This window comes from Mustela nivalis (assembly GCF_964662115.1).
Source record: "Mustela nivalis genome assembly, chromosome: 6".
NCBI lineage: Eukaryota > Metazoa > Chordata > Mammalia > Carnivora > Mustelidae > Mustela > Mustela nivalis.
This window is the reverse complement of record NC_139025.1, coordinates 98,703,866-98,989,146: the sequence shown is the minus strand read 5'-3', so window position 1 is coordinate 98,989,146 and position 285,281 is coordinate 98,703,866. Positions and strand designations below refer to the sequence as shown.

At 48.2% G+C, this 285,281-nt stretch overlaps 3 protein-coding genes and 2 long non-coding RNA genes across 5 annotated transcripts in view; 3 read left to right on the top strand and 2 right to left on the bottom strand.

The window, feature by feature from the left end:
• Nucleotides 1-16,556, bottom strand: part of CLN6 (CLN6 transmembrane ER protein) — a 19,972-nt gene extending 3,416 nt beyond the window's left edge. Inside the window, exons 1-5 of the mRNA XM_082737015.1 lie at nt 16,310-16,556; nt 7,961-8,075; nt 1,834-1,932; nt 582-770; nt 191-246 (exon numbers count right to left, since the gene is read on the bottom strand). Of these exons, the coding sequence (XP_082593141.1) occupies nt 191-246; nt 582-770; nt 1,834-1,932; nt 7,961-8,075; nt 16,310-16,395 (545 nt within the window). The 5' untranslated portion in view covers nt 16,396-16,556. The remainder of the gene's footprint in view (nt 1-190; nt 247-581; nt 771-1,833; nt 1,933-7,960; nt 8,076-16,309) is intronic.
• A 26,902-nt stretch (nt 16,557-43,458) lies between these two features.
• Nucleotides 43,459-59,429, top strand: FEM1B (fem-1 homolog B). The gene is made up of 2 exons (XM_082737001.1): nt 43,459-44,385; nt 53,035-59,429. Exons 1-2 carry the CDS (start codon nt 44,138-44,140, stop codon nt 54,668-54,670), a joined length of 1,884 nt encoding a protein of 627 aa, XP_082593127.1. The 5' UTR covers nt 43,459-44,137; the 3' UTR covers nt 54,671-59,429.
• Nucleotides 59,430-66,456: 7,027 nt separating this feature from the next.
• ITGA11 (integrin subunit alpha 11) lies at nt 66,457-177,103 on the bottom strand. The gene is made up of 30 exons (XM_082736979.1): nt 176,936-177,103; nt 147,471-147,582; nt 126,377-126,477; nt 121,757-121,848; nt 118,974-119,088; nt 115,987-116,114; nt 114,602-114,750; nt 110,049-110,193; nt 109,400-109,565; nt 108,005-108,075; nt 99,955-100,099; nt 96,377-96,525; nt 92,879-93,019; nt 92,455-92,658; nt 91,604-91,734; nt 88,220-88,386; nt 86,809-86,951; nt 85,026-85,136; nt 82,027-82,112; nt 80,977-81,184; nt 78,944-79,042; nt 77,450-77,526; nt 76,782-76,871; nt 75,827-75,917; nt 73,962-74,075; nt 73,665-73,751; nt 72,195-72,305; nt 71,988-72,083; nt 68,514-68,627; nt 66,457-67,796 (listed from the first exon to the last, which is right to left on the bottom strand). The coding sequence occupies exons 1-30, from the start codon at nt 176,985-176,987 to the stop codon at nt 67,725-67,727; spliced, it is 3,567 nt and encodes a 1,188-aa protein (XP_082593105.1). The 5' UTR covers nt 176,988-177,103; the 3' UTR covers nt 66,457-67,724.
• A 180-nt stretch (nt 177,104-177,283) lies between these two features.
• Nucleotides 177,284-191,923, top strand: LOC309867885. Its single transcript, XR_014313374.1, has 3 exons — nt 177,284-177,736; nt 179,308-179,437; nt 191,822-191,923. It is a non-coding gene; the product is annotated as an uncharacterized lncRNA (long non-coding RNA).
• Nucleotides 191,924-209,766: 17,843 nt separating this feature from the next.
• Nucleotides 209,767-225,325, top strand: LOC309867882. The gene is made up of 4 exons (XR_014313365.1): nt 209,767-209,871; nt 216,227-216,259; nt 221,388-221,590; nt 224,999-225,325. It is a non-coding gene; the product is annotated as an uncharacterized lncRNA (long non-coding RNA).
• Nucleotides 225,326-285,281: the final 59,956 nt, after the last annotated feature.

Genomic DNA, 285,281 nt, shown 5'->3' with positions numbered 1-285,281 from the left:
AGGCTCCGGCCCGGCCAGGGAGGGACAGCCGCTTGCTGCCCTCTAGTGGCTGCCGCGGGCACCGTCGCGCTGGGACGCGGAGGGCCTGGCACCCCACACCCAGAGGCTTGTGCAGTGTCCTCTGGGGCCGGACCCGGGGACCCTGGGGAGACAGCCCGGCTGGCGCTGCCTTCCTGGCCCCGACACTCACCACATGGAATGGCCCAGGTACTCGTCGTAGTAGTAGAGCAGCTCGAAGGAGTCGATCTGAGGGCGGTGGGCATGGCAGGTGAGAGCAGCAGGTGCGTCAGGGCGGGTGTTGGGGCCCACGCAGCCCACCCTTGCCCGGGCCCAGCCCTTCCCCCAGCAGCCCTCATTCCCCACCCTAGTCTTGCCCTCTACTGCAGGGCACTCGGGGGGGGGGGGGCAGCCAGTCAGGGGCCCCTGCCGGAACTGTCAGAGGCATCATAGCTCAGCGGGTGCCTCCCCTAGCAGAATGTTTAGTGGGTCAGGCTCAATGACGGCTGGGAGCCACCTCTCTGGCTTCCAGGACAAACTGTGCCAACAAGGCTTTACATGCTGGGTTGGGGAGGGCGGCTCACCAGCGTCTCTGGCTTGAGGTTCCTGATGATGGGATTCTCTCGGACGGACAGGTGGTGCTGGTAACCACTGAAGAGCAAGCGGTGGTTCACGGAGTCGCCCACCAGGTGGATGCTGGCGCCCATGACGAAGGTGATGATGCTGAGGTAGATCATGGCACGGGGCAGCGTGCGAGGGGACCGCTCCATGAGCTGGGGTCAGAGGGGAGCCGGAGAGTGCCTTTCAGCCTTCACCACAACAGGAGACAGTCCCTGGTCCCTCCCCCATGCCTGGGGTCCGTGGATGCCACCTCTGAAGAGTCACTCCAAACTGGGTCCCTGCAGCAGGCTGAGCCAGCCTCCACAGTCTCCTAGGATCCCCGTGAAGCCAGCATGAGTTGGGAACCAGCACCCCCGTTCCTCAGAGAGCACCCCCAGCTGCAGAGGGACGAACTGACTGCCAAAGGTCACACACTGACCCTGTGCTGGCAGTGACAGCCAGGCCTTCAGCACAGGCACCCAGGCCTGGCCCTCTCCCCACTCCCAGCTGGGCCTCTGGATGGCTGGGCTGGTTCAGCGCTGCAGGACCCTCTCATTTCAGAGCCACTGGTCCATGGTAAACACCCAAGAAATGTCAGGGAAGTGGGATGGGGAGGATGCTTTGGAAAGGAAACTTTAACTTAAAACTCCTCTGAATTCTAATTTTATACCCTCTTACTTTTGGTGATTAGACACATTTTTCTAGAAACAAAATAATGGGGATGGTAGGTGGCGACAGTTGTTTTAAGAGCCCTTATTTGAACCTGCAAAGCCGGCAGCCCTGGCTAGTTCTATGCTCCCAGGGTCATCTCCAATCCCGGATCCCCAGGCCAGAGTAGAGGTCACCTCTGTTGCTTCCACCTGGACCCTACCTGCCTTCCCGACTTCTCCCCAGACAACCAACCCACTCACTCCCTCTGCCTCAGCCTCCCCAAATGTAGTTTCACAGCATGACCCTGTCTTCAGGTCCTTTTGGTTGACCACCTCTTCTACATCATTTCCTGGCACACAAAGCTGACGCCCAAATCAAATATCCCTCCCTGGGAGGGGCTCTCCATCCCTCCTGGCCAGGCCTTTGGTGTGTCCCTTGATCACAGCCTTCACCCCCCAAGCTCAGGCAGGGTAGGCCTGCTGCCATATCTGCTTCCAGGACTCCCAGGGCTTGGCACCAGCTTCCTGCCAGAGAAGGAGGAAGGAATGAGGGTGGGAAGGGAGGGCAGGGAGCCAGGGACTATACCTTGAGCAGGAGGAAGGGCGTGATAATGTTGTAGGCCATGTGGAAGTAGTCCCCCATGCTGGGCTTGTTGAGTGGAAACCATTCGAGAGGGAACACCAGCTGGGGAGCAAAGGGAGGAATGGTGTTCACCCAGGCAGAGCCCCACAAGGCCCTCAGGGAGTCAGCCCCCACCTCCTCCACACACACACTTAACTCTTTTTGTGATCTATGGGGATCCTCTGGGCAGCTCTGGGGTACCCAGACAGAGAAACTGAGTTCCAAAGAAGATAAATGGACCTGTCCCCAGGCATACTAGTAGATGCAAATCCAGGGCCTAACTCTGGGTCCCCACCCTAAACGGGTACTAAATAAATGTCCCTGGTACTGGTCTGGGAGCTGGAGGCTGATTTGGGACTTCATGGTGACGTCTGGTAAGTCCTTCTCTTCTACAGGCCTTGGTTTCCCCATCTGCAACATAAGAGATGTGACCTAGGTGGTCTCCTGGGGCCCTTAGGGGTCTGACAGTTCAGGTCCTATGATGATGAAAAGGTCTCCTGACCACGAGGCCCCATGCTGTATGCACTGAGCAGATGGGCTGCAGGTGGACTGCTTCCAAATCAGGTCAAAAGCGTCCATTAGGAAACAAGGAGAAAGTAAGTGAGTCCTACAAAGCAGCTTCAGTTCTTTCTTTCTCACCTTCCCTGAGATAGGAGGCAGGCCAGGGGCAGTTCCTCTGCCTGGGAAGCCCTCTCTTACTGGTCTGCCCCAGTGAGTCCTGGCCCTGTCAGTGTGAAAACCCCTGTGCAAAGTCAAAACATATTATGACCCCCAAAACTACACTTCCAGCATCTGTTCATTGAGAACACAGGCAATGACTACAAGTTTCAATCCAAATTATAAATATTTATCTCTTGGGGCGCGTGGGTGGCTCAGTGGGTTAAAGCCTCTGCCTTCGGCTCAGGTCATGATCCTAGGGTCCTGGGATCAAGCCCCACATCGGGCTCTCTGCTCAGCGGGGAACCTGCTTCCTCCTCTCTCTCTGCCTGCCTCTACCTACTTGTGATCTCTGTCAAATAAATAATGAAAAAAAAATCTTTAAAAAATAAAAAAATAAATTTATCTCTTTTAACTCAGAAATGCCATGCTGGGTGCCTGGGTGGCTCAGAGGGTTAAGCCTCTGCCTTCGGCTCAGGTCATGATCCCAGGGTCCTAGGATTGAGTCCTACATCGGGCTCTCTGCTCAGCGGGAAGCTTGCTTCCCTTCCTCTTCTCTCTGCCTAATTGTGATCCCTGTCAAATAAATAAATATAATCTTAAAAAAAAAAAAAAGCCATGCTTGTTAAAACTAACCCGCAAATATAAAACTCCCAGGACACAGGGTCTGTTCCTCTCTTTCTTTCTTACTCAGTGTGTATCTATGTATCTTCATCTATATCAAGATAGATATGTTGGATATATAAACCACATCTTCTTTATCCATCCATTTGTTGATGGACACTTAGGGTGCTTCCATCATTGGGCTATTATAAATAGCGGGTTACATACCTTTTTGAATTGGGGTTTTCATTTTCTTTGGGTAAATACCCAGTAATGGAATTACTGGATTGTATGGTATTTCTATTTTTAATCTTTTTTAGGAAACTCCATACCGTTTTCCCCAGTGGCTGCACCAATTTGCATTCCTACCAACAACACATGAGGGTTCCCTTTTCATCCCATCCTTGCCAACACATTACCCAGCCATAAAAAGAATCTTCCCATGTGGTATATATACACAATGGAATACTATGCAGCCATCAAAAGAAATGAAATCTTGCCATTTGCCACAACATGGATGGAACTAGAGCGTATCATGCTTAGCGAAATAAGTCAAGCAGAGAAAGACAACTATCATATGATCTCCCTGATATGAGGAAGTGGTGATGCAACATGGGGGCTTAAGTGGGTAGGAGAAGAATCAATGAAACAAGATGGGATTGGGAGGGAGACAAACCATAAGTGACTCTTAATCTCACAAAACAAACTGAGGGTTGCTGGGGGAGGGGGGTTGGGAGGGGGGTGGGGTTATGGACATTGGGGAGGGTATGTGCTTTTGTGAGTGCTGTGAAGTGTGTAAACCTGGCGATTCACAGACCTGTACCCCTGGGGATAAAAATACATGTTTATAAAAAAATAAAAAATTTAAAAAAAAAAAAGAATCTTCCCATTTGCAGCAATATTGATGGGCCTAGAGGGCATTATGCTAAGTGAAATAAGTCAGAGAAAGAAAAATGCCATGTGATCTCACTTATATGTGGTATTAAAAAAACACAAATTTCAATGAACAAACAAACACACAAAGAGAATCATAAATACAGAGAACAAACTGGTGATTGCCAGAGGGGAGGAAGTTGGGAGATGGGCAAAACAGGTGGAGGAGACTAGGAGGCACAAACTTCCAGTTATCAAATACATAAGCCACGGGGCTGAAAAGTACAGGATAAGAAACAGCGTCAGTAGTGCCGAAATGGTGCAGTACAATGCCCACACTTAGTGTGGCACGGCATGATGTACAGAACTGTGAGGTCACTATGTTGCACACCTGAAACTAACTTAACACTGTATGTCAATTATACTTAAATTTCTTTAAAAAAGACACATACAATGGCTGAAATACTCTTTGTGATAGCAAAATACTAGGGACAGGCTGACTCTTCAACTAATGAGGACAAGCTCAATATATCACAGGGCATCTTTGCTACAGCAGGTGAAGTAGCCATTATCAGAAATAACACCTGATAGCTACCGACAAGGGAAGGCAGCCATCGTGTATTCTAAAATAAAGCTAGCAAGTTGTAGAGCAAGGCATAAAGTAAGATCTCATCTCTGTTAGAAAAGGAAAAAGAATATATAGTATGTTTGCAGAAGCAGAGAAAGGGGCGGGTGCTTACGCCCCCAAACCGTCAGGGGCGGGCCTGGAAAGGGAGACTAACACTTCTGCTTACACCCAGGCATTAGTGACTTGTTACAACCACTACATACTACTTTTATAACTCGCATGAGTTCGGTTTTCGTTATTATAGATTCGAGAATGTCGTGCCTACATTTCAAAAGCTCCAGTGTATATATGGGCTTCTCAAGTGTATACTCTCCTAACAAGCCCACTGATGTTGCGGGGCAGGCTGTGGCAGGTCGCCCTGCAGGAGACCACCACGGCCAGCTGTGGCTGAGTCCTAAGGAGCGAGAGCAGGGGACAGCCGGGAGCCCGCCCCAGGCCTCATTTTCCCCTCTCCACAGCATCAGCGTGATGCGCAGCTCCTCTGGCCCCCAGTCCGTGGGACTTCATGGCAGAACGGGGCTGGGAGCAGCCAGGCCAACCAGCCTCCTTAGAGATGAGAGAGAGGCCAGCAGACAGTGACTTGCCTAAAATCACCCGCAGAGGTAACCAAGTACACTGACTCCTGGCTCTTTTTTTTTTCTTTCTCCCACGCTTAAACAGCATGTAAGCCTTACAGAGTCTGCAGGAAGGAGAATCAGCATCCACCCCAAACCCACAGTGCAGCCAGAATGGCTTTTTTCAAAAATTTTTTCTAAATATTTACTTATTTGAGAGAGAGAGAGAGTGCATGCGCATGCAAGAATGAGCTGGAGCAGGGAGAAAATCCCAAGCAGATTCTGAGCTGAGTGTACAGCCTTGACTCAGGGCTTGATCCCAGGACCCCGAGATCCTGTCCTGAGCCAAAATCAAGAGTCAGCTGCCTAACGGACTGAGCAACCAGGCGCTCCAGAAGAGCTTTTCGTAAACCCCTTCCAGTCTCTGACCCATGTGTACAAGGTGTTGAGACTGTCACTGACCTGCAGTCAGGGGGTACGCACACCACTGCCACACCTCTCCTCTCTGAGAGCAACCTGGGTCGCTGGCTGCTCTAGGGTGCTTAGAGCTGCTCTAGGGCACCTAGGATTCCTGTGTCATGGCCAGATAATGTTTTCTATACCAGATACCGAAAGTTGTTCTACTCAGTCCCTACCGCTGGACACTGAAGTCATGTCTGAGGTAAGCAACACTGCAGTACAGAGGCTATTGTCTTCTTGTTGATTACACCTTTCAGGGTAGATTCTTGGAAGGGGTCTTACTGGGTCAGGAGGGATGAACAGCTTAGGGTTCTGGATATATCCATGACAGGAAGGGAGTAGGCTCTGGGACTGGATACCTATGTGCTGTTGCTGGTTCTTCCACATGCTACTTGGGTGACCCTGAGTCAGTGAGCCAGTGACTTGCCCTCTCTATCCTGAGTCTTCCCATCTATAAAACTGAGATTAGTAAGAGGGCTGAGCTGAGGATTCAGTAAGTTTAAACACATACAGAGTTTAGAACAGAGTGAACACTCAGTGTACGTTAACCACTATTTCTACTTTCCCATTATTATTATTATGATCGTTGTTCCTTCAATAAAAGTGCATTGAGGGGTGCTTGGGTGGCTCAGTTGGTTGAGAGTCTGACTGTCTGACTCTTGATTTCAGCTGTGGTCATGATCTCGGGCTCCTCAGATCGGCTCTGCATCAGGCTCCATACTCAGCAAGGAGTCAACTTAAGATTCTCTCTCTCCCAAAGGGGAACCCTCCTACACTGTTGGCGGAAATGCAAGCTGGTGCAGCCACCTGGAAAACAGCATGGAGGTTCCCCAAAAAGTTGAAAATAGACCTACCCTACGACCCAGCAATCGCACTATTGGGTATTTACCCCAAAGATACAAATGTAATGACCCGAAGGGGCACGTGCACCCGAATGTTTATAGCAGCAATGTCCACAATAGCCAAACTATGATGTTCATCAACAAATGAATGGAGAAAGAAGATGTGGTGTATATATATGGAATACTATGTAGCCACCAAAGGAAATGAAATCTTGCCATTTGCAACAACGTAGATGGAACTAGACAGTATTATGCTGAGCGAAATAAGTCAATCAGAGAAAGACATTATCACAGGATCTCAATGATATGAGGAATTTGAGAAACAAGACAGAGGATCATAGGGAAAGGGAGGGGAAAAAAAACCAAGATGGGACTGGGGAGGGAGACAAACCATAAGAGACTCTTAATCTCAGGAAACACACTGAGGGTTGCTGGCGGGGAGAGCAGTGGGGGAAGGATGTGGTGGCTGGCTGATGGACATGGGGGAGGGTATGTGTTGTGGTGAGTGCTGTGAATTGGGTAAGACTGATGAATCACAGACCTGTACCCCTGAAACAAATAATACACTATATGTTAATTTAAAAAAAGGAAAAAAAGATTCTCTTTTTCCCTCTGCCCCTCCCCCACTCATGCGTGCACACCAGTGCACTCTCGCTCTAAAATAAATCAATCTTAAAAGAAATAATAAAAATAAAAATCCAGGAAGCACTTATGCTAGGCACTGTTCTCGGTGTCTAGGTGTCATCTTGACAAAGTGCTTTCCAAAAGGGCTTTGCTATTGTGCTTATTACTAGCAGGTGCAAGATGTCTGTTCTAATGCTGGATATGGTTATTGTCCACACACGTATACACAAATTAACAACTTGGTTCACTCAATTCATTCAATGTCTCACTCAATTCATTCACATTCTGTTACCTATTTATCTATCTACCTATGTCCTTATTACAAGCCAGGGGCTTGGGTGTCTTCCAGTATTAATCTCTCTGGAGGCCACCACTGTCCATTGATGCATGGAATATCCTGGAGGGAAGGGCATGAGATAGCATGAGATAGCGCTAAGACTTATCTGAGGCTCAGAGTCACACATAACATGCAAGATCAGCTTATACTCTTTACCTCCAGAAAAACGATATTATACCAAGGCCATGGGGATGCTCTGCTTTCTTTCTCACACCCCATGGTATGACTTGGTGATTTGGTTAAACCCGGGTGTAAGGTGTCGGGGAGGGGAGTGCACAGCATTCCTGTTTAGAGCCACCAGTTCCCCTGTGAGAGTCAGGGCACAATATGACTATGCAGGCCCCCAGGACCCCGGCTTGCTGACACAGTCACAGAGCTAAAGGACATGTAAGCATCCAGGCCTATTCTTGCAGTTTACTATAGGGAAAGTGACTTGTCTAAGGTCACTTAGCTAATTTAAGTCACACTGTGTCCTCACTGCTGACAGGGGCTCTGTCCATGGCTTCACACTCACCATGGCAATGGGGCGGCCAAAGTCCAGAATCCAGTTCTGCAGGGTGAAGTAGAACCAGAGGTCAAAGTGGAAAGGAGCTGTGCCAGCAGCTTCGTCAGCCTTGACGGCACTGTGCCTGGGAAGGAACCAGACAATAGGGGTCAGCTCTCCTCTCCTCCCATGAGAATCTTCCCCCTGAGATGAGCCACAGAGAGGTATGGGGATTGGAGGGCAGGAGGATTAATTTCTAGGAAGAGTTTTGTTGGAAATACTGGCTCCGAGGCCAAGGGGAACGTGTCTTGGGAATGGACTCTGGCTGCCCTGATGTTAGCTTAGCTTCTCTGTGATTCAGGAAACTGCCAAACCAGAATGGGGCACTCTCACCTCCAGAATGACCGGAAAAGGAAATGGGTCAAAGGATGCAGTGTGGGTGAAGAATGGGAATCATGATGATGGATGACAGCAGTGAGTCTGTATCACACACTTACTAAAGTCCAGGCACACGGCAAGCATTATTTCATTTAACTCTTTTCATCCTCACAGAAATCCTTGGAGGTTGAAATATTACCCCCATTTTACACAGCCAAATATTTAAGCCTAAATGATTAGGCTCCGTGATATCTCTGCCATCATCATGTCCACAGTGACTGGGCCACCAGAAGGGCATGAGACCTGAGCTGAACTAGTCAGAGCCCTCTAATGAGATCAGCCTTACAGACCACAGACTGGGATCAATGGGCCCTTTCCCTCAGTTCCTGAATGAGGAGGAAGTAAGAACGGGGCTGCTGGTGTTACTCCTCTCACTAATGCAAGACACACGGCAAGCAGTGGAATGCCATCTGACAACACGTCTTTGGGTGCCTGTCCCTCCTGCAAAGCAGTTAGCCAACTGCTTTTTGCAGAGGAGCTGAAGTTCAAAGGCCAATGCACATGCCACCTCCTCCAGGAAGGCTTCCCTGATGAAGCTTTTCCCAAAGCCCCACAGCCCCACTATAGGGGTGCGTCGTCTCTAACTCTCAGTCTAGCCATGACATCATGGGCCTGGAGTTTTGCTTTTACCCAGCCCCTCAAGATGAGTGACTTTTAAGGTTCCCTCAACTCATCCACCTCCTCATCACAGTCCAAATCCTCTTTACAATGTCCTGACACACCTTGCATGCCTCCAGCGACAAGCAGCCTGCTACTTCCTGATGTGTGAGTTTTATTGTTCTCTCTGTGCCAAGAACGGAGCTGTGTGAGTGGCCCATGTTACCCGGAGTTCTCAGCTCAGCTCCTGGTTTATGCTTAGCGATTACTGGCTGATTTAGAACCATCTCAAGGCGCGACTGGGTGGCTCAGGTGTTAGGCATCTGCCTTCAGCTTGGGTCGTGATCCCAGGGTTCTGGGATTGAGCCCCACATCAGGCTCCCCCCTCAGAGGGAAGCCTGCTTCTCCCTCTCCCGCTCCTCTTGCTTGTGTTCCCTCTCTCTGTGTCTCTCTGTCAAATTAATAAATAAAATCTTTTAATTAAAAAAAGAGGGGCACCTGGGTGGCTCACTCAGTTGAGCATCTGCCTTCGACTCAGGTCATGTTCCCAGGGTCCTGGGATCGAGTCCCACATCGGGCTCCCTACTTGGTGGGGAGCCTGCTTCTCCCTCTCCCTCTGCTGCTCCCCCTGCTTGTGCTCTCTCTCTCTCAAATAAATAAACAAAATCTTTTAAAAAAATAAAAAATTAAAAGAAAAATTAAACCATCTCAATTACTAGTTACTCATTCTTTTTACTGGCAGATACTAGCTGAGAGGCAGCGACATGAAGGTCTTCCTCTTCTCAGGGCTACTGTTGCTTCTGTAATCCTTTTCAGCCAATTGAAGAATGGCCCACAGGGGGCTGGTAGAGCAGCCCAGAGGCAGAGGGGCAAGCTCCTGGGGAGGGGGTGTGTGTGTGGGGTTTCTCATCATCCTCTGATGGCAGGCATCCTCTGACGGGGTGGGTGGGGGTGGGCCATTCTTGGGTCAACTAAGCCTTCCTGTCCCTTCTACTTGGTGCCGCGCCACTCCCCCCACCCAACTGAGTACTCTGCTTCACCTGCATCATCTCACCGAATGCTTGCAGCAATACCGGGAGGGAGGTCCCCTCTTGTGTGATGGATGAGGGTACTGAGGCTTACAGGGGCTAAGTGCTTCAATCACCCCCACAGTAAGGCTCTAAATCAACGACTCCTTTGGTCAGTCTATTTCCCACTCCATGCTTCTAGTAAGAGATGATGTTTCCTTGGCCACAGGGAGTGCCGGCGACCTAAGCCAGCCCAGGAGGACTTTACCAACTAGAGGTGGTGGAAGGAGTGCCTTTCTTTCTGGGATGCTTAGGATGCAAGTTTAGGGCTGCCTGTGGCCCAAGGTACCAGCCTCAAAGGACAGTCAGGCAAGAACGAAGCCTGCAGAGAAGACCAGGGGAAAGGAAGAGGAAAAGCCCTGAGAGTTCTGGGCAGCCCCCATGTAACGAGTTGGCCACAAGAACTAATACATTCCTTTTTGCTAAGGGCATTATAGTTCACACTGGCTTTATGTCACTTGCAACCCAGGGGTTTTGAACAGCATAATAAATTCAAACCTATATGAACTCAAGAACTGTGTTTCCTCTTCTGTATTATAATAAACTATGTGCCATATGAAGAGATCAAGACAGAGAGGGTCAGTAAGGCCTGGAGCGGCAGGCAAGGCCTTCATGAAGAAAGAGAGCCTGAAAGCATGGATGGGTGGATTTAAGAAAGCAGAAAAGCAGGAGAGTGGGCTGGAAGGCCTCGGTGGGAGGGAGGAAGGCGCTGCATGGAGGCGAAGGTCTGGACTTATTAACAGAGAGGAAGAGAAGTAAGGGACTAGCTGGGCTTCAGAATGGGCAGATAGAAACTCACTGTCAGGACTGCTCTGAGATGGGTCTGAGCAGAGGGACTGTCTTAGAGGGTCCACCTGCCCTTCCTGCCCTGTCAATCAAGGCCTCAAAAAGCAGATGGTGAGGGCACCTGGGTGGCTCAGTGGGTTAAAGCCTCCGCCTTCGGCTCGGGTCATGATCCCAGGGTTCTGGGATCGAGCCCCACATCGGGCTCTCTGCTCAGCAGGGAGCCTGCTGAGAATAGATGAAAAGAACCATCCTCTCTCTCTGCCTGCCTCTCTGCCTACTTGGGATCTCTGTCAATTAAATAAATAAAATCTTAAAAACAACAACAACAAAAAGCAGATGGTAGAATCTCCAGGCCTGAAGAACTTGGTAGGAGAGAGAGGATAACAACCCTCAGTGTTTTATTCTGGAAACCTCCAAATTGGGCAAGGAGTAGGATGTTTGCTACAGAGGAGAGAAGTATTTTGAAAGCCTGGGAAGCACTTAGATATGGGTCTCTGGAAGCTGTGGATAACTAGCATACACTAGGGGGTCAATAACTGTTTCCTCCTCTACCCAAGGGGGCATCTCAGCTAACGGGGATCCCTGTCAGTAGTCCAGCCTGGCTTAGCAGTCAGGAAGAAAAATGGCAGATACAGGGCACTCGACTTGGAAATCAAGACTGGTTAGCATCTAACTGGTTTTCTTCAGTTGGGACTGTGACCACCGGAAGCAGATTAGGGAGGGTGAAGGCATCCTCTCCCCTAGTCCTTGTCCTGGGGATGAGCAACCTCAAGCCTGTCCCAAGTTCCTGACCACAGACTTCACATACTGGGCCCCCAGCCTGTGCCAGCTCTTGATCTCAGTCATCAGAAACTGCAGCCGAGAACACCAGTGAATGGCAGGTAACCTAAGACAAGGATGGCCTTCTCTCCCCTCCACAGCTTTACGAGTCTACCATATGGGGGGACCTGATACCATGACAGGTGGGGAATACATAACATACAGCTGAAATATTCAAAGCAGTCAGCATCTGCAGGACTGTCTGGCAGAAAAGGAAGGAGCCAGTCATGGTGGAGTCAAGCAGTGACTCATAAATGGGAACTACAGAAGGATTAATTTCGGTTCTACATAAAGAATGGTAAAATACCTGACACGAAGGAAAGCCTGAACAAGAAAATGAAGGCAAATAATAAGAGGGGAAAAGATAAGGCAATTAGAAACCCCAGGAAAAACAAAAAACAATATAAGACAGCATATGGCACTGTTAAACATTCCTTGGCTTTGTAGAGAAAGTTTACATAGCTTGATTAACAAAAACACTGTATACAGACTTTCAAAGTTTAGAATCCATGCACACCCAAAACATGGAAGACAACTATGCCTAAGAACAGCAGGTAAATACCATTAACCTTGAGAACATGAGAATAGAACTAAAGAGTATATGTGTTAGAGGAGAGGGTAAGAAAAGTCAAATGTTAGGGTAGGGGACTATTACTCTCCTCTGAAAAAGGAATCAAGAGATAGCACCCATACTTCCCAAGAAAGGAAATAATGGTGTATTCATGTCCCCTAAGGCTACAAAGGTTAACAGAAGAACTAAGAATAGTTTAAAAACTGAGAATAGATGAAAAGAAACATCTTATGAAGATGAGGGAGGTAGAAGTGAGGCAAATCTAACAGGAAATCAGCAAATATTTTCTTAGAAGCTACAAATGATAAATCAAGGGGCACCTAAGTGGCTCAGTTGGTTAAATGTCTGCCTTTGGCTCAGGTCATGATCATGGAGTCCTGGGATCAAGCCCTGTATCAGGCTCCCTGCTCAGTGGGGAGGCCGCTTCTCCCCCTCCACTGCTGCTCCCTCTGCTTGTGTGCGTGCGCACCGCCCCCCACCATAAACAAATAAATAAATAAATAAATCTTTTTAAAAACGATAAATCAAGAAATGGCAGTTAAGCATAGCTTTTAAGAATATGGACTTTGCCAATGGGAAAAAGACAGTCTCTTCAACAAATGGTGTTAGGAAAATTGGACAGCCACATGCAGAAGACTGAAACTGGACCATTTCAGTTTCAAAATTTCAGACTCAAAATGGATGGAAAACCTCAATGTGAGACAGGAATCCATCAAAATCCTTGAGGAGAACACAGGCAGCAACCTCTTCGACCTCAGCCACGGCAACTTTTGCCTAGAAATCTTGCCGAAGGCAAGGGAAGCAAGGGCAAAAATGAAGTACTGGGACTTCATCAAAATGAATCGCTTTTACAAACAGCAAAGGAAATAGTCAACAAAACTGAAAGACAACTAACAGAATGGAATAAAATATCTGCAAATGACATATCAGATAAAGGGCTAGTATCCAAAATCTATAAAGAACTTATCAAACTCAACACCCAAAGAACAAACAATCCAATCAAAAACGGGCAGAGGACATGAACAGACATTTCTGCAAAGAAGACATGAAAAAAAAGAGAAGACATCCAGATGGCCAACAGACACATGAAAAAGTGCTCTACATCACTCAGTATCAGGGAAATACAAATCAAAACCACAATGAGATACCACTCACACCAGTCAGAATGGCTAAAATTAACAAGTCAGGAAACAACAGATGCTGGCAAGGATGCGGAGAAAGGGGAACCCTCCTACACTGTTGGTGGGAATGCAAGCTGGTGCAGCCACTCTGGAAAACAGCATGGAGGTTCCCCAAAAAGTTAAAAATAGAGCTACCCTACGACCCAGTAATTGAACTACTGGGTATTTACCCCAAAGATACAAATGTAGGGATCCGAAGGGGCATGTGCACCCAATGTTTATAGCAGCAATGCCCGCAATAGCCAAACTATGGAAAGAACCTAGATGTCCATCAACAGATGAATGGATAAAGAGGATGTGGTGTATATATGCAACAGAATACTATGCAGCCATCAAAAGAAACGAAATCTTATCATTTGCAATGACCTGGATGGAACTAGAGGGTATTATGCTGAATGATATAAGTCAATCAGAGAAAGACAAATATCGTATGATCTCTCTGATATGAGGAATTTGAGAGGCAGTGCAGGGGGAATGTGGGGCGTAGGGAAGGAAGAAATGAAACAAGATGGGATCAGGAGGGAGACAAACCATAAGAGACTCTTAATCTCACGAAACAAACTGAGGGTTGCCGGGGGGAGGCGAGTACAGATGGGGTGGCTGGGTGATGGACATCGGGGAGGGTATGTGCTATGGTGAGTGCTGTGAAATATGTAAGCCTGACGATTCACAGACCTGTACCCCTGGGGTAAATAATACACTGTATCTTAATTTTTTTAAAAAAGGATATGGACTTCAGAGACCACCTAGGTTCATATCCTAGCTTTGTTACCAATCAGATCTTGAGCAAGTTCCTAAACCTCTCTTGGGCCTCAATGTTCTCATCTATAAAATGAGTGGTAACAGTAGATCCTATCTCAAGAGCTGTGGTTGAATTATTACATGCAAAACTTTAGAGTGGGCTCTGGTTCATGGAAAGTGTTACAAAGTATTTGTTGATATTTAAAATTTGAATTTAATTCTAGCAGAAACGGCTAAGGGAGACTATATAGTTACCTCTGGTGCCAGGGAAAGGTGGAACGGAGAACTACTGCTTTTTACTCTAAGCCCTTCTGTGCTATTTAACAACAGGCATGTATTACTTTGATAGCAATACAGAAACTATCAACAGAGCAGGCAGAAACCGGAATGGGCTACTTTGAAAGATAGTGAACCCTGTGTCATTAGAGGCATGTAAGCAAAGCATGGATACAGCGGAGGAAGTCCAAGCATCTTAGGAACCGGGCAGGTTGATTCTACCTACTGTCTTAAGCAACAGTGATACTGAAAATGGTCCTACAGGTACGCTACAAGGGTGGTGGGGAAACCCTGGAAGTGAGTCAGTCCAGTGCCACCCCCAGGGAGCACCCTGGCTGGAAGTGAGCTCCTACAGGAGGAAAGATGAGCACTACTCCTCAGCAGCCCAAGTGCAACAGAACAGAAGCCCTGGGTTTAGACCCTGGCTCTTGCCAGCAAATGATGTCACCTCCCTGGGCCTCAAACACAAAACGTTTTTGCACATATACAAAATATGTATATGTTTCCACATACAAAACAGGAAAAAGACTGAGTCAGACTCTGCATATGGAAGCCCCACATATGAGATAAAGTGAGATCGTATCTGATACCCACAGGTTGTTCTAAATGGGCCACCACCGTCCAGGGCAGTCAAAGACCCCTAAGTTGAAGAGGATCCAGAACCCAGATGACCCTCAGTAGCAGGATAAAGAGCTATCGGCACAGCCAAGTCTCTCAGACTTCCTCCCTCATACCAAATCATACCACCAAATTCCTAAAATTGACTCTGAGCACACTCCTGCTCAAAAACCTTCCATGGCTCCCCTGTGCTTACCAGAAAAAGGCTGCATTTTTAACCTACCATTTAGGGCTGGAACTAGAGTGAGGCAAGTGAGGCACATAGGGCTTAACATTTAAGTAGGCACAGGGTGCTTGAGAGTGAGCGTCTTCTTAAATTTCCTTAAAACCTGCAGTCTAGGCCTTCACTCTAGTCCCAGCCCTGCTGCCAGGAAAAGGCCCTTCCCAGTCAGTCCGCTTGCCTTGGCCGCTGTACACCTGAAAGCTCCAGAACCACTGACCATTTGACTCTCCCCAAACTTTCCACCACCACCTCCCCCCACTGGAAGAGGCTTTCCTCAGAGTCCTCTATTGAATACTCGGAGACTAAGCTCAAGTGCCACCTCCTCCACGAAGCATTCCAAGATGACCTCTCAACCTCTCTGGCTTCCCGTCGCCCACCCCTTTCATGCCTCCACAGCACGGGGCACACCGAAGATGCTTTCTGGCCCAGGATGAAGGCTGAATGGAGGGAAAGACTAAAAGGTGGTTTCCGAGCTTCTTCTGCCCCTCCTGGTCTCAACTACATAAACCTGTAACTTTTTCCCCTTAGTGAGAGAAGGGAACAGCCGAACGTTTGCGAAAAGCCCTTCGTCGTTCTTTCTCAGGAAGGGAGCTTCCACACACTTCACTGTCTCCCGAATCTCCATTCTCACATTCTTGGGATAAGAAGCGCGCCTCCCCACTGACACCAAAATCCAACTCCTATTCCGCTTGGAGGGACCCCAAGAGCTCGGTGGCGCCCAGGGCGTGCAAGTGCGTTGCGGGCAGTGTGCGCCGGGAACCTGGGGCACGCCTCCCCCACCCCGAATTTCTTGGACCCCTAGACTAGTATCGTCAGAGGCTTGTCCCAAGCCGGCCCGGGAGGCGGGGGCTGCCGAGCCTGCCTGGTCCCGGGGCGTCCCCAGGAAGAGAAAGGGCTGTGGAGACGCGGCCCAGGCGCCCGGGCACAGCGAGTGCCGCGCAGAGTAATCGGACTCCCGCGGCAGTCCCAGGCCCACCCGGGGCTTCTCCAACCCGGTCCCTGCCGCCCGCCCCGCGTCACGTGGGGGCCACGGCCTCGCTCCCCGCGCCGGCGCGCGCCCACCTAGCCTGCAGGAAGGAGGCGCCAGGCTGCGCGGCCGCGCCACCCGCCGCTCCCGGATGCTGCCGCCTCCGCGCCGCTGCCTCCATGGCTGCCCCGCCGGCGACCGGGGTCTCGGCCCGCTTTCCGACTTGCGGAAGCACTGTGCCGGCCCCGCGGCAGCGGCAAGCGCAGACACCGAGCGGGGGGCGGACCGGAGCGGATGGGGGCGTACGTGCGAGGGAGCGCGCAGCCTGGGAAGCACGGGCGGGGGCGGGGCCGGTGCGGGGGCGAGGCTCTGGGGGGCGGGGCCGGCGCCCGCCGGGAGGAAGGAGAGGGACGCGGGGAGGGACTGATGGAGCGGGGGAGGCGGAGCGCGCCCTGCCAGGGCTTCAAGGGACTTCCTAGTGGTGGCGTTCCCGGCGGGGAGCGGGGCCCCGCCCTGCGCGCGCTACGCTTGTAGTGTGGCCCTGTGGGGGCTGGGCGTTCCTGGGGTCGCCGATGACGTCTGGGAGAGAATCTTGGCCTTGGCTGGCTGAGGCCGGGATACTGGTGGAGCGGGGTTAGGGGTCGGCATAGGGACCTGGGGTAAGACTCGCTTGATCCAGAGGCTAAGGCTGGATTTCCATTGTCCTTGAGGACAGGGGCGGGGGGCGGGGGGGGGCGGAATTATGTCCTCCCACCCTGCGCTACGCGCTTTCCTTTTTCAGATGGAAGATGTCGCTTCATAAAATGACACCTCTATGGCACTTGACGCTAGGAATTAAATAATGGGCGGGATTAGAGGGTAGGGCAGAGAGGAGCCGCGCATTCTTAACAAGTTGGGGTGACCTGGAGTGGATTGATGCAGATTCTACTTATGGATTTGTCACTCTCCTGGACTTTGTGGCTTTGGAAAAGTCACTTGCTCTCTCTCCCTTCCAAATATGTATTAACTCCCTGCTGTGAGCAGCTCACCCTGCGGACAAGAATGACAAACCCAGCTCTAGTAAGGCCTACACTGGTGGCGGGAAGGGGGCATTGGTAAAGGGTGTGGTGAGAAAAGTACTGAGGTGTGAATATAGACTTGGAGAGGGTGGAATCAGACCCGGCTTCTGGAAGACCAACATCCCAGTTGTGACTTTGGACTTCTGAGCTGACAATGAAGTCTGAGCAGCCGTGGAGGGAACACGGAGTGTAGCAAAGTGTTCCAGGCAGAGGGAGCAGCCAGGCAGGAGGCTTAGCATCTAGAGAGAAGCTGTTGTCTGGAGGAAAGAACATTTCAGCCAGAGCAGCAGAGTGCAGGAGGAAGGGCAACGGGAGGTGGCCTGGGAAAGGGTTCAGATGAAGAGGGCCTCTGTCCTGGGAACAACTGGAAGCAGTTCAAGAGTTCTGGGGTAGGGAAGTAGCACCATCATATTTGCATTTTAGTGTGGGGTAGATGAGAAGAGGCAGGACCAGAGACCCCCAGGTGGAGCACATGACATGCATTTGTTCTAGTGAGGGTCCTGCACTGCTAGCAGCCACGGCAGCAAGGAGAAAGTTGATGACCTCAGGTGTATGGAGGGTACCATGGTGGTACCTTGGGTGTCAGGGGTGAGGAGAGAAAAGCTCAGGCTCTGGCTAGGTTCTACAGCTGGGTGGGTGGTGGAGGCGTCCTCTGGGAAGTAGATTAAAGCAAGTTTAGGATAAATGAGAATTCTTCCTTGGAAGAATACTTGAGGTGGGTCAGGAAGGCTGTTGGGCCCACGGATCTGAAGCTTAGGCCAGACCTAGGAACAGGGCAGACTGACTCGTGAATCGTGAATTGGGAATACAGATGGTAATCTGACTCTAAGAGGCTGCTTGGGGAAAGAATAAAGGGCAAAGCCCGAGAACAATCAGGAAGCAGACTGCCTGGGTTTCAATCCTGATATTGGTCCTAACTAGCTGTGACACTCGGGTAAATTACTCAACCCCTCCCAGCCTCAGTTTCCTCATCTGTGACAAGGAGAAGCCTGTTGCATCTACTGCACTAGGGCTGTGATGATTTCATAACGTCATGGAGATGGAGTGCTTGGCACAGAGCCTCACGCTGGTGGGTTTGTTCTTTACCATAGTCTGACCTTGAACCTGATGTTTCCTGAGTGAGATAATGGATTTGAGCCCATTTCCATTCCATTTTCTTGCCTGTGCATTCCTATGGCAGACTTTTACAGAGTTTTATTCCTTCTCATTTTGATCAGAGCTCATGTCCTATCTTGGCTGTGACTAGGGCCTGTCTTGGGGTCATTTTCCATTGGCACCCCCCCCCCATGGTGCACAGCAGCCCACAGGCTGCACATCCTGGTGCCCATCCCAGCCCCACAAAAGGGCACACTGGCTTTATAGCTTTTTTTCTTTCATTTGCTCCGATGTCCCTATTTTGCAGCAGAGAAAGCCAGTATCCTGACTGAAATAGCATCCCCAAGGTCAGCCAACAATGCTCAGACTGGATCCCAGATTTGGTTTGGGACAGTCTGCTCTTCCTTCTACAGATTGCTCTATGTATATGCCAAGAAGAAGGATTGAGGCATCTGACTCTGACCCCAATCTCTTATTCTCTGCTGGTTTTGCAAGCCTTCTGGGCTTCAAAGGAAGGGGCATGAAGTGCCTATGATGTAATATCAAATTAATAACACCAGGGTTGGGCTTCCAGCCATTAAAGGATGAGGCTGTGTGGAGGAAGCTTCTCTGGCCCATTTAATCCTCCAATCCCTTAAATACTAACAAATCTACCTCCCATCTGGAGCCTGCAGCTGCGCCCTGAATGGAGGGGAGCCCAGGCTAGCAGCAGGGGCCAGGCCTGTCCGAATGAACATGACAAATACCATGGCCCCCCCAACCCCCCGCCCCGTGGGATTATCAGTCCCTCTCTTTCCTGTCCCCCCAGAGCTCCTTAAGAACATTATCTTCATGTCCTCTCAAATTGCATGGACATTTGGTGGGGGGGGGCATCTAGCATCATTGATGCTCATGGTGGCCACCTCAGCAAATCTCTCTGTCCTCATCTGTCTCACCCCTTTTTCCTCACTGCAGCTTCCCTGGCACTGCACTCCCTCACCAAGTGGCGGCACACACACTCTGCCTTGAGCTCTGCTTCTAGGGAACCTGGGCTAAGGCAGCATCTGGCAAGGATGCTCAGAGTAGAAAGCAGATACAAGTGGGGCCACTCTGAGTGAAGAGAAATGGGGCCCCATGGGGCCATCCCTTTTCCCTCGATACGGTTTCCAAGGTGATGACCCAGGCACCTCGACTAGGGCTCCCTGGCAAGCCTTTGATCTCATCTATTTCTGTCACTCAGCAGCCGAAGCAACTGAAACTTAAAGTCACACAGCAAGTTAGAAGTGAGGCCAGACCAGAATCCGGTCTCTTCACTCTGAAGCTGGCACTCTTCCTTTCAAATCCATTTAAGAACTTCTGAAAGTGTTTCTTTTTCCCAAGCATCTCCCCACACTGGCTGCCAGGGAGACTTTGAAAGCCCCATTACACTGTAGCCACCACCTGGGAGGTATGACACACACAGCCACAGGGGCAGACAAAGAGGAACTGGGACAGGGAAAAAAGGTAGTCACGAAACAGCTGGTCCGAAGACCTCTGCAGGCAGGAACCAGGGATGAGGTGTGTTTGGAAGGCTGCACGAGGACAGGCTCCAGAGAAGAGTAGGGGACAGGCCTGGGGGGAGAGGGAGGGAGGGGCCACAGAAGGAGCTGGAGACTGGCCTCCCCTGTCCACTGGTATTGCCTGGGGGGGCACCCTTGTCTGGGCTGAAGTTGCCCTCCAGGAAGCTGGGAGGGTGACCAGAAGTCACACCGAGGGGAAGGAGACAGAAAGAGGCGCTTGCCTCAGGTTGCCTTCATGAAGATTCTTGGGACTGAGACTGCTAGAAATAACTGGGGACAGGTTAATGACCAAGGGGGGTTGTATAGAATAGGGATACAGGGACATCTTAAGAAATCGAAGCACAAGGATACAGCTGGGTCTTGGAGAAGAGATGAAACCCAGCGCCTGGGTTTGGAGGACTCAGAAAGTCACTTTCCTCCAACCCCGTTTCTGTTCCATCTTTCTGTCTCCCTGAAGCCTGGCCTTCCCTGCATCCTAGGGAGCATGACAGAAAATGGCCTCAGCCAGCAGCTTCCAAGTACACCTCTCTTCCAGGGTGATGAGCAGAATGAGCCCAGAGTCTTCTGGGCACAATTCTAAATCATCAGGGAGGGATTCTGGTTGGCCTGGCTTGAGGCAGGAGCTTACCCTGGGCCGGCCAGTGAGGCCAGTGAGGTTAGGTTAGGTAGGTTAGGTGGTACCTAACCAGGGCTGCTCCCTCTCTGACCTGACGGGTAGGGGAAGAAAAAGGGGAAAGTTCACTGCCTTGGGCTTGCCCCTTTGAACAAAATCTCCAAGCCAGATCCTGCGCTCTTTTCCAACTCCTTAACAATCTATGTGTGGCTATAAACTCAAACCTTGTCCAGAAGCCTGCCTCTCCCGGTGCAGCCTACAGGTGAATTGGGCTCAGCCAGCCCCCTTGCCCCCACCCCCATCTGTTACTGAGAGCTGGAAGAAGCTAAGAGGGCCCCAGCCGCCTGCCACAGTCCTGATGTCATATCCTTAGCACTGAAATGAGCACTAGTGAAGTTTACTTTGGTTTGATTTTAGACTTTTTTTTTCAGTCAGGTCAGTGGGTCTCAAAAGAATTCCCAGGGACCTTTTTCTGAGCCTGTGGTGGGAAAGGCTGTTGGAGGCCTCTAGAACCAGAGCTTATGTGGGGTTTTCTGCTTCGGGAGTCCGTAGTTTCAAAGCCCAGAAAGGAATTCAGGGTTCTTTTCTTTCAGTTCTAACTAACATTTATTGCACAATTACTGTGTGCTATGTCCTGGTCTCAAGACTTTTGAAGATTTTTTATTTTTTATGATTTTATTTATTTATTTATGGGGCACCTGGGTGGCTCAGCGGATTAAGCCTCTGCCTTCGGCCTAGGTCACGATCTCAGGGTCCAGGGAATTGAGCCCCATATCAGGCTCTCTGCTCAGGAGGGGGCCTGCTTCTCCCTCTCTCTCTGTCTGCCTCTCTGCCTACTTGTGATCTCTGTCAACTAAATAAACAAAATCTTATTTATTTATTAATTTGAGAGAGAGCAGGAGTGGGAGGTGGGAGAGGGAGGCGGGAGGGGAGGGGCAGAAGCAGATTCCCTGCTGAGCAGGCTGGATCTCAGGACCCTGACTCCCTGACCTGAGCCACCCATGTACCCCAAGGGCTTTATGTATAGGATTTCATTTAATCCTCACAACTGCCCTAAGGGGTAAGAATAACTTTTCTCTCCTTGACAGATGAGGAAACTCAGGCACAGAGAAGCCAAGTCACCTGGCCAAGACCACACAGCCTGTCCGTGGTGTAGCCCTTCCTTTGGGGCCCTGTGGAGTTCAGAATCCCCCACATGAACCAATGGGATGGGCCATGCAGGCCTGAGGGAGTCTTTCCCATGGCCATAGCCAGCAATGAGTAATAATACCTGCTTCTAAAAGCGGTTGAAGAATTATTATCCTGAACTCTGTGTTGTAGGACTCTGAAATGTAACCACCTATGGGAGTGTGGCAGAGACCCAGAGCTGTTAGTCTTCAGAAAAACTTAGCTTCTTAAAGTTATCTCCAGAGGCCTGATCCTTTAAAAGTAGGAGAGCCCTTCAGCGGGTGGACAGCTTGCTGCCGAAAGTGAGGGCTTTGAAGAGACAAGACTTAGGCAGGATCTGGCCCTTCTGGGTTGATTCAGGGCTGTGTGATCCTGCAACATCGACCCAAGCTCTCTGAGTCTTGGTTTCTTCCACCTACAAAACGGGGACAATGATAACAGCTGCCTTGCAAGGTCCTTGGGAGGCTCCACGAAGGCGGTAGAAGATGGACAAGTCGTGCTCATCATCCTGGTGGCAAGAAATATGTCTCCTGGGTGGGAAGCTCTGGGAAGGTGATGCTTACTCCGCAGAAGTGCTGACTAGATCAGCGGCGCCTCCATGGCTCAGTCGGTGAAGCCTGACTTGATTTCAGCTCAAGTCATCATCTCAGGGTTGTGAGATCAAGGCCCGTATCGAGCTCCCCACTTAGTGGGGAATCTGCTTGAGAATTCAATCTCTTTCCTTCAGCCCCATCCCCCAGGGGTCATCTGAAGGACTTTTGGGTCCCCTTGAGCCACACCAGGTGGTTCCACATCATAGGAATGACCCAAATTCCTTTCTGGGCTTTAAACCTGTGGACTTCTGAAGCAGAAAACACCATGTAAGCTTGGTTCTAGAAGCCTGCAGCAGCCTTTGCTGCCACAGGGTCAGAACGAGGTCCTAGGGAATTCTTTGGCGGCCCATTGACCTGCTTGAAAAATGAGTCTGAGATCAAACTCCAGTAAGCTTCGTGAGTCTTAGGTTTTACTGAGAGACAAACATGACAGCTGCAAGTTACATAATTTTTTTTTTTTAAGTCAGCTTCATTGAGGTACGATTTATACACAATGAAATTCTTTAATTTTAAGCACAATTCAATAAGACAGGAGAAGTGTCTATTTTCACATAACCACCACCACAGTCATGTTATAGAATAATCATATCACCTCAGAAAATTCCCCTGTGCCCCTTTTAGTCACTCCCTCCCACTTTCCCCAGCCCAACTGCTGAACTTCTTCACACCATTGTAGTTTTGCTTTTTCTTAAATTCCATATAAATACAAATCATCTAGCTTTTTCCAACTGGATTCTTTCACTCAGTATGACGCTTTTGAGAGGCGTTTGTGTTGTTTTATATATCAAGAGTCCAGTTCTTTTTATTACAGAGCAGAATTCTGCTTAGATGAACCCATTTGTAATTCATGCTCCAGTTGAAGGGCATCTGAGCTGTTTCCAGTTTGGGGCTATTATGATAAAGCTGCTAGAACATTCACCTACAAGTCCTTGTGTGGACAAATGTTTATTTCTCGTAGATAAGTACCTCTTGGGTAAATGGGATCGCTGGGTCATACAGTGAGTGTATATTTCACCTTATTAGAAACCACACAGCGTTTCTGGAAGTAGTTGCACTCTGCCTGGCAGTAGGATCAGCAAGATTACCTTCCGGACTGTGGCAGAGGTGACCATCGCGTATCCTCATGATGAATCAAGTTTGTGTTCATCCTTGATGGCTGGGAGTTTCTTCATCCTTGCAGAGTGAGAGGGAAGCTCTAAACTGGGTCACTGACCCCTACCCTCACCCTTGTCCCCCCTACCCTTCTATGATCTTGCTGTGCTGGGCACTGGCCTGAGTGCCAAGCACAGAAGCGGGTCAAGGCAGTTTATACATAATGTATGGATTGTCTGGGAATTAAGTTTCCACCCAAAGCAAAAAGCCCTAGTTGCCTGGCTTTCAATTAACTATTCATTTGTTTGGCTACAGGATCCCCCATTGAACAATAGGCAAGACATAATTCTAAATGGACCCAGCAGACAAAGCCAGATCCCTTTTCCTAGCAAGACAATTAACCAGAACCAGTTATCAGTTACAGTCAATAAACATTTGTTAAGCCACACCAGGATAGTGTGCAGGGAGTCAATGTTTCTTGCAACCTTACTGTCCTTGCCTAAGCACTCTGTGAATATTGTCATTGTTCCTGGACAGATGATTAAATGAAAATTTGGAGATGGGAATTAATCTGCCTGAGGCTTCCTGGCAGAAGTCAGAGTGGACTCCCAGGTCTTTCTGCTATGCCATTTCTTTCCTGGGGGCCCTGAAAGGTAGCCAGGGGATGGGAGTGGGAGCAAGACCAATGTGCATGAAACAAGACAATCCAGCTTTTCACTTGGGGCATTCCTAAAAAGCTGACCATCGCATAAAACTGTTTTCCCCATAAGGGAATTATTTGAGTTGGGAGCTTGTTCCTGGTTAAGGTCTTGGCATAAATGAAGTGACGAAAATCTCATTCATATAAGCAAAGTTATTACAAGTAGAAACTCTTATAATAACTTATTAGTGAAACTGTGCTCAGTCTTTGCAAAATAAGCATAAAGACAGTGTAGGCATTAATTACACAAAGGGGCCTATCACCCTGCACATTTTTTTATGCAACATGAAAAACTTGACTAGATCTTTGATATAATTTAAAGCTAATATGCTAAAAATGGTGAACAGTGAACATTTAATAAGAGATGCTTTTATTTGTCTTTAGAAAAGCATTGGGGAAAAAATCCCAGTGGCTTTGTCTTCTTTATAAAAGTTGGGCTGAGATATTAAATGAGACCTTAGGGACGCCTGGGTGGCTCAGTTGGTTAAGCAGCTGCCTTCGGCTCAGGTCATGATCCCAGTGTCCTGGGATCGAGTCCCATATCCGGCTCCTTGCTCAGCAGGGAGCCTGCTTCTCCCTCTGCCTCTGCCTTCCACTCTGTCTGCCTGTGCTCGCTCGCTCTCCCTCTCTCTCTCTGACAAATAAATAAAATCTTAAAAAAAAAAAAATGAGACCTTATTTCTCTTTGGTCACATTCTTACTCCCCATGGCTAGCTAGGGTGAGCAAATGGGCATCAGGGGTCTTTGAACCACCTGACACTGTACCCAACATGATTTGAGGATATATTTTTTTCGGTAATTATAGCCTTTGTCAGATCCCCCAAGGTCTCTGGGATACAGCCACGAGTTTGAATCACTTCTTTCTCAGTTTTTTTTTTTTTTTCTCTTGCCAGCAGCAGCATCAAAAATACTCCACTGACTTTATGGGAGTGCTCAGAGTTGGAATTATTTTCTTTTAAAAAGCATCTGGATCGGGGTACCTGTCTGGCTCAGTCAGTGGAGCATGCAACTCTTGATCTCAGGGTCATTAGTTCAAGCCCCACATTGGGCATAGAGCTCATGAAAAGAAAAATAAATGAATAAATAAATAAATAGACAAAAACCTGAGACACACCTAAAATAAAAGGATACGGAAAGGATGAAAATAAAATGATGAAAGAAGATATACCAGCGACATGCTAACTAAAAGAGAGCTGGTGTAATTATATAGATATGAGACAGACTACACTACAAAGCAAAATGTATTATTAGGGCTCTTATCATTATCATGATAAAAGATTTAATTCATCAAGAAGATACCATAGTTCTAAAGTTGTAAGTACCTTCTGAAATAGCATTCAAACATATAAAATAAAAATTTATAGAACTATAGAAAAAATAGACTAATCCAATATAGGGGGTGTATATTGTATCAGTACAATGCTTTCAATTATTGGTAGGTTAAGAAAGATTTTTTTTTTATTTTTTAAAAGGTTTTATTTATTTATTTGACAGAAAGAGAGATCACAAATAGGCAGGGAGTGGGGGAAGCAGGCTCCCTGCTGAGCAGAGAACCCAATGCGGGGCTCGATCCCAGAACCCTGGGATCATGACCTGAGCTGAAGGCAGAGGCTTTAACCCACTGAGCCAACCTCAAGAAAGATTTTAAATAATAGAGCCAACCAGCCTGATTTACTGGATGTTTACAAATTATTCTGCATCCATTCATCAAGGAATAGACATTATTTTCAAGTACACATGAACATTTCTAAAAACTGACCATATAAAAGGTCATAAAGCTAGTTTCAATAAATTTCAAATAATATGGTTTACATAAACCATTTTTTATGACCTATGGCCATAGATCTAAGTTATGCAATTAAATTAGAAATCTGAAACAGAAAGAAAAATGATACCCTCCCCAAGTTTTGGAAATTAATTAGAAAGTACACTTCTAAATAATTTATGAGTCAAGTAAGAACTCATAATAAAAACTGAACACTGTATAGAGACTGTTACATGATGTGATAAGAATTCTACATAACAAAACTAGTGGATGCAGCAAAAATGGTAATTATAGGGAAATTTATAGCTTTAGATGCTTATACTAGGAAAAAAAAAAGACTGAAAATTAATGAGCTAGAGGAAAGCAGAGTGGAGGGAAAGGAAGGAATAAAAAGGGAAGAAAAACCCCACCAGAAACTCAGAGCATACGGAAGAGGTAAAGATGAGAGCATAAACTAATGCCACGGGCAACAAATGTGCAATAGAGATGACCAACAAGCTGACACCAGATAAAATAGACCCTCTGGTAAGAGTCATTAAGAAAGAGGGTAATAGCATGCATGAATAATAGAGATAAAGAAGAGAAGAAAGCTGCAAATACTGAAGGGATTAAAAAGATAGGGTGAACATACCACGGATAACATTACATCAGCGAATTTAAAAACTTAAAGGGAAACGTTTCTAGAAAAATATAGTTTGTCAAAGAGATAACAAAAAAGCCCGAGTTTTCAATAGTATTACAGAAATTGAATCAGTGGCTTAAAAAAAAATTAAGCTTCACTGGTTTTTAGGCAATTCCTAGCAGGTTTTCATAGGATAAATTAATTTTATTTTATTTTACTTTATTTTTAAGATTTATTTATTTTAGGGAGAGAGAGTGAGCTAGAGTGCATGCGGGGTAGGAGAGGGTGGAGGGAGAGAATCTCAAGCAGACCTCCTGCTGAGCGTGGAGCTGGGAGCAGGGCTGGATCCCACAGCCCTGAGACCATGACCTGAGTCAAAATCAAGAGTCGGATACTTAACACTGAACCAACTGAGCCACCCGAACACCTCTAATTTTATACCAACTCTTATAAAGAATATCAAAAGAAGCAATACTCCCCAACTCATATGAGATTAGTACAACCTTGAAATAGAATGAGCCAAGACTCTGCGAGAAAGTAACAGACCAGAATCCCTCATGAACATAGATGGAAATGCTTTAAACAAAATATTAGCAAATCAAGTCTAACAGTGTATGATAAAGACAATTTATCATGACTAAGCTGGATTTATTCCAGAAAAACTAGGATGATTCAACATAAAACCCGGTAACGTTAACTCTTCACATAAGTGGGTTAAAGGAGAAGTTATATGATTATCTCAACAGAAGTAGTAAAAGCATTCAGTAAAAGTCAACATCCAAACATGAAAAAAAGCCCTTAGTAAAGCAGGAATAAAATGAAACTTCCTAACATTAAAGGGTTATCTTTTTAAAAAAAGCCTTCAGTAGTCCACATTCTTTTTTTTTTTTTTAAAGATTTTATTTATTTGTCAGAGAGAGAGGGAGCGAGCACATGCAGACAGAGACAGAGAGAAGCAGGCTCCCTGATGAGCAAGGAGCCCTTTGTGGGACTCGATCCCAGGACGCTGGGCTCATGACCTGAGCTGAAGGCAGCTGCTTAACTAGCTGAGCCACCCAGGCACCCCCAGTAGTCAACCTTCTTAACGGTGAATCATTGAAAGTCGCTATTACTTTAAGAGCAGAACAAGATAAAGGTGTCTGCTCCATAGGGCAAGCTTAGCACAGATAGAAGGAGAATGAAGGAAACAATACTGTTACTGGCTGCAGCTAGTGTAACTGTGTACATAGAAAACAATAAACGAATCTACAAATCAGATCATTGAAATTATTAGAATCACGAATTGGTATAACTGAAAGACACTTTGCAATATTTCTTAAAACTGAACTAGAATAGATTACGGAGAAATCCTTGTGCGTGCGTAAGAATATTCGTCGCAGGACTGTTTACAACAGCAAAATAGCAAAAAATTGGAGGCTACCGAATGTCCATTGAGAGAAGAACGTATAAATAAAAAGCCTACACATTCAGCTAGTGAATGTACTACAGCTACACACATAACCTGGTCGAATATAATTAGAACATTTATATTTTCAAATATAAAATAAAACAAATATTTTCCATATAAATTTTTTATAAACCTGAAAAAGGTAGGTTGCAGAAAATGGCACTGTCACAATACCACACTTATTGTAAAGCTCCAGCAAGTAAACTAAACAATATTTTGTTTGAGGTTGATTACGCATATGATAAAGCTACATATTTAAAAAAAAATTTTTTTTTAAAGGGCACCATAAAATTCAACCTACTGTTCCCTGTGGTGAGGAGGCAGGACAAGATAGAAACAAGGCGCATGGTTGAAGGCACCAAAAGGTATTTTCGTAGTTCTTAAATTGAGTGGTGGGTTTCCAGGAGGTTTTTTTATGCACATTTATTCTTTTGATGTATCAAGACACTAGGCATTAAGCTTTTTATAGAGCCGCCTGTAGTTACTCTCCTTCACCACTACATGACAGGCTAGTCCGTCAGTAAAGTCATTCCTAAAAGGAAAAGGCTGATGAGAGGGGAGATGTTGCGTAATGGCTGCGTTCTAGTGGCCAGGAGCCTGCCGGGGAATTCTGAGTGTTCACACGTGCAGTGGGGCAGCTCAGATGCGCCTTACTCTGGCTAGGATTTCGAAGCCAGGGGGCCAGGCTGTTTTTTTTTTTTTTTTTTTTTTGCCTTTCTTTTGGCCTGGCTATGGAACCATTTTGCAAACTTAAAAGTGTATCTGCTGGAATGTTGATTTTTATTTCTCAGTTTTTCTGTTTCCCAAGGTGGTGGTTCCTAAAAGAACAGCATGGGGCATGGGGTTTATTACTTGGTCTCCCTCGTGGCAACTGACACGTCCTCTTCTGTGTTTATGGACCTGGGTCTATTGTTTTTCAGCACTAGCATTAGAACTATGCTTCAATAAACATCTGCATGACCTGGTAATCATATATACAGGAATATTTAAGTCTTGGTAACAATCGTTAAAATAGCGAAACAATAGTCATCAAAATTACTCACAGAAATCGTGATGCCCAATAGCTTTTTCATGTGATGTGCTTGCCTGAGGTTGGCAGAGACTTGTTTCAGCAGCCAGTGTTAGGACAGCAAGTGGCAACAGGACCCCAGTCACCCACTTCTCTCTTCATTCTCTAAACCTGCCTTGCTGGCCCAATACATTAGCCACTAAGCCACATGTGGCACTGAGTGCTTGCAGTGAGATGTGCCCCAATACATCTTGGATTTTGAAGACTTAGTATGGAAAAAAAAAGGTAAATATGTTAATAATTATTCGTATTAATTACCTATTGAAATGATACTATTTTAGATACTTTAAGTTAAATAAAATATACTATTAAAATTAATATCATCTGTTTCTTTTCAGTTTCTTAGAAATTTAAAAATTACTAGAAATTTTAAAATTACATACTGCATGGCTTACATATGTGATTCATATTACTAATTCCATTGGACAGCACTGCTCTGGATGTTACTACTCTGGATGCTTGCGATCCCTGCTTCCGGAGCCAACCTCATGGCTAAGGTCTCCACCTTCCGCCCGGGGAAGGGTCCTGGGGGCCCTCGTGGGGATGGTCAGGATGGGCTGCTGCGGTATTCTTGGCGCTGCTCTCGCAGATCCAGAGGCGGAGCGTGAGTGGCGCCGCGCGGAGGTGACGGTCGCGCTGGGAGTTGCCTGTCTGCCTGGTGGAGGCAGTGGGTCCTTGGGAAGGTAAGACACCTGGCCGGCCTGTCTCCCGACTCGGCCAGGGGACGGCACCGGCGTCAGCGGCTGGAAGGAGCCACAACCCACCAGCACGCCCCTCTGAGCTGAAAAAGAAAGCGTGCCCTGGTCGGGCTTTGAGCTTGGGGAGAGATGGGCGGGTCTTCCTCCTTCCAACCATCCTCAATCTTTCTTGTGTTTGTCTCTTCTCCGCAGCTCTAGGCACTCCTTGGAGACAGGCCAAACCACGAAAATTGTGGAATTTCTATGATTCCGCCTGTGGCTAAATACTAATGATATCTGCATTTAAAACTAGCATTACACATTACAGAGAATGGTAAAAATTCATGCTAATAATGAAAATCTTAAGTTGTTCCTGACATTTTCTTTTCTTTTTTTTTTTTTTTTTAAGATTTTATTTATTTATTTGACAGAGAGGGGTCACAAGTAGGCAGAGAGGCAGGCAGAGAAAGAGGAAGGGAAGCAGGCCCCCTGCTGAGCAGAGAGCCCGATGCGGGACTTGATCCCAGGACCCTGAGATCATGACCCAAGCCGAAGGCAGCGGCTTAACCCACTGAGCCACCCAGATGCCCTGTTCCTGACATTTTCAAACAGTTGAAAAATTTTTGATTTGTAATTGTGGTATATAATACACTGGTATATAATACACGCCACATAAGATGTACCATCTTCACCATTTCAACTGTGCGGCTCAGTCACATTAAGTATATTCATATTGCTGTGTGACCAGTCTCAGATTTTAGTGTCTGTGCTGCCCAAATGAGCAAGGTGCAACCAGTCTCCAGAATTTTTCACCGTGCAAAACCGGAACTCTATACCCATGAAACACCGACCTTCCATTTCTTTCTCCTACTAGTCCTGGCAACCACCATTCTGCTTTCTGTTTCTATGAGCTTGGCTGAAACTCTGTAACATTTTTCTTTTTGCTATAGTTTAATTCAGTTAGTATAATGTTCTTAAGGATCATGCATGTTGTGGCATGGGTCAGAATGTCCTTCCTTGTTATGACTGACTAATTTTCCACTGTATGTGTATACCATGTTCTTTATCCATTCACCCATCAAGGAAGATTTGTGTTACTTCCCCCTTTTGGCTATTGAATAATGCTGCTATGAACAGGGGTTTACAAATACCTCTTTCCAATTTCTGGCTAAAATAATCAAGATTGCAATTAATATCTTTGTATACAACCACTTTGCACACATGTGAGTGTATCTGTAGGATACATTCTTTTTTTTTTTTTAAGATTTTATTTATTTGACAGAGAGAAATTACAAGTACACTGAGAGGCAGGCAAAGAGAGAGAGAGAGAAGGAAGCAGGCTCCCTGGTGAGCAGAGAGCCCGACGCGGGACTCGATCCCAGGACCCTGAGATCATGACCTGAGCCGAAGGCAGCGGCTTAACCCACTGAGCCACCCAGGCGTCCTGTAGGATACATTCTTAAAGGTAAATGGGTCAAAGGGAATGTACACTTTATAATTTGTTCAAGATTGCCAATCTGCTGTCCATAGAGGTTAAACGATTTTATAACAACCTAATGCCGTATGTTTTCAGTCAACGATCTTTGACAATACAGTAGATTAGAAATAGAATTTCCGTCAGTAAGAATGAGTGGAAACATGTACAATATGTTGAGACCCACGAGTTTGGAAGGATACCACAAATACTCCCAAATTTTCAAAGTTCACTTCTGGAGGATGCTAGGGAAATAATTTACTGGTTTGAAAAAAAGCAAATGAAAACAAAAGGCAGGAGTCAAGCGTGACCTATCTTTGCTACGTCAACACTTTATATCGTATATCAGGATAGCCAGATAGCTGATGGAAGAAATTTTCTCTTTCTAAAAATATTCTCGTTGTTAAGTGGAGAAGGAATGATGCAACCACTGAAAAGAGCGGTGGACAGTGATCACCAATGATCACAAAAGAGAGACAAAGTAAGAAAGAGACAGCTAGATATCCTGTGGCCCCCGATAGGCGATCATTACGCTGTCTCTGAACTATACTTCCCTGACATCTAAACTTGAATCTGATCAAGTCACCAGGGTTAATTGCCAACTACCAAGTTACAGAAGAAATCAGGGTAAGAACACGTTGAGCAATATATCAAGGGGATGGGATCAGCAAAATCCAGACTGTAGGAAACTCAAGCGACCTAGTTTCTTCAATAAATAAATTAAAAAGAAAAAAAAAAAGGAGGAGGGAGGAGGAGTCTTTAAAATAAATTCAAGGTGGGGTGCCTGGGTGGCTCGGTCAGTTAGGTGGCTGTCTTGGACTCAGGTCATGATCCCAGAGTCCTGGGATCAAGTCTTGTGTTGGGCTCCTTGCTCAGTGGGGAGTCTGTTTCTCCCTCTCCCTTGGCCTTCTGCTCCTGCTGCTTGTGCTCTTTCTCTCAAATAAATAAATACAATCTTTAAAAAAAGTAAATTTAAGGTTCATAGCAGCCAAATGTAACATATAGGCCTCTTTATATTCTGATTCAAACAAAAAATATGTGTTATTATTTGTAAGACGATTGGGAATTTGAACCCCAATTTGATATTTAATTATATTAAGGAATCATTGTCAATTTGAAGGTACTATGGTATTAGGCTCTTTTATCATAACATTTTAGATATTAGGATATTGTTTTGTAGCTTTGTGGCATCATGGATAGGTTAAAAAAATCTTATCTTTTAAAGATCTACTAAAATAATTATTGATAAAATGATACGACGTCAGAGATTTGCTTCAGAATAACACAATGGGAGTGTGTGTGGGATGGAGTGCGGATGAACCAAGACTGACTATGAGCTGATGACTGCTGAATCTGTGTGATGCATACCCTACAATTCTCTGTACTTTTGTTCATGCTGGATTTTTTCCAAACAAAAGAGTTTATTCGAAAGAGAATGAAAAGAGAGTAATTAGGAAAAATAGGTACAAATAGCTCTTTGTAGCAATTTTAATGTTAAAAAAAGGAGCAAAAAGGAAAAAGAATAGCTAGGAGGGTCAATAGAAGGTTTTTTGTTTTTGTTTTTGTTTTTAACTAATCTCTCTGCCCAACATGGAGCTGGAACTCACAACCTGGAAATCAAGAGTTACACGCTCTACCAGTTGAGCCAGCCAGGTGTCCCAATAGGAGGCTATTAAAAAAAAAAATTAGAGACACCTGGGTGGCTCAGTTGTTAAGGGATTGCCTTCAGCTCAGGCCATGATCCCAGGGTCCTGGGATCAAGCCCCCCATCAGGCTCCCAGCTCCGCGGGAAGCCTGCTTCTCCCTTTTGTCCCCCCTGCTTATGTTTCCTCTCTTCGCTATGTCTCTCTCTGTCAAATAAATAAATAAAGTTTTTTAAAAAAATTTAAAAAGAAAAAGAAAAATTATTCAAGTATTACATATATATGAAAAAGCAAGTAACTCAGTACCTCCTCATCAAGTAAATATTTCCCATGAATGAAAAAAGATCTTTTATTGCAGCTTTTTGGGTAAACACTTCAGTAAAGCACATAAGCATTAAACTCAACCGATTTTAGAAATGAGTGTCTCCATGTAATCATCATCCAAGTCAAGAATAAAACATTTGTAAAATGCTAGAAACTTCCTGTCTTCTGCCAGACAATAAATAACCCCTGCAAAAGGTAACCTCTCTTCTAAGATCTATCATCAAAGATAAGTTTTGTTTTCTTTTGAACTTCACATAATGGAATCACACAGTAGTTACTCTTTTGTATCGTTTCTTTTGCATATATATATACATATATATGCAATACATATATATATATCAGGGAAGAAAAAAGGAAAAATTTTGAGAGAGCCTTTGTACCAACCTGTAACAACAATAAATTATGGACCAAGGAGTGTTATTTATGAATTCTTGGCATCTGAGTTCCAATTTCAAAAAGAAAGGAAAACAATGCATAATTTCAAAAAGTAAGTAAAATAGGAAACAAATATATAAAAAAATCCAACATTTTTAGGACTCAAGCAAATATATATCCATATACCAATGACATATTAGTTATACTATCAAGTTAGCAAATAAAAATATTAATATCCAGTGTTATGAAGAGTTTGGTGAAACAGGGCCCTCGCGCTGGGCTAGAAGGTATGTAAATTGGTAAAATTATTTAAGAAAGCAATTGGTAATTGTTGATCAAGGTTCTAAACAGTTTTCTACATTTTATCTTAGTAATTCTACTTCTTGGAATCTAGCGAAGGATATTTTTTCGACAACCCAATATTCTATAACAAATCCACTGGAATGGTTTTTATAAAATTGTGTAATATGGGGGTTGCCTGAATGGCTCAGTTGTTAAGCGTCTGCCTTTGGCTCATTTCATGATCCCAGGGTCCTGGGATCAAGCCCCATGTCGGGCTCCCTGCTTGGTGAGGAGCCTGTTTCCCCTCTCCCTCTCCCCCTGCTTGTGCTCCCTCTCTCACTATTTCTCTCTCTGCAAAATAAATAAATAAAATCTTAAAAAAAAAAGATTGTATAATATGATGGGAAATTACGATATAATATTAAGGTTTGTTTTTTTTTAAAGCAGGCAATATCAACAAAGGCAAATATTACAAATAGCATATATTATACATTTTGAATATAAATATGTAGAAAACAAACTAACCCAACATCTGGGAGGAGAAGATTTAGCCTTTACCCCTGGTAAACTCACAGTATGGAAGGGATAGATGGCAAAAGTAGGCAAAAGTAGGCAGGCCTCCATTTTTTTTGAGAAAGGGGATTTCGGGCTAAGAAGCTGGTCTTGTTGAGTAAGAACTGACACCACCCATATCAACATGACACAACTGTTCCAGAAAATTCCTGCCTAGGAAGATAAATAGATTAATTGCTAGCTCAAGAAATTAATTTATCTGGGCAAATAGTTTGCTCATCTGGACATGACAGATGACTGCTTTCCTATCAAGACCACTGACCACACACAGAGGCAAAGAACTAACCATTATGACAAAGTTTATTTATCAAGACTTGTTTCAGGATCCTTGCTTCTCTGAGTCTATGAGTCCTAAACTGTCTTACTTTTCCCAGACTGCCCAATCCCCATCAATTTTTTGCTTTGGAAAACCACTTTAAACCACTTGCGCCCAGACCCCCAAATCCTATATATGTCCTTTCCTGAAATCTCCTTTCTGAGACACTACCAATCTCTATCAAGGTGTTATTCTCCCTTGCTACAGTAAATATCTAATAGAATTATGTTGCTTGATTAACAGGTTTCACGGGTGTTCTTTTGGGGAGTTGAGAGCAGACAAGATCTGTGAATTCAAATGAGAAAAAAACCTGATATTTGTTTTCCTAAACTTATAACTGAAATTGAACATTTCCTTCAACTAGGAATATAAGCAAAACCACAGTGACTGTAGCCATGTCACCCCTAAAAATTATGACCACTGGTCACCAATAAAAATTACAGGTATTTTCAATCTATATTAGATCTATCATATCTATCTCAAAATATCATTTATGCTCACCACTATTTAATTTAATGCAAGGTCAGAGCTGTGAAGGCTCTGAGATTTTACCCAACCTGCAAGCTAACAAGTCAGCTTGCCAGTTTCATGGATCATGAGAGAAGACACAGAACTCCTGAGTCCGAGATGACAGACTTTATTATTCACAGCAAAAAGGGGTAGTCAGAGTATCAATGTATTTGTGCAGTTTCCCTGATTTCTATTTCCACAGGGATGGTGGGTGAGGGGTGGGGCAGATCACAAGGACACAGGTAGCAGATTTTGTTAGAAGACAGGAATTTAGGGCTCAGGGCTGGTGTATTTTTGAGCAAGCAACAAATGTAGGCAAGCAGCATATAAGCTAGTCTGGTGTTTAGCTACTGATGCTGCTCAGTTTCAAGCAATGGAGAAGCCGTGCAGTCTGGCACACTCAACAAAAGTGTACAGGGACAATCAGGACCCATGTGGACTGCCTCTCCAACATGTAGTACTAGACCTTGCTCTTAATGCCTTTTTAAAGGAGCAGATACTTTATCATATCATCACTTTTTTTTTTTTTTAAGATTTTACTTGTTTACTTTTGCAAGTGAGAGAGAAGGAGCATGCACAGGAGTGGAGAGGGGAAAGGGAGAAGCTGACTTCCCACTGAGCAGGGAGCCCAATGAATGATGTGAGGCTGATCCCAAGACTCTGGGATCATGACCTGAGCCAAAGGCAGACGCTTAACTGACTGAGCCACTCAGGTGCCTTCATCATTGCACTTTTATATTTTAAGATCACTGGTTTCCTTTGTTATTTTAATTAATATATGCATATAAATGCATTATTCGGAGAAGGGGTTGGTAGGCTTAACCAGATTGCCAAAGGAGTCCCTGGCACAAATAAGGTCAAGAGATGGAAGATTTTAAAAAAATATTTTCATTATTGATGAGAAAATAAACTGTTATATAACTCCATTACTCAGGAAAACTTGTTCAGAGCTCTCCTTGTCAAGAAGGCAGAGTGGGAAGGGCCCTGGTGCCAAATCCAGGAGACCAGAATTTGGGTCTCAGCTACATGAAGGCCCCACTAGTTACTTAAACATTTCATCCAGTTTTCCTCAACTGTAATGTGAGAAACTTGTCACCTAACTCAGTGTCTGACTGGCTCAAAACAAGACTGAGAGATGTACTCTCACACGTTGCCTGTGGGAGTGTAAACTAAATATGTTTCTGGAGATTAACTTTGGTTCTATGTGCTCAAAAACATTCAAATCCTTTGAGCAAGCAAATCCATTACTAGAAATTAATTATTATTAGATGTAATCAGATGTACAGACAAAAATGCAATTGAAAAGATGTTCGTGGCAGTATTATTTATAATCGTTGCAGTTTTGTAAACATCTTGAATGTCCAGTAATTGCAGAAATTGTGGCACATCTATACTGATAAATGCTGTCATTATGAATCATCAGAGCAGAATATTTTGTGACATTAAAAGATGCCCATGATTTGGCGTGCCTAGGTGGCTCCGTTGGTTAAATGTCTGAGTTCCACTTGGGTCATGATCCTGTGGTCCTGGGATGGAGACTCACATCAGGCTCCCTCTGCCTGCCTCTCCCCTTTCTTTGCTCTTTCTCTCTGTCAAATAAATAAAATCTTAAAAAAAGAAATGTCGGTGATTTTATGTTGGTGGAAAAAAATGCAAAACTCTGTGAGGTGCCTCCAATTCTGTTTAATGAATTATATACATGTATATAGGCTTAGAAAAAAAACTAGTTGGAAATTTTCTGAAAATGTTATTGCTAGTGGTATGATACATATATATATATTAGAAATTTTTAAATTCACGTTAATAAATTTGCCCTTGTATTTCTCAATAAGCATAAGATGCTTTGTAATAAAAGAAGCAAATAATTTTATTTTTTAGTTTATTTTGTTATTTTTTAAGATTTTATTTCTTCATCTGAGAGAGAGAGCATGTGCGCACAAGTTGGGGGGAAGGGGGAAGAAGACTCCCCACAGAGCTGGGAGCCTGTTTTGGGGGCTCCATGTGGGCTTCATGTGGGGCTTGATCCCAGGACTTGGAGATCATGATCTGAGTGAAAGGCAGGCGCTTAACCATCTGAGCCACCCAGGCATCTTGAGAAGCAAATTATTTTAAAAAGCAACTCAAAATTAAGGTTATTTGTGTGAAAGTGCTTTGACAATCATATTGTGCTACATAAATGTGTAATGATATTAGTGTTTTTCTGGAAATCGAGAAGCACAGTTGGATTCATGTTTAAATCAATAAATTTGACTGCAAGGAAGAAAAATTGGTCAGTGGGCGGGCGATGTTTTGTGCGGCTCTGCAGCAGGCCGGCTCCCTCTGATTCCTCCTGCTTCCCTCCCCCTGCCGCCTGTCTCTCACTCCTGTTTGTTTTTCTCCTCCATGCACCATCCAGGCCTCCTTCCTCCGAAGGAGGCTGTCTGGTCTTGTCTACTGGGCTCAATCATGCCTCAGAAATGGAAAAAGCCCCAAGGCTGGGGCCTGTCTGGCTTGAAGAGCTGGGGCTCAGTTTTGAGTGTGACATCAAAGTGCATAATGAGGGTTTTGCTGCAGATTCCAGGCTAGAGGGCAGGTGTGGGTGGCGCCATGGTTATAGGCTTCTGGGCTGTGGCCCCAAAGGAATGCTGAAGCCATCTGGCTGGATGCAGGTGAGGAAAAATCTGCTTTTTCTGTGGGAGGATTGGAGAGCATCTTGTGGTCTCCCTCACCCCGAGCTTCTGGTGCCAATTCACTGTCTAGTGCTCCTGACATCTCCACTGTTAAGGAAATGTATATAGGTCCTCTGGAGGCAGCAACCTATCCTAATACTAGGATTGAGGCTCTGGAATTAGGCAGACTTGGTTAGATTTGGATCCCAACTCCACTGCTGCTTGGAACCATCACTCAGTGTCTAAGAGCCTGGGTCTCAACATCTATAAATGATGACAAAAGCACTCACATGCACCAGGCACACAACAGGCACAGTTCTAGGGGCCTTTCTTATTATTAACTCATTTGATCTATGCAGTCACCTTACTGGGCACTTGCTGTGATCATCATGTCCATCTTAGATATGGGGAAACTGCAGCTGGGTGGGTTGACTCACTTGCCCAAGGCCTCACAGGATCAGTACCAGGATGAACCCAAGCAGTGTGGCTCTAGAGTTTGCATTTAACAACCACGTTTGGAAGCCTCACTGTAAGATGAGTCAACAACAATAACTATGATTTATTAGCAGCTCACTTAGTGCCAGGCATGACGCTAAATGCTATTCAGGAACTTCTCATCCGTGTGTCCCCATGCCTGGATGAGGCGGGGACTGTCGTTATGTGCTAACATTGACCTGCAGCACAGCCCATGGTATACAAGGCCCTCCGGGAAAGGCTGGGCCTTGGCAAGGTTGTCACAGTATAGAAGAGCTAGGATGTGTCCATAAATAAATGTGATTCATGTAGAATCGGAGCTGAGAGATTATCTGGTTTCAACTCATTTTTTTTACTGAGGACAAGAACCGACTTGCTTTGTTTATTCCCATAGAGTTTGGAGGAAGAACCACTGAAAGAACAATAGGCAACAGTTATTGGGTTCCCAGGCCCTGTGTGAGTGTGTTTATATCCTTCAACCCTCACAACAGCCAGACAGGAGAGGCCCTGTTATTATGCCCATTTCGCAGATGAGGAAACAGATATGGAGAAGTTAATATGCAGCTCATCCCACCTCCCACAGCTAGCAAGTGGCAGAGCTGGGATGCTGGCTGTGAGTTCCAGAGCTCGGCCACTAAACCACCATGCTCTGGGCCGCCCCGATCACTGAAGGTGGTTAAGGAGCCTAGGAGGTGGATCAGGTAGATCAGAAAGTTCTTTGTAGATTACAAAGAGCTGTATAGACACCGCTTCTTATTAGAAAGAAGAGTCCCGAGAGTTATAAAGTCATATAAAAGGATGCCTGGGTGGTGGCTCAGTCGGTTAAGCGTCTGCCTTCAGCTCAGGTCATGATCCTGGGGTCCTGGGATGGAGCCCCGCTCAGTGGGGAATCTGCTTCTCCCTCTGCCTCCCTCTGCTCATGTTCTGTCACTCACTCCTCTCTCTCTCTCTCTCATAACAAGATAAAATCTTTAAAAAAAAAAAAAAGACAAAAAAAACCCCACCAAAAAAAACCCCCAAAGTGGTATAAAGCCCAGGACAAGACCAAGGACTATCTCTAGGATGAGATGGCTTTGCTTCAGACTTGGACCCATGCTAAGTAGGAATGAAAAATGTCCAAGGGTGGGGGAGCGTTATGGGGTGGTGGTGGGGAAGGTTCCCTCTAGTTCTCCCCCATTAGCTCAGGATGGCTGATCAGATTAGCCCATGGGCATGCTGGTCCAGGTGAAGTGGAGATCAGGACCAGAGAGAGCCTTGGGGACCTGCAGAGAGCAAGCTGGTGGGTGGGACCACTCAGAGGGGGATAAATGAAGGCACAGAAGGCTGGTAGCAGGGCCAGGGATGGGGGTGAGACAGCCTGAGTTCAAATCCTGCCATTCTATGACATTCTGATTAGGAGGCCACTGCCAAGCTACACAACAGCTGTATCTCAGTTTCCTCATCTGAAGAATGGGAACAAAAATAGTGAGTCTTCAGAGGCTCATGCAAAACTGACATGCTCATTTGTTTCAAGTGTTTACTCTGATGCATGGCACACAGTAAGCACTGGATAAGAGCTAGCCATTGCTATTTGTTATTATTGTCCCAGGAAGCCTGACTGGTGTCCTGATTCAGGGAGGAATGGGGTTAGAAGGAAAGCAGACACGTATGACTACTGCAATCTGCTCCTGGTAAATCGAAATCCGCTGGGGGTGAACTGGATTACAGAAGAACACGGACTGGCTCCCCTCTTTCCCACCTTAGGTTTTGTTTCCAAGAATCATTGGCTCTGCTGTTCAGGGAAAGGTAAGGAGTAGAAGGACGAGGAGATAAAGGCCAATGGGCCACCAGTCCTCTGGGCTAATACGGAAGGGTCAGCGGTGGTTTCTGAAGTTCTGTTGGCATTTCTGAACCCATGTTAATTAGCCTCCTCACCCCTTTGCATACTGTGGATTTACTTTCCATTCTCACAAGCAGACACACTCCTGCAGGGAAAATGCAGATGGATGAGAAGTCTTTTCTTGAACAGATTAATGGCAGGATTGGAGGATGACTGTTGGGTGGGGACTAGGAAAAGTGAAATGAATGCAAATGTGTACTTACCCATACTCCTTTGCAGGGCCAAGCTGGGTGAAGGAACTTGCATGTTGCCATCACATCAGCCCTGCAAGGAAAGTATTTCTTAGCTCCATGGTAGAAACTTGTCTGAGGCCACAGCTAGCCCATGGAGCAAGGAGTCCAACCCAGATGGATTCAGTACCAAGGATCATCCTTAATACAAAATCTGAGAAACTCCACTGACTCAGAGCTATCAGGCCAGGCCAGGCTGGCTTGGGGGAAAGGACTGTTCCATGGAAGGAAGGTATAGTTCATCCTGCTCGTAGGCCTCTTCCCAATCCCCACGAGTTGGAGTGCTGGAGGTCAGTCCTGTCTTTGGTCCAGGTGGAAGGTTGCAGTTTATTGTCACCAGCAAATTGACCTCCATTGGGATATTACTAGTTGCACTTCTATCTTCCTATTGTTCAGTTGCTCAGTAGGCACTTGTCACAGGTGTGGGGGATAGGTCAGGAGCACAAGGAGCTATTTCTGGGCTCTGGGCTTTGGGAAAGGAGCTATGTCCTGTTTACACATCCTCTCTCCAGATTTGCACAACCTGACCACAGAAATGTCATCTTCCAAGCCCAGGTAAATAGAGGCAACCAGATAAGTCTGGTTGGCCAATGGCTATTGAGTAACCAAGGGAGCCCAGAACCCTATAGTAGGCAACTATGAAAAATATAGAAGAAAAGAGCAGCCTAAGACTCCTGACCTCGGACTGCTGGAGCAGAAGCATATTCCTATTGGGGGGAGGAGGTCACACAGTGCAAGTTTCGAGGCCCTCTCTCACATGAATGACTCTTGGTCCGGTCACCCCTCCCAGCAACCACCCACTTACACCACCAAATTGAGGTGTCAATGTTAGCGTGAACCCTAGTTTATCTTGCAAGAGTGAGAGGAGGAAGAAGGAAGTCTCTTACTCAACGATGAATAGCTGGCTGAATCAGGTCTCCCTCAGAAAACAAACTGAAGGGAAGAAAGAGCTTGTGTCTGGATCACCTTCTTCAAAAATTTAGGTGGGAAAAAAAAATGACACATGACAACAGGGTGGGCACAGAGGTGAGAAGGGATGGGGAGCCTGGTTGCTCTACAGAGCTAGGGGAGGAAACCAGTTAGAAGGGAGGCCCTGGTCACGCATCTAAATATGTCCCTGCGAAGTCCCCAGGGGCCATAAAGCCTGTCAGGAACTGGATATTTTGCCAATTCTGAGAGCCCCAGAATGAAACTTACCAGCCTTCCCCTCTTTTCCATCAACAGAACTTCATCTTCAGCCCCCATGTTCAACATTGTTTTTGTTTAATATCTTCAGGGGGGAAAACAATGTTTGTGTAGGGATCTGCCAAGAGGTGAAGTCCTGCTGCCCAATAAAAGGACAGGTTTTTTTGAGAAGTGGCCAAACCCCACCAATAGCTCTGTAACAGAGGGGAGGCCTACACCAACTAGGATTGGGGGTGGGGTGGGCTGGGGTGGGTGTCAAATGAAATAATTTATGTCAACTTGTTGAGCCCAGCCTGGTCTCTTGGGGCCAAATACGCGTATTTGTTCTTTCTTTGTGGTAGATATTGTCCTTTGGGGTTAAGTGGGAGAGGGGAAAACTTCCTTATTGAGCTTGCACATTTTGTGACTGTCCCAGGAGCTTCATCACCCCTGCCTTCTGCCATCCTAGTCCAAGACCTTTCTTCCTAAATAGCCTTCCTGCTTCTACACTTGCCTCCTAGTCTATTCTCCACATAGCAGCCAGAGCGATTATTATTATTATTATTATTATTATTATTATTATTATTATTTTAAGAGTTTATTTATTTATTTGACAGAGAGAGATCACAGTAGGAGAGAGGAAGGGAAGAGATCACAGAGAGAGAGGAGGAAGCAGGCTCCCTGCCGATCAGAGAGCCCGATGTGGGACTCGATCCCAGGACCCCGAGATCATGACCTGAGCCGAAGGCAGCGGCCCAACCCACTGAGCCACCCAGGTGCTCCCAGAGCGATTATTTTTAAAAATGTAAATTATCTTGTCCCTTTCTTGTCGGAAACTCTTCAAACGCCCCCATCACACTTACAAGTAGAAGTTAAACACTTCACCAAGGGTTAGTGGGCGGGAGGGTGACCTGCACCCTGCTGACTTTGCCTCCCATCCTTCCTCCTACGGCCCATTCTGCGGCAGCCACACTGATCTTGGTTTCCGAGCCCGCCAAGACGGTGGCCTCCTTAGGGCTTTGGTACTGGCCTTCCCCCTTGCCTAGAATACCCTTTGTTCTTCTTACCTGCCCACTGGAATTAGCGAAGCCACCCACCGTCCCTCTATTGGCCTCACAGCAAACGGGTAATGATACGAACTCAACCGGGCTTGTCTACCATTTGCTCACTTGTCTACTGTTTTCCTCACAACACAAGCCCCGGAAGGGAAGGCGCCTTGTCCGTCTTGTCTATCACCCAATCTCTGGGGCCAAGCAGAGCCTGGCACGGAGTAGATCTCTAGTGTTCGTTAGATAAATGAGCTCTTCAAACCTGAACCATCCTGAGAGGTCTGTGAGAAAAGGGAGGTTCTGTCAGGCTGGGGATCAGAGTCCTGGTCTGTCTGAACACAGACCTCGCCTTCCTTTCAGACACCTCGTCCCTTTCCAGGGTGGGCGTAGCTCCCCCTATCCCTTCTCACACACTTGATCCCCTCTCTCTCCAGGGAGGACAGGCCCGAATTCCAAGCCCTTCTCCGCATCTGGTGCCAGCCCCCAAGTCCTCCTACATCCTGGGGGCTCAGAGACACCGCCCTTTTCTTAAAATGGACCCTGTCGGGTGCGTGCAACCCCCCTCCCTGGGTCCCCAGTCAGGGCACAGAGGAGTCCCCGCACCATCTATGGTAAAATGGGACGAGATCCCCGGCCCACCCGTGGTATCGCCTCAGGTCCCTGACTGTGGCCCCTTCCCAAGCTAAGGAGCCCCCAGGCCGTGTGGGGGCGAGGAGGACGGTCCAGGCGTCAAGGGCAATGAGGACATTCAGGCCCGAAAAGGGGATAGGCTAACTTCGCGCAGTAGAACCTTTCTTCACCATGCCCTCGTTTGCCGGCCGGGCAGCTTTGGAGGAGACACCCGGTTTAACCGTTCCTCCCGCTCGCACCCTCCCCCTCCCGGCCCAGTCTGCGGAGGCGCGCCTTCCTGCCCGCCCCGAGTTCGGGGGCTGCTGCCGCGGAAGCGTTCCGTTTCGCTCCGGAGGCCCCCAGGCGTGGAGCTGCGAAGGCATCGTTAGCGTCTGGCGCTTCTGAGCTCTGGTGGGCGAGGATCTGCGTGTTTCCTCCAGCGGGGGAGGACGCACAGCGGAGGCGGAGGCCGAGGCAGTTTTGAGCCCTAGGCCCGGCCGCCGGGGACGGGGGAGACGCGCCCAGCATTCGCCATCCGGGGCGCGTGTGGTCCTCTTGGGACCTCGCCGGCGACCCGTAGCTCGGGCACGCGCCTGTCGCAGCCCGCAGGAAGGAGGGGGACCGGCCTGAGGCCCCGGGCGGCGGCCGCCATGGAGATCGCCTCGGTCCAGGGCCGGCGCATGGGGCCTCGGGGGCGGCCCTGACCGCCCTCCTCCCTGCCCGGGCCGGGTCGCGGACGTGCCCCCTGCGGCGTTCGGCCACCTCTGCGTCTCCGCCCTCCCCGGGCCGCGCTGCTGCCTGGGCGCGGCGGCGGCGACGGCGCCCTGTTGAATGGGCTGTGAGGGCCCAGGTTGGAAGCGCTGGCGAACGCGGCCTCCGGGGGCGCAAGGCAGCAGCAGCGGTGGCGACCAAACGGGTGTTGGAGTTGGCGGCGGCCATGGAGGGCCTGGCTGGCTATGTCTACAAGGCGGCCAGCGAGGGCAAGGTGTTGACCCTGGCCGCCTTGCTTCTCAACCGGTCTGAAAGCGACATCCGCTATCTGCTGGGCTATGTCAGCCAGCAGGGAGGGCAGCGCTCCACGCCCCTCATCATCGCAGCCCGCAATGGGCACGCCAAGGTGGTGCGTTTGCTGTTAGAACATTACCGGGTGCAGACTCAGCAGACTGGCACCGTCCGCTTCGACGGGTAGGTACATCCCAAGCCCCGTCCGCTTCGACGGGTAGGTACATCCCAAGCCCCCTCCCACGAGCGCGGACCCACCACCTCACTGGTCCTTCCCTCCTTCACTCTCTCCCCACAGAGGTATCACTTCTTCCCTTTTGTGCATCCTCCTGCCGCATGAATGCCCGCTTCGTCTTCCAGTGCTAATGCTTCGTCCCGGGGTCTGCTGCCCATCCTCATCAGCCCCTACCCCTTATTCCCTATGTGGGTAAATAGCCGCACCCTATGTCTAGATACCTAATGGGTATTCTTCTTCACTAGAGAGTCCGTGTTACGAAGGAGGTGCTCCTTCCGAGGTTTCACCTTTATCGGTATTGGGGTTGTAAGCGAGATCAGAAATTAACGCGGTTAGCAATTAACATCGAAGACCTCTGTTTGATGAGTAATTTAGTCACCCAGTTTTTACTCCTTCAACTGAGTGGTCCCTTCAGACGGGTTGCGGGGGCCTTAATGTCAAAATAAGCCCCTAGAACTCCAGCCTCTTTGAGGGATTGTCAGGCAGCCAGACATCCCTAGACCTGATTCTGACACTTGCACATAGCTCGGGGTTGATAGGTTGGCTGCAAAAATGGCCCTGGACCTGGTATAGGAGGTAATGGCATTGTTAATACATGTTATCTTGTGATATTGTGGGGAAACTTGATGGCTTATGTCATTTGAGGTAGGAAGTTCAAAAATTCATATTGTCATAGTTAAGATTGGTCTCTTAGGTTTAATTGTATATATTGCGTAGGCATGAAAATGTTTAACACAGAACTATCAGGTTTGACATCTTCTTTGCTGTGCTGGATTATTATCAAGTGTTCTTCAGTTTACAAACTTCATCGATTGCATTTGTTTTTCTTGACTTTTATGCCAGTACATAAGCTATTCTAGCATTTTCTTCTGTTTGAGGTAGATGGGGTCCACACATAAAGATATGTATCTTTAGTTTTGGTGATTGAAAACTGCTTGGTTACAAACCTCATTGGAAAAGCACTTCTTGAAAATTAATAGGGTATTGTTGAATTTTGGTTCTTTTTTAGGTTTAAATAATAAAACAACGAGAGGAAGATATTTTTAGATGAGAGGAAAATATTTTAGAGCATTACATTTTAATGAAATGATAGCCCAAGTTGGTGGTTAATCTCTGGTACCACCTCCCTAGATATCAAGGAGATGGTCTTTTTCCTCTTGATTAAAGATGGCAACCTGATTCATGTTTGCTTTCCCTTCCCATGTTTGCTTTTGTGTCCATTCTGGAACTCCCTGCATTTCCACAGCCTTTCCTGTACCCAGACAAGGAGTGAGACAGAATGACCTCTGAATTTCAACAGCATTCCAGTTGTATAGGCACATGGATTCACTGAGATACGAATCTCAGTAACAGCTGCTAGAAACATCGCTGTTAAGGAGCTTGCTGAGGCCTTTTTGGATGAGGGGAGGATAGTGGTGGGGAAAAAAATTAGTTTTCTAAAGCATTGGAAAGGTTTTGCTTATTACTGTCTTTTTTACCGTCAGACAGAAAGGTTTTTTGAGATGGAATTAAAAGAACCTGAAATTAATGGAAATGATTAGCCTGCGTTCTGCACTGGGCAGTGAAATTAAAGGGTTCAGGAGGCAAACACTTACTAACTCCTGCTGTTGTGCTGGGCTATGTGGTAGGGATTGGGTATGCAGAGGTGAGTAACATACTGTTCCCAATGTGAAGGAAGACGTTTTAGCGGGGGAGACAAGAGAAATAGAGATGTAAGTGAGTAATTGCATGTAAGTGAGTAAATGCCATGCCATTTAGAATTTTAGAAGTCTGTTGGACTAGTGAGGGATATGGGAATGGGAAGTGCTCAGCGTTGCCTGGGGGAAACAGGGAAGGCTCCCCCTTTCCCATGCTTGAATTTGGGTCTTGAAGTGAAGAAGAGGGGCAACAGCATGGTGAACTTGGAGTGACAAGTGTTTGAGTGTGGTTGTAGGAAAGGATTCAAGCTGGGGAAATTAAGAAAGAGATTGTGGGTGGCTGGAGAGAGGTGGATCATTGTATAAAATATCAGGAGTTCCATGGGGGAGACTGCAATTGCAAACGGTTCAGTCATTCATGATTTTGGCTGAGCATCTTTTTTTGTTATGGATTATTACAATTATGAATATATTAGCTGCTGTGTAAGAGTAGTGGAGAATTTTATTTATTAAATGCCTGTGATGGGTCTAGCCCTATTATACCTTCTGTGGAGGATACAGAAAAAATGTAAGGTTTCTGCTTTTTTGAGGAGCTTGCCAATTAATTAACAAGCGAGAATTGAAGTTCATGGCCACCTTTATGCCCATTCAAACCACACTATTATCTTTCAGTTTCTTCCAGTCATTTTGTCATTTCAGAACTAGATGGCAAATGTCATGATTTCACTTTGCACTCATTCCAGACATTGTGAAAATAGTCTGAATGAGGTGTTAACAGTATGCCCTCTCACCCCGTGGGGCTGGCTTTTTGAGACTTATTTAGCAAAATCCCCCTTTATTTTTTTATTTTTATTTTATATATTTTTATTATTTTTTTTTAATCCCCCTTTAGATTCCATCCGCTCTTGAGAACCATGGCCAGGTGGGGACTAACAGGTTCTCTGTGTGTGCTGATGTAGATTAGTGTTTCCTAGTATTTAGTCACTTGTGTACCATCTTCACAATTTTTTTGGTCAAAATTGTTTCTTATCCTTTTATTTGCCTGATATTTATTTATTTATTTATTTATTTATTTTTTTAAAGATTTTATTTATTTATTTGACAGAGAGAGATCACAGTAGACAGAGAGGCAGGCAGAGAGAGAGAGAGGGAAGCAGGCTCCCTGCTGAGCAGAGAGCCCGATGCGGGACTCGATCCCAGGACCCTGAGATCATGACCTGAGCCGAAGGCAGCGGCTTAACCACTGAGCCACCCAGGCGCCCTATTTGCCTGATATTTAAAAAAAGGTTTCACTTCTTAGTTCCATCCTAAGCAACAGTTACTTGTATATAGGTTTCATATAGTCTGTTTTGTGTGTGAGAGAGAAAGAGAGACATTAAAATAAATAGCTTATTTAAAATTTTGTGAAAGTCTATGTTCTGCCTAAAAATTTCTATACTATCTTAAGAAACTCAAGTGATTCGTAACCGATTCTCAGGAAGGAAGGAACTACTTACCTAGGTCAAGCCCCATGGTGATATTTGAGCCCTTGTTCATATTTTTAAAAGTAATATTTGAGATCATTTTACTTATGGCTTAATATGTGAAGACTACTATTGACAGACGAGTGGGCAAGAAAAATTACTTGAGTAGAAATGAAAGAACCTTTAGTTGGAGAATGGGAAACTTAAGAATGTTAAAGAAATGGAACAGAACAAAGGCGAGGTGTCCTGTGACCATGGGCTAGAGTGCTGGCCCGAGTTCCTAGGGCCTGTCAGCTGAGTACCAGAGTTTGTTGGGGAACCTTTGTCCTAAAAGAAGTTTGCTGACAGGGATGGGAAGGAGAACAGGACCTCTGGGAGTTCTGAGGCTTTTTGTTGAGTTCTCTCTTAAAGTTGGCACTACTACTAATACTTTTAATGTTTAGGTAGAGGACAGGCTTGAAGGCCACATCATCATTTGGTTTCATTTAAAACTCATTGCCATGCAGTATATATTTCAAGGAAACTATGTTTGGTCTAATAAACAATTTTAAGGACTTTGGTTTAAAAAAAGTGTTGATCATTTACATTTAATGAATTTTTATTTCCATTTCAAATACTTGATCAGACATTTTTATTTTAAATTGGACCAGGAAATAGTTTCAGCTTAGTTTTGTGATCAGAAATGTTATCTTTTTTTTTTTTTTAAGATTTTATTTATTTATTTGACAGAGATCACAAGTAAGGCAGAGAGGCAGGCAGAGAGAGGGCGGGGGAAGCAGCTCCCTTCTGAGCAGAGAGCCCCGATCCCAGGACCCTGGGATCATGACCTGAGCCCGAGGCAGAGGCTTAACCCACTGAGCCACCCAGGTGCCCGAAATGTTCTTTTATTGTAAAATGTTTCCATCATATGATGTGTACATTTTGTTTTAGGTGAATATCAGATTATAGTTTATTTTTATTTTATTTATTTTATTATTTTTTAATGTAGTCTCTACCCCCCAACGTGGGACTCGAACTCACAACCCTGAGATCAAGATACACACACTCCACCTACTGAGCCAGACAGATGTCCTGCTTTCTTGATTTTTTTGTTGGTTGGTTGGTTGGTTTAAAGATTTTACTTGTTTAGAGAGAGTGCACAGGAGCTTGTGCTTGCGTGTGTGGTGTAAGGGCAAAGGGAGATGGGGAGACAGAGAATCATAAGCAGACCCTGCCCTGAGCCTGGAGCCACATGCAGGGCTCAATTTCACCACCCTGAGATGGAGCCCTGCATCAGGCTCTCTGCTCGATGGAGAGCCCTCTCCCTCTGCCCATTCTCTCACTCTCTTGCTCTATCTCAAATCTCTTAAAAAAAAAAAAAAAGTCAGATTCTTAACCGACTGAGCCACCCGGGCACTCCCTGGTTTCTTGATTTTTTGAAATGAAATGCATTATAGAGAGTTTGGATTGCAATTTTGGAGTGAGTCTAGAAAGAACTTTGTTTTATAGTACTTCTCCCTTAGGGACTAAGTACATATTGCATTAATTTATCATATTTTTATTTTCTGTTATAAATGTGGTATGTTGTTTTGAGGAAGTCTGTGCTCATTATTTTAGCTGAAGCCTATGGACAAAGGACTGTCATAGATTTTAGGCTTATGATTCCCTTTAATTGTTTAAAGTTTTTGTTTAGATGTAGAAATTCAAAATTTGCTCAGGCTAATGTTTCTGAAGGACTAGTCTTTTTCTAATACATTCTGCAGTGAATATTTTTATCCTAAACTACTTAAAAATTTTAATTGCCTCAATAAAAATAGATAATTGAAATTTTCTTGAGGCTTCTGTTACATCACTCTATGGAAAAATGGAAACCATTAGGCTACACCACAAAAAGTATTAAACTGTAACAAAAACCAAGTGAAATATATATTTATAATTTAATTTTTACTCCTACGTCATTAATTCTGGGACATTTGAGGTGAGAAAAATATTTTAATCACTTTTTGCTCTTTTTTTTCATCTTTAAAATGGGGATCGTATTTATCTTTAATGGTTATTGTGAGAGTTAAAAATAATATATGTGAATTCCTATTTTAATGTAACATTTTCAAGTTTTACATAGTTTGGGTTCATGTATATAATAATTTCATATTTTTAAAGTGCAAGGAAACATTTAACCATGTAAGTGTAACTTCATATTAACTATTTTTGATAGATTACTGTTAATTAGTTTGAAAAAAATGCTTTTTATTTTTTGGAAAAAATGCCTTTTATATTGAAACTGAACAATGACATGTATTATGTTTCCTTAATACATAGAGTACTATGTACTAGAGTACTTTTGTGTTTTAATCTCATGTAAACTTTTAGTTATGTATCTGTGAAATGAGCATAATAATAGTATCTATCTCTGGGTTTTTGGGAGGAGGTTATTACGAGGATTAAATGAGATATATTGCATATTGATCCCTTAATACAATGAGTGCTTGGGACATTGAAGATACTTATTAGCTATTTGTGTTCCTTTAAACTGTTATTCTTTAATTATGTCTCATTTTTGTTTTTAATTATAACTTTTTATTTAAGGTGTAACATCTAGTAAGGTGCATACATTTTAAGTGTACCATGTGATAAAATTTTAATATGTTTAGCTATGTAAACACCTTCTAGATCAATATCCAGAAAGTTTTTGTCACTCAGAGTTTCTCTTATTCTCCTCAGTCAGTTCCTCTCCTTTCCCTTCTCAGAAGTAATGATTACTCTGACTCTATCACCATAGATTGCCTATACTTGAACTTCTATAAAGGGAATTATACAATCTGTTCTTTTCTTTATGGCTTTTTTTTTTTTTTTTTTGCTTAATACATTGTGAGATTCATCTCTGCAGTTGCATATATCAGTAGTTTTTTTTTAATGCTTTGTGGCATTCCATTGTATGAATATACGGCAACTTACTTATCCTGTACACAGGTATTTAGTTGTTTCCAGTGTTTGACTCTTTTTTTTTTTTTTAAAGATTTTGTTTATTTATTTGACAGACAGAGATCACAAGTAGGCAGAGAGGCAGGCAGAGAGAGAGGAGGAAGCAGGCTCTCTGTCAAGCCGAGAGCCCGATGTGGGACTCGATCCCAGGACTCTGGGATCATGACCTGAGCCTAAGGCAGAGGCTTTAATCCACTGAGCCACCCAGGCACCCCCAGTGTTTGACTCTTACGGGAAAAAAGCTGCTTTTTTATGTGTACGTCTTCACTGGTGGGTGTTTGCGTTCACTTCTTGTCAGTATATGCTGAAGAGTGGAATTGCTGGGTCATGGGGTTGGTGTATGTTTAACTTGAATAGTTACTGCTAAACAGTTTTCCCGAAAGTGGTTCAAACAAATTACATTCCTACCAGCAGTGAGTTTGAGTTGCTTCACATCCTGGCCAGCACTTAGTATTGTCATGTCAGTCTTACTAATTTTAGTTATTCTAGTGCTTGTGTATTGGTAACTCATGATTTTAACTTGCTTTTCCCTTTCCAGTAGTTATCTTGAACATCTTTTCATATGTTTATGGTCACTTGACTATCTTTTGTGAAATACATTTGTTTATTAGTCTTTTTTTAATTTGGGTTGTTTGCCTTTTTCTTACTGATTTGTCAAATACATTTAATGTAAATGTCTTCTCCCAGTGAGTGGATTGCATATTTACTTCCTTCTTAATATCTTGATGAATTGAAGCTCTTAATTTTAACGAAGTCCAGTAAATCATTTTTTTTATGATTAGTGCTTTTTTTGCATTCCGTTTAAGAAATAGTCATTAACTCCAAAGTCATGAAGATAGTCTACTTTTTTTTTTTTTTTTAGAAACTCTCATGGTTTTGCTTTTCATAAAGATCTATGCTACTTCCCTAATTTCTGTGCATAGTGTGCAGTTTGATGAGGAATTTCCCTAAATATCCACCCATGTAGCCACAACCCAGATCAAGATTTAGGACATTTCTGATAGCTTTAAGACTCTTCCTAGTTAGTCCTGCACCCTCTCCCCTAGGTAACTCCCTCTGTAGGTACATGTTAGTGAGCAGGCTTTTGTGGTCATTTGGTGCCATTATTTGAAATGGAAGAATTAACTGGGTCTTTTGTTTTCAGCAGAAACAACAGACAAGTGGTGTTTTGGGAATGTTGTTAGTTGGGGCAGGGGATTATATATACTCTTTCACTTGATGGGCAATATAGTTTGACCTGTGTTAAAACATTAGGTTGTATAGTGAGAAGCTCAGCAGTGAGGTTTTTGGTATAAATACTTAGTAGTGCTAGTAAATACTGCTTTTGATTGACCTTTTCTCTTAACACTTGCAAATATACTTATTTTAGTGGTTCAAGTACAGTATATCTAAGTATGTGCGGCAAAAGTCTACTTTTTAGGTCTGATGGTCAGTAACAGGATAAACAGTTGAAAAATTGAGCTTGGGGAAAATGGAAGGTAGAAAGATGGGAAAGATTGGCCTCCTAGCAAGTGTCTAATTCTATTATAAGAACCTAGCACGTATCAGACAATAGGTGGTGACTATGAAGCCACAAAGTGCAGATATGGGCGGAATGTCAGGGAAGAGGCCCACTGGTTTTAGGAAAGTGCTGATTGTTTCTTGCTGTTAGCATTTCCCCCAGTGGTTTAGTTGAGGAACATACCCATAATACACACACACACACACATATTTTTAAGACCTTTAAATTGGAGTAGAATGGATGGAGAAAAATGCACTAATTGAAAGCATTTATAAGTTTCACAAAGTGAATGTATTTGTTTACTAAAGTTCCCTTTGTGCTTCCTCCCACAATCTGCTCCCCTAAAATAAAGTATTCTGATTTCAATACCACAGATAGGTGTATAAATGTAGTAATATAATATGTACTGTGTTCGGTTGACTTCTTTTGCTCAGCACCATGTTTATGTGATTGTTCTGTATTATATGGAACAGGGATTTTTTTTGCATTCTCATTGCTGTAGTAGAAGTATATTTGATGAGCTTAGATAATCCTAGGGGGCAATTATCTGCTTAAATATTTTTTTCCCTAAAGCAGTTTCTAACACAGTGTTACTGTAGGGACTGGGGTAGCTTTCTTCCTGACCTATTGAGAGAAACTGTGGTACCTGGGGGATACTGGGAAGTAGTAACAGGTTTTTCCTTAATAGCCAGTGCATGACCTTGGTGGTAAAGAAGTTATGAACCTCCTTGCATTTCTTCTGTGTTTTCTGAAATGTATTTACTTTTGCTAGTAGAAAGTTTGTGATTTTTTTTTTTTTTTTAGAATTATATACTTCAGCAGTAACAGTAATAGTTAAGGTTTGTTGAGCTTCTGCTAGAAGTACAGTGCAGAGTGCTTTACTTAAGTTACCTGATTTTGTTTTTACCCAAACTAATGTTGTATTCATGTTCCACAGATTGAGGTTTCAGTCAGTGCAAACGAATCCATTCTTTACACTTATGTTAGGACGTGTGTGGCCAGTGTTTTCTGACCCTTTGCTCTTTTCACGAATAGGTATGTCATTGATGGTGCCACCGCTCTTTGGTGTGCAGCAGGAGCCGGACATTTTGAAGTTGTTAAACTTCTAGTCAGCCATGGAGCCAACGTGAACCACACCACAGTGACTAACTCGACCCCGCTGCGGGCAGCGTGCTTTGATGGCAGACTGGACATTGTGAAATACTTGGTTGAAAATAATGCCAACATCAGCATCGCCAACAAGTACGACAACACCTGCCTGATGATTGCAGCATATAAGGGACACACGGATGTGGTCAGGTACCTTTTAGAACAGCGTGCTGATCCCAATGCTAAAGCACATTGTGGAGCCACAGCGCTGCACTTCGCAGCTGAAGCTGGGCACATAGATATTGTGAAGGAGCTGATAAAATGGCGTGCTGCTATAGTAGTGAACGGCCACGGGATGACACCCTTAAAAGTAGCTGCCGAAAGCTGTAAAGCTGATGTTGTCGAACTGTTGCTCTCTCATGCTGATTGTGACCGAAGAAGTCGGATTGAAGCTTTGGAACTCTTGGGTGCCTCCTTTGCAAATGACCGCGAGAACTATGACATCATGAAGACATACCACTATTTATATTTAGCCATGCTGGAGAGGTTTCAGGATGGTGATAACATTCTGGAGAAAGAGGTTCTCCCACCGATCCACGCTTATGGGAATAGAACTGAATGTAGAAATCCTCAGGAACTGGAATCCATTCGGCAAGACAGAGATGCTCTTCATATGGAAGGCCTTATAGTTCGGGAACGGATTTTAGGTGCTGACAATATTGATGTTTCCCATCCCATCATTTACAGGGGAGCTGTTTATGCGGATAACATGGAATTCGAACAGTGTATCAAGTTGTGGCTGCATGCCCTGCACCTGAGACAGAAAGGGAACAGGAATACCCACAAGGATCTTCTTCGATTTGCTCAAGTTTTTTCACAGATGATACATTTGAATGAAACTGTGAAGGCCCCAGACATAGAATGTGTTTTGAGATGCAGTGTTTTGGAAATAGAGCAGAGTATGAACAGAGTAAAAAATATTCCAGATGCTGATGTCCACAATGCTATGGACAATTATGAATGTAATCTCTATACTTTTCTGTATTTAGTGTGCATCTCCACCAAAACACAGTGCAGTGAAGAAGATCAGTGCAAAATTAATAAGCAGATCTACAACCTGATTCACCTTGATCCCAGAACTCGGGAAGGTTTCACCTTGTTGCATCTAGCCGTCAACTCGAATACCCCGGTTGATGATTTCCACACCAACGATGTCTGCAGCTTTCCCAATGCACTCGTCACAAAGCTGCTGCTGGACTGTGGTGCTGAGGTGAATGCTGTAGACAATGAGGGGAACAGTGCCCTCCACATTATTGTTCAGTACAACAGGCCCATCAGTGATTTTTTAACCTTGCACTCTATCATCATTAGCCTGGTTGAAGCTGGCGCTCACACTGACATGACAAATAAACAGAATAAGACTCCACTAGACAAAAGTACCACTGGGGTATCTGAAATACTACTTAAAACTCAAATGAAGATGAGTCTCAAGTGCCTGGCTGCCCGAGCAGTTCGGGCTAATGACATTAACTACCAAGATCAGATCCCCAGAACTCTTGAAGAGTTTGTTGGATTTCATTAAGTGACTGGATATGTAAAATCGTTTAATGTGGTGCTAAAAAGTAAAGGACTTTAATCACAGACAATAGAATTATGTGTTCATAAATTCTACTTTTCTTTCCACTACCTTCCTCCCTCCCCATCCATTCTTAGTTCTGTATTTGGTCTTTCTGTCTCATAACGGTTATTGATTTCAAATACACTTTAAACAAAGCCACATTGTTTAGGTGTAACTATAAGGTATTTGAATATTGGTCACTTAACTTTTCTTTTTTCTTTTTTTGTGTCTTTTTTTAATTGAAGTATAATTGAGATATTTAGTTTCAGGTATACAACATAATGATTCAACATTTGTATTTTTTTTTTTAAGGAATGAGTATAAAATATTTTGTTTATGTTACAAGGGACATTTATGATTTGAAGTTGATAATGTTTTAAAAAACTGCCTACAAAAGTATTTCTGTTAAGCCTGTGTCAGCGTGTTATCCTTGCAGCAGTTTTGAGGATCTCATGAAGAAAAACAACTAAAAAGGACCATTAAGAGTAACGGGATACCTAGGTGTTCTGCACGTGCCAAACTGCTGTAGGTAGTCTTCGCTCTTCCAATATTTATGTGGAGTGATACAACACATGATAACATCAGGAGGATTTCAAAAAATATAGCTGCAGCTTAATCTGAAAATGTGCTAATTTAATAATAGTTACACATTTAAAATTTCAATCCATTGAAATTGTTGCATTATGCTGAGTGGTATATACAAAGTAGTAATAATCTTAAAGCAATGTTTCAGAGAATACTGATGGACTACTTGCCTTTAGGCTTAAATTCTAAAATTCTTTGAAGTCTGTTTTAATGTAATTTCTCTAAATTGCAGCAGTCTGCATTTGACTCAGCTCACAGACATGTAAAAATTATGAATGCTATGTTTTCTTATGAAACAAATTGTTATAATATAGTTACACATTCTGTTTTTGTCCCTTTCTCCCTTTCCTCCTGTGTGGTCTCTTAAAATTTGGAAACTGCTTTTCCAGAGGGCATTGTTTGTGTGCCCCCCCCAATAAGGTGTTTATGACAGATGAAAAGGAACCCAAGATATTTGTGATTTTTTTTTTTCACTTTCTCTACTTTGTCCCTTATAACTAGTAGGAAAATCGCTAGTGTGGTATAGGAAATTAAATGGTTTTGATGATAAGAATAATTTGCAATGCTCTTTTGAAAGGTGTTTCTGTGAGAGCTGCAAGTTTTTCAACCGCAAAATGTCACGGATTCTGATAGGCTATGCAGAGGTCTCTGTGTTTTTTTCTGTTCTGTTTAAATGGCAGCATTTTAACTGTCAGACTGAAAGTATTCTGTGATTATCTTTTAAGCATCACAGAAATTCAAGTAAAGGGTACACACCTATTGATGTTAAAAATGATAAAGTAAAATTAGCTATATCTGTATTTTTCTCTCTAGTGCCAAATGAATGCCTTAGCTACTCATAGTGCATGGTACTGTAAGTGAAGATCTGCAGCTTTTTTTTCTTTAATGAAAAGCATTATGATTGTGTAGTACCATCAGATATAAACTAAAAAAACAAACAGCCCTCCCCAACGTTTATGATTTCAGTGGTCATTTTATGTATGCATATTGTTTTGTGAAGTAGAAGAGAAGGATCGCAGTTGGATCAGTAGGAAATATAATGACCAAGCCAAAAGTAGCACCTAGGGCCTTAAATAAAATAGATACCCCATGAAATGAAATAGTTTGAAGGGTGGGAGGAAATGGCAGGTGGGAAGCTTAAAAACTTTTCCCCCCAGGAGTGCAAGATACTTTTCCAGCTACTGTAGTTACTCTTCATGTTCTTGCTTCAGCTGGGAATGTTTTGATAGTAAATTCTGTCATGGTAATGTATTTTTGTTTTCCTAACCTGAGGTTTTTACAAGGAGGGTTTTTAGGATGGTTTAAAGGGAGGTATTTGAGCCCTAATTTGAAAATTACAGGCCTTGCTCCTCTGGTATGAATCAAGGAAATACTGTACCTTGCTCTTGGCAACTCTCATGGCCTGAAAGAGAAAATGCATGGCCTCAAGGTGAGTGAATCCTGCCTTTTCCACAGCTTAGATCAGACCCTGTGTTTTTTAGACTTCAGGGCCTGCTTTGATAGCCTGAGGAGTGGCTCTGATACTTGGTATTCAGTTGGTTCCATTATTAATGTGTATGATTTTTAAACACCAAAACTTAAAATATCAGATAATGTTGCATGTTTTAAAAACCATTTCATCCCTTTGGCTATCCAGGACCAGCGCTACTTTAGGTATTGCTTATTTATAAAATGAGAATAATGATTATATGTACATATTCAGACATCAAAATTTAATGACAGTGTTTTTGAGAAGGGATGAATGCTGGAGAAAATAAAACTGCTGATTGAAATGCTGACAGAGTTGGAGAAAGAATTTGAAGACCGTGGAATAAACTATGAACTCTGCTAATGGTAACACATTTTTTTACTATAGTATAGTAGTACATTGTTCACTCTATTGCTAAGGATCTAAGTTTGTCTTGTAAAATAAGTCCAAGTATGTATTGTGAAACATCTGTATAAAACCATTCTTGAAACAAGTGATCTACATGCCTGTTTTTTATTTCTTTTGGTAGAATTATTTTAAATCTGTTTAGCCAAATCCTTCACAAGCTTAAGGGTTTTTTTTGTTTTGTGTCTGTGTGTGTGTGTGTGTGTTTTAAGGAAAATAAATCGGGAAGAAAGATAATCTGTATCTCCGCTCATTGAGAATTCTAGGCTCCGTTTCCAGCCACTTTTGTCATTTCCAGTTTATTATTGGTAGAAATATGCTTCGGATTTTAAGTCTTCATTGAGGATACTGCAAATTCAGTTAAAACTTCTTTGTCTTGCTCAGCAATTGTCCTGCAAATTCGGCTGAGCTAGAGCGCTAGAGAGGCCCAGGTGAATGACGCCCTGGGCAAACCATGTGAGACTTGGGTGGGTTTTACACTTTCAGTGGAGTTGGTGAAATTGAACTCTTGGCAACTGTTTAACTCAAGGAATGGGCAACAAAGCCATCCCCACAATTGATCAAGAAGGGGGAAATCCTTGATGTTAGAACTCTGACACAACATAGGTTTTTTCAGTTTACCTAGTGCATGGCTCCAGCAGGCCACAGTCCAACTACCTTAAGGTTCTTTGCTGTGGGAACTGAAAACAAACCAACCAAAAAGCAAGCTTTGGTCTGACTTGTTTCTGGGAAGGTTTTTGTTTCATTATACTATAGTTGACTAATAACTGATAATCATTGAGAAACTTAGGTATGATAGCACTGTTTGAAGTGTGCATTTATTTGGCAAGTGTTTTTAAAAAATTCAAATCCCAAGGGAACAACAGCACCCTGTCACCAGTCTCCACTGCAGTTTGAGGCAGCTGCTTTATGGATAAGACCATTTTGGATTATTCACGCGGAAGCATTTCTTTTTTGGAATGGGGCGGGGTGAGGCGTGAGTTGTCGGACCTCGGGTTACAGTTTGCTGGGTTTAGAAGCAACCAGTGATTGAACTAGTGAGTAGATGGATAAGAGTATATTAAAGGACTTGTTTTTATGGTAGATTTTCTGTAAAAATCTTAAATGTTCCTTTTTAGGCTAGCCAGATATATCTAGGTACAGATGACTATTCTGTTTTCCTCGCTGAATATGCTGTAACATTAAAATGGATTAAAGAAAACAAAACTCGGCCTTTTGCTCTTAAGAAAAGTTACTAGTCCATAAGATGTTAAGCTGCGTGTTTACTCCTACTCTGAAAATGCACAGCTCTGCTCTGGATACCCTCCCTGGAAGGTAGAAAGCTCCTGGTTATGTATGGCACATCGCAGGGCTTTCTCCTACATTTCTGGCAGATTTGCCCAAATTCTCAGATGGGCTGGGCTGTATGTACAGCATCCCCTCTCCCAAATATGGGATCTGACCTAAACAAACTGATAGTGATGATAGATGTATTAATTTTTAAAACTAAAGTAAATGTGGTCTCTAGTCCTAGGTTTGTGGTGTGTTCATTTGTGTTAATGTGCAGGGAAGGGACATCGACTTGATGGTTAAGGGGAGCGTATCTTGATGTGTGTGCAGGGGTGAGTATTGCTAAATTATTAACAGCCTTTCATTTAGGGGTGAGTCGTGATCAGTGGCCTAATCAGAAAAATGAAGGAGTGAAGATGCAAGCTTTGCCAAGTGATGAAGTAAACAAGGTTTTGTATCTGTTTTTTTATCAGGTGTTGTAAAATTTGTGCATGGCTTTTTTTGGTTGTGGCTTATTAGTAATTGGTAGAGGAGAAAAGATGAGGAAAACCCCTCAGCTTTGCTAACCAGTCTTTTCAGAGTTACATAGTTGGGGAGTAAAATCCAACTGGCCCTAATGTGTTGAAAAGATCCTATCCTCTATAATATTCACCCCATCCTGTAATCCTCTGTGTAGAAAAACAACATTGTTGTATTCTAGTAATTCCCTGTGATTTATAACAAACCAGTGATGTCATTCTATTGTGCACTTTTGTCAAACCATTTACGTGACTTTAATAAACATAGTAAACTTGCTGACTGCGCCAGAGGTCTGTTAGTGATTTATATATATTGCATGACATTTTTTATTTGAGTTTGACATGTAGAATCATTTTTAATTTCGTGGCAATTGATAGTCCTAATAGCCCAGCTAATTTGAAGCTTAACAATATTGCTGTGTAAAAGGAAAAAAAAATGGTGTTTGTGTTCAGTAAATGTTTGAAAAAAAAAACAAAACCTGCCTTGAAGTTTGTGTCTTTATTGTTCAGTGTGTCTTAGTGTAGATGATCTTTTGTTGAGTGCATTTAAAAAAGAGTTGTCAAAGTTATATGTGCCTAGGGAAGAATTCAGCTAGTAAAGAAAAATTCAGATAGTAAAAAACAAAAAACTCCAGTGCCTTCTCCATATCCACCTGCCTCCCATTTAGACTCTTAAGAGGGCTGTCACTGTTTACTAGATTTTTAAAATAGCTTCCCAGAATTTTTCTGTGCATATATGTATTTTTTCTCTTCATTTATTAAAAATGCAAATGGGCTTTTTCCTACTCTCTTCTGCATCTTGTGTTTTTCATTTAATACATCTTGGACTTCTTCGTATGGGGATGGTTGTTTCTTCTCTTATTTACTTTTTAAAAAATCATTTATTTATTTGACAGAGAGAGAGACAACAAGAGAAGGAACACAAGCAGGGGGAATGGTAGAGGGAGAAGCAGGCTTCCTGCTGAGCCAGGAGCTGGATGAGGGGGCTCAGCCGAAGGGCTGAGCCATCCAGGTGCCCTGGTTTTTTCTTTAAATATCTTTAAATAGATTTAATTCTGAGTGGGCTTAGCATTTAATTTAACCAGACCTTGTGGACTTCTAGGTTTTCATTTTATTGATATTCCAAATAATGCTTCAGTGAACATCCTTATATTCTATATTCCTAGAACAAATTCATTCCTGGAATTTATGGTTTGGTGGCTGAGTATTTAAAATTTTGATAGAAGTCATTAAATTTGTCTTCCATCTACCTACACTATTATTGACATCAGATTTTACCTAATCACATAGTTTTTGCCAAGGTGCTTAATGAAAAACAGCATTTCATGGTTTTTATTAGTATTCTTTTATTCCGAATGAGGTTGACACTTTTTTTTTTTTTTTAAAGATTTTTATTTATTAGAGTGAGTGTAAGCTGCTGGTACAAGAGCGGAGGAGGGGAAGGAGAAGCAGGCTCCCTACTGGGAGCTTGATGTGGGCCGGCCCTGGGTTCATGGCCCCAGCCCAAGACAGATGCCCAACGGACTGAGCCACCCAGGTGCCCAACAGTTTCATATATATTTACTGACACATTTGTATTTTTTTTTTTTTTTTTTTTATTTGACAGAGAGAAATCACAAGTAGATGGAGAGGCAGGCAGAGAGAGAGAGAGGGAAGCAGGCTCTCCGCTGAGCAGAGAGCCCGATGCGGGACTCGATCTCAGGACTCTGAGATCATGACCTGAGCCGAAGGCAGCGGCTTAACCCACTGAGCCACCCAGGCGCCCTGTATTTCTTTTTTTGATTTGTGGTCTTTTTCTTACTAGTTAGAAATTCTTTGGAAGTTTAAGGAAATTTTCTCTGTCATAAGTCACAGCTTTAGTTTATTTTTTGACTTTGAATATAGTAGTTTTATATTAGTTTACATTTTTATGTAGCCAAATTTATCATAATTTTTTAAAATGGAGTCAGTTTTGTATCTTGTCTCCACCCCAAAATCATAAATCTTTTGCCATTGTTTTCTTCTAATGCTTTTATGGCTTCTCCCATGTCTCTTCTCCCTTGTTTTTGTCCTCTTCCTCCTCTTCTTTGGCTTTAGATAAAAATTTAGATAAAAATTTTTATCTACCTGGAATTTATTTCATTTTTTATCTTTTTGGAATTTATTTTCATGTAAGGATCCAGCTAGCCAAAGACTTCCTTAATTCTTTTCCACTGAGTTCAGTTATAAACCAGATTTCCATAGTGTAAGTGGATCTTTTTCTCTTTTGGTTTTTGTTTTGTTTTGTTTTCTGTTCTGTTGATCTGGCTGAGTGATGGAGCTCTGGGGATTATTGTCAAGGCTCTATAACTTACTAGCTCTGTGGCCTTGGGCAAGTTACTTTTCTATCCAAGCTTTAGTTTCTGTAAATTGGGACGATAATACTTAACTTGGACTGTGATGAGCAAATGAGATACTTACTCAAAGTCCCTGACACATAGCAGTGAGATGCTTGCTAAATATTAAGTATTAATGCTAGTGGTGCTAATATGTCTTTTGCCTTCTTTGGCAGAGGGAATGTAATTATTTTATTTGTGTGTGGTTTTTTTCCCCAGAAGAATTTTGGTGTCCTGTTTTGTTGAAAGATGATTTTGTTTATCATTGAGTTTAATAGATTAAGTTAGGGAGACTGTCTTTATAAATCTGAGCCTTTTTATCTGAAGGAAAGATAGTCCCATTTAGTGAAGTCTTACATCTCTTAGAGACTTTTTTCAAGCCTTTTTTTTTTTAAATGAAGTTCTTACAGATATCTTCCTTTTATTATTAGATTCTTTGTTTATATTGTGGATAGGAGTTTTTTTTTTCCCATTACATATGCTTCTAAACGTTAATGTTTTTACATAGGCATTTTAATGGATTTGCCTTTTCTTGATAAATGAAATTTTTCATTTGCTTCTTTTGGATCTCCCAGATATACATCATTTAAAAGTAATGATTATTTTGCCTTCCCATTTCAGTATTCATATTCTGTATTTCTTTCATTTGCCTAATTAACGTTGGTTAAGGTTACTCCCGGAGTATTATCATATGGTGGTATTAGAGAACATCTTCCACACATGTTTTCAAATTTCGATTTAGTGTAGCCTTCCCGTCCCTTTATAGATACCCGAGAACACCCTTTAGTCCAAGTCTCTTTACAGCTGAGGTTGTAGACCTGGAAAGAAGTGACTTGTCCATTCAGGGTCACACAAGGATTGAATGTTAGAGCCCAGGGTAAGCTGTGTCTTGACCCAGTGAGCAGAGCTCTTTGACTAACAGACTGTCAGGCTGGTACAAACAAAGCTCCCCTAGCATCTCTGCCAGGTGTGTGCCTGGCTGCAACATCCAGCTGGGCTCTGGAAATCCAGACCAATTCCAAACTTTTTTCCCCCTGTGTTTGAAGTAACATCTGCTCTATTAAATTAACAGATGACCAGACAAAAGAAAATACTGGTAGTAATATATTTAATCAGATGCTTGATGTAGAAAATGTCAGTATGAGAAGCACATTTCAGGTAGTTCATAAAGACTTGGCATGTTGGCCGGCTTAGACAGAATTTTCTACTCTAATTTCCCTGTGCTTTGTACATTTGGTGTGCTTGGTCTGTCCTGAGAGCAGAACTGGGGTTGTGTTCCTGCCTCCAACAGAAGCACCATTCCATGGATGTGCATACCAAAATAAGAAAGATGATCCCTGCCCTTGACAAGCTTGTCATCTCGCCAGTTGCCTCTATCTGAAGCCTGATTTTCTGTTTTTCATCAGATTTTTAACTTTAATTTCCCAAACAAAAGTTTATGATGTTACCTTCAGACTCTGGCTTAGGCCATTTACTGAAAACATTTCAGAAAACATCATTGGATTGTTGCTTGTCATTTTTGTACATCGTACCAGGGAGATGAGGACAAAGAATGTACACAACGTATTAGAAAGGATGAATCCATTAAAGAATGGTGACCCTTTTTAAGAAAAAAAAAAAAAATGTTCTGCTCATACCCTACTTTGAACCTTGGGAGTGGTGTCCCCTTTTTAAAGAACATGTTCTGCTCATACCCTACTTTGAATCTTCTGAGTTTGCTAGGTTCATTTTAGTCTGTATCTTACTGAAAAGTTTCAGAACCCTAGTGCCTGGCTTCTAACCCTCTTTCCACACTTAACCAGCAAAGCTCCTCCGTCCCTGTTTCAGTTTCTGTTTGGAACATGGTGTCCTACTTTAGTGTGATGTCAAAGCTAATGGAATAGATAGTGACACAGCAGCACTGGCATAGTTTCAATGTGGTCAGTTAAGCTGAACTGCCCTTTGCACGGAGCCTAGCTGATGTTAATACTAACATTAGGATAATTTGTGGGGATTTTAAAAAAACAGAAGTCGTGTAGAATAAAGGACTGACGTGATATTAACTGGAGGTAAAAATGGGCCAATGTGGCAGTGACTGAAAACAGGAGACCACTCACCACTAATGGCTATATTAAGTTAAGCCACCCAAGACATATCTTGTGGTGGAGAGACCTGGCCACTTTATCGTTTGGGGTGAGATGTGGTCGGAGTGAGTCATGCTGGAAAAGGAGCATGAGCAAGCTGGCCATTTCTCTTATAGGGTGCAGAGCATCTTGGGACTTGGAGCCACAGGGACTGACGCTAAAACCTCCTGAGTGCTGACGGAGATAGCAGCTTGTCTTTTAAAGACCTCTAGGAAAGGTCACTTCCATACCTTCTGTCCGAAGCTCTTCATATTGATTCTCCCTCTCTGTTGTGTTTGGGTTAGCACATTGCCCCTCCTACCTGAGAGCTGTCTTGTTAAAAATACCTGCTTCCTTAACAAAAAGGAAAACCCGGAATTTCCATTCTTTGTGCTGGAAGGACACCCCTGGAGGGTTTTTGCTGATGACCACTGCCACCGAGATCCAAGGGCAGCTAAGAAAGGCTACACATTTCAAGGAACTGACGTGGAAGTCTAGACGTAAGAGAATATCATGGCTTCAGATTGCTGGTTCTATAAACTGAATGTGCTTAGAATTACCTCACAGAAATTGGATTTGTGAGGTCTGGAGTGGAATGTAGACTGTGGTTCTGATCTGGGCAGCTCTGGGATCCCACTTTGAGACGCTCAACTTGGGATAGATCATGTGTTCTAAGAGTCACACTGTCCTGCCCACTTACATGCCCACACCATCTAATGCCAGAAAGAAGCCCTGCCCTCACCTGGATTTCTTTCCCGAGCTCAGCTGGCTGGATCTGAGGGATCCAGAACTGATATCCACTTCCCTGCAGAGCACTGGGTGCTGATGGCACAGGGCTTGGCTTCAGGACTCTCTTGAGTCCATCCAAGGCTCGCCCCTCAATTTCTGGATCTTTTCTGAGAGCCCCCATCCCACCTGGGGTTTCACCATGTTAGAACAGCAGGGAAACCTCACAGAACATCTCGAATGATTCATTTCATAACTCCTATCTTTTTCCTCTATGAGATGGTGAGCCTAGAATTTAGGAAACCCACACAATCCACAAAATTCTAACACCATCGTCTGTTGGTATTTGGTTTATAAGACCCAGACCTTGCCCCATGTGTTTTTCTGCCATGTGATTGTTTGCTATAGACTTGCTTAAGCAAGTATCACGGATTGCCTGAAAGTCAAATCGGCTTGTTTAGAGTAAGGCCTAGGATTACTGGTAATGCTTTTAAGAAGACTGAACCCTTTTTAAGTTGGCTGCACTTCAGGTTAACACTCTGATTTCAATGCTAAGCTCCATCAGAAAAAATTATTCTTAACTATAGAATAGAGCATTGCTAATAATATCCATCTGTGAACCATGATAAGAATTTTATGTTGATTTGAAGTTGCATTTGGGGTGCTTGCCACTAAATGCCAAAATTGCTTCATCTCTCCTCCAGACAATAGCAAATGTGTTCAGCTTCTCCAGGAGTTCCCCTGGGCCTCTGGAGACCCAGGAGAACCAAGTGAAATCTGCAGCAGACCCCACCCCGGAGACTTGCTGGAACAAGAAGTTCTTCCCAACTCCAGGCTGGGATCAGGCTAACTTGAACATTAGAACGACAGCATAGTTCTTACTACTCGTAATGGAAGGTCACCTGGATATGTTAACCCCTTACTTGTTTCCAAGCCTATATATACCTGCCTCTTGTCCTCGACTCTGCGCAATAGTCACAGGGGAGGGGGAGGACTCCGAAGCAAAGATGGCGCCCGGCCCCTTCCGACCAATTAAATCTGAATCCCTGGGTGGGCCCTTGTGTAGGTATCTTTCCGAGCTCCTGGGCCTGAAGAACACTGCTCTAGAGGGAGCTTTGCTCCCTAGGAAATGCATCTTCTCTGTGGCCCCACCAGGCACTCTTTAAGGCCAATCTCAAACATTTATACCCCAGAGCAGATAAATTCCAAAAAGGAGAACTGATAAGAGAAAGAAGGCAGAGACGCTAGAGGAGGGCTTGAATTCCCTGAAGTTACAAGTTTCGGCCTTTTGCTCATCCAGTTCTTGCTATAGGGCTGGGGTGGGGCAAGGACAGAGCGAGGAGCCCTGGGGGTAAGGCTGCCTGTGAAGGCCCCGAGGTTGCCATATGGTCACTTCTGGGCTGCATCTGACCTGCAGATAACATTGCGTCTGGCCTGCAGTGTGGCTGCACAGAGCAGTTTTTAAAATGTGAATGCCAGTCCCTAAAAGGTTTCACATGAAGGCATTCTCAGAGTTGACAGTGCTTGACAGAAGGCGCGGCACTAAGTCCCATGACACACGTGTGTGTGCGGGTGCCTCGGGTTTCCTTTCATCAGGTGCTCCATTCACGGGAGTAGTAAGACTCCAGGGAAACATGATTGCAAATGCGTCCTGGCTTGGGGTTCACCATCTGAGAAAAAGTATTCCCATAGTTCCATCAGTGCCTTCTCCTTCCGTAAAACCCCTGAGGCTGGGCTATAATGGCTGGCTTGAAAGAGAGCCATCCTGGGGTGAGTCTGGATTTTGCTGTGGAACCTAGGGCTATCTTTTAACTGCTCTGGTTCTGAGTGTCCTATCTATGGGGGAACAAGAGCCAATAATTTCTAAGGTTCCACTTCTGGCTTCTTGGGATTCTAGTAGCATAAGGTTAGAATGGAGACCACTTGGTTTAAGAGCAGTCTGTGTGTAAAGGTGGAGAAACTCTTAAGTCAGCGTGTCTGGTCAGCACTGAAATGCTAGCCTGGAGAAGTCTAGGAGACCAGGGAGGGGAAGGGCTGGAACTAAGGGCTAGAAGCTTGAACTATCCAAACAGGTGAAGATGGGCCTGGTGGTCTTGCGAGGGAGGAAGGGCTGCATCGCTGGAGGTGTTCATTGCAGATCAGGCACCCATTTGGTGGGGAGGGTGTAGGGATGTAGGGAGCAAATGGTGGACAGGTCCCTTCTCAACATTTCGAGAGAATGGGAGAGCAGGAGGAGCCCCACATCTGTCTCCTTTCCTTCAGAGAAAAGAGGTTGGTTCCCCAGGATATGCCCTGCTCACAGAATGGGATGATAGCACCTTGGTTGTTTTCAGTCACTGTATTTTTTTTTTTTTATTTTAAAAAATATTTACGACAGTAAAGGTCGTACTATGTGACCAGGGGGCAGATGCCTTTGAGCATCCCCCTTTCATTTCTACCTCAAAACAAGATTAAGGCATAAATTACTCGCTGGGCACCAGGCGTGCCTGTTGTCCTCAAGGCGCCATCATTGGTGGTACCACTTGTCCCATGGGCCAGCGGATCAGACATTTGCCACTGAGCCTGCACAGACTCGGGTGTCCCTACACCAGCTTTAACTAGTGCATTCCAGAGAGACCCCTCAGCAGTGCCGGCCCTTCTCTCTTGCACGGTGGGCAGAAGGGAGGGATGAGAGGCTGTGTGTGTGTGTGTGTGTGTGTGTGTACACGCGCACGCAGGGAGATGGGTGACACAGGGAGGGGAGGCTCCGCACCGCTGCCCCTGCTGCCGGGCTGCACATTAAGCCAGGCAGGCTGGAAGACCAAGTGCGGACGCGGGACTCGGAGCGTGTGGTGCTCGGGCTCCGGCTGGGTACTAGGCACAAAAGCAGCTGGCTGGGCAGGGGCTGTGGGGGTGTGGAGGGCCCATTTGCCTCCCCATCTCGGGGTGGGTGCCCCATGTTGTGCGTTCCAGCTGCCTGTCCGACAGTCTCTGCGACCCAGGGTCCTTCTTCATTCCTGGCCTGCAGCTGTCACCATCGAGCCCAGGGGGCCCCGGTTCATTCAGGGGCAGCTCCAGGGACCTAACTCCTGTCCGCAGAAGATGAGAGTGGGACCTGGAGCCTTGGGCAGTGCGGGGGCAGGGGTGGGAGGGCAGCACAGAACGCAGATCTGCTGCGCCGGTCCCCCCCACCCCCCGGGTTCCTACTGGGACTGGAGGCCTGGAGTGTGCAGAGTAGGTTTGCATGGCAGTCTTCCTCTCCCAGTTTCTTCTGAGGATGGGACAGGCCGGTAGGAATTCCTAGCACCTTAGTGGCAGGGGCACAAATGCCCCCACAGAGCCCGGCGGAGGCTTTGGTGGGCCATGTGATGGGTCCCTCTAAATCACCAGGGCTCTGTGTTGGAGGTGCCTGGGCCTCCCAGTAGAGCAGTCCCTCCTAAAACTGGCTTGAGTTCCTTTCAGAGGGTGTAGGCTTGGTCTCTCAGGAGATGAGGTCAAGTGCAAAGCGAGCTGGCATCTTCTCCACCCCAGCTCAGTGGGCCCTGGGCCTGGGCCTGCACACTGCCTGGACCGGCATCCTGGCCCCCATCGACTCGCAGCCTCCTCTGAGACTCACTCCAGCGCTTTGGGGTTGGGGTCCAGGCCAGGCTCCCTCCTGCGCTTGGCACTTTTAAAGAAGCCGAGCTGTGGGTAGCAAAGGAGAAGTCTCAGGGGTGGGCCCGGTGGACAAGGCCTGTCTCCCCTCCCTGCTTTCCCTTCATTAACCCTCCCAAGGCTCCTTCCCGAATACCCCAGCTAACACCGAGTACCCCCTCAACCCCCAATCCAGCAGGACTCCCTTGGTGGGCCACAATGGGCCCCTGAATTGGTGGTGGTGGTGGTGGGGGCTGCAGTGGAGTGCATGCAGCCTGGGTCAGGAGGCTAGAAGTCGTGCTGTATGACCCTGCCCCAGTCAACACCCCTCTCTGGGCCTCCCTTGCCTCATCTGTAATAGGTTCTCCACCTGCCACTCAAACACAGAGAAGACTTTGGGAGGTTTGTGAGACGCGTGGAGAAATTTTGTTGGAGAAATTTTGTGGTTCTGTGTGCTTGCTTCTTTTTCTGATAAGAGACCTAGCTTTCATCAAGTTCCTAAAGGGACCCACAGAAGGGTCAGAGCCACAGGCTGCAGGTCCCCTGGTGGCACTAGCCAAGCTGTCTGCTGTGGTGAGAGGGGCAGGCTTTGGTAGCAGGCTAGTTCTGGGGAGGAGGCTGGGTGGGTGCCAGCTCTCATGGGGAGGAGAATGTAGGGACTGGCACCAGAGCCCAGACGTTAGAGCCCCTGGCCTGAGCCCCCCACCCCTCACCCCCGCCCCCCGCCAAGATGCTGCTTTCCCCATCACCTGCCTGCTGGGGCCTCACCTTCCATAGTGCCAGGACCAGCAGGGCCAGCAGCAGGAGGCCCCCCAGGGTGCTGCCCACAATGATCCAGATGGGGATCTGCGAATCTTCTTGCTTGGAGATCTCAAATGTGATCTGCAAGGGGAGGAGGGCACCAGGTCCACAGCATGACTATTCTGGAGCCCTGGGGTGGGGGGCCACGGGGGGGTGGTGGTGGCGTGGGGATAGCTAGTGCCCAGGGGGATCTGCTGGAGGGATAGGTGACACCTAGCCAGCAGAGGCCCCAGAGCACCCCACCCTTGCACAACAGACACGGGAGTTAAGGGACCCAGGTGATCAATCCTGCCTTCTCTTTGAGACACTTTCTGCCTTTGGCCTTGGGCCACACTCCACTCCCCTTGGATTCTCCCACCACATGGGCTACTTTTTCTTATTTTCTCTGCTGCTTCTTCATCGCCTCCCCCACTTCTAAATTTTGATGTGTCCTGTGGCTCTGCACTTGGACTTCTGCTTTACCTATGGTCACTTCCTGGTGAGCTCGGGGCCTTCTTCCACGCTTGGCACAGTGGGCCCAGGGCCCTTGGTGCCTTTAGAAGGCCCCGAAACTGTTCTAATTTCTTTTAAAATTAGAAGAAGAAAATATATAACCTTGCTTGGATTATATTTGTCTATATATGGACACTGTCATAAAATAAGGATTTAAATTATGTTTTTAAGGAGGAAGGAGCTCCAAAGGCAAAAGGGCTCAGGGCCACGAGAGGGCCTAACTCTCTCCAACGTGGGGCTTTACCATCTCTCCGCTGACCGCTGTCACATTTCTCCCTTCTACTTGGCCTCTCTCCTAAATTCCAGACTCATATCTTCCATCTTCCCAGCCTACTTGGCATCTTTAACAGGTTCCCAAACAGACTCTTGATCCCACTCCTCACCGTCAAACCTCTTCCTTCACTGCGTTTCCCAGGGAAGCAAAAGGCAGCACTGCCCTTCCTAGCTTTGCTCAGCTGAGAAGCTCCGGGCTCGGCCCTGACTCTTACCTTCACGGCCACATGGACTCCAGCCAAATCTGGCCATTCGACCTTTGAAGCCCCGCAACTTTGGCCAGTCTTCCTCCCTCCAGGGCTACTTCCTTGGACCCCAAACCCTCCTTTTAGCCTTGGAAACCTTAAGAACCCGCTTACGGCCTCCCAGCCTCCTCATCGCCCTCTGTAGTCTGTTCTCGGCATGGCAGCCGGAGGAAGGCAGACTTAACTCTCTCCTCCACTCTGTGTCTGCAGCTCAGAGTGGAAAATAAGAGTCCCTGTCCTGGCCCGCAAGGCCCTACACTCTCCAGCTCTGCTCACCTCCCTAGCCCCGTCTCTTCTCTCCCCATTGCTCTCTCCACTCCAGCCCTCCAGCTACCTGGCCTCCAACGAGCCAAGCACACACTCATTGCAGGGTCTTGGTCTTGCTGTCCCTTCTGCTGGGCTGGTAGCGACGAGACACCCCCCTTCTTCATGCTCTCTCTCTGATGTCAGTTTATCTGGGAGGCTCTTCCCAATCTCCTTGTATAAAACAGCACCCTGTCCCCCCAGCCTCCACCCTTTTGTGCCTGTTGCCTTTCCGGGCACAGCTTTATCACCACTCGGCATTGATGTATTCCCGTGTCTTGCCATCCTGCCCATCTAGAACGTCTGCTCCAGGGGAACAGGGCTTTATCTGTGTTGGTCACTGTTCTGTGTTCAGTGGCCGGGACAGAGGAAGCGCTCAGGCAACACGGCAGGGGACGGAATGTGTAACACCACCCCCACCTCCCCATTCCCAGCAGCGGCTTAGGGCCCTGGCTTGGCCACCCACTCCCTGTTCAACTTCAAGCCAGTCACGGCCCCCTCTCCGCCTTACCTGCCACAGCCTCAGTGTCTATATCTAAAAAATAGGGGTGGGCATACCTCACAGCACTTTGAGGAGTGAGCCAGATCGCATGCCCAGTGTCTGCTACAGTGCCTGGGCCTGAGTCACGGCTCCACAAATGGCAGGCGAGGGCCTTTTATGTTCTCTTTCAACCCATGGAGGGCTGGGACCTTCACCTCCCCGCCCCTGGAGCTAGCTCACAGCTAAGCCAACAGGGCCTTCGGTTCTGGGTTGCTGCATTTCTAAAAGAGAAGTGAGGTATCTGGAGAGGCTCAGAGGGATTTCTGGGGGGAGGTGGGAGAGGAAGGAGAAGGAGAATTCACTTAGAAACCATGGACTAGTGTAGACAGAGGGGTCGTGCGTGTGTGGGGGGAAGGGCGTGGGGGGGCATTGGGGGTGCCTATACAACACCTCCTCTCTCGGTTGCCTGCAAAATTCTGACATATCTCTTAAGATTCGGATCAAGTGGACTGTCTCCAGAAAACTTCCCCTGGACATCTCTTGCTCTGACTGCCACCCCCCACCAAGCCCAGCACCCGCACTCGCCCCCAGATCAGAGCCATGCTATGTTATCTTCGTCCCCCTTGTCTGCTTAAGTCATCTCCGTATCCCCTGGGGGCCTGAGTCATAGGAGGAACACCCACCACATGTCAGATGAAGGAACAAACTGCTCCTTCGGTGGGTCCCCTGCTCCTGCTCCCCCTCTGCCTGGCAGCCCCCCACAGGGCTTGCAAGTGGTGTTTGTGCGTTTGATTAAGGTCTGGCTTCCTGTCCATGCCTGAATTGGGTCTCCACCATCCCCCTGGGGGTGGGGCTGGAGGTTCACTTGGCATCTAGTATGAGAACCACTCACAAGGATTGCAGGCCACGGCTGGTGTGGGGATGTGGCCAGTGGAGGGCAGCAGTGTCCCATGTCCCAAGCCCCTCTCCGAAGGACTGGGCTTTTCTTCAAGACCCAACTTCTCATTTTCTTAGGAGAGCACTATACGAAGCCTCATCCCCTTCTGGGGGCCCTGATTTTAGACAGTCTGGCCTGCGACAATCTGGTGTTAGCCAATTCACAGAGTCCCAGTACAGAGACCTCTTGCTTCCCTTGTTCTTCACGAACTTAGTTCACACCAACCTTTAAAGTACGTTATGTGCATTTCCTCGTATTTGGGGTGAGGATGGATGGGGAAGAGAGGGATGGATGGTCATTCTAGGCTGCTGGCCTTACTCACTATTGGTGGAAGCAATCAATGAGTTCCCCCCACCAAGACCCCCAACCCCTAGAGGTGGGCAGGCCTGAGACCTAGTCCTTTCCTCTAGTGCAGAATACCCATGCTCCCCTCCTTCCTCTGATTTCATGGGGCTGCTGTGGTATAGAGCCTGGTGCTCTCGAGGTCACTGGGCTAATGTCTACTTTTGGCCCCATCCCTGCTCATGCCCCAACAGCCTGTATGTCTTGCTTGTCTCCTGTCTTTTGATGCTGCACTAACTGCAGATCGGTCCACCTCTCTCCTGCAGGAACACGTGAGCACAGAGCATAGGAAGCTCTAGGGAGAGGGGCAACCCCTTCCCTAGCTGGTCTGACTCAGGCTGAGGCCTGCAGGGTTCCGGGGGGCTCACCTGGCGGCTGGGATCCTCCTCTCGGAAGATGAAAGGGCTGTGGAACTGCCTCTGCAAGGCTGCATTGACTGTGATCTTCATCAGCTTGTACTTGAGCTGTATAATCAGAGGTCTTGTCAGAAGCCAAACCTTCCCCTGTGGGGAGATTCCCCGGCACCCACCACCTTCCCTTGCTTCATTGGGGTCTAGCTCAAGAGCTCTACTTACTGCTTTTAGGGACCTCAACCACAGGTTTCCCAGCAGATGGAAATTGATCTCCTGGTTGGGGGCCAGCCTCACGTTGCAGTTGATGGAAACTACGTCAGAGTTGCTGTGATTCTGAAAGAGGAGGTGGGTCTTGGGGTGAGCGACTGGGCTCCAGGGGAGCAAGGAAGGCAGCTGGCCTAGCCACGCCCGAGAATGTGAGCAGGGCCTTGGGCCATCAGACAGATGGCTGAGCCCAAGTTTGGCTCCTGTGAGGGGGGAGGGGCAGAGGATGGGGACAAGGAGAGGTGGGGGGTGGGAGGACACATGGGCTGCGGGTGCCACTTGATGGCTGGAGGACGAGGTAAGGACGGTATAGCCTATGCTGGTCGAGGTTGTGGGTAATCACGTGTATTCTAGGAGCAGAACTTGGATTTGACCTTAGGGAGCCTATAAATGTCATCGCCAGACAAACAGATTAAAGGAGACATTGTATGATTACTGTAACAGAGGCAGAGAAAGCATTTTAGGAAATCCAACTTCTGTTTCTGATAAAAACTCCCAAGGAATTTCCTGAATCTGAATATAGGGTGTTTATGTGTGTGTGTGTGTATATATATAAAACTACAACAAGTATCATGTTTAATAATGAAAAACTTAAAAACAATTAAAAAAAAATCAAGTTCAAGACAAGACTGTCATCATTTCTACTTCCCACTGCCCTGGAGGTCCTAGCCAGAGCCAGAAGATGAGAAAAACAGTTTGTAAGGGTTGAATGGTAACGCTCACACTATTATTGTTTACAGATGATCCCGTTCAACAGAAAACCCAAAGAAATTGTCAAATTATCAGAATTTATTAGGTTAAACTTGTTTGTGTCCCTCTCTTGTAACTACTGAAACAACCCCCGCCCCCAGTCCCCCAGGCCCAGTCTTCAGGAAAGTACACTACACTCAAAATGCTTGGTGTGAGGGGCTTATTTGCAGAAATCAAACCCAGAACAGCCAAGATGTTAGTCTGGGGAAGAACAGTGAAAGCAATCAGAAACTGCGATCTGGAGCAGGGGCAGCCCTGGGAACAAAAAGCTGGGGACAAGCAGGTGTCACGGGGAGGGCTTTGGGAGGTGACATGAGCTGCCCTCCATCCCCAGGGACAGGGAGGACCCAGCTGCTGGGGTCAAAGTCTCCAATACAAGCCAAGGAGGTCTTGGCCTTCAGAGCCTTGCTGGGTCTGGGCTTCCCCTTCCCTTTGCTCATCCGTATCCTGCTGCCCTCTAAGGCACAGGTGCCAGGCCACGATCCCTTTTCCTTTCCTGGAGGTTGTCTGCTCCCCTCCTCTCTCTCTTGACACCTGTCACAGCCTTGTCCCCTGGCTCCTCTGGCATTCACTCTATGTGTCCTGCAAGATGGTGAGCTCATTAAGTGTATTTCTTCATTCTGTTTCCTCTTGGTCTGAGAGGCTCGCGGCCCAGCCCCGGGTAAGGAGGACACTCACCAGCTGTGGGGCTCGGGTCAGGTCTTCCTCTGTCGGGGCATGTCGGTACTCGGTGCTGTTTCCCCAGATGTTACAGGACGTGTTCACCTGCAGCAGGGCCACACACAACCGGCCTCACCACCAGCCTTGGCCCAATCAGCATCCCAGAGATGCTCCATTCTTCTCCTCTGCCCCGTGAAAGCCCTGCTGGTCCGGGGCCGGGGAGGAGGAGCTGAGGTCTGAGGACTTGGGGGCACCCCTAGGGGTAGGTCGCCTACTGGTCCCCTCCCTTGAGCAGGTTCCCAAGGGCTCTGGTACCTGGTCAGTATGGAAGTCCTTCAGCATCAGCAGGCGGTTGCCCCCTCTGGTGGCGATGGGGACGGTGATCTTCATCATTACTCCGTGGATGGGGAACAAGCCCAAGTTTTGGATCTGTGACCAGAGAGAGGAGGAGTCAGTACTTCCAGCAGCAGCTGCAGTAGAGGGGAGTGGAGGATGAGGTCCATGGAGGTGAGCCACCCATCAGGTTGGGAATCAGGCCCCTTCAAGCCCCTGGCATATATGCTCTGCCAAATCACGGCAGGGGCTGTGTGCACAAAGGTGCGTGGAAGCACCCAAGGGGCCGGGCTCCTGGAGGCCAAAGACAAGCCGGTGGGGGCCATGAGGCTGGAAAGCAAGGTCACTTCCATTCCCAGGCTCTCCTGGCTGTGGGGATTTTGTAGCCTAGTGCTGCTGGTCACCCTGGGCTGAGGTCAGGGAGGAGATGGTGAGAGTTGAGTCATGCATTAACGAAGGTTGTAACTGTGAGCGAGTGCTAGCCGTGACATGGCCGGTGTCAGAGTGGCAGTGACTCCAAGCAGGGTTCCGGAATCAGAGAGGCCAGTCTCCAACCCAGAGCTTGGAGCGTCTACCAGCTGTGTGGCCTCAGGCAGTCACTAGACCCCTCCTGCAACAGCCACATGGATACCAGCATGTCTGATACATGGTTTCCAGCATCAGCCTGCCCCGAGCTCACACGCAGCTTTTAGGGGGGGGGGGCACAGAGCCCAGTAGGCAGACTGCTCGAAGGTCTCCTCATCCCCCTTCTTGCTCCTTCCTTACACGGGGACAGAGACGAATGTCACATTTCCCAGCCTCCCTAGGTAACTGGCAGTGTGAGAAACTGCCAAGGAGTTTCTTTAGGAGGGAGGGGCCTGCTCTTCTCCCCTTCCTCCTTCCTGGGATGAGAGTGTGATGGCCGGAGCTGCAACTGTATTGGGCAATGAGGTGAACTTAAGAGGCTGATAGTGGCATGTCAAGGACGGTGGAGCAGACAGAAGACCCAATCCTGAATGATTTTATGAAGCTGCCAACCCTGGACTTCTTTTATGGAGAGAATAAACTCTGGTCCATTTAGGGCACTTGTATTTAAAAATATTTTTTAAATATATGCAACCACACCTAACCTTCATTGATACATCCTCCCAGTCCAGCCCCATTCTTTTCTTCTAAGATTTATTTATTATTATTTGAGTTGGGGGAGAGGGGCAGAGGGAGAGAGAGGATCTTAAGCAGATTCTCCACTGACCACAAAGCCCCACTTGGGGCTCGATCTCACGACCCTGAGATCATGACCTGAGCCGAAATCAAGAGTCAGCTGCTTGGGGCGTCCGGGTGGCTCAGTGTGTTAAAGCCTCTGGCTTCGACTCAGGTCATGATCCCAGGGTCCCAGGATTGAGCCCCACATCGGAGGGGGGTCTCTGCTCGTCAGGGAGCCTGCTTTGGCTCAGGTCCCGATCTCAGGGTCCTGGGATCGAGCCCCGCATTGGACTCTGCTCAGCAGGGAAACTACTTCCCCTTCTCTCTCTGCCTGCCTCTCTGCCTACTTGTGATCTCTCTCTGTAAAATAAATAAATAAAATCTTAACAAACAAACAAACAAATAAATAAATAAAATCTTAAAAAAAATAAAAAACGAAGTCAGCTGCTTAAGAGACTGAGCCCCAACCGGCACCCCCCATTATTTTCTAGATAAGGACTGAGAGGCCCAGAGAGGGCAAGGAACTTGCCTAAAATCGCACAGTGAGTAGGTAACAGGGCTGGGGCTGAATCCCAGGCACTTGCAATGATTCCAGACGCCTCCTCACCCCAAGGGGAACCCTCAGCTCTTGTCCTTCACTCTGCCTGGCTCTCTGCCAGCCTTACCTTGAAGACACAGCTGAAGGGAGGCCCAAGGCCATCGTACCTCTCCAGTGAGCTGTTGGACTTGACCTCATAGTGGCTCAGGCTGCTGTCCCTGCAGGGACAGGGGACAGGGACACTGTTAGCTCAGGCAATGTTGGCTCACTGAATAAATGCATGACAGAGGGCGTGGGCATGTGCCCGGCTCCCCTAGACCACAGGAAAGAGGTTTTCTCTGGTGTCCCTGAGGACGGGGAGGACTGTTTTGGGAAGGGTTCTGAGCCTCAGCAGGGATGCATGCCGAGATCTCTCAGCAAAGGCCGCCTCATGTGGGGGATGGGCATGAGCTCAGAGAGCTGGTCATTGGCCATCCCTGCCCTTGGGGGCCATTCCTGGCCTCTCAGCCCAATGGCAAGACCTCTTTAGAGCATGAACTCGCCCACTTTGCCCCATTCCAGTGTCCAGCAGTGGCCACGGGAGGGCCTGAGCCTGCTTTCTGTGTGGTTGCAAGTCTGACTTCTCCAATGGCCTAGGGACTCCCAGGGGACAGGGCTGGCTGGTGGGAGCACTTTGCCTTTTGGGGAGGTGGGTTCTTGTACTTTCGCTGTGGAAAGTTGCTGGTTCAAGGTGGTAATGAAAAGCAGATGGACTTTTAGTAAGTTTTATGACTTAAAATCCTCTCAGACCAGACCCCCACTTATCACCTGCACTGGGGGTGGACACCCCCCATGTGCCACCCCCTCCCAGAGGCAGGAGCTCCCTGGAGGTCAGCTCTGTGTCTCCTTCTACCCCCTGCCCACCATGGCTGAGGGACCTGCCCTCTCCGAGTCCTCAGGGACACCCCCGACGCACAGTCCCTCGGCACTGCAGCCTGGCCCCTGTGACCTCTGGTCCTATGCGGATCCCCCCCAGAGGGTACCCCGTCTTAGGCCTCACTTCTCTCAGGCTTCCCCCAGCCTGTCCCCTCCCACCCCCCCACCTGGTGAAGAGGACATCAGCCTCGTATTTGAGGTGGAAGCGCAGGAGGGCCGTGTTGTCTTCCTTGGTGCTCTCCTCCTCGTCGCTGTCACTGCAAGGAGAGTCGCGCGGGGCGGTCAGGAGCGGGCCAGGGGGCCTTCCACCAGCCGAGCCGGCTCCCCGCGTGGGCTCACGGCAGCCCCTTCGGATGGGCAAAGCAACTAACAGGTGAGGAAAGGAAGGCTCAGAGAGGCTGTGTGAACTTCCCAAGGACACACAGCGTGTAACTATAGCAACGGGGAGAGGGACACTGGTTGTTTGTTCTACTCCTTCTCCAGTGTTCTTTCTGTCCTGCACTTCTCTCCCCTCCAACATTTTTCCATTTTAAAAGACCTTCCTTCCCTTACTCTGTGAAGATGACCCCTGCTTTGCTATTGTCAGGGGCTGCTGTGATGCCCGATGATTACATGTACAGTTCTTTGTAATTGAAGGTTTTAGAAACAGCTGCCAGAGCAATGGTAAGGGTTTGCTATTTCTCTCTGAGCTGCCCAAGGATGGAGAGGGCAGCAGGTGGACCCCCCACCCCCAGGTCGGGGCAGGGGCACAGGGAAGAGCTGTGGCTAGCAGCAGAGCAGGGGACAGCAGTGAGCAGAGCCCAGAGGGGGCAGAAGGAGCAGGCGACGCCCAGACCTGCCAGCGGTGAGCCGGATCTCCAGGTGGTGCAAGAAGATGGATTTGCTGAACTCAAAATCCAGCCGGAAAGCCACCTGCGAGGAAGAGGTCCAGTTGCTGGAGCTGGGGTGTCTGGGAACTGCAGGTCTGGACATGGCCAGCCTGCCCCTCCCTGCCCCTGCCCTTGTCTCCCTGGGGTGGGGGGGTGAGTGGGTAGCTGTTGCCTGGGGTGCCTGGAGGACCAGGTGCCAGAGTGATGTGAGCTGAGCTTGGGACCTGGGGACACAGCCACAGACAATAGCTCCTCTGATAGGGTTTCTTGGCTAAGGGACCAGCCATTCTCCCCACGACTTCCTTTTTGTTTTCAACCACAGGCAACTAGAAGGCAGCAGGTCCAATTTCAGGATCCTGTGGGAATTCCTGGGTGGGGAGCTTGATGGCGGGAAGGGGAGGTGGCCATCCCCATGAACCACAGGGTGCAGGGCCGGAAGCCAGCAGGAGGACTGCCTCAGCAGCCCCTTCTTCCTGTGTGCGATAGGGAGAGGCCAGCAGAAGGGTGAAGGCTGCCTCGGGCACCCAGCAGTTCAATAAGGCACCTGCCTCCTGGTCCAGCGGTCCTCCCACCACTCTGATGGTCCAGTCCTATGCTTCCTTTGGCCTTGGCCAAAGGGACTGTAGCCTGTGATTTCTGACTCTCTGACCCTCCTCACCACCTCCCACCCGACTCTGGGGACATTACAGGGGCTTTGCCCAGACCTCATGTTCTTCTCAGATCTGCTTCATGGGGTTTCCCAAGCAGACTTTGGGGCCCCATTCTTGACTTGTGTCCCAGAGGGGAGGCGAGGATTCCCCTTCTCTCCCCCAGCCTTGCAGACTCCGATCCTGGGAACAAGCTGTCACTCTCCCTGACTCTTGCCTCAAGCTCCCTTCTGTCTGATGCCAGCTCTACAAGTAGCCTAGTCTCAGCTGGGTCTTTTCTTGTTCCAGAACCTTCAGTGGCTACCCAGTACCCCGTAGAGACGGACAAATGCTACGTGATCTGGAGTCTGGAATCTGGGGATTCTCCTTCTTGGGGAATTTGCTTTTCCCCTCACACACCCTACCCACTTTCCATTTGTCCTTTTAAGCACATGATAAGTGCCCACAAAACGTCAATTTTTCTCCCAATCTCTCCCCGTGCACAAAATAGGTTGAGAGAGGCTGGACTTGGAAAAAGTGTGTTAGGATAAAGGATAAAGGGATAACTGGCCAGGAGGTGGTGGGAGAGGGGTGGGTGGAGTGGTGGCATTGCCCTGAGGTGAAGGAGCCTGGATGCTCTCTTGGGGGTGGGCTGGCTAGTTAGGTCCTGTGGGTGTCATTTCCTGGGTGAAAAAAACTAACAGACTTAACAGCCATGCTCAGGCTTCTCCATCCCTCCTCCGTTCTCCCCTCTGTTCATTTCCATCTCCCTTGCCTCCCTAGTGCCTCCCAGCACCCAGCCGGTCCCGCCCCCACACTGCCCCCAGCCTCAACCTTGGCCTTGGCCCTGAAGAAAGGGTAGCTGACATTGCAGACTTTCTTGTGGAGTCTCCTCTCCTCGTTCACACACTCGATGCTGCCATCTGAGTCGTCCTAGGGGAGGGTGGGGAGCACCGCGGGCAGCTGTTAGGAGGGCCAGAGACCTGGCCATGCTGCACCCCACCACCTACACCAGAGCTGTACCACAGACCTTGGAAGGAAGCTGGGACCCCAGGGGCCCCGGAGACACGGGAGGCAGTGGCTTTGAGGGGGAATCACTGCCCGGCTCCTGGGCCTCTCTGAGCTGGGGTCCTGCTGGGCCAGCGCCGGGGTTACCTCCACTAGGGTCCTGAGGGAGGGGACTCTGCACAGTGCTCTAGCTTGACACTGTTGGGTGGCTGTGTGTCCTTGTGTGTATCTTTGGGCATGCATATGCACGTGTGGACAGAAAGGCATGTCTGTGTAGACTCCGCCTGTGTGTGCCCTGTGGCAGGCATGAGGAACAAGTGGGTTTCCTTGAATGCACAGGCAGGTCTGTGAGCTTTTGCATGTGTGTGTGCAAAGTGCTCATGATCAGACTAACACATCTGTAACTGGCTGGGGTGGGGGTGCTTCCTCCACGAGCGTTCCCCTCAGCTGGATGGTGGGATGGAGGGCAGCCTAGGGAGAGGAGTGCTGGTCTCCCAGCTGTGAGCAGCTCCTGGGCTGGGGCTGGATGGGCAGAGCTAGGTTGTGGGCTATCCCTACACACACGCCCCCCCCCTCCCCGCCCCCCATAACCCCGCTGCATGTGTGGATGTAGCCCTTTCTAGAACACGCTGCCCGCTGCCCGCTTCTCTTTGTCCTCCTCAGTTCTCAAAGCTCTTCTGTGCTACAGACACAAAATCCCATGAAGACTGGCCCCTGGGCTTATGAATAGGCATGGCACTGTAGTGTCTGGACCAGGGGAGTAGTGAAAGGTGGATGCGGGTTGGGGCCCTGTTTCCCCTAAGTACCCCAATTCAGACAGATGCCAAAATCTCTGGGCGGGACAGGACTGGGAAAGAGGGCCATCACATGGGCTGCTCATCCTCACTTGGGGTTGCAGTGGGCTTGACTGTGCGGCCCAGCCTTGGGCCTAAGGAAGGGACTGCCTGGCAGAGACTGAGGGGTTCCGTGTCTGCCCCACCCGGCACTCAGGGCTCCACATGGATGCTCTGAGATCCTTGGGGGCAGAGACTGTCTGAGGGGAGCTGGGACCGCCCCCCGCTCCACATGACAGTGATGTCCTGGGTTGACTCAGTGACCCTGTCTCAGGGACTTCTCTGGGCTCGAGCCCTGTGGAGTTCAGGGTCACCACAGGCCAACACTTAGGCACTGTGAATTCCCTCGGAGTGCATGCAGGGCCATGCTGGGGAGCTGTGTGGGGCTGGGGGAGCCCGTGCGGCCTTCTGGGGCTTCGGAAGGCCCTCCAGAGCTTGTGACATGAGGACAAAGCCCTGTCCTAAAGTGCAGGCCCAGGAACCCTTCTGCCACTTACTAGCTGTGTGGTCCTGGTCAGGCCCTGTCCACCCCTCCGTGCCTCAGTCTCTGGCATGATAGGAAAGGTTGAAGTTTGGAATAACCTGTTCCGGTTCTTGTGAGAGGGCCCTTTTGAGAAAGCCTGAAGGATGAACTGTGGGCAGGGGGCTGTATTAGCTGGTGTGCACCTGTGTGGGGTGTGTGTGTGGCTGTGCGTGTGCACACGCATGTGTGTGTGCTCCTATTGAGAGCCAAGGACACAGGCTAAAAGACATTCCTCCCCATACTCGGGAAGGGCTCAGACCCCCCTCTCCCAGTGGCTCTCCCCCTGTTGCACGCTGACCTTGCCTGGGATGCTTTCAAAGCATGCTGATGTGGGCGTGGCCCCAGACCAGACCCGGTAGAATCTCTGGGAGAAGCCTGGCCACAGGGATCTGTAAGCTCCCAGTGGCTGTAACATGCAGCCCACCAGTCCCCTTGGCTGGACCCTTCCCTTCCTGCCTCTGCCCTTAGCCTCAGGCAGACCAGGCCCACAGTTGAGGTCTTACCTTCTGGATCAAGCTGGCAAACTGCAGGTTTGTTGACTGCGAAATATTTAGGACCGTGCTGTAGGCATTCTCGCCTCTGTTCTCCAGCACGGCCTCCACAGCAACCCGCCGGCGTGTGCTCTCGATGATGAAGACCGTAGTGTCGAAGGACAGCGTGTAGGCGGAGCAGTCCTGTGTGGTCTTGCCCAGGACCCTCTGGCAGTACTCCCTGTGGGACAGAGCCCACCCAGGGCCAGGCTTATGGAATGGGGAGGGCGGGGCCAGGCCTCCCTGCTCTCCTCAGCATGTATCCCTTTTGGCTTTGGCTACCGGGAAGCTCGGAACTAAATGAAGAGACTATCTTGATGAGTAGCCAGGATGGCTAGACGGTTTGCTTCTTCATCCTTCTCAGGGTTTGTCTGTGTTATTTCTACTTACTGTATATGTTTTCTAGCTCAGTCATTTTGTTTTCTAGCTACTCAGACTGAGTAAGTCAGTAAGTCTACCTTTAGACTACCTCTAAAAGTAGAGGATGGATTACTTGAAAATAAATGACATACATTTTAAAGAGGATATTTTTCATTATTTTTCCTTGTATACTATATCTTTTTTTTTTTTTTTTTCTTCCAGTAGGGCACCCTGCTCAGCCACCTGCTTTGTCTCCTTAGTTCAAGCAGTCCATCACTGGGCCCACAGGTCACCTAGTTGGGGGCTAGGAGGGTGAGCCACCAGGATCACTGGTCCTAGTCTCCATCTTTCATCTGTTTGGTAGTAAAGATCCCAAAGAAAGGATTCCTTTTCCTAAATGAAGTTTGAGGAGTTTGGATAGGCGAGTACTTTTCATTTTGCAGAGGAAGTAACTGAGGCCCAGAGAGGGAAGGGACGTGCCTGAAGTCACATGAGAGGCAATTAGAGGCAGAGCCTGGGCTAAACCCAGGCTCCACGTTCTGTGTTTGAGCCATGCTGCCTCCAAGAACCATATGCAGGCAGCACTCAGGGCTTGGGGAGCCCCAGATCTACTTGCGGGGGAAGGAACGGAATCAGGGCAGGGGCAGGGAGGAGCCAGCTTACATGGCCGTGGGCAGGTCACTGCGGGCATCCAGCAGGAGGTCAGGGACACAGTGCTCGTCCTCATTGCAGCCGTTCCAGAAGGGCACCTGTGCCAGGGGAAGTCAGGGCGGGGTGGCTGGTTGGTTGTCTTTGCTGCCAACCGGCCCTCACCCCCATAGCACGCCGGCTCCCCACTCCACCACACTAGACATGGGCTTCGTCTTCTCTGCCCTCCTCCCAGACGACACCCTGCTGTTTCTCCTGCTTTTGCACAGGTACTCCCTTCTTTAAAACATGGCTCCAAACTCCGCAGCTCCTGGGTCTCCTTCAGTTCTCAGCGAAGCTCAGGATACCCACACCCACCCAGCAGGTTTTTAAGGATCATCTGTGTTGGGGGCAAGGTCTTAGGTACTGGCGGTACAGGATGAGGAAGACACAGCTTCCGCTCTCAGCTCGTGGGGAAGAGTGCTGGATAAATAATTACAGTGTGAAATGTGCAAAAAAAAAAAATTGTAGAAATCTGTGTGTGGAAAAGAGAGGCAGAGGGGAGGAAACAATTTTTTGTCCTGTACATGGTCAGAGAAGCCTTCAGGGAAGAGACAGTCGGTCAGAGTTCTGAAGGATGACCATGTTAGCTGGGTGACCAGGGAGACGGAGAATTCGGGGGGAAGGACGAGCCTGTGCAAAGGTCTGAGGCATGAAGCAGCATGGTGAGTTTGGGAAATGCTGGGTGCTTTAGCATTGCTGCATTTTGGGATGGGGAAGATGGAGAGATGAGTGGAGTCAGTTCTTCTAGGGCCTTGGGGTCATTCTTTGCAGGTGACAGGAATCACTGACTGCTGTAGACAGGGGAGTGAGTATCCCGTCAGACCTGCATGCTGAAGGCTCGCTGTGGCCGCTGTGGGTGGATGGACTGGAGGGATCAAGGCTAAAGTCAGGGAGGCCACTGAGGAGGCTGCTTCAGTGTTCAGGCAAGAGATGATGATGTTGGGGGTACGGGTGTGGAGAGGAGACAACAAGTTAGGACTGCCAGAGGTGGGGTCCATAGGACCTGGAGTTCATCAGCGCTAAGGGGCCAAAGTGTCCAGGATGTGGACAAGTCCCTTTTCAGTGTCTGGAAGGAGGGCTGCACCATTCATTTATAAACGATGGGGTGAAGTTGAGTTTGGTTCTGTGGTCCTGTAGTCCTACCGGGTCCACGTGCTCAGTGAGCAGGTAAGCGTTCAGGTTGGCCGAGGAGCACAGCTGTCCCTCCCAAGGGTACAGCAGAAGCCCAGGAGAGGGGAAACCAAGCTCACACAGATCTGAAATTCATGGACCTTTCTCAAAGGTGAGCCCCTGAGCCTCACCCACATCCACCTGCAGCCCCCAGCTGCCCCGTTGCACAGTGGATTTGCAGCTAAAAGCAGAGAGGGCAGCAGAGCATACAAAGGAGGGCGGAGGGAGGCCATCCAGTGGTGGGACATAGTGGAAAACACTGGTCACCCCCAGGTGCCTCACTGAACCCTAGTACCCACGTTCACCTCGGCGACTTCAAGTCTCCCATAAGATGCCCCCACGCCCACCCAGCCTCCTGCCTACAAAGGGCGCAAACTGTGCTATCACCTTCAGAACATTTCCATCCAATTGATTAAAAGGAATAATTAATGTGATAAGCAGCTGCTACACTCAATTATGTGGAACAGCTCATCCCCCAGGAAGCGAGATACTGCAGGGCTAGGGCTGTACCAGAGCTGGGCACTGAGCGGATGCTAATGAAAAATTTGCAGAAGAGCACTGGGCAGAATGTCTCTCATTTGCTAGAAATGGGGAGAGGTTAGAAATCCAGATTAACAAGAATTTTTTTTTTTTTAAAGAAATTTAGCTGCTATCTGAAGCCCTTGATGATAGGACCCAGATTATTCCTCCTTTTAAATTTTTTTTTTCTCTTTACACATTCTCTTCAGCCTGCCTCTCTCGCTGTCGTCCCTTGGTCATATCGTCAGCTCTCCTGGAGTGGAAGGCCACTCTTCTCATCCCCGCGTATCTGAATCTGCTCTATTCCTTAGGGTCTGGCTGAAAGTCGCCAGGAAGTCTTCCTGGCTTGTCCTCTGGTTGCTCAGCGACACCTCCTCTGAGCTCACTCCTGTCTTCACCCTGGCCTCTAGCCCTAACGGGCAGCCTGCACTGGGATTGTCCGTGTGGGGCAGAGTGAGCCTTTTGCATCAATCTGCAACATGGGCTTCGACTCACTCGTGGATCGCCTGGCAGATTCTCGTTCATTCGCCCTAGCGTCTCTGTAATTACTGCGGCGGGGAACAGTAGTGACTCACGCACCCGTCACTGATGATGTCTCCATCTGGGCCAGTCCATTCCCCCCCTTCTCGAACTGCATGAGACAGCCTCTCTTATATGTGAGGGATGCGGAATCAGGAGAAAAGAGGGAAGGTGTGAGGGTCAGGGGCTGGGCAGTGGGGTCTGGGAGGGCAGGGAAGGCGGATGGGAGCAGGAGGTGATTTCGGAAGCCTTGCTGCTCCTCAAGGTTTAGGAATTAGATATTAACTTCATGAATTCCGCCTGCTCTCCCATCACCGTTCAGGCAGAAATAAACCGTGAATTGCCGGTGGGAGGAGCATGTGAGTGTTCTATACCAGCAAGTTCCGATGCCGCTAGAGCCAGGGATCAGGAACTGTGGTTGAGGGGGGCAGACCCCAGCTGCAGAGCAGGCTCTGGGGGGCTGACTCCCCTGCTCTGGGCCCCAGTGTCCTCACCGGCTCCTGAGGGAAGCAGGTGATCGAGCCCTAAGATCCCTTCTGGTTCTGTGATTCTCCAGGGCCCTCCAGGTCTCCCCTATGCTGGAGATACGGGGGATCCTCGGACAGGAAAGGCCCCGTCCTTTCCCTCAGCGTGTTCCCAGCGGTAGGGGAAGGAGTACCTGGGGCCCTCTGGATCTGGGCTTTGGGGAGGAGGGAGAGGAAAAGGGCTTTTGGGGGTGGAGAACGGAGCCCCCAGGTTGTGTGCCCTTGTATGCAGGCATGTACCGAGACTCGGAGGGTGGAGGGCCAGCCGTCGTCCAGCACGGGGCCGTGGTCGGGATCCTCCAGGGAGTACTCTACCCAGAAGGTCACTGGCTTCACGTAGTCAGCGGTGTCCTGTGTGGAAGGAGATGAGGACGGGGTGAGGGGGCACGGAGCACCTGTTTCTGGGCCAGGATCATGAGAGAAAACTGCTACTTCCTGCAGGCAGTGTGTGTGTGGTGGGGGGACAGCCTCCCTGCCAGCCTCCTCATCCTGGGTGAGGCCAGGATGGAGAAGCACGCTGGGTGGCTGGAGGTTCAGCAAGCCCTCGCTCAGCCTCCAAGGCTGGGCACCCGTCCCCTGGTGCCTTGGCCTCTGGGGGCCCAGGCAGCCCCCATCATCCCATGTGCACAGCCCACTTCTTCTCCCATGGCATCGGAACTATCTCTGTGTGCTGGCCTCTCCCTTCTTTAGGAGCCTGGGGCCCAGCCGCGGCACTGTGACAGGGTTCATGGGCGTGCCGAGTCAATGAATGAACAAATGTGTGAGCAAAACGGGGGCTGTTTGGCTGGGTCCAGGTGCGAAGGGTAAAGAAGGGGACGCTTAGAAATGCCTACAAAACCTCCCCCATGGAACCTGAATCCTGCCATGACTGGCTTCTTTGTAGCAAGGCAGTGGCTCTCCAACTTGAACTTGTGTCAGAATCCTGAGGGGAGCCCGGCAACATACTGAGGCACGAGCACACTCCCAGAACTCTTGATTTGGTGGGTCTGGTGTGGGGCTTGAAAACATGCATTTTTGGGGCACCTGGGTGGCTCTGTTGGTTGGGTGTCTGCCTTCGGTTCAGGTCATGATTCTGGGGTCCTGGGGTTGAGCCCCATGTGGGACTCCCTGCTCAGTGGGGAGTCTGCTTCTCCCTCTTCCTCTGCCCTGCCCCTCATGCTTGTGCCCTCTCTCTTTCTTTCTCAAATGAATAAAATCTTAAAGAAAGAAAGAAAGAAAGGAAGGAAGAAAGAAAGAAAGAAACCACGCATTTCTAATAAGTTCCCATGTGATGGGGCTGCTGCTGCTGGTCTGGGGGACCACACTTTCAGAACCGGTACACGAACACATCAAAGGGGACCCCCTGTTAACTGACAGGAGGACTTCCCACATCTGTTCATTTTTCTGACTTTTGGCCTTTGAACTACAGGGGGCAGGAGGGGGCTCTGAGTGCCCCCTGCTTATGTCTCCAAGGCCAGAGCTGTGGCCTAGGTATCTGGAGTTTCTGGATGGGGCAAACTTCTCATCTCTTCCTTATCCATGAAACCAGGCACCAGGCCCCTGCTGCTTCTCCACCTCTGCCAGGCGGGCCACAGTCAGTTCCTTCTCCTGGCTCGCCCCCACCAAGGGCCTATCTTACCTCCACTTTAGCCAATGCCTGCTTCCATCCCCTCCAACCACGGCCCCTGCCGGCTGACCCCTGTTTCCTCTGTGAGACCTCACCGAGCCCACCTCCCACCTCAGACCCCCCCCCCCCACCGCTAAAGGAACAGTGGGCATCTGAGTGCTGGGGAAGAAGGGAGTTCGGAGAGGGTACCACAGGATACCGTGTCTCAGTAGCCTTTTTCTGGGGCGTAAGGATGGCGTGGCCGAGGTCCAGGACTCTGCACCCTGGCCGGGCCTCCTGAGGTCTGCTGGGGACTCGGAACCAGCCTGGTGCCCGCTGAGCTCTCTGGCTCTCCCGTGGCAATTCCTCCGCCAGCTCTGTGGCCCTTCCTGTGGGAGCTTGCTCCCGGCTGGTGGGGCTGCTGGGTGTCAAGCTCACCAGGACATGGAAGTTGATCCGCTCACAGTGTTCCTGGCCCGAGTAGAGCAGGACAGCTCTGTTGGTGTACCGGTCCCCGCCCTCGTCAAGGTGGGCCCGTGGGGCGTATCGTCTCTCATCCATGGTAGCATTGTACCTGACGCCTGCAGGAGGGAGAGGGCAAAAGCAGGAAGGTGGAGCCACGGGTCCATCCAAGACTTCTTGGCCCGTCTTCTAAGAGAGCCTCCTGAAAGCTAGACTCCTCCAGGAAGCCCTCTAGGCTGGTCTGGGAAAACTGCTCTTCTCCCCTCGAGAGGCCTAGTATAGGTGGGAACCTCCCATGCAGAGCGCGAGTGATGCAGTGAGAAAGGAGAAAAAGAAGGAGCCAAAGAGAAGAGAGGCAGAAGCAGGAGGGGTGAGGAGGGGCCTGGCCGCGAAGGGAGAGAGAAAGAGGAAGAAATATAGGAGAAAGGAACATGGTGGGAGAGGAGATAGGTTGAGGGGCCAGGGCGTTGCCCTCATTTGAGCCCCCGCTGGAGGGCGAGGCCTCCCCAGCTCTCCTTTCCTTCACTTTCCTGGGTTATCCTGTCGGGCCTGGCTCAGAGCCTCCACAAGCCACAGTTCCCTCCCCGCGGCTCCTCGAACCCAAGACTCCATTCGGGGATGTAAGGCCTGCAGCCTCCTTGCCTTCAATGGGGCTGATCTTTTGCTACAACCAGGAAAGGCTTCCTCCCTTTGCCTGGAGCCCCGCCAGCCCTCTAGGTGTGCCAGGTTCTGGCATCTTTCTCCTTTTTCAGGTAGAAGAGAAAGAAGACCACAGCCGCCTAGACTGGCCTTTTTCTTTCTCCCACTCCCACCCCCACCCCTCAGGTGGGCTCTGCTCCTTGACTAAAAAAAATTTGGAAATTGCAGTTTCCTGCCCCAGGGCCCAGTCTGGTCCCAGAACCTGCAGTCATCACTTTGTGGGGCTGCGTGGGCCCAGGGCTGGGGTGGAAGGGATGATCTTCAGAAGGACACGTCCTACCGCAGCCATGAGCCCACTCTGAGCCATTACCGTGATGACTGGGGGCTGCGTCTGTCTGACCCTCCCTTTTCCTCCTCCCTCTCCTGGATCCGACACTTCCTCTGATTCCAGGCTGCCCAGTATGCTCCACAGCTCCCAGTTCCCTGTTCCAATGGAAACTTCGCACCCCAACTATTTCCTTCTTCCCCAGGCCTCTCCCTTGTTGGTCACAGCGGCTCACGGCCACCCTCACCCCCGGGATGCTGTTCCCTTTTGGCTCCTTGGAATTAGATCAGCAAGTGCAGTCATCAAGGTGAGACCCGGCCCTAAAAGCCCATTTTAGCAGAAGCCCAGGTTTTGAAGCAGAGCAATGTCAAAGTCCATGGGGAGACTGGGACTCGGGGCTGGGTGGGGTGGGAGCTGGTTTACCGACTGCATCTGTTTCAAAATGGGGTGCCAGGAAGACAGGCGTGAAGCAGAGGAAGGCGGCCAGGCAGGTGGCGTCCCTGCCGCTGCGTTTGCAGTCCCTGTGGAAGATGTTGATCTTGGACGGCTCGAAGTGGAGACTGGCATTGATCTGAACCACCGGGCGGGACCTGGAGTGGAGTGGAAGAACGAGTAGTTGGGGGGTGGGGCACTCCACTGCCCCGGGGCCCCAGAGATGGGGGAGGGGAAGAAAGGGAGTCCTGCAGATGGAAATGGAATCTGCAGACCTTTAGGGGAGGGCAGAGAGGGGCCCCAGATATTACACTATGGGGCAAAAAAGTGCCAGGTGGGTGGAGGGCAGCCCCAAAGTCCAGCCCTTCATTATGTCCTCGCGGCTGTACTCGCTGCAGACCACACCGACCTCCTTGTGTCTCCCCATTCCATCCCTGGACATTCATTAGAATAATGGGGAGAGTTTTAAAAAATCCCGATGCCCAGTTTGCCCTCCAGGTCAAATCAAATCAGAATTGGCATCCACCTGTCTGAAGGCCGTGCTTCTCAAATTTTAATGTTTGCACGTCTCTGGGGTCATGGGGCAGGGGGAGGGGACGGGCGGAAGCAGATCTTTAAAATGCAGACCCTGACCCCATAGGTGGGCACAGATGCTGCATTTCCAGTAAGCCCTCAGTGAGATGCTCGCTCTTGGTCCAGGACCACCCTTGGAAGAGCAAGGTGTTGAAGTTCCCTGGGGATTGCAATGTGCGACCGAAATTGAGGACCATGCCCTGCCCTAGAGATTCCCCACCAATCTACCCGACACCATCCCATGCAAATTTATTCTTCTATGGGTGTAAGAAAAACAGAATCAGAGAAGGAAGTGTACTGCCACTCCAAACCATGCTTTTATATAAAAAGAAGCAGGTGTAGTACAATTTAGAATGTGTCCAAATTTTCACACTGATATCTGTCCTGATGTTTTGCTCCCTGTGTGAGGGGGCTGGTGCCTCCTCCCTGCTCTGTGTGGGGTCTCGGATCTGAGTCTCAGCTCCACTGGTTCCTCAGGGCCCTTGGGCAGATCCCAAGATCTCTCTGAGGAGGATGTGGGAATCGAAGGAGGTCAGTGAGGGGGGCCCTTTGACAGTGTAGAGAGCTGTGTAAGCATAATAGCTTCTATCGGTGGTTCTCAAACTTGGCTGCCTAGAAATTCTGGGTTAAGTGGTCAGGGTAAAGCCTGGGCTACGAGCCTTTGCAAATCTCCCCAGTATGGGACAACATGGGTGGACCTAAAGGGTATGATGCTAAGTGAAATGAGTCAGACAGAGAAAGACAAATACCATATGATTTCACTTATTTGTGAAAAAAATCTAAAATCTTAAAAAACCTAAAAAAAAAATCTAAAAACCGAAATAAATGAATAAACAAACAGAAAGCAGAATCAGACCTATAAACACAGAGAACAAGCCGAAGGTTCCCAGAGGGGAAGGGGTGGGAGGATGGGCAAAAAGAGTGTCGGGTGTGTGTGTGTGGGCGGGGGGGTACCCGCTTCCAGCTGTGGAATGTGGAAATCTGGGAATGGAAGGCACCGCATAAAGGACAGAGTCAGTGATACTGAAACAGCATATGGTGACAGATGGAAGCTACAGTTAACATATAAACCTGTTGAATCACCATGCTCTATGAAACTAACAGAACATGAACATCACCTATACTCAAATAAAAAGAAAGGGGGAAAAAAGGAGAAAAATTCTGCACCCGATTGCAATGGGGCAGTTTGAAATCCATGGGGTTTGAGCACAGAACCCTTCTGGAGGGTTCTGGCCCACAATTTCATCACACACTAAGGTAGCACTTAGGTTGAGACCTCAAAATCTAGAGCTTGAATGGATCCTTTGTGCCAAAGTGATTCTTTTGGGGGGTGTGGGGGTGTGTCTCTTCTTTCCTGTAAAGGACCCAGTTTCTGTGTCACCCTACTGACCCGTTAGGCCATGTCTATCTACCTCGTACCCTGGATCCTGGGCAGCCGTCTTGCTCCCTGGCTGTTGGAACTGACATCGGAAATACCTTTCCCACCCACGCTGCTCTTGCCGCTGTCACCTCCAAAGATCCATGAGCCCCTACATACGCAGCAGATCTTCAGAGCCAGGCTGTGGCCCCAGTGTGTGGTAGCCCAGCACTGCCTTAGAGGCCTGGGGACACCACAGGAGATAGAGGGACTCCCCAGACACACTGCTCTCCCTCTTCCCCTACAACGGTCTGTTGCAAGGAGCCGGGGTGTGTCCCGCCTTGCGGGAGATCCAGGGAGCAAGCATCGGTGTGAAGCTGAAGCCCCGGCTGGCTCAGGGATGCCCCCACTCACACTGCTCCTCTTTTTCCCTCCAGCACCCCTGCCCCCATCTCTGCCTCAGGGCCCAGGCTCCTCCTGGGGTGTTGTTACACGTAAGCTCCAGTCTTGGGCTCTGTTTTCTAGGGAACCCGGGCTAAGGCATCTCCTCCCAACTGCGCTGTGATGTTTTTGACCCTGCGAGCATGACCACTCCTTCATTTTCCCTGTGAGGTCGTGGGACACTTTGGTTTCATGCCTTTTTAAAGTCGTATGAAAAATACGACTGTGCTTATATAAACTTACCTGCGGGGGGGGGGGGGAAGATTGGTAGGGGGGGGAGAAAAAAACCCCAATGCTAGTAGCGGTAACGTTATGCTGATGAAACCTTGAAGGATTTTTGTTATTTTATCATGTTTCTTTAAGTTATTGGATTTATAATCAAAAATAGCTCATCAACATACATGAAAAGTTAAACAGTTTTTGGCTTAAAAAGTAGCCAACACATCCCATAGTAAAATACAGTGACTTTTACAAAGCTTTTTTTTTTTTTTTTTAAGGGCTATAGACTTTAATTGTAAAGAAAACCCCTGCATGCAGATATATGGCAAAGATATGATGAGATGGTACAGAGATGAGGCCCTGAAAAAGAAAACGAGGAGCCCCGAGGGGTTTAGGGGACAGAGATCCCTGTACGGCAGGAACATTCTGCCGCACTTGGGGAGAAGAATATCCTCAGCCTGACTCTTTAAGGAGCTTAAAAAGCTGAAGCGGAAGAAATGCCCTAACAGCCAGAGCTTTTAGGCCAAATTCTAAGAGAGACTTTTGGACACCAGATTGCTCTAAAATCTTAGAATGCTCTTGGGAAGAGGGATTTGGACTCCAAAGCCACGTGCGAGTGATTCCACAGAAAGGAAATGTGTCATCACGAGAGGACAAGAACCAGGTGGATTGGGTGGACAATGACTGAAGAAAGGGAAAAAGGTCCTAAAGCCTTATCTCTAAAACCCGGTGTCCATCATGACTCTCAGAAGAGCCCGAGAGCCAAGAGAAGCAGAAGAACCAACCACAAAATGACAGCGTTGCCCAGGGAGCCCACCGCCAGGTCGACGAGCCCATCGTCGTTGAGGTCCAGCTGCCCGTGGATGCTGCAGCCAAAATACTGGAGGCCCAGAGCCAGGTCAGAGGCAGCGATTCTCTGCAGGACGTAGGAGGAGAAAGCTGGAGACTGGCATTGTTAGCACGGGGGAGGGGGGCAGGGCCACCCTCAGGGAAGCTACGATTGGGAGCATTGGAGAGAGCCCATTTGGAACCACTGGCACCATTGGGAAACTTTCCCAGTCCAAAGTTATCTCCTCTCCTGGTTTGTGATGGCACCGACCCTCCAGTCAACCTTTCAGATTAAGAAATTGTGTCTTAAAAGGGATCGCCATTCAGGGTAAGTCCGTGTTCCTTGGCAGACTCCCGTCGCATGTCTGACCATGGTGTATTAGACCCCCTTACAAGAAAATATGTATGCAAAAATGATGACCCCCAAGAGCATGGGACCTGAGATGGGTCCCTCTTGAGGGAAGCAAGGTTTCCAACATGCAGCATTTCCAGAGAAGAGCAAGCCCACATGGGAATTCTCCACTCACATCAACCGCATGCGTGTGTGTGCAGGGTAGGTGAGGGGCTGTAGGGAGGTTCTGGTCCCCGGGGGTTTCATTGTTGCCGGGGAGACAAAGTCAAGCAGGGAGAGGGTGCCCACAGGGGTGATGGTAAAGTCACCCATCCTGAAGACAAAAGCACCCATTTCAAAATCCCGACTCGAGGCACGTAAAGCTAGGACAGACTGGAATCCTTTCCTGCCGGAGGACACAGAAGAGACCCCTGCATGGGATGCCCCAGCCCCAGCAGCCAGGACCCCTGGTCTTACCTGCTTCGGGGTCTTCAGGAGGCTGGCTTGGAAGCCATGGAAGATGTAGATGGCTCCTCTGTGGTTGTCCTCCAGAGGGGCTCCCACCACCACGTCGTTGTAGGAGTCCTGATTGAGGTCCCGAACGGAGGCGATGGAGGAGCCGAATCGGGCATTCTGGTAGTTGGAGGAATCCTTCAGCGTCCCATTATACACAAACCGGTTCTGCAACACCACGGTGGGACAAGGCTCAGCCCGTCTCCACCCCATTTTCCCCCTGGAGTTCCCCTCTCTGGCTTCCTTAAGCACGGTGACAGAGGAGGGTCCTGCTGTCCCCCACCTGGCTCTGCGGCGGGCGGGTGCTGGCCTCTCTGGGGTAGCCCTGTTTCCCCCACGGACTCCCAAGTGAAAGCCGGGGTGAGGCGCCCCTCCCCCGCCCCAGTACCTGTCTCAGGTTGTAGACGTACACTCGGCCTTGCTCTCGGCCTTCACTGAAGTACATGGGGGCGCCCACCAGCAGGACATCGGTCAGCCCATCGCCGTCGATGTCCACTGAGGTGATCTCACTCCCGTAGTAAGAGCCTATCTAGAGCACAGGGATGGGAAAGGGCAGTGGGCTGGAATGTGCGGGGAGCCGGGGACACCCTTCCCCTCAGAATCAGGGTGAGCAAAGAGGAAGGTCCTCCCCTTCTCACAACCCACTCCCCTTCCGTGGTACGGACTCACCTGTTTTTTTTTTTTTTTTTTAAAGATTTTATTTATTTATTTGACAGACAGAGATCACAAGTAGACAGAGAGGCAGGCAGAGAGAGAGAGAGGAGGAAGCAGGCTCCCTGCTGAGCAGAGAGCCCGATGCAGGACTTGATCTCAGGACCCTGAGATCATGACCTGAGCCGAAGGCAGCGGCTTAACCCACTGAGCCACCCAGGCGCCCTGGACTCACCTGTTTTCACCTGGTCCCACTTTGCCCTCTTTTCTCCTTCTGTCATCTACCCCCCCCCTTCTTTCTTTCCATTGGTAAATTGTCTTGATTACCATTTGTTCTGTTGGTGAGCAACACAGTCTTGTGACAAAAATGAGCAAAATCAGAAAACAGTATGAACAAGAAGATAAAAGTCACCCATTGTCCCAACGTCCTACAGGAACTCCCGTGAATGTCTGAGTGCATTTTCGTCCAGTCTGTTTTGTCCAGGGTGTGTGGGGCTTGTTTGTGTGTGCGTACACGGCTTTACTTGTATAATCGAGGATTGTAATATATGTATAGCTTGTTTTTTTTAAATCAAGCAATGGATCATGAACAGTGTCTTCGTGATGAGTTATATTTTTTCCTACAAGCTGATCGTCGGTGGTTCTGTGATATTCCAAACCACACACAGGCCACACGAGCATAATCAATCCTCTTGTGGGACATTTGGCTCGTTTCAATGTTTAATGTTACCAAGAACTTTGGGATTAGCACCTCGGATGGGGAACTGTGGTTTCTTTTTAGCATTTGAGCACTCACTATGCTCCTCTCCCCCCTCGGGTGCCATGCCCCCCACTTCACTGAGGGTGCCAACCACTTGTTCAGTCTGAAACCTGAGGGTCCTCCATGGTCCCACTGCCACCTCTCCCAATAGCAGCCCTTCCTGGTGTGCATCAGACTTGTCCCGAGTCTGCTTACTTCCCTCCTCTGAGGCCTCTTCCCCAGGTGAGGCGTCTCCCAAAGGACACCCTGCCTCACTCTCCAGTCCACGCCCATGGGCAGCCAGAGTGGCCTCTAGTAGCTGACCGCACCACTCCCTTGTTCTCGAAGAGGGTGCGGGGGGGATGTCCAAATTCTTCAGCCTGACCCTATTGGACCTGCCTCCGTCCCCCACTAGCCTCTGTGTCCCGCTGCCACCCGCCCCAGGCTCCCACACTCTCTCTGGCCATGGCCATTGATTTCTCCAAAGCCCAAGACCCTGGCTGGGTTCCAGGCTTCCCTCTGTACGTACTTTTCTCTTGTCTGCTCTCCTCTCCCCTTCTTCCTGCCTGATAATGTCTATCATCCTCAGGTCGCTTCCTGTTAGACTCCCACCCTGCCCTGCCCTGCCTGAGATGGGTACCCCTCCTTGATGCTCCCTGCAGCCCCATACCAGCACCTGCTCCCCCCACGGGAGCTATGTCCCCTTCAGGCCTGGGTATGATCATAATATAATAAATAAAATAAATGTTTTTTGGACCAGTGGGCCACTGGGGAAGGATAAAGGAACCCTTTCCACGGACGAGCCCCATGTGACACACTTTGTGACCTCAGTTGGCTTGTGTGAGCCCCTTGCAGGAGAGATCACTGCCCTCATTTCACAGGGAACGAACTGAATGAAGCTCAGTGAATCTGAGTCAGTTGGCCAAGGTCAGAGGCTGGCTACAGCCGAACTGGGTTGAAACTCCGGTCTGATACCCAAGCCTGTGACACTGCCTCCCCCAGCCGCCTCCTGGCTTGGGGTGCCTTCAGGAGAAATCTATCTGCAAGTATTAAAAGCTTTTAACTGAGGAATGAGATAGAAACACAGAAAAGAGGAAAACGGAAATCTCAGCCCGGGGGTGGGTGCGGAAAGAGCTATCCTTACCTAAGGTGATTAAGAGGCAGACAGAGAGCAAGTAAGGGAGGAGGGAAGGAGTCTTTTGTCTAAATATGTGGCCTCAGCTATGTGGGTCACAGAGATTTGGAATCTACTTAATTTAGCTGTCTTCAGCACTGTGGTTTCTCGTTTGGATGTTGGAGGAGGAACCGGGCAGTAAAAATGTCATAAATTCATCAGCAAATTCCCTCCAGCTCTCAAGGTCTAGCTTTGGATTCCCAGAAGAGCCTGCCCAGGCAGCGTTTGGGCAAGGTGGCGTGGAGGCCCGGGGACAGAGCAGGGGGCTGGTCTTCCAGTGCCCTAGAGACGGGAACGATGGCCTCCTGCAGCTGGAGGGATTTAGGTTAGACCCCATGAGGACCTTGTCCTCACAAGGGCAGTAAAAGGTGCAGGAGACAGGTCTGTTCCTGGCCCTGCAGAGCCAAGGGTGAACTGAGAATGATGGTAAGGGCCTGGCTGGGGCCCAGCTCAGGCCCAGGGGACCACAGATGCTGAGTGCTGCCAGGTGGGGTGTGTGTGTGTGTGTCTGCGCTTGTGCGCACGTGTGCACACATGCACTAGTTTTGAGATTATCAAGGGTCAGGAGGTAGCATAAGGCAGAGAGCTTTCAGAGAGTCCTGTGTTCTAAACCTGACCCAGCCTTGAATCCATTGTGTAACCTTGCAAAAGCTCTGTGGCTTCTCAGGATCACTGTCTTCCTCAGCTTTTGGAATGACTTGGATCAGAACCCTGTTTTCTGGTCTTCCCCCCTCTAGTGACTCTTATCATAGTTTTGCAACTGGTAGTCATGACCCACGAGACTCAGAGCAACACCTCGCATTTCCCACGGCAGCCTGGGCAGGGCCGTGGTGTTGGTGACTCTAGCATTCTGCATTGTTCCCATTCCAAGGACAGGAAAGAAGCTGGGGGTGTCCTGGTGACCCCAGGGGGCCTTGCTGTGGGTGGGTATGCTGCTGCCCTCCACTGATGGCAGCGTGAAGGTGTCTGGAGTGACATGCCTGTTCCTCAGGATGCCTGGGGCCCCAGCAGCCCGAGCTGAGAAGCCAGAGCCAGGAGGCTGCCTCTGACCCTGAATTCTGGATGTGAACCCAGAGAAGCTGGCAGGCAGGGGCAGAGGTTTGGCACCAGAGACCCGAGGTCCATGAAACGGAGGCAAGCAAATTCTCCCAGGATCTCTTTGCTGCAGCAAGGACCAGGGCCTGGCTTTCGGAGGTATATGCCCCCCCCCCCCACTGGAAAGAACCTCCGAGGACAAATTGCTGAGCTCCAGAGTCCTCGGCAGCTCCGTCTTTCCCCTGTTCCCATCCACCACGCCCCTGCCCTGACTCCCCCTTCCTTACCTGCTCGCCCCGCAGCGCCTGGTGGATGGTGAGACTTCTGTTGTTGTGCATAGTGAAAAGGATGGCTTTGCCCGTGTGGTTGAACCGGGGTGCTCCAGCCACGTACACCCACCCCTGCCTGGAGGACACGACCGATGTGACTGTGTACCCTGCCGCGGGAGGAAACAGGCTGGTCTCTGCCCCGGGTCCTCGGGGGTACCTGAGGACGGGCCCTCTTGGGGTACACGTCCAGGCAGCTGAGCAGATGTGAAACCACAGGGTGGAGATTCCTAGGTATCACTGGGAGGGGGCAGCTGGAAAAGGCGGGGCTCAGGATGGTGATTTGGAGGGTAGGTGGAACTCAGGCCCCCCACTCCGGGATGGAGGGCACCGAGGAAGCCGGGGTGGCAGGGGGAGCGGGGGGCTACTAAAAGGCACTGCTGACCCAGAACATGCATGTCCCCTCCCTCCCCAGAGTCCTGAGTCCCAAGGGCAAGGGGGAGCAGGGAGGAGGGAGATGGTGGGTCTGAGCTGGGCTTTATTACATATTGGGCTGGCTCTGTTTTTTGATCCCCACCAGTTGTCCCTCTCAGGTACCAGCGAGTGTCATCCTCATTCCTGTAACCTCAGCTAAGCGGCTCTTGGGGAATTAGAGCCTTGGCTGCAGGGTATAAGGAGCTGCTCCACAGGGCATCCACATGGGGTCCCAGGGATGTCTGCAGCCCCAGAACTTTGCAGGAAGGAGCCCTGAGACTCGTCCCAGTCCCACAGGTACGCTAGGCAAGTGAGAAAGAAATGGAAACCAGGGGATCTTCTGGAATGGCCACTACTCCGGGCTGTCGGGTTGGCTGTGCCTGATCGCTGTGACTCTCGCTGCACCCGCAGGGCCCAGGAGGCGTGCAGAGCCTAGAGCCCCACTCTCTGCCAGATGACCTCAGATACTGGACCCCAGTTTTTAGATGCCTTTGTTGGTGGTTTCCAGGCTGTTTCTGGCAAACGGATGTCTCCTTCTGCCGTGTGCGTGTGTGTGTGAGAGGGGTCACCACTATGGTTCCACTGGTTGCTTACACAGTGGCTGCAGGATGTGGAGACGAGTTGATTCCGTGGCTGGGAGCACAGATGCAGTAGGGTGAGCTACCCTGGTTACAGACACATTTTTGGCTCTTAAAGGTGTATTCTGGGCAATGGGGCTTGAGAGGTCAGCGAAGCAGGATACCGCCTAGGCTGATATGGCTGTGTATTAGCATAAAGGTGGGGTCAGCTTGAGGGAGAGCGGCTGAGCTCCCTCGCTGGCTTGCTTGCTTTTGTTTTCTCTTTTTGGGGGGGAGGGGTGAGAGAGAATCTTCACGCTCAGCATGGAGCCTGACTCTGGGCTTGATCTCCCAACTCTGAGACCATGACCTTAGACGAAATCAGGAACCGGATACTTAACCAATAGGGCCACCCAGGCACCGCACCAAGCCTTCTTTTGAGCCCCCACTGGCACTAATGAAAATGTTCTTAATTAGCCCTCCAGCTCTGGGCTTCCTCAGAAGGAGGGACAGTGGTGGTGGGAGGGACATGGGGGTCTAATGTCCTGGGAGCAGGCGCCTCTCACAGCAGCAAGCAGCAAGGGGAACTTCCTGCTTCCCACAGTCTGCTGGCTGTGGCTTCAGTTTCCGTGGGGTTCTTTGGCCGGCAGACAGGGCCATCCTGAAAGCTGGACCGACCTCCCAGAAGGCCTTGACAAGATGACGGGGGAAGACCCACGGCTAGAAGTCCATATAGCTTCCTTGTATGGAGGAGGAGAGCCTGGCCTCCCGGTCTCCCTCCTCCAAAAGCCCTCTCCCTTGGGGCACGTAGGAAGGAATCTTCCAGAGAGTCCAGACACTCATGGATGAGACCCAGAGGGAGGAGGAAGAGAGAAGGCACTCTGTCAGGATTCCCGCCCAAGGCTGTGACTGTGGGTAAGGCACGATGGTGGGGCCTTAGAAGGGCTTTTCGGCCTGGCTCTTCCCCACCAGGGTCTCCTGGGAGGAGGAAGACAGCTCTTGGGAGCCTGGAGAGAGAGGCTCCTCACTCAGATAGCTTCACTATCTTCCTACGCTAGCACGAGGAAGAGCTCCAGCTCTTCAACCTGGCCTCTGAGGCCTCCTCCAGCCACTGCCTGCCCCAGCCTGCCTGCCCTTTCTTGCTGCCCCTCACCACCCCAGCCTCACCACTCTATCCCCTGGGTCCTGAACCCACCCTGCACCTTCCGCATCTCCCTCCTTCTCTTGGACCTTTTTGGTTTTTTCAGTCTCTTCCTGCCTCGGAGCCCTGGTATAGGCCCCAGCACACGCAGCAGGGGCCCGATTGTCATGATGGCAGGACTACGACTACCGGTGGTGTCTGTCCCACTCACTCAGGCCCAGGGCACTGGTGCTATGTCCCTGATAGTTAAGGCTTCACGGCCACTGAGCCACTATCGCTTACTTGGTGTCCCTACTTTCAGCCCCCTGCTGAGCACAAGGGAGGAGCACGAGCCATCATGACTGGTCTGTGTTAAGTGGCCTCTAGCCTTCGTTCTTCTGACATCCCTTCTGCTCTCTGGGCCTTTGCCAAGACAGGGCTCCAATCTCTCTCTCCTTTTCTGTGCTTGCATCTGAACTCTGGCCCCACTTGCATTATAATTCATATCTGTGCACCTGTCTCTGGCCGCGATGGCTGAGAAGCGGCTGGAAGGCAGAGGCGGGGTCCGGCTTACCAGGGGGTCCGGAGGGCGCTCTATGCAGTTCAGGTTTAATCTCTGTGGGCCAGGTAGTGTTGGGGGACTTCTAGGGACCTATGCCTCTGTATTTCCCTGGGCAAGTCCTGATTCCAGGCTTCTGTCCTGTGGTCAGCTCAGGGTCCCAGAGTTGCGGATGGAAAATGGGGTGACCACCGCATGGACAGTGTCACAGGCAAGATGGGCAGCTGAAGAGCTGAGTGACAAAGGTGAGGATGACATGGAGCATTAGGGAGAGGACAGACATGTGGACAGATATGCCAACTCCAGGTGGCCCAGGCTCATGAAGGAGTGGGGTCTGAGGAGGCATTAATGATGGGTGACTTCAAAGATGGCCAACTTGGCTCAGAAACAATGGGACCCTCGGCCGTTCATCCCCTGCTCCCCTTTGCTCTGGCTCTGCCCTTTCAGAAAGGAATCTGCCCTGGCAGCTTCAGCATCAAGGGTCAGGCCCATGGTTCTTCCAGAATAGGAGGTGACTGTGTTCAGTGGGTTAGGGCCTAAGAGCTGGGACCTATCACCAATGTCCAACAATTTGTAGCTCTCTCTAATATCCACTTCTGGAGTGCTTAATGGGTCAAACTCCAGTCAAGGCAGTGAGCTTTAAAGATGCAGAAACCCCTGACCTAGCGTCTAGAAGCATCAGCTGAATTTCAGGTACAGGTGCATTGCTTATCACTTATTCTACCTGTTTCTCGAGAATCTACTGCGGGCCAGGCACGATGCTGGGCACGCTGGATGCCAGGCTGAAGAGGCCATGGCCCCTGACCTGTGTCTGGATGGTCACAGACAGGCCCCTCGTCTCATGTGGGGCCAGTTCCGCTGGTCCCTCCTCGCCCGCTCGGGCTCTTACCTAGGTATGCGCCATGGTTCTTGAGTTCCTCGGGGAACTCCTTCAGGTAGGACTCTCGGAGAGGAATGACCTTCCCGCCACTGGTCTCCTTCAGCACGGCTCCGTTCCAGTCATAGGCGCCAACGGCTCCCAGCAGAATCCCGTCCTGACATTGGGGAGGGGATACACATCAACTCGTGACCCCCGGGGGCCCTTCGCTGGGAAGCCGCGAAAGGTTTCTACGCAATGAAGCATCTGGCAACCACCTCAGGCCCCTTCTCCTGTGTTCATTATTTAACAACTTCCACCAGGATTCTTGACTTTTGAATGAGCCAAGAACCTTCCACCTCATCCTTTGCACAAAATGGGTCAAACAAAGGAATGCTCTAGAAATAAACTCCACCTCTAGGACCCAGCCTCAGGTTCCTCTTTGGGCTTCAAACCCCCTGAAGGAAATCTCCTGTCACTCTCCCTCCTTTTGATGCTCCTTGAAACCTTGAAACCGTGCCCCTGCAACCGGCCTCCTTCCACATTCCTTTGTGATGTCTCAGTTGCTTTCCTATGTGTAAATCTTACTTTTTCATTTCTTCAGTAAAAATTCACCAAGTGTCTGCTTTGTCCCAGCTACTTGCTTATTGCTGGGATATTGTCTCTGCCCTTGCAAAGCTCCAAGTACTAAAGAAATGTGCAAATAAGCATAATAGTTACAAAGTGTGATAAATGCTATAGGTAAATAACACAGGGACGTTTAAGGTTAGATTGAAATGGGGGTAAGGAAAAGCGTTATGAATGCGTAATGCTTGCCTGGACACTTGGACAGGGAGGGGACATGTGTGCAAAGGCCCTGAGGCTGGAGAAAGTCTTGAGGCTTTGGTTTTAAGGAGCTGGAAGCTGTTTGATGGGGTGGAGCATGGAATGAGGGGCCAGAGTGACTCTGATGAGGCTGGATGGATAAGCCAGGGCCACATCCGTGGCAGCCCGTGTTCTGAGGAAGGACACTTGTCTTTAGCTGCAGTGTTTGGATGGGAAGATGGGGGCTCTGGCTTCCTGAGAGGCAGGCTCCCAGTTCCTGACTCTGGCGTCATCCCAGAGGACTGGGCCCCCTCCCTCTCTGGGCTGCCTCTGCAACCCCACCATCACCACCCCCCTCCTTAAACAACCCACAGATCTAGTGGGCCCAGGAAGGCAAACAGCAAGCACTTAGAAGAGGAAGAGCAGTGACTAGGGACAATGAAGGCCCAAGAAGGTAGTAGAATCAGGGAGGGAGGGCCACCTTCCTGGATGACCCTGGCCATTCTGGGCCAGGCAGGTGGTACCCCAACTTTGGACTATGAGAGCACTAGCTGGTGAAGTCACTTCTCCCCACTCCCACACTGAAGCTCCCTGATTCAGGCTGGTTGGCAGGATTTCATGTTCCCCCACTCCATCTCCCCAAACCTCCAAAACGATGGTGCCAATGGAAAAACGTGAATCTGGCCTTGGGACAGTCAGGATTGTGGCAAGGTCACTGGGCGCTGGTCTCACTGGTGGCAGTGGAGGGGGCAGGACCGTGAACTTGGAGCTGACCTTCCATTTCTCATTTCCCAGGGGTCACTTTAAAGACTAAAGTTGATCTTAGATAAGGTTTAAAGGGTCGGAATACTCTGGAACTGGAACTGACTGTTCAGAGAGAATGTTTTTACAACTGTAAATGAGCCGGTCTCTGGAGAGTCTGATATGCTTGGTTGTGTTTAATGTCACACTTTCTAATAAGCTTTTTCCTCCTACTCTATGTGAGCCTCAGCTTGGGAGTGCCTGACATCTGCCAGGCCAGGATTGGGGCTGGGGCCTCAAAGACTTGCTGCCCATGGTCACTGCCAGTGTTCCTTGAACTTGGGCCATGCTCCCTTCTTTGCAGAGTACTTTCTCATCCAGCCACCCACTGTGAGAGGCCGACAGGACAGATACTCATTATCTGCACTTGACAAAAGGCATCTGAGCTTCAGAGAGGGAAAGCGACTTGCCTGAGGCTGCACAGCAAATTGGGGCAGGGCTAGGATCTGGAGCACGGAGGTGGGTTGGGCAGGGGAGAAAATACCCATGGGCAGCTCCTACTCTGCTTCTGGTTTTCCATCAGAGCACCCTCTAAGAGGGTCATGATGCATGGGCCTCCCCCTCTCTCTCCTCCCTCTCTCTTCTGGCTGAGTCCAAGTTTGCTACTGCAGGACCAGGCTTCTTCCTTCATGGAGAGGTCTTGGAAGATGAGTTTTTGGCTTTGCAGATAATGAGGGGCCTCTACAATGGACTGAGGAGGACTGGCTCAGGTGACATGCCTGGGATTCCGCTGGGGAGGACTGATACCGACCAGTGGGGCTCAGGATTCCACTGGCCTTCTGGATCTGGTGGTACTGGGCCAGCTGAAGGCTCACAGGCTCTAGCTTTATGCTGTTTTATCCTGGCAGGGGCTGCGGCTTGTGCTCCCAGGTTGCTAGGGTCTGTTGCCAGCGAGAGCCTTGCAGAGTACAGTGGACGGGAGGGCAAGTGAAGGGCACTGGACCAAACTTCGCTATGGCACTCTCTTTCCTCAGCTAGGGAAGCCTAGACAATGCAGGGCCCCCCAAATGGCCAAAGCCTGGACAGAGGAGCCGGGCAGGGAGACCCAGCTGGATCATAAATAGCAGGGCATTCCAAGGAAGAGCCTCATCCCATGCCTCAGGCCCGGCACTGGCGCCCCAATTTATGGCTTCCTTTCCCCTGGGGCTACCTGAGCTCCCACCTGATAGGGCCAAGGTGTGCCCGGGTGGCCTTGCCCCTGGACCCTTGGCATAAGCTGCCTTTTCTGGTGCTCTGTGTAGAAATGAGGATGCAGGCATGGTCAAGGCCAAGTCCATGCCCTCCCTATGGACAACTTGTACTTGCATTCACCTGAGCATAGCACCTGCCATCAGACTCTGCTAGCTCAGCTCTTAGCTGCTTTCTGACCCGGCCTCTGCAGCAGTCTTACCTTCCCAGCTGAGTTGAAGCCTCCCTGGGCATGTGACCATATCTCTTCAAACCACGTACCAGCCAGTCTGCATCCCCAGCCCTGGAAACAGCATAGTCCAGGGCAGTGGTTCCTGAATGGGGGCAGTCCGGCCCCCAGGCAATATTTGGCAATACCTGGAAACAGTTTTGGTTGTCGGAGCAGGGGGTTGGAGGTGGTGTTGGGCTCGGTATGGCATCTGGGGGTAGTGGCTGCTGCCTACCATGCACAGGACAGTCCCACAGCCAAGAATGTTGGGACCCAGACTGTCCACCGGGCTGAGGCTGAGCATCCCTGGAGTCTGGAGCCAGACAGAGCTTCTAGCTGTGTGACCTTGTGGGAGCCTCTCTCTCTCCCTCACTCGCTCTGTCTCCACCACAGCTGTAAGTCGTTTTGTTGTGAGGATTAACATTTTTAATTCCTAGCATGATGCTGGGCAGCCAATAAGGATTCGTTATGTAGTAGCTCTTCTCTCTTTCATTCATCCATAAAACACCAGGGAGTCAGGAGTAAAGAGGCAGACCTCATGGTCAGGTTGGCACTGCTGGTAGCCCAAGGGGAGGGCCCCTTTGGAGGCCAGGGCAGCCTCGTTGCGGGGGCCTCCGCAGGAAGGGGTAGGCAACTGAGGAGATGGGTGGAGTTAGGAAAGGATTTTAAGAAACCCTTACTTGATTTATTAGCAAGACTTGAAATGTACACTTCCAGTTCCAAGCCTCAAGATTCACTTCCAGCAAATATTTTTCAGACATCTGCTCAAAGACTGAGGTTCAGAGAGGTGAAATGATTTGTCTGAGGCCACACAGCCAGCAGTGCTTTCTTCTTGCCCGGTAGTAATGGAATGAGGATACCAGATGCCAGCCATTCTTCTCGGCTTTGGCTAGGTAGGGCGGTGCAGGCAGGTGGGGGTGGCTGCTGGTGGCCCTGTGCATTGGTGTATGGGCCACCTAGAGGACGCTGAGTGCTGTCCTCCTCCCCAGACTCCTCCATGGCTCCCTAGTGCCTGTGTGCCCATCATCAGAGTGACTGAAGAAGGGCCGAGAGCCCCTCCCAAACAAGTACATTGTTAAGAGGATGGATTATACTTTCACTAACTGCTCGGATTCTGTCCTCAGATGGTGTGTTTTTAACAAGCGCGAAGAGGAGCCTGAGGAAGGGACGAGTGCCAAGAGGTTTAGATGGGGTTAGGCAAGAGACAGCCAGAAACAGGACCTCAATCCTTCTGTGGAGTGAAGCCCTTCACCGGGCCGGAAACCGGGAGCCAGGGTGACAAGGAGGGGTTGTGGGGAGCAAGGTCTTGATCAGAGTTTCCAGGAACGAGGCCCAGGAGTGGGGTGCTGGGTACCAGTGCACAGCCTGAGGGCCTGGGGCTTAGGAGGACCTCCCAATGAACTGGACATGATTCCTGCCACCAGAAGCCACCTGTGAACAATCTGGAACATCAAACTGACAGACCTTGGTTCCCACACCCTGGCCACACAGGATGGAACGCAAGAACACCCCAATTGCCTGCCCTAGTTACAGGGGCATAGAAGAGTTTACAACCTCCAGGTGTCAACCCCTCGCATCATTATTATGGATTAGTTTCTTTCATTTTTGATTGAATCAAATGTGCCAAACTAGTTCAGATGTAAAACCTTTAGGAAAGATGACAACCTGAAGGTTTCAGCAGTTCAGAGCCTCCGATAATGGCCAAGGGCCTTTGCGCTCTGGCCCACCACCCCAGGGGCTGCTGCGGGAAGGGCACAGGCTGACAGGGCAGCTGGTCGGGGAGGTGGGAGGCTCTCTGTTCTTGGCCTGTTCCAGAATAACTGAGGGCTGTCCTGCTGGGCCATCACGTGTAGGTGAAAGGAAAATAGTCTCTTCCTATCTCAGGTCAGTCACCAAAGTATTTGTGTAGACAGGACCCATCCTAATAAAAATGCTTCCTTCTGTAAACTTTCTGGGTTGGGGAGACCTATGGACTGCGGGGTAGGAGGTCCGAGTGAAATTCCTCAGCTGAGGGCTTACCTGAGGGCTCAGGTAAGAGGAGCACCCCCCTCCCCCATCAGCTCCATCCACCACCAATGGGTAATGATTATTCATAGTCCCTTCCTTCCAGCATACCTTCCCCTCCTGGCCTGTGGGCATTATAGCTTCATAGAGTCACAGCCCCTTAGGAGGTATGGATCCCTTTTGTAAGCTTTCTGGCAGACTCCTGCAGCTTCTTCTTGATTACCCAGCTCACCAGGGAGTTCACTACCTCAGCAGGCAGTCAGGACTAATAGAAACCCCCTCCAGCTATTAGTGACCTTTGCATTCATTTCCAAATGCTAATGGAGACATTGGCTTCAAAATTTGTTTTCAAATTTGACCGGAGATCCACAGCTGGTTTTCCTGATGGTAATTTCCCGAATATCTTTTTCTCCCTTTTTGCAAATTGAGACTTGAGTTTCCTGGGTTGACTGTAGCTCCCTGGGTTTCCCCAGAGGCTCCTGTGGCCTGGGGCATTGGGTTCTTTGGGTGACCAAGTGACATTTTGGGGTCTCCTCTCCTACCCCGGGCACTGGAGTCTCTTTTTTTCTAGTTGCTTTCATCCTTTTTCCCTTAAAGGCTATTTCCCTTGCTAGGTAGACAACAGCAGCCCAGGTGATGAGTGGTTGGGCCCTTCTGCTTTTTAAGGACATTCTATGGGGTCCTTCCCCTGGGACTAGAGATCGTTCTCTCTGACCTAACTAAACAGGTCCAGGGCAGCTGAAAGCTCTTCACACATTCACAGGAAGAAGCTGTCTGAGGCAGGTGAAATGATTTGTCTGAGGCCACACAGCCAACAGTGCTTTCTTCTTGCCCGGTAGTAATGGAATGAGGATACCAGATGCCAGCCATTCTTCTCAGCTTTGGCTAGGTAGGGCAGTGCAGGCGGGGGTGGGGGGGTGGCTGCTGGTGGCCCTGTGCACTGGTGTACGGGCCACCTAGAGGACGCTGAGGGGAAGGTGGAGCCTGGTAGCTTGTCCAGAACACAGACTGACTGGGGCTCCAGACCCACTTCCGGCAAAGCTAAATGCCTGGACTGCCTGTTCTCCAACCCCGCAGAGCTCTGACCGACCCTGGGAGCTGCAGAGCTGGACTCGGAAGGACAGGACGGCTGTGGCCGAATATGACAGCATCAGTGGCCCACACTGAGAAACCTCCATGCCCTAAAATAGCCACCCAATGGCCAGTCACAGCACCAACAGCCCACCATCGTTCTATTCCTTCAGATTTGGAAGGATTTTTTTTTTTTCCTTTTTAAGTGTTAAAGTGTCTCAGATTCGAATTTAATCATCTCTTTAAGAGTCCTGTCAGATAAAAACTTCCAGATGCCTGTTACTTGAAAACAGGACTCGGGGGCTTTAGAAGAGCCGGGCGTGGGGATGAGGATAGGAAGGGCACCGTGGTCTCTCCAACCAGGGAATGAAAACAAGCTGGACACGTGGGAGAATCTGCACAGGGCTATGCATGACCTTGACCTAAATAACAGCCTGGCTGGGAGCTCCCGGTCTCCCCTGTGCAGCTGGGGAGCCCACGGATCCTGCAAGGACTCATCTCGCTCGACACACTGAGCTGCCTGGGTCATTTTCCGGACTCATCTCAGTGTTCTTGAATACCTGAACCTCGTCATAACCTCCCCTTCTCTTCAGGTTCCCTGATTGCGGGGCATACACGGTATTCAAAGCAGGAGCCTGCACCTTCCAGGACCCAATGTATGGCCCAGCCCCGGGAAGGCATGGAAAATATATGCAGATCTGACCACCTAAAATGGACAACTATTTCCCGCTGCCACCCTGGCAGGGCTGTGTGGAGCATGAAATGGGGCGCAGGAATTTCCTGGAAAATTCTGAAGTGCTGTGTGCATAGAACAGGAGTGTTATTCTTACAGGCAGTTCCATTTAGATCTTGCTATATTCGGGGTGGGCATGAGCCTGTCCAGATTCAGCTCAGGAACAGCGGAGAGTGAGTCAGGTTTCCGCCCTTCCGCCTGCTGCCTGCTGTGCACATGTCCCCTGCCTTACCCCTACTCCGATTTGGGATTTCTGACTCAGACCCCTTTAGAGTCCATAAGCTTTAAGGGAGCAGCTGCTTGGTGTGGGGAGGAAGAGTGTAAGACTGGTGTTTTCTGGCTTATGTCACTTCAGGGGGTCCCTCAGACTTCGTGTGACACAGTTTATTCCTTTGGAGACCGGCACCTAGGAATCCTGCCTGATTCACCTCACAGAGGAGTGGGGGGTGGGGATCAGTGAGATAATGAAGGCGGTGTATAAGCAGGAAGGACCAATAGTTCTTTTCTGGCAAATGAAGAGGCAGAAATACGCTCCCATGGTGCCAACTTGGGAACAGCTAGGACACCGTCTGCCCAACGCACGTCCACGGAGACAGACTTCTGACGCGTGGCCCTTCCACTACATGGTGCTCCCAGACAGGGCTCCACAGTTACCAGAACATTCTCACAGACACTGACTCTCTGCCCCTCTGGCGATCCTGTGAGGTTCCACCCCATCTTGTCAATCAGATTCAGGGGAGGGGTGTGCCCGGGGAGTGACGGCCTGACGTTCTATGAAGCAGAGCCTCTGACAGGGCATGCTGCTTGTGACCCTGCGTGCCCACCTGGGACCTCTGCCAGCTGCTGCCGAGCCTGCAGGGGGAATGCATCTGGCCCATCTGGACACCTGCCGGCATCGGTGCGGGGCCACGCCCCCGCATGGCCCGGCTGCCACGGGAGCAGGACTCTAGGAGCGCAGTGCTATTGGTTTCGCTGCATTGACCCAATTTTCACGCAGGGCTCTGCAGACCGATTGGGACCTTTGGGCCCGGAGGAAATGCCCCCAGCCCCCCCGCTCAGGGAGGGGGTGGTTCATTACTTGTAGACCACTCCCTGCTGAAAAGGGCTTGAGACAACCTCTTTTAAGTTGAAGACTTTGACTTCCTTCTTGCAGCCACGGCAGACAGAGGTAGAGAGACCCAGAGACAAAGAGAGTAGTGAGAGCCCAGGAAAGGTGGCGTGACCACCTAGAGAGCTGGGAAGTGTATGGGAAGGTGATTCCAACCCCAACCCACCTCCACCACGTGAGACGAAAAGCCGGTCTGCGACATCTCCAGCCCGAAGGATGTTTCATTCTTGTTGGTGCCTAAAACAGAAGGACAGAGGGATCTCAGCTCCACACCTGACCACTTAGCGCCACGCACACCTGCATCTTCAGCCAACACCTGGGTCCTGGGGGCCCCTTCAGGGAGGGCAGAGAGGGCCTGAGGCTGAGTCCAGCCGCACTGCCCTTTTGGGTGGCCCCACAGGCAGGCACCGGGAACCTTCCTTTGGCCGCTGGCTTTACTATTAGTAACCCCGTCACTGCTGAAAAGGGTTTGGGACAAGTTATAGGACAGAGCGTGCACGCTATTTGACTGTCAAAATAGGGGAAAGATCAAGGAAAGTGCATGGAAAGAAATAGTCTACATTTTTGGCAAGAAGTGGAAATTCCATTTCTTTCTGCACTTCTCTTATTCTTATTTTTCACCAGCTTTGGTTCCAGATGCTTTTGGATGATTCCCAAATGCCGGCTCGACCCCTGGGAAGGACACCTGTCACCACCACAGCTTTGCACAAGAAACCCATGTGTGCTGAAAGCCCCACCCCACAAAAGCACCCCTCCCCAACCCCCCGCCCTCGGACCCTGGAGTCGATGTTCTCCACACCCAAGGCAACCGTTTCTAGAAGAAGTACTCTCATCTGGATATTTAAGTCCTGGGGTGAGTTTCAAAACTCAGGCTCACACTCTCTACCCCTTTATCCTTGTGGATGAGGGCTGCTTTCGTCTCTGGAGCTCAGCTTTTCCAATATGCTCAGGCCCCGGGATGCTGCTTTCTCTCTGTTTACAAACCCTCCCCTGTGGCCCAGCCCAGTGTTGGGAGGGCCCGCTCTAGCAAGACACTGCACAAAGGAGAGCCATGCAGACAAAACTGGAGTGTACATAGTAAGGAGAGAGGCAATCAGGAGGAACCCTACTTGACGTGCTTTTGGCGGGAGGCAGCAGGACTCAGGGATTAAGCGTTTTGGGCTATGGAGGCAGGCCCAGCTTTGTCCAAACTAAGCTTGCCCGATAAAATACAGGATGCCCAGTTCAATTTGAATTTCAGACAACCAGCAGATAATGTCTTAGGGTCAGTCTGCCACAGACACGGTATTTTGTACTTGCTAATTCTGGTGACACTAGGTCAGACCCTGTCTCCTTCCCAAGCTGGGGAAGGTTTGGCAAGTCACTTGGCTCCTACAGGCTTCAGGATCGCCAGTGGTCCCAGGAGGAGAATGCCAGCAAAGCCCCGGTCCCTCATGGAGTAGCATGGGTTTATAGGATGGTTCTGCTAAAGCACTCCATGTTGTGGGGCTGGATATCATTCCACAGGGTTCACCTGATGTGAGCCCAGGAACGCAGACCCCTCTCGGTAGGCATAGCTCACCTTCCAAGCTGAAGATCCTGTCCCCCAGGGCATCAACAATGTCCTTCAGGGCCGCCTCATCGGTCACGTTGAAGAAGTGCTTGTCATCGGGGTCACTGGCGATATATTTGATCTCATTTAGAAAAGCTTCTGGATTGATCCCCCTGCGGTTGTAGTAGCCTAGGACCTGCCAGGGAACAGGGGCAGAGTGACCAACCAGGACGTAGCCCAGACCTCCTCACACGCCTGTGGCCACTGTCCCTCAAGTGGCTAGGGCCTCCATTTCAGTCACCAGGAGCAGAACTTGGGGTTCCACTTGCAGCTTAAGACAGGCTGTCTTATAGGGGCTACAGAAGGCCGCTGGTCTAAGATAGGGGTCAGGAGCCGGGTGGCTTGGGGGGTGTTTCCTAGAGTTCTGAAGTTTCAGAACCTCCTTGGCAATGGAAGAAAAAAAAAATCCCCCAAACTCCATAACTGTTTTGGATGGCTCTGGACAGCGCTGAAGGAAAACTCCCCAGATCCTCTTTAGGAGAAGATGAAACAAGGAGAGGCACATTGGAGGATCTGGACAGATTGTTCATGACCTAGAATATGTCCCTGGGACTCCCCAGGGGTTTGATGGCTAAGCCTCTAAGAGCACACTGAGTGGGACACAAGGGGCAGGACTCACGGCCACAGCGTATCTGGTCACGTTGTCTCGCTCGCTTTGCTGGATCACCTTCTCCAGGTCTGGGCTGTCGTGGGACTCCCCATCTGTGATGACGATCATGACCTTCTTGGCCCCTTTCCTTCCACCTTTCTGGAAAGCCTCTGAGCTGAAGCCAGAGCGCAGGGGGAAGGTCAGAAGAGGGATGTAAGGATGGGGCAGCCCCCAGAGCTCCTCCAGGGGGCAGCCACAGAAGTAGGGGTGAGCCCACTCCCAGGGGGAGCAACCCAAAAGGGCTGGGATCTAGAACCAAAGAAGAAGCTGGGTTGGGATGCCCACACTCCTCATTCACCAGATGGGTCATGTATCTGCTTGTCCTTTTTTTTTTTTTTTGAAAGATTTATTTATTTATTAGAGAGAATGCACGAGTGGGAAGGGTACAGGGAGAGGGAGAAAGGATCTCAAGCAGACTCCCTCCTGAGTGCAGAGCCCAATGTGCAGTTTGATCTCAAGAACCTGAGATTCACGACCTGAGCCCAGACTGAGTCGGATGCTTAACCGACTGCACCAGGAGTGGGAGCAAAGGGGCAGAGGCAGAGGGAGAAGCAAGCTCCTCACTGAGCAGGAAGCCTGATCCAGGGCTCAATCCCAGGATCCTGGGATCATGACCTGAGCTGGAGGCAGATGTTTAACAGACTGAGCCAGCCAGGTGCCCCAGATGGGGACCTCTAGATACCTTAAAGGTGTCTAAGTTAGTTGTTTAAAATCCCAGCTGTACATTAGAATCACCTGAGGAGTTTAAAAAAATGCCAATGTCCAGGCCCCAACTGGGCATGTAATCAGAAGCTCTGGGGCATGGCCTAGGCATCAGTATTTTTCCAAAGATCTAATTTTGAGAAGCTCTTCCTTACACACTGAAAGGGCGATGGGCCAAAGTAACTCAACACCCAAACAACATTAATCCGTAAAATACACGGAATGCAGCCTGAACGAAGTTCTGACTTTTCCCACAAGGACTATTTCGATTCTATTTTGGGAGCTATTAAATATCAAAATCCATGACAAATACTCCTCTTTCTTGCTTTTTACTTTGTTTTCAGTGCCTGGAGCAGGTGCTTAGCCTGCCTATTGGGCCCTGCAGCCAGGGACTGGGGACCTGGCCCTCTGGCCCACAACATTGTGGACAGGCTCTTGCCTCTGGCTGCCCATCTCAGAAGCAGGAAACCCGGCTCTGGAACCATCCCGGGCTCTCAGTGCCTCTATGGCCAATCCTCCTTTATACCATGACGTTCTGAGTAGGAATGATATGGCCTGGACCCAAAGTCTGGCCCAGCAGGTAGAACTTTCCAGTAAGGATCTGAAGATAAATGTTTCCCACATAGACTCTGGTCTATCCCATATGGTCTGACCCATAGATTTAAGCTCCATGATGCTAGGTTGAAGCCCATCACCAGACACACTGATGAACCCATGGGCATGATTTAGAGGTTGAATATCCAGGAATTCATGGAGCCTGGAAGAAGCTAGTTCAGAGCATCTTCAAGCTCCCAGTTAAGAGAGACAGACCCACCATTCTCTCAACTCTATGATATTGTAGTTAGCCTAAAAAAAAAAAAAGTCAAATTTTAATATGAGCTGTGAACTAAAGGAAGCTAGAGTCACACTTGATGTGACTACAGCAAATTTTGAGCATCAGCCTGACCCAGTGGAGTGAGAACTCTGCCAGTCGCTCAAAGGAGATTCTAGATGTTTCCATCACCTCATGAAAGGGTCAGGCCCAGCCACAAAACTCATGAAAAAAAGTATGGTAGGGGAGAAACAGGTTTTATTATATCTGGAGCCAAGAATTTTCAGGTTTATATTTCCATGTAGTGGAATCATGTGATTATCTGTATGAATCTGCAACGGGGTGAATATTGACATGAATCATCAAATTTAAAATTGTAATTTTCTATTGTGTAAAAAGCCTTGGATTTGTTCCTTTGTAAATCAGATCACAAGTTCCTTGAGAGCAGTGAGAGCTGGATACTCACAACTCACATTCTGGAAGCCAGAGTGATCTATGGACAAGGAGGCCATACCATGTCTCCTTTCTGCTCAAAATTTGCACTGGCTCCCATTTCTCGTGGTCCTAACAATGGCCCACCAACTCATCATAATCTGGCCTGGTCATCCCTCTGTCGCTCTGAGCCCTTCCTCCTGCTTGCTCCCCTTAATAGAAAGTGTTGAGTGAACTACGGAGGAATCACATCATTGTGTCCATGGCCTCCAAGCCATCCATGACTACCAGATTCACCTTTATGGGCATATCTGATGGCAACACTCTCGAGCCTAAGAGTCCTCAGTGGCCACTCATGGTTGTTTTAGCAATGACAATATCATCTTCACAATCTGGCCCCAATACCCCCAAACCGGAACCCCATTCCATTGTCAAAAGACTCCAGATAGTAACATTCCTTGACATTTCCCCTCTTCTGTCTTTGGCTGGTGGAATGTCTTCTTTCCACCTCTCCCTGACTGAATTATGGCATCTTCCTAGAACAAGAGAAGTGCCAGCCCCTCTTTATTTGACAGACCGAGATCACAAGTAGGCAGAGAGGCAGACAGAGAGAGGGGCAGGAAGCAGGCTCCCCGCTGAGCAGAGAGCCAGATTCGGGACTCTATCCCAGGACCCTGAGATCATGACCTGAGCCAAAGGCAGAGGCTTAACCCACTAAGCCACCCAGGCACCCAGATGCCAGCCCCTCTTCACAATCTCTCCGTGGATCCCAGCCTTTCATCCTCTCTGAGTTAAGCTGGTGCTTGTCAGAGCTCCTGACTGGGCCAGGAGGGGCCATGGGTTACCATCTTTGTAATCCCTCAAGTCCATGGCCCCGATCTTTATAATTTGGCAGGTGCGCACACACACACACAATGTATTGTGAATAACTGAGTGAGGAGAGCAAACCTTTTACTTTAAGACGCACCCCCCGTAATTTGGGACTTGGCAGGCTGAGATCAGATTTCACACTTCACTTGAGGCCCGGATTACCTGAGGCCCAGCCGTGCTCATGAGTCATGACTTGTTCAAACTCCTTGGTGGGTCCCACACTCGTAAATGATCTGGGGTTGGTGGGCTGCAACCCTGTATGAGTCAGTTAGTTCCCACCGAGGAAATGCTTGCCCGTGGGCACTGGCTTCCTCTGTTGTCCCAGCAATTTCACGAGGGCGTGTGGGGTCCTCAGGGGCTCATCCCAGTGATGGCAAAATAGCAAAATAGCTCCGTTCCTTACTCATCCGTGAGGATGAGTAAGACTCATCTTCTCACAGAGGGAGGTTATTTAGGAAAAATGCTAGGGCAAGTTTTATCAGCAAACAGAAGTACGTTAGTGGAGCCATAACTTGGTTATGAAGAGTTAGTTATAAGGTTGGGAAAAGCTTCCTCATTTGACCACATGAAATCTGTGTTCCTGCTAAATTCTGTGAAAAACATCCCCTCATCCTATGTGAGATGGGATTATACGAAAATGGGCCTGTGGTCCCGAGGGACAGAGCAGAACTTTTACTTGTAGATGTAGAATTTATACATTAAAAGCCATTAACCTTAGATGGAGTCACCTTTGGGGTTTAGGCCTCAGCTCAAACATCTTGGGGAATTACTTCTGAAAGCACTCCCTGATTTCAGTGGGGGGGGGGTGGGGGCGGTGAGCCAGAGTTCTGAGCAATGGCGAAGTCACCGGAGCGAGCATGGAGCCATCTGTGAGGGCGCTGTCAAGAGGGAATGTTCATTGTCATGGTGAGTGGGTTCTGGTATGATTTTTAAGGAGCCAGCTCCATTAGTCTACAATGTTGGGAGTTAGGGAGATTCAGCAACGTTCCTCATACTCCATTGATGACACAGACTCCACAAAAGATTCTGCCCTCATGGAACCTACCCACTTTTTATGGGGTCTCTGTGGTGCAGCGCATTTTCCAAAGATGGTTGCAGCAATACCTCCCTTTCCAAATGCTCTTCTGTGATGTGACCTTGCTTTTCCTCCATCAAGAGGCAGAATCAAATTCTCTTCCCCCACCAACCTGGGTTGGTCGTAATGACTTGCTGGATCAATAGAATATGGCAAAATTATATCCAGGACTTTGGGGGCTAGGTCAAGGCAGTCTCAGAGTTCCTGGAGGGGCCTCCTGGAAAACTCTCGGGATGCTCCCTCTCCAAGCCGGCTGCTACACCACGAGTAAACTGAGCCAGATGGCCATGTGTGGGTGCTCAGGTCTCCAGCACACACTGAGCTCCCAGCCAACAGCCCGAGACAACTGCCAGCCTCGTGAGGTTGCCTTTTTGACGTCCAGTCCAGTCAACGCCACCAATGACAAGAGCCCCAGCTGACATACCAGACTATACCCCTAGGAGAGAACCCAGAGAGAACGGACCAGCTGAGCCCAGTTGACCCTGAACTTGGGAGGGATTAATGTCTCAAGGTATGGAATTACATGGAGGTTTGTTATACAGCAATGTAGAACTAGAACAGTTATCTGAGATTTAAGTACATTATCGTTTTTTCTATTTTATTAGGACTTTTAAAAAATTATTATTTTTTTACCGAGCAAATTCGATGCCAAATGCCGTCCGGGTCTCCGTTCCTCCTCTCTGTTCAATGTGGCTGGCAGCTTCCACCACATCTCGTACAGACCTGTAGTCATTGAGGTGAAATTCATGCACCACGTCTTCTCCGTATTGGACAACTCCAACCTGTGAGAGAGGGAGAGGGCTACAGAACACTCTGACCCCCGAAAGCTGGGCTGTTGGCGGTGAGGGTCTCCGGATTCATCCCTCTGTCTGTGACTCCTGGGGAGTGTGAAGGGGTGGGAAACCTTCCCAAGGGAGAGTCATTGGGAAGGGAAGTTGTTCTGCAGAGTCCTGTAGAGCTCTGGGAATGGAGGGGTGGCTGGGTGAGGAGAATGGAAGATGCCTCTCCGGGGGGGGAGATGGTGAGGTGGGATCGAGCCCCATTTCGGGCTCCATGCTGAGCGCATGGAACCATACTTGGGATTCTCTTTCTCTCCTTCTCCTCCTGCCCCTCCTAGCTTGTGCACGCTCTCTCTTTCTTAAAAATAAAAAGACAAAGAAAAATAAAGAAAGGCCCAACAGGTTATGTTTCTCGCTTGAGCATAGGATTGAAGCTGAAAATATTAGGAGCAGCATGACTGGAGACCTATGACATTTTTTCACCAAATACTGGAACCAAGGTTCCTAAAAACTTGGAAGAAAACCTTTTATTCCTAAGGTTGATAAGGTATAGACAATATTAATAGCCTCAAAATAAACAAACAAACAAAACCCCCTTAAAGGCCTATAGTAAGATTAGAATGATGAAACCTTCCTGTCGGATGGGCTCCAACTTTATCTGGTGCCTTTTTAAGGACAGACTTTCACGCACGATACCCTAAAAATGATCTTCCCGTTATGTGCAAGTCATTACTTCTTGAGAAAACCACTCCCTTTTTAGCAGCTCTGAATGTTACAAAATAATTTCCTAGAGTGACTCGAAATCTGCCGCCTTGTACCCTCTATATGTTAGTCCTCACTTGGCTGGCCAAAACAGCACAGAATGAATCTACCCCGTCTTTCGCCAGGCGGTGTTTTGGACATGGGCTGACGGCTATGCCCGCCCTCTTCCGCTTAGTCTTCTCTCAGGATCCGAGTGTGTAATTCTCCCCTGTGTCTCACTCAGCAGGGATCCACTCAACCTTTCCTGCCTTCCTCCTAACTCTCTCTCTAGGAAAGGTCTCTCTTAATAGGGAGAATCAATGCCAAAAGATAGGTTTGATCTGTGAAGTGGAGCCTCCCCTGAAATAGTCCCAGAGATGGATGTCCTGAGCTGCAGGGCCTGGGCACTTAAAGCTAGTTAGCAGGTGCAAAGATGCTCCTCCACGCCCCAGGCCAGCCTCTGGGGAGCCCTGGTCAGAGGAGGAGGGAAATACTCACCTGGATCTGCCCAGGGCCAATGTAGAATTTCTTCAGGATGTTGATGAGGAAATGCTGAACCTCCACCCAGGGGTAGATGCTGTTGGAACCGTCGAGGACAATGACGATGTCCATGTAGGTCTGGCACCCTAGAAAGTAGGGACACAGTCATGGCTGCCCACTAACTCAGTGCTTTCAGGCTCTGATTCCCTAGGTGTATGTCCAGGGGACAACAGAAGAAGGACCCTGTCACATGTACAGATATCCTGGGCTGGGGGGCTGTAATTGCTTGGGCTAGTCGTTTATTTGATTATCATGAATGCTGAGCCCAGGAATTCCTGGCTCTTCTCAACCTCTCTGTGCTGGGCTGTTTGAACCAAGCTTAAATCCAGCCTACCATCAGTTGGCCAATTCTTCTGAGGCTGCCCAGAAGGCTGCCCTTCTTCTGTCCTGTCCAGACCAGGAGCTCACAGTCATTGGTTTTACTGTAACGGGCAGGCTGCGTTTACTGCTTTTAGCCCAAATGAGTGTTTCATGTTTTAGGAGAACGGTAAAGGGCTTAGGATGAGGGATCTGGCATCAGACTGTTTGATTCCTGGTTTTGCCAGGCACTAGGTGTGTGACCGTGGGCAAATCACCTAATGTCTCAGTGCCTGTTATCTGTCATGTAAAAACAGGTATGGTGATAGGAGAGGGTTGCCATGAGGAATCAAGGAGCTGAGGCTTTTAAAGGCTGAGCACAAAGTCAGTGCTCAAGAAATCTTAGCAGATCCTCTTATATTTAAAAATGTTTTATTGGGGTGCCTGGGTGGCTTAGTGGGTTATAGCCACCTTTAACTCAGGTTATGAGTTTGGCTTTGGCTCAGGTCATGATCCTAGTGTTCTGTGATTGAGTCCTATATCGGGCTCTCTGCTCAGTAGGGAGCCTGCTTCCTCCTCTCTCTCTCTGCCTGCCTCTCTGCCTACTTGTGATCTCTGTCTGTCAAATAAATAAAATCTTAAAAAAATTTTACTTATTTATTTTTTAAAATATTTTATTTATTTATTTGTCAGAGAGAGAGAGAGAGAGAGAGAGAGAGAGAGAGAGAGAGTGAGCACAGGCAGACAGAATGGCAGGCTGAGGCAGAGAGAGAAGCAGGCTCCCTGCTGAGCAAGGAGCCCGATGTGGGACTTGATCCCAAGACACTGGGATCACGACCTGAGCTGAAGGCAGCCGCTTAACCAACTGAGTCACCCAGGCGTCCCTATTTATTTATTTAGTAAGATTTTATTTATTTATTTGGTAAGATTTTATTTATTTATTTGACAGAGAAACACAGTGAGAGAGGGAACACAGCAGAGGGAGTGGGAGAGGGAGAAGCAGGCTTCCCATCAAGCAGGGAGCCCAATTCGGGCCTCGATCCCAGGACCCTGGGATCACGACCTGAGCCAAAGGCAGGGGACTAATGACTGAGCCACCCAGGCGCCCCTCATTTACTTTTTAAGCAAAGTACTTTGTTAATGTGACAATGACATCATCAGGTCAAGCGTTTGTACTTTTATCTCTGCTCTGAATGTAAATGTTTCTCTATATTTTTAAAATATGAATACCGAGTTAAATAAAAATAAATAAATAAATATCAATAAAATAAAAATCAACAAAGAAACACTGGTACTGTAACAAACGCAAAAAGCTTCCTTTAAAATCTAAGTAACTTATTTCTATTGGTGAGGGGTTGCAGTTACTTTGAAATTGATAGCCCAATATGATATGATAGACCAATACTATATTAGATGATATCATATCGAAATATTGGGTACCTGTTGACTTCTACTGGAGAATTTTCACGCTATTGTAAAGTCTACTTTTTGGCAACATGGCAGGAGGCTTCTGAGCGCTAACCATTCCAGCAACTCCTGAATCCTGAAGGGCTGGAGTCAGTGCTCACCAGAGACGAAAGGTGGCGGCTTTGAATGCGGACATTCTCACTCCACCTGCCACTGTGGGCAGCGCGTGATGGCCCATTTCTTCTGGGCTTCCAGAGCCGGACAGCTTTGTCCTTTTCCAATCTGGTTTAGCTTAATGCCTGTGGCCATCTGTGTGGTGTGGGCGGCCATGGACTTGACAAGACAGAAACTCCTTATTTAGGGGGAATTCCTAATCTAGGGGTAGGAACCAGGTTTCTTTGATTTTTAAGCCATCTTTATTATTAGAATGCATTTCTTATTGCTGATTCTTGCGATTTCACCTTTTTTTTTTTGAAGCATCTTGGGAAGAACTTTGAGTTAGATCTGGGGTTCCTAAACAGGATGGAACACACACTCTGGTGAATACATGCACACATTCTCCCTCACTCAGGCATATGCACACCCTGGGGCTTGTTCTAGACCTAGAGTTAGAGCCTCCGGTGGGCGGTGCCCTGGGATCTGAGTCGGATAAACTCCCAGCACACTGATGGGCCGATAGATGGTCATTTGTTGGCCTGGGGTGAGGTTCCCCATTCACACTTCATGTGACCAGACTTGCCAGCCACAGCTCTGCCTTTCCTTTGGCCACTTTGTGAGCACAGAATCAACACCTCCTCCTTACACTTTAAAGGATCACTCTGCAGTCCCTGCTGCGCTGATGCTTCCTCCCCACCCACCCCAGCCCCCAAGCACAGTCCTTCCATCTCTGATTGGGCCACGTTGTTTGGAGGGGGGCTGCTGCTCGCTAGAGGTGCTAATCCCGTCACCCTCAATAAACTGGGTTAGCAGCTGCTTGGGGGATGGTGTTCAGCCCAGAGGAAATAGTGAGGCTCAGAGCCAAGTAGTCTGGGCTTGCGGGAGACAAGGTCTGAACATTATTCCTCCAGATTTTCTTGGCGGGTAGGGAGTGAGTGGGAGGTTTTGTGTTCCATGAGGCTCTGGGCAAGCTGGGTAGAGCTTCCTGATATCCAGGACCACCAATCAGAGGGGACCATTACCAGGGATATTTCAGAGTCTCCCATGGCCACGCAGCATGGATCTGCAGATTTGAAGCTACTTACTTTGGAGAGCTGGGGCCACCGTCTTGGAGAACCTGAAGTTGGAGTTGACTCTCGAACACATTCCTGTGGTGTAGTAGGAACTCCCACACTCGTGAGACCAGAGGGGGCTGCAGGCCTGCGAAGCACAGGGAAGACCCCCTAGTCAGGGGGTGGGGGGCAGGGGGCATCTCCAGAGGGTCCAGGCCTAACAGCCTTTGACTGAACTCAACCTCCATAACCCCGGACAGACATCCTTTATTTGAGGATTGGTACTCCAAGGATTTAGAGAGTTTTCTGGAGTCTAACTGAGATCTTTCTTGCTCTAATGTGTTCTAGTTCCCTTGGTTTCAGATGGAATGGAGAAAAATGAGTGGTAGAATCCTTCTTTGTTGTATTTTTCAAGGGTCCCATTCTCTATCCCATCATCCCATCCCATCAATCACCTCCTATCCCAAGGAGAGTTGTGACTCTCCTTCACTCTTCTTGTCCACCCCACCCACCACACAGCATCACCCATGGGAGTGGACCCTTCAAGGTCACTAGAAGAGCCTCTCTGTCTGAAGAGGTCCCCTGAAGGTCTTTACTGGGAAAACTTCCAGGACTGGGTCCCAACAACATGCCCATCCATTTTACTGGGGAAAGAAAAAAGAATGGTTCTGCTCCTTCTCTGAAATTTGCTACCAAACACATTGATGTCAGCTTCTCATTTAAAGACTGAGTGATGAGTCCCCTCAGGGTCAGGGTCATTTAAAAAAAAAAAAAAAAAAAAAAGCCCGGCCCCATGCCTCCATTTTTGTCCTGCTGCCAGGAAACACGGGATTAAATTTTGTGCTGTAATTTCCTTTGGTTTGGAAAAATAATTATTCCATTTCTAATTCCTTTCTTTAATCCGCTTTCTTTTTTCAGCCAGACTTTAAGGGTTTTGTTTTATCTCTGTCCTTTGTTGAAGCTCCAGTAAATTTTTCTTTCTGGAAGTAGAGGGGAGAATAAAGGAGGGTGGGTGATGGGTGTTAGCTGGAGGGATAGATGGATAGATTATGATGGATGGATGGAGAGATGGCTAGATGATGACGGATGGATAGACGGACAGATAGTGGACGGATGAGTGGGTGGACGGATGATGGATGGATGAGTGCGTGGGTAGAAGGGTGGAGGATGGATGCACAGCTAGACTGATAGATGGTAGCTGGGTGGATAGGTGGATAGATGATAGATGGACAAGTGGGTGAATGAATGACGGAAAATGGATGGACGGAAATATGATGGATAATGGGTGGTGGATGGGTGTAGGAAGGGATGGACGGAAGGATGAGTGAAAGGATGGATGAACAGATGAATGGAGAGATAAACAATTGGTTGGGGGATGGACTGATGAGTGAATGGATGAATGGATGGGTTAATAAGTGAGTGAAAGTTGCCATTTACAAACCAGGGACTTAACCCACCCACAGAAGCCCCAGAGGGGTGTGTCACACCCTCCTTCTTGGGCCTTCAGCCACCTCGTGAAGTAGAGGAAATCAGTTTGGTAAGAACATGATAAGGAGCCTCAGAAGGAAAAGGGAGTAGCAACAAAGCCCCTGACAGGTCTGCGTGTGGACAAGACCCAGTGTCCTGTCTGTCCTTGGTTGAGATGGTGAAGGGATGTGGGCTGACCACATCCGAGGTACCTCTGAACTTTCCCTGGCAGGCCCACTCTGCTCTCTGTCACCCCTGAGCATGCCACTCATCTTGTTGTTCTGGTGTCTGGTGCTCCACACCCTGAATGTCCCATCTGTCTACAGAAACATATTGTTGGACAAGAACATAGAGCAACACAAGCCCTCCCATCTTAAAACGAGTGGGTCATTTTATTGGGCTTTCTGGGGTAATGTTTCTCTGAAATGCTCTTCTGCAGCTGTTTCTAGAACTATCTGTCCCAGCAGGATCCTGTTTTGAATCTCCACCATTGCCCAACCCCTGGTGGCAAGGAGCAGCAGTGCCTGCCACGAGGCCACCCACCCTTGCTGACTGTGTGCAAAGTTGGGGAGCACTCGCCTGGGCAGGGTGCAGAGACCTCTGACGACTGGCCTTCCTGCCCCAACATCAGGTTTACACTACTCATTGGCTTATCAGCTCTCCCCCGACCAGAACGGAAGCTCCAGGGAGCAGGTGCTCTGTTGACTGCTGAATCCTGTGGCCGGTACTGGGCTCAGCACATCACTGCCTCTTCAGCACAGATAACCCCTCTTCTTTCTTCCTTGCTAAGACCCGTTGTCTCTTCTCAAAAAAACAAATCAAAAACCTCCCCCAGGAAGCCTTTCCATTTAACCCTGCGCAGTCTGGGGGGGCCATTCTGTATCTCTTCCCTCAGTTGTCATAAATCCATGTTCTTTCATTTATGGCTTTCCTTCAGACACTTCCTAGGGTGTGTGGTGTGTCCTGGTTCTTTGATCGAACCTGGAGCAGAGATTCGGCTCCCCTGCCTCAAAAGTTTGGCTCTCCAGGAGGGATGAACCCCCTTCACACTGCTGCCCATCTTGCTTCCTGTTCCTTTCGGGCTGTCCATCCCGCATCCCAAGGTATGCACACAAAGAGCTCAGTATGGTCTCTTGCCAGGGCTGTGCCTCTCAAAAGCTGAGGGCATGCTGGCAGAATGGTACAGACAGGAATCAGAGGCAGAGCTGTTCCCTGAGCGTGTGGACAGAGTGCGAGTGTATAAGGAGACAGTAACTCACCCCCTGCCTCTCCTGGCCCCAAGCAGAGGGTCTGGGGGGTGGGTAAGAGGGGCAGGGATGTGGAGAGAGGGTGGGGTGGGTGGCTCTTACCAGGAAGCTGTTGTCCTTGGGGTTGGTGGCCAGGCTCAGGCCGAGGCGCATGTTGTCCTTCCGCTCAGACACGTTGGATAGAGTGACCCTTCCTGGGGTGGGAGGGAGAAACTTAGCCAGGAGCCTTGCACCCCCTTGCCCAGAGCCTGCTACGGCTGTCAGCCCCCAGAGGTGCCTGTGCAGGGTCAGGGCCAGGAGGAGCCCTCCCTGATTCCCCCTGCCCCTCTGGAGCCCTTGTTCGCCTGCACGTCCAGGCAGCCCTTCATGCTATCCTAAGGTCTTGCCCAGACATGGTCCTGTTACTTCCTCACTATTCCCTGTGTGATGAAGAAACTGAGTCTCAGAGAGGCCAAGCAACCTGCTCAAGGTCACACAGTAAGCACTCGGCTGAGCATTGCCCAGTCCAGCGTTTCCCTCCAGACATCTGACCGGTCCCTAGTATTCCTCATGTGTCCCGTCCTGCCTCTTCCAGGGCACCCGACTTAGGCTGGCTTCCTCTGGTCAGTGTGCCCTCCACATTTTCCTTCAAGCCAGTCTGCCATCAAAACTTAGCAGTCCATGTCCTCCTCGTGTCCTCTCTGTTCATCTGATAAATGGGCATGTGATAGCCGATTCTCTCAAGGGGCAGCGAGAGCTCTCTAGAGATGTGTGAGGTCTTGCGAGAATGTCGTTCTGTGGTGGGCTGCCAAGAGAGCTGATTAGGAGCCGGACTACCAGCAGCCACCTGAGTGTTGGGACAGGGCTGGGGCACATTAGAATTGCTCAAAAAATTCTGTGAAGGTCTGACGAAATCATTGCACCAGGCTGCTGAAGGGAAGGAGACAAGCTTGACCTCCCCAGCGCTGATATGTCGATGGATGTGTGTTGGAGTGTACACACGTGTGTGGGCATGTGGCAGGGGGTAGAGTTTTGGGGGGAAGTGAGCCGGGCATTTCATCAAATGGAGAGCAGGTCAGTCTTCCCGTACTGTGAAGGGCGAGCAGATGCCTTCCCTGTTGACTTCCAAGGACTTGGGTGACCTCCACTGAGAACAGTTCGCATTTAGCTTTGGCGGAGGCTGTCAGTTTGATGAGGGGGGCCTGGAGCTGGCCATTAGCAGAGGCTGGAGCTTCGACGCCTCACTGTGCTGCTGTGGGCAGGGGGTGGGGCAGCTGCGTTGGCTGTTTTTCTTTCTGGGTTCCCTCAGTTGGTAGTAAGGCTCCTTTTGAAATCCAGCCCCTCTTGGCTGGAGATTGCGAGTGACTGGGATTGTTTTGTTTTGTCTATCCAGAGAAGCCGGAGAGAAAAGAATAGTAATAACCCTGTGTTTTCATAATGCCTATATCATTTACAAAGTACTGCCCACACGTGCCCTCCCAGGACCCCTCTTGGTCTTGGGAGCCCAGGAGTCAACATCTCCATTTCACAGATGAGAAAATAGAGATGCAGAGAAGGTTAGTGACTTCTAGGAGGTCAGTTGCTGGTGGATGAGAGAGTGGGGACTTGAGTCCAGGCTGTGCACCATTCCTTCCCAAGCTGTCCTGTCTGATGGCAGGGCAGTAGTGGCAGTGGGGTGTCAGAGAGAAATCTGGAGAGGAAGCTCTAAGCAAGCTCTGATTGGGCAACCTCCCACCCTTCAGCAGCTTGGGTAGTTCTGCCCTCTGTTTGTGTCAGGGGCACGCCCCCACCCCACCCCACCTCACCTCACCCCACCCCACCTCACTCCACCACAGCTCACTTCACCTCAGCTCACCTCACCCCATCTAACCTCACCTCACTTCACCTCAGCTCACCTCACCCATCTAACCTCACCTCAGTTTACCTCACCTCACCTTACCTCACCATGCACGATCTAATTCCCCCTGGTCTCAGTGACCAAAGTCCTTAGTCAGACTGCTGACCCGGAAGTAGATGAGCATGGTAGGGGAGACTCAAGCTCACACCCTGCTGTGTACAGGCCTTGTGGACTTGGGGTAATCATTACCCTCTTTTTGGTTCAGTCTGCCCCTCTGTGAGCAGGAGAGACTAGTATCTTTCTTGGTTGGTATTTTTTTTTAAAGATTTTATTTATTTATTTGACAGACAGGGAGAGGCAGGCAGAGAGAGAGGAGGAAGCAGGATACCTGCTGAGCAGAGAGCCTGACGAGATCCCAGAACTCTGGGATCACGACCTGAGCCGAAGGCAGAGGCTTTAACCCACTGAGCCACCCAGGTGCCCCTTGGTTGGTCTGTTTGAGGACCGTGGGGCACAAGCTCTTCCTCACATGGAGTCTGCCTTCCAGAATCACATCCTCTGCCTGAGCCTCTGCCCTTCATTAAACCCCTGACTTTATCCAGGTGTCAGGAAGACAGCACCAGTGACAGGCTTTTTCACATTGAGTTGTGAATGTCTGCCACCCATTTAGCCTTCCCTGGAGAGAGAAGAAAGAACATTCCTGGCTTGGTAAGGCTAACAGCCTGGAAAAGTCATAGGAAAACCCAGGAGTCAGGTTTCCCAGCCTTGCGTTTTCCACTGTGGGGATAAACTGACAGATGGTCTTCCTGCCCTACACTTTCTCCTCAGTGGGAGGGAAAGAAACACTCTTCAAATGAAGGGCTTCCCAATCAGTTCTTTTCCTCTGCCCTGACTCACTTTGCTGCCCACTACCTCCCAGCATATGCCCCAGTTCAGGAATGTTTTCCAGGGCCTGAGGGCTTCAGGGCTCTCACTGCCAGCAGGCGCTCCTCCTCCTTTGGAAGGAAATAGGATCTGCACTGGAAATCAGAGCAGTAGAGGAAATTAAATGATGAGTCCATGTGTCTATGTCCCCACCTGGACCAGGAGCTTCTCTCAGCGTCCCTAGCCCTGAGCCCAGTGCTTATACCTCCTGCCCCCTTCCTTGCTCCCTCTGACCCAGCTGCATGGCCCTTCTTTCTGCCCTCCAACAGAGTAAGCTCATTCCCACCTCAGGGCCTTTGCATGTGCTCTCCCACTGCCTGGCATGCTCTGGCCCCAACTGACTCCTTGCCATCAGACTTTTGCTTGAATGTTACCTGCTTAAAGAGGCCTTCCCTGACCACCTTGCTGAGGTAAAATCCGCTCCCCACTTCCTCCCCCACCCAGTCTCTCTTCTCATAGCATTGGGGTTGGTCACACAACATTTACCCTCACCTATAGCATTATGCCTGTCTATCTCTACCTGCTTTCTAGTTTATCTGCTTGCTTACTGTCCTCTCCCAGCAGAGCCCTTGGTTTCTTGTGCCCTGCTGTATCTCCCAGAGCTAGGACAGTGCTTGGCACATACTAGGCTTTTAGTAAAGTTTGGGGACCTATTAGACCTGGAATGGATCCTAGGGTCTTTGAGTCCACCCTCCTCACTTCACACATGAGTGAACAGAGGCTCAGAGAGAGGATGTGAGCTCCTTATGGACACACAGCAAAGAAACTGTCCAGCTGGAAGAAGACACCCAGCTTGACTTGTTCCAGAAGCCTGTGCCTTCAGGGTGGTGAAGACTGGGTTCTGTGAGCCACCAGTGAGGCTCCCGCCTCCCCCTAGACTGTTTCCTTACTGAAGTCTGGGCCCCGGCTGTGCTGGGGTTTGAACTTCCCACCCACAGTGCTGACGCAGATGTGGACAGCAGGAGTGTCCATGTGATGGGACAGCTGGCCGCCCTGGGCATCTGGGTTCTTGGGCTTTCTCTTTGATGCTGGCCTTTCCGTTCATCTGCTTATCTCTTGAAGCTCTGCTGCCTCCCCAACCAGGCCCCCCCAGCTTCATCTCTCCAGGAAGCCCCACCCCACGGCTGCTGGAGGGCAGAGGTGGCCTTTCTAGAAAGCAGGGAGGCCAAAGATCCTGGCTCTGGGGCAAGGCTGAGACAGCAAGCAGCATCCCAGCCCAAATGGAGATTTTGCTCCCTTCGGAAAGCGCAGTGATGGCCCAGCCACGGTCGGGTGTTTAGCACAGGTGGAAGTGTGTCACACGATTAGCGTGTGTGTTTTCACAGATGCCCAGGTATGTGCACACACACACTTGCACCCACAGATTCTGCGGGGCTCTTGGGTGAGGACAAAGCCTTTATTTCCAGAAAGGCCGTGCTGCTCATTGACTGCGGGTGGCAGTAGGCTGCCTGGATTGGAATCCCGGCCTCACTACTGCTTAGCTAGTGACTCTCGACAGGTTCCGTCAAGCCCCCCCACCCCGCTGCCGTTCCCTCCTTTGTTACCTCAAATCTTGAATGGTCGTGGAGGGGATTAAATGAGTCAAAATCTCTAAAAATGCTTAAACTAGTGCCTGGCACATGGCTAACATTATAGAAGATATATGAATATTAGCCATTGTTATTACTTCAAAACTGGAAAGAAGACAGGGAATGTTTTTCTCCTGCTGGGAGAGAAAGCCTCACATTCATGGGCAGTGGAGGAATCAGAAAGAGCAACAGAGGCTGAGGTTTGAATCCTGGCTGGCCCCAGACAAGCTGGTGTGACTCTGGGAAAGTGGCTTCCTCTCTCTGGCCTCAGCTTGCTCATCTGTCGAATGGGGGCAGCGAACCCAGGGTGGCTGGGAGAAACTGACAGGACTATGGGCATAGATGCACTTTAAAGCAGGTCCTGCCCTAGATGGCTGTTGGCCTCACTGTGGGGAGACCAGAGGCTCATGTTACCCAGGTTGAGCTTGGAGCAGTTCCCATGGGTCACTGGGCACTTGTACACGTCTCCTGTCTTCTGGTGGCCATTGGTTTCCAACGGAGCACCTACAACCAGCCTGGGAAGGAAAAGAAGACATGTAAAGATGTTGGAGGAGGGGCTTCTTGGCTTCTTCCTGGCAGAGGATGGAATAGGGAGGGTGGTATTGAAGGAAAGATGGGGTAAGGAAGGCAGGAGGAAATCCTGAGGGGCAGCTGTGTGCAGACCTTCCAGCTCAGATATTTGTCTCCCACGGAGAGGGATGCCGGGCATTCGGCATGAAGTCATGAGGCCTGTGACCTACTCCAGGCCCTTGCCAGGATCTAGATACAGAGATGAAGACCATAAGGGCCCTGCTGCAAACGAGATGGAACTTAGTTCCTGGGAGAAGAGAGCAGGGCAGACATCATGGAGGAGGTGTGCTTGGGCTGGGTCTTGATGGATGTTTATGAGTTTGTCAAATAAATGGACGGTGGTAATGGTGGTCATTCAGGCAGAGGAATGATGGTTTTGGAGCCATAGAGTCTTGGCAATGTGTTAGGACTTGTGGAGGGCCTCATTCCTCACCTTGGGAAGCCAAAGGTCCTGGCTCTGGGGCAAAGCTGAGACAGCAAGCAGCATCCCAACCCAAATGGAGATTTCGCTCCCTTCGGACAGTCTTTCCGCTGGGGACTCAAGGACTGGGCATGGTGTCTAGCGGTCACTCATGGCTGCCTCCAGAGCCACGAGTGAATGACTGAATCTTTGTACAAGGTGGGCAAGGCCCCCAGCTGGGGCTTCTGCCTTGAGCCTATGCCTTTTGTGACCTTACTTGGAAAGATGGTCTTAGCAGTTATAATAAGGGATCTTGAAATGAAGTTATTCTAGATAACACAGGTGGCCCTAAGTCCAATGACTGGGTGTCCTCGTAGGCTCAACACAGAAGAGAGACCCAGAGAGAGGCGAAAACCGTGTACAGATGGAGGCAGAGCCAGGAGGGACACAGCCACAAAACAAGGAATGCCGAGCCACATGGAAGTTACAAGAGGCAAGGAAGGAGTCTCTCCTAGATCCTGCAGGGGAACATAGCCTGGCCCACACTTTGATTTTAGATGCCAGGAACCCTCTGGGCCTCCAGTGCTACTCTCAGCCAGCGACCACCTCCTCTGCTCAGGCCTGACTCAAGAATGAAGCCCTGGCAGGGACAGAAGGTGCCAGAGCTCACAGTGCCCTAGAGGCCTCCGGTGCCCTAGAGGCCTCCCAGGCCCTAAGGCACAGGCAGCAGACAACAGTGGAGCTTGTGGTACAGGCACAGGGAGACGGTGGGACATACAGACCACTCTGGGCGCCTGCTTTCCCCGCAGCTCCCCATCCCTGGTGACACTGCCCAAAGAAGCCATCGTGTCTTCTGACTTCTGATGGCTGAGAGGGGACAGGCTTTGAGGTTCAGGCTACCCAGGACTCCAGTGGCTTCTTGTGGTCAAATTCCCCCGGACCCAACTCCTGTCCACCTCTCACTGCTGTCAGGGAAGCACAATAGGTCTGAAGGGGAAGGTTAACAGAGCTCTGTTTGAAATTAGAGTTTATGAAATAAGAGCTGAGCTTTCTCCCCTGGGAACCAGATAATGACAGATTCTAAATATATCCGCTAATTAAGCCTGCCTATTTTTGACCAGCAGGATTTAACAGGACCCATAAAATCTGTTTGTCTAGACGACCGTGATTTTTGGCTACTTAATTCTGTGAGTGATTGTGTGGTCAAGGCTGTTGCAATTCTTTCTAGCAAGGGGAGTGGGGAGAGAGAGGGAGAGACAGAGAGACAAAGAGAGAGGGAGGGAAGGAAGGAAGGAGAGAGGTAGAGAGTGGGGTGGAGAGAGAGAGAAACAGGGAGGGGAGGGAGCTATCTATCAGTAAGTGAGGCCTGGGCTCCGGGTTGGGTTTTCTGGCTGCTCCAGTTTTCAAGGTCAACCTGATAGGTGACTCAGACTTCCCTCCAGGGCCCCACCACCTGAGAGTGAGTGCTTGCTGGAAAGAGTGCCTTTGAGGAATACCTCATAGGGCGCCTCTGGGAGAACTAGGCTCAGCAGGCTCTACATCAGAAAACCCAGGGCCATCTGCTAGAAAAGCTATCTCCATGTGTCTTCTAGAAAACACCCCAGCATCCTGACAAGGCAGATCCTCACAACTCTGCCCATTTTATGAATTGGAACTTTGAGGCCTCTGTTGGGGGCCTATTGGGTAAAACTCCCAGTACAGGGAGAGGCCTTTGGGTTGAGATTGTAGGGGCTCTTCTGGACTCTAGCTTGCTGTGTGGTCTTGAAGGTCATTGAACTTTCCGGACCTTGGTTTTCTTGGCTGTGAAATGGGGTTAACAACCCCCATACTATCTCTGTGCGAAGTCACAGATGTCAAAAGTCATCAGGAAACAGAGGTGCTACATTGAAGTAACCTATGCAGAAAGACTAAGGTCATGGGCCAGCCCCTACATCCCATGTCCATTCTCCAGAATGCATTTCCCCCGGGGGGACACTGGCATCTCAAGAGGTGACGGGACAGGGCATACTGTCCCCATATTACAGATGCAGAAGATGAGACCCCCAGGAGGGATGCTGACCTAGATCCCCCAGTTTGTCTGTGACAGAGCTGGGACCGGTTCTCCTGGGACAGCTTTGTCTGTGTTGTTCCAAATATTTCCTTGCCATGCAGTGAGGGCCTGGGTCAGCCTTCTTTACCACTCTCGAGGCTTGGCGTTACGTGTGCCTGTCAGGCTTGAGGTTTTGAGGATATGATTCAATCTCACTGTGAGGGGGTAACTGCCCAAGCCCAGGGAAAATGTTTGCGTCACCACCAAGACCAGCCAAATGGCTCCTGGGGTCTGGCAGCCCCGGCTGTCCCCTTATATAGCCATCTGCAGCATCAGGCCTGCTGTGCCTCTGGGGGCAGGACACCAATCCCTGTGGTGTGGGCACCAGACGGGAAGACAAACCCCAAAGGTCATGGCGAGCATCGGGCCCTTTCCATGCGCAGTGTGCTGTGACTCACTGGCTGTGGGCTCCCAGCATTCTTCTGGGAGCCGAGCTGCTGCAGATGGGAGAACTGGAGTCAGGCTTCGGCCCCAGCCCCTGGCGGACCCCTCCCTGGTGGCTGTCCTCTAGAGAAGCAAGGCCTTGCCAAGGGAGGAACTCCCCAGAAAGAGGGCCACCTGAGGAAGGCAGGTGTGGTGGCCTCGCTGGGGGTGGGGCTCCTTGGCTCCCAGCAGGTCACAGGCTAAGACAGGGAGGGGCCCTGGCTCTGTAACTCACACCCTCTCCAACAGGGCCCCCTGGGATTTCCTGACTTTTCCTTATCCTTGGCTCCATCCTTCAAGGCAATTTCAGTCTCTGAACCTTTTCAAATGCATGCTCCTATCAGAAAAAAAGGTAACATGTACCTCCAGTGTGTATAAATTTACATGTCAATTACACCTGTGTGAAACTGTTAGTCTGTATCTTAAAGATAAGTAATGTTTTTTTTTCAGATAAAATATAAATTTAAACAGAACTTGAATTATTTTATTTCTGTGCCCCAAGTATACTGTCCTGCTCATGCCCGGTGGTGTGCACATCCCACCCCAGACACCATCGTTCCCGCAAAATTTTTGTTTGAGTTTGGCAAAATTCCCATCTACTCCAGGAAGCCCTCCCTGATTACCCCCAGGCTTTCCCACATGAACTAGTGTGTAATACCTGCTGCCTGCTGCAGGAGGGATTTCAGTGTCATAATTCCTTGAGGGCTGAAATGTCCTCGTCTGGCCTTATTGTCAGGACTAGCACTGGGTAGTGGCCTGAAAGGCCCTCAGTAAAGAGGTACCTATCGGCTAATCTGACATTCTGGCTGATGGTCCAGAGCTGCAGTAGCAGTTTCAGGAGCTTTCAGCTTTGCCTCTGACCTAAGAGGAACCCCAAGTTCAGTGCCCAGAAAAAGTGTTACTGAGAAATAGAGTATTTTCTGTGCAAAGGAGTGACCCACCTTCCATTTAGTCAGTGTTGCTCGCTTCCTTGGTTCCCATGTCTCTCTTCCCACAGTCCTCATTTTTGCTTGGGGATCCAGGGAATCTAGCTCCATTCCCAGTTCTAAGGACTGAGCACATACCTCAGGCAAGGCCAAGTTTATCCCCTGCTGCAGTGATTAAGTCAGGGTCATCCCTATCAGAGTGAATCTCTGGACTTCTGCTTGGGACTCAGGGACCAAAGTAGTTCCTTTTCTCCAGATGCCATATGTAGATGTTAGCCATGGAACTGCCGGCAGCCACCTTGTGGCAATGAGAGTTGTGAGCTGATGTATGGAAAGGGGGGGAGGGCTGAAAGAAGCATTAAGAGAAGGGGCTGAAGTCCTGATGATACTGTAAGCCCCTGGATCAAACTCTACCTGAAGCTAGATATGCTGCTGGACTTTTCAAATATATAAGCAATAACTACTTTTTACCATATAAGCCTGTTTGGGTTGAGTTTGCAGATATTTATAACCACAGACATCTAACTACAGTGTGTAAGGCCAAAAAACCCACATAGTTAAAATTACCCTTAGAAATTCCATATATTACCATGCTATAAGAGGAACCCAACATCCAAGACCAGTGAGAGAGGAGCAGATTCCTACCCCTCAGTTCATGCTCCATCTGGGGCATATCCTTACTTTGTCATGGGTGGTGGGTGGATTCACAGACAACATGTATATTATTTCTCTGGTTGTTTAGCTGAATGCATAAAACCGTCCCCTGACCCACTCTTGTTAGAACAGAAATTCTTTTGTTCTGTGTGCATCACACTTACAACAGCTACTTAGATAGGGAGACCCGCACTCCAGGTATTTCTGGTTACCTGGTAACTGGCCTGGCAGGCCATCAGACCTGAGAGGAAACCAAGAGGTTCCTTGGGTCAGCCTCACGACTTAACAGTGAGTCATCGGAAGCCAGATCAGGGAAGTTCTGTACCTGAGGTCTCAGAGCAAACAGTGGCAGAGCTGGACTGGTATATGGCATCCTGATTCCCAGGGCAATGGTCCCCCAAAGCATGGAGGGTGGAAAACATGGGGACAAGGGCTAAATTCTAGGTGCAGCTCAGCCTTTTACTGGCTGGGTCTGGGGAGGTAGGTGTAACAGCTTAGCTCTCCAACAGATGGAGTCAGTAGAAACCATGGGCACAAAAAGGCCATCAGAGGCTTGGGAAAAGAAAGAGGAAACTTCCGAAACTGCCATGGGCACGCCCTTGGAGGAGGTGCTGAGCCCCAAGGTCAGAACAGACGGCTGAGGAAAAAGGCAGGCTGTAGGGTTTTATCTGCGACCCGGGCAGCCTCTTTGCCTCTCTCTGCAAGACCTGGCCCTCACATCCTAGGGCATCTGACTATCACTGACTATTTTTTTCATTTTAATGAATCCTTTTTGGTGTCGTTGAATTACACTTGATTTTGATCACCAGAACAGCTCTGAGACTATAAGAACAGTTCATATCTGAGGTTCAGAAGGTGAGGTGACAAGCCTGTGGAGAGACACTGAGATTCCAAGTCCAGTGCTCTTTCTTTTTCTTTTTTCTTTTTTTTTTTTTTTAAAGATTTTTATTTATTTATTTATTTGACAGAGAGAGATCACAAGTAGGCAGAGAGGCAGGCAGAGAGAGAGAGAGGAGGAAGCAGGCTCCCTGCTGAGCAGAGAGCCCGATGCAGGACTCGATCCCAGGACCCTGAGATCATGACCTGAGCCGAAGGCAGTGGCTTAACCCACTGAGCCACCCAGGTACCCCTGCTCTTTCTACCATTGTGAAAGAGTGGCCAGCATGGAGTTCAGAAGGCCCAGCATGGAGGGGGCTGCCCCCCCAGAGCCAAATGAACCAGTCCCCTACGGGCCCTGTGTCCCCTTCTCTCCCAATCACCCCATTCCCTCCCTCACCTGTTCCCCTCTCCCAGAACCCCTCCTCCACCAAACCCACCCAGCCCCTTTGCTCCATTTCTTTCTTGGCTCCATTTTCCTTCCTTGAAATCAGATAGGGGCATCAGGGAGGGGGGTCCACTTAAGGAGCAGAGAGCTCAGGGGAACAAAGGAGAGACTATTCCTTCAGTGAGGTTTTTCCTCTCCCTCTCTCTCCATGGAAAATGTAATCTCCTGCAGCCAACATGAATAGGGTGGCTAATGTGTTCAAGATGGGGCTGGGAAAGCGCTGAGCACAGCAAACCCCATGCTGAGAGTGGGGTGTGGAGGGAGAGCCCACTGGACACCTGCTGGTCTTCCTGGTTTGGTCGGAGGGGCTTGTGGCTCAAAGACCTGACAAGATCTGAACCCCTGGGGGCCAGGAAGATGAAGACCCCTCTGCTTGCCAGCATATCCCTAACTCCCCCTGCTCCTGTGCAACCCCCATCAGAGGTGGGACTCCTTTGTGTGCCTTTGAAACACACACATGTACTGTGATGATTAATTTTATTATGTGCCAACTTGACGGGGCTTTGGGGAGTCCAGATCTTTGGTCAGACATTATTCTGGGTATATCTGTGGGTGTGTTCTGGGATGAGATGAACATTCAAATCTAAAGACTGAGTAAAGCAGATTGTCCTCCTTCATGTGGGTGGGCCTCGTTCAAACAGTTGAAGGCCTGAAGACAACAAGAGGGCTGACCCTAGCGCCAGGAACAGAGAATCCTTCCTAATGGACTGCCTTGGAACTGGGACATTGCTTTTTCTTATTTTCAGTCTCAAATGGAAACTTCAGCTCTCCTAGGTCTCTAGCCGGCTGGCCTTCACCCTGTAACTACCCCATCATCTCCTTGGAGCCTCTAGCTTGCTGATGTACCTTGCAGATCTCGGGACTCGCCAGCCTTCATAGTCATGTGAACCAACTCCTTATAATCTCTTTATAAGAGATTATACACACACACACATACACACATCCTATGGGTTCTGTTTCTCTGGAAAACCCCAATACAGCTACATAGTGCTTGTTATATTCCAAGGGTTTTACATAAATCTGATGTTGCCAATGATCCACACCCTCATTCATTCAATGAATCGTGAGCATTTATTGAGTTCCTGCTAACGCGCCAAGCGCTGGGGGCATGACAATGCACATGAGGTCATCCTGCCTTTGGGAACTCCCAGAGGAGCTCACCCAGGGACACGGGCAGGTTAACAGGTCATGACAACACCGCGGTGGTTCTCACAGTGGTGCCCAGACCAGCAGCATCAGCCTCCCTGGGTGCTGGTTAGAAATGCAACATCTTGCCCCCCAAGGCCCCGCCTACCCAAACTTACAGAATCGAAACCAAAAGGGGGAGCCAGCGTCTGTGTATTAATGAGTCCTCCAGCGATGCTGACCCATGTAATCATGATATACAGGGTAACCTGTGAACCTGGCTGGGCTCAAAGCCCCAAATCCATTCCACCCTCTTCACTCTGCCTGCAGAAGCTCTGTATTGGCTCCCTGATGCTCACCTGCCTGTCCCCCCTTTTTATCAGGGTGGCTCTGAATGTGACACGACTGGGTCTGTCACTTAGGGCTCAGCTCCAAGGTCACTCCCCGCAAGGGGCCTTTCCTGACCACCCCTTTCTTGACCACCTGCCCCTCCTGTCTCACCACCATGCCTTAATTCCCTTTAGCACTTCGCCCTCTCTGAAGACGCAGTGTTGTTGTTGTTGTTTTTAAAGATTTATTTACTTATTCGAGAGAGAGAGATAGAGAGAGAGAGCGCAAACATGAGTGAAAGAAAGGGGCACAGGGAGAGAGACAGAGAGAATCTTAAGCAGACTCTGGGCTTAGCATGGAGCCTGATATGGGGTTCGATCTCATGACAATGAGATCAGGACCTGAGCCCCAACCAAGAGTCAGGCGTTCAACCAACTGAGCCACCTAGGTGTCCTTGAAGATGCTTCCCCCTCCATTCATCATCATTTTTTTTTTTTTTTTGACAGAGAGAGCACAAGCAGGGGGAGCGGTAGGCAGAGGGAGAAGCAGACTCCCTGCTGAGCAGGGAGCCCCCTGTTCATCATCCTTATCTCCCAGTAGAATGTGAGATGCAAGGGGGTGAGGACCTTGTTGGCCAGGTTTGCATCTCTAGACACCCAGCACCCACGAGAGTGCCTGGCACAGGTCAGCTCCCCAAAATACAATTGTTGGATGAGTTAGCCAATCATCTGGCTCAGTGGAATGACTGTGATCCCATAGCCTGCAATTTGGGACGGCCGACCATAGACCCTCCTTGATTTCCCAAAACCTGTTAATCCAGCCAGGAGAGTGAACAAGCTCTACTGGAGGAAACAACACCTGAAATAAGGCTGTTAACTGCCCTGGGCTTCAGTGTTTTCATCTACTGAATGGGACTGAACACACCTGGGCTACTGGGGTTTTGAGGGTGGTGGGTCCCAGACCTTGCTGGTCATCAGAGTCACCTGGGGAGTTACCAATGCAGGTTCCTGGGCGTCACCTCCAGAAGGGTCTCGTTCAACCAGGTGGGGGACAGGGCCCAGGAATCTATTCTTAGAAGCTCCCAAGTGTTCAGGCAGGAAGCAGATGTGAGGTCTTGCAGACATGTGAAAAAGCACGTGCGTCCCAGGAATATTTACTACATCTGGGGATCATGACCACGGCACCCTTCTTACCTGTCCCAGAATGGTCCAGGAATTTTTGTTTTTTTATTTGTTTTGTTTCTTTGGGTCACAAGAAAATACATAAGAAACACCTACTTTAACACATAAGTGATATACGCTTGCTGTCTGAAGTTCATAGTGCAGAACTGTGCAAAGTATCATATGCAAGGCCTCCCCCTTCCTCTTCACCCAGCCCTCTATAGATAGCCACCGCGAGCAATACGGGCACAGAAAACCTTCTAGGTATTTATAGAGCAAATTTGGAAAATGGAATATTCTGCATATACGGTTCTGTAGTGAACTATTTTCACTTAATTATTTTGTAGTCAAACAACTTTCCATGTCAGTATATATTAATGTCACACTTAGAGCTGGTCCCGGGCCCCTTGCCCCGGTGCCCACTCTGACCCTTCTCTGATTGTGCCCCCTCCCACAGGGTAAAGAATCCTAGAGGTCAAAGGGACAAGACACGTAGTAGAGCTGATGACCACCCCCCCCCCCCCCAGCCTGGGTGCCGGGACTCCGCAAACTCCTGTCCAAACAGCTCAGGACAGGCCTCTCCCATGGATCTGTCTTTCCCATGGTGGATCCTACCACCGACAGGGCCAGCAGAGGAATGGCTGCTCACTGGGGGTATGGACAGAGCTTGGAGGTGCGGCCTTTCATAGCCCTAATGAATAAAAACTCTGCAGGCCTAGCTACGTGGGGCAGTGTAGTCGATGGGGACAAAACTCATGCCTGTTACTGTGCGGGCAGGCCTTGGAGCCGGCCCCCATCGTCTCGGGCACAGAGCCTGCCTGACAAGCATCAGCACAGCTGCTGACCTCATTCACAAGTTTGGCTTTCTGCTTTGTTCCTGGAAACTTCTGGGTCCACCTCAGCTTACATCCAAACAGCATTTTTTCCTAAGTTGCAGCAGAGGGAAGAGTGAGGGAAGGTGACCGCAAAGGACAATCTCAGCCCACTGGAAAGGAAAACAAGAACCTGACCCACTGACCGTGAAGAACGGAGTGGCCCCCTGTGCCGTTTAGCTCAGTGCCCCTCCCCTTCACACACCCAGCCGCCAGTCTCTCGGGGCCACTTGTTCTAGTTTTCACTAGACCTGGAACTCTCCTTCCTACCTCTGTGTGTGCGGTCCCCTAATTCCACACTCTTGAGCCTGCCTCCTTCCATCCACTCGTCAGTGCCTCTTCTTCCAGGACGCCCTCCTTGATCTCTCAGCTCAAAGCTCTCTCTCACTTCCCACGAAGCTTTGTTTTTTCTCTCCTTTAGATAATTTGCAGAGAGAGACCCCGATCCACCTTTAAGTCTCCCCTTCGATGCTGGTCAAAGTACCTTGAACACAGCTAGTCTTCATAATTGCTTGTTGAGTGAATATGCAGATGGACAGTTGAAAGACACCGCTCATTTGGCAAAGACGAGCTGAATCTTCACTCTGCTTCTTAGGGTGCAGGTAGCCAGGACCCCTTCTGCAGCTGGGACACTGACTTTGGAATGTGACCTGGTGCTCTCCAGGAGGGTGACTGTGGGTTGGTCTCCTTTTGGAGAGGGGAGCATAAGGATCCCCCCTTCTCTTTTCAAAATGTCCAATAAACCTGCTTGTTTTTCTAAGCTGCACTCAAAGTTGCTTTCTCCCCCTAGTTCTAGAACAACTCTTTCCTCGGAAAATGAAATGTAAACACGCAGATAGTTTGGGCAGATGTTGCTCAGTGGAACGTATGGTTTCAATGTCGTGGCAGCTCCTCAGTTCAAACTTGGCCACGGAAGCCGCCATTCTCTGCCCCGTGTTGGTCTCCTTCCTCGGGGTCATGGTCAGGCTGGTGATACCCAAAATGTGACCAGCATACCCAGCCCTGGCTTGTGGCACTGCTCCTCAGGCTGGGGGAGGCGATCGCACAAGCACTTATGTGCATCTGGCTGAAGAAGAAATGTCAGAGGCTCTGGGTAGAGGCCGAGGTGCAGACGGGATACTTCTTAGTCCTACTGAGTCTACTGTGGTTTCCATCAGCAGGATTTGGGGAGTGGAGCAAAAGAGGAGAAGAGGCAAAACAACAGATGCCGTTTTTAAATTTGGGGCTTGTTGTTATGTTTATAGTTAATTCCAATCTGCTTCCAGGCAGACTTAGTGACCTGGGGGAAGCCCTCTCTGGGCCTGTGTCCCCACCTGTGAAATGACAGCTTGGGCAGATTCAGTGCAAAGGAGACACTGAACCCATCGTATGAGCTGGGCACTGAGGATGGAAAGCCAAATGGAGCCTGGTCCACACCCTTAATTGGGAGCAGGTGGAGAGACAAGCCCCTGGTGATTTCAGGGCAGAGGATAGCGCTACGAGAGGGGCCCTGGATGTGGTGGGGATGTAGAGGAAGGGCACTAGCTCAGCCATCTGGGGGTCCTTTCTGGAGCAGGCAGCTGCTAGATAGAGCCTTGCAAGGTGACTAGCCCTCCACGAGGAGGAATGATCGCCGAGTCCTGACGGGGCCAGGCTGTGGGCGTGCTTCTACTGCACCTGCTGTGGCAAAGGCTCCCATGGGTCAGGGATGGACCCAGAGAGACAGACAAGTGCCTGCCTTCACAGAGCTCGGCGTGAGGTCATTCTCAGCTGTGCTCATGCCATTCATCCCCCTTCTTCCTCCCCACCCGCATCTCCTCAACACCCCAAATTCCCACCCTTCTCCCCTCGCTTGTTCAGAGAACTCTACCTAATGTGACCTGAACTGTATATAGATGCTTAGATGCCTACCTGCCGAAGACCATCACATTTCCCCCTGATCAGATTAACCCCCTGCCCCCTCCCCCCACTTTCCAGAGTCCTTAATTCCTGCATCTGGCCATGCCTTTGGGTTCAGGAATTGAGGGTCACTCTCAGTGTAAGCCTGGAAAGGAGCTAACCCACGAATCCATGAGAACTCACAGACCCCCTAAATCAGTGGTTCCGGAAACTTGGCTGGGCATCCAACTTGTGTGGGTATGTTTAGAAGTATGGATTCCTACCTCCACAGATTCTAATTTGGCAAGTCTTGGACTGGGCTAAGGAATCTGTATTCTTTTCAATACTTTTGCAGGCAATTCTGTTCTGCCAGCTTGAGGAACCCCTGGATTATATTATGAGGTGATTACTAGGCTTTGAGATAATGGAAAACAGGATAATAGGAACTGGGGACAGGATGCCTGGTCATAAAACTGTTAACAAACACTACTTAACAAACATGGACTTTGAAAGCACTTTGTATGAACAAGCAAATAAACTAATGCACGCCCAAATGACGGGGCAGTTGATCTTGTGTCTGAGCTTGTGCTAGGTGTTTCCTTGGACATTAACCCAAGTCACCCAGCTGTCTACTGGGCAGCTCTGGGGCCTCATTCTCTCTGGCTCTGGGCACAGGAGGGCGGGACACACAGACACCAGCCCTGAGTTGCATCAGGGAATTACTGGCTATGCAAAATCCTTCGAAGTACTTTCTGTCTGGTTCAGAGCTCAGATTCATTTCCCTCCTCTCCCTCTGGATTGTGAGTAATGGCTCTTCCTACAGCATTATTATTGGAGAAGCCATAAGGAAGCACGGAGGCAGCAGACTCCCTCCAACCACTGGATGGATAGAATCTGTCATTACATCAACCCCATCATCCTCCCTCTTGGCTTACAAAATCCCTGGCTCAGTGGTAGGGGAGAAGCAAAGAGGACCTGATGCTATGAAGTAGGCACCCGGCATGGGACACTCTGCTGCCCCCCACCCATACTTCAGTCTCTCACCAACTCCTCCCATGTGGAGTCACTGTCCCCAGCCTCTTTACCACCAGAATGTCCAGCTTAGGGCTGCCCTGAGATTTAGGTAGGTCATAGCCTGACTTCTAGAACCATCCTCCCCTCCTCCCTCTTTGGGTCTGTGCCAGGCAAAGACAAATCAAAGGCAAGCCCTACGCTTGGGGATCCTTTGCCACTTTTCTTAACTGCCTTTGTGTATAACTCTCCACGTCTGTCTGCTTTATTGGCTCAGGGTGACTCATCACAGCTAAACCAGGAATAAGTGATTCAAGAGGGAAAGTGGAAAGGATTTAGAGATTCCACAGAAGGCAAGAGCAACCTTGTCAAGACGGTCTTGAGTCAACGGCAAGCATTTGCCATTGGCTGTATGTCTGAGGGATGCAGCCATGTGAAAGAGAAGAGCCATTGAAAAGAGATTGAAATCCCAAAGAGCTCTTAATTCTTCACAAAGTAGTCAGGGAAAGCTAGAAGGAGGTATTCTGTCCAAGCCTGGAGAAAGCAAGGGTTAAGTTAAGCTGTGGGCCATCACAGTTGAGGTTAGTGAGAAAAGGCATGTACAGCCCACTGATTTGGTTTTATAACTGAATATAACTTTAAGGCATGTTTCTTCCAATTATGGTTTTCAATAAGGAGCTTAGTCTTTCACATTTTGTAGCCGGAAGGCATGGAGGCACAGGTTGTTAGCCCTGAGCTGTAACATCAATGGGAAGCCTAGATGATTGATGTTAAGGAACGCCTACTGGCCGGCCTTGCTCCCCCTATTGTCAGTTATGAGAATTGCGGATAAAGGGCTAAGGCGCCATTAATAACCAGTCTTGAAAATTCATTCAATCCTATGAAATTATAGAAAGCCATTCTCAAGATGGAGTGTATTTCAGCATCAGTTTGTTCTCCACGTCATATGAGGAGCCCTCCTTCCCTGTCCTTCGCTGCGGGTCCTTGAAAGAGCATGCTGGCAGAGGCCAAAGAGCCAGGTGGAAGAGACCATAGGCCCCTGGGGTATGTGTGTATGGGGGGGGGGGGTTGGGGTGGGGGTGGTGGTGGAGAAGATGCTGAGTTCGCAAATCCCTCTGGCTTCCCTGAACTGCCCAAATGAAATTTATTTGCTTTCAAGGAGGTTAGTAACCTGGAGACTTTCCTTGCAATGTTTCCACTTACCCTCAAAGCATGCAATGGTTGGCTCTCTGCCTTTCTGTGCTCAGCACTAAGGTTGTTCCGGGACCCCGAGGGCCTCAGGTTGACCAGCTGTGTGTGTGTGTGTGTGTGTGTGTGTGTGTGCATGCGCGCACGCATGCATGCGTGTGCACATGGGGGGGTGGGTAACCTGAGCCTTAGCTGACATACTCTTCAAGTCCTGGGACTTCCCTGTGTGGTTGTGGCCTTAAAAAGAAAAAAAAGAAGCAGATGGTGAAGGAGAAAGAAAAGAGAGAGGGAGAGAGAAAAAGGCAAGAACAGAAGCAGTATCTGCGGATGTGGGATGCCTGGAAAACTTTCGCAGGCCTAGTCTCTCCTGTGCACATGGCCCCAGAGTTCCCGCTGTGGGCTCTCCCTGGCAGCTCAGAGCCTGCTCTGTGTCTCTGAGGGCCTGAAGGCGCCTCGGGCTCTGGTCTGGAAGGACAGCTGTCTGGATTTCCACTGCTCCTGCCCACCCCAGCTCACGCTTTTCCGGGGCGTGCGCTGCCTGCAGGGTTCGGCTGGGGGCCTGGGCCCTGAGCCAACGTTTCCCCACCAGCACAGTTTTTCTCTCTCTCTTCCTCTCTCTGGTGCCTTGGATGGTTTCATCCTGCCCTGGGCTTTGCTTCTGTAGTGATTTATCCTTTAACCAGAATGACTCATGGTACCAGATTTTATTTGTTCCAAGAGAAAATAGCAGAGGGCACTTCTGCCCTGTGGTCTTGGGAGGCTGTTCTGGGGGCCTGAGCCAGGAGAAGAGCTTAGGCTGCCCCACAGTGCAATTTTATAGCAGCAAAGGTTGAATCTGCCCCAGGCCTGACTGCCCATAAGGGCACCAAAGAGGAGGAGGGACGGGCTTGGAGAAGACCCGCCGTTCTGCCCAAGCAACAGTCACTCAGGCCCTTTTCCCCGAAACCTCTCCCCGGACACCATATTCTTTTATGGAGCATAGACCAGCGCAGGGAAATATAACTCCAGCAAAATCTGCCCACAGTAGACACTTCCTACACCATCTCCTATTTCACCTTCAGGAAAGCCCTTTTGGGCTCTGGCATCATTGCGCCCATTTCACAGATGAAGAAAATGTGGTCCAGAAAGTGGCTATAAAGTGCTCCATTCCCTTGGCTTGGAAAGTGGCTGAGCAGAGAACAGAACCCAGGTCCATGTGGCTCCGAAGCTTAGATGTCTCCTTAGTAAAAAGCCCCCTCAGTGTGTCTTCATTTATGTGCCCAGGCAGGACAGCTCTGCCAACCATGAGACCTGCCACAACCTCGAGGGAAGGGGCCACCAATGAGAGGCTGGAAATTGGCCGGGGCTGGGACAGGAGAGAATGGCAGGGCCAGAGGGCACCCCGGGCTTGGGCTTGACACCTGGTGTTTGTGGATACATTCCAGTCCACCCCCAATTCTATCATGAGTGGGACTTATCTCAGAATGTCCATTTAGACGGTCCATGCTATGAAAGAATCAACACCTTACCCCAATTAGAACTTAGGTGAAATAGGTATCACCTAGTAAGGAGCAGGGCAAGAAATCCGGAAACTAGCAAGAGGAAATGAGCAAAGAGAAGAAAAAAGAATATCCAAAGGAAGGAGAAAGTAGAGGAAGGGCTCAGAGAGACAGGAGGATGCCCAGGGATGACAGTGAGGGGTGAGCAGATCTTTCTCAAGCCTCACCTCCAGCTGACTGTGGCTCCCCAAGTCCCCATTTCCCCACACATGGGGGCACCTACACAGTTCTGGTCATTTAGTGTCTGCCTGTTGTCATCAGCTTAAGATACCGGGAACAGAAATCTCTAGTCTGTGGTTCTCAGAGTGTGGTCCCCAGACTGACAGCACCAGCCGCCCCTGGGGACTTGCTGGATAAGTGCATTCTCAGGTCCCACCCCAGACCTAGTGACTCTGAAATTCTGGACCTGGCGCCCAGGGATCCCATGCAATGAGCCTTCCAGGGACTCTGACACCCACTGAGGTTTGAGAACCACTTGATCTAGAGTAGGAACTGAAGACTTCACAGATGTTGCACGGAGTCCTTTGGAGAGCTCTTGACTGACTCTGTGTGCCTAAGTTCACATCACGGGCATTTCCATCCATTGCAAGGGCTCTGGTCCTGTATGGGTTTGCCCAGCGCTGTATGCTCCCCAGCTGGGCCCCGCCACTACTTCCCGGAGGGACACTCGGGATAACCCCACCCCCTCTCTGTTGCAGTTCTCCCTTCCTCTGCCCTCTGGGACACTGCACCCCCTTTTGCCCATACTTCTGATTGTTCTCTCTCCCTCCTCCCCACTCATACCCATAGGCATCTGACAGTGCTTTCCGCAGCCCCCTCCTTCTCTCTGATCACTCCTCTTAGAATGTAGTTCTCCCAAACACATCTGAATCTTGGCTCTGATCTCCCCACCCAGTTGAAGGTCTCTGGCCCCTGCTGCCAGCTGATGACTTACACCCGATGACCCTTGGATACTTCAAACCAAGTGGGACCAAAGCTTAGCTCATGTTCCCCCAAAGTTGGTCTCCTGTTGCCGAGTTTGGCTTTCCTGCCTTTTTGTTGGCTTCCCAGTCAGCAAGATTTGCCCTCAGTCACCTTTCATACTGTTTCAACTGCCTCCTTCTTGCCCTAACTCACTCGACTCCAACCACACACATTGTTCCTTGAACATTCCAAGCATCTTCCTACCTCAGGGCCTTTGCACTTGTCATTCCCTCCACCTAGACGAGTCTTTTCTCAGGTATCCATGATTGTCGCACTCTCCCTTTCCTTCAGGTCTCTGATGGCTATCACCCGAGCACTGAGGCCTTTCTTGGTGACCTACATAAGGTGGCAGCACTCACCTCACCCCGCCACCACACTTATAAGCCCTCTTCCCTTGCCTAATGCATCTCTGTTGCCCAGATCACCACTGGACAGACAATGCGCAAACTAACAACCTGTCTCGTCCCACTAGAAGAAGAGCTCCCTCAGGGTTGGGACTTTGCAGTTTTGCTCACCATTGGATTCCCAGGACCTAACACCAGGCTCACAAGGATGAATGAATGAACTGTTGACACTCACAAAGCAGGCCCCTTCCTCAAGCCCCAGGCCTTATACCCTCCACTCGCCTAGACTTCCATAGGCCTCCCACCAGCCTCCTCACTTCCAGGCTCTCCTTCCCTCAATTCCCTCCTCCACATAGTAGCCAAATTGAGCACTCCAGAAATTACAGCTCTGATGAACCACTCTCCTGCTCTAAAACCTCCATTGGCTCCCCATTGCCTCCCAGATACAGTCCCCTTCTCTGGTGTTCTCCTCACCCTCCCAGCCTGTGACCTCCCTGCTTGGCTTTCTGCACCTTCTCCTCTAGCCACATGGGAAGTATCCTTTTTCTAAACATGGCCTCTTCTTTTCCATCTCTGTATAAATATCCATGCTAGTCCCTCCAGTTCTCTCACCCATGTGCATTCTGCCCATGGAAATCCTACCCATCTGAAAGCCCCCTCTTCCACAGCCTTTCCTGATTCCCTCCACTTTCTGAATTAGAACTTTCTCCATCACATGGATTCCCACCATCCTTTCTGTGTGCCCTCTCTTGGTATTTATCATGGAGTATTCGGGTTCTATGAACATACACCCTCCCTTCCTGGCTGGGCTCAGTACATTTATGTGAATCTGCTAGTGTTGGGTCCTAGGGACACCATTGCCTTGGTTCTTGTGAGGCCAGCAGCGGGGCCAGTGGGGAGGGGCACCTTAAAGGAAGACTGTAGGTTCCAGCTGGCCTCTGGGCTGGGGCTGCTTCTGTTCTGGGCCCCCTTGGGCCTAATGAGATCTGGGCTCCAGACCTGGCTCAGAGCCTTACTAATTATGTCCTCTCTCTCTCTTGCGTTTCAGTTCCTCCATCTGTAAAATGGGGACAAGCCAACTTCTCTCACAAGTTGCTCATGTCCCTAACTTGCACCCCAGGGAACTTGCCATACCCTCTTGTTCTTAAAGCCCAAAGGGGTTTAAGTTCCAAAGGGGCCCCTTTGCGGAGCCCACTAAGGCTGTTTGGCTTCCGCTCCCCACTGCCCTTGATGGGAGAGTGCCAAATGCCCTGCCTTGCCGAGAGCTGAGGCTTCTCTCTCCAAGGGGTGAGAGCTTCAGTGACAAACTGAAAGCCCGTGAGGCCTAGTTCTGTTTCTCTTCAGCACGAGGAGGCTTCCTGCTCCTGGGAACTGAAGACTTTAAAAACCAACTGATTTAATGACTTCAATGTACATGCATTAGAGTCATATGGATTAAATTTCTCTGGAAATACACAGGGGCTTTAAAAGCAGGAGCAGAGAATACTCAGCACAAGAGGAATTTGTTTTCTTTTTTCCTTTTTGTGTGTCTGTGCATGTTGTTATTGTTGCTAAAACCGAGGCATGTGGGAAACTGTTCAAAATTGTGTCCACCAGCTTTGACCAGTTTGAGCCTGGAATTGGGGGCCCCATAGGCAGGAGGTGAGGGGCTCAGAAAATAAAGTGGCATCCCCACCAAGTCTTTCCCCTCATCCTCCAACTGTTTCCATCAGGCTCGGGTGCCCTTGACGTTTAAGGAGGCCCACAGTCTGGTAAATGGGGGCTGGGCCTCATAGGCGCCTGTGGTGGATGATAGCTGGGGGAGGGGCCTTCTATGTGGCAGGGTTGGGAGCTGAGTCTTTGGGCAGGGGCTGGGGAGTGATGTGGTTCCACACTGGCACATCGCTCCCTCCAGTGGAGATGGTGATCCTCAGGAGTCCCCCTCCCCCTGCTAGAGTCTCCTGGGGGAGCTCTTTAAAACACAGATTCTGTGGCCTCACTACAGGCCCAGGAGATGTGGGCCTGGGATCCAAGTCCATACCCAGGAGGCAGGAAGAGCCTGGGTCAGAGAAAGATGCTCAACCAAGTTGCAGAGGCCCAATTTCAGGTTTGGCCTCTTGCTGGCTGTAAGGAATTCAATCCCCAATTTCCTGCTCTGCACATTCACATTTCAGGTATTTTTTGACCTTGCCTAGCACTGAGATAGGTATGTTCATATCCATTTTACACACCAGCTAATAGAGGTGCAGGGAAACAGAGCTTCTCCCAAGACCTCCCCCCAAGCCGCCATCTTTGGACGGCAAGCCTTTGCTTGCACTTGTCTTCCCTTTAAGGTGTCTCCTGGCAGGGAGTTGAACCAACACAAACCCCTGGGGCCGTCCCCATGCATCATGTCCAGCCAGCATCTCCCAAATTACAATGGCATCAACCTCTTTCCCTATGATCAACATCCCCAGGGGCTTAGGTCTGAATACAACTCTTGAGATGCTGCCTAGAGGACAGGAAAAATGGGGGCCAGAGGGGAAGCAAGGAAGTAAGATGAGCAGGGGTATCCCTGCAGTGAGGACAGGGATTCCTGAAGAGTCCTGTGGGCCTCAGATCGTTCTGCATGAGCTGCGGCTCCCTGGGACTCTGAGGCCTCTCTCTGGCTCTCCCAGCCCATGAGCTATGGCAGAAAACAAGCCGAGGTCAAGTGGCTCCAGTACAATACCACTCCCCTTCCATGATGTACCCAGATCAGCAAACAGGACCAGGAGTTGAATCTATCCTACATTACTGCTCATCTAGGCCCATCCTCCAAGACCTCACTCAAATGCCCCTCTTCCATGAAGCCCTTCCAGAGATCCTGGGCATGCAGATTTCTCCTTTTGAACTCTGGATGAGTTTCTTTTATGAGCAAGATGCTGTGCTGGGAGAGGATGATGGTGTCCAGGAGGGGAGATACGCCTAAGTGACTCCAACATAAGGTAGGAAGTGATATTGTCACCAGAAGAGAGGGCTTGGGAAGGGTCAGACCATCTTAGGCTAGGAGAAGGATCTGGAGAGCCTCATGGAGAAAGTGGCCTCACAAAGAGAAACATAATGAACACCAGCTTGTATTTTGTCTTGTATAATTTAATTATTTCAGGGGTATTAGTGTGGCCTCCTCAAATGGTCTGTGAATTATTTGAGAGTGAAACCATGTCTTACTCATACTAATATTTTGCAGAGTCTAGTAAAGTTTATTAACAGAAGCTTAATAAACAAATATGAGTCAAAACAATTTCAATCTTGCCAAAGCCCGTTCTATTTCATCCTTAAACCTTCATCCTGTGTAAAAAGTTTGGATGTTATGCCTCTTATGTTTGGGCAGGGTGAGAGAGGTTTAAATCATTAATTTAGTCTTTCAAAGCATGTTCTTTTGTGCATCTACTAATTGCCAAGGAGTGTACCCCTCATTTTTAGGAAAAAAGGTGATCACTATTCAGCTTGATAAACATTATAAAAAATGAAATACAAACCTTATGGGGGCAACTCATCCAGTGATGGGAAGGGAAGGTCGGAGAAGTGAAATCTCAGTTGGTAATAGGAAAGAGGACTTTCAGTTGTAGCCATAAACTAACTGCAAAAGCTACATAAAACACATGGAACAATTATTTTCAGGCACTGGACAGCAATCAACGCAAAGGTCAGTACTTGAGAAAAGGGAACCCCAGCAGCTAATGCCACATTCAACCTAGCCCTCTCCATGAAGGCATTTTCCTTATTTTGGTATGGGAATGGAATCCAGAGAGCAGCAGTCTTGCTGCATGGAGGGAACAGTAATTGGAGTTGGGGCTGAAACTAGAGTCTGGTGGGGGCAGGCAGAGGGAGAGAGCCACAGAGAAAGAGCCCCCAAAATTCTGCTAAAATTTCCCCTCAGGATCTTTGGCTGGCTTCTAAGTTGTGTATGCATAGTGGGAGACTCTAGAAAATCTGTTAGAGAAGAGCCCTTGGGGAAGAGATATTAGAGACTGTCCAGTGCTTGGGATATGTTGGGGTACATGCTCAGTCTGAATGGAGAAACTTTAATGAATACTACAGGCTTTCAGTTGAGATCCCAGAAAATCCATGCCCTAGGAATAAAGACCACAGCCCAGAAGTAAGGACAAAACAAGATGATATCTGCCCTAACCAAGGCCCAGGCCAAGCCACAGTAAGATCAAGCCACGGTAAGATCTAGGTGATTTCCTCAGTATTTTAATTGCCTATCAGAACAAAATGTGTACTTCTTTAAAGGAAGATAACATAACCTAGTCTCTACTGTGTACTATTCACAATATTCACCATAGAATAAAATACAAAAATTACTGAACAGGGAAAGAATCAGGAAAAAATGACCAATAGTCATGAGATGAAATAGTCACTAGAAGCAGACCTGAAGATGCTTCAGATATTGGCATTAGCCACGGACTTCAAAATAACTATAATTAGTATATGAAGTAAAATAAAACAAAGTAAACAATAAGCAAATGGGAGAGATAGATAGTAACTATTGGTTCTAGGATGCCTGCTCCCTGTGTTGTTTTCATCCCCATTTTTCAGATGAGAAGATCGAGGGCCAGCTATGGAATGCTTGAGGTTTCACAGTCAGGGGCAGACCCTGGGCAGCTGGGACAGGATATCAAGTCACTGGACGTGGGGGTGTCTGCATATGTGAGAGCCATGTTGGGCAGCTGGTGGAGGGGACAGGTGTGGGGAAGTCTAGGGTAGGCTGGGGAGGCAGCTCTCACTCACCACTTCTTGCCGTCGATGTCATGCTGCTGCACTGTGTAGCCGAAGAAGGCAGCCCTGGAGCCAGCAATGATTCGAGGTTTTCTGGTGTCTATGTTGAAGGTGTCTGTGAACCCTGGGATGGGGAAAAGAGGGTAATCAGGCAGGCAGAGGGGTGGGCCCCAATGGTTTGATGGGCCCCACTGACAGGTCTTGGCTATAGGAGGAGTATATTCCCCTTTCCTTGGGGAGTCCCCATATGAAATGGCTAAGGTAGTCCCCGCTTGTAGGAGCCCATGGTCTGATGGGAGAAGGCCCAGCCCTGGCCCTGCAAGAGCCATAATCTGATAGGGGAGGCATAAAATGTATTCCCAGGTAGATCAGGTCTGGCTGGGAAGACCTGGTCCCTCCCACTGAGGATTCTTGGTCCCATGGTAGGGGTGGGGACAAGGCCACTCCTTTCCTCCTCTACCACTCCTACCTCCAATACTGCTTCTTTTAGCTTTTGCTATCTTCTTCCGTTTTGTTTTCTATTTTCCCTCCTTTCTCCTCCTTCTTTCCCTCCTATTCTTTCCTCTCTGGTCTCCTCTCATCTCTGCCTGTTAAAGAGTCAAAGAACTGGCTTCCCACCTGTCCCCCAAGCCTGGGGTCCTAATGGTCATGGCTCCAACTCTGCCAGTTCACCACTGCCTTCTGAATCAATTTGCAAAGCTCTTCCTGGCTTTAGTTGGGGACACTGCTTGGCTGAGGCAGTCAATGAAAAGCAGAGGAAGAGTTCCATAACTCTTTCACCCTGGCCTCTACCGTCTTCTCTGTTTGATTAGGTCACACATCAGTGAACTGATTCTATCTCCTGGAAAGCCTTGGTGTTGAGCCTTTGGTATTCTTGTCCCAAATCACAACAAACAACAACTCACATCTGCATGGTAACTTGGGTTTCTGCGTCTCCTCACATCAGCCATTATTTTCCCTTAAGGAACCTTGGGAAAATAAGCAAGCATCATCTATATTTGGCAGAGGGGTTTCAGCCCCAGAGAGGTGAAGGAGGCTTGTCCAGGGATGCACAGCAAGTCAGTGGTAGCATCAGGAGCTAGCCCCTCAGATGCCTGCTCTTTGACTCCTTCTCTCCATGAGGCATTTTCTGGGCATGTCTGGCCTCCTTACCTATTATCATTAACAGGAACACCAAACTTGGGACCCATGAGATTTAAGGGGTAGGATCCTACCATGAGACCAAACTTTCAGATTAGTGAAGTACAACCAATAGAATAGAATAGAATAGAATAGAATAGAATAGAATAGACAGAATGTCATTGTCACCCCTTTCATGTGTAGGGCACTTTATGCCTTTCAAAGAACGTCTATATATATGTTACCCTTTGACCTCCATGACAGTCTTGTGATATGGGTAGCAAAGGGTAGCCCCCTAGACAAGGCCTCTGAATGTGAGGCTTGCACCTTGAGTGTCCCATTGTCCTTCCCGTGGACACTGAACCCTGACCTGAGTGTTTGAGGGTGATACCCAGGAGCACCTACTTGAATAAGACCTATTGTATGGGAGCAAGTAGTTTCTTCCACACTTTTTTTGCTCTGAAAATGGATACAGTTTCATCATTAGAGTCATTGAATTACAGTCCCAGGGGGAAAACTGGAAAACTGGATATTAGATATATCTAATGTCAATTGATTATTAGTGCTGCCTAGAGCACTGAGTTAAGAAAGATTCTGAGGTCAAGTCTGTACTGAGCAGGCAAGACTACTGTGATCTGTGAGCAATGCCCGCTGGGGATAAGGACCATGGCAGCAAGTTGCTATGTGGCTGCCAATCTTGTCTTCATGATTCTTAATCTGCCACATGAATTTAGTGTCATGGCCCAGAGTGGTGGTGGGAGCAGAGGAGTACCTAACCCTTTAGTGCCTTTTTTCTAAGGCCCAGACCATGAATGGGCTTCTCAGCCTGGTTAGCAGTGCGCAGCCTCAGGGAAGAGGCTCCTGGTCTGGTGAGCACAGGGGGATCAAGGAGCACCAGTTCTTAGCCAGTAAGGGCATGTCATTGAGGAGAGAGGGACAATAGTGTCCCCTGTGCAGAGCTGAGAGGTGGCTATGGACGAGTCAAAGAAGTGGAGTTGCAGATGAGGAACTGCAAATCGGTCCCATAAATGAACACACTTACACACATGCATACACCCATGCACACTATAGGCCTGTGTGCACACACACATGCTCGCACACACAGATGTAACACACAAGTCTGTCCGCGTGCACACACACACACACTTTTATATGCACAGGTCACACACAGTCCCTGATTGTGTGCAACACTTTACCTGGCTCCCTGTGCCCCCTGTAGACACCCCGTGGCTGTCCCTGGTCCTCCTGTTTCTGGATCTGACCTCAGCAGCAGGGGGTGGCCCGGAGTAAGAGGAAGGTGCATTCTGGCTCTTGGGACCCACCCACCTGGAGGGTGAGGGTCAGGGAAAACAAGGCCAAAAACTGTGTCTTTGAGGCCTTCCTGCTATCAGTGCTTCTTGTGTGAACATGGCCAGAGGGATCCTTCTAAAACCTGTGAGGTCCTGTCAGTCCTCAGTCCCATCCCCTCCACCAGGTTCCCACCCCACACAGTCAGGGCCAGACTCCTTACCCACAAGGCTCTGCGTCGCCACCCCCACCCCCGTGCTGTTCCCTCTGCCCCTTATTCCCTGTCCTCCTCCTCCATCCTTCTGCTCCAGTCGTGCTTTGTCAGACCACCTCTGCTCAGTGTCTTTGCCCTGGCTGTTCCCTCTGCCTGGAAGGTTTCTCTCCCGATTAGCCACATGGCTCACCCTTTAAGTCACCGGTGTCCCTGTTTTAGCTCCTTTTTGTCTACCAGCAGACCACCCCGTCACTCTCGACCCCCCTTCTCCATTCCTCCTGACAGCACTGATCACATAATATATATTTGTCTGTTTCTTGTCACCTGGATGGTAGTTGATAATATTCTTAGGTTCTCGTTAGTGGCACGAGACACTGCTTTGCCCTCCTGCTCACACTTAGGGCCTGAATAGAGACTAAGCCCTTGGCGCCGAGTCCTATGGACCGACTGATTGGAGGGTTGGGGACCAGCAGGCACACGGGTCTGGGGTGTCCTCTCCCTTTCATGAGGAAAAGGAGAAAGAAAAGTCTATTCACTGAGCACGGAGATGTTCCAGGCACGATTCTAGGTATCTAACCATCAATTTTACATTCATTAGTTAAATCTCACACCAACCCTGTAAGACAGGTACCATACCTCTGGGAGATTAAATAATTTGCCCTAAATGAGAGCAAGTCCAAGACCAAAGGGCTCCAGGCCCTGGGGTGATTGATGTGTTACCCCTGGGGGACCAGACTTTCATGAGAAGGACCCTCTAGGGAGGAGGGAATATTTTTTTCAGAGAAGGGGATCTTCCCTGACTTCTGTCCTCAGATGTCAGCAGGCTTTGCCTTTGGGGTCTGCTGGGAGAAGCACACGGAGAGAAGGCAAACCTCCCTGTGCTCCTTCCCTCACTTGGGGGTCTGTCTGGGACCAGCCCAGTCTCCCCCCACACCCCCATCCTCAACCTCCTGGGGACAGGATTAGTGAAGTGGGCCACAGGGAAGAGGACAAAAGCCTCTCAGGGTCAGGGTGTTAAGTGACAAGGTGCTGGGATTTTCTTTTTGCCAAACGGAGTCAGAGAATGGATTTCCTAAATGTGATGTCAAGTCCGACACTCCGACCTTGGCTCTCAGCAAGATCTGTGGCGCGCTCTTCTGATGGCAGACGGCTTCCATGCTTGGGGAACGTACCCTTCTCAGAGATTTATGGACTCCGAGTACCAGTAAAACCAAACAAAGTTGTTTTTGACGGGAACTGATAGGCCAACTGGAGCCACACCAGGAGCCTGGCTTGCCGCCCCTCCGCCCTGGGCACTGATGATGGAGGGGGTAGATCCACAATGTTTGGGCTGCTCTCCTGCGGACTGGGGCCAAAGTGACATCGGCTGCTGCTCCCTTTTTCAGAAGCATATCTGTCTTTTTAAAAAGCACCATTCAGTCCCAAGAAGGGATGGAAGACACAGCCCTGAGCTTGAGCACCCCTCCAGGCTAAGGTGAAGGCCACTGTCCAGCTACCAGGTGGGGCAGTCATCGTCCCAAATGCTGCGAAGCGCGCTGGCCAACACACGTCCACAGCTACTGTCGGCCAACAGCTCCCCGGGGAATGCTCACTCTAGCCTAGGGGCGGCTGCCACAAGTCCATTTTCATTGCTCCCCACCACTGCTCAGCCCTGTCCCGAATCCTCCATGCAGGCCCAAGACCTCTGCAGTCTCCTCTTGTGTGAGTTTCCTCTGGCTCCCTGTGGGGCAGTCCCTAGGGGCCCCTTTCTGAGCCCCAGACACCCTTGCTTCCTCCCGACTCGGGACCTTTGCCCCTGCTGCTTTTCTGCCTGAGCCTCTCTGAGGAAATAGATTTCTCACCTTCTGAGAATCTGTGCTAAGAACCAGTACCTGCTGGCTTCTTCCTGCCTTAGTTTACTTCCCGGCCCTCTGACTTAGGTACTCACAGTCTCCTCCACTTAGATTATGATAACAACACGGATAGCATTCACTAGGTACCAAACACTCTTCTAAATTTATTTCATCCTCCCAATACCTTTTTTTTTTTTTTTAAAGATTTTTATTTATTTATTTGAGAGAGAGACAGTGAGAGAGAGCATGAGCAAGGAGAAGGTCAGAGGGAGAAGCAGACTCCCCGTGGAGCTGGGAGCCTGATGCGGGACTGGATCCCGGGACTCCGGGATCATGACCTGAGCTGAAGGCAGTTGTCCAACCAACTGAGCCACCCAGGCGTCCCTCCCAATACCCTTTTGAAGTAAGCACATTATATTCTCATTTTACAGGTGAAGAAACTGAGGCACTGGTTGGAAACCAGCAGGGGTCACACAGCTAGGAATGGCAGGGAGGCACTCCAGCCCCTTGCCGCCTGCCTCCATCAAGCCTCCTCTCCCCTGTCAGCCCCCGCCCCCTCACTTGAATTCCTCGACCTCAGTGCTCTCACCCAGGCTTGACCCCTCCCACCCCCTGCTTCTTAAACCCTCCCCAGTCCCAGGTCCTAAGCCCTAAATCCTGCTCACTAGAGAGCTGATCAGTGAACCCCTGGGCTTAACACGTAGAATACAAGGAACCAGCTGTGCCGGAAGGAGGCAGCCAGAGTCCCAAGGGCCTTGAAAGCACCAGACAGCAAGAAGCCCCTTGGAGGAGCCTGAGGGTGAAGGCCTCACAGCAGCCCTCCGTGTGCCCAGACCCGGCCTCGGCTCACTCCACGGGCCCTGCTCTGGGCTGCAGTCGCACCTGTGTAAGCAAACACTTTCGTTTTCCTTGGATGCTATGAGCTTGGATGGGGGCCAGGGAGTGGAAATGTGACCCGAACTCTCTCAGATTGTCTCCCTCTTCTCAATTTTACATGGGTCCCAAGAATCTTCACTTCAGTTTGTTTAAAAGCCAATCACACAGATAGGGGCAGCGGGGTATGGGGTGGGGGAGAGGGGTGCGGCCCGGCACGGTGTGACAGCAGAAAGACCCAGAAACTAGCTTGAGCAAAAAGAAATGATAAAGTGGACTTCTGGCCCCTGGGGAAGACGATATAACATATTTCCAAAGTGAGACAGAAATGAGGTTTCAATGTCTGACTGTTTTGCCCCATCGGCATGGCTGTCCCCTCTGCCTGGCCTGGGCAAATCAGGAAAGTTTGGTGATTCTCACTCTGCTACCAGTCCAGTCACCTTTCCCTTCTGCCCCAAGGCCATTGTTCCAAAGACAAGGCATCCAAGAAGACAATGCCAGGTTTGGGGACAGGGTTGGCAAGTCCCCAGGGCACCCCCTAGTCTAGGCTCCTGCGATAGGGGCTAATAAGATCTAAGAGAAGGGCTAGGAGGAGGGAGCATGTGGTCCCCTCATCAGAGAAGCTTCTTGCCCATTGAGGGAGGAAGGCCTGCACTAGAGAGAAGATAGGCCCAGCCTAAGGTGTCCTCTGGCTCTGGGGAAGAAGCCGGGACCCTGCACCCCGGGGTCCCGTTGCCCTCCAAGAAACCTAGTAACTACACATTCCCTCAGGAAGCCCTCAGGAGGGTGGGGATCTGGGCTCTGACCTGGGGAGCCCCTGGCAGGTGGGGAAAATGTGCAGTCCTTCCCCTGTGGGTAGCTATTTGAACAACAGAGCAATTGCACTGTCCTGCAAGCTTTTCTTGGGCAGCAGCTTGGCCCATACCTCCACTGGTGTGGATGTCGAATGACTCTTTGTTAAGTGTGGGGTTAAACCTATACCCTGAGCAGAATGGATTTCCTACATCATATCCCAGTGCCAAGACCCTGAGCAACAGAAGAACAAGGACTGGGTTTCATTTATCTTTTCATTCCTAACAAAGGCTTTGGGACCCAGTAGGTGCTCAGTAAAATGTGTGGAAACGAAGTGGACCATTTAGCTCTGCCTAACAACAATACAAAACAGACACTGTGGAGCATTCCTGCTGGCCTTGGGGCTGGGCCATAGGAGGCAGAAATTAAAGTGAGCCAGCTCTCAGCTGAGGTCTTACAAGGCTTTGTTTCTGTTTGTTCACTTGCACTTCTGCCATGGATATCAGAAGTATTTCACTCAGGCTAACTCACTGATGCCAGGAAAAGGATGAAGGCTATCTGGAGCTGAGCTGCCCTAGCCAACCCTGCCTGAGATCAGCCATCCCCAGGATGTCTGAACAAACCCAGGGAGACCAGAAGAGCTACTTGGTTGAACTTAGTTTAGGTCCGCTGGTGTCAGACATATGAACTACATGATTATTGGGTGTCACTCAGATTTTGGTGGTTATTTGTTATGTGGCATCATTGAAGCAATTGGTAACTGATTTGGTCTGGCTCTTAAAGGATGGACAATCAGGGAGGGGAAGGAACGGTTTCATAGCGTGATTGACAAAGACACAGAAGAGGGAGGCTGGGGGGTCTGTGGGGGACTCGTGATCTCGAGGGTAGCAGTCTGATCATTCCCTTTGCAAGGGTTCACAGGGAAGGCTGGAGTAAGGCCGGGCTGGATCGGGTCCTCACCTGTCAGGGAGCAGTGTGGCCCAGCCAGCAGGTCATGACCTAAGCCATGCAGCCAGCCTTAGAACAACGCCGCTGTGCCTAGTCAGGGCACAGAATGGCAGACGCAGGGGCAGCAGACAGACAGACAAACCCTGAGCATCAAGGCATCTGGGCTCTAGGTAGGGTCTATGCAGTCAACAAACTCTCCTCAGCACGAGGGCCCTCCTGTACCTCATTTTCCTTCCTCCCAATCACCAGGGCTCCTGACCCACTATCACCCCTCCCAGACAACTGAAAGGAGTAGCAAATTTGTGATCAGGGATGAGAAATGTATTCGGATTTTATTTTCCTGAGCAAGCAGGGATTTTAGAGATCACGTCTCTAAGTCTAGCAGTCTCCCAACTTTACTTTTTTGCAGTGAATCCCAGCTTTTTTGAACACAATCAACACGTGAAATGCAGACACAAGAGGTTGAGGTTGGGGTTAGGGTGAGGGATAAGGAGTACCTCTTCATCCCCAGTGAACGTCCTAATTCCTTGGAATCCTGGGGTATCCTGGAACATAGTTTGAGAACCACTTGATCAGGTTTAAGACTCTCATTATCATAGGTGAAAGAGCAAAGGCTAGGAGAGGGGTGGGGATTTGTGCAAGGTCACTGGCTTTTCCTCATGCCCATCTTTATTCACTGCCAGGCCTTCTGCATGACTTTTCTCTTCAGTCCTTCAATTCAATAAAGGTGTATTTGAGTCTGTGAGGGTGTCGGTTCCACGCTTAGTAGCAGGGACACAAAGTTGACAAGACAAGACTTGTGGTCTTCAGATCAGAGTCAACAGTCATGTGGGCTGGTCAGCAGAGCCCAAAGTGAGGCCCAGAGAAAGTTGGACCAGGTCGGTGTGATCTGGGTTCTAATCCCAGCATTGTCACTCACTTGGACCATGTGTCCGTGGAGAGTCCTTATGCCTCTGTGGGCCTCAGTTTCCCCATCTGTAAAATGAGAGTGTTCTGCTCCCTGGCCTCTAAGGCCCTGTCCCCATGCACATCAGTAAGTTTCTCTTGGGCAAAAGCACAGCCAGCTTCCAGCTGTCGGCACGCGAGCATCTGTCTTGAGGCTTTGCAAACAATTTAGAATCGGAGGCCCGGCAGTGTGGAGGAATGCAAACTCATCTCAATGTTGGCCAGAGCCAAACACATGTAGGAAGGGAACTCTCCAGGCAAAAATGATGATATTTTGCATTCCCGAGCCAAAGAGAAGGACAGAAGAGAACTGTCATGGAGTGCTCCGAGTGTGCAGGCCCAGCTCCCTCTCCTTGCCTGAACCCTGGAGACCGGGCCTCAGGGCCTCTCTTCCTTGGCTGCGGCCGGCAGCCGGCCCAGCTGCCAGAGGGGTGGCCTTGGTGGGGGTCCAGGCCATGTGGTCCCCTTTCCAGGAAAGCGCAGCCCTGCCCCACCGTGGGACTGTGCTGCTGAAACCCCAGGGAGGAGATCAGGAGTCTGCAGCAGGGGACACCGTGGCTGCCTCTGGAATTCTCTCACTTCAGAATTGGGGATGCCGGGCTTTGGGCACTAGCTCCCTGAGTACACCACTACGTGGCCTTGGAATGACGGATGCTTCTCTCTCCCCAGGATCTTCTAGGAATGGAAGTAATGATCCCAGTGAAGGCACTGGGGAGAACTGGCTGGAGGACCCCCACCGAGGTCAAAAGCCAGAGGAGGGGCTCCTGACAATTCAGAAAAAGCAACCTGGTAATATAGTTCCCACCTCTTGAGAGCTAGGCCTGCTCTGGTAAGCAGAAGGAGGCCAGGCAGTAGGAGCCTTGGGTTCTTCCCAGGCTTCTGCCACCCACTGGCTGAACCTTGAACAAGGCGTTTCTCTCTGGACCCAGTTTCCCCTTATCAAAAATGAGGACGCTGGACTGGGTGGCCTAAGAACCTTGACAGTCGGGATGTTCTGAGTCTGTGTGGCCCTTTGCCTCTGGATTCACTTCCAAATTCATCTCCCATTGGAGGGGAGAGGCAGCAGATGGGCACTGGGCACCCCAAGAGGGCAAGCTGATGGTCATTGTCCCCCCAAGTCCCTGGCTTCTGGGACTGGGGCCATTGCCTCTCCCCTGTAGCACTTGGGCCCCCCTCACCTTCAAGCCACTTCTGGAAGGGAGCTGGAGCCACCTTCCACCTGCCTTCTCTGGCTCAGCACTCAGCTGGCTGACCCCCTGCTACAGTTGGGGGCTGTGATGGGGTAGGGGTGGCCACAGGCCTGGGGATTCCAAACCAGGTCTGACTGACAGGCCCTGATGGCCCTCTAGAGCTTTCGAGCAAACCTGCCCCAACTCGGGTCTTTCTTCTGGCTGAAGACCAGCTTGTTTTCCCACCTCCTCCAACCACCTCCTCAGTGCCTTGCTTCTTTACAGAATGACTGCCTTTAAGGAGGCACTTCAGGTCTCTCTGCTAACAAGTCATTATCCCACTGCCTTTTCCTCGGAAAGAAGTCCTATGGAGTCCTATCCCTCCAACCACGAGTGTCACCAGCCAAGCACCGTCCTTCCTCTTCCTTCCCTCTGTTGAAGAAGCAGGAGGGAACATATCTCTGGACGGAATCTCAAATCCCAGCCCCTGCCCCCCTCCCAATCCCCCTGTGGTGCAGTGGCATGGGGCCCACTGAGGGAGGAGCCTGATGCAATGATTTCACTCGACAGCTCAGAAGAAGGCATGGATTCAGGGGACGCAAACGCCATCCCTGTGAAGGACCATCCCTCTCCTCACACTGGTAGAGAAGGGAGGGAGAAACCTTTGTGTGGAGGCTTCTGTTGCCTTCCGCACAGAATAATCACACCACTCATGTCTTGGGGAACTCTCTCAGGGCAGTGATCTCATCTGGCAACCAGCATGTCCCCAGCCCACGTTCCCTGCTGCTTCTGTCATCGAGCCAGTCTGGGCAAGCCAGCAGCCATCTCCTGGGTAGCTGTGGCCACCTGTCCCCGTCCCAGGAGGAAGGGCCCCAGGTCAATGTGTACGTTCATATCTTTTAGGATGTTACACGTATGAAAAAAGGGCACATTGGAATCAGACCGCTTCCTCTTGGGTACAGTGAGGGGGTCTAGACATTGTCCCTGGGTGAGTTCTGGGTTCCCCTTGAATCTTGTGTCCTGAAAAGCCTTCCTATGTGTACAGAGGTAGATAAAAGCTTCCATATTCATGATCTCATTGGGTCCAGACTGCTTCTAACACACTGTCAACCCAGAAGGAACACTTTGGATCTCACCTGCCTACCTCTGTCCTCTATTCCAGTCTTCTTGTCTCATCTCAAAGCTCACACATTCTCTGTCCTGTTCCCGTGGGGTCCTAATGCTTGCTGATGTGTGACTCAGCACAAATTAGAAGTAATCAGACATGGGCTGGGCAGCTGTATGGGGTCCTGAGGGCCCCTGGCTACTGGGGGTTACGGGGGAGAGCCAACACTTACATGGGGCTGGGGGTGGGGGATGCGGTGGGCTCAGAGAGAGACACTTGCATAAGCATCCTGTGAGGGGAGAGGGGAGAAGGAGTCTGGAGTCTGTGCTGGCGAAAGCCAGAGCTGTCCTTTTTATTTTTTTGAGAAATCGGGAGTTTGCCAATGTGCTGGTTAAGCAGATGTCAAGCTCATGGAAAACAGGCCTAAAAATTGAAAACAGCAAACACCGAACTGAAATTTGCTGTAATTAACATTGCTTTCGCTCCCAGCCTTGGACAGCCATCTCGTGCCCTCAGGGGATTACCTCCTTCAGGAATAAGACTCACAATTTCATGAAAGCCAGTGCCTTTTTCTGCCTTACATCATTTACTCCTTTTTCTAGCCAGGGAAAGGGATCAAAATGGACTGCTTTCCTTAAGATTTTCAAAAACAGCTGTGAAGGAGATACAAAAACACACTGATATCGGTGTTATGAATCTCTGTGTTGCAAGTTCACATCAAGCACAACAAAGCCGAGATCAACTAACCCCCTCCCCTCAATACACAAACTGCAAGCTGCCCGGAGGACCACAGCCAAGAGATATGAACCCAAAATACACCTGTAGGATCCAGCCGAGGGAGTGGGCCTTGGGCCACTGCCTTTCTCCACTCTCCCCAAAGTGACTGAGGCTCTTGTGAACCCTAGATCACACCCAGCCCAGCCCAGCCCTGCCCTCTGCACCCCATGCTTCATGCCCAGCTGCCGCAGGCATTTTCATTTGAATGTCTCCTGGCATCTCACTTCATGTGACCAAAAAGTTGCCTTAGGTTTTCCCTCCCCAATAGGCTTTCTCTCCAAAGACTCCCCATTTCACAACCTGGAGTTACCAGCCACCTGACTGTTCAAGTCAAAGACTGGGAAGTCAGTCCCCTGGCAGCAAATCCGCCCCCTCGATTCCCTAGAATGAGTCCCCTCTTGTCTATTTCCTCCTATGCCACCCACACCGAGTCATTCTCATTATTGTGTGCCTGGACCTTTTCGACAGCCTTCCATTCAGTCCCTCACTTCTACCTGCGCTCAACTCCAAGCTATGCTCTTCACAGCAGCGAGAGTGATCCTGGCACTTTCCTGCTAAAAACCTTCCAGGATCCTCCCACAGCATTCAGGGTGATTCCAGACCCTTCCCCGGGGCTCACCAGGCCCTGCAGGCTCTGTCTGTTCCAGCATCACCATCTTCTTCACTTTCTACTTCCAGCCACACTGACTTCCTCCCTGCTCCTCAAACCCACAGAGTTCTTTCCACCTCGGGGCCTTTGTACGTGCTGTTCCTTTGGTCAGGAACATTATTCTCCATGATCTTTGCTCAGCCAGCTCCTTCTTAACTTTCAGTGTTAATGTCCCAGCCTCAGAGAAATCTCCCCTTGCCATGCCATGGAGAACCCCTATTCTTCCTCACAGCATCTTCCTTATGTCTTTTACAAATAAAGATAATTACAGTTGGTTATAAGAGCTATTTGCTCACTTGGACATGGTTTCCTCTGCCCCTAGAGTTTCATTTCTACAGGGAAAGGGACCAGTGGTGTGCTGGGGAGACCACGCTCATGGAGCTGAATGTGTGCAGTCTTCCCTTTCAGTGATGTCACGGTGGTTTTTAACGGACCACAGCGGGAGGATTTAAACCATGATATTTGGCAAATGCTACAAATAGGGACTCTTCCCATCTCCTTCCAAGAGCCAGAACGAGTTGTTAAACATTTATCAGCACTCTCCTGGAAGGGACTGTATCTGTCTCCCTACCTTATCCTCAGCATCTGGAAAAATGCCTAGCACACAATAAATACTCAATATGCATTTGTTGAAAGATATGGGGATGAATAAAAGCATTCAGGCCTCCAAGAGTCTCATACGCTAACCCTGCCAACAAGAAATAGAAGGGGAATGCGAGCCTTGGATCCTCAGAGAGGGAGAGAACTTCAGAGTACTGATTCTGACTCCAGAAGCTCTGGTTCTAATCCCAGCATAGCTTTTAACTTGTTTTACATCTTGGACGGGTTTCTTCTTCTTCCTGACTCTGCTCTCTTATCTGTAAAAGGCACACACTGGATTAGCTACTCTCTTAATGTACACTGTTAACACTTGACACCCTACCGTCCCCCAGTCACTGCACTGCACTACACAACTGCAGAGGGTGCTGTTTCTATTGTAGTTGATCAAGTTATGTAGTGCACAGTCTGCACAGCTGTACGTGGCGGCCCTGCCCACTCTGGTCCTGGCCACTGGCCATTTCAAAGAAAGCTGAATTGGACACTGAGTTCCTCCCTTTCCTGACATACTAACCAGCTCAAAGAGCTCAGACAGTTTGGTTTTGGTTTTCCAGTTCCTAAGATTATTTCCTGCTTGTCATGGGGGTGTGGATCAAGAGCCCTGTACATCCAGGGTTAGCCCCAGCCCAGGGAGTGTTTGGGCAAAATAAGAGAAAGACAAGGCTTAGGATATGCAATTTGTGGCAGGGCTTTCCCTTGGAAGAGAGGAAGCAGTGCAGTGGAACCCAGAGAACTGCTCTGCCTGTCTGCCCCTGGTCTTTGGATATGAACTAAAAAAAGGAATTGTGGAGGCCTTCCCTCCCAAGCCTGCAGGCCTGCCCTACAGTGGACACACCCACACCCATCTGAAAAGTTCTCTGGCGGTACAGAGATCAACATAGACCCAAGCAGAACCCAAGTTGAGCTGGATGCTATTGGCTAGGCTTGATGGGGGTGGAGGGTACCAGGGAGTGGAAGTGTTTGGCTCCTGGAAGCTTATGCAGAAGCCCTCTCTTTGGGTTTTTGTGTATGTCCATTCCTTATGGTTCCAAAACTCTCTACTGTTTATTGTCACTTTTAGGTCCTTAGAAGAGTCAAGGGCTCACGACTCCATCTGCCTTTGCTAGAAAGCAAAGGTTTGCCTTGTGGGGTGGTGGGCTTCCTGTCCCTGGAGAGATGCAAGCCAAGGATGGCCGCTTGTCTGGGTCAGGCTCTACATTTCCTCTCAGCAGGTACTTGGTACTGAGGCCTTGTAAGAGGCCCCTGGGGCCTAGGACTGCTCATGGACCTGCAGCAGGGGAAGGGCCAACCATGCAGTGGGTTGAACTTCTTTTGAAAGAGAGTTCCCGTGGTCAACTTTCTCATGTTACACGTGGCCTTTGTAGTCCAAGTTGAGCTTCTGGCTCAGGAGTGTTCATAGAAGCAAGAGCTGTTAGAATCGTGGAGGCCAAATACTTCAGAAGTGACTGGATGGAAGTCCTAAGAGGATACATGGCTCCCTTAAGTTTAGTACAGGAGGCTGAACTCGACCTAGAGGTCATCATCAGTAAGCCAAGTCTTCTTCATGACCTCCAACTCAGAGGGGTAGTGAGAGATGTAATTCGATGTATTTGTCTTTCCTGGGCTTTGGTTCCACATCTGTAAGATTCAGGGTTGGTTCAGACTGGCCTGCTTGGGTCAAGTCATCACTGGTTTCAAGCAGCCTCTCCTAAAAAATCAGTAAGGAGCATGGTAGGGCTCATATCCTGTCACCCAGGAGCTCCTCTGTGTGAATTGGTTTGCAGCTGTTTTCCTGCCCAGCAGGCTGAGTAGAGCCACAGCTGGAAGAAGGGGGCGCTGCTGGCTGGGGTGAGATGCCTGAGCCAGTGTCCCAGCCTTAAGCAGGATGTGTGTTGGCACTGGGTAGCAGGGTGGTGTGATGCTACACAGAGGGGGACAGAGTAAGAGAGAAGCCAATGAACAGTGTCCACTGCCCAAGGGGCCAGGATAAAGGAGGTGTTGCTGATAAGATAGAGAAGCCCACAGAAATATGACCATCAATTCGGCAGTGGTCCAGGAGGGCTTCCTGAAAGAGGAGGTCTCTCTTGAGCTGCTAAATCCCAGGGAAGCAACAAGCTCCTCTTCATTTTAACCTACATCTATTAAGGGCACTTATTATGGAAAGGATTGGGGGTTTCCTCTTCTCTCGTGGGGGCCAAAGATTTATTTGGACTGTCCTCCCTGTGGTTTCTTACTCCCCCCACCAAATCCCACTCCTCCTGCCCCCATCCCAACTCCAGGCCAACCCTTGCTCAGCAAAGCTTTGATCTGGGCTCTAGGTCCACATAAAGCTCCCTTCACCTTCAGGAGTGGAGCACCCTGGGCAGACCACTCTTCCCAGGCCCACCCCCATCAGCAGTGGGAACCAGGCCAGTGGGGCCACTGCCAAGTCAGGCAGCTCTGCAAAAGCCCCAGGGTGGGCTGAGCATGAGGGAAAATGGCCACCCCTGTGCCCAGACACCTACCAGCTTCTCTAGACTCCTCCTAGTGAATGCCAGAGGGGAGCTGGCCCTTGATGAGACCTCGACCAGGGCAAATCACGCCACAGATGAATGATGTCCAGGTCTGTCTCACAAAATCCCCCAGTCCAACTTGACCCCGTCCCAGCAGATACGGGGGTATTTGTCTTTCCTGAGCATTGCACAGTGTAAGCCTGTGGCCCCCAAACCATGGCGTCGTGGGCAGAAAAATTTTACATGGGACAAGAGTGAACTTGAATACTCAACGACTCATGTGTTTCTTTAGTGGATAGTAAAAAATGGCAAGCCAATGAAAGCTTAGGTTTCATGGAGATTTTTGCTTTGGATTGGGGTAAATAAAATGAAGCTGATTGTAAGTCAATTTAAAGAAAATTATTAAGTGAAAACCATCAGCATGTTGCACAGGTAAGGCCAAAGTCATGTGGGAGGTACATGGAAAGCAGGAAGGGAATGGGCTTTGAGATGATCAAACCTGGATTTGGATCTGGGTTCTCTTGTTCAGTGGCAGTTTTGTGACCTTGGATGAGTCACATTCATTGGAGTTGGACAGCCCAGGTTCAAGCCAGGCTATGACTTTATTCTCCAGGTGATCTTGGGTAAGCTACTTAACTTTTACAGGCTTCCGTTTTCTCATCTTTAAAATGGGGGACATAGCACCCCTCTTACAGGACTATAGAGACAATGAGTCCTTAAAATGAAGCCTGATTCATGGAAGCCCTCAATGAATGTTAGCAAGTATTATTATTGCTAAATGTAATAAAGGAACATTTACTGAGCTCCTCATCCCTGCCAGACATTTTGGGGTAATCAGCATCATTCCTAATTTTTCATACTCATCCTACATGGTAAGCATTCCAATTTCCATGACACAATCTAAAGAGAAGTGACTTGCCCAAGGTCACACACTTCGTAAGTGTCAGGTGGCCAGGAATCACACCCCAAGTCACTGCAACATGCTACTCATGTGAACCACGTTGACTCAGACTCAGTCTTTCCACCCTTACAATGGGTTTCACATGCTCTCTCAAGCCCCCCAGGGCACATTGTGGTCTGGTAGTGCCCAGGGATTGGAGCATAACCTGGGGCCTACCGTTCAGTCCCTGCCATCTTCTCTGGGCACTGCCAGGCCCTCCTTGGGTACTAAATGACATGGTTGTGTCCCGCGGTACGTGGACAATGTTTGAATCACCACCCTTCTGTGGGGAACGAAGCATTTTGAACTTGTCCTCCACCCGCCTTGTTTCCTGGGAAGTCCCATTATATATGTAGGTTTGCACTGTGTAAAATCAAGCCCTTTCCCACGTCACCTCGTGTCCTGCCTGAGTCACAGTAATAATAATACTGAATAGCATGGGACCAGCTGGGCCAACCCAGGCTGCCTACTATGAACTGCTCTGCTCCTTCCAGGCCCTCCTCTCTTCAAGAGACCCTCTTCCACCACCTTGTCCTGTCCATCTGAAACTGCCACTAACATCTTCTTGTCTGGAAAGAAAGCCTTTAACATAATAGCCAATGGCTTTGGAAACCTCAAGACCGTGCGCAAGCCCCCTAGGGGACTGGCCTTATAAGAAAGGGGATCGTAACCTTAGAGGGGATTAATGAATGGGATTTCAGGCTATTGCAAGCCTGGATGAGTTTTCATTGATTCATTGATTCATTCCACAACTATTTATTGCTTGCCTGCTCTAGCCAGGCCTGCTCTGGACCCTGGGGGCCCAGAAGCCAACACAGCATATGAGAATCCTTGCTCTCACGATTATGTTCTGTTGGAGGAGACAGACAATGAACAGGGTGAGTAAATAAATCGGTGATGATGCTAAAGAATGAGAAATAAGCTCAGAGAAGCAGAGGCTGGGCGGGTGTTGATGTCCGTGCGTGCATGCGGCGGAGGTTGGAAGTTTCGTTGGCCCTGCTGGGAAAGGCTTCCAGGAGTGGGTGATACTGGAGTAAGGGCCTGAAGGATGTGACAGAAGCTCTTTGGAGAAAAGCATTCCAGGAAGAAGGAAGAGCAAGTGCAGAGCCCAGGATGCTCGGCTTGGAGAACCTTCCAGAGACTGTGTGGGTGGGGCAGAAGGAGCACGTGGGGGAGGAGCCAAAGATGAGGTCAGAAAGGCAGGGAAGCCGGATCACAAGGGGCCTCTTACTCAAAGGAAGAAGGGAGCCCTGGAGGGCTTGGAGCAGAGGTGACATGATCTGACCTACATTCTAGCAGCACCGCTCTGCCGACGACGGGGGAGGGGCCTCAAGGGACAAGGGCAGATGCTGGGAGACCAGTTAGGTGGTTGTTGCCATGGGCCATTGGAGCCTTTCTGGGGGTCCCGCAGTAGCCTCCTGACCCCCGCCCGCCCCCTGGTCCCTAGTCCTCCAGGACGAGCGAGCAGAGATGGGTAGGCAGAGGGCAGACCAGAGCTTTCCCGGCACGGATGATGTGGGACCTGGGAACTCCCGGGCTGGGGTGTAGCAGGGGAGAGTGAGTTTGAAGACGAGCTAGAACGCAGGCAGCAGCACGCCGAAAAGAGAAAAGAGCAGGAACATTCTTGGTGACCATTAGGACGCATTCGCGACTGTCGCGGGGGCCCCTTGCCGAGCCTGCCAGCATCTCTGCCCCTGGCTGGCCTCACCATCAGCAGCAAGCACATTCCACAGCTGACGCTTGGCTTGTGGTCTGGCCTGGCCTTCTTCCTTGGTTTCTTCTGCTCTGAAGGGCTTTAAAAAAAAATAAAAATCTGGGTTCTCTTTAAGTTTGGGGCATGAATCACTGCTTCTGGGCCTGGGAAGGGGATGGGAGGCAGGAGGCCCCATCTGCGGGTGCCCTCTCTCACGTAGGCCTGTGTCTCACTGAGCACATTTATGTGATAAGCTCCCACTCAAAACCCTCGGGCTTGGACTCACTCTCAAGCTCCTGGCCAACCTTTCCAGCCGGCCTGGGGCTGCCTCCACCTGCCCCCAAAGCCCCACCAAGTCGACATGTCTCAAACAGACTTGACTTCTTTCCCTCCAGCCTCTTCTTCTCAGGCCAGTGCCACCAGCTGTTGGCCTCCCTGACAAACTAGGTGACTAGGCCCTGCTCCGTTCTGTGCCTCCCAAGCTCACGCCTCTTCTTCCATCTCACCCCCTTTCCGTCAGGCTCTGGTGTCCCCGTCCCTTGCCTGGGTTGCTACCATGCCATCTTATCATTCTACCTACTCCCAGTATTCATTCTCTTCTCTCCCTCATGACTTCTCAAAACATAGATTCGAACATGCCACTACCCTCCCTCAAAAACCTTCAGTGGCTCCCTAGCTGCTAAATCCAATGCCTTAGCTGGCCTTCAGGTCCTCTCTCAGGGTCCTAGCCTTCTTGCAGTTTCTTGTGTTACACCCTCCAGCATCCTGTTGACCAACGTCAGGCCCTTTGCCCAGATCCACTCGCTACTCTTCCTGCATTTGCAACCTCTTGCTCAACTCTCAAATCCCAGGGTCTTTTATCTGTACCTGGTATAGCCTTTAGTGCGTCTTCCCTTATGTTATTTACCTGAAGATCCTATCCCTCCCACTCAACCATAAACCCACAGAAGGACAGGTCGCATCTCTTGTCTTTTGTCCACTAGAGCACCTAGCACGGGGCCTGACTCATACAGGCTCCTGTGTTAGGACCTCCTGGGCGGGGGGCATTGCAGAGAAATGCAACACGTCCGTCTTGCCCTTAGATAGCTTTCTGTTTACTTGGAGAGACAGCGCTTATGTATTTAATACATATTAATTGAGTGTCGACTGTGGCACCTGGGAGAGCTGGGGACACAGGGTCTGGTCGGGGAGGTGGTCTCCGCTATCAGTCCAGTGCAGGAAGATGTTCAAGCAGTCACAGGACTGTGTGGTACGTGGAGAGCAGGGGTCTGGATATCAGACGGGCCTCCAAGGTCGGACTGTGGGGATGAGGTGAGGCTTCCGGGAGGAACTGGTTTCCAAGTGGAGGCCTGAAGAATGAGTGGGAGGCAGCCAGGAGAAAGGAGGATGTGGGATGTGAACTAAGGAACAACCTTAGTTGTGGTGTGTCTGAAACACAAGGAAGCCCAGTCTGCTGGGGGTGCTAGAGGGCCGTGAGGGTGATCCTCAAGGTGAGTCGTAAGCATAGGCCAAGGCCAGCTTTTCACGGTCTGCTTAGCTCTCTTACAATCTGGACTCAACCTAATGGCAATAGGGAGCCATTGAAGGGTGTAAGCAGCGGAGAGACCACATTGCTTCATGTTTTAGCTTTACTCTGGCTGCTATTGAGAAAGGTCTGACGGGTGGGAACAAGAGAGACAAAGACACCCAAGCTGGGCTGGGGCCTCAGGGAGGACCCAGTGCCCTACTGTTCTGCTACCAGGTCTCGCTTCCTGATGGAGCATCCTTTTCCACCCTACCCGGGCTTCACTTTGCCTGTGCGCTATCTGGAAAGGCTGGTTTCTTGGGTGTGCGACCTGTGCAACTGCTCAGGGTCTTACACTCAGAAGGGCCCTTGCTTGGTTTAATGCTCCTCTTTGGCCATCTTGGAATTCTTAATCTTTTTAAACAAGGAGCGCGGCATTTTCATTTTGTGCTGGGTTCTATGTAGCTGGTCCTGCATGTGTGGAAAATGGTGTGAATAAACTCAGAGAAGAGCCCTGTCTACAAGTTATTTATGGGATGTTATGATTGCCACCAGTTGCTGAATCTGAGGGGCCATTAGCTCCAGGGAAAGACCAATTCTGGTAGAGGAAGAGAAGATGGACACTGCTTTGTGACCTTTCTGGCAAGAGGAGGGGGCAGTGGTGTGAGGGTCTGGGGGTGGTCTGGCTGAGAGGGAGAACTATGGAAACTGGGGACACAACCAAAGGTCTATAGAGAATGACTTCAATGATCTTATCCCACTTGCCTACCAGAGATGTAGAAATTCTACCATTAGAACTTTATTCCTTTGGCTGAAGCATTTCTTGCTCCTTAAATTAGGTATGGCAGATTAGATTCCTAAGCTCATCTTTGGCCAGAAGACCTGCCCTTGAGTCCCCATGTAACCTTAGGAAAACCTTTAATAGCCTCAGTTTCTCCATCTATCTAATGGACATAGCCCCCTTGGCAGGGCCTCTAAGCTTCACCTGGCCCCCCACTAACTCAGAGAATGAACATATGGTACTGCTTATCGGGATCTGAACCCACTTCATCATTTTCTTTTCAAGTCCTTCCTCAGGCAAATCTTCCCAATCTGTAATGAAATGGGCCCAGGAAATCTGCAGGGTCAGGATTTCTGGTAGCCTAGACCTGCTGGGTGATGCTACTGGAGGAAGAAAGCTGTCAGCCCCAGCTGTAGAGGCAGGAGCCCCTTCTCTGTGTCATCCTGTTTGGAATCCTGGAGTATGTTCCTATAGCAACTTGCTTAACTCACCCCACATGCCACGTGGAAAAACCTCTGTCTGCTTTAGCATATCACCCAAGCCGCAGACTGGTTTAGTGGGTTGAGCGGCTGGACCATGTGAAGGCAGGTTGCCTGCCTCATCTCTATGGTCTGCTGGCTAGGCTCTGAGCCTGACATCCCACCATGAGTCCCTGGTTCCTTTAGCTCAAGGCACAGCCCGGTTTCAGTGCAAATCCCTTCAGGTAGGACACATGAAGTTGTCATCGCTCATCAGGGCTCTTTAGCCTGAACTAACTCCTTGTTAACAGTCTGGGGCTCAGAGCAGGTTGTGATCAGGTGAAAAGGAGCAGAGACTTGTTCAGCCTGGACCCCGAGGATGGACTAGAGAGAGAGTCCGGGGGCAGGTGGAGTGGTCCAGAGTACAGGGCACTTGGGAGGCAGCTGGCAGAGCCTTTCTTGGCCCCAAGCTGTGAGGCAAGGGAGAGCAGCCCCCACCTCCTGAGACCCCATGTGAGCACTGCTTCTTACCCAGCCAGCATCTTGACTGAGACATCAGTGACTAGCTGAGTTCGAAGAAGGGAGTTGTCACTTGTGAGCTGGTGCCCCTGTGCGGGTGGCCATTTGAGCGCTGATCTCATTTTCCCAGAGGACAGCTCCTTCAGCAAGAGCGTCTTACTCATCTTTCAATGCTCTCCAGGCCCATTTCCCAAAGAAATGTCATGAATGGATTAAGTCAGAGCTGCGGCTTGGGGATCAGGCAATCCCGACACTACCTCTTACTCTATCGGCATGACCTTGGGTGAACCATTGATTCCTCCCATGTAACCCGGTGACCACAGTAGTGACCTCGTGCGGCAGTAGCCAGGCCTAACTGAGATGCGAGAAAGGGCTTCACACCGCGGCTGGCGTCTGTCAAATAATAAACGATGGGAAGGGTAAGAACTGGTCCTGGTAGCTGAGGGCTTCCTGGATGCTGGATGCTACTGTAAGCATGGATGGGGATGGGCCACGAAGAGATTATCTAACGTCTGGCACAGAGCCGCGAGTGAGGTTGTTGTTCTCCCCATTTTACAGAGGAAGAAAAATGAGGCCCAGAGGGGCTTATCCAGGGTCACCCAAGGAGAAAGGATTTGGATCTGGGCTGTTGGGCTTCTGGGCCCTTCGTGTAGTGATTGTTCTTGCTGCTCAGGAAGCATGCAAGTGAAAAAAGAAATGAGGGGTGGAGACAGGGAGACAGTGTGACTCCCCCACCGATTTTCCCTCCATGTGGGATTTTATTCATGCTGTGACTCAGATCATAAGACACAGTATGAAAGCCCTCTGTGGAATGTGTTGGGAGCTTATTCACTTTGGGTTTACAAGATCACCAACTACAGGCTCTCTCCTCTCCTCTCCTTCTGGGCTTTCAGCTAAGAATTGGTACAGTTAGGATTTACACGATGGGGGTTGGGTATGGTCCCCACCCGGACCACAGCTCCCTCTAGCAAGCCTTCCATACCGAGGAGATGTGGGTGTCTTTGGAGCTCTCAATTGTTTGGGGGAAGATGGTTTCAAATGGCTGTCCATCCTTGATGGCAGCCCACAGTTGGGTGGTAGTGTGTGTGTGTGGGGGGGAATAGGGGCGTGAAGTAATGGGGGTCAGCAGAAATACCATTTTGAAATGCATTGGTGCATGTTAAAAGTTTGTTTTGTAGCTGACCTTCTCTGAGTCTGCTGGATGCCATGACATACCCCAACGGGATAAAGGCGGTAGATGACAAACCCATAGCCAACCTCATGCTCAAGAGTGAAAAGCTTTTCCTCTAAGATTTGAAATGAGACAAGAATGACCAACTTTGCCACCTTTATCCAACATAGTATCCAAAATCCTAGCTACAGTAATCAGACAAGAAAAAGAAATAAAAGGTCTCCCAACTGATAAAAAAGAAGTAAAACTGTCACTGTTGGCAAATGAGAGGATATATATAGAAAACCCTAAAGAGTCCTCTCAAAACCCACAAAAACTAGTAGAGCTAATAAATGAATACAGCAAATTTGCAGGATATAAAATATATAGAAATCTGTTACATTTGCATACACTAGTAATGAGCTAGCAGAAAGAGAAATTAAGAACACAATCTCTTTTGTAATTGTGTCAAGTAGAATAAAACACCTAATAAATTTACCCAAGGAGGTAAAAGAACTCTACTCTGACAACTGTACGACATTGATGAAAGACACTGAGGATTGGGGTACCTGGGTGTTTCATTCTGTTGAGCATCCTACTCTTGATTTTGGCTCAGGTCATGACTTCTGGGTGGTGAGATCGAGCCCTATGCTGGACTTCACTCTGGGCATGGAGCCTGCTTAAAATTCACTCTCTCACACTGTTAGTGGGAATGCAAACTGCTGTAGACACTCTGGAAAACGTATAAAGTTTCCTCAAAAAGTTAAAAACAGAACTATCCTACAACCCAGTAATTGCATTACTAGGTATTTATCCAAAGGATACAAAAATAATGATTCAAAGGGACACATTCTTAACAATATGTATAGCAGGACTATCTACAATAGCCAAAATATGGAAAGAGCCTAGCTGTCTTTTGACAGGTGAATGGATAAAAAAGATGTGGTTTAGATATGCAATGGAATATTACTCAGCCAGCAAAAAGAATGAAATTGTGCCATTTGCAATGACATGGATGGAGCTAGGGGGTACTATGCTAAGTGAAATAAGTCAGAGAAAGACAAATACTGTATGATTTCACTCATATGTGGAATTTAAAAAACAAAAGAGATGAACATAGGGTAAGGGAAGGAAAAATAAAAGAGATAGAAACAAAGACAGAAGTAAACCATAAGGGACTCTTAACTATAGGAAACAAACTGAGGCCTTCTGGAGGGGAAGTGGCTGGGAGGATGGGATAACTAGGTGATGGGCATTAAGAAGGGCACTGGATGCAGTGAGCACTGGGTGTTGTATGCAACTGATGAATCATTAAATTCTACCCCTGAAACTGATAATACACTATATGTTAACTAAAGTGAACTTAAATAAAATATAATAAATTTATTTATTTATTTATTTTTTTAAGATTTTATTTATTTTATTTGACAGACAGAGATCACAAGTAGGCAGAGAGGCAGGCAGAGAGAGAGAGAGAGAGGAGGAAGCAGGCTCCCCGCTGAGCAGAGAGCCCGATGCGGGACTCAATCCCAGGACCCTGAGATCATGACCTGAGCCGAAGGCAGCAGCCTAACCCACTGAGCCACCCAGGCGCCCCTAAAATATAATAAATTTAAAAAGATTGTTTCTCCCTCTCTCCCTCCTCCTTGCTCTCTCTCTCTCTCTCAAAAGAAAAAAAAAGAAAAAAAAGAAAGAAAGCAAGAGAGAGATTACAGATGACACAAATAAGTGAAAAATATAGTATATTTATAGATTGGGAGAATTAATATTGTTAAAATGCCCATACTACTCAAAGCAATCTACAGATCCAATGTAATCTCTATCAAAATACCAATAGCATTACTCACAGAACTAGAATAATCCTAAAATTTGTGTGGAGGCACAAAAGTCTCAAATAGCCCAACAATCTTGGGAGAGAAGAACAAAGCTGGAGGTATCACAATCCTGGATTTCAAACTATACCACAAAGCTGTAATAATCAAAACCATGTAGCACTGGCACAAAGATAGACACATAGATCAGTGGGACAGGACAGGGAGCCCAGAAATAAACCCACATTTATATGGTCAATTAATCCATGACAAAGGAGCAAGAACATCCAATAGGAAAAAGATAGTTTCTTCAATAAATGGTGTCCGGACAACCGGACAGCTACCTGGAAGGAAGGAAGGTAGGCAAAAAAGAAAAGAAAGAAAGAGGGAAAGGAAGGAAGGAAAAAGAAAGAAAAGAAAAAGAGAAAGAAAAAAGAAGGAGAGAGAGAAGGTGGGAGAGAGGACGGAAGGAAGACAGGGGGAGAGAGGAAATGCACATATACAAAAACAAACTTAAAACGGATGATAGGCCTAAATGTACGTCCTGAAACCATAAAACTCCTAAAGGAAAAATAGGCAGTAAACTCCTGTACCTTGGTCTTAGCAATATTTGGGGGGGAGGGGGCAGTCTGTCTCCAGATGGAAGGACAACAGAAGCAAAAATAAACAATTGGGACAACATCAAACTAAAAACTTCAGCACAGTGAAGTAAACCACCCACAAAATGAAAACCATCAACACCTACTAAATGGGAGAAAATATTTGCAAATGATATATCTGACAAGGGGTTAATACCCAAAATACATACGAAGTCATACAACTCAACATTTAAATAAAAAATGAACAATCTGATTTTTAAATAGGCAGATATACGGAATAGACCTTTTTCCAAAAAGGACATCCAGATGGCCAACAGACACATGAAGAGATGTTCACCATCACGCCTCATCGGGGAAACGCAATTCCAAACCATACTCCGAAATCACCTCACCCCTGTCAGAACGGCTAGAATCAAAAAGACAAGGAGTAACCAGTGTTGGAGAGGATGTGGAGAAAAAGGGAACCCCTGTGCACTGTTGGTGGGAGTGCAAACTGGGGCAGCCCCTGCGGGAGACAGTACGGAGTTTCCTCAAAAAGTGAAAAATAGAGCTTCTCTATGAGCCAGCAATTCTACTGTTGGGTGTTTACTCCCCTGAAATGAAAACACTCATATGAAAAGACAAATGTCCTCCCATGCCCATTGCAGCATTATTTACAGCAGCCAAAATATGGAAGCCACCTAAATGTCCACTGAATGGATAAAGAAGATGTGGCGTACATACACAATGGAGGATTACTCAACCATAAAAAGCAATGGTATCTTACCACTCACAACAACACGGGTAATACCCGCAGGGTGTTGGGCTAAAGGGAAATAAGTCAGTCGGAGACAAATACCTTATGGTTTCGTTCACAGGTGGAATCTAAAAAACAAAGCAAAAGAACAAACAAACCAAAATGGAAATAGACTCCGAAATACAGAGAATCAACTGGTTGGCTAGGGGGGAAGGGGGTGGAGGGATGGACCGAGCAGGTAAAAGGGATGAAGAGGAACAAACTTCCAGTTATAAAAATAAATAAGTCATGGAGATGAAAAGTACAGCACAGGGAACATCATAATATTGTCACCACTTTATATGATGACAGATGGTAGCGGCACTTATCCTGGTGAGCATTTTGTAATGTATATCAATGTTGAATCACTATGTTGTAGCCTGGAATTAATAGAATATTGCATACCAATTTTGCTTTTATTTAGAAACAAAACAAAACATTACCATTAAAAAAAAAAAAAAAAAAGAGTCAAGCCAGCTGAGAAGAAAGTTTTGTCCTAAGCAACAAGAGGAGAGGATGGAAGGGAAGTTCCCTGCTGCTGGAGGAAGCTTCCACTACAGGAGGGGAGAGAAAGAGCCGCAGAGAGGTCATAAAGAAGGTGAGTCACTGTCTGAATGCCTTAAGGCCCATGGCCCTGTGTGTGTGTGTGTGTGGCTGAGGACAAGGAGAACAGCGTGGAGATAGCCCATCTCTGAGGGTCCGGGGTGGGGTGGCTGGGCTATGGGTATAAGTAGAAAAAAGGTGAGACTCTACTCCTGTCCCTTCAGGGCCCTATGTAGAAGGGCTTCCATGCGGAAGGATCTAGAAGCTCTTCAGCTGGTGATGGTAGCAGAGAGGCTTGCCTGACAAGCTCCCAGCAGGGAGGGACAAGCTTCATCTCTTGCTCTGCTCTTCCAAAGCTGGAGAGTAGGGCTTACATCCTTTTAGTCTTTGCACATTCCTGCTGCCTAGTCCTGTGTTTTTTCCAGACAAGGTTTTCCTGCTGGAAATGAAATGTCATAGTTTTTCTCTGCTCCACAAAAGGCCACAAGGCACTCACACTAAGATCACACTGACTCCATGACAAATCAATCAATCAATCAATCAATCCCTGAACTCCCATGATGATCAAGACTTTGGGCCAGGTCTTTTGGAGAAGAGCTGGGAAAGTTTGGGTTTCCTGGGCCCTTGGCATGTATGCCCCTCTGAGCCTCCAACCTCAGCCCTTCCTTTACACTTCTCTTTGGGACTGGGGCTTGGCAGTTTCATCTCCGTGCACCCTCCCATTCCTTACTAAATGGTCAGTATCTTGAGCGCTACTGTTGCTGATGATGATGGAAAACAGAGACAACCTCCTTGAATACATAATGTGTGCTGGGACTTTCCAAGCCCTTAATTTACACTTACTCATTTAATCTTTGGCTAGCTCTGTCAGTTCTATTACTTTCATCCCCATTTTGCAGGTGAGAAAGCTGAGGCACAGAACCACTTAGTAGTTTGCCAAGAGCACAGAGTCCTAACTGGCAGAGCCCAGACCCAGTCCAGGCTGTGAGACCACAGCGCCTTCACCCCCACACTGTGCCTAATCTCCCTGTGTGCCTTTATGGGGCTTGGCAGATTACAGATGCTCCGTGAAGACTGAGGTTTTAAAAAGAATCATCATGCATCCGGGCACTTGGGGGCCTCCATGGCTGAAGCATCCCACTCTTGGTTTCAGCTCAGGTCATGATCTCTTGATCCTGAGATGAACCCCTGTGTGGAGCTCTGTGCTCAGCATGGAGTCTGCTTTCTTTCCTCCTCTCCCTCTGCCCCTCCCTGCCACTCACACACACATTCTCTCTCTCTCTAAAATAGATAAATAAATCTTAAGAAAAGAATCATCACTCATCAACCCTTACTACAGATGTGTTACGATAGAAACTTCTTATCAATGGATCTGCTATCTCTGGATGTCAGCTATAGAAGTCTTTGTCCTTGTCTATTTCTTTTTTTCTCTTGCTTTCTTGGTAGCTTTGTCCACCCATCAGCCTGCCCAGCTTGTAGCAGAAGCTCTGGCAAGACAGAGGCTCTGAACTCATAATGGTTTCAGTGCAGACTCCCTCCCAACTTGGCTTATGATAGGTCCCCTGTTCCCCTGCTCAGCCAAACTGTGCCGTCACCAGCAGGCATGCTTCCTGGTAATTCTCACATTGGATCCATGTGATACACAATTGGGAGATGGATATCAATCTTGCTCCGGAGCCACGGGAATGGATTCATCGACCCCACGACCTTTCCAATTTTCAGAGTCCAAACTAGGGTCACCCTTGTGGTTTTATAATATCCACCTTTTTGTTCTTTGATTAGTCCCTGGAAATAACACTCTAACTTACTAATCAACCGACTTCAAGACCCTGTTAAAATGATACCTCCCCCTTCAGGAAGCCTTCCTTGCAAATGCAAGTGAAATTGAATTTCTTGTTTGAACCATGGCTCTTAGTCTCTCTGTGCCGTTCACTCCCTTCTCCCTCTGTTTAACTTTGCCTGGCCTTGCCTCATTCCCAGCGCCAGGCAGGGCCCAGATCCACACATACTTCATCCCCACCCCCAGTTTCTTGCAAGCAGATGTCGTTCCAACATTGATTGATATGTTTAATGAATCCCATATTTTAAGAACCCAAAACTGACCAGACAGAACTCAAGGGCGGTTTTCTCCATTTAAAGGGAATTCTGAGTCACAAATTCTGTCCCTGTCCTTCACCCCACTCCCCTAGCACACACACCCCCCCTCCCTCACCACCGTTCCTGCTTGACTAACAACAACAGGAACAACCATTGCTTCTGTTCTGCTGTGCACCCAGCCCGAGTTAAGGGCTTTACTGACAGTGCCTCACACAATTATCTGGAGTTTATGAACTCAGTCTGAATTTCCATCTCCATTCCACAGAGAAGGAAACCTGTGGAGAGATTGCATAATGTACTCAAGGTTGTACAGCTGGTGGGCAACAGAGCCAGAATGGAAAACACGTTCTGACTGCAAAGACTTCCCCCTCAGTCCCTTGAGGTTCAGACTGACTCTAGCCATTCCATCTCAGGGTCTAGTGGGATCAGTCCTCCTATCTGGAGTCACACAGGGGCACACTCCCTTTTCCTACGGAGGGATCCCCTTGTGATCAGAAGACAGTTCCTGGAGTTCTCTTCCCTCCTAAGTGACACAGAATGGGCTTCACCTCTGGCAGCTGGTTTCTAGATGAATACTTGCCTGGTGGCAGCTCTTCCTTTGTCCTCCAGAACACCCCTTTCCTCCAACAACTTTAAGCGTTAACGTTTACTTTGTGGTTCTAGGATCTGGACTGAACTCCATCAGCCAGAGTCATTTTCAACTACAGCCCCTCCCAGAAGCTCTGCTATAGACCAATGGGGGCGGGGGGTGCACTTGTTTCCGAGGTACCCCCGGACAGCGGTGAGTGAGCCGGGATGGGGGGTCTCCACCTGTGCTTCCTGATGGTTCCTCTCTCGCTGTCTCCATATCCGACCCCCGGTCCCGGACCCAGCCCCAGCCCGGAACCCATGCGGAAGAGGAGGCGAGACCGGGGGGCCAGTACCCGCGGCTGGCGCTGGTCCCCACCGGGGCACTCGGCTGCGCAAACGAGAGGCCCCGAGAGCTGTCGCCGCCGGTAAAACGGCGCTACAGGTACGGGTCTGGCCGGGGCGCCGGGAGTGGAGAAGCGCAGTCTGGTTGCCCCAGTGCGGAGAGCCTAGGGTTGGCCTCTAGCTGCGGGTCGTGCGCCCTGCGGACAGAGGTCCCTGCCGCGCCCCGACACCTGGATTGCATTAGGCGAGCGGCGCGCCTCTCAGCGACGGCGGCTTCTCCAGATTACGAATAACTGCATAATTCCGAGCGCGGGTTGCCCCGTCCCTACCCCAACCATCGGGTAACTTTTCCCCGGGCCCTGGCTGCGGAGCTGCCCCAGTCTCCTTTGGCCCGGCCGGCGACCGCTCGCCACCGCCTAGGGCCTCCGCCCTGGGGCTTCGTCCGTCCCCGGACCGAGGGATTCTGGGCAGCTCGCGGCGCCCAGGTCCCCCAAGCCCTTCCGGGCCTCCGTGTAGTGCTCCCCGAACTTCAGGCGGCTCCCTCCGCTGGCAGGAGGGCGGCCGAGGCGGCGCTTGCTCCGCGCCTCGCGTCCCCTCCCAGCGCGGGCCACGCGCCCTCCGCGCTCCCGGGACGCTCGAGTGTCCTCAGCGGGGCGCCTGGAGTGGCCAGCGTGTCCCGCGGAGCCGCCAGCCCTCCGCGCTCCTCTTCCGCCCTTCCCCAACTCTTCCCCAACTCTTCCCCACACGCCAAACTCTCGGCTCCAAGCCGTCCGGCCGCGCCTCCCTCTGTTGCGGAGCTTGGCGGAGCCGCTAAACTGCAGCCACTTTCCGGGGGACCCCGGTTCCCCACCCCGGCGGCCAAGCTTCGACCTTGCGAGGGGCTCCCACGGGCACGCGGAGGCAAGGGGGCAACGTACCTGGCCACAGGCTGAGCGCCCAGGCCACCAGGAGGCCCCTGGGCAGGTCCATGGCGTGCGGCGCGGCGGCGGGGGCCGGGTGCGGGGCGACGGGGCAGCGAGCCCGAGCGGCAGCCTCCTCGCGGGTGCCCCGAGCCTGCACTGTGCGCCGCGCGCCGGGCTCCCTGACAGCCGCCGCTCCTGCGGAGGAAGTGGGAGGGCTCGCGCCGCGGGGAGGAGCGCGCGGACACGCTCGCGCCGGGCTCCAGGCCAGTCTCGGCCCTTCTGCCACCTGGGCCGGCGGCGTGCAGCGCCCGGGCGCCGGTCCCGCACGCCCAGCCCCGCGCCCCTACTCCACCTCTGCCGGGGAGAGCTGGTGCGGCGTCCCCCTCCACGCTCCGCTACCAAATTCCACGTCGCTGCAGGAAGAGTGGCTTATATTCCCATTTCCCAGAGGGAAGAGCTTCACAAAGCTCCGAGGGGTTATCTCAGGGGCCCCGGGGACACCGGGCCACGACTCAGGCCTCCGTGGGCCCAGGAGAGCAGATGTCCCTCCAAGTCAATTCTGAAACGTCCCCCCCTGAGGGCCCGCCGCGGGGAGATTGGAATGTAAAGGGCCCAGTGCTTCTTCTGACCTGCACTCTGGCTGCTTCCTACCTGAGGCACCCCAACGCAACCAGGAGGAACCCGTGCCTACATCTGTAACAGAGAAGCTCTTCTTTAGAACGCAGCTGCCTTCCTTCCCAGTAGTTCTACCCCGGACAGTTAAATCCCATGCACGTTTGCTGCACGAACTTTAAAATGGGACCTGGACCCCAGCTGGTGAGTGCGGAGGCTGCCCTGTCCCGCAAGGGAGAGAACTGAGGCAGAGGGTGGGATGGCCCAGGTCGTGAAAGCTAGAGCAGGCACCCCGCCTCACCTCCTCCCCAAAGCCTTCCTTCACCACCTCCCGAACCCAGATCCGCACCAGGGTACAGGTCCGTTCTCTCTCTCTCTCCCCTTCACTGCACTTCTTAGTAGAGAAGCTATGCCTCAGTTGGTAGAAGCATTAACTTTTCTCTCCTTGTCCAGACCGAAAACTCCATTAAGGTAGAAATCGCTGTTTGGTTCACCGCTGAGCATCCAGGAACACATAGTAGGATGGATGGTTGGATGAATAGGTGAACCAGCACAGGTGATGTGAGGGGAGGCTCAGAGGGTAGAACTTCGGTCTGGAAGGGACTGGAAGGGCTTCCCAGAGGAGTTGCCATTCAGGCTGGGTCCTGGAGGATGAGGTGGGTTTTGAGAAGGTCCAGCTTCATGCAAGTGTAGTAATGGGTGTTGCGCCCAAACTGCTCCCTTCTAGCTATGCTGGTTGTTGTTTGGGCAACCTCACCTCTCCCTCTGGTCCACAGACTTTGGGGAAAGCTGATTCCATCTCTGGAAGGGGTATGTGCATGTGTGCTGGGGGGAGGCACGTGGTTTAGGCCGAAATGAATCGATGTATTGCCATCCCCTGGCTTCAGCCAGGGAATGAAAGGGAAGAAAGGAAAATGTGAGAAGAAAAAGGAAGAAGGTTTTCTTTTCTAGGAAACAAGATTTCTTGCTCTTCTGATTCTCCTGGAATGAATGAAGGAAGAAAAAATGAACTAACTAATTCGCTCCTCCCTTCTCCTACTCTCACGTCCCCTCCCAGGGGACGTGAGACAGACTCCTGTAGGCCCAGAAGCTCATAGGGGTGAGGAAAGGAAATCTGGGCTTGGGGTGAGGCAGACAGATGCTGGATGGCAGAATGGAGTGACCAAGTCCAGGAGGGTCTTGTTGAGCCCCTGAATTAAGCCACCCCATCAGCGTGTTCCCCTGAAGACTTTCCAGTCCTATGACCAATGAGGCCCCTTTATTGTTTGAGTAGGTTTGACTCAGGATGACTTGAACTTAGAGCATCCTAACTGGGAACAGTGATCTAAGGAGCTGCAAACTACGTTCTTGCCTCACACAAATTCAGACTTTCTTTGGTGGTTCTCAAACTCCACCTATATGGGGGTTGCCCAAAGCACCAAACACTGCTTGCTGAAGGGGCTTGTGTAACAATTCGGCTGTTCTTCCGGTCATTAGCTCTCATTGTCCTCATCAGGGCCATGGGAGTCCTGAATAGAGTATGTGTGCCTTTCTGTAATCTGGTGAGGTGGGGGAGGGGGGAAAGATGTGCCTTCCCTCTTTCAGCAAACACACAACACACAAGAGTGCAAGTGTGCAAAACACACAAGAGGGGCTCACATTGGAGGAGCAAGGGATAGAGCCGAGAAGACAAGACACAACCTCATATTTATGGATGAGATCGTTATTTATTATTTAATCACTTATTTTAATAACGTATTCGTTAATGACCATTATACTTTGTGAAAATCACACAGGGCAGCAGCGTATGGGGGAGAATGCGTGACCAACAGTCTGACTGGAGAAGCTCAGAGAATTGGATGAAGGGCTTTGTGGAAGCTGGGATTTGAGTTGAGCAGTGATAAGAATAATACTAATCCCACATGGGTATGTAGCATATTTATTTTTCTTGAGATAATTCACATACCATGAAATTCGCCACGCAATTCAGCAAGTTTTAGTTTATTTGCAACATTGTGCAACTATTACCACTAATTTTATTGTCGTGACACCCCCCCACCAAAGAAACTCTGTAGTCATCAGCATTTACTCCCCATTCCGTCACCTAAGTCCCTGGCAACCACAGATTTACTTTTTTGTCTGGGTGGGTTTGTCTATTCTAAACATTTCCTGTAAATGGAATCATATCATACATAGTCTTTGGTGTCTGACTTCTTTCATTTAGCATAACGTATCTGAGGCTCCTCCCTCTGGCAGCAAGGATAAGTACCTCATTCCTTTTTATTGCTAAGTAACATTCTGTTGCATGGATATACTGAGTTTTATTTATCCACTCATCAGGTGAAAGATATTTGCGTGTTTCTACCTTTTGGCTATTGCAAATGATGCTGCTATGAGCACTTGTGTATAGGTTTTTGTGTGAACATATGTTTTCAGTTCTCTTGGATATATACCTGGGAGTGGAGTTCTGAGTAGTGTGGTAACTTTATGCTTAATCATTGGAAGAATGAACCACCTGTGGCTGCACTGTTTTACATTCCTACCCACAATGTATGAGGGGGTACATGGTGTTTTACCAATTTTGAAATCCCTTTGACACCTACGATCCAATTTAATGCTCACAAGAGTCCTGCAAGGAATTATATTCACTTTTATAGATAAAAACACTGTACTGGTGAGGATTATTTCAGTTGCAAGGAACAGAAACTCTACACAAACAAACTCAAGCAGAAAAGGCAGCGTATGAGCTGATGTAGGCAGGACGTGCTGCAGGTACGGCTGGATCAAGAGTCTTACGTGAAACTCTCATCTTTTTCTCTCTATCTTCTCTTACATTTGCTTCACTCTGCTTTCCTTTCCTGCATCAGACAGGATTTCTCTGCCTGCTAGGAAAATGTAGCCAACAGACCCAAGCTTACACTTCATAGATTCTAAAGGGAGAAAGACAGCTTTCCCTACGAGATGCAGCAGGAAAGTCCAGGATTTTGATTCATGTCTACTCCAGAACCAATCAGTAGCTGGGCCATAGGGTACTATAATTGGCCAAGTCTGGTGCACATGCCCAGCCCTGAGGAGTTGGAAGGGAAGGGCTTTATGACTGACAGCCCCACCAAGACCACATATTGTAGGAAAACAGTTCCCTAAAAGGAAACAGAAAAGAGGGGATGACAAAGTATGCCAGACAGAGAGGTTTCCTGGGTTGCTGGACTTCAGTGTCAAATTCAGAGCCATCCCTGGCCAGCTGGGACAGATTGGTCCCCTATCTCTGTCTCTTGGACCTTCTGCCACTTTTTCAATTTTCCTCTCCAAGATTCTCCTCCCCCGTCCCCTGCCAGGTGTCTATCCCCTACTCTCTGGTTATTTCTCCCCTCCCTTCTGTTTTCTGCCCCCACGTGCCTCCAGTGCAACTGCTCACCATGTTATCATGAGGGAGGGTCCGCACCCTGGCTCCTGGGCTCCTCTCTGCCCCCTTAGGCCCCCCTCATAGATCTTCCCTCTTCCTGTGCCTTGTCTGTTGGTTGGAAATACAGACTCTCTTTTTAAATTAAGATAAACTTCAGCAAACTTATAGTCTCTGGGAAGACACATCATCTGCCAAAAAAAAAAAAAAAAAAAAGAGAGAGAGAGAGAGATAACAAATTCCACGGCAAAAAACAAAGTAGAAGAAAGCTACAGGATTGCTTTTGTTATCTGCTGTTTGAATGACACATGTCACTGTTCCAGACCAATAATGGGGATGATGGGAAGGTGATTGTGTCACGCACAAATGGCCTTATGTTTCAGTTTGTCATGCCAGGTCTCATCCTTGCTAAAGAGTGAATGAGGTTAGCTTTGAATGACTGTGTTTACCCCAGTAGCTGATGTTTGCCCCAGCTGGTTTCCACTTAAAGTCAAAAGTTCGATCATCCTAAATGTTGGAGTGGGGGTGGGGGGGAATGTTCCCATCTTCCAAACGTTGTGCTGAGCCAAGGGTTAGGGACTGAGATTCCTACTGGGACCAAGCCCTGTACACAACCTATACCAAATCCAGGAAGTTATTTTCTGATTTCCATTTCTCAAGCCACAAGTATGTACAGTATTTTGCAGTAAAGATATCAAAGGGGAAGGAGTAATGGCCACAACACAAACAGACACACAAGATAGATGAAGAAACATCCTTTTGAAGAAAAATATGCCAGAGGGTGTGGGAGAATAAAAATTGCTTTGAAAGTCTCGAGGTAGCAGTCAACATCCTAATGGAAAAGCTATTTCTAATGCAGCTTAGATGAGAGAAACCCTTGACCATGGACCAGACAGGAAGGGCGACATCAGGGTTAAACGTCACAGCGAGAACACTATGAAGGACACCTGCTTTCAATGGGCTCTCAGTACAGACTAACGGAACTCCTTTAGCCATCCGCACCATCCAGGTGGCTGTCTAGGACCTTCATCCCAGCCCCGGCTCCGCTGAGAAGTCAAGGAGAGGCCGTGAAGGTTAAGGGTCTGGATGGAACACTCTAGGGTAAAGATGGACTCAGGAGAGTCGCAGACAAGGATGTGGAGCAGAGAAAGGGATTCTCAACTGTGTGCACAGACCAGGGCAAGGGTGCCACTTGTCCAGGGAGTGGGAGCTGGGCCATTCGATAAGCAAATTCTAGCGGGTATGATCGGGCCAAACACGCAGGTACATGCACATGTGCATGGTTGCACGCATGCACACACAACTGTGCCGGCATAAATACACTCTTCCCATCCAGCACCGTCCAAATTCATGTTAAGGAAGAGACACGTTACTCCAAGAAAACCTCAAATGTACAGATCACCCTGTGCATTTTGGAGAGAGCATTTTGAAACAGGGTTGGTTCCTCATCATTCTTTCTCCCACTTTCAGGTGAAATCTGAGTTACAAGTCAGGGCATCCTTGGCTCAGATGCCAGGGACAGAGCTCCCGAAGGATGACCTTTGGCTCTAAAAAGGCCCAGAGAGAGCTTTTATATTTTTAGCCTTTACTTTGGGGGCAGATCAAATTCCAGGGGGGGGGGAGTGGTAAATCTTAGGGATTTGGGGGGAAGGTGGGTTAAAAGATAAAGGGTGGAAATAATTTTGGTCCCATCGTAGGGTATTTTTAATCAGCCTTCGTTTGATAACAAGAAGGCTTCAGAGGTTTTTGAGTGAGATTGGGGAAGGGCAGGGAGATCTGTATCCAAACAAGTCCGGGAGACAGAAGCCTGTGGCCTTTGGCCCATTCAGGAAGGTTCTGTGAAGGAGGAGCCAACACTCCCAGATCATCTTTCGGATATCCTCCCTTCATGCTTCCCCAAGACTTTGTGAGCTTTCACGGCCAATGTTTGGGCTTCCATAAAGATGCTGTTTTTTCCTCCTCGGCTTTGGTGGGTACCATTCCTTGTGCTCAGCACTGAACCTTGCATTCCTCCCAGCCCTGCCTACTGGATCTAACCTGTGCCCTCAGGGCTCTTCAGAGTCTGTGCAATGGGACTTACTCCTGCCTTCCCTAGAGTGTTTCCTGCCTCTCTCTGAAACAAATCACATGCTCTTGTCTAGTGGCTAGTACTTAGCACGCCCGGAAAGTGAATACCAGGACCTGCTACTGTCGCTGAGCATCCCTGACCGCGGACCAGATTCTGGACCGAGTGTCCTGCACCGTCTCGTCCTATCCTTCTGTTCCCACCACACGGGCAGCTTTGCAGGCAACTGTCAGTATTCTCAGGTATTCCTTTGGCCCTTGTCATTCCTGTGAATGCCACATCCTGAGGCTTCCAGCTGCAACCCCCAGTGGGTTCTCTGTGTTCCCTGACTCTGGAGCTCTGTCAGCAGGCTGGGAGTGTTGGGGAATCAGTGGGAGCAGTCCCCAACCAATGACGGATGAGTACCCCAGCTCCCACAGCCTTTACTAGGGGCTGAATGCTTGTCTCCCCCTCCCCAGAGTTCTATGTTGAATCCTAATCCCTAACTATTAAGAGGTGAGGGCCTTTGGAACAGGATTAGGTCGTGAAGGTGGAGCCCTCATGAATGGGATTAGCGTGCTTACTAAAAAAGACTGAGAATGCCCCTGCCTCTCTCGCCATCTGAGGATACGACTAGAAGACGCTGTCTGCGGACCAGAAAGCAGGACACGGGAGACACGGAATCTGCTGGCTCCTTGATCTTGGACTTCTCAGCCTCCAGAGCTCTGAGAAACACATCCCTCTTGTTCATAAGCCACCCAGTCTGTGGCATTTTTGACAGAGCAGGCCAAACAGATGAAGATATCCCTCCTGAGGGATCACTCTGAGGAATATTCCACGGTGTCCCAGGGAGCCCGGCGGAACTGAGCCCTGTTTGCCCGCCGTGGCCACCTGCTCACTGCTGCACCCTGTAAGGGCTTCCCTCCCTTCTCTCTCTTGTCATTCCCTTGACGTTGCTCTCTGGGATCACCTTCCCATCGCCCCACCCCCATCACAGAACACTCGCACTTAAATTCTATCAGGGTCTACTGCCAGATTTAGAGGAGTAAAGCAACCGGATCCAAGTTTTGTAGCTAGAAAGTGGCAGACTAAGCCTGGAACCCAGGGGACACGGGAGGGACACTGAGAGTAGCCCCAAACCTTGCCAACTATTGGACCTCCTGACTTTCTCACATCTGTCCTAACACCTGGGATGCCTGGGAATGCTGGAAATTCTGCTGTCTGAGTTTCTGACTCCAGGTGCACTCTTTGGAAAAGAAAATTCAATTCCACTTGGGAAGTGGATGAATCTGTTCAATGAATATCAGCCCTTCACTCCCCAAGGTCCTGAACAGAGAAGGAGCTTTAAGAGGGACAAGAAAGGGATCTGCAGCAAATGTGGATCAGAAGAACCAGCCCTCGGGCAACTGGAGGCCACAGCAGCAGAAAGCAGCCCGTCAGAGAGGCTGCTGAGAGGGTTGGGGAAGAGCATACCCTGTTTCCCCATTTAGCTGAGAGTTGGTCCTAGGCCTCGGCTAATGCCCTCAGCCTGGAAAGGCATGTAGAGGTTTCTGAACATCACAAGTTGTACACCTGATCTTGGAAGTCCAAGAGAAGAGATAGGGGAGCACAACCCCCCAAAAAAAACCATAAAAAAAGAAAATGTTCTTGACAGTATAACCAGTGACAAACCCTCTATTGGTCTACTTCTGTCTCCAGCCAGCCTCGCTAAACCCAGAGACTAGAATTTTAAACGGCTGCTACCTCCCTCTACCTCCCCTTCTGCCACAGGCATGAGGGGTTGGCCACATCCCTGTGATCACATACCTGCCAGGCTGGGTCAGCCACCAGTGGGGGCTTTCTCGGAGACTGCTTGTCTACACGTATTTCTGGAAAGAGGACAGACCTCCGTGCTGCCGGGGAAGGCTGTCCCCAGACTTTTCCAGCTGCTGCTGCTCATCCTAAAGCATGTATTAGAAATAAACATCTCCCAGGCAATTTGCAGCTGGGGGCAGAGGCTAAGAGGTGGTGTTTGCAGATGTGGGGAGAGGGATGGGGAGTGGAGATGTTTTAGTTGACATTTGGGTAGCAAATGCTTCTGTGAGCCTTTTTTTTTTCTCTGCTGAGCATTAGTGAGCAAAATGTGGGTGCAAAATCTGGGCTTAAAGACCTCTTAACCCCACCAGCCCTCCGTGTAGGCCAAAAGTTAAGCATCGAGTGTAGGATTATTGCAAGGAAAGGGGTTGGTTTGTGTTTGTGTTTGCAGAGCTTCAGACAGACCCTGTAAATGGCTGGGGACCCTGACATTGCTCATGAGGCTGTAGAGTGCAGGGAGTGTAGTGGTTACACATGCAGGCTCAGGGCCCAGAGAGACTAGATTAGGATCCCAGCCTGGCCTGGCATCAGGTGGGTGACCATTTCAAGTGGAAACGATGAAACAAGCTCCAGTAATTCACTTACCAAGTGCCAGACACAATTCTCAGCACTTGAGGTGTATCATCTCGTTGAATAATCCCGACAGCTCTCCGAAGTTGGGGCTATCATTGTTCCCATTTTACAGATGAGAAAACTAAGGCATGAGGGGGAGCATAACCTGCTCAAGGACAGTCAACTGGTGAGTGGTGGAGCCTGGAGATCGCCTTACGTGATCTGGCTGGATCTGTCTGCCTCTTGGGTTGTCGTGAGGCAGGGCTGAACCAGGGGCTATAAAGGGTTTGGCACAGTGCCTGCCACATGGCAAGCTCACAATAAATGTTAGTTTTTTATTATTAACAACATATGAAACAGCGTAAAGCAGACTAGTCAAGCTATCCGCACCATTTGAGATTGTTAACAATGCCTGACATTTGTTTAGCTCTGTATGTAATTCAAAGGACTTTCCCCGATTAGGTCTCTGAGAACCTTCCTTGAAGGCCCTGTGAGAGTGGTGGGGGCAGTTTCGAGTAGGCATGTTTACTGGATGAACAAGGACATGGAGGCCCAAGGTCAGCAATGTACATAAGGTCCCATACTAGCCCTCTGGCCATACCATCCTTCAGCAAGCCTGTGTTGATATCCCAGAGCCTGAATTACACACCAGCAGGCTGAAAAAAATGCCATACTATCATCAGCATGTGGTCCTCTAGTATGTTTCAATCAGATTGCATTTACAGAAACATTTTCATACCCAGCTGTGTAAACTGTGATACAACAATAACAATTTATTGCTTGTTTATCCTCTAACTTCATAATTAGGATCTGAAGGGATTACAATAAAAAAAAATCCCAACAATAGAAGACCAAGAGTCAAACAATGGAACAAATATTTGTATAGCGTTTACCATTTTATGAACAGGTGTGATCTCATATCAACCTCCTGACAGTCCACCACTGGACATAACTGTGCCATAAAACTTGGGCTGAGCAGAGCTCCTATAACAGAGAGTCTCATGGCCATGTCCAACTCTTCTACTCTGGTAAAATTTTGCCTGTGTATTTTGTCAGTTACAGAGAGGGTAGAGTTAATGTTTCCTGCTATGTTTCACCAAGACTCGAGCTAGAATGCTTGGTTTTAAATCGCAGCCCTGACACATGAATTCTGTGACTTTGGGCAAGTGCCTTAAGCTCTTGGTTTTTTAGAATTCTAACCTATACGAAAGCATACCTATCTCATGTGACTATTGTGAAGATTGAATGAGTTCACACATGTCAAGTGTTTGGAAAAGTGCCTGGCACAGAGTAAGTGTTATTCGCTTACAGTAAAACCAAAAATCATCTCCCAGGAAGTCTGCAGAATCATACATCTCTCTTTTATAGATCTGTCCATTTTTGCATTATAGATTTTGAAGCTAAGTCTCCAGGTACGTGCAAATGTAGAATTGTCATATCTTCTAGTTGCTCGAGCCTTTTCTTGTGACAAAATGTCTATCTTTAGTTATGCCTTTTGACAACATTTACTTTTTGATCTTAACATGATTCCACTAGCTTTCTTTTGGTTAGTGTATGCATGGAATATTTTTTCATTTATTTGCTTTCAACTTTCTATATCTTTGTATTTTACACATATCTCATGTGAGCAGCATTTAGTTATTTTAAAATTTAATGTTAAGCTTTCAATGGAGCACTTAGTCCATTTACATTTAATTTTCACTATATTTGAGTTTAAATCTACCATCTTAGTATTTTCTATTTGTCCTGCCTGAAGTGTGTGCTCCTTTTTTTCCTCTCTTTTCTTACTTTCTTTTGGATAGATCATTTGTAATTATTCTTTCCCCCACTTTGTTAGGTGGAAAGTAATAAAGAAATTTGCTAGGCGTTAATGATTCCCTAGAGATTCCAGCATGCATCTTTAATTTATGAAAGTCTAATATGAAAAAGCGCTTTTATCTTCTTCCAGACAATGCAAGAACTTCAGAGCATTTGCACTGCAGTTGCTACCTTCATGATTATACACAATTGTTTTTGTTTATTTTAATTCTCTCCATATTTTAAAAATCATGATACTTTATTATTTTCTTACAGCCTGTCAATATTTGGATTTGTCCACATATTTTCCATTTTTGTTGCTTTTCTTGCATCTTTGACTTTTCATATGGGATCATTTTCCTTCTGCCAGAAGAATGCCATTTAGCATTTCCTTTAGGACTGCATTTTCTGGTGTTAAATTCTCTCAGTTCTTGTTTGTATGAAAATGATTATTTCATTTTTATTCCTGAAGGATGTTTTCTCTGGGCATTATATTTTTTCTTTTATCACATTGAAATGATCATTCCATTGTCTTCTGATTCTTGTTATTTCTGATGAGAAGTCAATTCTCAGTTTAATCATTGTTCCTTTGAAGGTAAAATGTCTAATTCCCTATAGATGCCTTTAAGATTTTTCTTTTGATTTTAAAAAATTTTCCTGTGATGTAGATTTCTTTTTGTTTATCCTACTGAGATTAATTTGGCCTTTTAAAAAAACTTAATTCAAGCCTTTTATCAGTTTGGGGAAACTTTAGCCCTTACCTCTTCAAATATTGTGTCTGTCCCATTTTGTCTCTCCTCTACCACTGGGACATTTATTAGAATTTATCATGTATCTGTCATAGACTGAATGTCTGTATTGCCTCAAGAGTATATGTTGAGATCCCAACTCCAATATGTCAGTATTAAGAGGTGGGGCCTTTGGTAGGTGATTAGGTCATGACAACGGTGGCCTCATGAATAGGATTTATGTCCTTATAAAAGACACTTCATGTGTGCTTCTGCCACATGAGGACATGGTGAGAGATGGCCAGGAAGCAGGCCTTCACCAGACACCAATCTGTTGGTATCTTGATCTTGGACTTCCCAGCTGTGAGAAATAAATGTTTTCTGTTTAAACCACCTAGTCTGTGGTATTTTTGTTATAACAGCCTGAATGGACTAGGACAGTATTCTTTATGCTTCTCATCTTTGCATTTTTTTTATTATATTTTTCTTTCTAAGTTACATTCCATATATATATATATATATATGGCCTTATCTTCCAATTTATCAGGCCTTGCCCCAGCTTATTCAAACCTATTCTTTAAATTCTTTATTTGGATTATTTAATTTTTTATTTTGAGAATTTCTATTTGGTTCTTTACAGTTCTCTTTTAAAATGTTAAATCTTGTCTTTTATCTTCCAAATATAGGAAACTTCATTACTTTAAACTCTGGGTCTGGTCTGATCAACCAGAGTCATTATGGTCTGCTTCTATTGTATGTTTTTCCTCCTGATCTTCATGTATGATGTCTTATCTCTCATGGGACTGGCTATCCTTGATTTTGCATAGGTCAATGGGCTGGGAAATTATGAAAATAAATTGAGAGCTTGAATTTTATGTTCCAGAAAAGATTATTTGCTTCTGCTATGCTCCCAAGGTCATTTAGATCACTCAAATACTGTTAATAATGTTAATAATATTTTGGGATTGAGACTTTCTTGGGTCCCCAAATGTTTAGGAGCTGTATTTCAGTCTATGTGAGGGCTGGTTTACTAGTAGTTCACCTTTACTCTTCGGGTATAGCCCTTCTGGGTTTAAAATGTTAGAGGTTTACTATGGTCCCCACTTTTGCCGATCCTGAACTACATTTTTCCCCCTACCCACAGGTATGGTCAAAAATATTTCCCAGTCTCTCAGCTGTGTCTTCTGGATTTGCAAATGCCCCCAGGGCAATGGGAGTCCCAATGCCAAGCTCCCCTCTCTGGGCTTCCTTCCTCTTGCAGACCTCAGTCCAGTAATATTTTTACTACCTTGATAGCTTTCCCATCCTTACAAGCTGGTTTTTGGAAAATATTTTGTCCAGTTTTTTGAATTTTCCTCAGAAGGAAACTTGTCTACGTTATTCAATCTGCCAACACTGGAAGTGTAATCCAAAATATGACAATATCATTTCCTCAAGACATCCTTTAATATCTCATAAAACACAGCAAGAATTTTCTAGTAAACCTTCTAGAATTTTTTATTCAAAAGTGAGTATCTCTGTGATCTTGATTTTACCTAGTATTTTCTAATAACAATTCATCGACTAGGAAATTAATTGATTCATTTATTCAATAAATATTCAGTGTTGGCTATGTTTCAGGCACTGATCTAGGCCCTAAAGATATAATGGTAAGTAGACCAGACACCTTCCCCCATCCCTAAGTTTAAAGTCTAGAGAGAGAGAGAGAGAGAGGGCACATATAAAAATTTAACTACACTCAAATGTGATGAGAGATTGAGAGAAAAATCAATTGAAAACAATCGATTGCAATAGGAAGAGTATGAGGGTGCCAAGTACAAGAAGAATTACAATAATTGTGATGCTCTGTCTGCAAGCAGCAGAAAATTGGACCCAAATGGGTTTAAATAATGACTGAATGTATTATCACTCACAAAATAATAAGCCCCAAGGTAGAGGATCCTCAGACAGAGGTCATTGGAATGTTAGCTGCTCCTCTGCCTCTTACCTCTCATTGTCCTCAGGCTGGCAAAATATGGCAGCTAAAGTTCCACTGGTCTCATCCAACCACTGAAAGATCCAGAGGAAAAACGGGAAGACCAACACACCTCCCCTCATCTCTCCTTTTTTTTCACTGGGCAGGATTGGGTCACATGCCCTCTCCTATACCAATCACTGGCAAAGGAAATAAAATTACCGGAAGGAATTAGACTAGCCATGATCTGTTTCTAGCTGGGAATGGGACCATCTTTCCTTGCGTCATGTGGGGGAAAGACCAATTCTTCAATAAAATTGGGGTTCTATTAGGAAGGAAGAAGGAAGGAGCAGAATGGCTACTGGGCAATATTCACCACAGGGGATTGGTAGTAAGGGTAGAACATTACCAAAGACAAGCCACCCATTCCACACATTCTTTTGAGTCTTTACATACACATTCTGACATGTTTTTCACAATTAGCCAATAAATCAATCGTAATAGCTAACGTTATTGACTGCTCACATACATGACCTCATTTAGACTCGGTGAGGTTGGTGCTATTATCATCCTCATTTTATAATGGCAAAACTGAATCACAGAGTGTTAAGGAGCTTGTCCAAGGTTACATGATGGGTGAAACATGGATTTATTTTTTACTATTTATTTATTTATTTATTTTTAATTTTATTTATTCACTTGACAGAGAGAGAGAGACACAGCAAGAGAGGGAGCACAAGCACGGGGGAGCAGGAGAGGGAGAAGCAGGCTTCCCGCCAAGCAGGGAGCCCAATGCAGTGCTCCATTCTAAGACCCTGGGATCATGACCTGAGTCAAAGGCAGCCACTTAACTGACTGAGCTACCCAAGTGCCCCTGAAACTTGGATTTAAACCAAGTCATCTGGTTCCAAAGCTACAGATTTTACCCTCTAAAATAAACTATTTCTAGCAAGGTAAATGGACTATTCTAACATTTTAAATGAAGAAATTGAAGTTCAGAAATGTGAAGTTTGCCCATCCACTTATTTTCTTATAAAACTTTATTGAATTATCCATTACTACTCTTGGTGCTTAATACTCCTGGTGCTAGGCTCTGGGGAGACAGTTCTGAATAAGACCTTGCTCTTGATCTTATGCTGCCTACAGACTTGTAAGATAATAATCATTGAATATTAACTGTGAGCACTTTGTCACAAGTAAAGGCTGCAGGCTCTGGCATCAGATGCTAGGGTTCAAGTCCCAGCTTTATGGCTAACTAGTAGTCCTTGATCTTGGGCAACTCTCTATTTTGATGACCTCTTCACCCTATTGGTGAGGGAGAGATTACTACCCTAAGGTTATGGGGATGGCTAAACACACACTAGGTGACGAGACCAACAGTATTTACTAGATATCTATGCTCACAGCCTATGGAGGAGGATACCACCACCATGCAGGACCACAAGGGGTCTCACTTGGGATCAGGATGAACAACTGGAGTGGAGGGAAGCAGACTTCGTAGCCTCAAGAGTGTATGGTGCCTCCTGGTTCACCATGACTGGCTTGTTTGTATAGTTCTGTGGTCTGGCAGGGAACTAAAGTGTGCTATTCAGAGAGAAGTAAGAATTGCACCTGGCCTGTCTGATAAGAAGAGTTGGCTAAAGAAGCTTATCCATGAGAGCAGAGGGGAGCTAGCCATTAAGCCATTTGGGGTCCTTTTAATTTCACCAGATATCATGCAGCTCATGATAGTGAACCTTAATTTCAAGCTTTACATCACTGTTTCTTAACCTGGTTGCACCTTTGTTTCTTCATCTTAAAATCAGAATAACAGTGCCTGGTTCATTGGTTATTTGTGGGTTTTGAATGAGACACTATGAGGTGAGCATTTAATACAGGGCCTGGCACTTGCCAAGAACCAGGCATATGTTGTGTGATATGCATAAGGTCATATGGCTGGTAAACAGTGGACTCAGATTTAACCATCCCCTTTTGTTTCTAGATACTGGGAACTTTCTACAACACTGAATTGAAATCTTGTCCATTGGGAAAATACCAGTTAGTTTACCCATCCATCTGTCTAAACATACATGCCTCCATCCTCTTATTTGCTCATTCATTCAACAAATATGTGTTGAGCACTTACTATATTAATGGTCTTGGCACTATGAAGATGGCTTTTAGAAGCTTACAGTCTGATGGAGAAGATAGACATGGAACAGACATGGTGCTTTCCAATGTGATGGATGTTATGCCACAAGCAGTCAGTGCCAAAGACAAACCAAGGTAAGAATGGCTGGAGGTGGGATGTGGATTGTAAAGACGCTGGGAATTTGCCCCCAAACAGCCCATCAAAATATCTCCTGTTCCCTCCCCCGTGATGGTTGGGGTTAATGACCCCTGTGGTCCAAACTGTAGAGGAATCTCCCATTGGGATTCCTGGCTGACACACTGACAGACTTTGAAAAAGCCAAGACTTTCCATTTCTGACTCTTAAACTGTAGGTGGAGGATCCTGGGCTGGTCCCTTCCTCCTATTGGAACTCAGTTTCTTTGTTTGTAGAGCAGGGGTATAGGGCTAGGTGGTTTGGGGAGATTACCTCCAGCTCTACCCAAAAATATTGTTTTTAAACACTGGGTCTCATGAGATCCCTACTCCACAGGACCACCACTCTTTCCTAACTGGCCCCTATTTGTCCTCTCCCACACCGTATACACACGATACCCATCATTCTGGTCTACACTACACACCCCTCTAGGTGGGAACTGGTTTCTTCAGATATTTTCTTCCAGGAAAAAAGTAATATAAAACAACAGCACTACAAACCACAAAACCCAGGAGAAAGAAAAAGTTGTAGCTTGTCCCATTGTCTGTCTTTGGAGATTGGTATACCTTGTTCACTTTTCCTCAAATGAGACTTTCATTTTAAATTACATTGAGCCATAGCTTGGCGGCTCTATTTTTTGTTCCATTCTTGGTACTCCACAGGATGTCAGAAAGGAGAGCCAACTTTTCACTTTTCTCCAAATCTGCTTGTTGCCCAAAGATCTTGGGGGTGGGGGATGGTTTCCAAGGTTGGATGGGAAGATGGAAAGCCAGCAGCATCCAATACTTCCCAGACTACCCTGACCACAACCCTGCGGATAGGAGGCAGGCAGGCAGCTGGGCTGGCAGCTTGGGGAATACTCAAAGGATGAGGCAGGGAATTTGCTGCCACCTCCAACTTGGTGTATAGGAGATGTGAAGGAGAATTCCAGGTCCTGGGCTCTCTCGACACTGTGTCTAGAGTCTGGCTAGGGTCAAGGTTTCACAAGGGGGTAATGCTGTAAGGCTATACCCTGACATGTGCTCTCCCTTCTCCCTGGAGGAAAACCAGGTTCTTTTCATCAGTGAAAGCATCCAAGTTCTGCTTTCACTTATTTGAGGAATGTTTCATCAAGAGGAAAATCACGTAAGCCTGGCACTGCCACTGGCAAGATGTGTGACCTTGGGCTGATTGCTTGACTTCCTTGATTCTCAGTTTCCTCTTCTGCAAAATGAAGGGATTGTATCCAGTTATCCAAAAGGTCACTTAAGGTTATAAATTGTCATGAGAGGGTCAGGATCATGGTTTCTGAAATCGGACAGTTTGACGCAGTTTGAATCCCAGCACCATTTACCAAGAGGGGACCTTGGGTAAGGGGGTGACATCTCTTATCTTCAGGGTTGCTTGAGAATTAGATGAGTGAATGCATCCAAGAGTGTAGCACAGGGCCTAATGTAAAGGGAACATTCAGTAAATAAGTTATGAGCTCTCAGGAAGATAAAGGTAATGAGCCTGTGTGCACAACTCTGCTCAACTTTCTTCTACTTGTGCTTTCTGGGGCAGAGACCGGAAAGCAAATGCAGTGGAGCTTTTAGGAGCAAAAGGTGCCACTTCAGTCCCCAAGACTGGTATTTCCTCCCCAGGCATCCAGGCCAATATCTGGCTGGTTACCAGAGGATTAAAAACTAGTCATTAGGTGGCTGCCACTGAGTATGAGGCAGGGAGTCAAGGGAGTCCAGTCAAAACCTAGCAAATACCAATGGATGATGTTAGAAGGGGCAGAGAGCATTTTCTGGGGTGGACCATAATTGGGAAGAAGCTCATGATTCCATCTCCAGCTAGATTGGCCTTAGCTTTCTGCTATGTACCATGCCATCCTCTTATGAAATGGAAGCTGATGATGTGCACAGTGGGACACAAGTATGGTAAGGGAACAGGAGGATAGAAGGGTGCGCTGGGGACGCTTGACTCTCTGAACCATAAATCAGAGACTTCTTCTGGTCACGCTGCCCACATTGGCCATTCTGAGTAATCTGCCAGGTCAGCTCTGGCCCCAGAGAGCCTTCTGAGTTGTACTCTCAGCAGACTCATTTAGCTCCTTTGAAAAATGCCAGCATCTGCTTGGCTGTGAGCTGGCTTCTTTTCTCTGGGTCTTAGGTTCCTCTTTTGTGAAGTGATGGAGACTTCTTTTTCTTGCATGATGGCAGACCATAAACCACATACCAGAGGGAAGAGTACACAGTGCTATCCAAAGAAGAAAAAAAATTTTTTTTGAAGATTTTATTTATTTATTTGACAGAGAGAGAGATCACAAATAGGCAGAGAGGCAGGCAGAGAGAGAGAGGTGGGAAGCAGGCTCCCCACTGAGCAGAGAGCCCGATGCAGGGCTCGATCCCAGGACCCTGAGATCATGACCTGAGCTGAAGGCAGAGGCTTTAACCCACTGAGCCACCCAGGTGCCCCAGAAGAAAAAATATTTTTAACTGCACTGATAAGCTGGCATAAAGGTAAAGAATCACAAATAAGTTGAAACCCCAAATCCTTGAATATAAATTGGTGCCAAAGCTCTCCTTTGAGTTGTGGGTTTCTGTCAAAATTTGGGGATTTTGAGCTTCTGTTTCATGGTTTTACAGAAGCAGGGGACAGAACAGGAGGCCTAGGGGCGACCCAAGGTAGAAAATCTAATAGGAGAGCTCTTTGCACAAGGCTAAGACATCCCTAAAAAGCATTGCCTTCAGTGGAAATGAAGAAGAAATGAACTCTGCAAAGAGGGCAAAGCATAGAAACTAGTCTTTAAAAAATCTTAACTGTGGATGGAGAGGGGGAAAAACTCTGAAAATTCAAAACTGTAAGCTGACCTTCGTGTGAGTTTCCAGTCCAAGTTCATACTCAGTGTGGCCCAAAAACCTCAAGTGGAGAATTTAATTTTAAGTAGCCCTACATTAGAAGAAACAAATATAAGTAATTTCTGGAGAAACTAAACTTAAATCCATCCCTCAAAGAACTCCACAAATAAACTTCCAAGGAAAAGGAGCAACTTACAGGAAAAACAAAATGAAACAAAATACACAAAGAAATAGGATACCAAAAGGAAGGGTCAATGGAAGCAACAAAAAGCAGATCTTCAAAGACTTCATATTCTGGAATTAACAGATGGATAACTAGGTTTCATATATTGAAAGAAATAAAGAAACATAAACACGAGGAAGAAATAAGCAGGTTTGGAATACAGTCAAGTAGATTGAGAATTGAAAAATATAAGAACTAAAAAACTCAAATGAATTGGTTAATGAGCAGATTGGACACTGAAAGGAAAATTTGTAAATTGGAAAATAGTTTCAAAGAATTAGCCAAATGTGGACACAAAGGGCTAGAAAATATGAAAGAAAGGGAGGTGTTAAGAGACATGGAAGACAGAGTGAAATGTTTTAATATATTTTGAATTGATTTCCAGATAGAGGCAAAGAGAAAACACAGAGGACATAGTTTTGGAAATAAATACTAATAATTTCCCAGAATTGTTGAAAGCTTCTAAACCATGGATCCAGAAAATCTAGCAGATTCCAAGAGTAAACACATAACACATACATGCATGTACACACCTAGGCATACAGTAAATATTTCAAAACAACCAGAGACAGAAACAAAGTTAGATGGATTCCTGATGTTTTAATGGAAAAGCATAAGTTGAGAGAAAATAACCACCAATATAGAATTCTATACCTAGCAAAACTATCCTTGAAGAATTAGAGCTAAATAAGACATTTTCTGACAAACACTAAGTTTATCCCCAAAAATCTTCCCTAAAGGCAATGATCAAATATGTGCTTCAGGCAGAAAGGAAAATAGTCCCAGATGGAAGACTGAAGGTACAAGAGATAATGATGGGCAAAGATACTTGTAAAGATGCAGGCAAATAGGAAAATTATTGTCTGCATAAAATAGCATAATATTGACTAATTTAGGTAGGGGAAGAAACAAGGTAAAACTAGAATACTGAACAATAATAACAAATGAATTGCAAGGAGATCATTGAAATTAAGGCATTCTAAGATCTTTATATTACCTGGTAGGAAGGAGGATAGTATCTTCCGTGTTTGTTGAGCCCAGTCTGCATTTCGTGGTAACTAGGACAGTCACTAAACAGGCAAAGAACTTACAGCTTCTAATAAAGTAATGAGAAAGAGGAAAAACCCAATAGAGAAGAAAGATGGCGAAAAAAAGGCAGTGGGAAAAGGAGACCAAAAAAGCAAGAAAAAAGAAATAGTATGTAATGAAATATTAGTGATATATACAAATACATAAGTAAGCACAATAAGGATAAATAGACAAAACTCAGGGTAAAAGAGAAGAGTTGTCAGACTGGGTTACAAAGGAAAATGTCAAGTGTAAGGTGTTTACTACAGTCATGCTTAAAACAAAGAACAATGGAAGATTGGAATTCTCAGCATGGGAAAAAATATGTGCTGAGCACATACTAACCAAACTAAATCTAGAATGTTTATTTCAATAAGAGACAAAAAATGAACTTAAAGATCCAAAGTATTTTACAATTACAGAGGGCAGTATATAATGATAAGTGGAAAATTTACCAATAAAATATGACATTCTAACTCTGTATGCCTATAATAACATCCTCAAAAGATAAAAATTAAAATTCATAGATCTATAGTGAAAAAATAGACAAACAGGCCATATAATGAGAGATTTTTAACATGCTTTTTCTATTACCTATAGAGTAATAAAATGTTAAGACTCAGTGATAGCATAATATGCAAATTTTGATCTAATGGGCATAGATAAAACATTACACCCAACAATCAAAGAACATAGGAATTGTCAAGCACACATAGGAGAAACGTTTATGATAAATTTATAGGAGGTTGCAAAACTCATCTCAAAAAGTTTCAAAAAGATTGGTATTAGATAGATCATATTCTCTAAACACAGTGCAATGGAGTTAGAAATAAATACCAAAAGATTATTAGAAAAACCCCCCACACATTGAATTTAAATCTAAGTATACTATACTACTAAATAATTCATAGGTCAATGACACAATCACAACAACAAAAAATACTTATCATTGAACAATAATGAAACTCTTATGTACAAAATTTATAATTTTTTAATAAATTTTTTTTATTTTTTTTAATCATATATTTTCCCCCCAGGGGTACAGGTCTGTGAATCGCAATTTTTAGCTTTAAACTCTTTCCTTAGAAAAGAAAAAAATTCAAATTTAATATACTGTGGTTAATGTAGATATTAAGAAGTTCAACAGCGGGGTGCCTGGGGGGCTCAAGGGGTTAAAGCCTCTGCCTTCGGCTCAGGTCATGATCTCAGGGTCCTGGGATCGAGCACCCCATCAGGCTTTCCACTCAGAAGGGAGCCTGCTTCCCCCCCCTCTCTCTGCCTGCCTCTCTGCCTACTTGTGGTCTCTGTCTGTCAAATAAATAAAATAAAATCTTAAAGAAAAAAAGAAGTTCAACAGGATGATACTAAATAAAGCAGATGGAAAGACTAAAGATAGAGGCAGAAGTTAATGAAATATAGAAAGTAACTGGACAATGGAGAAAACACCAGACCCTAAACTTTGTTTTTTGAAAAGATTAATATATTGATAACTCCTTAACAAGTCTGATCAAGAAAAAAGAGAAAACACATCTGCCAATATCAGAAATGAAAAGACATCCCAATATCCTATAGATATTGAAAAATAATAGAGTATGAACAATTTTTTTGAATAAATTAGAAAATTGAGAGGACCAAAATTTTTTAAAATATAATTTATCAACACTGCTGGAAGATATGGAAAATCAGAATAGTCTAATAACAGTTAAAAATGTTTTAAAAAGATTTTATTTATTTATGTGAGAGAGAGAGCAACAGCACCCACATGGGGGTGGGTGGGGAGGAGCAGAGGGAGAAGGAGAAGCAGACTCTACTGAGCAGGGAGCTCAACTTAGGGCTCAATCCCAGGACCCCAGAATCATGACCTGAGTCAAAGGCAGACATTTAACCAACTGAGCCACCCAGGCACCACTCTATTAAAGACATTTAACTGGTTGTCAAAAACTTCTCTAGAAAGAAAACTCTAAGAATAAATGGATTTACTAATGGACTCTTCCAAACGCTTAAGGAAGAAAGAATACCAATTTCACAATTTCTTTCAGAAAACATCAAAATAAGGAATCCTTCCTAACACTTTTCATAAAGGCAGCATCACTTTGATATTGTGACTTGGCAAAGACTGCAAAAAATGGAAAGAAAAATCAGTATCCCTCGTGAATATAGTTGCAAAAATCCTTATCAAAATGCTACTCAATAAAATCTGGCAACATATTTAAAAAGCCAACACGTTATTATTTTTTAAAGATTTTGTTTATCTATTTGACAGACAGAGATCACAAGCAGGCAGAGAGGCAGGCAGAGAGAGAGGGGGAAGCAGACTCCCTGCTGAGCAGAGAGCCAGATGTGGGGCTCGATCCCAGGATCCCAGGATCATGACCTGAGCTGAAGGCAGAGGCTTTAATGTACTGAACCACCCAGGTGCCCCAGTCAGCCCATTATTATATTTGGGATTTATTCTAGGAATGCAAGTTTGGGCTAATATTAGAAAATCAATTAAGGTAATTCACAATACTAACAAAAGAAAGGAAAAAATAATACAATCATCTTGATAGATCCAGAAAATGCATTTGGTAAAAGTTAAAATCCGTTTATAATAAAATCTCATATCAAGCTATAAGTAGAAGTGAACATTATTAAACCATTAAAAGTATCTACAAAAAATCTGTAGGAAACATCATGCTTAATATTTTGCTATTATATAATTGCTTAATATAATTTCTAATATTGATATTATAATACCAGTATAAAATAATGACACCTTTCCACCTGAGATTAGGAAGAAGACAAGGATGCCTGCTATTTCATGTCCTCCACATTGTACTGGAGTTTCTAACAAGTGCAATGAGACAAGAAAAAGAAATAAAAGACAAATGGATTGGAAAGGAAGAAAGAAAACATTTTTTTATTCACAAATAACATGAATTTGTGCCTAACCCCAAAATAATCTACAAACTACTAGAATTAATAAGTGAGTTCCACTAGGTCATTGTTTATAAAGTTAGTACTAAAATTTTGTGTTTCTTTTCCAAGTGGGAAATAGAATTTTAAAAGACAGTTTATAATAATATCAAGAAACACTGAGCACCTAGGAATAAACCTCACAAAATACATGCAAGTTTCCTGTGGCAAAACTACAAAATATTACTGAGGGAAATGTTTATTAACATATAATGTATTATTTGTCCCAGGGGTACAGGTCTCTGAATCATCAGGCTTATACACTTTTCACAGCACTCACCATAGCACATACCCTCCCCAATGTCCATAACCCAATCACCCTCTCCATGCCCTCCCTCCCCCAAGCAACCCTCAGTTTGTTTTGTGAGATTAGGAGTCACTTATGGTTTATCTCCCAATCCCATCTTGTTTCATTTTTTCCTTCCCTACCCCCCTAACCCCCAACTTTGCCTCTCAAATTCCTCATATCAGGGAGATCATATGATAATTGTCTTTCTCTGATTGACTTATTTTGCTAAGCATGATGGAACTATTTCTAGTTCCATCTACATCGTCACAAATGGCAAGATTTCATTTCTTTCGATGGCTGCATAGTATTCCATTGTGTATATATACCACATCTTCTTGATCCATTCATCTGTTGATGGACATCTAGGTTCTTTCCATAGTTTGGCTATTGTGGACATTGCTGCTATAAGCATTCGGGTGCACATGCCCCTTTGGATCACTACATTTGTATGCTTAGGGTAAATACCCAGTAGTGCGATTGCTGGGTCATAGGGTAGCTCTATTTTCAACTTTTTGATGAGGAAAATGTTTAAAAAGAATATACTCCTTGTATAAAAAGGGGGAGGAATAAAATATGTTGATGGATTGAGAGGTTTAATATTGTGAAAATGTGAATTTCCTCAAATTAATCTATAAAGTCAATGGAATTATATTGAATTTATTTTAAAAAATCTGTATGTATATGTGTGTTCATGCATGCATGTGTGTGTATTTAATAATCATAGACAAGTTAATTGTAAAATTCATATGAAAATGTAAAAGTTCTAAAAACTTTAGAAGTTCTAAAGTTCTAAAAAGTTCTAAAGTTCTAAAGTTCTAAAAACTTTACTTATATTAAAAACAATCTTCAAAAAAAAACTAAGCTGGAGCACTTTCATTACAACTAACAAGACCAGTCATAAAGCTATTGTAGTTAAAACAGCACAGCTCATATACAAACAGAATAATGACATGGATTAGAATCTATTAACTGATCCACACATATTCTGTCCCTGGATTTATGCAAAGGTGACACTCTAATGTAGAGTGTAGATATAGTATAATGTAGTATAAGAATGTAGTATTATAATGATTTGTTTTTCTTAAATGGTGGTAGGTTGATGGGCTATTCACATGTAAAAAAATAAATTTGTTCCACTAGCTGAAATGCAAAAACCAAATCCAGAGGGATTGCAGATCTAAATGTGAAAAGCAAAAACAGTTGAAAAATAATGACAAAATAATAGAAGAAAACACTGGAGAACATTTTCATGACCTTGAAATAGGCAACAGTTTCTTAAACAGGACATAAACAGCATTAGCTACAAAAGAAACAATAATAAATCATAATTTCATGATGTCAGGTTTTTTTAAGTTGGTGTGTAAATTCAATATAATTCCAATTCAAATTCCAAAAGTATTTCTTTTTTTTCGAATTTAACAATCAAATTCTCAAATGTATAGAAAGGCAAAATAGTCAAGACTAGCCAAGACACTCTGATTTTAAAATCTCCAACAAACCAGATGGTGGATTTATTATGCCAGATATCAGGATTTATCATAACGATACGATAATTAAGACAATGTGATATTAGCATAGGGATGAAACAGAAGAGAGTCCAGAAATAAGCCCTCACATATGCAGAAACTTGATTTATGACAGACCAGACATTGCAGGCCTGTGGCACAAGGACAATTGGTTATCCATATGGAAAAAAATGAAACTAAATCCCCCAACTTACACAATACACAAAAATCAACTCCAGATGGAATAAAGGCTTAGACATAAAATGAAAAACTATAAAGCTATTGGAAGATAATATAAGAGAATATCTTTATGACCTCAGAGTAGGGCAAAATTTCTCCAGCAAGACACCATAAGTACAAACCAGAAAGACAAAGATTAATAAATTTAGCTACATTAAAACACCATAAAGGGAGTTAGAAGACAAACCCACAAACTAGCAGAGGGTAATTGCAACAAGTAACACAAGTTAGTTAGTAAAACCAACAAGATATTGAGTGGCATTCAGAATATATTATTATGAATCGAGTACAAAATGACAAAAGATTGAAAACTGGGCAAAAAAAAATATGTGAACTGGCATGCCATAGACAGAGAAATATAAATAGTGTATGAGCATAGGAAAAGAGGCTCAAACTCAACCATCATCAAAGCACCACAAGTTACAGCAAGATACGATTATGTATTCACAAGATAGGCAAAAAGTAAAAAGTCTGATGGCACCAAGTATTGGTAAGGATATAGAGTCATGAAGCCCTCTTCTACCACTGGTGGGCATATGAGTTGATGAAACGTTTTGGAAACAGTTTACCATTACTTAGTAGGGTTGAACATGTGGAAACCCTATGAGTTGAATTCCACTGTTCAATAAAGACATTTTTGTGCTTGTGCACCAGGGAACACTTTAAAGAAAGTTCATGGCAGAACTCTTTGTAACAGTCCCAAATTCAAACAGCTCAGATGTCTCTCAGTAGAAGATTCAGATCCTTTGCCCGTTTTTATTTTTATTTTTTAAAGATGTATTTATTTAAGAGACAGAGTATGTGCAGGTTGGGGGAGAGGGGCAGAGGACAGAGGGAGAGAGAAATCCAAGCAGACTCCATACTGAGCATAGAGCCGAACTTGGGGCTCAATCTCACTACCTTGAGATCATGACCTGAGCCCAAACCAAGAGTTGGACATTAAATGGGCTGAGCCACCCAGGTACCCCAACTTGGCCATTTTAATTGTTATTTATCTTTTTATTATTGAACTACAATAGTTCTTTACATCTTTTAGATACACGCTCTTTCTTAAATCAGAATTTGTACAAGTTTTCTCCCATATGTAGTTTGCCTTTTCACTTTCTTGATGGTGTCCTGGCAAACACAATATGTTTTCATCTTGATTATGCTCAGTTTCTCTATTCTTTCTTTGTTGCCTGTACTTTTGGTGTCACATCTAAGAAATTGTCTATGGTCATCCCAAGGTCATGAAGAACTACACAGGTTTTCTTCTAAGAGTTCTATAGCTTGAACTCTTAGGGGTTTGACCCATTTTGAGTTAATTTCTGCATGCAGCATAAGACAAGAGTCTAATTTTATTCATTTGCGCGTGGAAATTCATTCTTTAAAAATGCATATCACTCAGGATGCCTAGGTGGCTCAGTCAGTTAGGCATCCAACTCTTGGTTTTGGCTCAGGTCATGATCTCAAGGTCATGAGATCGAGCCCTGCAACAGGCTCTGCACTGCCCTCTCCCTCTCCCCCACCCCACTGCTCTCCCTTACTCTCTCTAAAAAAAGAAGAAAAGAAAAAGAAAACTACATATTGTCCAAATAAAAAAGGAGCACAGGGTTGGAGTAGGCACTTCTCCAAAGAAGATACACACATGACTGGTAAGGACATGTAAAGATGCTCGACGTCACTAGTTATTAAGGGAATGCAGATCAAGGTCATAACGAGACACTACTTCACATGTCCTAGAACATCTGTAATGAAAAAGACAGACAATAGTAAGTGTTAGAGGAGATGAAGAAGGACGCTGTTGATGGTATGATGCCACAGACACTTTGAAAGACAGTTTGGCAGATCCTCAAGTGATTAAACAGAGGGTTACCATGTGACCCAGAAATCCCAGTGCTAGGTGCGTATCAAAGAGAATTGAAAACAGATGCTCACACAAAAGCACATGTTCAGGACAGCATCACTCATAAAAGCCATAAAGAGGAAACGACACAAATATTCCTCACCACCTGATGGACAGATAACAGAATGTTTATATCCATATCCATACAACGGAACATTTTTCGCCCATAAAAAGGAGCGAAGCACTAACATAGGCTACAACACAAGTAAGCCTTGAGAATGACACGCTGAGTGAGAAAAGCCAGGCATAAAACGTCACTTATGGTACGATTTCATTTAGACAAAATATACAGAATAGAACAAATCTATAGAGACAGAAAGCAGATTAATGGTTTCTAGGGGTGCTGGGGAGTGACTGCTAATGGGAGTTTCTTTCAGGGGTGATGAAAATAGGGGTGACAGTTGCCCAACCATGTAAATATACTGAACTGTATTAATGTTAAAACAGTAAACCTGATGCTATTTGAATTACAACTCAATAATGAAAATACATATTAGGTGGTAAAACCAGTTCAAAAGTCAAAACCGGCTAACCCCAAATCAAGACATGCCTGCCTCTAGTTGTGTGTTCGCGGGGGTGGTTATTACAGGAAACGGGGGTGGGCAGTTTGAAAACGTTGGTAATGGGTCATTCCTTAATTTGGATGGTGTAGTACATGGTGTTCATTTTCATGATTCTGTAAACAAACACTAATCTCTTATGCACTCTTGGACAGATGATATATGGCATCACAAAGATAACTACACTGAAGGAGTTGGATGAGGGGAATCTCCCGGAGACCTCTTTGCCCAGGTGGTCACCAGCTCTGTGGGCATGACAGAAGGCTAGAAGCAGCTCTTAGGCACAGATTCGATGACACTCCAGAACTGGGGCTCCTTGATGTGGACAACTTTAGAGTGGAAAGGAGATCTCCCAGGCTGACCCTGAAGGAGCCCAGGCTGGCCATCTCCTCAAGGCCTCCAGGGGGCGCTCACAACATCGACCCGGGGCCAGGCACACAGGACACCTGCTACTGTTGGCTTCCGCTGGGCTCCTACCCACTCTGCCTTAGTGGGGAGGGGCAGGTTCTCGTGAATAAAACATACCAACTTCATGGATACACCTGAATACTACATTGTTAATTAGTAAGTAGAATTAAGTCCTCACGTCAGTGTGCCCACATTCTCTTCCTGAAGGGGGACTCTCGTCTCCTACTGGACGCAACTCAGGACGCTCACTAGTGAGTTCAGGGGACCATCCCTCTCAAGCCTGGATGGCCTTGCCAGTGAGGTTGGCATCGTCACTGTGTATTGACACAACTCCCTGCATTCCTCATCTCACCAGGGAGGACATGTCCTACCTTCAGCCAATAGATACTTATCAAGTGCCATGGTGAGCACTGGGGACACAGCATGGAACAGAACAGAGATGACTGGCTCACTGTGGAAGCAGGACATAAACAGTTAAGTATGCAACTAGAAATAAAGTTATAAATTGTGATAAATGCCACAGAAACTCATGTTCAGGGGAATGACCAGAGATTGAATGAAAAGTGTGAACGTGCTCCTGGTCCAAAGGCCAGGGATGCCTTTCCCTGCGTTCTCAGGCACTGCAGGATTGTTCTGGGCCTGTCCTCTGTCACTGGCCAGCCCCTCCCCACTGGACCACTGTTATCTTTCTTTATACCTTGCCCTCAGATGTGGCTCAGTCTTGCTGACGGGGTGCCCTTCTGTCTGTGAGGATAACTTTGCTCTAAGTTCTCGGGGAGCACATCCTTGAGGCCACCAGCAACCTCCACACTTACAATCCTGTAATGGGATGGTGAGATGCTGATCACATCCTGTCCCAGGGAAATACCCAGGGGGCTGGGAGAGGCCTCCCCCTTTTCTCCATGGCCAACACGAGCCTGTTCCAAGTGGCATCCAGACTCACAGACAGAAGCGGGGATCCTGGGTCACCGGTGATGAGGAGCTGGCAATTTCAGAGAAGACAGCAGGGCAAGGTCCTTGGAAGTGCTTGGAGGGCATCAGAGAGTGGGAAGACAAGAAAGGAGGAACCCCAAGGAGGGGATTCCACAGATAGCTGACCAGGGACACTTTTACCATGCTGGAAAGAAGGAGCCCACTTACTCTGCTACTACGAAAAGCACCCTGTCTTCTGGGAACACAGGGAACCATCTAGTGGAGGGGCCCGGCTGACCTAAGTCTGTCTGTCTCTCAGCAGCCCAGAGTCCTTCTTGGGAAGGTGATTCAAGTAAGGGTAGTCTTTTCTGAGAGCCAACTCTGCCTACTTCCCCCGAGAGTGAAATGGGCAGGCATCTCTCTGTTCTTGCCTTGAGAGGTCCCCACCTCGCTGGTCAGACAGGGCTACGCACAGGGAATGGATAGCACCAAGACAGCGTCAAAGCAACTGCCCTGGGGGTGGGGGAAGGTGTAGAGACGGAATGAGCTGCAGCCCCATCCTCTGAGCTGGAGGGCGTGATGGTGAGAGCTTAGCCTGGCCTAGTGCCTCAGCTGTCTCACAGACAAGCTGTGTGACTTTGAGTCATTACTTCAACTCTCCAGATAGATGCCTGTTTCCTCTCTCTCTTCAAAATGGGGATAAAAATGAGCAATAATGCCTGAGGATTTACATGAGGTGATCTCTTAGCCCAGCACTGGGCAGGTACAAAACCTCAGAAAGTGTTGGCTACTATAGGAATGATTATTACCCTGATTCAGAGAAGGGGGAGAGAGAACCTGGGGTAAGTTTCGTGGAGCAGGCAGAACGAGGCCCTTAAGAGAAGAGTAAAACTTGGATCCATGGAAAAGATGGCAGGCGTGGAGAAAACTGAGGCAGCAGTTCAGGGAGGATGTGGTAGCTGGAGACAAGGAGCCCGCCTGGCTAGAGCACAGAGAGGAGCTTGAGGGATGAGTCTGGGTAGTTGATGGGGAGTGAACTTGGGCCTTGAACCTCTATCTACACAGTGCTTAAACACCTCAGCAAGGATAAGGTCCCGATGACTTGCTAAAGGGCTCCTTGAAAGTGTTACTGAGATCACCCAGTCCCTTCTGATGAATTCACAGAGAGCTGCTGTTTTGGAAAGATCATTGTGTGGAGTCTAAGGGAGACTCAAGTTCTTGTCCTAGCTTGGCCTCTAACTGGACTAGTGATGACACCATCCTACCCTCAGTTCCTGGGACCCACTCTCCTTATCTGTAGCATGGGAGTGCGGCAATACCTCGTCTCTCAAGTTCCCGCAGCTTGGTGAGCTCTGCAAAACCCACCCAGCCCTAAGCACACCGCTCCTGTTTCAAGGATTTGTGGGGACAAATCTCCAGGTATTTTATTTGCTTGGAGTTCACGGAGAGGTTGCTATGAGCTGATCCTTGCAATCTTGCTTACTTTTTAAATATGAAAATTAACAAGGCAACCTATTGTTGTCAGTTCTGAATTCCAAGGCTTCTATTTTTATTTTTAAACCTCTTTAAATGCAAATGGCTCCTGAGGAACCCACAGGCCGCTGTGGGGCTGGGAGGAAGCCTTGGTCTTCCGGTAGGTAGATGTGGCTGGATTGCTGGCTCAGCCACTTACCATCCAACCTGATCTGAGTGGGATCCTTCAGCTCCCTGAGCTTCCACTTCCTTGGCCCTGAGATAAGGTAGTGGTTCCTTAGAGGGCAAGGTGAAGGGCACATGGGATGTCATCACCATGATGACCTTCTTTCTTGTCTCACTTTTCATCAAAGTGTTGAACTTGGCCATCTCAAAGGTCTTGTCAGCCAAAGCAGTTACTACTGTCTCTGTGTCTCCGTTTCCAGGTTGGGAAACTGAGGCTCAGAAAGGGGAAGTGAATCTGCCAAAGCCACAGCTCGTCTCCTTTGGACTACAATGGCGCACATATGAACCTGCGCCTCCACGACCACTGTGAATGGGGACAGAATTTACCATCCTTGTCTCATAGGCCCCGGGCGAGGCCAGGCTCGTCTTCACAGTGGGCTGTTCTGGTATATCTGTGCTGCTGGGAAACCCCTGGAGGGCCCTCACTGTTGCAGCTCTTCAGCCAGGGCTGGGCACGAGAACCCCCACCCCTACCTCCCACCCCGCCGTCAATGACCATGGCGCAGGAAGGCAAGGCAAGGCCCTGTGGCTGTTGACCACAATCACCAGCAGGCCCCTGATTCCAGTAGCTGTCCCGGAAGCTGCAAGCCAGGGCTGTAATTTCCAGGTTGGGCCTGGACCAAGAGCAACCCCACTGCTGAATCAGTCACTCAATCGGTCCTATCTTATTTCTTGGCTTTCTGGCTGGGAGGCTTTGCCTCCAGGAAGTGGCGCATGGGAGCCAGGCTTCTGCCTGGCACACCTGAGGATGCTGGCTGGCTTCCTTCTAGCCTCCTTACTGTCGCTGTCTGGCTCCCTGCAGCTCTCGTGGGGAGGAACCCCGGGCCTCCCACTCCTCACCCCTCACCCCTCACCCCCAGCCTCCCTCATCAATTGCAGACCTTTTTGACTCCACCCTTCTGGCTGAATCATGCATTTCTTCTCCCCAAAGGGCCCCAGCTGGGGTTTCTGCCAGACAATCTGAAAATCCGTGCAGATAAGTGCAGGGGACTTTCCCACAAAAAATGGGAAAATGGCCCAGAAATTAAAGAACTTGCCTCCCTTCTTCACCCTCCCCCATCCCTCTCCATTTTGCAAAATGCCTGAGCTCAGCCAAAGAGGACATGGCTCTTAGGAAGGGAAAGCAGGGGACTGCTTGCAACTTCCATGGCCCATTTTGTTCTCAGTTGGGCCAATGAGCTGAGCATCCTTTCCTGGACCCCAGGAACCTGCAGCAGAGGTTGAGGATGTGGGCTGGTGAAGGACTGGTATTCATTCTTAAAAGACTTTAGCGTTTGTCCCCTTTATCTCTGCTCATGGGGGCTTTGGGCCATGCAGTCATCTCCAGACAGGACTATCTGCATCCCTGCTGGTCATGTCTCATTCCCACAGGAAGCCAGAGTTCTCGTTCTGAAATGTAAATGTGTTACAACTCCTCTGGGTCCCCCTCTTTAAAACCAGTCAATGACTCCTTACTGCTTTGGGGGAATTGCCATTTTCACACTCCAAAGCCTTCTCTGGTCTTCCCACTTACCCTCTAGTTTTTCACTTTTGTCATTGCCCAGGCCACCCCAGCCGGCCTTCAATTCCCCGTGGCCACACACCCTCCCACCGCAGGACCTTTGCGTATGCTGTTCTGGAGTGCTGTTCTTTGTCTGTTACCTGACAACTCTTGCTTATCCTCATACTTCAGTCCCCGCATCTCCAAGCCCAGCTCAATCCCAGTCAGAGTACCCCCTCATAGCTCTGCTGACTTCCCTATCACAGCAGAGTCATGGTGCATGGTACGTTTGTCTTTGTGGCTATTTGGTTAATGTCTGTCTCCTCCATGAGAGTGGGGAGCTTGTCTGATTTCACTTACCCCTGTATCCTCCTCAGCGCCTAATACCCTGCTTGGCACAGGGCAAGTGTCCACAGTATTTGTAGAGTGGGGGAAGCAACAGCTGAATTTTCCTGGTGCCAAACTCCTATGGCCCAGGACCTCTCGGTGGAAGTCTCAAAGGTTCAGAGAAACTTGTGATTGATTTGAGGCCTCTGGATGGTTCAGTCCATTTGTAAACATGGGAAAGACACAGATGTGCGTTCTCAGAAAGTGTGTGTGTGTGTGTGTGTGTGTGTGTGTGTGTGTGTGTGCACGTGCACACATGCCTGTGTTCAAATCCAATGTAATTATGTGCAGATATAATCCCATGGCCCAAACTGCTGTCAGCACAGAAGTCCCTTCTACCTCTGAAGCCCATGCTGTCCTTCATAAGACAAGTCCTCAAATACTAACATCAGTTTCCTTTAAAAATTATCCTTCAGCCTGTCCTGGTCTTCAGCTTTGTCAACAACCTCATGTTCCTGGCTATGTGTCTGTCTGTCCTTTCAGATTTCATATATGCCCTTTCCCAGCTGTGGCTCTGTCTGAGGCTGCCATATTGGGTCTATCAACCAACACCCCCAATCTCTTTTGTGTCAGATCTTATCTGACTGTGCTCAGCTGAATTTTCATTTGCTATAATAAACTCTATGATATATTCTCTCATATCTTGTGAGATGTGAGAGCCAATTGCCTCTAAGTTGTCCCAGGAGATTATGAAAAATGCAGATTCTGGGCTTCATCCCAGACCTACTAAAACCAAGCCCCCAAGTAAAGGGTTCAGGAATAACATTTTAAGCAAACTTCTCTTGAAATAGGATGCACAGTTAAAATTACAAACCCCAGTTCTGAAAAAAATGGACAACCAGCTAGTAGAAGTGGGACCCCTTGCACATTCTAATGCTTTTAAACCCCAAGTGGATTTATCTAAAAAAGGGTGGAATTCTCAATAGGGTTCGTGCTGGGGAGGACAGAAGTGTTGTTGTTGTTTTTTTCTTTGACAAGAGAATGCTGTTTAGCATGTAATAGAACGTTCCTTTCCTGGGGCTTTAGTAATATAATTTCTGGAGCTACTAGGGTTTCCAAAAATGCCTCAGAAACTGAGGAACTGAGCTAGCTCCAAATTCACTGGCCAGTTGCTCAAACATACTATGCATTTCTTTGTGTTCAGTAGTATTTGTTGAGTGCCTACTTGTGCCTGATACTGGGAATACTTTGGTGAAGAAAACAGACCAACACCCTGTCCTCATAAACTTACTTTCTCATGGGAAAGGACTAAGCTCACAGGAACACAGAAGAAAGGAGACAACAGCAGCTGGTGAGTGATGTTCTCTCTCTTTTGAAGGGACAATATGCAGCGAGATGTGGGCTGGAGACATAACAGATAAAGATGACCCATGAGGGGGTCATAAAGGTGATACCCAAGGGTTGAGGATGGATGGAGGATATGGAGACTCTGAAGGTATTTAGGAACAGTGTCAAGATCTGATTGGATCTTGGGTTAGCCTAGTGGGGGCCAGGACCCATGTAGTAGACTGAGAGCCTATAGACAGATAGTAGCTATAGGTTGGGTATATGGGAAGAAGAAGAGGGAAGTGAATATGAAGGTGAGGAAATATGAGCCTGATAATTTGGAAAGTGAGCTATAATGCTGGGTATACAGAGAGTTGAAGTTTCAGTGTGGGTCCAGGCAACCTAGACAGGGCTGGGAAGCCTCTGAGCAGAGAATTTATAGGTTTGGCTCATCCCTATGTGATTCCATGTCTCTGAACATGGGGCACTGGCCCTTCTCCTGAAAAATGGGACATGACAGAGTGGAGGGCCGGCTTCAGTGCTCCCCAGAGACACAAGTGAACCCTGTGTACTGAGCACCTGACCAGGGCAAGGGATATAACGTGCAGACTCACATATATACATGCACACACACACATACACGTACACACTCACACACATGCACATGGTCACCCTCCTTCCCTTGTTACACCAAGATTGTTCAGTGTTGCGTGGGGGTGAGGTGTGTGCTCCAAAGGCTGTGGGGGAGGGTGTCGGTTGTGGCGTCTGAAGCATAGTGGTTAAAAGAGGGGAGAAGATGGGCTGCTTTCTGCCGTCTGAGCCAAAGATCGGCAACAGTCTTGTGCCACTGGTTCAGCTCTCCACGTCTCCCAGTCCGCAACTGAACTTTTCAGAGTGAGGTGGTAATAATAGTATCAACGAAGGCAAGAGCTCTTCAAATAGCACCCAGTTGGCGTTGGTCCTCCTGCAGAATGGAAAACACATTTTTGAGGTCAGATTTTTTATAGTCGGGAAGTCATTTTAACCAAAGCAACTAGCCTAGGGTTGTGTCATTTTGACAGTATAGTTTCATGTTCATTATATTTTCTTAGTGTCATCTTTCCCTCCATCCTTTGATAAATATTTATCTTGTAGTGCTATGTCCCAGGAACTGTCCTAGATGCTCAGAGGGAAAGAGGACGGGCCTGGGCCCTCTTGGAGCTTATGCTCTAATGTAAGATCAGGCCTGGCCAGCACAGAGGTTTTGCAGGGACCAAAAGGGCTGGGAGTCCATACTGAACTTTCTGGACGTGCAGCCTTTCCTCCACTCATGCATAAGAGGCTGCTGGGCTGTTGCCACCGGCACCTGGACAGAATGAAGTCATGAGTGTGCAGACAGCTGGGCCCCACACTGTCTGTTCCCAAAGACCAGATGCTGCTGCTTCCTGCACCCTCCTTCTCCCCTTAGGATACTTCTCCCTGCTTCCTGCACTGGGATTCCCAGTACTCCACAGGATAGACGGGAGGAAGCTCCACTTCCGGGTGTGCCCAACTTCCTGGGGAGACATTGATGCAATCCCACGGGTCTGGGTCTGCGTGTAAGGCAGTGCTCGCCCTAGCTCCACTTCCTGTCCCCTGCTCCTTCAGCACCTGCCTTCCAGTCTGCCCAGCCTGGGAGCTCTGGTCAGCCAACTCCATTCATTGCTGCCTCCAGCCCTGTGCTGAGCAGCTCGCTGGGCACTGGGGACACAGAAACAGAAACAGAGGAACCAACATACCCAGTATGCATAGAACAGACACATGGTCGCTTGATGGAGTTAGAGCAGGGGCCTAGAAGGCCGGAGCTGGGGACACCAAACCCTGGAGGAGATGTGCCCAAACTTAAACTGATTCCATCTTCTCCTTAAGGGAGGTCCCCAGTACAGGCCCACCACAGTATCCCAGAGCCTAGTACAGAGCCTGGTAGCTGCTGGCTTAATTTTTGTTGAATAAATGACCAACTATAGCCAAGCACTAAACATGGGGGGAGGTATTGCCTCTCTAGTGCCCTAGCTTATGTGGTCAAGCTATAGTTTCCCCTCCTCTTCCACTGCTTCAGGGCTGGAGGATCACGTTATTAGTGACTGCTGATTGGCAGAGCAGATTACTCTCAAGGGGGGGTGGACAGTGGAGCTAAAGCAGGTGAAGCTTCAGGGCCCCCACTGGGCACTTCCAAGGCTAGGTGTTCTTTGCTAGGGGTGCAGGTTGTCTAAGCCTGTGTCAGCTCCACCCCCCAGCCTTAGAGCTCCCCTGGGAGGTGCCATTGGGAGTGTGAACCCCATTTTAAAAGCCCATGGAGTACTAAGCTGCAGAATTTACCATTACCCTGCTCCGTGGATACCTGTCCAGCAGGTAGGGGTGATGGTGATGAATGGGTTGAGCTGGGCCAGGTGCCCAGGCATGACCCCTAGGCATAAAGCATCAGGTAAGCAAGAAATTTGGGGGAAAGATGAGCAAGAAACCTAAGGGGAAGTTTTATGTGTGATATTACGGTAAAAAGCTACGAAGCCGACTTTTCCAAATGATCAACAGCACAAAACACATTTTGATAACCTATGTCAGAGGGAGAACTGAATTATCTTTCTTTCCTCTCTTTAGACACAGATTTTATAGAATCCTTTTTACGTAAGGAGGTAATCAAAGAGGGTGCAGTCAGAAATGCTAAAATACCAGGGGAAAAAAGTATCCCCATCCTTGAGGAGTGGAAGGTTGCCAATTATTAGCAGTAATAAAAATGTTATGGTATTCTTACAGATCTGGTGATGTTTATGTTATTTGCCATATTTTTAAATTTCTCATTTGTGATTTCTAATTCTTAAAAAAATAACTTTTATGCCTGATTTTATATTTGTATTTCCTGTGTTTTTTTCTTGGAGGGTCTCCCACAGTCCAAATTGTGTAAGATTCAGGATTAGCACAACGCAGATATGTCTGTATAGTTCTTGACATATGTTCATTATCATTGTTATAGTCATTGTCTGTTCTTTAAATGTAGGTGTTTAATAAACACCCTCGAACCTACCACCCAATACCAGGAAATAGAGGACTGGTGAATTATTTCTCCCATCCCATTTTTCTGCCTCCCCCTGCTGAGATAATCAGTGTTCTGAAATTTGTATTCATGGTTTTCTTATTTTAAAAATGTATTTACCCAATATGTGTGTTTAGCTTTAGTGTGGCTTTTTTTTTTAAGCTTTATTAAAGTGCTGTTTGTGTATTTGTGTTTGTGTCTGTGGATTGAAGAGTCAATAGAGTAAAGAGGTTCAGTTCTCCCCAAATTAATGTAGAGTTTTAATGCAATTCCTACCAAAAGCTCAGATAGGTACTTTGTAGATGTAGACAAAATGACTATAAAATTCATATAGAAAGACAAAAGAACAAGAAAAGCTTAAATAATTTTAAAAAGAAAACTAAGGGGCACCTGGGTGACTCAGTCCTCTAAGCGTCCAACTCTTGATCTCAGCTCAGATCTTGATCTCAGGGTCATGAGTTCAAGCCCCATATTGGGCTCCACGCTGAGTATGAAGCCTACATAAAAAGAAGAAGAAGAAAAAGAAGAAGAAGAATAAAGAAGGGAAAATAAATTGGGAGAAACCAGTCTATACAACGTCAAGACTTACTAAGTAGCCACAGCAATCAGGATCCTGTGGTATTGGTACAGGGTTAGACACTTAAATCAATAACACAGATAGGGGGCGCCTGGGTGGTTCAGTGGGTTAAAGCCTCTACCTTCAGTTCAGGTCATGATCCCAGGGTCCTGGGATCGAGCTCCACATGGAGCCCCACGTTGGGCTCACTGTTCAGCAGGGAGCCTGCTTCCCCCCACCCCTCCAGCCCCGCCTGCCTCTCTGCCTAATTGTGATCTCTCTCTGTCAAATAAATAAATAAAATCTTAAAAAAAAAAAAAAAAAAACAAAGACAGATAGAAAGCTCAGAAATAGACCCACGCAATGTATCTAACATATTTTTCACAAAGGTGCAAAAGCAATTCAACAGAAAAAAGTGGCTTTTTCAACAAACGGCACTGGTATAATTGTACAACCGTAGGCAGAAAAATAAACCTGATCCAAATCTCACACCTTGTACAAAATTAATCCAAAATGAATGAGAGACTTTAATATAAAGCACAAAACTATAAAACTTTCAGAAAAAAAACAGAGAGGAAAAAATCTTTGTGATGTAAGGCTAGACAGAATTCTTAGACGTGACACCAAGGGAACAAGCCATAAAAGGAAAAATTTGTAAGTTGAGCCTCATCAAAATTAAAAATTTTTATTCTGAAAAATACCTTGTTACACCCTGTGGATAGAAAACAAGCTACAGACAGAAGGAAAATATTTGCAAACTGCATAACTGACAAAGGGCTAGTATTTAGAATATCTAATGAGTTCCCAAAACTCAACAGTAAAAAATTCAAACAATCCAATTAGGAAAGGAGTGAGAGATGTGCCCAGACATTTCACCGGAAGGATATGCTGATGATAAATAAGCATGCAAAGAGATGTTCATCATGATTAGCCATTAAGGGAAAGCAAATTGAAATTTATGATGAGATGTCACAGGGCTCAGGATGGCTTAATTAAAAAATAATGTCAGTGAGCAGAGACTAGGTCACTCTCATTGCTGGTGGGGATAGAGGAAGGTACAGCTACTGGGGAAAGCAGTTCGGCAATTTCTTTAAAGGCCAAACATGCAACTACCATAGGACCCAGCAATCACACCTCCTGGCCAGAGAAATGAAGACTTTTATGTTTCCATAGAAACCTGCACATGAACCTTAAGAAGAGTTTTATTTGTAATAGCCCAAACCTAGAACCAGCAGAGACACCCTTTGACAGGTGAATGGTTAAGCAAACGGTGCTATGTCCATACCCTGGCGTGCTACCCAGCAATAAAAGGAAATGGGCTACTGATGTGAACAGACACTGTGTGTAATGTCCAGAAATTGAGCTGAGTGAGAAAAGCCAATCCCCAAAGGTTATTTGCTGTAAGATTGCATTTCTATGACATCCTTTAAATGACAAAATTATGGAAAGAGAGAACTTGAGGCTCTCCAGTGGTTGCCAGAGTTAAGGAGGAGATGGGGACAGGAAAGAGGAGTATGTGGCTGTCAAGGACACCATGGGAGATCCTTATGGGAATGATCTGTCTTTAGATTGTATCAATGTCAGTATCCTGGTTGTGATACTGTATCAATGTCAGTATACCGGTTATGATACTGTCGAATGGTTTTAGAAAGTGTTACGTGGGGGAAACTGGGTACACTGGTTCTCACAATAACAAATGAATCTGCAATTAGTCTACATGTCTTGCAGTTTTCTGGGGTCAGGGGAAAAGAAGTATTGGTCAAAGCAATTAGAAAAGTTAAAGGTGCCCTATAGATTTCACAGTTGCCATAGCTGTAGATGTTGACCATGACTGCCTCTGGTACTTGCTAAATACTGTGGATCTCAAAGGCTCTGGTGTAAAGGAACCAACCCTTGGCATCAAGACAAAAGACCTGGATTCAAATCTCAACTTTACCGCTTACTAAGCCCTTGACTTCTGGCAGGTCATTTGTGGCTCAGTCCTTCACTCTGCCCTGATCCTCCTCACTCCCTGTGCTTCAGATAGGGCTAACCTGTCCTTGCTGGACAGAAGTGGGCACATAGCTGAGGTCTGGAGGTTCAAGGACTCATCACCAGAGCCAAAATGATTGCTTGTGGTGTAAGGCTGTGACCAAGGCAGGACGTATCAGTCTTCCTTACACCTTCTTTTTCTTTCTTTTTTTTTCCTAAGAGCTATGAAAAAGGGTACTTTCTTTCCTCTGGGACCATGACTCTAAGAATGACACAGGAAGTGCACATGGGAGAAGCAATAACCTGATATTGTTAGGGTTCCTAGATCCAGCCAGACCTGAAGCCAGGTGCAATAAATATCTTTTTTTACTTACGCTAATTGGAATGAGGTTTCTATCACTGGCACTTGAAAAAGGACCATGACTGTCATTTCACTTAGCTATTTGGAGCCTGTTTTATTATCTATGTATAGATAAATATATTTATTTATCTATTATACAAGTAGATGTAATAATAATAATAAAATCTCACCAATGTACTTAAAGAGATCATGTACATAAGTCATTGTCCCCCTTCTCTATCCTTAACCAGTTGATTAACTTGGATAGAGTCCTAGAGAAATTTAAAACAGAATATGCTAAAAGGTCATAATTAAAGGGGACTTAGAGGTCATCCAGAACAACCATTTCAAACTTGAATTTTTTTTAGCCCTCCCTTTTGATTTTGTAGGTCTTGCTTGTTTGTTTGTTTGTTTGTTTTACAATGAGGATGATATAACCACTTTTTATTTATTTATTTTTTTAGCACATGGTCTGGTTGGGAGGATAAAATGGCGTGGTACGTATCAAAGCATTTTGCACAAAATGGAAGAAAATTATTATTATCTTACAAGGAGCTTGTGGCCTGGCAACAGAGATAAGGAATACTTCAAGCATCTTCTAGGTAGAGCTTCTGAGAACAGAGTGTACACGAGAATAACCTGAGGAGTAGGGTGTGCCGATCTCTTCCTCCTTACGAACCCCGGGTCATTCTGGTGTCCTGGTCTGAGAATCTTTGTGCCAGTGACTAGAGAAGAGGATGAGAGCATGATGAAAGGGAACATTTAAGTGCTTGCTGCTGATCACCAGAGAAGAGGTCTGTAAGAAAGTGCAGAAGATAGAGCTCATCTGAAGCCAGGATGGGCTCCTGGAAGCAGGGCTTCAGAGGCTTCTCCCAGAAGCAGACTCCAAACCAAAGAGTCAGTGCCATGGTCCGGTCAAGAGTGTGCTCCCATGGAGAACTGTTAAGGCAGTGGACCAGGGGAAGAGACAAAGTTGGCTCAGTTGCAGGTGGAAACCTGGTGCCAGGGGGGCTCTGAAGTGTGAATTACATTTCCGTCTTCCCAGACAACCAGTCATTGGCTGTGGGCTGGAGGGTGGGGATCCACTTGGCCCCTTCCAGCTGCTCCTGTGGGGAGGCTGTTCCAGGGTCCAAGAGCAACTCACTGAAGGTCATGGGTGCCAGCCAATAGCAGGGAGAAGCTGGAGAAACTGGGAGAATCTGGGTGGGGCATTGGCTGTGGCCATCACTGAGCCCTGGAACAGCACCTTGACGCTGGATGCAGGACCGAGGGAGGAGGAGAAGGAGGACATGTCAGAATCCTGCACTGAAAGCACCACGGGATGGATTCAGTGTGGCCAGAGCTGCCACTCTTGGTTCTTATTTCTTGAAGAATCCAGAGCATTTGGGAATGTGACCCACCTTCCCTCCGCCCCTCCTTCTCAGCCCCCCAACAAACTTTAAAATGAATTATTTTTAGCTGTGCTCATTTGCTGTCTGTCTCTCCAGACAGGATTGCATAAGAAGGAGCTGTTTTCTTCCCCGTGGGATCACAAGGGGATGGTTAAATTGCACACGGATGGTAAAGCCATTTACACATGGAGAAGCAGCCGGTGTGGCTTAAAGGCTTGGCAGGTCCCGAGCCTCTCGGCACATAAAGGGAAACCTGACGAATGCCAGGGAGGCAAGGTGACTTCATACAGATACTGATTTACTGCAGAGAAGACTACGCACACCCTCCCACTGCCCCTGCCTTTTCAGGTTTTTGGAATCAGAACATTTTACAACTGGAGCCTTTGCAAGTAGATCCTCTGGCTTGAACTGGTCATTATAAAGATGAAAAGCTGAGGCCTCGAAGTGGGGAAGAGAAAGGGACTCATACCTAATGAGAGCCATGACTTGGCCCAGGCACCATGTTGGACACCTTTCCAGATTGTTCCATTTTAGCTCCACAGTGGCACTGTGGGGTAGAATTATGAACACCACGCAAGGATACAAGCTCAGGGAGGTAACAGAAATTTTCCCAAACCTTACAGCTCTGCAGGGAGCTGAAATTTGAACCCAGGCCCATCTCTGTTTTTCTTTGTCTTCAGGGTAAGTTGGAGAATGATTTTCTAGCCAGCTACAAAAGAACCTGTGTCTGCAGCTTCTAACTCAAGTGCCACAGGGCAGGGTACCATCCCTTCTCTTTACTTCCATATCCCACTACCTAGAACAGGGCCTGTAGGTGCTCAGTAAAAATCCATTGGATGAGTGAGTGGAAGCGAGAAAGACTTTAATGCACGCCTTCTTCATAGAGCTACTTGCTTCCTGAAAGGAAATAGCACCATCCCTTGGGGTGCTCATGCTAGAGTTGATAGGATGAGATGTATACATGGAAAATGCTGGAAAGGGGGTCTAGGTGACAGAGACACATAGGAGCTAGTGTTGTGCAGAAGAGGCTGGGTTCAGGGCAGCTTTGGGGGAAGGGATGTGTATTTCACCACTGCCCGACCGCCTCCAGCCCCACCTATGCTATGGCCTCGAGGAGCTAGTCCTCATGCTTTTCCAACCAGGGCTTGGTCTGAAATAGGCTCCTTCAGTGTCCACAGTCCCACCAGCTGTCATGGATCAGTCTGAGTACCATCTCCTACAGGACACCCCTGCTGATCCCTTTGGCTGAAAGGGGTTTCTCCCACCCCTGAGTTCCCATTAGCACCTGACCGGTGCCTCTCTTGTAGCATGAGACTTCTCTCCTTTACTGATCCCTAAGATGAGCGTCAGGGTCGCCACTGTAGTTCCAAACACTTGACAAAGAAACTGCACACACTGAAGCTCCCTGAGTGTGTGACAAGTGTCAAATAGATATGGAGGTGGGTACTGGACAACAGGGGTGCCTGATGGCTTCAGAGCAGGCACTTGTCTCCCCGATGTGATTCAGGGAGTCAAGGATCCAGCTCCCTTGACTCCAACATTCCTCAGCGTGGTGCTGCCCCTCACCTGGAAACATACACTGCTTTGAATTACAGTCCAGGGGGCGCGTGGGTGGCTCAGTCAGTTACCAGTCCCACTGTCAGTTTCAGTTTCAGCTCAGGTCATGATCTCAGGGTGGTGGGATCGAGCGGGGCATGGGGCTCCATGCTCAGTATGGAGCCTACTTGAGATTCTTTCTCCTTCCTCTACCCCTCCTCCTACTTGCACATGCACTCGTGCTCTCTACGTAAATAGATAAATAAGTAATCTTTTTAAAAAACAGAGCTTTTAATTAAGGTAGAGGTAGGAGACCTCTATTTACTGCCTCCTCCACAGCTTGCCTCTACCCCCACCAGCTAAATAAAGCCATTAGCTTAATTTCAACTCACGTATGGAGCAAGTAGCAACAAGTGAGGTCCCTGTTTGGTACCTATAGTTACAAAAAGGCATCTGACTATAATCACTGTTGGTATAATAGCCTAGAGAGGTGGTTTTCAAACTGCGTTCTGAGTCACCCTCAGGTTTCCATAAACAACTTGATTTTTATCTCTCATTGGTTTTATGTTTCTCTCATTCAATTTCTTTGAATGAGTCTCCCAATAAGAAGTTTATAGATCTGTTAGATGGGAACATCACACCCTGGGCCCCACCTGCCTGTCTCTGTCTGGCTATCTGGGTTCTTCTGTCACCAAGTGTGTCTGGACCCGCAGAGCACACAGTAATCTGCCTCAAAGGCCACACTTCCAGATCGTAGGCTCCTGGAGGAGAGGCACTGTGCCTTGCTCATTGTGCATTCCCCCAGCAACCGACACAGGGCCTGCACCCAGAAGGTGGTGATTAAGTGTTTCTTCTTTAGTTCTTCACTCAAGAGGGGGAAAAAATGGATAGATTCAATGATTGGAAGTCTTGGAGCATTTGGCAAAATTATTGATGAACCTTGGATGGAACACTATGGAGAAATGGCTATGGGAATATGGGAAAACCAAGTAAACGGCGGGAGGCGGTCAGGAAGAAAGTCATTATTAAATTAATCCTGCCCCTGGCTGAGCTCTGCCCCCACATCCTGCCATGTGAGTTCATGTGTGGGTGGACAAGCAGCCTTCATGTCCGTGTTCCATCTGCAGCCCTCCAGAAAGCATCCAGGTCTTGGCTGCCCCCAGGGGCTAGGGTCGTGTGCGCAGCAGTGTGGATCCTCCTTGAAGAGAGAGCTCCGGAGAAGACTGCCTGAAAATGGGCATGGTGCCATTGAACCAGAGAATGCGGCGCTCCGAGAAATCCAAAACACGGTCTAGAGGGAGGCAGTCAGAGGGAAGCCAACTTGAAGCCCACAGCAGGCACCCCCGGGCTGGGGCCTCAGGGATGAACTCCAGGGGGAAACAGCTAGATGCCAAAGGAAGTAAACGCAGTCACTACCTCACCCATCAGGAACAATTTCTAGGGGCACCTGGGTGGCTCAGTGGGTTAAAGCCTCTGCCTTCGGCTCAGGTCATGATCCTAGGGTCCTGGGATCGAGCCCCGCATCGGGCTGTCTGCTCCTCGGAGAGCCTGCTTCCTCCTCTCTCTCTCTGCCTGCCTCTCTGCCTACTTGTGATCTCTGTCTGTCAAATAAATAAAAATCTTAAAAAAAAAAAAAAAGGAACAATTTCTACAGAGGGGTCATATTGGGAACACTGCCTACGGACTTGACTAAAAAACTGTGCTTTTGAAAATGTGGGAGCAAGGAAATGGGAGAGTCACAGGTGAAAGTGTTAAATCTCCAGCTCCCTCGATAGGAAGCCAAGAGATTCTGTCGAAAACAAATAAGAAATCAAGAAGTTGCATGATAAGCCCACGTCTATATCCCTTTAAAAATCTGATGGTCAAAACCTGAAGAGCTATAAGGATGAAAAGCTGGTGCCCGAGGGAGAGCAGCCCAGGGTAGGGGCAGAGGGCCGCTGTGTTTGGGGTCTTGTGCTACTTTATATGTGTGTGTGGGGGAGGTGGGTACCTTAATTAAATAAACACTGAAAAATTAAAGGAGGGGCTTTGGTAGCCCTGGGGAGGTGGGACACACATGATGAGACTCAAAGCAGAGAGGCTAGGGGAGGCCAGGCCAGGGGGGGGCGGCGTGCAGGCCAGGGCCTGTGGGGGAAGCTTTCCAGGGGAGGGGCACCAAGGCAGGGCCCGAGTAAGGAGCTGTAGGTCTGGGTCCCCAGAAGAGCCAGTGTTGGGGATCAAGGGGTCAGCTGAGGACAGAAACAGCATGGGGCAGGCAAGGCAGGCGTCCCGGGCTGGCCTGGGAGTGAGGCATGGGGTGTGGAAGAGTTCAGCCTTGCCCTGGCTGCGGCCGCAGCAGTGACCGGCGAGCCCCTCCGTCTCCCCCCCTGGTTGTCCAGCCGGCATCTTCGCCACAGCTTGGGAGGGGGCCCGGTGTTCCTATGGCCAGGGAGGGTTGGGGGGAAAAAGAATCCGGGGAAAGGAGAAGGAAAATGATGAAATCGAATCTGGCCCTGAAATAAAAATAGCCAATAGTTGAGATTTTTAAGAAAAAGGAAAAACAAAAACAGCATTTGGTACATGAGTCACCCCAAGTTCTCCCAATTACCAGCTTTTAGCTTCCAAAGAAAGCTTCCGACCAATGAGCCTCGGAATGTGGGTGGCGGTGAGGACGGGAGATCCAACCCTTCCTGCCAACCTCACGTTTGGCTCTTTGCAGTGGAAGCCGTCAGCCTGACTGTCTGGAGCCGAATGTCTCCCCTGGCTGCTGGGTGCCAGAGAAAGACCAGTGGCCTGGGCGCCGGGGGCCTGGTGCAACTTGTGTTCCTCCCGAGGCCTCAGTTTCCCCCCTGTCCCAGCAAGGAGGCTGGGCTGAATGACTTGAAGGCCCATCTGGTTTCCTCGCCACCTGCCATGCTCCAGGTGAGGTGGGAGCCACAGGCTGTACCCCTGGTGCTCAGACCATGCCAGTGTATTTCCGGGGCTTATCGTCTCGTCCACGGACTGTGAAACAACCCCAATCCCTGGCAGGGGGCTCCCATGCGGAAGACGGGGTGCCACTTTGGGGGGAAACCCATCCCCGCTCTGAGGCTGGAGGAGGAAGAGAGTGCAATGTGTGGACCCACTTGGGCTGGCCACGGAGGCTTCTTGACGTGGTTTCAAGTTGGAGAGTCAGATGGCAGACTGCTCTCTCAGGCCGGTTCAAGAAAGGGAAACAGGGGCAAAGCAGAGGACCCGATGACTTCCACGGAACTCCCTGCCCGGTGCCTGACTTCCGGGCAAGCTCAGTGGTCCCCTTTCTTCCCCTTCTGGGTCTGTACCCCTTGCAGCATCAGCACATGCTCCTCCTCTATGAAGCAGGGCCTTCCTCATTTCCAAGGGTGATATATGCATGCGTGGGGGGCTGGTGGGAAGAGAGAAGCTAAGTAGTGTGGGGAGGGGGTGGCTCTCATTTCCGTCTGCAGGGCTGAGTGCTAGAGGAGGGGTGGCGATGTTCTGGACCCTTGGTCAGTCTGGTGGCTGCGGGCTACGCTGGGTGAGAGGCTCTGGCTGAGCTCGGTTTACCAAATATGCTAAGTTTACCTGGACGAGGACCTCATGGCCCCGGGCCTGCAGCACGCTATCCTACAGACCCCTATGTGCTGCTTCTGGCCTTTGCTGACGAGACACTCCTCTCGCCCACAGCCGCTGCCTCTAACTAGAGCAGTCACCTTGCGTGCAGGGAATGGACAGCCCCTCACAGGGTTTCATGAGCAGATCTTGTGGAAGGGGCGACTTCTGGAGATGTGTGCAGGGGGAGTGGAGCTCACGGAGGATGGGGCAGCTGCAGGGGCTCCTGCCGAAGGCTTGTTCCACTGGAGATGAGGCTGTCAGGGCACAGAGCAGCAGAGAGAAAGGTGGAGGGGGGATCTGGAGGGCAAAGGCTAGCACAGGGGACATTTCTGGGCCTCAGCTCCCTCATTTGTAAAATGGTGGTGATAACACCTGTGCCATAGGGCTGTTGTCAGGATTCAAGATCCAGTGTCTGGATCTTGATCTGTGGCTTAGAACAGGGCCCGGCACAGAGTACATGATGTGAAGTGTTTGCTGTTAGCCTTGTCTGTACCACACTCCTACCAAATGGGTTCCCGTCCTCTAGGCACCCAAATTTCCTTTCCCCCTTTCACCCAAATCTGTCACCCTGTAGTACTCACACTAGGGGGTACACAGGTGGTAGGCCTGTGCACTCACCTTGGTCTGGGGGCATTTGCCTGTTAATAGAACATACTGCCTTCACCTGCGTGTATGCCTCTAACTCAGAACCCCCGGTCTTCTGTAGCTGATGTGATCGCCAATGTGTGGCCTCCCTGTCTATCCTACACTGAATAATAACAACCAGCAGGGAGAAAGAGAAAAGGGATTGGGTGAAGGCAGAGTTCCTGCGGCCCCCGCCCAGGGAATGAGCTAGGAGCATCTGACAGGAGGAGGTCAAGCTCCACAGGTTGGACCCTTGCTAGTTCCCGGAAAGCCAGCCTGGACCCTGAGCTGGCAGAGTCCTCTGAATGAGGCCCTTGCCTTCGAAGCTGGGGAGAGCACCTGCAGCAGCCAGAGAGAGGGGCCCAGAGAGCGGGGACCTAGCCTTATCACCTAGGAGACCGATGGTGAGGCCAGGATTTAAGCCAAGAGTCCTGATCCCAAGGCCAAGGTCCTTCCTTCACCCTGCACCATCCACTCTCAAAGTACACACCCTTGAGTGGACAGAGATGTCCCTGGGCAGTCGCCTGAACTCATCAGTTGGCCCGGAGCTCGGCCTTTCAGCCAGAGGGGAATGTGTGACTCAGGAGAGGCTCCAAGTGTGACTCAGGCTGAGAGTGTGGACTCTTCGGGGTACTGAAACCTTTCCTATTCTTAAGTGCCATCCATGGTGGGGACCCTCTGGCCTGGGCATGTGGCCTTGGCAATGACTCCCGGCTCCCACGTACAGAGATGCCCTCCAAATGGGGCCACTGTGGATCTCAGAACACTCCTTCCCCTCCCTCCGGACCCTGGGTCACATGCTCTGGGACAGCATGAGCGGAGTGTTTATACAGTGTTTGCTCACAATAGCAACAAGCCCCTTCTTCCTTCTGTAACCCTTTGATCATAAAATGCAGTCACACTAGGAGGGGCTATAAAGTAGTTTGGCAGCAGAAAGCATCCAGAAAACAAGCCGAGGCCCCTGAAAGCTCTGGAAAACAAGCTCAGACTCAAGAAAGCATCCCCAAAGCACCACACTCGGGCTCAAGCATGTGCACAGTCTTAGGCCTTAGACCCTTGGTGACAACGTCTGTCTTCCTCTGCCATATTGCAACGCCTGACCCAGCCTCACTCACACCCAGGTGACCCCACTTCCAAGGCTGAGAAGGGGAGGCCATGGGGGCACCGAGGATCTTGGCGACACAGGTGAAATCTCACAACATTAACTTCGAAAGCTTCATTTTGTGTGAATGTGAGTTTTCTTGCGGTCTCGGTTTTCAGCAGATTCTCACAGAGAATCTGTTAGTCAGGATAGACTGTGCAATGCTGCAGTAACAAAGAATCACAAGACCTCAGTGGCTGATGGCAACGCTGCATTTTCAAAGAGCCTTGTTAGAGTCTATCTCCTGTTCCTATTCTCCTTCCCTAACACCCAGCTGCCCATCTATGTGAAGACAAACTGAACAACAAAAGAGAATCCCAACCACACCGTTTTATCAGCTTATCCTCTGCACGGCGGGCACAGAAAGAACCGGGTGTCTTCAGAAGTGCTGTCTCATTTGATCTTGTGAAGCACAGGAGGAAACTGAGGCCCATAGCCACCCAGGTGGTTGTGTAGCCAGAAGCTGGGCTGGGGTTTAAACCCAAGCAGACCCCGGTAGCTACAGCGACCAAAGCCAACCCCACGGAACCCTCCCATCCACGATGCCACTAGTCCCAGGGTCTGTATTGGGCTCCCAAGTTTACACAACATTTTCATTCTTTCGGTGACTATTTCTGAGCCCCTCCCGTGGGCCAGGACCATTCCAGGTGTTAGGGTTCAAGCAGTGAATAAAATCAACGTGGGGCACAGGCAAGGGGAGGGAATGGATTGGGGGTGGTAAAGAGAAGGTAACTGGATCCAAGGCTGATCTGGAGACAAACCTCGTGGACGGAACAGCACCCGGGGATGCAGGCTCCGTACCCATGAGCCAGAGCTATCCTCGAGGTTTCCATAGCAAACCAAGCCACTGCGTCCGCAGTGTGGGGGATACGGCTGCCCAGAAAGAATTCTAGGGATTGTCCTTGTGCTGCTGAGCCTCAGCTAATTGGTTTTTGTTTTTGTTTTGTTTTCAGCTATGGAAACACATTCATCATTTTGTCTCCAGCAGCCTGGAATCTGCTTTAGAGAAAACGCTCCCCAAATGGTTATTGAATGAATGAGTGATGACCACCCCAGCCCCCATCTCCCCGTGGGTAAAGCCCTTCCCATTCTCTGGGCCTTGGGCTCCTCATCAGTTCACAGAGATGTTGTCTAAGGGCCCCCGACTGCTGGCATCTGGTGACTGATGTGACAGTAGCATGTCTGGGTTGGGGGAAGGCCTGCTCACCCCAATGGGGCCTTTGCGTCAGTCCCCATTGCTGGCTGCGGGGCGATATCGCCCAGAGACAACTGCTCCCACAACTGCATGCGGATGAGCCCCTGCAGCATCGCTGTGGTGTCCCCATGGTGTTGCTGTGGCGTGGTTGAGGGAGGCTAGGGGAGCCGGACTCGGGGCTCTGCAGCCAGGGCTCACAGTCAGACGGGTGTGACTCTGGAAGCAGAGACAGGAAATGTCTTTCCCCAAATACCTCTTCTGCTAGTGCCTGAAATTCCACCATTTGTGATTTATTCCATTGGGGTCAGCACGGTGTTGTTTTGTTTTGGTTTGGTTTCGGTGAGCCCTCTTTATAAGTGCTAAAAACTTCAGCAGAGGGATAGAGTTTTTACACAAAATTCCATGCTTGATTGCCTTTTATGTGCCAGTGTCTGTAGGGGAGAGGAGACAGTGGGGGCCAGATCCAAAAGTGATAATGAAAACAATACAATTACCGTTTATTGATTACTGTTTATTGAGCATTTACTATGTGATGCGCTCTGCATATATGGCTCACTTAAGCCCCAACTACAATCCTGTGAATACCAATTTTGGGCCTCATTTTAAAGATCAGGAGACTGAGTCACGGGGAAGCTAAGACATTTGTCTAATGTAACATCACCGAGTCAGTCCTTCTGGTTTAACTACTACACTACAAACCTGTTGGTTGTGGGGAGTTATAGGTAATGGGAAAAAGATCTGGAAGTTGAAGAGAATCAGTGCTAAACAGATGCATAAAACAGTGGGCTATGGCGGGGTACCCGTGCACAGCGATCAGAAAGGCTGAGATTTTATTCCAGTTCGTTCTTGAGGGATGGGAAGGGTTTCCATAGACTGAGAAGGAAAGAACACAGTAAAGCCCTAGAGAGTTGCCAGGCCACTCTGCCTGATGAGTTTGCTAAGATGGAGGTCTTCTCCTGTCCTCAGGCTCTCCTGGCCCTCAGACCTTTGGATTCCAAATGTGACACCACACTTAGAGCTGTCTGGTGGTGTTGGCATTAGGATGTTTGGAGAGTGCAACAGATAGAAGAAGAGGGTTAGTTAAGTGGGTTAGACCACAGAAGGCCATGGAATTTGGCAATAGGGAGCCATTGAGTTATTGCATGGTGAGATCCCATGAAGTTTGTTTTCAAATACTCTCTCTGTTGAGAAAACGACACAGACCAGAAGTGGCTAAGAAGATCCCATGCCTAAGTGAAATAGGGCACCGTAGACAGGCACCTGGAACAGAAAAAGGACGTCAATGAACAACTGAAGACATCCAGATAGGTATGGAGGTTAGTGACTAGTAAGGAATGTACCAGTGTCCACTCATTGGTTTGACAAATATCTCCTAGGATGTTAGCGATAAGGGGAGCTAGGAGATGGTATAAGAAAATTCTCTATGTAACATTTGCAAACTTTCTGCAAGTCTGAACCTATTTTCAGAAAGAAAGCTTATTTCAATAAATTGAAAACAATTCCCTCTGCAGGCAGCATGGAGGGTGGAGTTGAATGGGGTATCCCCATGGTCATGGTTGTGAAGACCTGAGCTCTGCAGGTGGCACAGGACAGTGGGGGAGGGGCAGGGCTGGATAACTGGCTGGATGTGGGAACTGAGCTGGGGACTTGGGTCAGAGGTGATAATCCAGCCCTGAGCTCAGGGCCAGGCCTGGAGGAGGCCTAAGAAAGAGGGTAGGTTGTAATCGACCAATCCGGGCAGCGGGGACAAGGGAAGCCCCCAGCCCCCCACCACTCTGAGCATCGCACCACTCGGATCATGACGGCGTATCCTGGGTACCCAGACTCTTTGCAACACTGCTTCCCAAACTGCTGGTGGAAAAGGATCAGGTTTTTGTTTTTTGGTTTTAAAAATATACATCCAGTTCAGTGAAGATCAGTATTTTGATCTGCACCCTGTTCAGGGAAGCAAGTCCATCATGTGCTTGGCTGTCAGGCAGTTTCAAAGCACTCTACACATTTCCGAACGCTTCCCCTCCGTGTGCTATTTTTACTTCATCAGTGCAAATACAGCTTGTGGGCTGTACTGTCCACTTTAACCCTCATGACCACCCAAGCGTTAGGATCTATGATTCTCATTGTACAGATGAGAAAACTGAGACTCAAAGAGATTTATTGCCATCCGAGGTCACGCGGAACTAGTAAATTGCAGTGAGAGGAGATTTCATCTGTCCCCACTCAGGTCATACAACCCCGTTAGGCAGTCTTGTGGCTTGACCTCTTCTTGTGCCCTTCAGATTGTTTTCAGTGCTCTTCATGCCTTTTCCCTGGAGGCCGAATCATGTGTTACTTTGACTCAAGAAAAGAAGGATGTAGGGGGGAGCGCCTTTGCCAGAGGTGACCTCACAGCCCATGTCCCCAGGGCGCAGCGGCAGGAGTATGCAAAGAGCTCAGAGCCAGGGGGACCTTGCCAAAGTGGCCGGGAGCACTGACCCTGACCCAGGCATCATTCCTCGGGCTCTGCTGCTAACACAGGCTGGGAAGGGAAGGAGGACGGTCCCAGGGCATCCTGTCCAAAGACAATCCCCTTCATGACCCCAAGTGGTACTTAGCAGCAGCTGCTACAACAACAGAACATTGGAGCACCTGCCAGGCAAAGGGCGAAGTGTGAAGACATTCATTTGTGTTTACTTTTTCTCTGTGGAAAGATCGAGAGGATGCAGTCTTGGGTTTTTTTTTTTTTTTTTTTTTTCTTTACTGTATCCAGTTCTTTCCCACTCTGAGACTGAGGCTGGGCTTTTGGGCTTTCTTTCCTTGGGGATATTTGCAGAGACAATAGAGAATGGATTTGGAACATTCTCCTTTCCAGGCTTCTGAGAAAGCCTGCGCTCACAAGGAGCTGGTGCCAGAAAAGGGGGCAGGCAGTGCCCCTGGAGCAGGTGAGGTGCCAACAGACAGTGAGAGATTCCATGTTCTCTCGTTCTCTCGGGAGAAGGGCTGGAAGCCAGAGGGTTTGTGGGCAGGGGAAGCTGAGGTCCAATTCCTGGGGCAGTGACTGATTTGTGGGCTTAGGGAGATTCATTCATTCATCAAATATTCACCAAAAACCTACCTGCACATGCACCTGTCTAGGTTCTGGGCACGTACCCATCTGGGTTCTCATGCAAATAAGACAGATTTCAGGAAAATGACAATACGCTCATTTAATAGAGTAGGAGTCTCTCCTCCAGTCCCTGGCTGTGATCATCCTCCAGCTGCCGTTTGCTCGTCCTGTCCCACAGCAGGACACTCTTGCCCAAAACTCCGATATTCTGTGGCTCTGTCTCAGCAAAGGATAATAGTGCATGTTCCTTGCCAGAGCACGCCAAGCCATTAGAATGGAATAAACTGGACCAGCATGTGACCCCCCGCTTGCACACACCCTTGGTACCTACACCTCACCTTCCATATCTGGGCTCACTCAGCCCAGCACATCCTTCCCATGTGTTTTAGGCTCTGGCAACACACAGCCCTTCCTTACAATTCACTTGCAAGTCTCTGCTCCCATCCTTATTCTGTTTCCTCTGCCCCAAGTGGTGTTCAGATTTCCCGTTCCTCATCATATTGAAATCTTACAAATCTAGCCTGAGACCCGGCTCCCATGTCACCTCCACTGGGAAGCCTTCTCTGATTTCCCTGGTCGGGATGAATGCTTACTACTCCCAGTTCCCAGCCAGCCCGACTCACAGTACTCACTATACCCTCCTCACTTCCCAGCCAACACTGTGTTTCTTCTGCACAGCACAGGGCTCTCCACCACTCTCCGGCTGGTCCACGCTGCAGTGCGCCGACCACAGATGCTGTCCTCAAGCCTGTGAAGCCCCTTTGTGCTTGTTATCACCTGGATAACAGGTGTACAAAGGCTCAGCGAGCACGCAGTTCAGACGCGAGCAGGAGCACACAGGCTCCGAAGGGGATGGCCGGGGGAGAGCCTCAGGTTATGTGGTTCATTGAACTGGCTGGAGGAACATCCCTTGTTTTGAAGGTTAGGGGCTGAATTACTCATAAGTTCATGGGAAGCAAACAAACGAAAGGGGAAAAGCAATTACTGACTCCTAAAAAGGACAAAAGCTATTTGAAAGAAAACGTAATCATGGTACACTCTGTGCATTATTTATATAATCGTAATCATGTCAGTACTGAACAGAGATTTAAGTAAACATGGTGATAACAACTATATTGAATGGACAAGAGTTTGAGAAATGTGTGTGTCTGTGACTGCATGCGTGAGTGTGAACAGACGTGTGTGTGTCAGAGCCGGGAGGCAGGACTAAGAGAGCGGAGTGGTCATTTTGTTAATAGCTAATGTCCACAAAGGAAAAATCAAGAATTGGAATTGTAAGTCTGTTATATAGAAATAGGAAGGGAAGGACGCCTGGGTGGCTCAGTCATTAAGCGTCTGCCTTTGGCTCAGGTCATGATCCCAGGGTCCTGGAATTGAGCCCCGCCTCGGACTCCCTGTTCAGCAGGGCGTCTGCCTATCCCTCACCCGCTCCCCCTGCTTGTGTTCGTTCTCTGTCTCTCTCTGTCTCTGTGTCAAATAAATAAATAAATAATCTTTTTTTAAAAATAGGAAGGTACAAGCACCCCAGAAAGTGTCCAAAATGGTTGCCCTATTTCCAAAATCAAGGTGCTGCTATTTTTGCTATAAATTTGTTTTTGCTGGAACTATTTTTTTGTAAACCTAGGCACATACGTTGCTCCGGTTAGAATTCAAATTTCAATTAAGCACTTTAAATTCAGGTGAAAGACAAGTTGACTGCTACCACTCCCCCATACATCTGTCCCCATCACCCTGGGGAAATAGCAGTGGAAGTGGGGTGCGGTCTGCAGAGAGGGAGCCTTTGGCCTTTAGCCCTCAGGGCAGCGGGCTCCATAGGGAGCGGTGTGGGGGGAATCTGCTGGGACCCAGCTGCTGTGTCTGGTTGTGTTTTCTTGCCATGCCTCAGAAGCATGGGGTAAACCTCCCCTCATTAGCTGGGGTGTCTCCTGTTGGGTGGGGCTCAGGGCAGGAGCCATTAGGTGGAAGGGTGTTTCGGGAAACACTTGCAAACTGGGGACAGGGTGTTTGTTTTTCCTCTGAGACCCAGACACTTCTGGTAACCATTGTTCCCGAGTGTGGTTTTTTGAAAACTTATTCTTTTCAAATTCCACAGGCAGCCCAGACTGATTCGTCCGTCTAGGAATTTGAGGAGCCAAGAGCAGAAATAACATTTTATGAGAGAAGGGGGATCAAAGGCAGCACGCTTTCTGCAGAACCCACTCAGGTCTTGCACTTTGGGGATCACACCTCATTATGGTCCCCAGCTGCTCCAGGTTGGTTTTTAACAAGTTGCCTTCCTGTGTGCTTTGGTTTTTGTTCAGCATTTTTCAAGCAAACTGCTGTGTCTCCTGGTGCTGGGACAAGTTCCCAGTGACCCCAAAGAGGGATCCCATATGAGGGATCTTGTACTTTGTCTGACAGTATACCTAGGTTTCCCTTTTGGATGTTCTTTTCCCCCTTAAAACAATACCTTTGACTTCTCTAATGCTTTGTGGAGCTAAGGTGCTCAGCACCTTAGCTGATCTATGTTCTATCAACATGGGACGAGCAAGGATTATTGTTTCCATTTTATAGGTGGGGAAACTGAGGCCCAAATCAGTGAAGAGACTTGCCCAGATCACACAGCTAACAGGGCAGAGTTGGGAGTTGAACCCGGGGTCTCCTGAGGTCTCTGCCAGGACTTTGCCCGATGCCGGGCACCTGCAAACTTGCCGGCCCCCAGCTCCAGTGGGGCTGACCGAGCACCCTCTCCAAGGCCCATTGCAGGGGCTGGCTCACCTGCCGGCCTGTATCAGATGGAGCTGGGTCTCCAGGCCTCTCCAGTTCCTGTCTCCTCCCCAACCACAGCCTCTTTAGCCTAGAGCCTGGATTTCAGCTGTGACCACCAGCCGGACAGTCTGAAGCTAACTCCCTCTAGAAGGTGAATGAATGCCACTCAGCCCCTCCCAGGTCAGAGAAGACTGCATCAGGATTTGATGGTAGGTGGCAATCCCAGCTCTGTCACTGGACGGCTGTGGCCTCGGGCAACGTTTAAGGCATCCTGGGCCTCAGTGTCCTCATCTATAAGACGGCGGCAGTAATTCTTATCTCAGTAGGAACTGACAGACCAGACAACTAAAATAACGTACCAGCTGTACAAAGGAAAAGGATGATTAATACCAGGTGTAATTGTAACAACCGTAGGTGCCACACCTTTTCTATGAGGGATCCAGCCTCTCCCTCTCCACAGAGGGAATACGAACCCTCACAGCCACTATTTGACTTGTCCAAGCTCACAGGGTGAGTTAGCAGAAGTTGCAGGTCTGGACCTTAGTTCCGCTGTACCCCAACTTCAATATTCTTTCACTGGCCAGAAGTCAAATATTTTCCTCCCCACGTAAATACCCGTCTTGTGCCTGTGTCGGCTCACGTGGCTCAGTTCTCAGAGAGTCGGTGGCTCAGAAAGTCTTTCATCAAAAATGGCCCTATGAGGGACGCCCAGGTGGCTCAGTCAGTTAAGCGTCCGACTCCTGGTTTCAGCTCAGCTGCAGATCTCAGGGTAACGAGATCGACCCCCACATGGGGCTCTGCGCTCAATGGCGAGTCTCCTCGAGATTTCCACTTCCTCTCCCTCTGCTCCTCCCTCTGCTCTCTCTCAAATAAATAAATAACTCTTTTAAAAAAATAATAAAACCTGTCAACGTATGTTAGGATGCTTTTGATGGCAAGTAACAATTCATAACTAAAACATGAGGGAAATACGTGAGATCCTGCGGCCAGCAGTCCAGACCCCAGAGCTGGTGAGTTTGGGCTCAGTGACAGGGCCAGCAATTGGCAGGATGGCTGAGACATTTTTGGGGGCTTCACAGGTAGGATAGAGCTCACGGAAGAAGGGAGGGTGTTTCCTCACTGGTGTCGTTGCTTATTAGTGAGGAAGATGTTCCAGAAGCAACCCCTGTGATGAAGCAGCATTCCCCTTGTATCTCATTGGCCAAAGTGGCATCACAGGCCAGGACTAAGCCTATCACTGACAAAAAATAGGGAATTGCCAAAACTGGCTCAGGCTAATCAGCATCCGCCCTTGGGTGTCACCTTCCAGAACACATGGGCAGGTGAGCCCCTAAGCAAAATCAGGGTTCTGGCAAGGACCTAGAGCTGAGCTGGGCAGGACTTTCTGCAATAGTGTAAGTGTTCTGCGTCCATGCTGTCTAATACGACGTAACGTGCCTACCATCTGGGGCTTGGCAGGTCTAGACGGTGTATATGAGTGTGTGGGTGGGCACGCGTGTGTGTCTGTCTGTTGGATAGGTAGCCAAGAGTCGGCTGCAGAGTTAATGAGCTTTCCCAGGAATACTTATATTCTCTCTCCCCACAAATGGAAAGAGAGGCTCATTGCAGGTCATAAACTGGTGGGTAGAGGTGGAAGAGGAGAAGCCCCTAGCAGCCTCCCCAGGGGAGGACCCCAGAACCTCGGAGGAGGAGCCCCCACTGAGCAGCATGGGCTTCCCCCCGTCGGGCCTGCCACCAGGACACCCCAGACAGAGGGCAGAGGTCCCGTGCCCTGCCCTCCTCATGTGCTTTCCCGCTCCCCTCCATTGTCTTCTCTGTTCTCCCTTCTGCCGCCCCCACGCCTCGTTCCAACCCTCCTTCTCCCTGCTCCCCTCCCCCTCCCATCCCTCTGCCTCTTCTCTCCTCCCTCTCATTCCCTTCTCCCTTTCTGACCCCCACTTCCTCTCCTTTGGGTCTCCTCAGCCCACCAGGTTTTAAACTCTGGTCAAAGAGTTTCCCCAAACCCCTTCTCTTTCCCGGATTTTCCAAATCCTGCTCACCCCGTCTCCTTTGCCCAGCTCCCTGCCTTTCTTATTCACTGGGGCCTTTCCTAGCAGGTGCCACTCACTCTGGAAGAGGAGCCTCCTGCATATAGACTCCCTGAACCCCAAGCAATGAATCTGACCTTGGAAATGCCTGAGCCCCAGAGCAGGACCACGGCAGTACCGGAGGAGCCATTTAGAAAAGGAAAGAGGCTTTCTGGAGGTCCTCAAATCACAGAGTGCAATAGGAAGTGGGGGACACTTGGGGCACACTCCAGCGAGGACCCGGATGCTAGATGGAGATAACCCATCTCTCTGCATGGCCCAGCACTCCTGGACACCCCTTGGGGGTGTGAGATGAGGTAGGGCCTTCTATCTGGACCTGGGAGTCAAAGTCCAGAAATGGATCTTTGTAAGCAGGGTGGAAGCAGCTTGAAACTCGCCTCCATGGCCCCCACCCCATGCGGGCCTGCAGCGGTTTCAGCAGGTGTGGACACAATGGGAGCTCGAGCTCAGCTGGCCTGTGGGTCCTTCTCCTTCCGCAGCTGGAACATCTGGGCCAGGTGGGAGAGAGAGTCCCCAGACCACGTGGGCGGGGACCTAAAGACTCTCACCCTGTTTCCAGCAGGCTGGAACCTGGCCTGGTGCTGGGTGCCCTGGGTTCCCCCTTGTCCTGGATGGTTGCTATTCCTGACTGAGACCACTACTCTCAGAGGGCTCCCCCTATTTCTAAAAGCTAAGAGTCCTGTCCAGGCCTAAGCAGCTCTCTGGAACGAGGGACGATTCCACCAGATTTCTTTCCAGTTTCTGGTCTTCGCCATGTTTTTAAGGGCAAAATGCCATCACCCAGACCCTTTCAAAAGGCCCAAAATGGCTTTCAAATGGGACAGAAAGGGGCTTCTGCTCTCCAGGAAAATCCTCTATCCCAAGTCATAAACAGCCTGGGTAACCCTACCCCAGAGCGTCTGCTCTGTAAATGCTGGCTTTGTTCAGGGAAGGGGCCTGGGAGAGGGATCAAGTCTGAATGCAGTGATTGCTTTCCCTCCTGGGGTCTGTGCGTGTGGGGAACGCCAGCACCCCTCTGCCGAGCAGCGCGGCCCACCCAGGTGGTGGTGGACGGAGCTGTGACCCGCCTGGGCCCTGAACGCAGAGATGGGGGGTGGGGAGTATGGCCCGGCTGTAGGGCTTTCTTAAAAACACTCTTCAGCTGCGAGGCAGACCACCTCTCTAAGCAAAAACGCCCAAGTTCCTGGGGCCCTGCCTCATTCCGACTCCTCTGTCCTTTCCTCTCACCCTCCTTCTGTTGCAGTACTGACCCTCTAGCCGCATGCCGGGACCCCAAACCCTCCTTATCTCCTTGCCTCTGTTTAAAATGTCTCCTCCTCATCTGCCTACCTGGTTCTGGGTTTCTATCAAGGTCTAAATCAAAAGCTGCCCCTTCCTGGAAGCCCTCTCAGATTTCCACTGAGCATTGAACAATTTCCCCTCTGACCACACGTTTGTCAAGTATGGTAGAATGAATCAGAGTCGGCCTTACTTTAGTGTTCACTGTACATGACTGTTATCTTACCCGCATATCTCTGGGTCTATCTCTCCTTCCTGCACCCCACCCAGTGCCGAGCAATGTCCCGTTTCAACTGGGTCCTCAGCCCCTTTGTCGAAAATTGACTGTTTTTCAAGACCACTTCAGGGTAATACTAATAGCTAGTGTTTACTGAGCACTTACTCTGTGCTTGGCTAAAGTCTAAGGATTTTATGAGCATTAACTCATGTACCTTATAAGAGCCTGTGAGGTAGATACTGAAATCATCCCATTGTACAGATGAGGAAGCTAAGGCACAGAGACATTGTGTAACCTGCTCAGAGCCACAAGCCCAGGAAGTCCAGGTCCAGAACCCATGCCTTTTCACCTCCTGTTTCCCCTCTCAAGGTGCTTGTGAGCATGGGGTCTGACTGGTGGCTTTAGATCAGGGCTGCACCTTCCCTATCTGGGTGACCTTGTTGAGATCACTTATATAACTTCATGTGGGAAAACAAGGCAAAGATAGTGTCCATATCACAATGTTGTTATAAGAGTCCAGTGAAAGAAGGTGTGCAGAAGGGCTGTGCACAGGACTTGGCATAGAGAGGGCACGTTCCAGAAAGTACTCTGAACTTACTATCCCCTAGCTTAAAGAAGGATCCTGGCCATCCACTCGTAGGCCCAGGCACTGAGAGCTGGCCCAGGCAAGCACTTGGCCAAGGACTCCTGGAATGAGCCCAAGTGTAAGGACCGGCCCTGCCCAGGACCCTGGCAAGGTCTACCCATGTGGCATGGGGCGGGGGGAGGTCAGGGCTGGCCCTGCCACCAGGCACTTCCCAGGCTTGCTACACAGTACCCCAGAAACAAGCCACCCTCATTTCCACAGAACCACAAAGGCAATATTCCAACATCAGAAAAACAACCAATCAGCCAACCCAAAACACCCAGGGATGATAGGATTGAGGTTAAAGGCCCAGAGTGATAGGATTCCCTTACATCTTTAATAAAAGGAACCAGGCACACCATCTCCAGGCTAACTATTGTCTCTCAAGGTCTTCCCTGCACACAGGAGGGTCGTACTATTTCAAAAGATGTATGTGTGTGAACAAGAACACCAATATCTGGAGGTAATATGTAAGAGTAAAAAGAGTTGTATCGTTAGGTGTGGCATGGGTGGGTGTTTCTAGGACATTCTTTAATGGTATTGTTATATTCCCTCCCCCCAATTAAAAAACATTGGGAATATTTTGTTTCAGACACATGTGTTGTGTTCGCCTGTGGAGCACCTGTTCCTCTGTCTTCTGGGCAAGTGTCCTCTCTCCCAACTCCCCGGTCCTGGGGTCCTCAGGTTCTGATTCCAGGGACTGGCTCCCAGGTTGGACCTGTGACCCAACTCTGGATTTTTAGAGCATCGGATGCCTTGGGCCACAGAGCATGGCTCAGAAGTGAACATAGGAGACTCATTTCTGGGACTTTCATTAGAACAATTGGGGGAGTGTAGGCCTCAGCTGTTGACGGCTGCATGAAGAGGTATGAGACTGAAGGCGACACCAAGAGCTGGCTGAGGGACAGCAAGGACAGTCGGGACAGGTGACATTGAACTTCCCAAGGCAGGCATACCTCAAGGAAGATCTCTTCTAGGATTTTCCTCTTGGTGTACGGTTAGGACACAGGCTTTGGAGACAGCCTGCTGAGGGCAAATCTTGGCTCTACCACTTGCCAGGAGAGCGACCTTGGTTGAGTCCACTGTCTCCCTCATATTGCTCATCCACAAATGGGGAAAAAAAATATGTACCTCTAGGCCGTGGTGGGGACTAGTGAGTTATGCATAGAGCAAATATAATCTGTAAATACGAGTTGCTTATCGGCAGCATCAAGCTGGGTTTCTGCCTTGCACTGGAAGGGTGCTTACTGCTTCACGGTGCCAGGAGTGGGAAATGTTTCCTATGGCGGGCATGGAGGAAGGCTGGAGGATGGGCTCTGCCCAACAGAACTATCCGTGGGGCTGGATACTATGGTGTTCGTTCTCCTCTTGGCACTCTCCCCACTGCCCCTTGGGCCCCTGGCGTGAGCCAGTTCTGACCAGGCAGTGTGTCCTGAGGATGGGAACCAGCCACCATTCAGGGACCTGGTAAGCCAGGTGTGCCCACTGACCAGGCCACATCCTCTTTCTTCCTGGACCCATTGTCGCTTGGAAGGCCACTGACCGGCTGTCCTGGCTGTCCCGCACAGTACCCTGCACAACCAGCACTAGCCTTGCTCAGCCTGGGACACCCTCGTGCTCAGCAATGGATTCTGTCTGCGCAGACTAGGCTAGCTCCAATCAGCGGGATCTTCTGGAAGCTGCAAAAACCCAACACCTGCCTATGAAAGGAAATCCCCAGCGGGGCCCATACCAAGAGCATGACACATTCAGTTACTGTGCCACTATTTATTGAACACGGGACAGGGTTCCTTGATAACAGAGGGGTGACATGGAACTGTGACCTGGCCAGAACTCCCCAATTCAGATGGGGGCCTCTGTCTGCACGGGCTGCTGCCCTTAGACAGAAACAAACCCAGATGGGGGGGCTTTTCTCTCCCGGCCGTGCCTCGGTCCTGGGAGTACAATCTCCCTACTCTTGCTGCTGCCCTGGCAGGCTGCTGGCCACGGCTGGACCCGAGCTGTCCTGTTTTGGCTAGCCATAGCTGCATTAAAATGACCCCAGAGCTTGGCAGCTTACGGCAACAAACACATCTTGTCTCCCACATCTTCTGAGGGGCAGGAATCCGCAAGTGGCTTAGCTGTGTGGCCCCGCTCGGGACCTCTCGTCGTGTTAGAGGGCTGCGGCCCTCTGAAGGCTCACCTGGGGCTGGAGGACCTGCTTCCCGTAGCCTCACTCATGTGCTTGTTGACAGGAAGCCTCAGTTCCTTGGAACTGCCCATGACTGGCGGCTGGCTTCCCCCAGAGTCAGCGATGAGTGAGAGAAAGGAAGACAGGGGTGGGCGAGAGAGAGAAAGAGGGAAAAGCCAGCAAGACAGAAGCTGCTGTGTCTTTTATGACTGAATCCCGAAAGTGGCACACCCCCACTTCTGCCATATTCCACGGCTCACACCGATCAATCCTGGCATCGAGGAGGAGGACACGACACAGCCGGTGAACACCAGGAGGTGAGTCATGGGCGCCATGTTGGAAAGAGGCTGCCATGGCCCCCGAGGAGGTTTTGGAATCAGAAAAGAGGGTCGGGGAAGAGTACAATTCGGAGTTAAATACAAGTTTGAACTGTGAAGGGTGACAGTAATACGTCAATCGCACTAGGCGCTCACTCGAGGGACTTTGATCGTAATAAGGATCAGTGATGGATCACAGTGCCGGTGGCCTGCGCTGATGTCCCAGCAGGGACAGGAAGAAGAGTGGGACCCCCCCACCCCCCGCTGAGCAGTGGAGGGAGGAGGGCAGGGTGAGGCGGGTACGGTTCTGGGGATTCAAACAGGCAGAATCGTGGATCTGGGAAGACAGGGGGGTTGTACCTGAGGCTCCTCGTGATTCTGGGCAGGCGTTTCCTGGGCTGTGCACAGAGCCATGGGCTGTCCGCCTGTTTGCATGGGGACCCACTCAGAGTGGCCCCTGGGAGAGTCTGGGGAAGAGGCCGGTCTCCTTTGGGAGGGGAAGCTTCTGAGCAGTGCCTTCAAGGAAGGGAAGGATGTCATCTGGCAGAGGCAGCAAGGACATCAGAGCAGAAGGAAGGGCTGGAGAAAGGGACCCAGCAGTCAGCTGGGAGCTCTGAACCCGGCCGCCATGGCAGCCCCCGCCTCCATTCACCTCCCCTCCTCATCTTGCCCCACCACATTTTAGGGTTCATTAGCTGGCCAGGTGGGGCTCTTTCCTGGATGTTAGTGTCTGCTCTGAGCCCCTGGAGCTTGTCCGCAGCTCAGAGGGTTCACCCCAATCCCCTCTGGCTCGCCTTGAACTACCCTCTCCCTGTCTCAGGTTCACCTCCAGGGGCACACATCTGGCCTGGTTCTGCTGGAAACTCCATCCTCAAGGAAGCAGGGGGGGACTGGGCTGCTCCAGAGCCAGCCAGAAAATTCCTGAAGCGTTAACAGGTTGGTTTTCATTAAAGACTTGAAAGTTCTGGACAGCTAAACATGTCTCTTTCGGGTAATGATATTTGCAGGCCCCCAGGCCTGACTTCCAGCTCCTGGGAAGGGCAAACTCTCTGCCTCCCAACATCTATCACTTTGGATCCTAGAATCCTGGATGCCCTTTCCACCCTCCTAGAAAACTCCAGGACCTGGGATCTTATTGGATGGGACAGAATCCAACCACTATAAAGTAGACATCCAGCCAGGAGGGACCAGGGAGGGCCTCAAAGCTCAGGCCCCGGAAAACGCAGCCCAGCCTCAGACCTGAGTCTCCAGCACGGCCAGTGTATCCCTCTGTCTTCTGCCCTTGGGGCTCCCCCGGTGGGGGGGAGGGGCAGTTCCCGCCCTCCCACCTCACAAGGCTGCTGAGCAAAGGAATGATGTAACTGCAAAGGGTCAGGAGCTGCTTCTCCCCTTCTTTGCAGGAGTTTGCCCTTCTCTGGTTTGAGGTTTTTTTTCTCCTTGGTACAGAATTCCATTCAGGCCACCCCCTCAGCACCTCCCACCCTGTAATTTAAAGGGAGTGATGCTTCTAGATCAGGAGGAATAATCATGGTTATGACATTTGTGGTGTCGTGGAAGAGGCCCAGATCCCCTCCTAAGAACCCATGTAGCAAGTTCATGTGGGGCAGGCCGGTCTCCCTTGCTCTGAAGGCCCCTTTCACGTCCCCCAGATGACAACAACGAGCATAACACAATTGTGCAAGGAAAACCAGGCCAAAGGGATTGGCTTTTGCCTACTTACCCCTCCCACCTCCTCCCCCCCATCCCCTCTCTGACGCTGGGGAGGAAGCTGTCAGTTGAGGAATCAGAGGATGGTGTCGGGGTGCTGGTAGCATGACATTTCCCCTCTCCTCTGAACGGTGAGCCTGTGCAGGGGGGTCCCAGAAGCTGGCCCCCAACACTGGCTACAGCCCCCAGGTAAATTTTCCCGACTCGGGAAAGGCTGTGCAGCTCTCACCTTTGCATCCTCTGCTCCTGGGTGGTGGCTGGGTGGGACGTGGGACTGAGGTCTCAGGAGTGGCTCTGGGACTGCTACTGTCTGCTCCTCTCTGACTAGGACTCCTCTGTGGCACTAACTGGGGGTGGTCTGGCAGGTACGGTCAAACCCAGGTGGGCCACTAGAGCAAGAAGGAGCGGGCAGGTGCGGTAGGGGTTGGAATCCGTTGACTCATGAGATCAGCATTTGTGCATTCAAAAAACATGCTATGTGCTGTGTGCCAGGCCCTGGGGTGATGGTGAGTCTGACTGCAGATGGGCCAGCAATGGCCACCCAGCACTACTGTGCCACGGGAGCCCATGACAGGGGTGCTGCGATGGGTTGAATCACGCCCCACCACCACCAAAAAAAAAAAATTAGGTTGAACTCCTAACACCCGGGAACTGTGGAAATGTGACTCTATTTGGGAATAAGGTCTTTGCAGATGTGATCAAGTCGAGGTTGTTAGGGTGGGCCCTAGTCCCTGATGACTGGTGTTCTGAGGAGAGGAGAAGAGATAGTCATAGACTCCCAGAAAGGACAGCAGGGGGTAAGGAAGGCAGACCTCGGAGCGATGCTTCTGCAGACCAAGAATTGCTTGGCGACACCAGAAACTAAGAGAAAGACATGACACACATTCTCTCCAGAGCCTTCAGAGAGAGTGTGGCCCTGCTGACATCTTGATTTTGGACGTCAAGCCTCCAAAACAGTGAGAGGGTACTTTTCCTGTTCTTTAAAGCTATATGATTTGTGGTACATGGTTACAGCAGCTCTAGAAAAGTAGATGTCACCCATCCGGAGATTCCAAATGGGACATTGTTCGCCTGGAAAGAGTAATAGAAGCCGTATACAGGGCTCCCAGAGAGCATATGCGTGGAGAGAAATGAGAACGTGGCCAGGGATGGAGACCCGAGAAGCATTCTACTCTAAGGAGTGACTAGAGGAAAGAGAGCTGCAGAGTAGAAAGGGAGGCAGTGAGCAGAGAGGTCGGAGGAAAACCACAGGAGAGGTTTCACAGAAGTCATGCAAAGAGGAGGGGACAAGGTGGAAATGGCAGCAGGGTCAAATGCCAAGTAAGATGAGAAAAGAAATATTGATTGGCAAGGAGGTCACTGATGATCTTGGCAAAAACCATTTCATTACGAGAGGTCGGGAGAAGATTGTGGTGGCCTGGGAGGGGGTGAGGGCTGTGTGCGGGAACAAATCTCTCCAGATAAACAAAGTATGTCTTCTTGAAGTTTGCTGGGGGGCGGGGGGTGCTTTGTTTCAGATTTTTATTTTTTAAGTAATCTCTACACCCAGAGTGGGGCTTGAACTCCCAGTCCCAAGATGAAGAGTCGTGAGCTCCACCAACTGTGCCAGCCAGATGCCCCTAGAAGTCTTCAGAATTAGCTCTTCCATCCAGCTGCTGTTTACCTTTTGCTTTTATTTTTTTAAACCTTTTTACCAAGCTTGACAATCTGATCTATGAATGTCTTACTAATATTTCACCTGGTGCATCCCTAGATGATTTGTAAGTTCATTGCTATTGTAATAGGAGTTTATTTTCTACTTAGCTTCTAACTGATTATTGGTATTTTAAAGGAATGCTAATGAATTTTGTAGTTTGATCTTATATCCAGCCATCTTTTTTTTTTTTTTAAAGATTTTATTTATTTATTTGACAGAGAGAGAAATCAGACAAGTAGTCAGAGAGACAGGCAGAGAGAGAGGGGGAAGCAGGATCCCCACCAAGCAGAGAGCCCGATGTGGGGCTCGATCCCACAACCCTGAGATCATGACCTGAGCTGAAGGCAGAGGCTTAACCCACTGAGACTCCCAGGCGCCCCTGTCTCCAGCCATCTTAAAGATATTTATTTTACTTCTGTTAGTTTGCCTGCTGAATGTTAGTTTTTATTTGAAAACAATCGCAGTTTCATGTCTTCCATTACAAAAGTTATAACTTTTATTTCTTTTTCTCCTTTGATTGCCTAGGCCAGGCCCTCCAGCACTATATTGAATAATACTAGGCACAGTGGTCATCCCTGCCTCGTACCTTCAATAAGAGGAAGGTATTTGAATTAAAAAAAAAAAAAAATCATGTTGAGTATATTCACTGTAGGACTTAAGTAGAGGAACTTTCTAAAGTTAAATAAGTTCCCTTCTTTGTTTAGCCTCTAAGAATGTTTATTATAAAGAGATGATGCACTTTTCAAATATTTCTTATGTTTCTGTTATGACCTTCTGTGATTTTTCTCCCTTGGTTTATTAATGTGGTAAAATTCATGGATAGATCTCCTGATTCTGGAGCGTCCTTACATTCCTGAGATAAAACATTCTTAGTCATGATGTGCTATTTTAAAATAATTTGCTTATTTTTTTTTTTAAGATTTATTTGCTTATCTGAGAGAGAGGGCAGTCATGGGTACTGGGCCTGTGTGCAGGGGGCAGGGGGAGAGGCAGAGGAAGAGAGAGAATCCCCAGTAGACCCCATGCTGAGCGTGGAGCCCACATGGGGCTCAGTCCCACGACCCTGAGATCATAACTAAGCCCAAACCAAGAGGCGGACGTTTAACCGACAAAGCCACCCAGGCACCCCATTTGCTGTTTCATGAAGAATTACAACTATGTCAATCAGTGGAATTGTCTGTAAGTTTCTGCCTGACCTGTCTTTGCCCAGTTTTGAGAGCAACGTAATAGGGGCCTCTCTCTCTCTCTATCAGGGTTTCTTTGTGGCTGGGCTCTCATGTTGCCGAGACCTGGATCGTCCCGCCATGTGTTTTCCTGAAATCAAGGTTTTCCCTGACGAATACTGATCACATATATGCTCACAGAGAGGGGCTCGTCCTCCCCTTTCCCCAGCCTCGTGGGGGTCTAAGGATTCTACCGTGAAGATGTGCTGGGTGGACCCACCTCTCCCTCCCTTGTGTGATCGATGAGGCTGTGCTAGGCTCAGGCTGGCTGCCGTGCAGTAGGTCAGTCTGGAACCGGGGTTAAAGTCAGCCTGTGGCCAGTGAGTAACAGTTCACTGCAGTTGGGAGCAGCCCTTGAGGTTTGGGGTCAATATTCAAGTACGGTTCATGTTTACAGTTAGTCTCCAGGTGGGGTAAATATGACTGAGTTCATGGTCAGCCCAGGACTGGGTTTGGGGCCAGATTGTGCCTGGTTTAAAGGCTTTCTGTGTGGCCAGGGTTGAGGTCAGTCCTGGCTAGCGTTAAGAGTTCGTGTGTGGCTGGAGCCGTGGGCCAGAGAGTGGTCCCCGTGGGGCCTGAGGCTGGCCTTGGCTCCACGAGCAGCTCCCACTACCCTCTGCAATGCTGAGAGCCCCAGGCCTTATCTCTGTAGTGGAATACCCCCTGATGTGGGCATCTGTACAGCGTGTGCTCTGGCCAGATCCTCCTTAGCAACCTGGAACATGGCAAACCTTGCTCTTGCCCCTCACAGGGGCTCCCCTCGGCCCTGGAGATGGTCCGTCCCTCTGCTTCCAGCACAGCTGGGTGGCGTTGCTGGGAGATGACACTGTCCTGGTCCCCCAGAGCCCCAACCCCCCCAGCTCACCCTCCCCCAGAGAAGCTGGTGGCTAACCTAGAAAGAGAAGAACAGACCATAGAGGAAAACGTGGCTGCCTTAGGCAAGCCCGCAGGTGCCCTGATCTGCAACCCAGTCGCCCTGCTGTGTGGAGGAGAGTGTCCTGGGTTCGAATCCTTCTTCGCCTACTGTGGAGTGAGCCATCTTGGGTAAGTCATCGTTCGCTCCAACTTTTTGTTGGCAAAGTGGGAATCGGAATTTCTGATGGAGTAAGATGGATTGTAGACATTTGAGCTCAAGCTACAAAGAGCTATCACGAAGGAGGGGATGTGATCTTGATGGCTTGAAGATGGTGACACCAGACGCTGACAATGGCTTCTTCTCCTGGAGTCTCCCAGCGGGGCACGGAGTTCCTTCTTCAGGCGCAGAGCGGTGAGGGCCAGCTTTGGGGTCACGCAGGCTTCATTCCAGCTCAGCCTCTTATGAGACGTGTGTCCACGGGCACAGCACGTTACCTCTCTGAATGGCCTCAGCTGCCAGAAAGCCAACGTTTTGGACTATTTATTTTGTGCTAAGGGCTTTTCATGAAATAACTCATTTAAATCTTGTGACATGCGCAGACAGGGAGACTGAGGCACACAGAGGCCAAGGAAAGCATCCAAAGTCACACAGTGCGTGCAGTCAGGAGTCACACCTTGGTCAGCTGGCCCAGGTCCTCACTCATGACTACCACACTCCGCCGACGCTCCAGGGACACCCACTCCCTCTGTCACAGGGTTGCGCTGGGGATCTGCACTAACGTGTTCATGGCACTGAACCTGTCCCGGAACTAGAAGGGCAGCCATCCGCACTTGACAAAGCCCTGTCACACACGAGATTTCATTCGATCCTCATGGCCCCCTGTGGTGGAAGATATGTGAGCCAGGTTAAATTCGACATGCTGAGGCAACGAATAATCCCCTAATTTCTGTGACTTTTCACAGCAAATGCTTTCCTCTCCCTCACCTCAGGTGAGGACAACCTTTATTTTTTTTTTTTTTAATTTTAGTTATTTAGGTGAGAGAGAGATTGTGCAGGCACACATGCGTAAGTGAGGGAAGGGGCAGAGGGAGAGCAACCCTGAGATCACAACCTGAGCCAACACCGAGAGTCCAGCACTCAGCTGACTGAGCCACCCAGGTGCCCCCTCATGACCACCTTTAAAAGCAAGGCCAATTGATGCCTAAAGATCCCAGAAGACAATGTTGCAGATGGGGAAACTGAGGCTCAGAGTGGCATCCTACCCTCCCACTTGCTGGTAAGTGGCTGAGCCGAGACTTCTCTGGGGCCTCTCTGTTTCCGAAGCCTGCTCTCATCCCCCATGTTGTACTGAAATCCAGCCAGGCTGGGACTCGGACGTGCGACTTCCGGGCCTTAAATGACCCTCCAGCAACACCTTCCAGGCATCTTGGACTCGATTTGAAGACTACGTAACCTCCAACCAGGTCGACTTCGCAGGGGGTAATGGAGAGTCAAACGAGTGGCAGAATATATTAAAAAGGTCAAAATGTTGCTTAAGCGGAAGAGCTTTGTAAGACCCTCCCCCCCCCCAAACTCTACTTTTCCTTCCTGACTTCCTCGCTCCTCCTCAGTCACTGAGCTAGGACAAAAGTTATGATTCTTTGAGGGGCATAATCAGGGTCTGTCCCTTGGAGATGACTGTCCTCCCAGCCTCCTGGGGGTTTTCCAGTTTGGGGGCTGTTCCCAGGGACCCAAGGAAGACTGCCACCATTTCCCTTCGTGGCAATGGAAATCATTAGCCCCTTTCTTCCTATTTGGATGGCCGTGCTTAGTTGGGCTCTTAAATATGATCTTTGTTTGCAGTCCATTTTCAACTCCTCACAGGTTCTATTTTTACTTCTCCAGCCAGAGGAGCTCTGGGAAGGCGATTCCAGCACAAAGGGCCCTAATTAATTTCCCCTGCCTTTAAATATTTTTTTTTTCAAAGTATGTGTTTGAAAAGGACATTAAAAAAAAAAAAATTCCATGACTCTGGAGGCAGATTCCAACATACTTCTTACCACTTTCCACTTGGAAAGCAGCCTCCCCTGCCAGCGGTGGCCCGGCGTACGGGTTCTGTTTCACAGCTGGTACGGCTGTTCCTTCTCCCCATCGACCGGACAGACCGCCTTCTCCATCCATCTCTCAGGCCCCAAGCCGCCTTCAGTTCCAGGGTCTGGGGGGCCCAGGGAGGAGATGGTCCTGGCTATGGGCCGGGCTGAGGGAAAGGGGGCCTCCGAGAGCCAGACTCGTGGAAGCACAGGACTGGGCCTTTGGAAAATCCATCAGGAAGATTCTTCTGCCCTGAATCCCCATTCCCAGAAGGGCCACGGAGCCAAACCATACATGGGGGACGGTGATTTATGATCGATCTGGCCATCCCCGCTTTGAAATGACATTCCTCACCCTGGTCATGGGCTCACGAGACTACAGAAAGTCTGAGCACACGATCCCAGGGTGACAGAGAAGCTTCTGGGATCTAGAACACGGGCTTGGAGGGAGGCCGGATTCAGCTTTGGAAGAGATTCTGTTTTTCGGGCTTCTTGCTGAAAAGTTGTTTAGAAAGAGCAGAGGCTTTTTGAAAACACACAAGAAAGGCCTTCTCCCGTCTCCAGCTCCCGGTTGCCAGGGTGAGGTTCCAGCTTCCCAGGGTGAATCCTAAATCCAGGCAGGGGAGTCAGAGCCTCGCAGACGGAGGGCAGTCCCCAACACTGGAGAGCCGTGGGCCTGAAATCCCACCCTTAGTGCTTCTCACTGTGGGACCGTCTCACGCAAAAGGCACATCCTCAGTAGCTAGCATCTGGAAAGTGCAGGTGGCCATGACGTAGGGACAGGCTTCTCTCCTCCCCTGTCCTTCTGCTCTCTGCCCTCTTCTGCACCCCCTCTGCTTCTCCCCTCTCCAGGCTCTACTCCCTCCCCTCTGTCTTGTCCCCTTACCTTCTTTTCTGCTCCCTCCCAATTTCCTTGTCTCCTCTCTTCTGTTGGGAGGTGTGGGGGGATGGGGTGAAGGGAGTTCTCCTGTCTTCCTCCCAGGAAAAAGCCTCTAGACGCTTTCTTCCATGCAGTCTTGCTGAACCATGACAAACCATCAGAGAATACACTTTAGCTACAGCTGGAGAAATACAGTCCGGACTGGTCTCCACCCTAGGGCTTTCCCAGGGGCTCCCTGGTAACCCCAAGATGACCTTTCCTGCTCCTTTCAGATGGAGCCAGGGGAGGCGGGAGTTGGGGGCTGGCTGGAAGGAAAGACAGGTCTCTTCTCTTTGTGGCTGTAAACACTGAAAGGTCAAGGACCTTCAAAGACAGGAAGCAAGCCAGATGGGCTTGGTCCCTCAGACTATGGGTCTCCAGACCCTTCACTCGAAGTCCTGGAATGACCTCCAGTCTAAGAGGAGGAACTTGGGCCAGACCTGGGCTCTCTGGTCACTTATGCCAGACAGCATGCCTCAGCTGACCAGCTCCAGGCCCCAACCGGCATCTATAGGGGCAAAGGCAGAACACGCAGGGTCTCGGGGACTTCTCACACTTGGGGATGCCCACAGCTGGGCATCACACATGTGTGCGTGGGGCCTGTTACTGGGTGGTGGTGTGCCCTACCACTCCAAGACAAAAGTATCCTGCGGAGGGTTCCCCCGGAGAAACCCGGTGCCAGCAGCCTGCAGAGAGCATAGCCAGGACAGACCGGACCCCAGGAGGTCTGACTTTAGGAAGGTCTACAAACACACAGAAGCAACATTCATAAGCATGTGTAATTGGAATCCTAGAAGGAGAAAAATTGGGATATAGGGCAAAAGCCATGTATGGCCAAGAATTTTCCAAAACTGTCAGGTTTATTCTCCACTGTTGAACTCTATATGGATAATTCTATTCTAGCTCACTTTTGTCCAGATTTATTGAGATACAATGGACACAGGACACAGTGTAAGTTCAAGGTGTAGACCGTGCTGATCTGACACACTTAACATACAGCAAAATGCTTACCGCTGTGCAGCCTTGGTCAACTCCGGCATCATATCCTAATAAACGGACTCTCCAACTTAATTGCGTGGCGTTTATAACCTGGCATCCTCAGCAAGACCTCCTTGAACTTCACCTTAATCCGGTCAAGGACATGGGGATAAAATTTCCCATTTTGAAAATCATGACGCCGTAACTCATAAGATTGATTTAGCAGAGAAGTTAAGGAGCATTCGTGAATGAAGGCTACTAAGAAAGTGGAGAAATTCTAACTAAAATTTAGTTATTTTTAGCTCTAAGTCCAGCCACCATTCATGCTTCTTTTTTTATCGGGGGCTCCCTGAAGCCAGAACCTTCTTCGGCATGTTCCGTCAGGCTCACTGAGGGTCAGAGTACAAGACAGATGCTCTAGGGATGTTTGCTGAATTGATTTACGCTGGGATGCAGCAACTGATTAGAACGGGAGGCTCCCAGCCTGACACGAGCTCTAACTATTGCATCAGATTTTTATTGAAAAGGAACTGAGAATAATAAATTAATTTCTGGTGCCAAAAGAAACCCACAGGAATTTGCGAGAAATACAACAAACTCACTAACATTCCTACTCAGTATTTGTTCTTCTCTGTCTTACATTTAGGCACATCTGGGTATAACTAAATCCGTTAAATCTGCCCCTCACAGAAAGGCAGCTTAACCCAGCAAAAAACCCCAATAAACCACCCCCAGATAAAGCCAACTGACATCACTTAACCATTAATGGGGCCTGTTCTGGTCTAAAATGACAAGCATAGAAATTGAAGCCATTTCTGAAATAAGTCATTCAGAATTCCAGGGGCGGAGAGAATACGATCTTTAGTTTCAACATCAATTCTGAAGCATTTTGGAAAGAAAAAAAGAGCTTTTCTGTGACACGTTGCCGAACGAGTCAGGAAAGACCACGGATGTCTTCAAGCAGATTACCGGTCTGCTTGTCCAAATGTGGGAAGAGATCGTGTCCCCTCCGTCTGGGTCATGGGATTCAACAAGGCTTTATGAATTAGCAAATGGAGACTAAATCAACTCCTGACAGAGGCTTATACAGGGTTTGGGGAAAATATTTATCATTTGTTAAAAACTAGAAATGCCATTTCTGTTACTTGCTCACTCAATGAACATCTCTGAGCTCCTGTCTCAGAATCAGCCTAATTCACAGCACAGAAGCTGCAGTCCACGAAGGAGGTCAAAATTGTCGGCATTGTTGAGAGAATGGGCTGCTGGGCAGAGAGCAGGCTCGGTTTACTGGATTTTCCAAATTATTTTAATCAACTTTATTGGGGTATTATTTATATGTATATGAGTGATACAGACTATATGTGTGTCTGTGTGTCTATACAGCAAAATAAACCGATTTAAAGTATACAGTACAAAGAGCTTTAGCAAATTCTTACATTCAGGTAAACAACACCCAAATCAAAATGAAGACCTTTTCTCATCCCCCCAAAAGTGTGCTTGTGCCCTCCCAGTCCATCAGAGCGATTGGCAACCAGCCCTAGGCAACCACTGATCAGCTTTTTGTCCCTATAGCCAAGATTTGTTGTTTCTTTACTTCCTAGCATTCAAATGGATGGAATTCTGAGTATGTGTTCTTTTATAACTGGTTTCTTTCACACAGCATAATTACATTGACATCCATCCATGTGGGTGTATGGCACTCCTTTTTATTGCTGATTAATCGCCCATTGTATGCATGAACTATAATTTATTTATCCACTCACTAGTTTATGGACATTTTGGTTATTTTTAGTTTGGGACTTTTATTAAGCGGCTCATAAATATTTATGGGTGAGTCCTACATGGACTCAACTCTTCACACCTCTTGCGAAATGCCTAGAAGTAGAATTTTAGGGTCCTATGCTAAATGCATGCTCAATTTTAGAAAAACTGTCAAAATTTTCTGAAGCGGTTATACCATTTTACACCAGCCCCACTATTCCCAAAGCTCCACATCCTTCTAATTCCTGAAATTTTCAGGTTTTTTGTATTAACCACTCTAATGGCTGTGTGGTATAACTTATGGTGGTTTTTAATTTTCCAGTTGCTGATGACAAGGGATGTCAGACATCCTTTCACGTGCTCACTGGCCACTCCCTCGTTGTCTTTTGTAAAATGTCTCTCCCAATCCAGAGAACAATTTTTAGTTGAGTTTTCTGTTACTCTTGTATCTTGGTAGTTCTTCGTATATTCAGGGTATAAGCCCTTTGTCAGATATAGGATAGGAAAAGTGAGTATTTTCTCCCAGGCTGTGTCTTATCTTTTTATTTATTGGCGATGTTTTTCACAACGCAGAGTACTAACCGCTTTATTATCATGGCCTGGAGATGTTTTTCAAAGAGCAGAAATACTTAGTTCTGATGAGGACTGTCACATGAACCAAATTCTATTTCCCCTAAAATTCACAGGTTGAAGCCCCATGCAAAACCCTAGGTCCCCAAATTTGGAGAGAAGTCCTTTAAGATGGTACATGAGGTTAAATAAGGTCAGGAGGCTGAGGCTGGAATCTGGTAGAACTCATCCCTTGGAAAAAGAGAAAGAGACAGCAGAGATGCAGATACGCAAAGAAAAGGCAACCAACTTGCTGGAACCCTGATCTTGGACTTCCAGCCTCCAGAACCCTGAGAAAATACATTTCTGTTCCTTCAGTACCCCCAACTTGTGGGGGAAGCCCTCACCAACCAATACACAGACCAAGTGATTCATTTTTTCTTTCGTGATTCATGCTTTTTATTTTCCAGCTAAGAAAGCTTGGCCTCCCTCAAAGTTGCAAAAATTGTCTATTTCTTTGTCTGTAAATTTTATAATTTTACCTTGAGGTCTCGTACCTATTTTGAGTTCATTTTTATGTGTGGCGCTCAGAAGAGACCCAGGTTCATTTATCATCCCCACCCCGAACGGACATCTGGTTACTCCAGCACCACGCATTACAAGACCGTCCTTCCCTTGATTGGAATATGTCAAAAATCAATGGAGTGTATATCTGAGTTATTGCCACTCTATTCTGTTCCACTGATCTGGGACTCTTTTTTGGTGTCGGCATCACAACTCTCTTGGGCTTTAGAGTAACCACCGAAATCCAGTAATCAGAGTCCTCCAACTTTTTTTTTTTTCCAAAGTTGTTTCATCTAGCCTAACTCTTTTGTATATTTCATATACACTCCATATATTTCATATCCATTGGAGAATAAATTTGTCAACGTTTTAAAAAGAAGCAGAGGCCTGCTGGGATTTCATCGGGATTGCTTTGAATCTATTGGCCAATATGGGGTGGGTTAATATTTTAACGGTATTGCAATCCACCAACACAATATAGTTCTCTGCATCTTTGATTTCTCTCAGTGATGATTTGTAGTTTTTAGAATACAGGTCTTGCATAGATTTTGTTAAATTTATCCCTAAGTATTTCCCATTATTTGATAACATTCAAAGTGTTATTTTGTCAAATTGTGTTCTCTAGTTGTTGCTGATCAAGGAAAATGGTTGGTTTTTGCATATTGGCCTTGCATCCCCTCACCTTGCTAAAGTCACTCCGGGTTCTAGAAGGTCTAGTTCTTTCTTAAAAAGATTCCTTGGGATTTTCTATGTACACATCATGTCTACGAATGAAGGCGGTTTTACTTCTTCCTTTCCAACTCAGGTAACCTTTGTTATGTCTCCTGAATTACTGTGCTACATAGGATCTCTAGGACAATGCTGAATAGAAGTGGTAAAAGCAGACATTTGTCTTATTTCTCACATTATAAGGAAAACACACTGACTTTTATTGTTATCTGATCCTCTTTATCAAAATAGAAAGTTCCTGGGGCATGTGGGTGGCTCGGTGGGTTAAAACCTCTTCCTTCAGGTCCCGAGACCAAAACCTTCAGGTCCTGGTCTCGGGGTTCTGGGATCGAGCCCCACATTGGGCTCTCTGCTCCGCGGGGAGCCTGCTTCCCCCTCTCTCTCTCTGTCTGCCTCTCTGCCTGCTTGTGATCTCTGTCAAATAAATAATAAAATAAAATCTTCTAAAAAAATAGAAAGCTCCTTTCTATTCCTAGTTTGTTGAGAATTTTTATCACAAATTACTGTTGAATTTTCTCAAATACTTTCTCTGCATCTATTGAGATGGTTATACAATTTTCAATCTTCATTCTATTACAGTGGTAAATTACATTGATTGATTTTTAATGTTACAATATTATAGTTAATGACTGCCTTTCTGAGATAAACTACTTTTGCGTTGTGTATTATCCCTTAAGATATCACTAGTTCTACTTTGTAAGGACTTATTTAGGATTTATTTAAGGATTAATTATCTACTTTTCTAAGTTCCATGTTCTTTATATTTTGTAAGGATTTTTGAATATATGTTCATGAGAGATACTGGTATATAGTTTTTGTGTTTTTTTTAAATAATGTCCTTACGTAGTTTTAGTTTTAGAATATAATGACCTTATAAAGAGTTGGGACGTGTTCTCTCCTCCTTTTTCTGAGAGAATTCATTTAAAATTGATACTATCTCTTCCTTAAGTGTTTGTTGGAATTCACTAGTGAAACCATCTGGATCTGGAATGTTTTGTTTTGTTTTGGGAGGAAGCTTTTAAATTATTAATCCAATTTTTTAAATGAATTATGTGTCATGCTTGAGTTTCCAATTTCAGTCTCAATTTCAACATTACTCAGATTTTAGCAAAATCTATATACAGAAGCAGAACTAAGAAACCCCCAAGTGACTTAATTAAAAATTATATATACAAACAATTATTCCTTTTAAAAGCTAAATGGCAAAAGCAAACCTGAAAGGTGTAATGGGGTAGACCATCTGAATCCCTGAATCCATCTTTTTCTCTCCCTAAATCAAAATCAGGTGTCCTTTGATCTCTGACATTCCAATGTCTCTTGGAGAGACACAGGTAGCCAAACACATGGGTTGCTCAATGGAAAATGGCTTGATGATGGCTCGACCAACTGGTGTCTTAGTCCCCAGCTCTCCCTGGTCAGGAGATAACAGCATTTTTCATCAGTATGCTTCCATAGTTAGCGTCTTGGTAAGCATAACTCTATTTACTGCTTTTTGCATTGTATGTGCTTGTCAATTTAAGGGGAAGTAGCCAAAGCATTTTATTTCCTCATGTTCCTTCACATGATGCCAGTCACATTAGTCAAGGTCATCATAGGTCACACAAATAGCTCTAAGGATGAGAGATGTTGCTCACGAACTCGAGACACATTCATAACACATGTCAGGCTACTGTTTTTTTTTTTTTTCTTCTTCTTGAGTAAGTTGTGTCTTTAAGCAATTGGTCATTTCATCCAACTTGTTGATTTTATTGGCATGAAGTTGTTCATCACACTCCCTCATTATGCTGTTATTTATTGTCTCTAGAGTCTGTGGTTAGCTCTTCCCTTTGGTTCATTACGTTAGTAATTTGTATCTCTCTCTCTCTCTCTCTCTTATTCTCTGATGAATCTCGCCACAAGTTTTTCAATGTATTGGTCTATTCAGAAGCCTACTTTTGTGTTGTTGAAGCTCTCAATTATTTGTCCATTTTTAAATTTCTTCTCCTTATTATTTCTTTCCATTTACTTTGGGTCTCATTGGCTCTTCTTTTCCTAGCTTTTATTTTTTTTCTTTCAGAAGGAAACTAAAAATATTGATAAAACGATTTTCTAAAAATAGACAATTAAAGGCAAAGATTTTTCATTGAACTGTATCCCACAAATTTTATGTTCAGTTTTCAGAATCACCAGTTAAGATGTCTTTGGTAATATCTCTTGTGATTTACTTTTTGAATCAAGGCTTTTTAAGAAGTGTGTTGTTTGGGTGCCTGGGTGGCTCAGTCAGTTGAGTGTCTGACTCTTGATTTCAACACAGGTCATGAGCTAGGAGCTGGGATATTGAGGCCCCCAGGGCGCTCTGTGCTCAACAGGGAGTCTGCTTGGCATTCTTTCCCTCTGCTCCTCCCCACGTTTGCTTGCTCTTTCTCTCTCTCTAAAATAAATAAATAAATATTTAAAAAAATTAAGTGTTTGGGGGCACCTGGGTGGCTCAGTGGGTTAAGCTTCTGCCTCGGCTCAGGTCATGATCTCAGGGTCCTGGGATCGAGCCCCACATCGGGCTCTCTGCTCAGCAGGGAGCCTGCTTCCTCCTCTCTCTCTGCCTGCCTCTCTGCCTACTTGTGATCTCTCTGTGTCAAATAAATAAATAAAATCTTTTTTAAAAAATCAACTGCTTTGTTTAATTCCTCCATATTTGGGGGTTTTAGATATCTTTCTGTTGTTGGTTTTGGGATTAATTCCATTATGTTGGAATTAAAGACACTTTGTTTTCAGTCCTTTAGATATACTAAGATTTGTATTTATGGCATTTTGGTACATATTCCACATGCACTTTAAAAAATTGTGTAAGCTGTCATTAAGTGTATGCTTAGTAAATGTCAGTTAAGTCAAATTGGCTCAGAGTGTTGTTCAGGTGTTTCTTATCTTTACTGAATTTGTTTGTTTGTTTGTTTTATCAGTAATTGAGAGAAATGTATTGAAACCTCCAACAATAATTGCGGATCCATTCACAGTTCTATAAATTTTGCTTCATACACTCAGAAATTATCTTAGTAAAAACATACACATTTAGGATTTTGTGTCTCTTGATGAATTATGTTTTATTATAATTAAATATTCATTTTTATCTCTGACCATATTTCTTCTCCCAATACCACTTTTTCTTTTCTTTTTAAAGTTTCAGATATTTATTATTCAGTGTAAATCCCAACACAATATATCAACATGATTTCATGAATTTAGAGGGGAAATATTCCCTGGATAAGTGGAAAACTGTGCAGATGGCTTCTAGGAGAACTACATTCTAAGCAGCATTATAGTGAAACATTTCACTTAGAAGTCTGGACCTTCTTTCTTCAGTTTGCTGTAATCTACATTCACTGGGTAGAACTTGTATTGATCATTGAGACCCAGTTTTTTCCAGGGTTCTGTATTATTCTTCCTATCCCAACTGACATCAGGATGAACAATGCCAGGCACAAGACATACAGGGCTGCTCCAATAACATAGGAAGCTGAGGATCAAACTCGAATGCTTCTTGGCGTGACCCACAGGATCTGGCATAACATGGTTGTGGCAGAGTCCTCCAGTATGGAAGAAGAAAAGATCAAATCTACCAGACCCGGCACTAAGCAATCCTACACCAAGGATGACCAATGTCCAAAGTCACTCAGCTACTTTTTCTGATTATAATACAGTCACACACGTCTTCTTCTCATTATTCTTTTCATAGTGTATTTGATTCCATCCTTTTACTTGCAAACTACCTGTGCTTTTATGTTTAACGTGGGTTTTTTGCAGACAGCATATAGTTGGATCTGCCTTTTTATTCTATCCAATAGTATCTGATTTTTTAATTGGGGTGCTTAGACCATTTATATTTAATATAATTCTTGGTTTGACTCTTTCATCTTGTTTCTTGTGTCCTATTTGTCCCATCTGTTATTTGCTCCTTTTTTCTTCTTTCCCTGCCTTCCTTTGGGTTAATTGGATTTCCTTTTCACTCCATTCAATCTCCACTATTGACTGATTAGGTACAACTTCTTTATTTTTTTAGTGGTTTTTTCCACAGCTTTCAATAGATATCTTTAGTTCATGACAGTTCTCCTTTAAGTAAAATTATATCCTTGCATGTGCAGTTTTTGACCCTTACGACACTATACATTCATTTCTGCCTCCTATCCTTTATATTATTATCATCATACCTTTACTCAATTATCTTTTAGAGAACTTACAAAATGAGGGGGGGAAATTTCCTGACGTATTTATACTATTTTTGACGCTCTTTGCTTCTTTCAGTAGATCCAAGTTTATAGCTGGTATCATTTTTTTTAATTCCTGAAGAATTTCCTTTAATCTTTCTTGTTGTGTGGTTCTTCCAGTAATGAAATCTACCAGCTTTTGTTGCCTGAAAAAGTTTTTAGTTTGTTTTCATTTTTAAAGAATATTTTCTCTGACTTTAGAATTCTATATTGACAGAGTGTCTTTGTTTCCTTTCAGCACCTCCAAGGTTTCTTTTCTTGTTTTCTGGTTTGCACAGCTTGTGACCAAAAGCTTGTGGTGTTGTTATCTTTCATTCTCTGACATAGAGTGCCTTTTTTCTTTAGACACTTTTAATAGTTTCATTATTGGTTTTCAACAATTTAATCACGATATCCTTTTGTCTGGTTTTCTTTATTTTTATTCTGCTTGGGATTTATTGAAGTTCTTGGGTCTATGAGTTTACATTTTTCTCCAAATATGGAAAAGTTTTGCCAATAACACTTTAAATATTTTTCTGTCCTTTTTCCTCTCCTCTGGGACTTTAGCAATTTGTATGTTAGATTGTTTATGCTGTTCCTTAGGTCCCTGTGGCTCTTTATTTATTGTTCAGCCTTTTAAAAATTTTCTGTGCTTGAGTTTAGACAGTTTCTATTGCTATGTCTTTAAGTTCATTGATGCTTTATGTTTGTTCTAATTTACTCTTAATCCCATCCGGTTGGACTTTTTCATTTCACATACTGTATTTTGCTCTAAAAATGTCAAGTAGTTCTTTTCACAAGGACTTTTGTATTTTCTATTTTACTTCATTATATTCATATTTTTCTTTAGACCTTGAACATACTGAGCATATTTTTTTAAGTTTATTTATTTTCTTTAGTAGTATCTACATGCAATCTAGGGTTTGAACTCATGATCCCAAGGTCAAGAGTCACACACACATGCTACTGACTGAGCTAGCCAGATGCCTCTTGAGCATATTTTTAATAGCCTTTTTAGAGGCCTTGTTTGCTAATCCTGTCATTTTTGTTTCTGCTTCAACTGACTGATTTTTCTCCTCATTTTGAGTCACATTATCCTGTTTCTTGGTGTGTTTAACAATTTTAGTTCAGTTTTTATTTCACTGTGAGTATGATGCTGTGGAATATTTTGTTGTCTTCCAGTAGAAAGTATTAAAATTTTTATATCAGGAAATTAAATTGCCAAGGATTAGCTTACCCCTCTCAAGGTTTGTTTAAACCTCTGTTGGGGCAGGTCTGGAGCTGAATGCCCTAGATGATCAATACAAAATTTCCACTCTGTCTGGTTATGGCCTAAACATCTTCTCACCTGTGTGAATCTCGAGAACTGTGCAACTGACAAATCCCATTGTTTTTTGCCTGAACTCGTGGTGTTTCAGTCTTCACATACGGGGCTTATCATTCAGCAAGCATTTCAGGGGACCCTTGTGCAATTTGGGGGATTTCTTCTTCTGCATAGATTCTTCTCTCCAGAACTCTAGCTGTCTTTCCAACTATTTTAGGTGTCCCTTGACAGTGAGCTCTGTCTCCTCTATTCGGTGAGACCTCTGTGCTCTGCTTGAAATGTCTTCTCTGTATCACAGTCCGGAATGTGCCCCTGGACACAAATCCATAGAGATCACTGGGCTTCTCTTATTTGTTTCCCTTCTCTCAGGGATCAAATGCCCAGGCAGCCTGTTAATCAATGTCTGAAAACAGTTGTTTGATATATTCTGATCAGTTTCCTAGTTTGTTATGGTGGGAAAATAAGTCCGAACTCTGCTACTTTAGCATGGACATAAATAAAATCCCATGTACTGAATTTTGATTCAGAAACTCTCAGCTGGGTTGGGGAAAGCAGTGGTGGGTTAACAGGCTTCCAGATTAAACAGACATGTCATATGTATGCAAAAATATTGGTGACAGTATGAACAAACAGACAGAAAAGCCTGACCAAGAGGGGCCTGGGGTAGACTCACCAATAGAGTCAGTAGACTAGAGCTGGAACCAGTGGGGTAGGATCATCTGGTGCCCACCAATGAGGGATAACTGCCACTCCCTGTGGTATGAGGACGGAATCAAACCTAGGGTGGGTCCTCCCTTGGCAAGGGCCATGACAGGATGCAGTCAGGGAGATAAGTAGCCACAGCTCCCCAAGCACCCTCTCAAAGACCAGTATCTTCAACATTTTCAAAGTTACATTTGGCATGACAGTCATCAAAATATAATAAAAATTTCTTAATGTAAGCAGTATGGAATACTCCATTGAAATACCTGGGCCCCAAATACAGAGTCTGGGGAGAGTAACCAAAAAGTGGGGACATTTTTGTGATTGTTTTCCCACTACACCCCACACATTCTTGTCCTCAGGCCCCCATCCTGGATCCTCATGTTCAGTAGGTTTCGACAGTCATTGATAGGTCCCAACAAGGCCCATCTGGCCCTAATCTCCCTGCCCCTTAAACTCCTTAACATGAGCCCTATGTCCAAAGCAGGCAGAGTTCTTCATGTTTCCCCATGCACACAGGTGCCCTTTCCCCCAAGAACCTGTGCATCTGGTGGGTCCTCTGAGAAGGGAAGGCCCACACAACTTCTGCCAGTTCTACCCCATCTAACTGATTTCTTCTTTCTTGTCCTTATAGATCTAACCCACCATGTCTACCTCCATAAAAACTTTTCCCGTCACCTCTCTGTGCATGAGTGTATGGCCCTCTCAATTATATTTGATCTTTGTTCACCTGTTCCTCTTATTAAAGTGGAACTTCTTCAAAAGAGAGATTTTGCCTTATACATTTTTATAGTATTTTATCTCTAAACCAAGGAACATGGCAGAAGCTCAGTGAATGATGCTAAATGGCATACTTGCTTCCACCTTGGGAATTTATCTGCCAAATGGACCAGGATACTCATGTCAACCCATCCAGGCTTCCCTTGTTCCCCACTTGCTGCTGATGAAACTGATGAAAGACTGCTAATTTACCTTGTGAAAACACACTGATGGCTACAATCGCTTTGCCAATACATCTGTTCTCTCTGCATGTACCAGCACAGTAAGTCTAGTTTCATGGTCCTTAGTCATGTGGGCACACATTCAAGGCTTCACCTTGGTCACCTTACATAGATTTATGCTTCCCCAAGTCTTCCCGAGTCTTCACTTTCTACCCACTCCGAGGAAGGATCATTTCGATAGATGGCTCTTTTTATCATCTTCCTGTTGAAATTTAGTAGTTTTGATCTCAAGGATGGGGTGGTCTTTTACTGGGCTCTGCCCTAAAGCTGGAGGCACCTCCCTATACCTCTGGAACCAAGAACCAGATCTACAGTTTTGAGTCTATTACATAGTTGTAGGACATTAGATGAGTTACTTAAATGAGTTTGATCATCTATAAAATGAGGATACTCATGATAATTATTAATGATGTTTATCATGATGAAATTCAATCACAGGGTTGCTGGGACGCTGAAATGAAATCAAATGTGTCAAGAACTAGTATGATGCACATAATAAGCATTAAGTAAATGTTCTTACTATTATTGACGCATCATACACAGATGATGCCACCTCTCACTCTGGCCCTCCAGCCTCTTACAAATACATAAACACTTCTAGAATCTGTTATGGGTTATGCAATAGTTGGAGGAGACTAGCAAGAGGAAGAGTGCCTGCCACTTGCATCAGAGGGGGTGATGTTGTATAAATCCTAACTTGAGAGCCCACATGATTTTAAATTCCAGCTCAGTGGAGACTTAGGGACAAGAGACCCAGAATGTCATCTACAAGCATGGCATGGGATTCCAGAACACAGGTGGCTAAAGCACCCTGTGTGATTCTGGAAACTTGGTCTGGGAAAATTGTATGGGTTTATGGAACATCAGTTTCTCGGAAATGCTGTGTGATTCTAGATCGAATGGCTTAAAAAAACTTTGGGTGATTCCGAAACATGAACCTGAAAGAACGTTATATGATTTACAATTTAGGGTTATGATAATATTATGCCATTTCATAACCTTGTGTGAAACTTGACCTGCAATAAACTTACATGATTCTGAAAACTTCATTTATTAAAACATTATGTAATTCTCAAAACTTGGCCTGAAAGAATGACTATGCTTGATGCCAGCATCCCGGCTATGACAACATTACTGTAATAACACTGTGTTGTTGCAGAAACTTGCTATACAAGAACACGTGACTTGGAAGCTTGGTCTATAAGAAATTCAGTGTAAATCTGGATTCCTGGTCTCCATGTACCTTAGCCTATAGGACTCTTGTATGAGTCTGAAAACTCTTCTTGTAGGAATCTCAGATAATTCTAAATGCTTGATCAAGAGAATTTCATGTTATTTGGGAAGTTTGGTTTCTTGGATTTTATTTCTGAAGCTTGGCTTGTAAGAATTTTAGGCGAGTCTGGAATTTTAGCCTTAGCATATTTCATCTAAGTCAGAATCTTGGCCAATGAAAAGTTTACATGATTCAGAATCCTGGGATATAATAGCACAGCAGGTCAGCACTTTGGCCAGTAAAAATGTGATACAAGTAAACTGGCCTGTAGTAACACGGTATGATTTCAGAAGCTTCATTTTTATGAAGTGTGACTATAGAAGCTTGGTGTATCAAAGATCGCTAGTTGTCCCACACTACCTGTTCTTCCCTCCTTCCTTGGTTACAAGCTACCTGATTTTTAGCTGGCTACATGGCCACCTGAAATAAAAGTGAAATTTCTCATCCTCTCTGGCAGGTGTGTGTTGTCCTTGTAACTAAACTTTGGTCAATGACTCATGAACAGAAGAAGCATAGACACTTTCCAGGAAATGCCCCTAGACCAAGGGCTGCGGCCTTCCTCTAACCCTCCTGCTTCCTGTTGGCTGGAATGTGGACCTGGGCCCACTAGCCACCCTGAACCATAATGTGACCTTGGCAGGGAAGTCATGACTGATGGGACCTTGAGATCAAAGGATCCTGAGCTCCCAACGCTGGGGAATACTATCCCAACCCTATGAAACATGAAAGAGGATTCAGCTGCCTCATTTAAAAAAGCTGAATTCACTATTTTAATTCAAAGAACAATAGATGATTCTAAAGACTGGGTTTCTGTCATTCTGGCACCATGGCCTATAAATCTTCTGTGATTCGTTACCTTGGTATGCTGTTAGCTATTGCCAACCAAGCACACTGCCACACTCTTGAAGAGGAGAAGCCAAGAACCACATGTCCCAGAATTCCCTTCATAATGGTTCTGGAAGAGTTTGCCTAGGGGAGCCTTGCACGTGAGGCTTAGAAGGCAGAAGAGGAAAGAGAGGCCTTTTGTCTCCAAAGACAGTGATAGACAACATGCTCGGCAGACTCTGGCTACTACACCTTAGAACAGAAGTTAACAAACGATAGTCCATAGGCAAAGCTAGCATAGCATATTTTTTTTGTTTAAATAAAGTTTTATTGAAACACAATTATGTTTACTTGTGTCTACATTTGCTTTCACACTACAACAGCAAAGCTGAGTAGTTGCTACAGGAACCATGTGTGGCCTACAAAGCCTTGAATACTTACCACCTGGCCCAGCACAGAAAGGCCTTGTTCATTCCTTCTGTAGAATACATCACCAGGGTTCTATAACTTCATTTTAAGAAGTATGTATTGAGTATCAGATGTCAGTATCAGGGGAAGGGGAGAATTTTGTGCATCAGGTGGGTATAAGTTAGGGGGCAAGATAAGGTATATCCAGGGAGCAGGGTCTCAAACTTGCTTCTGCCACTTCAGATGTTCAGAGAAATATACAATTTTATTTTTGTTTCCCAATAATTGATCACATCTCCTCCCAGTCACTATCCATTGGATAGCAGAGACAAGAAATGTTACAGTTTAATCTACCCGGGTAATTTTTAAGTGAATACAACAGCTTGGTCTTTTTATAGCAATGCTTGGTTTCTTTAGGTAAAAATGCACAGGGTGTGGCAGCCGGGAGAGAGATGGGTCTTTGGATTCATGCAAATGCCAAGTCCAGCTGCAGAGGGGCTGGTCGTGAGTGTTCCTCAGGCTGGTGACCCTGAGGAGGTCCCAGGGGTGTTCCTGGCATCTGCTGCTGGAGTCCATGGCTGATGTAACTCACAAATGCATCCCCCCTTCCTCTGCATGGTCAGGTCGCCCCAACTGATTTGGCCCCACTTCGGTTCTGACTGTTGTTTTGACTGAAGCCTGGTTTTCAAGTTCACTCTAAGCAAATAGGTACTTCCCTAGAGAAAAGAAGCTCCTAATGTTGTGAATACAACAAAAAGTCAGCTTCATTTTCACCTCCCAACCTCCCTAGACCCAGTGGGAGAAAAATAAGGATTCCAGGACCCTTTGGGACTTCTTGAACTCTGGACGAGGCACTGGGACCCCCGAGTAGGGGACCACGTGTCATTACAGCAGACTATAAGTTCTCACAGACCTGGGTCTCCCTCTGTCCCTTTCAGAGGAGGACACATAGCAGGGCTGGTGGGGGAGGGGTCCTCATTTCTGTTTGGTGAGCTCACTAAGGTCCTGAGGCATTGATGTTAGGAAAATCATTAATTTTTAAAAGTATTATATCATAGAATGGCACTCACGCTCTTTAAATATATATATATATATATATATATATATATATATATATATATATAATTTATTTATTTGAGAGAAGGAGAAAGAGAAAGCACCTGTGTGAGCAGGGAGAGGGGCAGAGGGAGAAGGAGAGATAATCTCTAGCAGGCTCCATGCCCAGCTGCTATGGGGGACCTGCTATGGGGCTCGATCTTACAACCCTGAGATCATGAGCCGAAATCAAGGGTCAGACGCTAAACCGACTGGGCCACCCAGGCACCCCATGGCAATCCCACTTTTCTGTTTCAGTTTTTGTGCCTAAATTCAAACATTTGCATTACATTTGAATTTCATTATGCTGCTTAACATCCATAGGCTGCTCAAGCATAGGGGAGATAGCTCAGGGACCAAGAGCAAATGTAGTCACAGAGTAACAGAATCAGGCAGGACAGGAGCCAAGCTGCAGGAGAGCACAGAAAGGAAAGCCTTGTCCTTCTGCAGTGTCTCTAGCACCCTCTACTGGCAAAGCTTAGCCTTGTGCTCCCTGGCAAAGAAAAAAATATATATTTAAAGGGCTCGGCCCCATTTTTGCAGAGTTGACAGTGAAGGATGATTTAGAACTGAAACTGAGAGTCACTAAATTGATAACTGACATATATGGGTTATGTCTCTCTGTAATTCCATTCTAGAAAAACAGAGACACATTTGTAATATGGATTTACTTTAAAATAACAACGATCAACATAACACATTTTAAGAAAATATCTCTAAAACAAAATTAGTGAAAAGAGTGGCATTATTTGAAATTTTTTGATCTCTCATTGATGTTTGACCTAATGAAAGACAGCTGGACTCCTGTATCGGCTTCTGCAGTCAATCTATTTTTATATGTTGTTTTGGTTGATGTATCTAAAGAAAATCTGCTTCTACCACACGCACACACACACACACACAATGGTAACTATGTAAAGTGATAGATAAATTAGATCTGGTAATCTTTCCACAATGAATATGTATATCAAAACATCCAGGGGCACCTGGGTGACTCAGTCAGTTAAGTGTCTGTCTTCAGCTCTGGTCATGACTCCAGGGTCCTGGAATAGAGCCCCACATGGGACTCCCTGCTCAGTGAGGAGCCTGCTTCTCCCCCTGCCTCTCCCCGCTCCTTGTGCCCACTCTCTCTGTCAAATGAATAAATAAAATCTTTTTCTAAAACTTAAAAAGCAACAAAAGCCATCCAGTTGTGCACCTTAAATATATACAATTTTTATATGTTAGTAATATCTCAATAAAGCTGTTTTTAAAAGCTTTTTTTTTTTTTTAAATACTGGTTTCGCATAAACATGTAGTTGGAAAGGGAGGAGTATTTTAAATTTTTAAGACGATTGTGAATATTCTGCTTTGTCAGTGCAGCAAAGCTTAGCTAGTGATAGTTTCTTAAAGGGTAATTACAATGGGGGGTACCTGGCTGACTCAGTCACCAGAGCATGAGATTCTTGATTTCACGGTCGTGAGTTTGAGCCCCACATTGGGCCTGGAGCTTACTTTAAAAAAAAAAAAAAAAAAAAAAAGAACAGCTGAATTGCAGTGAGGAATCTGAAATCCTATCAGTGAACTTTTCATACTCTGGTTTCATTAAAATCCACTTGTCAACCTTGCCGTTTAAATGCATCTTTTGCCTATGTCTGGTCTTAAAATATTATGTACCAAGAATTTGGAAAATATTGGTTCACTGAGATATTTAGATCTTCAAACTGTTGATACATTTCATTATATAATATTTAAAAAATAACATTCCTTAATATAATGGCCAATCGCAACGTATTGGGAAGCTGTCGATCTCACAGTGGCCAACACAAAGTTTCCAAAACTCTGATTTGCTCCTGAAAGCTTGAATTTTATAATTGGCAACAATTAATGTCAATTTCTTTTCCTTGAAGTGGTGAGCTTATTTCACTGATTTTTCAAGATTCTGTCTGCCAAATACACAAGTCTGGGTAACTATTCTTTATCTGTCTTTCAAGTAAAAATGGTGTTTCATGAAAAAGGGTCTAAGTTTAGCTCAAATTCAGTCAATCACACGAGCCCTTGTCCTCTAGATAACCCTCATGCTTTTCTATGCAGCTGAAGTGCTTTATGCATTTTTCCCATTTTGTCACACAGAACCAGAATATTAAAAAGGCATGTCCTCAAGGTTTGATATTTAATCAAATATATAATTTTTACTGCTTTATCAAGGATATCCTTAAGCCAATCTGACTTCTTTGTTTTCCAGTGCAAGTGTGGAGTGGTGAAAACCAACTTCGATGACCGCTGGCCCCTCCTGGGGTTACTATGCCCATTTATGCGAAAGCATCCCCTTGCTTTTGCTCCATCCATGAAATTCCAAACCAGGAAAAGGAAAATAATGTCTTTGTATTATAGTAAGGATAGTTTTTGGTGTTGCAGTGGCCCTGAGAGTTCTCAGAAACCTCCAAAGTGGCCAATACCTTGAAAATCATAGATCTATTGAAACACTTGATAACTAAGTACCATCTTGTGCTTTTAGGGCCCTAATTTTCATTTGAATTGAGAGTCCTGTTGGCACTAGTAGTGCTATTTTATTTCAAGGGCTCCCAAGGCTAGGAAGAGGCATGGCACGATGGCCACAGGTTTATATCCAGTGATGGCAGATTGTGTGAACAGAGATTTTCAAGTACTTTGGATAGAGAGGAAAAGTGACAGAAGACTTGAGTCATTACACAAGACCATAATATGCCAAACCCAGAAGAACCCACATCACTGCAGTCAGTACCATAGTTGGAGTGTTGGGCGTGATTTCCTTTTATCAAGATAACATCTTTTAGAGCTAACGACCCCCAACTACTGAAGCAAGACCCTTCTGAGTGCTTTGCCCAGTGCCCTGTGAGTTACGGGATTGTTCGGTCTGGTTGGAGAACAGGCATTCTTCCTGGCCCTGGGAGAGTTCCACTGTTCTCTCTAATCCTTCCAGACTGCTCCTCCTCCGTTGTCCCCATGTTGTTTCCTCCACGGGTGGGCTTCTCGGTGCTCTGTGAAGACTTGACGGGGACCCTGTGTGGATCACTGGAGTTCTTTCTCTCTGTGGCTCCCTTAGCTGTCATCTGTGCCCTGTGAATTCTACCTGCCTTAGGCTCCCAAAATTTAGTTTTGTCTTCTCAACTTGGGGAGTCTGCTGGGATCCTCCTGTGTTCCTTCTGCCTGTGCTGTGGTCTGGAAACTCTCGAGACAATGAGATGGGGCAATCCTAGTGCTCATCTCATTTGTTTCTTGGGTCCTGGGGATCATTGTTCTGTGTTGCTTGAGGTCCACTGTCTTGAAATCATATTTTTAGTTGTTTCAGGTGGGCCAGTAAATCCAGTCCCTTAACACTTCTTGGCTGGAATTGGAAGACCCCACGTGTTCCACAACTACCCTCCTGTCGGCACCCATGTATTAACCTGACCCATCCCTAACCCCATAATTTCTGAGCTCATCCCTTTTTTGCAGCCCACACTAGGAAGATCACACTATTAACATGCTGTCTGCAAACTTCTTTCCCTGGAGTACAGTTCCAAGTGACCACAGGTGACAGTTTCACCAAATGTTTCCCCACTACAAGGATTGCCATCTGGCCAGCTTCCAAGAAACCTCCATTGGTTTTCTCCTGCCTGCCCCTGACCCTCTAAGGGAATGCCATGTCTTTTTAATTTTTTGTTTGTTTCAATACCAGTCCACTTCCAAATACAAATGTTCATGACAGTCGGAATGGGCTAGTCCACACTACGCTAGCAACAAGCCCCAAATGAACAAGAGTTTACTTCTGGCTCACAGTACACATCCTTTGGGTGGGGGTCAGAAGGAAAGGGCCTTCCTCGGGGTCTTCGCTCAGAAGCCCAGCCCATCTGTCTCAACACCTGCTCTCACGGTTGCCGAGCCGAAAAAACGCCCGGCCGAAAATGCACACTCTCTCATACGTAGAGCCTCCCAGAGGGTCCTAGTCACTCTGTTCACATTTCGTAGGCTAGGGCAAGATGGATGCCTTCCTTATCCTCCAGAGACACCAGAGACGTCCAGTCCTGCCTGCCCACATGCCAGGCAAGAGGGAAATGGGAATACCGTTGACCAATCCTAACGCCGGCTGGCGTATTGCGCATGCTCGCTCCCTCTTCGATCATCCGTGGTCAGTGTGTGACGTGTCAAGTGACAATTCACCCCCTGGCATATTGAACGAGAAAGTGCTTGTTGCAAACTTCTCCTGACTTGTCATAATTTATTGTAGATCAAGGGAAACGCCTAACTTCCAAGGCCGTGCAAATCCGGAAAGCATCCTGCTGGGCTGGTGGAGATAACTCAGACATCTTCCAGCAGTGGGAGAGGAAATGGTGAGCTGGAAGCGGCCCTGGTGCTGGGCTTAGTTCCTGCAGAGGCCTTCTCTGACACTGGCTCTGCCACGTACTGGCTGTGTGACCTTGAATAAGTCCTGTCCTCTTGGTAGCTCTCAGCTCTCTCCCCTCTAAAGGGAGGATAATGTGAGTGGAAATTTCTAGAACAGTGGCTGGCTTGTTCCCTTCCCGCTGGCTGGGAAACATCTCTGTCCTGGACCAGAGCCTGGAGCTGATTCACAGCCTCTATCGGCACCATTCTCAGTCCTATGCCAGGTCAACGAGCTGTTTATCTTGGTGTCTGAGACCATTCCTGACATCGCAGACACACAGAGACAGAAGCATCCAAGGGCTGGTGATCCCCACCCCCACCTTTCCACCCCAGGGCCTTATGGGAGTGACTAAAAATGTAACTGGAAGGCCAACAAGGCCAGTTTCCCAGAGGTGGAGTCCATGGTTCCCATGGAGACCTTCCCCCTGCTTCCAAGGAGCCTTCCCTTGTACTGACTCTTGACTCTGCCTGCCTTCCAGCTCCTGTCCCTGTCTCTGAGCTCAGGACATCCATCCCTCTTCCCTGGGACAACTGTGGGATCTTCCCCTCAGTCCCACCCCAGCCTCTCCCCAGCCCTCCACAGCCGTCCAGCTTGTGTTGCCAACCCAGGGTTCCCAGCTCTGCCTTTGCCCTCTCCTTCAGCAGCCGTCCGGGTGAGGGGACAAAGCTCCCCTGCAACGCCGAGTCCTTTCTCTTCCCTCTCCCTTACCCTCTACCTGAAGAGCCAGCCCACCAACGAGTCATCTGCTCTCCCCCTGAAATATCCTTCCCACCCCTTCCTCTGTCTGTCTGCGGGGCTCCCCAGCCCCCACCCTGCCCACCCTGCCAGCCCAGCCAGGCGCTTACAGCCCCCACGGGGGACAGCCACCTGTGGAGGGAAGTGGTTAAGAGCAGAGGTGGGGTCCACACCCTGGCTCTACCCTTCCTGAGCAAGCGGCTGGACCACTGTGTGACTCAGTTTCCCCAGCTGTAGAGGGTAGATAATGATGGTGCCTTCCTCAGAAGATTACTGGGAAGAGGAATTGAGAGAGAGCACGGAAAGACGTGCAGTGTGTGGGCGTGTGTCGCTTGTGATCCGCACGCTAGTTATCATTGAATCGACCAGCTGACCCGTCCCCCGGGCACTCACGCGCTGAGCCCCTCAGGACGGCCAGGCTCTGAGCTCACTGCTGGGGACACACACAGACCCCCAGGACTCAGGCCATGCCCCTCGAGAAGTCCTCTTTCAAGCAGGGGAGGGAACCAGGGAAACAAATGACTAGACACGGTGTGACGTATGTGTACAGAGTTGTGTCCAGGCCACGGGAACAGAGAGCAGGAGGGGTCCTTCCACCAGGACAACATAAGAGACCTCTTGTGGGGATTGAGGGAGTCTGATATATGGAACTTACGACGCCTGACACATAGCGGGTTATTCAGTCAGGGAGGAAGGCCCGGAGAAGTGAAAACCTCTAGGCCTGGAAGCCTTAGCAGGTTCCCACCTAACTTTTCAATCTGGGGGGGGGGGGGGGTCAAGTCACTTGTTTCCACTTTTTTATTGTTTCATTGTGGAATATTTGTGTTTCTAAGTGTCACGTCAGGTTTGCCTGACTCCCAAGTTTGTGGCCTGCCTACCCTCCCCACCTGCACCCCTGACACGCATAAGGTAGTGAATTCAGTCCTTTGAACACGACTAGAATAGGGTAAAACTGCAAGCTGGTGTAGGGGAAGGCTCCTCTCTGTTCTTGAGATGGCGCCCCTGGGGGACTCAGGTTAAGCGTCTGACACTTGATTTCAGCTCAGGTCACGATCTCGGGGTCCTGGGATTGAGCCCTGGCTCCCCTCTCAGAGGGGAATCTGCTCGTCTCCCTCTCTCTCTGCCCCTCCCCCTGCTCATGGTCTTTCTCTCTTTCATAAATAAATAAATTATTTAAAAAAATAATAAAAATAAAAAAATAAAGCTCTTGAGCCAGAGGGTGGGGTTTCCCCACTGGCCTTTCCCACCATCCCCAAAGCTCCCTGAGATGAAGGCTTAGTGCTCCTGACCAGGCTTATGCCCTCCTCCCTTTGGAACCTGCTGGAACAGGGCAAGGAGGTAGTGATACTGGGGGAGGGGAACAGAGCAACAGCCAGGGCCTCATTCAAAGGAGGCAAAGAGGCTTTCCCGCCCTTGGGCTCTGGCCCAAACATTCCTTTCACAGAAGAGAGACATCCTCTCCATACAGTTCAGTAGGGTAAAGAGCCAAGGTAAATGAAGCCTGTCTGGGAGGCTGTGGACATCCCATGAGGGTGGCAGGAGCCGAGGTCTCCTCCTCAGCTCAGTTCCAGACGTCCCCAGGCCTCAGCCCCAAGGCTGTGGTTAGGAAAGCGGTGCCTGGCTGTGTGGGGGCTCAGAAAGTCTGTCAGGGTCAGTGGCCACCCAGAGACTTGGCATCCCCTCCCACAAGGTCTCACTTCCTCAGCACAGGGTCTCCCACACCCCCGGCCTCGGCCCACTCTCCCCTTTCCTGCCAACTCATGTCACTCATTTTCCAGTGCGTGATGCCAACAGCAAATTGTTCATGCCGCCCTCCATTTCCCTGGGGCAGATCATGGACTTGAGGCTCTTTTCTGAATACAGAGCCATTCTCTTGTTGATTGTCCCTTATTTTCCAGTCCTCTCCCCCTCCTCGTTTCCTGCCAGGAACGAGGCCGCACCAGGAACTGTGGCGTTCATCTTGCAGAGGAAGAAACCCATCTCAGAGACATTGAGCTCTTTGCTTCAAGACCTCCCAGGACTTGGCTTTGAGATTTTGCCACCCAATTGCAATTTTCCCCTTTCCTCCCTTGTCCAACACCCTGCACTGATTTAGGTTATATGTGGAAGGAGTTTTCATAGATCAAACCCCGGCTCAGCTCCCCCCAAGGACTTCCCGTGTTTCCAGGGACCTAGAGGAGTTCTGTCAAGATGGGAACAATCGACCACTCCCTGAGCAGAACCCGTGGCTGCTATGTGGTAGTTTCCCAAGCTGGGCTTTGGTAATTTTAGAGCTTGGGGTATTTAGATGGGCCCCCAGGAGCCCTTGCTGCCCCCACCGTGGCCTGCCTTCAGGGCCTGGGACGTGCATTTTCTTCCTCCCCTGCAGACTGTCTGCTTCTGATCTGGGGCCTGGTGCTTAATAATTATTGAATGAATGATTGAAAGAGTGAACAAATGGATGTTGCCTTGTTTTGTCCTTGATCTAGACTTGTTCCTGCCCCTCTCTGGTGTTATGCCTTCCACTGACCTTGGCCTTGACCTTAGCTACTGTTTTGTCCCCTGTCCACTCCATCACCCAGTCCTTTATGTTGGGACCAAAAAAAGCTATAAATATGAGCTAATATTTCCAGCAACCACTCAGGATAGCTTCTTCCTATTTTGCTGGATTACATCTTCTTTATCTGATAGATTTGAAAAAGGAATTAATTTATAACCTGCCTTATTCCAAAAAAGGCTCAAATCACTTCATAAGCTTAAATACAATACAAAATGAAGTAAATTATAAACCAGATGTCAAACTTACAGGAAAGGGAAAGTAATGGTAGGAAGGAAGGAAGAAAGAAAGAAAGATAGAAAGAAAGAAATATTGAAAATGAGATATGGTTGAACTGGATGTTTTGTTGCTTTTTTTTTTTTTTTAGTTTAAATAAACTGAATTTTAAAAATATCAAACTGTTTCCATGTTACTTCCTAGGACAAAGCTTAAGCCCATCTATAGTCATACAAAAATATCTAGCACCCAAACAAGGTAAAATTCAGAATATCTGGAATCCAGTGAAAAATTAACAGGCATGCAAAGAAGCAGGAGAATATGACCATAATGATAAGAAAGACCAGTCAATAGAAACAGATCCAGAAATGACACAGGTGATAAATATAGCAGACAAGGACAGTAGAAGAGTTATATCTGTATTCCGTATGTTCAAGATGGCAAAAAAAAAAAAAAATTAAGTATGTTAAGTACAGGTGTGGAAGGTACAAAAAGGGACAAACCAGGCTTCTTTTATTTTTTAAGATTGTATAATTTATTCATTTGTTTGTTTGTTTGTTTGTTTAGGGTAGAGAAAGAGAGGCAGAGGAAGAGAGGGAGAGAGAGAATCCCAAGCAGACTTCACGCTGATGGGGGAGCCTGGGACAGGGCTTGATCTCACCACCCTGAGATAATGACCTGAGCTAAACCAAGAGTCATCTGCTTAACCTACTGGGTCAGCCAGGTACCCCAGGGACAAACCAAACTTCTAAAGATGAAAAATACACTCAATGGGATTAACCACAGACTAGATACTGCGGAAGAAAAGGACTTGTGAATTTACAAGTCATAATAATAGAAAACATAATAATAATGCCTTTACAAGGCATAATAATAGAAACTGAATGAATGGAGAATAAAAGAAAAAATAAATGAACAGACCTTCAGTGATCTGTAAGGCAGCTCCAGCAGCCTTCTGTACATGTAACTAGAGGCCCCATATGTCCCATATAGACATATGTCCCTTGCATAATATTGATTATTGTTTTTAATCCTTAGAGCCATGTACTATGAAACATTACATTCAGTCACCTGTTGTTTTCAGCGTAACCGTATGTTTCTTAGATCAGTCCATGTTGTTACATAAATTTGATTCTTTTCATTTCTGTACATTATTCCGTAGGATAAGTATACCACATTTTATTTATCTATTCTTCTGTTAATGGACATGCAAATTAGGCAATATTTATACTATTGAAATCAAAGCTGCAGAGAACATATTTGTGGTGGTGTGTTGTTAAATGTTTAACCATCAGCTCTCAAAAATTAATAACAATAATAATAAAGAGAGAGAGAGAGAGCGCCCTGCTTTGTAATGTTTGTTAATTTCCATGTTGTAAGTACTCTGACCGTGACCGAATTCAGACTAGTGGCGTGATGGCATCGAACACAGAGTTGGAGGGAACTGGACATCCTGGGGTCCTGCGAGCTGGTATGAGTTGGCTGCAGGACACCACCATGTACATACATCCCTGTGTGTCTGTGTGAATGTTTCCCTAGCAATATATCTCAGGATGAAGCTGCAGTGGGCACGCTTTAATTTACCACTGACTGCCCAGTTGCTCTCCGATGTGGCCTTCCTAATTTTTACACCTTCCAGCCGCCAATGACAGTATTCATGCCTCGCCATCTCCACTGGGCTCAGTACCTTCCATCTTACATTTCTGCCACTGTGATGAATGAGAGACCTTCCAACCAGTGAGGCTAAACAGCTTTTCATGTGTTTTTTGGTGACTTGGATGTCCCTGTCTGCAAAACGCCTTTCATATTCTTAGTCCATTTTCTTTTTTCTTTTTTTTTTTTAATATTTTATTCATTAATTTGACACAGAGAGAGCGAGCACAAGTAGGCAGAGAGGCAGGCAGAGAGAAAGAGGAGGAAGCAGGCTCCTCACTGAGCAGAGAGCCCAATGCAGGGCTCGATCCCAAGACCCTGAGATCATGACCTGAGCCGAAGGCAGAGGCTCAAACCACCGAGCCACCCAGGTGCCCCTCTTAGCCCATTTTCATCCCCGATTATTTACCTTTTTCTTAATGACGGCTGGGAGTTCTTCCTATAGCATATCCTAATCCCCTGTTTGTTATATGTGAATGGCAAATATTTTCAGTCTGCCTTACTAATCTTTCCATTATTGGTTTATGCTTTTAGTCATTTGTTTAAGAAATTCTTCCTCTCCTGCAAATCATAAAGATATTCTCCTCCATGCTTCCTTTTTACAAATCATCTTTTTGTCTTATTACATGAACAATATGAATTCTTTGCAGAAAAATTAGAAAATACACAAAATCCAGAAGAAGAAAAATCACTTGCAATCCTACTACCCAGAAATAACCACTTTCAGTATGTTGGTCTGGGATATATATACATCAGATATATATACCAGATATATATACATAGGTCTGTCCCTGTGATGTCACCCCACCCAGGGCACCTTGCTCTGGGCAGTATGAAGCCCCCTGAGAGTTTGGTTGCACTCTTTAATCTGTCAATCTTCCTTTCTAGCAATTTTTTTTTTTAATCTGGACCTCCCATGCTTGGGTTTTGGTCTTTTTTTTAAGTAGGTTTGTTGTTGGTTAGCAGGTTGTTTCAATGTGCCTGCCCTCGTGGTAGTAAAGCCTCCAGCTGTGTGGGACAAGGACTTCCAGTTCCTTCATTCTGTTCCCATTTTGGCCCTTGGCCAGTCTCCAGCTGAACAAGCTAGGCCCTTCTTGGGGCGGAGGGTGGGGGTGATGGGGTCACTGGGAGGAGGGAAGGGGAAAAGCCCTGAGCTGTCAATCAGGCCACTACTGTGGAATTTCTGGGGACAAGTCAGGGGCAGGTCACTTAGCTTCTCTCAGTCTTGGTCGGGTCCCTGCTCCCTGCTTCCTGCGGGGGCTGGGAGGGGGGCAGACTGCACTTGTTAGGTTTTCCACACCTGAGAGCAGGTAGAGTCAGCCAGGAGGTGGATAAGAGAGCTGCCAGACCCGGTGTGCTTGGAGCTGGGAGTTCTCTATGAAGAACACTGCTTGCCTCAGGTAGATTTAAGCTACTTCTTTCTTGCCAGCATGAAAATGCAGACTTGCTCAGACAAGTCCCAAATGAGCTTGTCCTCCAAAGTGCCTTCTTGTTGATTTAGGTTCCTTCCCAACTTTGTCACTGACTTGCCCAGAGGCTTTGGCAAGTCACTCCGCCTGGGCCTAGGACCCCTTCTGGAAACTGCCCTTCAGGGGAAGTAGGTAGTGATGTGAGGAGCAGCGTTCATTTTCTCCCACCCCTGGGCGACTTATGCAAATTATTTAATCGTTCTGAAGCTCAGTTTCATAATCTATAAAACTGGAACCTGATAGCACCAGATAATTTATTGATGCAGGCAAGGTAAGGCTCAACATGTCCATTTTAGTATAAAGACAGAATTCTAGGATTCCGGGGTCGCCCAAGAAGAGATGGGTGTCATACCCAGAAGGGCCAGCAGGTGGTGCTGTCTCAGAGCAAATCTCCCAGCGGCGGGTGAGTAGGTTTTCTCCAGCAAGTGGGGAGGTCCCTTTGGAGCCAGAGTACATTGTGATTGAAGGGGCTCTGGAGAGTCCAGCGCCCTCATCTTCCCGAGACAGGCTCTGAAGCTAAAGAGAGCATGCCGCTGTAGTCACAACAACCAGAGCTCCACCCCAGGGCCTGTGTGGCCAGAGGGAGCCTTCTTACTCTCCTCCCACGTCCAGTCTCTGCCACCTACGGGCCATCCCTGGCCCTCCACAGAGGTGTGGTAGACCCTGCTGGAGAAGTTGGGATGGCTGGTTTCCGCAAGCCTTGCTGGGTGTCTGTCTGGGTGGGGAAGTGGTGTCTGACTCTCCGGGGAGGAGGACCCAGGCTGTCCGACCCTTGGATGACCCTGCACAGAATTCCCCACTCAGCCTTTCTCAAGGGTTCTTGGCCAACGGTGGGTGGAGAGGGGTGGGTGCAGCTTGGAGAAACTGTGGCATGACCTGAAGGAGGCAGCTCAGAGGGCACAGAGCTGGGGTCCCCTCTGCCCTCCAGGGACCCCTCTTCCTTGTGAGTGCCTGATCCTTAGCCCAAGCAAGCAAGTATCTCACCCTCAGGGTCTGGGAGCTGAGACACCCAGCAGATGACCCCCAGGGGCTCTCCCTGCAGGCTCAAGGCAAAACCTGGCACTAAAGGTGGCTTATCTCCCTTTGGAGACCTTAGCCCCAGGTCCCCTCATGGGCTGTGCACATGGCTTGCTACCCCTAGCTCTTGTTTGCAGAGATAAATTCTCCCCAGCTCTGCCTCCCCAGTCTTTTTCTCCCTCTACTGCATCCCCTAACAGACCTTGACCAGCCACTCCACTCCCTCTGAAGTTCTTGCCTCATCTCCAGGTAGCCCAAGACTCCTAGAGCCCCTAGGAAGGATGCTGAGTGGCTAAGCCCTTGGAAGCAGGGAGCCAGGGCCCTCATAGGGGGAATGAAGGCCTGGGCCATTTCCATTTCTTCAGACCATGGTCTATTTGAAAAATGAAGAGTGGTGATGAGAGTTACAAAGACTGAAGCTTATTTTAAATACTTACCATTCCAGATGAACAGTTTCTACTTATAAAACATGACAGGGACTAAAACTTCTCTGGTATGACATCTAACGTCTAGATTTGGGGCCCTTCGTGAACGTAAGGCCCAGAGCCAAGTGGCTCCCTGTCCTTCTCCCTCCCATAGACCTAGACGGGCTGCTGTGGACTTGGGTAGGTCGGAGGAGGGGAGAGCAGTGCAAAGCCCTGGCTGGAATGTGGGGCTTGGGGTCCGCTCCATCTCTGGAGGTTCTGGAATCAGAGAATTTCAGGCCCAGAAAGGGCCTTGGGGATTCAGTGGCTTAAACTCTTCTCTTACAGGTGGAAAAACTGAGACCCAAGGACAAGTCTCTTCCTCAAAACACTCGACAAGTGAGAAATGGATCCAGGCCATGACACCAGGTCTCCTGACTCCCAGGCTGGTGTCCTCCCTGCTTCATTTTAGTAAAAAGAGAAAAGGAAAAACACCCAGGAAAGACTGAGACTGAAATGCCCCCTATTCACCTCTCCTCCCCTAGGCAGTCTCAGCCCACCTTTCTCCCAACGTCACCAATTCCAGAACCCCGAACTCCTCAATCACAAAACTGTCCCCTTTCCTCTCCTACCCTTGCTATTTGGACACAGAGGGAATCTGGTTCCATCTCAACACTGGAGCAATCTAGAAAGGGCAAGAAGCTCCCAAGGGGCAGAAATGGCCATAAGAGGGATGGGGGAGGTGGGCCTCGTTGCTAGGCAACCAGCTTCATCTGTTGCCTCGGTGACAGTCCCATCAGAGGGAGGCTGTGTGCGAGTGCGTGCCTGTGAGTCTCCAGGCTTCTCAACACCAGCTGGCTGGAACCACGTCCTCCCCCATGGTAGACTCCCTCCTGCACATATCTGAGCCCTCCCCAACACGAATAAGACCCTGTCCTGCCTCACTTCCTGCCTGCTGCCCCCTGCTCATCACAGAGTCTCCTGCTTCAACTACCCCAAATTGTCAGCCTCACAAATTACAAGAGCATCTTTGATCTTGCCTCTAGACCTCAGTTCAAGCAGTTCTCCCCACCTAGTGGCCCGCTGGGCTGTTGCCTCATGGGAGCAGAGGGGGATGGAGAAGAGGGATGCTTGCTACTCCCTCCCAAGGACACTTAGCAGTTGCAGAGGTTGCCTGTGGCTGGGTCCCCTGCCGTCGACCTTCAGGGACCGAAGAAGCCAGACAGGAAGCCCTTCATACACTTCACAGGCGTCCAGTGAGAGCTGCCTACATGCCAGGCACTGTGCCAGGCCCGGAAGCCCAGGAGCTCAGCCTCACAAGGGAGTCAGACAAGGAAACAGAGTCATACAGGTGGGTGTCCTTATAAAGAAGAGACCTCAGGGAGCTTGTGGGCACAAAGAAAGGCATCTCATCCATGGCTGCGGGAGAGGGGGCTGTGGTAGGCTGAGTCAGCGCCCTCCCCCGCCCCGACCTGAGAGACATCCATGTTCTAAATCCCAGAACCTGCAAATGTTACCTGGTGTTGCAAATGTTTACAGACGTGGTTAGATTAAGGATCGTGGCATGGGGAGATTGTCCTGGCTTATCTGGGTGGGCCCAATGTAATCACGATGGTCTTATGGGCAGGAGGCAGGAGTATGCGAGGCTGGAGTGAGATGAGGCAAGGAAGGCAGGCGGTCTCAGAAGCCAAAACAAGCAAAGATCAGATTCACCACTGAGCCCTCTGGAAGGAATCGAGCCCTGCTGACACCTTGAATTTAGTCCCTGGAGACTCCTGCTGGGACTCCCGACCTCCAGAACTAGAGGAGAGTAAGGAGTATGCTCCTGAGCACAGTCTCATCTGGGCTCTGCTGAGAGCTTCAGGCAAAGCCAAACCCTCAGGAGGCCTGGAGACAACTACTGGGAGGCCCAGGACTCCCACCTGCCAGAGCCTGAACAGACCTTGCCTCCTCCTCCAGGCAGCCCTCCAGCCCAGGCCCCTTCTTCTTCACAGACCTAGTAAAAGAAGCTTATCAGTTCTAAGACCCTATGATTGCCATGCGTTGGGCTGGGGCATGTGGCTCCATTCCTGGCCTTTCTCCGCCTTCATTCGAAATTCCCTGATAAAACACAGGCAGAGTCAGCCCTGGTCTTGGCAAGCGGTGGGCTGTGGCATTGCTGACGGCCCCTGCTGTCGACGAGAGTTGGGGGCTACAGTGCCCCCTCTGCACCCTGCATGACCCCGGTCTCAGGTTAGGGCGTATGAAGTCTCCATCTGCTAATGACTAGGAAGCGATGGAAAAAGACGCTCACCTTTATGAGAAATCAAAGAATGGTTACTCAGCGGGAGAACATTCTCAGAGCCCAAGGTGGCCAGGTTGACGGAGACACTGCGGGAGTGACGTGCTATGTTCGGAAAGCAGCTTTGGAAAGCGTAGCTTGAAAAATGCTTGTTTGCTTTTACTCAGTAATTTCCCTTCTGGGAACGGGTCCTAAGGAAATAAGCAGAGATGTGGGGGAAAGACTTATGTACAGAGCTGTATCTTGTGGCCGTGTTATCATGGCGGAAATGAAAACAATCTCATGAACAACGGGGTAATGGCTATGGAATTCAGGGTCCCTAGTAAGGAAATTACGAGGCCTTAGAAAAAGATGTTTAAAAAAAAAAAAAAAAACTTAATGATATGGGAAAATACACGTAATATAAGATATTTACATCATGCACAACTGTCTTAATGGTATAAACAACTCCACCAAGGAAACTGCAAAGAAAGAAATTTAAAGTACTGGGCTGAAGTGAAACATTGATTAGTTATACATGCTGGGTCGCCTGGGTGGCTCAGTTGGTTAAGGGTCTGCCTTCGGCTCGGGTCATGATCCCAGGCCTGGGATCAAGTCCCCCATCGGCGGAACGGGCTCCTTGTTCAGCTGAGAGTCTGCTTCTCCCTCTCCCTCTGCCCTTCCCCCCTGCTCATGTTCTCACTGACTCTGCTCGCGGCCTCTCTCTCTCGCGCGCTCTCTCTCTCTCTCCAGTAAATAAATAAAAAATCTAAAAAAAATACAAATGCTGGTGGGGCACCCAGCTGGCTTGGTAAGTAGAGCATGGAACCCTTGATCTCAGGGTTGAGTTTGAGCCCTGTGTTGTGGATAAAGTTTACTTTAAAAAATTAACTAATTAAAAACATTTTTAAATAATAAAGAAGCCTTCTGCTTCTCCAAGGCCTCCCTCCTGGGCCTGGGGCCCAGCCCACCGCACACCCCACCCTGCTCCACGGGGTGGGGGGGGGGGCTTGGAGCGGGAGGCCCCTTCCCACACTGCCCAGCCTCAGGCAGGCCAAGCTGTCCCTCTTCATGGGCACCTGCCCTCTTTGTCACTAAAGACGTTCTGTCAGCAAGACCCCATGATGCGGCTTGTGTCCCTGGGAGCAGTCTGTGGCTTCCCCAGGAGCTGGCAGAACAAATTTGTTGGCAGATGGGTGGGTGAGAGGCTAGCTGCCTCTTCCCCACCCGCCCCGGGGTCGTGGTCCTCACAGCCTGCCCCCCACTGGTGCTCCAGCAAGGCCCTGCTCCTCACTTTCTGCTCCCCTTCCTGGGCCAGCTGCTGGACCCCTAAGCCCCTGGGTCCACTGCATGCAAACCTGCACCCTCCGACCCTCCTGCCTCCTCCTGGGGTGCTGGGAGGGTCAGAGCCCAAGACACCCAGGGACATGGCCTCCATGCTGGGTGACTTCAGACACATAGGGGCACTAATTCCTCCAACCCAGGTGGCCAGGAAGTCAGGGCCAGTAGGGGTTGGGTCCTCCCATCTGGAACCACAGCAGGTGGCTCTCCACAAATGGCTTTTTCCCCTGCCCCTGAAACTAGAGCCGGTTCTAGGCCAGGCTCCCCCCTTTCTGCTAATGAGCAAACAGAGGGGCTGGGAGAACAAACAAGCTTCCTGCTGAAGGTAACCCAGACCTCTGAGTCAGAACTCACAGCCCTACCTCCCCTGTCAGGGCTCTCCTCCCCCCGCCCCCGGGGGGAGGGGTGGCCAGTGGACAGGGCAGGCAGTGGCAGTCCAGGGTGCTGGGACTCACGGACCTCTCACCCCGGTTCCCCTCCCGCGTCTGAGCTCAGGAATCTGCATGCACAATGTCGGGAGAGGGGCCCCGTTTCCCCCGTGGTACTAGTAGGTTCTTGTTTTCCATCTTGAAATTTGTATGATATTCCAACCTCCCAGATGAGAAGAGAAGGACTTTGCTCCCAGCTGATGGATTCCCCAACACTGCGAAGTCAGGCAGCTGCGACACGGCCCCCTCCTCTCTCCGATGCTCCTGTGATGATGTGTGGCAGAGTCTGGAAGGAAGGGAGCAGGGGCTGGGCTTTCTCACGAGAATTTGTGCTGAGGGTCAGGGGTCAAGGTCCATCCATCGTGTCAGTCTCAAGGTCACAGAGCCACATCTGGCCCTCGCTCCTTGACCTGGGCATGTTAGGACCAGAAGGGGCCAAGGTTGGTACGGAGGAGGGCAGGTTCCAAAGAGGAGAGAAGAGAAGGCCCATCTGCCCCTCTTCCCTGGCAGCTCCTGGCTGGGGCCCTGAGAGATGAGAGGAGGGTCAGGGGCCAAAAAAGAACTTCAGAAGAAGGGAAACCTACTCATTTTTACCATATTCCCACAATGCTTACTGGTAATAGGGATGCATGGCAGGAGGAAAGAAGGGGTGACAAATGCGGAGACGCCCCCAGGGAGAGAGCAGAACACTCGCCTCCTGATTGCCACAGGGAACCAAGCTGGCAGGGTTCGCCCAGGCTTGCTGTCGGCGGTGGGGGTCATCGCTGGGAGGTGTGTCTCCCCTTTCCCAGACTAAGCACTGTCCCCCGACCCTGCCCTTCCATACTCAATGGGTTGTTACCATTTGTGATGTAAACGTTAAGTATAGAGGGGAGTTGATCTCGAATCTAGAAGGCTGCCATGCTCACAAAGCCTGCAGATGGAAGGTTTATAAAGCCCAGACCTGCATGGCTCAGGCCAGAGATGTTGAGGTCCAACAGACCCCCAAGGGTCACCGCCAAGAGCCAAAGTGTTTTGCATGTGGAGCAAGGCCAGTTGGTCTTTATTTCCATGAGACCATGTTCGTTTGGCAGATAGATCTGCCACCAGGTTGGGGAGGAGTCCCTTTGGTTTTTACAAGGGGTCTTCTCCCCCCACCCAGAATCACACTGAACGGGCTGCCCAAATGCTCACCGTCCAAGCCCGTGTGACCCTTGGCTTGACCAACCTCCCAGAGACCTGACCGCTTCCCGGAGCCCGCTCGTGGGACCCGTGGGCCTCCTCCCTCTTTCTCAGGATCTGTCCCCTGCAGACCTTTCTCAAGGACTCTTGGCAACCGAGTCAGGCGTCCAGCTTTTGGAAGCTCTTAGAAACAAACAAATGAGTCTTGTTGGCTGTGAACGTCCCCAGGGAAGGGAAAGCAAAGCTTGGCTCCCTCACAGAAGGGAGATGACAAGGACATGGGGCTCTGCACAGGATCTGTCCCACTTATGTGCTCACCAGGGCTCCGAAGGGGACACGTAGAGAATTACAATATGGAGTTCAATCTGCAGTGGACTCCTGGGAGGGTTGCAGACAAGGAAGCTGAACCTCTGGGTGAGTCCAACCGAGGTTGTACATCTGGAAAATGTCAGAGCAGGGAGGGGAACCCAGAACTGTGCTTTGCACACCCAGCTTTCAGAAATAAGTCAACTTCACACCATAGCAGCATCTTCTCTGAGGGCTTACTGGAAGCCAGCCACCGGTCTGACTGCCTCACAAGTAACCCTGGGAGGTGGATACCTTTGTTTTCATGATCACTTGGGAGCATAGAGAGGATAGCGGAATGTCCAAGGTCACAGAGCTGGTGGGTGGCAAAGCCGGGGCTTGAGCCTGGGCCATCTGCCCCCCGAGTCTGCACTGTGTACTTCTAAACAAACAAATGAGTCTTTGGACCAGGGTGCAGGGGTGCGGGGGAGGGGGGCTGGCGGTGGTCCCAGGCAGCTCAATAGGTACTTGGGGGCACCTCCCAGAAGGGGATGGCAAGGAGGGTAGAGGAAGCACAGGGCCTCCCACAGGGGCCAGTGAGTGTGCTGGGGCTGGCAACGGCCTAGGGGAGGGCACGGACAGGCGGGAGAAGCTGACAGTTGAGGCTGGCCTGATCCGCTTTGGGGATCCACCCAAGGGGTTGGTGGGGCCCCCCCGCCCGATGCATAATGCCTCCTTCGGCTAACCCCAGCCTCTCTGGAAGCTGGCTCCTGCTTCCACTGCCTGGCAGGCCCAGGGGTTCTGCTGCAACTCCAGATGTCTAGGAAGGTTGGGGGGTGGGGAGGAGAAAGCAACTGCCTTCCCCCAGAATCCAGACAGGATGTGATCTACAAGAAGAAAGGAGAAGGAGGCTATGGGGCCACAGCCCCCCTACTAGCTCCTAGCTGGGGGCTGTAGGAGAGGTAGGTGTGAGAAGCTGGATAGACCTTGGGGCAGATCCAGGCCTACCTTGACTTGCTGTGTGACACTGGGCCAGTTAACCCCCCTCTCTGAGCCTCAGGTCCCTCATCTCTGGGTCCTGTGGGGACTAAAATGAGATAACAATGAGGAAGTGGCCCAGACAGGCCATGCAGTGAGCACATCTCTCATCCATGGACAATTGCAGAACCGTTCAGTGGTATGAGAAAAAGTATATACACTGGAGGTCAGTGTGGCTTAGGAAAATGAAGACCTGTCCCCCTTCTTACATTTTGAAAGCATGGATTGAACTTTGCTTCCTGAATGGTGGCCTGATGAGGTCGGTGGAAAGACAAGCCTCCGGAAAGGGCCAGCTCTTCTGACATCTTGACTTCAGCGCAGGGAGGCTGATTTTGGACTTAGGACTTGCTCTAAGAGAACAACCATGTGCTGTTGTTAGGCCATTAGGTTTGCGGTAATGTGTTACAGGAGCAGTGAGGGACTCTTACACCCGCCATATAAGATTAAAGGCTCCTGGGTGCAGGGTGCACAGTCCACATGGAAGAAACAACCACGCCTGGGCTGGGGGACATGGGACTTCTGCTGTCCTCCGGTGCTCGGTGACGATGGCGGAGGGTGGGGAGTAGCCAGATAGGACCACAGGGCAGAGGGCCTCAGAAGCCGGGGTGCCACTGGAGGCTTGTTTCAGGAAGGTCACTCCACTGCAGAGAGGTCAATAGGCCACGGGGATCTCTGGGGAGGCAGTCACCATGGTGTGGGGAGCAGGACAGTGTAAGAAAGGAATGCACGTGGGACGCCTGGGTGCCTCAGCTGGTGAAGTGTCTGCCTTCAGCTCAGGTCATGATCCCAGAGTCCTGGGAATGAGCCCCGCATCGGGCTCCCTGTTCAGTGGGGAGCCTGCTTCTCCCTCTGCCTGCTGCTCTCCCAGCTTGGGCTCTCTCTCTCAAATAAATACATAAAATCTTACAAAGAAAGAAAGAAAAGAAAAGAAGGAAGGAAGGAAGGATGCATGTGTGGGATTGGCTACCAACGGAGGAAGAGGGCGCCGTGGACAGAACCTAAGCTAGCGCCCCCAAGAAGAGGGGGAAGGGACAAGATGGGGGTGAGGGGGTAGAGGAAACAGGTTTGGTGACAAGATGTTGTCAGCCCCAAGGACTTTTCTGTCTTTAATCCTTTTTCTTTCTGGGCCTCAGTTTCCCCGCTGGTAAAGTGATCTTTGATGGTCTCAGAGCAAGCAGTCAATAAACCTGAGGTCACAAAGAGACCATTCCATGCTTCCCACCCGTCTCCCCTCCTGGAGGTGTAGTTCCCAAGGGTGTCCACCAGAGGGCGGGGCGGCCCAAAGCCTTCTTAACTCCAGGGCTTCCAGAACACCCTGTGTTTCCACATGCGTGTGCGCGCAGGACCGTGGCTCTGGGCCTCTGTGTCATTTTGGGTCCTGTGGTAAGGAGCCAGGGGTGCAGGAAGTTGTCGAGGCTTAAATCTTTGGCAGACGGGGAGGGAATAAACTGGATTGGCAGGGAGAGCAGCAGCCCCTGCCTCACAAAAGCACCCCCCAACCCCCACCCAACGGGGACACCCGAGCCCAGACTGCCAGTCTGAGGGGTCTTTCACAGGCACACAGGCTGGTTCCTGAAACTCGCTGTGCTCATACGTTAGCTGAAGGCTGCTTGGCAAGATGGGCCTTGTCATTCAGCTAATGGAAGGTGCTGGAGGCTGTCACCCGGCTGTATTCCCTGGAGGGGTCTGCAAGTTCTTTCTCACAGAGGGACAGGAGAAGCTGCAGCCTCCCCTCTCTCAAATAGCGCTGCCCCACAAACAACCCATTCCCTCCGTCAGCGCTTGCCCGTCGGTCCCCTCTAGCTGCCCACCGTAGGCCCTCCCTTTCCGGCACGTTTTTCAGGGGCTTGGGGCCAGTCTGCCAGGCCTCTGACTCATGCACTCAGGGTGAGAGCAGACAGCAGGGCCCACCAGAGGCATGCGCCGGGAGGAACCAGAGCCTGGGCTTCCTCACCCTGTTGTGAGGTTTGCACAAATCGGCTCCCACTCTTTGGGTTTCGTATGGCACCATCGTATGGTAGTCTTCCCTACCAGCTCCCAGGGAGAGGATCCAAAATGGGAATGCAGGAAGGGGCCACGGGTCCCCCAAGAGAGTGGCACACAAAGGGCGCAAGAGCCCTGGTGGTTTTAAGGGCCGTGTGGGTTCCCCACCCCCACTCCCTCACAGCTCCACCTCTCCGTGGTGGTGGGGTCCCAGGAAGGGGAGCTGTGAAAGGGGTTTTTCCAGAATCAGTGAGGTCTGAGGGTGCTGAAGGCAGTAAGGCTGTGGAAGAGGACCAGACTGCAGGTGCTCTGCGGGGCTGTCTCCCTCCTCCCCATGCTGCTCAGGCGCCATGATGCCCATCTGCCATTGCAGAGTCCTTGGGCCGGGCCTGAAGCTCCCCTCTCCTGGGTCCAGATGGTCATCCCGGGCCTTCCTCCCCGACTCTCCCCACTGCCTTTGTCCCCCCGCCCCCCCAGCTCCACTCAGAGCCAAGGCCTGGGCAAAAGCCAACTCTGCTTCCCAACACCTTTTCCTTCCCAGGTGGAGGGTCCTTGGTTGCCATGGAGACCAGGCCTGCCCACCCTCCCTCAGCCTTCGCTGCGGGGAGGGAGAAGACGGCTGGGGTGGGAGAGTGGAAGTTGGACAGATATCCAGATAGAGATAGCAGGAGAAAATCCACCCCCCAACACACACACACACACACACACACACACACACACACACACACACGAGCCTGAGAAAAAAAAGGCAGAGTATATGAGGTTTGTTGTGACGTATCTATGATTGGGTACAGGGTCCACAGAGTGTGAACACGTATGTGAATGGGTGCAGGGCCAGTGTCTGTGTGAGCAAAACATGTTTCGGGGGTCTGAGCAGATGGGAACATGTTTCTCTGGGGCTGTGTTGGGCAGTCCTGTCTGTAAGTGCCTGGGAAGGTATATCTAGGTCCAGCGAGCTAGACCAGCGAGCTGGGCAGTGGGGACTGTGAGCACATGTCTAGAAGGATGCATGTGTTGTAGGGGTTGGGAGAGCCCTGGTCTTCCATGTAACTTGTCCCCCGAAAGCAGGTTGGCTGGGACTACCCTGCTCCAAACCACTGGGTGAAGAGTTGGCCTTTGGGTGCTGGGCACTGGGTGGACAATGAAGTGTGGGTGGGGGAAGAACCAAGAAGGAGCAGAGACCGTGGTGCCAAGGCCTGACTTGCCCCCCCACCACCCCTGCCTTCATGGGAAGATTGCACTGTCTCCCCACTTGAAGTGGATGCCTGTCAAGCTAGGTCCTGATTTTTCCCCTTAAGTCAGAAATTTCCAGAGTGTAGGGCTGTGTCTTTACATTCTTACTGGAATAAAGTTCTCAGATAAAATACAGAATGCTCAGTTAAATTTGAATTTCAGATAAAAAGTGAATAATTTTTTAGTATAAATGCATCCCAAAGAGTACATGGAATATACTTATACTAAAAGAATTACTCATTGTGTCTCAAAATTCAAATTTAACTGGATGTCCTATATTTTTATTTGCTAAATCTGGCAACCCTATACTGGAAACCCCCAAAGACACAACAGGTTGGAATGAAAGGATGAAAAAAGATATTCTATGCAAAGAGAGACCAAAATAGAGCAGATGGGCTATATGTACTAATATCAGACAAAAGAGACTTTAACTCCAAAATTGTTACCAGAGACAAACATGTTATATATTCATGAAAGGGTCAATCCAACAAGAAGAGATAAGGATATAAACAAATGTGCATTTACCTACAGAGTCCCAAAATATATGAAGCAATCAGAGACAGAACTGAAAAGGGAAACACACAGTTCTACAAAAATAGAAGACTTTAATACCCTACTTTCAATAATGCAGAGAACAACTAGGGAGAAGATCAATAAGGAAATAAAGGACATGAACAGTTATAAACCAAATAGACCTGACAGGCATATCCAGAGCATTCCATCCAACAACAGAAGAATACACTTTCTTCTCCAGCACACGTGGAAGGTTCTCCAAGAGAGACCACATTAGGTCACAAAGCAAGTCTCAATAAATCCTGGAAATCTGAATCATCTGAACTATTTTCTCCGACCACAATAGGAAGAGACTGGAAACCAACAAAGAAGGAAAACTGGAAAATTCACAAATCTGTAGAATTAAACAGCACAGTCTTTAGAAACTAAGGAGTCAAAGAAGAAATCACAAGGAAATGAAAAAATTAGAAAACACTTTGATACAATAAAAACACAAACACAAAATACCAGAACTTTCAGGATTCAGGGAAAGCAGTGCTGGGAGGGAAATTTGTAGCTGTAAATGCCTACATCATAAAAGGAGAGTTCTCAAATCAGTAGTGTAACTTTACACCTTGAGAAAGCAGAGAAAAGAGAGGTACTTGGGGGGCTCAGTTGGTAGAGCGTGTGACTCTTAATCTCGGGGCTATGAATTCCCCACATTGGGTGCAGAGTTTATTTAAAAATAAATTCTTTAAGAAATTAGTAAAAAGAGCAACCTGAGCACAAAGCAAGCAGAAGGAGGGATGTAATAATGATTAGAGCAGAGATGAACAAAATAGAGTGGAAAATCTGAACCAAACTGTAAGAAATAAAGAGCTTGAGTCAATAATGAAAAATCTCCCAAGAAAGCAAGGCCCAGAACCTGATGGCCTTCCTGGTGAATTCTACCAATCATTTAAGGGGAAATCGACACCCATCTTTCC

What these genes read in the sequence shown, in the direction of transcription:
- FEM1B (XM_082737001.1), top strand. Translation starts at nt 44,138, where the DNA reads ATGGAGGGCCTGGCTGGCTATGTCTACAAGGCGGCCAGCGAGGGCAAG. An exon ending in GGCACCGTCCGCTTCGACGG is followed by an intron (nt 44,386 to 53,034) that starts GTAGGTACATCC and finishes TTTCACGAATAG; the next exon opens with GTATGTCATTGATGGTGCCA.
- ITGA11 (XM_082736979.1), bottom strand. Translation starts at nt 176,987, where the DNA reads ATGGACCTGCCCAGGGGCCTCCTGGTGGCCTGGGCGCTCAGCCTGTGG. An exon ending in TTTCGTCTCACGTGGTGGAG is followed by an intron (nt 100,100 to 108,004) that starts GTGGGTTGGGGT and finishes CCCCAATGTCAG; the next exon opens with GACGGGATTCTGCTGGGAGC. An exon ending in GAACCATGGCGCATACCTAG is followed by an intron (nt 96,526 to 99,954) that starts GTAAGAGCCCGA and finishes CTCCCGCGGCAG; the next exon opens with GGTACACAGTCACATCGGTC.